This window comes from Strigops habroptila, chromosome W (assembly GCF_004027225.2).
Source record: "Strigops habroptila isolate Jane chromosome W, bStrHab1.2.pri, whole genome shotgun sequence".
Lineage (NCBI taxonomy): Eukaryota > Metazoa > Chordata > Aves > Psittaciformes > Psittacidae > Strigops > Strigops habroptila.
Genome location: NC_044301.2, coordinates 22,654,100 through 22,942,457, shown reverse-complemented (window position 1 = coordinate 22,942,457; position 288,358 = coordinate 22,654,100). Strand labels below are relative to the sequence as shown.

The following is a 288,358-nucleotide window of genomic DNA, read 5'->3' as shown; positions in this document are numbered from 1 at the left end:
ATTTCATCTTATCTCAAAAGTTAAGCAGTGTCAGGTTCGAGTCTGGTCTAGGGTTACATAACGATATATGAGGACAACCAAGAGATTTTCCCTGAGGCTGGACAATCATGAGTGGCAGGGTGTGTGGGATAGTATGGGCAAGTATCTAGGCCAGTGGGCCCCTCCAGTGCTTTGGAACTTCACCACTGAACAAGTGCAAAACCTGGAAAAGCTAGTAAAACACTTAAATGAGGTGTGTGGTCACACTGGTAATACCAGAGAGGGACAAATCATGTTATGTGCTGGGGCTTGGCCTATGCCTACAGAGCCCCACGGAACACTAACCAGCACCTTCAAGGGGAAAAAAATGTCTCTGGATCTGATGGCAAAGCAACAGACAGCACAGCTACTCCAACTCCAGCGACAAGTATAGCAGCTGCTGGGAGGAAGCAGAGACAGAACACCTGACCCAAACTGGCCAAAGGGGTATTCCATACCACAGCACATCATGCCCAGTATATAAACTGGGGGAATTACCTGGAAGGCACAGATCACTGCTCGGGTCGGGCTGGGTATGGGTCGGCAGGTGGTGAGCAATTGTATCCTCTCCTCTTCTTATTTCCCTTATCATTATTATTAGGGGTGGTAGTACTAGTGGTTTTGTATTATACCCTTACCACAACAGACAACGCAGCTAGTCCAACTCCAAGCACTGCAGCTACACCAACTCCAGCGGCGAGTACAGCAGCTACTCAAAACCCAAAAGCAACAAACAATGCAGCTGTTGATGTTACACAACCCCCAAGCACAGCAGCTGCACCAACGCCGGCAACAGATACTGCAACCACTCCAGCCCTAGTGGCAAACACTGCAGCCACTTCAACCCCAGTGATAGACACTGCAGCTAAACCAAATGGCCAATTTGTGACAATGTCTGTTGCCCCTGTAACCAAGGGGAAAAGCAAAGTGAAGAAAGATGAAGTCCCAATGCACTTACTAGAGGGGACAGCACCTGAACAAGACTTAGTACTACATGGATCAGAGGAAGATGAAGAAGAAGAGGTGACTTCTCGACCCCGGACCTCGACCAAGCTGCGGAATATGCGAAAAGATTTCACCCGTCTTCCGGGGAGCACATCATCACCTGGTTGCTGTGATGCTGGGACAATGGGGCTGATAGTCATGAACTAGAAGATAGGGAAGCCAAGCAGCTGGGATCACTTGCTAGGGAATGGGGAAGTGACAAAGCGATTGCAAAAGAGAAACAAGCCCTCAGCCTTTCAAAGCAGCTCTTGGCAGCTGTGAAGGAAAGGTTTCCCTATAAGGACGATGTTATGTGTTGCTCAGACAAGTGGACCAGGATAGAGACAGGCATGAAGTCCCTGAGGGAATCAGCCATTCTAGAGATGATCTATCACAGGCCAGATGCTGGGAATGCATCTGTAGATCCAGATGAAGTTGAATGTACACGACCCATGTGGCGGAAACTTACACGGAGTGCACCATCATCATATCCCCACTCATTGGCATCAATGACCTGGAATGACCTAGCACCACCAACAGTGGATGAAGTGACTTGTCAACTCTGAGAGTTTGAAGACAATCTCACCCCTTCCATCGTTTCAGCTGTGGAAAAACTGTCCCAGGAGTTCAAACAATTGAGAGACGGTTTATAAGATCTATCCAGCTGCCCATGTGTACCAACCCATGTCTCAGCTATTAACAGAAGGCGCCCTACTGCTCCAGAAAGAAAATATAGGAGGTACACGCCACGGGCCACCCTATGGTTTTACCTGCGGGATCACAGAGAAGACATGAGAAAGTGGGATGGAAAACCTACCTCAGTTCTGGAGGAACGGGTGCGTGAACTGAAGAGGGGAACAATGGTCAAGGATGATCCTCCCAGGAAAGTTGCTGCTCCAGTCTCTGGTGAGCAGTTTCCCAGATGGAGTGGAAGAGCTGATTTTACTCCAGCTCCTGTGATAAGGGATACTAATCCCTTTCTACAAGACATAAGAGGACAATCTTATGATCATTGTTAGAGGGGCCCTGCCTCCAGCCAGGTGGAGGAGAGGGACAATTGGGTTTACTGGGCTGGGTGGATTAGATGGCCTGGTCCATCAGTCCCACAGGAGTATAAGGCTCTAGTAGATACTGGTGCACAGTGTCCCCTGATGCCATCAAATTATCAAGGGGTGGAACCCATTTATATTTCTGGAGTGACAGGAGGATCTCAAGAGTTCACTGTATTGGAGGCCGAAATCAGCCTGACTGGGAGGAAGTGGCAAAAGCACCCCATTGTGACTGGTCCAGGGACTCCATGCATCCTTGGCATAGACTACCTCAGGAGAGGGTACTTCAAAGACCCAAAAGGGTATAGATGGTCTTTTGGTATCACTGCCTTGGAGACAGAGGAAATGAAGCAGCTGTCCACCTTGCCTGGTCTCTCAGAGGATCCTTCTGTTGTGGGGTTGCTGAAGGTCCAAGAACAACAAGTGCCAATTGCGACCACAACAGTGCGCCAGCAGCAATATCGCACCAACCAAGACTCCCTGATTCCCATCCATAAGCTGATCCGCAGACTGGAGAGCCAAGGAGTGATCAGCAGGACCCCCTCACCCTTTAATAGCCCCATATGGCCAGTGCAAAAGTCTAACGGAGAGTGGAGAGTAACAGTTTACTATCGTGGCCTGAAAGAACTCACACCACCATTGAGTGCTGCTGTACCGGACATGTTAGAACTTCAATATGAACTGGAGTCAAAGGCAGCCAAGTGGGATGCCACAATTGATAATGCCAATGCATTTTTCTCAATCCCTTTGGCAGCAGAGTGCAGGCCATGTTTCGCTTTTACTTGGAGGGGTGTCCAGTACACTTGGAACCAACTGCCCCAGGGGTGGAAACACAGCCCTACCATCTGCCATGGATTGATCCAGAATGCACTGGAACAGGGGCAAGCTCCAGAACATCTGTAATACATTGATGACATTATCGTGTGGGGCGATACAGCAGAAGAAGTTTCTGAGAAAGGGAAGAAAATAATCCAAATCCTGCTGAGGTACGGTTTTGCCATAAAACAGAGTAAGGTCAAGGGACCTGCACAGGAGATTCCATTTTTGGGAAGAAAATGGCGAGATGGACGTCGCCAGATCCCCACAGATGCGATCAGCAAGATAACAGCAATGTCTCCACCAACTAACAAGAAAGTAACACAAGCTTTCTTAGGTGTTGTGGGATACTGGAGAATGCACATCCCATATTACAGTCTGACTGTAAACCCTCTCTATCACGTGACACGGAAGAAGAATGATTTCACATGGGGCCCTGAGCAACAACAACCCTTTAAACAAATTAAAAACGAGAGACTGTTCATGCAGTAGCACTTGGACAAGTCCGGACTGGGCCAGATGTGAAAAATGTGCTCTATACCAGAGTCGGGGAGAATGGTCCTACCTTGAGCCTCTGGCAGAAAGCTCCAGGGGAGACTCGAGGTCGACTCCTTGGCTTTTGGAGTCGGGGATATAAAGGATCCGAGGCCAGCTATACTCCCACTGAAAAAGAGATACTGGCAGCCTCTGAAGGGGTTCGAGCTGCTTTGGTAGTGACTGGAACTTAAGCACAGCTTCTCCTGGCACCCCGGTTGCCTCTGCTGGGCTGGATGTTCAAAGGCAGGGTCTCCTCTACACATAGAATCATAGAATCATAGAATAGTAAGGGTTGGAAAGGACCTTAAGATCATCTAGTTCCAACCCCCCTGCCATGGGCAGGGACACCTTGCCCTAAACAATGTGGTCCAAGGCTATGTCCAACCTGGCCTTGAACACCGCCAGGGATGGAGCATCCACAACCTCCCTGGGCAACCCATTCCAGTGCTTCACCACCCTCACTGTAAAGAACTTCCTCCTTATATCTAATCTAAACTTCCCCTGTTTAAGTTTGAACCCATTACCCCTTGTCCTACCACTACAGTTCCTAAGGAAGAGTCCTTCCCCAGCATCCTTGTAGGCCCCCTTCAGATACTGGAAGGCTGCTATGAGGTCTCCACGCAGCCTTCTCTTCTCCAGGCTGAACAGCCCCAACTCTCTCAGCCTGTCTTCATACGGGAGGTGCTCCAGCCCTCTTATCATCCTCATGGCCCTCCTCTGGACTCGCTCCAACAGCTCCATGTCCTTTTTATGTTGAGGACTCCAGAACTGTACACAATACTCCAAGGGAGGTCTCACAAGAGCAGAGTAGAGGGGCAGGATCACCTCCTTTGACCTGCTGGTCACACTTCTTTTGATGCAGCCCAAGATACGGTTGGCTTTCTGGGATGCGAGCGCACACTGCTGGCTCATGTTAAGCTTCTCATCAACCAACATCCCCAAGTCCTTCTCTGCAGTGCTACCCTGAATCTCTTCTCTGCCCAACCTGTAGCAGTGCCTGGGATTGCCCTGACCCAGGTGTAGGACCTTACACTTGGCTTGGTTAAACTTCATAAGGTTGGCATCAGCCCACCTCACAAGCATGTCAAGGTCCCTCTGGATGGCATCCCTTCCCTCCAGCGTATCAACCGAACCACACAGCTTGGTGTCGTTGGTAAACTTGCTGAGGGCGCACTCCATCTCACTGTCCATATCACCAACAAAGATGTTGAACAGGACCGGTCCCAACACCGATCCCTGAGGGACACTACTCATTACAGGTTTCCAACTGGACATGGAGCCATTTACCACAACTCTTTGTGTGCAGCCATCGAGCCAGTTTTTTATCCACCGAGTGGTCCATCTATCAAATTGATGTCTCTCCAATTTAGAGACAAGGATGTCATGCAGGACAGTGTCAAATGCTTTGCACAAGTCCAGGTAGATGACGTCAACTGCTCTGCCACTGTCCATCAGTTCCGTGGCTCCATCATAGAAGGCCACCAAATTGGTCAGGCAGGATTTCCCCTTAGTGAAGCCATGTTGGCTGTCACCAGGCACCTCGTTTTTTTTCATGTGCCTTAGCATGTTTTCCAGGAGAAACTGTTCCAAGATTTTTCCAGGCACAGAGGTGAGGCTGACTGGTCTGTAGTTCCCCGGGTCTTCCACCTTCCCCTTCTTGAAAATGGGGGTTATATTACCCTTCTTCCAGTCACCAGGAACATCACCTGACTGCCAGGATTTTTCGAATATGATGGACAGTGGTTTAGCAACTTCATTCGCCAGCTCCTTCAGGACCAGCAGATGGATTTCATCAGGTCCCATGGATTAGTGCATGTTCAGGTTCTTAAGATGTTCTTGAACCTGATCCTCTCCTACAGTGGGCCTAAGGTCTTCATTTTCACAGTCCCTGCATTTGCTTTCCAAGACTTTCATGGTGTGGTCAGAGCATTTGCTAGTGAAGACTGAGGCAAAGAAGTCATTAAAAACCTCAGCCTTCTCCAAATCCATGGTATCCAGTTCTCCTGATAGCTTCCGGAGAGGGCCCACATTGTCCCTAGTCTGTCTTTTATTTGCTATGTATCTATAGAATCCTTTCCTGTTATCTTCTACATCCCTTGCCAAACTTAATTCTAGCTGGGCCTTAGCTTTCCTAACCTGGTCCCTAGCTTCCCGGGCAATGCTCCTATATTCTTCCCAGGCCGCCTGTCCTCGCTTCCACCTTCTATAAGCTTCTTTTTTCCCCTCTAAGTTTCCTCAGCAGCTCCTTGTCCATCCTTGGAGGTCTCCTGGCCCTCCCGCTGCACTTTCTTCTAGTTACATCATGCGACCGATGCTACATGAAGTAAGTGGGCTGCACTAAGTACACAACGAGCTCAAAAAGGCAATTCCAGTCATCCAGGAATCCTAGAAGTCATTATGGACTGGCCAGAGAACAAAGATTTTGGGATGTCACCAGAAGAGGAGGTGATGCGTGCTGAAGAGGCCCCACCATATAATGAACTGTCAGAGAGTGAAAAGCAATATGCCTTGTTTACTGATGGGTCCTGCTGTATTGTGGGAAAGCATCAGAGATGGAAGGCAGCTGTGTGGAGTCCCCTGCAACGAGTTGCAGAAACTGCTGAAGGAGAGGGTGAATAGAGTCAGTTTGCAGAGGTGAAAGCCATCCAGCTGGCCTTGGACCTTGCTGAATGAGAAAAGTGGCCAGTACTTTCTCTCTATTCTGACTCATGGATGGTGGCAAATGCCCTGTGGGGGTGGTTGCAGCAATGGAAGCAGAGCAACTGGCAACGCAGAGGGAAACCCATCTGGGCTGCTGCACTGTGGCAAGATATCGCTGCCCGGGTGCAGAACCTGGTGGTGAAGGTATGCCAAGTAGATGCTCATGTACCCAAGAGTCAGGCCACTGAGGAACAGCAGAACAACCAGCAAGTGGATAAAGCTGCTAAGATTGAAGTGGCTCAGATGGACTTAGATTGGCAACATAATGGTGAATTAGTTTTAGCCCAGTGGGCCCATGACACCTCAGGCCATCAAGGCAGAGATGCAACGTATAGATGGGCTCGTGATCGAGGGTGGACTTAACAATGGATTATTGTGAGTGCTATGTGCTTACCATGGTGGAAGTAACCACCAGATGGCTGGAAACATAGGCTGTGCCCCATGCCGCTGCCCGGAACACTATCCTGGGCCTTGAGAAACAAGTCTTTTGGTGACACGGCACCCCAGAGAGAATCGAGTCAGACAATGGGACTCATTTCTGGAATAGCCTTATAGACATTTGAGCCAAAGAGCATGGCATTGAGTGGGTATATCACGTCCCCTACCATGCACCCGCCTCTGGGAAAATCCAACGGTACAATGGGCTGTTAAAAACTACACTGAGAAAATGGGTGGTGGGACTTTCAAACACTGGGATAGACATTTAGCAAAAGCCACCTGGTTGGTCAACAGTAGGGGATCTGCCAAAAGGGCTGGCCAGCCCAATCAGAAATTTTACATACTGTAGAGGGGGATAAAGTTCCTGTGGTGCACATAAAGAATTTGTTGGGGAAGACAGTCTGGGTTATTCCTGATTCAGGTAAAGGCAAACCCACTCATGGGATTACTTTCACTCAGGGACCTGGATATACTTGGTGGGTAACATGGGAAGATGGGGAAGTCTGATGTGTACCTCAAGGGGATTCAGTTTTGGGGGAAAACAGCCAGTGAACTCAGTTGTATGCTGTTGCCTGCTCTATAACACTTTTACAGCCCATCAGCTAGATATCTTCAGGTCGCCATTGACTGACCCTGACTTCTCTCCGATCATCACCCCAACAAAGAATGAATTTTGACAAAACCAGACGAGCTCAGCAGTGACCAGATGAGTTTGGCGGTGTCATCAGCAGGCAACAACCCAACACTACGCACCGTCCCTCCTGCCCTTGAAAAACTGTTACAATAGATGCAGCCTGACATTATGGACTGGATGAATTCAGCAACTTCATAGGGATTGGTCCATGGACTAAGGAATGATATCTCTCTGTGTGTGGGTGTGGGGGGGTATATATATATATGAGACAAAAGCGATGGTATATTGAAAAATGTGGGATCTGAGCATGACATGAATGGCATGGAATAAGGGGTGGGTACTGTCCTGGGTTCAGCTACAGCAGTCATTCTTTCTCCTCCTTAGTAGCTGGTGCAGTGCTGTGTTTTTGACTTTCAGCCTGGGAACAATGCTGATAATACTGATGTTTTTAGTTGTTGCTAAGTAATGTTTACTCCAACCAAGGACTTTCTCAGTCTCATGCTTTGCCAGGGAGGAGGGGAAGCCGGGAGGAAGCAGAGACAGGACACCTGACCCAAACTAGCCAAAGGGGTATTCCATACCACAGCACGTCATGCCCAGTATATAAACTGGGGCAAGTTACCTGGATGGCCCAGGTCACTGCTCGGGTGGGGCTTGGTATCTGTCGGCGGGTGGTGAGCAATTGTATCCTCTCCCCTTGATGTTTCACTAATCATTATTATCATTGGTGGTAGCAGTAGTGGTTTTGTATTATACCTTAGTTGCAGGACTGCTCTTATCTCAACCCGTGGGAGTTACATTCTTCCGATTTTCCTCCCCATCCCTCCCCATTGTCCCAGCATTGGAGCAAGCAGGTGACGATGTGCTCACCTGGAAGACAGCTGAAATCTTTTCTCATATTCCACACCTTAATCGAGGTCAGGGATTAAGAATGTACCTCTTGAACTGATTCCTGTTCTAATTCCTCTCATTCAGATATCACCCCCTCGGGTATGTGCATTGGGTCTTCATCTTTCTTCACTGCTCTTTGTGGCTCTCATTTGCTTTTCCCCTTACTTATCGGGGCAAGTGATATTGGCATGGATTGGTCCTTTGGTTTAGCTGCAGAGTTTATCACTGTGGTTGGATTGGCTGCAGTGTCTGTCACTGGGAATGGAGTAGCTGCAGTGTCATTCACTGGGGTTGGATAGCCTGTAGTGTCTGTTGTGAGGGTTTGAGTAGATGCATTGTCTGTTTCTTTGCCATCAGATACAGAGACATCTTTCTCCTGCTCCTTACAGAGCAAGGGTCTCTAGGTGTAGGCCAAACCCCAGCGCATTGTGGTGAGTTGTCCCTCTCTGGTATTGCCAGGATGACAGCACACCTTGTCTAAGTGTTCTGCTAATTTTTCTGGATTTCATACTTGTTCAGGAGTGAAGTTCCAAAGCACTGGAGGGGCCCACTGGCCTAGGAGCTTGCCCATATGATCCCGCACACCCTGCCACTCATGACTGTCCAGCCTTTTGGTGGTATTCTTAAATAGTCAATTAACCTTAGACAAGACCCGAGCCCGACTCCACTTAGCTTCCGAGATCAGATGAGATCGGGTGTTCTCAGGGTGGTATGGCTGTGGGTAAAGCACATTCATTATTTGTGGCAACATGCCCATTCCCAGCAAAAGTAGCAGGCAGGTTTCAAGGGTATCCAAAGGATATTAAAAACCTTTAGAATTCTCCAATGCTGCTGTAACTATCCTTGTGGGAGAGCAGAAGCTGTGAGGGGATGTCTCTTTCATAGGTTGACCCTTTGAGGGGGAAAAAAAAAGATACGTAATTGCTAAAAATTCCCATTACGTGCCTCCCAAAGTGTAGACGTGACGACCACAGTGGGAACGCAAACCAGAGCAGTTTCATGATCAATGAGTCTATTATATTACGAGTCATTACCATAAAGTACAGTGAAATGAGAACCTTAGCCCAGGCTACCAGGCCGATAAACACTAAAACAGCAAATACTGGCTGCAAGTAAGGCATGACATGCTGAAACTCTGAGACCAAGTGCAACAACTCTGAGAGCAAATAAATCAACATTGTGACAAGTGACTATTAATCCGAAACAATGAATGCTTATCACAAATATGTTTAGACACACTCTGGTTAGATCAAATTTCCACAACTTGTCATAGGGGACTCCATACAGCTGCCTTCCATCTCCGGCACTTTCCCACAATATGGCAGGACCAGTAAACAAGGCATATTGCTTCTCACTTTCTGACAGTTTGTCCTGGGTTCAGCTATAGCAGTCATTTTTCTCCTGCTTAGTAGCTGGTGCAGTGCTGTGTTTTTTAACTTTCAGCCTGGGAACAACGCTGATAACACTGATGTTTTTAGTTGTTGCTAAGTAATGTTTATTCCAACCAAGGACTTTCTCAGTCTCATGCTTTGCCAGGGAGGAGGGGAAGCCGGGAGGAAGCAGAGACAGGACACCTGACCCAAACTAGCCAAAGGGGTATTCCATACCACAGCACGTCATGCCCAGTATATAAACCGGGGGGAGTTACCCGGAAGGCCCAGATCACTGCTCGGGTCGGGCTGGGTATCGGTCGGCGGGTGGTGAGCAATTGTATCCTCTCCCCTTGTTATTTCACTAATCGTTATTATCATTGGTGGTAGCAGTAGTGGTTTTGTGTTATACCTTAGTTGCAGGACTGCTCTTATCTCAACCCGTGGGAGTTACATTCTTCCCATTCTCCTCCCCATCCCTCCGGGAGCGGGGGGAGGAAGAAGGTGGGGGGGGGGGGAGTGAGCGAGCGGCTGTGTGGTTCTGAGTTACTGGCTGGGCTCAAACCACGACAGTTCTTTTTGGCGCCCAACGTGGGGCTCGAAAGGTTGAGATAACGACAGATCTGACCAGAGTGTGTTTAATCATATTTGTGATAAGCATTCATTGTTACTACTCGTCACAATGGTGATTATTTGGCTCTCAGACTTGTTGCGCTTGATCTCAGAGTTTCAGCATGTTGTACCTTACTTACAGCCACTATTTGCTGTTTTAGTGTTTATCGGCTGGGGGGCCTGGGCTAAGGTTCTTGTTTCACTGTACTTCATGGTAATGACTTGTAATACAATAGACTCATTGATCATGAAACTGGTCTGGTTTGTGCTTCCAGCGTGGCCATCACCACTATACATTGGGAGGTATATAATGAAATATTTTAGCAATTGCATATCTTTTTTTTTCTCCTCGGGGGGTAAACTTACGAAGGAAGCATTCTCTTTCACCCCCCGTTCCCCCACCAGCCTATTTGCAACAGCAGTTGAGAGTTCTGAAGGTTTTAGATGGCCTTTGAGTACCCTTGAAACCTGCCTGCTGATTGTGCTGGGGATCAGCATGTTGGCAAACATACGGAGTGTGTTTTACCCACGGCCATCCCGTCGTAGGAACATCCTATTTCGTTTAATGTCAAAAATTCAGCAGTATCAGGTTCGAATCTGGTCTAGGGTTAGACGACGATATAGGAGGACCACCAGGAGATTTTCCCTGAGGCTGGACAGTTATGAGTGGCAGGGTGTGTGGGATAGTATGGGCAAGTACCCAGGCCAGTGGGCCCCTCCAGTGCTTTGGAACTTCACCACTGAACAAGTGCAACACCCAGAAAAACTAGTAAAACACTTAAACGAGGTGTGCTGTCGTCCTGGTTATACCAGAGAGGGACAAATCTTGGCAACGTGCTGGGGCTTGGCCTACGCCTACAGAGCCCTGCTCAACACTATCCAGCACCTTCAAAGGGAAAAAAATGTCTCTGGATCTGATGGCAAAGCAACAGACAACGCAGCTATGCCAACTACAAGCACAGCAGCTACTCAGACCCTGACCACAACAGTCAACACAGCTACTCCAAGTACAGCAGCTACATCAACCCCAGTGACAAGCACAACAGCTACTCAAACCCTGACCACACCAGACAACGCAACTACTCCAACTTCAAATACAGCAGTTACACCAACCCCAGTGACAAGCACAACAGCTACTCAAACCCCGACAGCAACAGACAATGTGGCTACTCCAAGCACCGCAGCCACACCAACCCCAGTGACAAGCACAGTAGCTACTCAAACCCCGACAGCAACAGACAATATAGCTACTCCAAGCACAACAGCTACACCAACCCCAGTGACATGCACAGTAGCTATTCAAACCCCGACAGCAACAGACAATATGGCTACTCCAAGCACTGCAGCTACACCAACCCCAGTGACAAGCACAGTAGCTACTCAAACACCGACAGCAACAGATAATGCAGCTGTTGGTGTTACTCAACTCCCAAGCACAACAGCTGCACCAACCCCAGCAATAGACATTGCAACCACTCCAATCCTAGTGGCAGACACTGCAGCCACTCCAACCACAGTGACAAACACTGCAGCTAAACCAAATGTCCAGTTTGTGACAATGTCTGTTGCCCCTGTAAGCAAAAGCAGACGAAAGGCACAAAGAGCAACCCGCGAAGCGAAGAAAGATGAAGACCCAGTGCCATTACTATATGCAACAGCACCTGAACAAGAGTTACTACTACGTGGGTCAGAGGAAGAGGAAGAAGAAGAAGAGGTCACTTCTCGACCCCGGACCTCAACCGAACTACGGAATATGCGAAAAGATTTCACCCGTCTTCCAGGGGAGCACATTGTCACCTGGTTGCTCCGGTGCTGGGACAATGGGGCCGACGGTCATGAACTAGAAGGTAGGGAAGCCAAGCAGCTGGGATCACTTGCTAAGGAAGGAGGAATTGACAAAGCAATTGCAAAAGAGAAGCAAGCCCTCAGTCTTTGGAGGCGGCTCCTGGCAGCTGTGAAGGAAAGGTTTCCCTACAAAGACGATATTACGAATCGCTCAGCCAACTGGACCACGATAGAGAAAGGCATCCAGTCCCTGAGGGAATCAGCCATTATAGAGATGATCTATCGCAGGCCGGATTCCAGGAACACATCCGTAGACCCAGATGAAGTCGAATGTACACGACCCATGTGGCGGAAACTTACACGGAGTGCGCCATCATCATATGCCCACACATTGGCATCAATGACCTGGAATGACGGAATATCACCAACAGTGGATTGCCTGATTCAACAACTCCGAGAGTTCGAAGACAATCTCACCCCTTCCATCATTTCAGCTGTGGAAAAACTGTCCCAGGAGTTCAAACAATTGAGAGACGATTTATCCGATCTATCCAGCTCCCCACGCGTACCAACCCATGTCTCAGCTATCAACAGAAGGCACCCTACTGCTCGAGAAAGAAAATATACGAGGTACACGCCACGGGCCACCCTAAGGTTTTACCTGCGGGATCATGGAGAAGACATGAGAAAGTGGGATGGAAAACCTACTTCAGCTCTGGAGCAACGGGTGCGTGAACTGAAGAGGAGAACAATGGTCAAGGATGATCCTCCCAGGAAAGCTGCTGCTCCAGTCTCTGGTGAGCAGTTTCCCAGATGGAGCGAAAGAGCTGATTTTACTCCAGCTCCTGTGATAAGGAATACTAATCCCTTTCTACAAGACAGAAGCGGAGAATTTTGTGATCACTATTAGAGGGGCCCTGCCTCCAGCCAGGTGGAGGAGAGGGATAATCGGGTTTACTGGGCTGTGTGGATCAGATGGCCTGGCACATCAGTCCCACAGAAGTATAAGGCTCTAGTAGATACCGGTGCACAGTGTACTCTGATGCCATCAAGGTATCAAGGGGTGAAACCCATTTCTATTTCTGGAGTGACAGGAGGATCCCAAGCGTTAACTATGCTGGAAGCTGAAATCAGCCTGACTGGGAGGAAGTGGCAAAAGCACCCCATTGTAACTGGTCCAGGGGCTCCATGCATCCTTGGCATAGACTATCTCAGGAGAGGGTATTTCAAAGACCCAAAAGGGTATAGATGGGCTTTTGGTATCGCTGCCTTGGAGACAGAGGAAATGAAGCAGCTGTCCACCTTACCCGGTCTCTCAGAGGATCCTTCTGTTGTGGGGTTGCTGAAGGTCGAAGAACAACAAGTGCCAATTGCGACCACAACAGTGCGCCAGCAGCAATATCGCACCAACCGAGACTCCTTGATTCCCATCCATAAGCTGATCCGCAGACTGGAGAGCCAAGGAGCGATCAGCAGGACCCGCTCACCCTTTAATAGCCCCATATGGCCAGTGCAAAAGTCTAATGGAGAGTGGAGATTAACAGTAGACTATCGTGGCCTGAACGAAGTCACACCACCATTGAGTGCTGCCGTACCGGACATGTTAGAACTTCAGTATGAACTGGAGTCAAAGGCAGCCAAGTGGTATGCCACAAGTGATATTGACAGTGCATTTTTCTCAATCCCTTTGGCAGCAGAATGCAGGCCACAGTTTGCTTTCACTTGGAGGGGCGTCCAGTACACTTCGAACCGACTGTCCCAGGGGTGGAAACACAGCCCTACCATCTGCCATGGATTGATCCAGACTGCACTGGAACAGGGGCAAGCTCCAGAACACCTGCAATACATTGATGACATCATCGTGTGGGGTGATACAGCGGAAGAAGTTTTTGAGAAAGGGAGGAAAATAATCCAAATCCTGCTGAAGGCCGGTTTTGCCATAAAACGGAATAAGGTCAAGGGACCTGCACAGGAGATTCAATTTTTGGGAATAAAATGGCAAGATGGACGTCGCCAGATCCCCACAGACGTGATCAACAAGATAACAGCAATGTCTCCACCAACTAACAAGAAAGAAACACAAGCTTTCTTAGGTGTTGTGGGGTTCTGGAGAATGCACATCCCAAATTACAGTCTGATTGTAAGCCCTCTCTACCACGTGACCCGGAAGAAGAATGATTTCAAATGGGGCCCTGAGCAACAACAAGCCTTTGAACAAATTAAATGAGAAATAGTTCATGCAGTAGCCCTTGGACCAGTCCGGGCCGGGCCAGATGTGAAAAATGTGCTCTATACCGCAGCTGGGGAGAATGGTCCTACCTGGAGCCTCTGGCAGAAAGCTCCAGGGGAGACTCGAGGTCGACCCCTTGGCTTTTGGAGTCGGGGATATAAAGGATCCGAGGCCAGCTACACTCCCACTGAAAAAGAGATACTGGCAGCCTATGAAGGGGTTCGAGCTGCCTCAGAAGTGATCGGAACTGAAGCGCAGCTCCTCCTGGCACCCCGGTTGCCTGTGCTGGGCTGGATGTTCAAAGGCAGGGTCTCCTCTACACATCATGCAACTGATGCTACATGGAGTAAGTGGGCCGCACTAATTCCACAACGAGCTCGAATAGGAAATCCCAGTCGTCCAGGAATTCTAGAAGTCATCATGGACTGGCCAGAGGGCAAAGATTTTGGGATGTCACCAGAAGAGGAGGTGATGCGTGCTGAAGAGGCCCCACCATATAATGAACTGTCAGAGTGTGAAAAGCAATATGCCTTGTTTACTGATGGGTCCTGCTGTATTGTGGGAAAGCATCGGAGATGGAAGGCAGCTGTGTGGAGTCCCCTGGGACAAGTTGCAGAAACTGCTGAGGGAGAGGGTGAATCGAGTCAATTTGCAGAGGTGAAAGCCATCCAGCTGGCCTTGGACATTGCTGAATGAGAAAAATGGCCAGTACTTTATCTCTATACTGACTCATGGATGGTGGCAAATGCCCTGTGGGGGTGGTTGCAGCAATGGAAGCAGAGCAACTGGCAACGCAGAAGTAAACCCATCTGGGCTGCTGCATTGTGGCAAGATATCGCTGCTTGGGCGCAGAACCTGGTGGTGAAGGTACACCACGTAGATGCTCATGTACCCAAGAGTCGGGCCACTGAGGAACACCAGAATAACCAGCAAGTGGATAAAGCTGCTAAGATTAAAGTGGCTCAGATGGACTTGGATTGGCAACATAAGGGTGAATTATTTTTAGCCCGGTGGGCCCATGACACCTCAGGCCATCAAGGCAGAGATGCGACATATAGATGGGCTCGTGATCGAGGGGTGGACTTAACGATGGACACTATTGCCCAGGTTATTCATGAATGTGAAACATGTGCTGCAATTAAGCAAGCCAAGCGGTTAAAGCCTCTCTGGTATGGAGGACGATGGCTGAAGTACAAATATGGGGAGGCCTGGCAGATTGACTATATCACACTCCCACCAACCCACCAGGGGAAGCGCTATGTGCTTACCATGGTGGAAGCAACCACCGGCTGGCTGGAAACATACGCTGTGTCCCATGCCACTGCCCGGAACACTATCCTGGGCCTTGAGAAACAAGTCTTGTGGCGACACGGCACCCCAGAGAGAATTGAGTCAGACAATGGGACTCATTTCCGGAACAACCTCATAGACACTTGGGCCAAAGAGCATGGCATTGAGGGGGTATATCACATCCCCTACCATGCACCAGCCTCTGGGAAAATCGAACAGTACAATGGGCTGTTAAAAACTACCCTGAGAGCAATGGGTGGTGGGACTTTCAAACAGTGGGATACACATTTACCAAAAGCCACCTGGTTGGTCAACAGTAGGGGATCTGCTAACAGGGCTGGCCCAGCCCAATCAGAACTTTTACGTACTGTAGAGGGGGATAAAGTTCCTGTGGTGCACATAAAGAATTTGTTGGGGAAGACAGTCTGGGTTATTCCTGCTTCAGGTAAAGGCAAACCCACTCGTGGGGTTGCTTTTGCTCAGGGACCTGGATATACTTGTTGGGTAATGCGGGAAGATGGGGAAGTCCGATGTGTACCTCAAGGGGATTTGATTTTGGGGGAAAACAGCCAATGAACTCAATTGTACGCTGTTGCCTGCTCTATAACACTTTTATAGCCCACCAGCTAGATATCTTCAGGTCACCAGCCATTGACCCTGACTTCCCTCCGATCATCACCTCAACAAAGAATGAATTTTGAGGAAACCAGACGAGCTCAGCAGTGACCAGATGAGTTTGGCGGTATCATCAGCAGGCAACAACCCAACACTACACACCGTCCCTCCTGCCCTGAAAGACTATTACAAGAGATGGAGCCTGACATCATGGACTGGATGAGTTCAGCAATTTTACAGGGATTGGTCCATGGACTAGGGAATGATATCTTTCTCTGTGTGTGGGTGTGGGTGTATACATATGTGTATATATGGGACAGGGGTGATGGTGTGTTGAGAGATGTGGGATCTGAGCATGACGTGAATGGTATGGAATAAGGGGTGGATACTGTCCTGGGTTCAGCTATAGCAGTCCTTTTTCTCCTTCTTAGTAGCTGGTGCAGTGCTGTGTTTTTTAACTTTCAGCCTGGGAACAACGCTGATAACACCGATGTTTTTAGTTGTTGCTAAGTAATGTTTATTCCAACCAAGGACTTTCTCAGTCTCATGCTTTGCCAGGGAGGAGGGGAAGCCGGGAGGAAGCAGAGACAGGACACCTGACCCAAACTAGCCAAAGGGGTATTCCATACCACAGCACGTCATGCCCAGTATATAAACTGGGGGAGTTACCCGGAAGGCCCAGATCACTGCTCGGGTCGGGCTGGGTATGGGTCGGCGGGTGGTGAGCAATTGTATCCTCTCCCCTTGTTATTTCACTAATTGTTATTATCATTGGTGGTAGCAGTAGTGGTTTTGTGTTATACCTTAGTTGCGGGACTGCTCTTATCTCAACCCGTGGGAGTTACATTCTTCCCATTCTCCTCCCCATCCCTCCGGGAGCGGGGGGAGAAAGAAGGTGGGGGGGGGGGGTGAGCGAGCGGCTGTGTGGTTCTGAGTTACCGGCTGGGCTCAAACCACTACACAGTTTATTATATGGTGGGCCTTCTTCAGCATGCATCACCTCCTCCTCTGGTGACATTCCAAAACCTTTGTCCACTGGCCAGTCCATGATGACTTCTAGGATTCCCGGAAGACTGGGATTTCCTATTTGAGCTCATTGTGTAATTGGTGCAGCCCACTTACTCCATGTAGCATTGGTTGCATAATGTGTAGAGGAGACCCCTGCCTTTGAACATCCAGCCCAGCACAGGCACCTGGGGTGCCAGGAGGAGCTGTGCTTCTGTGCCAATCAATTCCAAAGCAGCTTGAACCCCTTCAGAAGCTGCCAATATCTCTTTTTCAGTGGGAGTGTAGCTGGCCTTGGATCCTCTGTATCCCCAACTCCAAAAGCTGAGGGGTCGACCTCAAGTCTCCCCTGGAGAGAGGGTTTACAATCAAACTGTAAGTTGGAATGTGCATTCTCCAGAACCCCACAACACCTAAGAAAGCTTGTGTTTATTTCTCATTAGTTGGTAGAGACATTGGTTTTTTCTCTAAAGAACTTATTCTAATTCTAAATTTTAGAATTTCATGTGGACATGTGGTGCATACAAGATCAGATCTTACAGGAAGAAAATGAGCTCAAAGAGTGCACCACTGAAATTCAACAGATACCACTGAACAGATTAAATACTAAAATTAAGTCATCTGTTTATTTTGATTAAGGCCTGTACATAAGTGTGAAGTAGATCTGACAATTAATATATTAAAAATATTGTAGGAATTAAATTGAAATGATCTTATTGTTTTTCCTACTTGTTTTAATGCAATGGAAATTTCATGGGTATCTACACAGTGTGACTCTACTGTTCATTGCATACAGTGTTAGAGAAAAGGTGAAAAGCCGGTTTAGGAGGGGAAAACAGAGATTACAAACACAGGCAAATAAATGTGTAGCTAACAAAAATATTACTGAGATACTGATTGATGTTTCATTCTATGTAAATAACACTTGATGTTAAAAAAGCCTATAATTTTGAGGGAATCTGTCTCCATGCTGGTGTTATAAGTCTTTAAAGGGATTTGGTTTAGAAAATATATTTTCAGTGTCTGGTTAGTTGCTGCAGACAACCACTTTCTGACCTCTGATTTCAATTATACACTGATCATACACTATCCTTCTATGACATACCAACCACATGTGGTTGAGTAATTTTTTTTGTTTGTTCAAAAAAGAGACCCGAAGTCAACTTGAGGACAGTGGGAGTTACATTCTTTCGATTCTCCTCCCCATCCCTCCGGGAGCAGGGGGAGGAAGAAGGGGGGGAGTGAGTGAGCGGCTGTGTGGTTCCGAGTTACCAGCTGGGCTTAAACCACAGCACAATCATATTTGTAAGCATTCACAAACAGTGTCACACCAAATAGATCTGATTCAGTATTTCTGAAAGGATGTAGAATGATCAACCTAAAAAGCAGATAACTGGCAATATTACAGATGTCTTTCTCAGAAAAAGGAGAGGAAAAAAATATTATTTTAATCTTAGAACTTAAAGAAAGGTTGACTAGATATTTGAAGAGATTTCCTCAAAGTTCCAGGGTTTTGCTTTTTGACATTTGCTATTGTAGTTCAGTTTTTATCATATGTATGAATGTTGAGTCACTCCTCAATTTCACATTTACATTGTCACTTTTACATCAAATGTTATTCAGTTCATTGCTGCTCTTGTGGCACAAGCATCATTACCAGCATGTTTTATCTGGTTTATATCTACTACATTCCTGTTGATCAAAGTGACCAGAAGTAAACCCTACCATTAGTTGTGTCTATAGCTGTGCATATTTGAGACAATATGTTGTATAAATTTAAAAGCATGTACTAATATGCAGTATAACTGCAAATGAGATATAAAATACTGACTTTTTGTATTTTCCTCTGTATTTTCACCCTATAGGTTATCAATCTAGTAAATTCCTTAGCTGGTATAGCACAGAAACTGACTAAATTTCGCTATTGATTGTGCCTTGGATCAGCATAAAAGCAGCAACAAAGGGAGATATTACAGTGGGCAATCTGAAGTATCCCAGGCAAGAGCTGGGGTTTTTTTTTTGTTTTCAAATGCATAGCAAGGCAAAAATCAATCTTTCAAAGTAATAGCAAGGTCCTGTTTAAAGAAACAAATTCCCACTTGTGTCAATACATTTACTGTAGTTTCCCATTAAACCTTGTTGCAATTCATTTCCTTCTTCACTAGATGCAACATATTTGACTGAAAAGTAGTTGCAGTAATGTGAAGTTTTCTGGAAAGTCATGAATACCTTATGGAAGTGGAAATGTGTTCAGTTGCCTGTTGCTCCACAGCCATTAATCTGATGAATAAAGACTTTGCACATAGGTTCACTCAGAGAGTTAACATCTGATTTTATGTGGAAATATTTGAAAGAAAAAGTACACCATAGCCTCAAGCCTGTTAGATTTTGAGAGATTTATTTAATGGAGTTTCTTGCCTTGGTTCCTATTGTCTACTTGGAAAAATAATGTTGTTTTGAAATGTAAAATGAAAGAAGGGAAAACAATTCAAACAATGCTTCTACTGGACAAAAAAAAAAAAAAAAATCCCTTACCTTAAACACATAAAAAACCTGTCGGGTTTCATTACTCATCTGTTGTTCTACTATTTCATTATCATCTACATTAAATCAGATGATTCCCCACCTCTACACTGGTGCTTTGGAGATAAAATAAAGGGGCAGGAACTGCCTTCATTTATCAACATGAAATAGCATCAGCAGTTGTACTGGGATAGTATTTATGTCAATAATTCATTTTTAGAAGAAAGAATGAAAAGAATTAGTAGTTATTGCTTCTCTCTGTGGAGATAAATGCCTGATGCAGGAGCTACCAGTCATTTGAACATCTTAAGTTACAGGGCAATACTGAATCTCAGCTTGATCTTAACATGGATTCTAGTTTCCTGGTGAATTCAGGAAATCTTCAAACATAAATTGTGTCCCTGCTTGCTGCTTCTGTTATTACTTTAGAATTTATTAACTCCAAGATGATGTTACTTCAAGTTGGAGAGAATGTGAAATAGGTGGGACAGCTGTATAAATTAGCTGAATATGCTTAGGAAGATTGTAAGTACTCGGCCCATGACAGTTACCTCACTGTTTCCTTATGCACTGCACTGGATGTAGATGATTGGAATAATACTTGATTGGAATTTCCCTTGCTTCTTCCTATAATGTTTTTTAATTATGTTGAAGAGACTTAGGACTTGAAGCTGACTCATGCAATCAGAAATTGCATTGCTTTGACAAAGAATATGTCATGTTGCATTCATATTGTATACTTGGCTTTAAAAGCAAGACTAGATGTGCCACTTGAAAATATTTTTGTGTTCTCCAAATTGCTATTTAAGATCTTCTTTGCCTCTTTTTTTTTTTTATAATCTAATTTTAGAATCTTTTATGACCTGAATTGGTAAATCGTCTTAAGCTCATTTTGATACAAAACACCACATGAAATCATCTGTGCTGTGTCTAATTTCTTTAGTATAAAATCTGATGCTTGCCCATTTCTGACTGAATTCAATTTCTTAGTACAGTTGTATATACGAAGTTTTGGGTTGGGGTTTTTTTGTTGTTGTTTTTTAGACTTGAATCTGCTGACTACTACAGCTTTTCTATTTACAAGTAGCTGTGAACTATACTCAAATGGCAGTGCCCTTAGATTGTAAACATAATTTCATATACTGATTTGTGCTCCGTTGCATATGTGGGGGTGCCCATAGAGACCAGGTGGCCCATGTGCCTGAAAGATAAGACAGGACTGTTTAGATAGTTCATGACCAAATACAGAGAGCCAAAGGCAAGAAAATTAAAGCTTATTTCTTTACTTTTAGATGCTTCTATAGATAGCAAACATTGACTATGCACAAAAGCCTCAGATCCTTCATACGCTGCTTGGAATGTTTGGCTGTGACTTGTCTTCTAAGAAGCTTCCATAGGAAGGCTTCCTTTTCTTGCTAAATCTTCACAAAGCTTGCTTCAGAGCAGGCTTTGCCTTCATTTAGCTTGTTATTAACTTTGGAAGATTATAAAAAGATACAGACACAGGCTGTGCAAAAAAAAGGTGCTTTGTTGGCCTGCTGAAGGGTGAAAAATAAAGCTGCAGATTGAATAAGAGTGGAGAATAAAATGATGCTGTGAAATGAAGTGTTGGTGGGGGAAAGGTCTTTAACTCTGAGCTGCAGTTACATGTTATAGTGCAATCTTTTGTAAGATGTCTCCAGAAGTGAGTTATTCCAAATGGGCCATCATTGAACTGAGATGAAATTACTCCTATAATATTTCTTTTCCTGGTGTCTGAGACATATAGCAATAGGTACATATACTCAGGGTTTGTTTTTAAATGGGATATTGACACCTATCACCTGCTTGTGAAAACTTCCATCTGTGCTCCCTTGATTGATAAAAAAATATGCTGTTCGTAGATCATACCCTGTTGTTCTATTATGAAATTATGAATGTACTTAAACTTGGCTTTCCAGAAGGAGTCAAATGCTCTTGAATGGATAAAAACACTGTATTTAAAGAGCATTTTGTGTAAGTAAATTCTTAAACATCTTAATGTATATTGTCCAGAACAATAGCAGCACATATGCCCCGGAGTTAATACATGAATATGTGTGGCAGATGCAAGGCCTGCATATGGATGTTCCAATCCACATCAAGGCTTGTATCAACTCAGCATGATACAGCAATTGAGAATGGCTGCTTGTAGAGCTCTGGTCAGCATTAGCCAAAAAAAAAAAAAAAAAAAAAAAGTAGGGTTTGCATTCCACAGTGCTGGTGTAAGTCAGCCTCTGTAAAGCCTGCCTTCATGTGGGTGCACACCATTCTTCAGGCACATCCTTGGTTTAGTCTAACTGTGACTCACATGGATAACGTGTTAATCTGACAGCTAATCTTGCTAAAAAAAGAGATTAACTACTATGTACACGACAGAAAATATCTAGCAATAGGCATGGTTTTGCTTTTCAAATACTCTATTCCAGTGGACCCCTTCTCCTTTTGTTCAAAAGTGGACCATCTGCTCACCAAAAATGGGTTATACTTGCTTCTACTTCTTGAGGAAAGATGGCTCCTTATTGCCATTTAACCTCCAAAAACTTTTTGAGTTTTTTTTTTCTCCTTGATAATTCTTCTTGACATTTTCATATCATCAAAGTTAATTCTCTTGCCCATAAAGCTATTGAGGATGCAAAAACATCTGCGAACCATGCCCTGCAGTTAAATACTTCCCAAATCAGGATTAAAATGATAAATAGCTCTCATAGGAATTTATTTGGCACCTTTTGGACAAGTTAGCTTTGAAAAGCAACTTTATTTTAATTAGTTAGAATCTGAAAAATTGTGTTTAAATAGAACACACAGACATCTATGATATTTCATACAATATGACTTGGAGCACATTTCAGCATCTGGATAGACTAAATTTAATGTTATTCATCTGTACAGACTGCTTTTCCTTGAGTTAAAAAAATCATATGTAAAAATTACCAGATATCTCTGTCTTACGACTGAATAAAGAAATTAAAGTAGCTGAAGAGGATTATTATTAGTCATTGAGGGAAATTTTCTAATGGATGAGAAGGTAACTGTTAGCTCATTGGTTTAAAAAAAGATAATCTCCCTATAGACAATTTTGTATTTTATGAATTACTACAAAATAATTGATTCAAAAATTAGGTAAATTAACAAAATCAAGCTGCAAATCAGTATAATATATTCTTAGCCTTAAGTACATTTATAGTCTGAATCCAATTGAAAGAAACAATTTATAATAAATAGGATATATCATATTTCTCTTCTGAGAATCCATTACCATGCAATAAACCTAGCTATTCCCAAGTATTTTTATTATTAACATAACATGTTAATTGAATTAGCAAATAATTTTCAATCTGAAAATCATCTTCATGGCAATTACGGATATTAAACATACAATTTATATGAAATGCATGGGGTGGGCAATTGGCCCAACTAACCAGTAGTTTGAATTCCAGTTTATATTCAACTTCCATGTCTGTATTCAATGTAAATGTATTGAATCTGGAAGTACTGGCTAGTTCACACTGAGATACCTGCCCCGTCATTAAGTAATGTAACATGAACTGATAATTCTACAACTTTACTGTACAGACATTCACTTTCATGAACATGTAATAAAAAAAACAGTTGACAATAATTGACAATTAGCGCATGCAAAACTCTGAGTTTCACAGATGTTTACCAGAAGTTAACCTCAGACTCAAAATAAACTCATGTACCTGTTCACATAAATTAAGGGATATAAAGTATTTGCAATTTATTGCTACCTTCTCAATCACCTGTGGCTCATATGTATTTGAGTGTTGGTCAAGAAGCTGTGTCGTGAATATAGAAGGCAATACATGGGTTGTAATTATCTTAAACTGCTGGCTTTAAGAAGGAGTGAAGTGACCCAATACCATCCCACAGTGCAGTACAGGGTCCCTATTTCTACTTTCTGCCTGTAAGCTGTGCTGTGCCTCCCCTTTTCTCTCTCTGGCTCTCTCGAGTGACCTTTGGCCATGTGAGCTTTGTGGTATGCAGCTTCAGAACCAGAGACATTTGCCAACCATCATATGAAATTAGGGTTTTCATTAACTTTGTAAAACAATAATAATAACTAGTAGCAGTAGTGCTATAAAAGTGTTTCTGGTTGTTATGGCTCTCCATGTTCAGATCCAGATTCCAAATACCAATCCCTGCATATCTATTTTGACTTCCAGAACATCAGTGATACCAGTTGTTTCTTAGATCTTGAAATAGACAAAATACCTTGAGAAGTAGGAAGGAATGTATTGTTTTGCTATTTCTGCTTATTTGTTTTGTGGAGGTTTGTGTTTGTTTTGCTGCAAGGAATCCAGAAATACTTTGGTTTTTTAAACAAGTGAGTTATAAGTAGGAAAGGATTAATTATACTCACAAACGCTCTATTGTTAGCTGCAGTGATAACTGCAAACATATTTTACTCCTATAAATAGCTCCTCTTTTATCTAACATCTTTCAGTCAGATGGTGCTAAGATCCCTTCCTCCTCCCTGAGATTCCTATAATCCATATTTCAGCAGTATGTTTTATATGTAATACAATGAAATCCACAAAATGTGCTGTTGCCTTGCCTTTTAGTACAATAGCATAAAATTATGAAAGGAATAATGGGTGTAGGGGATGCATAAAAATAGTCAGGTTTGGATTTCATTTTCTAAATTAATTCAGCTGGACTGACAGCCCTAGTGGTGCCCTTAAGCAGAGAAATTGTTAGAGAAGGTTAGGTTAGGTGATAATTGCAGGACAGAAATAAAGTTGAACGACTTTTTTGTTCTGGATTTTTTAGGAGAACTGAATCAGTTTGGCGTTTTGAGAAACCAGGAAAATAGTGGGTTTCTCACATTGTTTGTCCTGAAAACTCAAACCTCGATAATGTAAAAATGCTGAAAAGCCTCTAATTCCAAACTTGTGTTGCCGAGAGGGTATTTACTTATGTTAGGGCTCCATCTACAGTCACGAGGAAAGAAATTTTACCATTGATGGCAGCTCTCTCTGCTTCTGGGGCTTCACTGATTCACCATGTTTAATATAATAAAATCTCTCCTTTTATTTGGGTTAGCATACTTCAAGTTGATTTGCAGCCACAGTTAAAGTATCTGATCTTCGATTATTTCCAGTAAAGTAACAAATAAGGTTATATTGACTATTTCCTTATATGCCAGTTTTCTGGTAGGGTTGGCTTAAATTTCAAGTAGTTTTATTATCAAAAGGCTACCAGATACAGAGAATCTTATCATATAATCTCACTCACACATTTATCAAGTTCCAATTTAAAAACTGGTGGGATTTTTTCCCCCTCACTATTTCAGGTTGAGAGGCTCTTCAAGAACATGGTTCCTCAGATGATGAGCACCATTCCAGTACTTTCAGTCGAAATGTGTTAACGAGCTTCTTGTATAGCTTTGATTTTAAGCCAGTATTGACCTTGAGTTAAAATAGATCGGATGTAATCCTCAATCTCAATTGAAGATAACACTTAGAAACAGTTATAGTACTTAATGTAACTAAATAACTGAAATAGTGCTCATTATTTGGTACTTTTTGCCATCCACATGGAATTTGACTTAGGTCTTTCATTTCTTTGGAACAGTCAACCAGAAAAGAAAACAGATGCTTGTGAGGAAAATGGAAGCTGAGCAATATGTAAGTGCAAGTATGTTTATTTCTCTACTACTGTCTATATGTTAAACTATTGAATAATTAATCTTATATAAGTAAAACCAAGCAAAAAATAAAAATACCCAAATCGTGTCCTTAACTTATAAAACAAGTAGAAACAGGTAGTAAATTAGGGGAAATAAATAGTTAAATATCCAAAATGGCAATAAAAAGGAGTGCTAAACATGGGACAATACAAAGCATTGACATGGTTTACTGAAAGTCTCACGCTTATGAAAATACACATAAAGTTGATAGGACAAAGCTTAGAGGTACAAGGATCAGTCTCACAGGTTTTGTATATTAACAGTGAATCTGTACTAATCTGTACTAATAAGAGTTACTGACTGCATAATAGTAGCTAAGAAATGCATGGAACAGTGGGCATTTGCTTGAGCATGACCATGAGTTGTAAGAATCTAAAAGGAGTGTTAAAGAATGTGACAACTGTCTAGTAACTAAAGTTGAACATTGAACTTTCTAATTAGAAAAGGAAGACTGAATAATTGAAATAATGGATTAAAAAAATTATTATTTAGGGTTTTTTTAATAGTTAACTTTTTTAATCAATAGCACTCAAAAAAAATCTAGTTCTCAATTTTCTCCTAAAACAGAGCTCGCACAAAATGAATGCTTTCTCTGCATCCTTTTGCAGCATCCTTCACACAGTTGCAAAAGCCTTAGCAATAACTGTCTACTGAGGATAAATTTAAGTTGCTTACTTCCAGTCCCAGTAAGTACACTACCTTCCTATTTACTGAAGGGGAGTGTACAGTAAGAGAATGCACATGTGGCTACTGTGGAGCAGATGATGGTACCCTCTGGTAACCTGTATGTCAAAACGATTATTTGCTAATGTTCTTGTGGGTCTGAAACTGGAATGGGTGTGTGTCTTTCCTGAATGCTTGTGAGAAGCAAGAAATATTAAGGAAAGAAATTGCAACATGAGAACAAGCAACTCTAGCAGATGCTGCTATAGGAAAATACTGTAAAGAAAAGAGAGTTGGACATGGGCACAAGAAATATCTCTTTAGACCAGTTTCATTGCAGTGCTCCCCATTTAAATGAGGAACAGCAAAATTATTAAAGAAACTATTTGGTTAAAAATCAGGAATACTGCTCCAAATCAACAAGACTGAGCTAATGTGAGTTTGAAAATATGGAACAGTTGTTAGTACGGTTATCTCACCATTTGCTAGTAGGGGGAAGGGAAATTTCAGAGAGACATAAAAAGTGCTTGCAACTCAACTAAAGAAAAAGCCTGCCGTAGTAGATATTTGGTGAACTATAGGAAGTTCAGCAACATAATTTTGAAGAGCTTGTGTGTTGTGTTTTGTTTGGGGTTTTTTGTTTAAATCATGAGTAGATAATACCCTTAACACTGTTGCAGGTTTCTGCTGTTCTTCTAGAGTGGATTGTAAAAAAGATATCAGCAAATAGAAAAAATATGGAAGACAAGAAAAAGCCTGCTTACAGAGAAGGACAAGGTCTGTGGTCATTTGAAGTTATGCCTTTTTGTGGTGTTGTGTCACCATGTTTTACAGACTTACAGAACATTGTTGCACTCTTTTTTTTTTTCAGCCTACCTAAATTGTATTTTAATGCATGCAAAATTTTGATGAGCAGGAACTAATACATTTATAAACACGGTAACCTTACAGTATGGATTTAAAATTCAATCCAAAGAAATTTTAACAGGTTTTTTTTTTAAACAAGTAAATTATTTTGAGTATACAATCAGTGAGAAGAAATTTTCACAATGAAAAGAAAGCTGAGGCAGTCCAAAACTTGCCAACTCATTGGATGCTCACATATGTTCAGAGTTTTTAGGCCTCCTATTACAAAAAGTTCATTTATAGGTTGTCCAGCACAGCAAAACCACTACATAAGTTGGGTAAAGAAAGGAAATCATTTCAGTGATCAGCAGTGTGTGATTTAGCATTTTGAGAGTCAGAGGCTCTTGTGATCACTCCTGTTTTAGTCTCCCTGCATTTCAAAAATCCTTTCATATTGTGCACAGCTGCTAAAACTTATAGTTTGGAGATAGTGTTGACACAGGAACACAAAGTGGTTGAGATATTGCTAGCTTATTACCAGGGTGGGAGGTCAGGGGGAGGACATGTAGGGGTAGGAGTTTTCCAAAAACAAATTATTGCAAAAGTAATTCATTACTTTGGTTAAAGACTATTTTCTTACTTGGAGATTTATGATCAGGATAGACCATGCATCTCATTCAAGGATTCTGTAAATTCAGGTATTCTGAGGTGAACTCGCCAAGCAGTTAGAGATCTACCACACTGTGCTGAAGATTTCAACGCAATCCTGGCAATGCCACTATTGAATTCATATGGCATTTTGATTGCTAATTGCAAGTATTCCCATAAGTAGGAATGAGTGAACTTGGTGAAAAAAAAAAAGGCCTTTTCTATTCTAGACCCATGAGTTGCTGAAACTGAAAGTAGAATCTTGAAATTTGTGCTATATATGAACACACAGTAGATAAATGGCTTACTTGAGCTTTCACAATAAAAGATTATTGCTCACAATGTGAAATACAAAGTATTCTATGGGAGATGAAAAGCAGGTGATGATAGTTGACATCATCTACCTGGACTTGTGCAAAGCGTTCAATGCTGTCCTGCATTACATCCTTGCCTCTAAAGTGGACAGACATAAATTTGATGGATGGACCACCTGGTGGATAAAGAATTGGCTGGATGGCCACACACAGAGAGTTACTGTCAATGGCTCAATGTCCAACTGGAGACAGGTAACGAGTGGTGTCCCTCAGGAGTCGGTGTTGGGACCGATCCTGTTCAACATCTTTGTCGGCGACAGTGGGATTGAGTGCGCCCTCAGCAAGTTTGCTGATGACACTAAGCTGTGTGGTTTGGTTGATATGCTGGAGGGAAGGGATGCCATCCAGAGGGACCTGGACACGCTTGAGAGGTGGGCCAATGCCAACCTCATGAAGTTCAACCAAGCCAAGTGCAAGGTCCTACACCTGGGTTGGGGCACTCCCAGGCACAGCTACAGGTTGGGCAGAGAAGAGATTCAGAGCAGCCCTGCAGAGAAGGACTTGGGGGTGTTGGTCGATGAGAAACTGAACATCAGCCGGTGCTCACAGCCCAGAAAGCCAACCATATCCTGGGCTGCATCAAAAGAAGCATGACCAGCAGGTCGAAGGAGGTGATCCTGCCCCTCTACTCTGCTCTCGTGAGACCTCACTTGGAGTATTGTGTACAGTTCTGGTGTCCTCAACATAAAAAGGACATGGAGCTGTTGGAGCAAGGCCACAAGGATGATAAGGGGGCTGGAGCACCTCCCATATGAAGACAGGCTGAGAAACTTGGGGCTGACAGTCTGGAGAAGGCTGTGTGGAGACCTCATAGCAGCCTTCCAGTATCTGAAGGGGACCTACGAGGATGCCGGAGAAGGACTCTTCATCAGGGATTGTAGTGATTGGACAAGGGGTAATGGGTTCAAGCTAAAACAGGGGAAGTTGGGGTTACATATAAAGAAGAAGTACTTTACAGTGAGGGTGGTGAGGCACTGGAATGGGTTGCCCAAACAAGTGGTAAATGCTCTATCCCTGGCAGTGTTCAAGGCTAGGTTGGACAGAGCCTTGGGTGACATGGTCTAGGGTGAGGCGTCCCTGCCCATGGCGGGGGGGGGGGTTGGAACTTAAGGTCCTTTCCAACCCTAACTATTCTATGATTCCATGATTCTATGGCAAGGATGGGGCATTGGTGTGCACAGATAAATGTGGTTGGTAGGTCAGATCATGGGACATATGAAAAGATGACAGAATCTGGCCCCTCTAAGTGTGGACTCATTTTAATTATGATGTTTGGGCCTCTCCAGTGGCAGGTACCTGTAACATCAGACTGTACTTAATTTTTTGAGAAAAATGAGATAACTTGATGATTGTTAAACTGCTGGACTGCAGGAACCTTAGCATTTTGCTCATTATGCTTGGACCTGAGTGATGTTCTTGCAGTCTAGCAACTCTGGACATTCTCACAAATAAGAAACCAAGGAGAAGCTGGCTGCACTTGGGCTGAGGTTAAAGAGTTAAATTGTTTTAGTAAGTTTGTCAAGCTCTCTAGTCTGTAGAAAAAGACAAGGTATTTGCAAAGTGTCTCAGATCAGGAATTTTACCAAACCTTGATGGACCACCTTCTAGGTCGAATCATTTCTTGCCAGAGAGAAGAAATTGAGAGAGCTTAGACCACTAGGTTAAGCAAAACCTTTGTAAATACTCTCAAGGGATTTCATGTGGTGTTTCATAGTGAACTAAAAATAATATTATTCTTGTGGATGAAGTTTCTAAAAATTAAAAAAAAAAATAGTTGGATGATGTAGGAAACATGTTTATTTCTGCAAAAAATAAAACACTCTAGTGGGTAAGGACACTTAGTTGTACTTTTTATAAAGTCTTCAAGAAAGATTTTACAATCCTAGAAGAAGAGCAGGACTCCTTTGAGGGATCCAATAAAATACTGATATATATATAAGTAATGAATTGGATATGTTGAGTCCCAAGACTTTATTCAGAGTTGTTCATAAGGAATAGATGATGCGATAACAAGGATTTCAGTAAAATTGCCTCAATATAATGATTGTATGATATGATGACTAACAAAGACTTTGAAGCAAGAAGCAAAGAAACAATTTCCATCTGTTAAAAAAAGTTGTGCATTCTTTATACACACACAGGATTAAAGGAACACCTGATTTCAGCATCCGTTTCTTTTCAAATGGAAACAAATGAAGGTTAGTAAACATTTGGCTGTTGGAGTGGTTGGGGGGGGTGGGTTTGCTTGTTTGTTTTTTCAAAACTCGGGTAAAAATATGGGGTAATAGTATGTCCAATAGTAACAACTTGGTGTTGCGTTCATAGAGAAAGAATTTGGATTCCCATCCAAAACATATGTTTCTCTGTAAAAATCAGAAGGGGTGAAAAAAAAACCCTCAAAACTTTGAAGCTAAAGAAATTTTGTACAAAATAAACATGTCAGTGTGTTTCACCTGGCAGTGAGTTGCCTGTAACCTCCAGGCTGTTCTTACACTGTGTGACAATCACTGCACAGAGCTGCAGTTTCACCTGATCACTACGTGATACAGATGAGATCACAATTCCTTTCTCCACCAGCTTTATTTCTGTGAAAATTCTACATGCCCTGAACTGTTGTTAATATTCTGCTTGTGGTAAATCTGATTTTAATGCTAAACTATGCAACCAGATTAGTTAATTTTAATGCTCACTGAAAACTGAGAGGTTGGAGTTGAAAAAGTAGGAGAAATTCTGTTCCTTGAGGTATCTTGTTGATTTTAATTACCATCAAAATTTGCACTTCAACCAGCATGATTCAAATCAATCTACCTTGTCACTATCAGAGTGCAAAGCATTCATCGGAAGAGACATGCAAGGTGTTTGACTGCACTTTCTCTCCGCTCTGCCAAACCACCCAGCAAACTGATGCTGTACAAATGAATTCATAAAAGTCTCATGAGCAAGGTTAGTCCTCGACTTTCTTTCATCTGCTCTCATGACCTGTTGCCTTACAGTGCTAACATGTCAAGCTCAATTACCGTTGTTTGCAGTTGTCTAGATGTTTACTAGGTAAGTTGTATTTGCCCTTACTGGCTTTTGTCGTCTGCAAGGAAATAAAAAAAAATTAAGAAACTGATAGAGAAGGGAGGAACATATATAGCTTTAAAATGTTACAGGGGAAAGGGGTGGGAGGAAGTGTTATGATGTACAGACTTCAATCAGAATTAAAGCAGTTGCATGTTTAGGCTTGATATCTTTGAATTTATATTGATGCCATAGTGGAAGCATAATTTTAGCATGCATATGTGCTTATCACTTGCAGTCAAACATATTGCAGACAGAAGTTTAATTGTAATTCATCTTTTCAGGATAAATATATATACAGAAAATAAAGGGGACAAAACACAGGTTTATTATGACTGAAACCATAAAACATTTGTATCTGTGGCAGGCAGAGATACCATGTAAAATGTGAACATTTTCAACCTTGTTTATTAGCAAACAGAAGAAAGTTCTGCTTTTAACAATGCATAATTCTATCTACTTTGTTTTGTGGTTGGTTTTTGGTTGGCTTGAATGTATTAGCCAGCATAACCTGTCTGAATGATAGCTGTATGTGGTAGAGTAGAAAGGAGCTAATATTTGAATTGTGTAAACATCAAAGATAATGTTTATTTAGATTGCTATGAAGTGACGAGACTGACAGAAAGCAGATCACACTTATGAAAGACAAGAAACCTTGTAACAGTGAGATGTGTAAAGTTGTAGATTAATTTCACAAATGGGGCTAGGAAACCCCCACTGCTTAAGTTTTTAAACTATTCCAAATATAATGCATGTTCTCAAGCATATTCTGGGACAGACAAAAAGGCTGACCTACGAATGACAAAGGCTCTGACCCCATCTCAGTACTTAACATTTCACAGTATGACCTGTAATAATCAGGGATATTAACAATTTTGAGCAATTGTGATGATCGCTGTTGTGATTCAAATAATACGACTTTATTGCTTCTTACACTGGAAGAATCAACAGGAATTGTTGCAATATTCCCTTAATTTTCTAAAGGTTAATTTGTGTTCTTTGAAAAAATGTCCGTATTAAGAGAGTTTTAGGGCATGAACATGTGAATAAATGCTGCTCTACACACTAAGCAACTGTGCATATGTGTCGTGGTTTGAGCCCAGCCGGTAACTCAGAACCACACAGCCGCTCGCTCACTCCCCCCCTTCTTCCTCCCCCCCCTCCCGGAGGGATGGGGAGGAGAATCGGAAGAATGTAACTCTCACGGGTTGAGATAAGAGCAGTCCTGCAACTAAGGTATAATACAAAACCACTACTGCTACCACCAATGATAATAATGATTAGTGAAATAACAAGGGGAGAGGATACAATTGCTCACCACCCGCCGACCGATACCCAGCCCGACCCGAGCAGTGATCTGGGCCTTCCGGGTAACTCCCCCCGGTTTATATACTGGGCATGACGTGCTGTGGTATGGAATACCCCTTTGGCTAGTTTGGGTCAGGTGTCCTGTCTTTGCTTCCTCCCAGCTTCCCCTCCTCCCTGGCAAAGCATGAGACTGAGAAAGTCCTTGGTTGGAATAAACATTACTTAGCAACAACTAAAAACATCAGTGTTATCAGCGTTGTTCCCAGGCTGAAAGTTAAAAAACACAGCACTGCACCAGCTACTAAGAAGGAGAAAAATGACTGCTATAGCTGAACCCAGGACAATATGGTATTAGTTCTTGGTAAATGGAAGTAATTTGCTACTTATCAAAAGACATTTAAGCTATTCCATACCCAAAGATCTGTCAGTCAGCTTCCTCTGCAGCTCATAATATTGCATAGCAGCAGTGCTGTCTTTCTGCTTTAAACTCCATGTGCAAGGCACAGAAGGTCATTTGTGCTCCACTGATGGTAGAGAGCTGTCAGCATGGGGCCATGGATTATGAGAGAGGTTGTGGTGTGGGTCTGCAGCTGAGGAGTGCACCGTGTAGGAAGGTGCCTGTTCAGAGGAGTCCTTTACAAACACAGGCATCACAGTTGCTGATTAATGCCACTCAGCATATTGTGTTTGGCATGTAGTACACGTATTTGTGTAGGGAGCCAGGTCCAGACTTAGGTCACCTGAGATCTGGAGGAGCCACTCTCTCCATGGATTTTCTAGCTTAGGGAGACTACGGTGCCCTACTGGGGCTTAACTGAGGTGTGGTAACTACTCTTTTGTCAGTTCATACCCAATTTACTAAGTAGTGGTTTTCTTGTTCAACAGATCTAATTTTCCTTGTTGTAGTCCATTTAAGAAGATGGTTAGTTGTGTTGAATAGTTATTTTTGTCAATTGTTATTTTTTAACTTTGAATAACTTATTTTTTGAAAGTACAAATATTGTGCTTAGCAGTAAAAGTTTATAATTGTACTTATGTACCTGTATAAGATTTGTTTATTTTGGTATAGGTTTTTAAAAATTACATTGGGGTATATCGAACACTTATATTGCCATTGAGTAGAATGATAGCTTTATAAGTATTTAACTTTTTCTGTACTTTTACTGTTGCATGTTTAATGAGATCTGACACTATATATCCAGCAATGTTGCACATTCATTTTGATAATCATAGTACAATTAATAAAGTCCCATGATAAACCCAATGAAGTTGTACTGAAATCATACTAAGCTGTAACTGCCATTTTACTTGAGAAAGCTTAGCTATAAAATAGAATGTGACTTGCCTGAAGCCACATGGCAGCAAATCTTTAAGAAAGCCAGAGCAGGTTTGGATTTATTCTTTCTATCTTTTGTTTTAAATATAAGATATATTTCTTTTCCCAAATACAGTAAGACATGGAGGGAGAAATTATCATGGTTGTATACCCCAGAAAAGAACTTGATTATGCAGTAGTGTACATTAGCATATATGTTTGCACTTGCAAGTTAAGATCAGTCATCAAAAAATTCATCTTAAATGAAAATGTTAATAAGTATGTGCATTTGAACAACTATACAGCTTTATTATCTGAACTGTGGCTTTCTCTAAAAATATGCATCAGCTTGAAAGAGTTCTAATATTGCTAAATGTTAATTCTTATCAATAAAAAAACCAACTGTGGAATAACAAATGATTTTTCCATATGCAAAAGTCTTTAGAACTGTGTGGTCTAAAAATGAGACATTTCCAAATAAAATTGAGCTACGCAGAAGAAATTGAGGGAAAAGTCCTTAAGGTGACTTTTAAATGAAAATGAAATGTCTTTTATTAAGTTTCAGAGGTACAATATTGCAGACTAGTAGAATTGTATCTCATTAATTTCAAACATAGATTTTATGTGAGGCTATTTGATTATAATTTGATTATCTGACCCTGTAATTAAAGTTTATTGCCAATTTCAAAGCTTATGTGCAAAATTAACATTTAAAACATTTAAATCAAAAAGTCTCTTATAACATGACAAACAGGTTCATTTTTTTTATTATTAGTCCTGCTAAGCAATATTCATAAATTCAATTTTGAATCAGTTGGAATACTTTTAATAGTTTCTGTGTTATTAAATGAGATTGTTTCTGACTAATATATTTCTGCACTCAAACTGTAGCTCCAAGCTGTTATTCAAATCAAATAACATGCCCCTTACTTGTGCCTAGCACTAATAAATGCCAACTTGGGATACATTTGCAGAAGACTGTCACGAATATTAAAGGAGGCAATAATGCCACTGTCTCATAAGTAAGCTTATTTTATTGAAGGCCACAGTCATCCTACCAAGGGGGGGAAAAGGGGAAGAACCTTTAAGACTTAAAGCCTAAAGCATTATTTTACTCAGCTAAACATTATTATTGAGGAGGTAAATGACCAAGAAATTACCACTGGATAGAATGAAAAATATAACATGTAACTTCTGGTGCCACCCTGAGCAACAGAAATGCATCCACTTGCTAAGCATATGCTGGGTGTAGTAGAATTGCATGTTCAATGGTTTGGAGGCATGTTTTTCTCCCACTGAGTGTCTGAATTAAAGTGAAAAAAAACCCGATCCTTTTTACTGTTATTGCCAACCACCTACTTCAGATCTTTTGAGATATTACTGGTAACAGTCAGGGGGGTTGGTACAGAACACAAGTTTAGCATGTTGACATGAAATTATCCAGATAGGATTAATTTGTCTAAGTCATCATCCTGCATCATCCTTGGGAAGGAGTGTATGTGGTGGGGCAGGGGGTCTGACTGGGACTGACAGACATAGCATAGGCCCTACCCATGCCCCATGCTGAGATTTTGACACAATCATTTTTCCTATTTTGCTTTTCTGTCTCAGAATATTCCCCCTTTTTTGTTGGAGGTAGAATATTGTTTAGAAAATAATATTTTGGCTCAGGAAATATTTCCTTTTCAATACTGGACTACTAGCAAATTTGTTTTCCTCATAAATATTGTGTTAAAATAGTAAGATAGATGACATTTTAATGATACAAAAAATGTATGGTCAGTGAACACTACTTGTTGCATATTTAATTTCAAGACCTTGAGTCTCTCAGATTAGAGTCTAAAATCTGTCTTCTGTTTGTTTGTTGATTGAATTATTTTCCTTTTCTTTCCTTCCAGGAGGACCAGCCTTACTACACATTAGAATCGCTTCTAATTCCACAAAAGCAAGGAATGAAGACTGTATCCCCAAAGGGCTACCTAATATTTGCATACCCAAAAAGTAGGTTTACAAAGTGAGTCAACCTTTTAATCTGCCCAGTAATCATGACAAGGTCACTGTCTGGTTTTGCTCAACTTACACACTTGCATATCCATACTCATTCACCACAGAATATACAGCCATATGATTTTTAAAACAAAATTAAATTGCTTCCTTACAGTGAACAGACTTATGTTGTCTTCTGCAAAAATTGAGGTTTCCACTATAACCACAGGCATTCTTCTTTTTTTAAGGGGAATCATAATTTTATAAAGAAGTAAGGCTTGTAGAGAATTCATTCATCTTCTCAGTCCTATTTCCCCAATCGTAAAAACTTCAGGATTTTTTTTGTTTGCTAGATCTTCAGAAAAAGAATAGCTCTGTGTGTGTGCATTAAAACTTCAATTGAAGATGTGCACACCTACCATTTCATTGATGTTAAATGAGCTTGAAGGTTAAGGAGGGACATGTGAAGTTCTAGCCATATGCTAAGAGCAGAAGGTAGTGTTTCACCACTCTGAACAGATTCGGTTCTTTTAAGAAGAGGAATTACTTATTTTCATTTCTAAGTGTGACAGAAGCAACAATGATTTTAATACAAAATATTTGATTGGGGGCTTTTTTTTTCCACAATGGTTGGCAAAGTCTTGAGACTGTGTAATACTGCAGCTTAATGTCTCTCCACACTGTGATGGCGACAGAAGAACATATTAGAATGATGTCCTAATGAATTTCTGTACTTCAATTTCCTGTAATAGCCTTAAGTATTTTTTTTGCATACACTTAACAACATCTCAGTAAAATGAACAGAAATTAATACTATTTTCTCAAATCCACTCTGTAGTCTCAGAAAACATCACTGTGTCAGTTAACTTTAAGTATGTGATTAATATTTTTGTTTCTAATGGTTATAGGTTCTAAATTATGTCTTAAAACAAATTTTGCATTTTAGATGATAACATGCACTATTTTTGAAGTGACAGTAATGATGTGATTATAATTTATACCAGAAAGACTGCAAGCACTATAAGAAAATCTGTAACACTGTTTTAAGTAGTTAATATTTAGTATAAATATCAAATAGTTTACTTCATATTTAAATCTTAACAATTAAAATTAATTTCATTCTAAAATATCAGACTTTCTCCTAGAGGTAAATTATTTTTTTAGAATGAGATGGCTTGGATTTGAATTGACTTATTTCGGGGTTTTTTTAAATACTTGTTGTAGTTTAAGCCCAGCCAGCAACGCAGAACCACGCAGCCGCTCACTCGCTCGCTCCCCTTCTTCCCCCCCCACTCCAGGAGGCATGGGGAGGAGAATCAAAAGAATGTAAATCCCACGGGTTGAGATAAGAACAGTCCAGTAACAAAGGTATCATACAAAACTACTACTACCACCACCAATAATAATAATAATGATGATATTCCATACAATTCACATCATGCTTAGATCCCACACTTTTCAATAAACCATAGCTTTTTGTCTTTTTTTTATATATATACACACATACACACACAAAGAGAGAGATATCATTCCTTAGTCCATGGACCATCCCTGTAAAGTTCGCTGAATTCATTCAGTCCATGATATCAGGCTTCATCTCTTGTAACAGTCTTTCAGGGCAGGAGAGACAGTGTGTAGTGCTGGACTGTTGCCTGATGACGACACCACCGAACTTGTCTGGTCACTGCTGAGCTCGTCTGGTTTCATCAAAGATCATTCTTTGTTGGGATGAGGATTGGAGGGAAGTCAGGGTCAGCCGATGGCGACCGGAGGACAGTTCTGCTGCTGCTGCTGATGGCTTTCCCATGACTTTTATTCTCTGCTGATGATCATGACAGTACATATCTTTTTATCAAAGCCCAGAGTGGTGGAGATGGGCATCTAGCTGTTTTCCCCCAAAACTAAATCCCCTTGAGGTACACACCAGACTTCATCATCTTCCTTCATTACCCACCAAGTATATCAGTCAGGTGTCCTATCTCTGCTTCCTCCTGGCTTCCCGTGCCCCTCCTCACTGGCAGAGCATGAGACTGAAACAGTCCTTGATCAGAGTAAGCATTACTTAGCAACAACGTAAAACATCGGTGTGTTATCAGCATTGTTCTCATGCTAAAGTCAAAAACATAGCACTGCATCAGCTACTAAGGAGGAGAAAAATAACTGTTACAGCTGACCCCAAGACAAGCCTCCAGTATAGTCAACTCTTAGGATCCTCCTGTCACTCCAGAAATACAAAAAGGTTCCACTCCTTGATAGCTTGATGGCTTCAGGGTACACTGTGCACTGGTAACTACTAGAGCCTTATACTCCTGTGGGACTGATGGGCCAGGCCATCTGATCCACACAGTCCAGTAAACCCGATTGTCCCTCTCCTCCACCTGGCTGGAGGCAGGGCTCCTCTAATAGTGATCATAAGATTCTCCACTTAGGTCTTGTAGAAAGGGATTAGAATTCCTTATCACAGGAGCTGGAGTAAAATCAGCTCTTCCACTCCATCTGGGGAGCTGCTCACCAAAGACTGGAGCAGCAGCTTTCCTGGGAGGATCATCCTTGACTGTTGTTTTCCTCTTCAGTTCACGCACCCGTTGCTCCAGAACCGAGGTAGGTTTTCCATCCCACTTTCTCATGTCTTCTCCGTGATCCCGCAGGTAAAACCATAGGGTGGCCCATGGCGTGTACCTCCCATATTTTCTTTCTCGAGCAGTAGGGCGCCTTCTGTTAATAGCTGAGACATGGGTTGGTACGCGTGGGGAGCTGGATAGAAGGGATAAATCATCTCTCAATTGTTTGAGCTCCTGGGACAGTTTTTCCACAGGTGAAATAATGGAAGGGGTGAGATTGTCTTCAAACTCTCAGAGTTGACAAGTCACTTCATCCACTGTTGGTGGTGCTAGGTCATTCCAGGTCATTGATGCCAATGAATGGGCCTATGATGATGGCGCACTCCGTGTAAGTTTCCGCCACATGGGTCATGTACATTCGACTTCATCTCAATCTACGGATGCATTCCCAGCATCCGGCCTATGATAGATCATCTCTAGTGTCCTGGGTTCAGCTATAGCAGTCATTTTTCTCCTTCTTAGTAGATGGTGCAGTGCTGTGTCTTTTAACTTTCAGCCTGGGAACAACGCTGATAACACCGATGTTTTTAGTTGTTGCTAAGTAATGTTTATTCCAACCAAGGACTTTCTCAGTCTCATGCTTTGCCAGGGAGGAGGGGAAGCCGGGAGGAAACAGAGACAGGACACCCGACCCAAACTAGCCAAAGGGGTATTCCATACCACAGCACATCATGCCCAGTATATAAACCGGGGGGAGTTACCCGGAAGGCCCAGATCACTGCTCGGGTCGGGCTGGGTATCGGTCGGCGGGTGGTGAGCAATTGTATCCTCTCCCCTTGTTATTTCACTAATCATTATTATCACTGATGGTAGCAGGAGTGGTTTTGTATTATACCTTAGTTGCAGGACTGCTCTTATCTCAACCCGTGGGAGTTACATTCTTCCAATTCTCCTCCCCATCCCTCCGGGAGCGGGGGGAGGAAGAAGGGGGGGGAGTGAGCGAGCGGCTGCGTGGTTCTGAGTTACCGGCTGGGCTCAAACCACGACAGTTCTTTTTGGCGCCCAACGTGGGGCTCGAAGGGTTGAGATAACAACAGATCTGACCAGAGTGTGTCTAATCATATTTGTAACAAGCACAGCAGCTACTCAAACCCTGACAGCAACAGACAATGCAGCTACTCCAAGCACCGCAGCTACACCAACCCCAGTGACAAGCACAACACCTACTCAAACCCCGACAGCAACAGACAATGCGGCTACTCCAAGCACCGTAGCCACACCAACCCCAGTGACAAGTACGGTAGCTACTCAAACCCTGACAGCAATAAACAATGCAGCTGTTGGTGTTACTCAACTCCCAAGCACAACAGCTGCACCAACCCCAGCAATAGACATTGCAGCCACTCCAACCACAGTGACAAACACTGCAGCTAAACCAAATGGCCAGTTTGTGACAATGTCTGTTGCCCCTGTAAGCAAAAGCAAAGGAGAGGCACAAAGAGCAACCCGCGAAGCGAAGAAAGATGAAGACCCAATGCCATTACCACATAGAACAGCATCTGAACAAGAGTTACTACTACGTGGGTCAGAGGAAGAGGAAGAAGAAGAAGAGGTCATTTCTCGACCCAGGACCTCAACCGAGCTGTGGAATATGCGAAAAGATTTCACCCGTCTTCCAGGGGAGCACATTGTCACCTGGTTGCTCCGATGCTGGGACAATGGGGCCGACGGTCACGAACTAGAAGGTAGGGAAGCCAAGCAGCTGGGATCACTAGCTAAGGAAGGAGGAATTGACAAAGCGATTGCAAGAGAGAAGCGAGCCCTCAGTCTTTGGAGGCGGCTCCTGGCAGCTGTGAAGGAAAGGTTTCCCTACAAAGACAATATTACGAGTCGCTCAGCCAACTGGACCACGATAGAGAAAGGCATCCAGTCCCTGACGGAATCAGCCATTATAGAGATGATCTATCGTAGGCCGGATGCCAGGAATGCATCCGTAGATCCAGATGAAGTCGAATGTACACGACCCATGTGGTGGAAACTTACACGGAGTGCACCATCATCATATGCCCACACATTGGCATCAATGACCTGGAATGACGGAATATCACCAACAGTAGATTGCATGATTCGTCAACTCCAAGAGTTCGAAGACAATCTCACCCCTTCCATTATTTCAGCTGTAGAAAAACTCCTGTCCCAGGAGCTCAAACAATTGAGAGACGATTTATCCGATCTATCCAGCTCCCCACGCGTACCAACCCATGTCTCAGCTATTAACAGAAGGCGCCCTACTGCTCGAGAAAGAAAATATAGGAGGTACACGCCACGGGCCACCCTATGGTTTTACCTGCGGGATCACAGAGAAGTTTTTGAGAAAGGGAGGAAGATAATCCAAATCCTGCTGAAGGCCGGTTTTGCCATAAAACGGAATAAGGTCAAGGGACCTGCACAGGAGAGTCAATTTTTGGGAATAAAATGGCAAGATGGACGTCGCCAGATCCCCACAGACGTGATCAACAAGATAACAGCAATGTCTCCACCAACTAACAAGAAAGAAACACAAGCTTTCTTAGGTGTTGTGGGGTTCTGGAGAATGCACATCCCAAATTACAGTCTGATTGTAAGCCCTCTCTACCACGTGACCCGGAAGAAGAATGATTTCAAATGGGGCCCTGAGCAACAACAAGCCTTTGAACAAATTAAATGAGAAATAGTTCATGCAGTAGCCCTTGGACCAGTCCGGGCCGGGCCAGATGTGAAAAATATGCTCTATACCGCAGCCGGGGAGAATGGTCCTACCTGGAGCCTCTGGCAGAAAGCTCCAGGGGAGACTTGAGGTCGACCCCTCGGCTTTTGGAGTCGGGGATATAAAGGATCCGAGGCCAGCTATACTCCCACTGAAAAAGAGATACTGGCAGCCTATGAAGGGGTTCAAGCTGCCTCAGAAGTGATTGGAACTGAAGCGCAGCTCCTCCTGGCACCCCGGTTGCCTGTGCTGGGCTGGATGTTCAAAGGCAGGGTCTCCTCTACACATCATGCAACTGATGCTACATGGAGTAAGTGGGCCGCACCAATTCCACAACGAGCTCGAATAGGAAATCCCAGTCGTCCAGGAATTCTAGAAGTCATCATGGACTGGCCAGAGGGCAAAGATTTTGGGATGTCACCAGAGGAGGAGGTGACGCGTGCTGAAGAGGCCCCACCATATAATGAACTGTCAGAGAGTGAAAAGCAATATGCCTTGTTTACTGATGGGTCCTGCCCTATTGTGGGAAAGCATAGGAGATGGAAGGCAGCTGTGTGGAGTCCCCTGGGACAAGTTGCAGAAACTGCTGAAGGAGAGGATGGATCCAGTCAGTTTGCAGAGGTGAAAGCCATCCAGCTGGCCTTGGACATTGCTGAACGAGAAAAATGGCCAGTACTTTCTCTCTATACTGACTCATGGATGGTGGCAAATGCCCTGTGGGGGTGGTTGCAGCAATGGAAGCAGAGCAACTGGCAATGCAGAAGTAAACCCATCTGGGCTGCTGCACTGTGGCAAGATATCGCTGCCCGGGTGCAGAACCTGGTGGTGAAGGTATGCCACGTAGATGCTCATGTACCCAAGAGTCGGGCCACTGAGGAACACCAGAACAACCAGCAAGTGGATAAAGCTGCTAAGATTAAAGTGGCTCAGATGGACTTAGATTGGCAACATAAGGGTGAATTATTTTTAGCCCGGTGGGCCCATGACACCTCAGGCCATCAAGGCAGAGATGCAACATATAGATGGGCTCGTGATCGAGGGGTGGACTTAACGATGGACACTATTGCCCAGGTTATTCATGAATGTGAAACACGTGCTGCAATTAAGCAAGCCAAGCAGTTAAAGCCTCTCTGGTATGGAGGACGATGGCTGAAGCACAAGTATGGGGAGGCCTGGCAGATTGACTATATTACACTCCCACTGACCCGCCAAGGCAAGCGCTATGTGCTTACATTGGTGGAAGCAACCACCGGCTGGCTGGAAACATACGCTGTGCCCCACGCCACTGCCCGTAACTCTATCCTGGGCCTTGAGAAACAAGTTTTGTGGGGACACGGCACCCCAGAGAGAATTGAGTCAGACAATGGGACTCATTTCCGGAAGAACCTCATAGACACTTGGGCCAAAGAGCATGGCATTGAGGGGGTATATCACATCCCCTACCATGCACCAGCCTCTGGGAAAATCAAACTGTACAATGGGCTGTTAAAAACTACCCTGAGAGCAATGGGTGGTGGGACTTTCAAACACTGGGATACACATTTGCCAAAAGCCACCTGGTTGGTCAACAGTAGGGGATCTGCCAACAGGGCTGGCCCAGCCCAATCAGAACTTTTACGTACTGTAGAGGGGGATAAAGTTCCTGTGGTGCACATAAAGAATTTCTTGGGGAAGACAGTCTGGGTTATTCCTGCTTCAGGTAAAGGCAAACCCACTCGTGGGGTTGCTTTTGCTCAGGGACCTGGATATACTTGGTGGGTAATGCGGGAAGATGGGGAAGTCCGATGTGTACCTCAAGGGGATTTGATTTTGAGGGAAAACAGCCAATGAACTCAATTGTACGCTGTTGCCTGCCCTGTAACACTTTTATAGCCCACCAGCTAGATATCTTCAGGTCACCAGCAATTGACCCTGACTTCCCTCCGATCAACACCTCAACAAAGAATGAATTTTGAGGAAACCAGACGAGCTCAGCAGTGACCAGACGAGGTTGGTGGTAACATCAGCAGGCAACAACCCAACACTACATACCATCCCTCCTGCCCCGAAAGACTATTACAAGAGATGGAGCCTGACATCATGGACTGGATGAGTTCAGCAATTTTACAGGGATTGGTCCATGGACTAGGGAATGATATCTTTCTCTGTGCGTGGGTGTGGGTGTATACATATGTGTATATATGGGACAGGGCCGATGGTGTGTTGAGAGATGTGGGATCTGAGCATGACGTGAATGGTATGGAATAAGGGGTGGATACTGTCCTGGGTTCAGCTATAGCAGTCATTTTTCTCCTTCTTAGTAGCTGGTGCAGTGCTGTGTTTTTTAACTTTCAGCCTGGGAACAACGCTGATAACGCTGATGTTTTTAGTTGATGCTAAGTAATGTTTATTCCGACCAAGGACTTTCTCAGTCTCATGCTTTGCCAGGGAGGAGGGGAAGCCGGGAGGAAGCAGAGACAGGACACCTGACCCAAACTAGCCAAAGGGGTATTCCATACCACAGCACGTCATGCCCAGTATATAAACCAGGGGGAGTTACCCGGAAGGCCCAGATCACTGCTCGGGTTGGGCTCGGTATCCTTCGGCAGGTGGTGAGCAATTGTATCCTCTCCCCTTGTTATTTCACTAATCATTATTATCATTGGTGGTAGCAGTAGTGGTTTTTTATTATACCTTAGTTGCGGGACTGCTCTTATCTCAACCCGTGAGAGTTACATTCTTCCGATTCTCCTCCCCATCCCTCCAGGAGGGGGGGGGGAGGAAGAAGGCTGGGAGTGAGCGAGCGGCTGCGTGGTTCTGAGTTTCCGGCTGGGCTCAAACCACGACATCTAGAATGGCTGATTCCCTCAGGGACTGGATGCCTCTCTCTATCATGGTCCAGTTGTCTGAGCGACTCATAACATCGTCCTTGTAGGGATACCTTTCCTTCACAGCTGCCAAAGGGCTGAGGGCTCATTTCTCTTTTGCAATCCCATTGTCAATTCCCCCTTCCCTAGCAAGTGATCCCAGCTGCTTGGCTTCTCTATCTTCTAGTTCATGACCATCGGCCCCATTGTCCTAGCATCGGAGCAACCATGTGATGATGTGCTCCCCTGGAAGATGGCTGAAATCTTTTCGTATATTTCAGTCAAGGTCCGGGATTGAGAAGTTACCTCTTCTTCTTCTTCCTCTTCCTCTGATTCCTGTATTAATAACTCATGTTCAGATGCCATCCCCTGTAGTATGTTCATTGGGACTTCATCTTTCTTCACTGCACAATTTGCTCTTTGTGGCTCTCATTTGCTTTTCCCCTTCCTTATAGGGGCAACTGATATTGGCACGGATTGGTCCTTTGGTTTAGCTATCACCGTGGTTGGAGTGGCTGCAGTGTCTGTCACTGGAATTGGAGTAGCTGCAATGTCTGTTGTCAGGGTTGGTGTAGCTGCTGTGCTTGGGGTTTGAGTAGCTGCGCTGTCTGTTGCTTTGCCTTCAGATCCAGAGACGTCTTTTTCCAGAGACGCTCTGTAGGCGTAGGCCAAGCCCCAGCACGTTGCCATGATTTGTCCCTCTCTGGTATTGCCAGGATGACAACACACCTTGCTTAAGTGTTTTACTAGTTTTTCTGGATTTCACACTTGTTCAGGGGTGAAGTTCCAAAGCACTGGAGGGGCCCACTGGCCTAGATACTTGCCCATACTGTCCCATACAACCTGCCACTCATGACTGTCCAGCCTCAGGGAAAATCTCTTGGTGGTCCTCTTACATCGTCGTTTAACCTTAGACATGACCCGAGCCTGACCCCACTTAGCTTTCGAGATCAGATGAGATCAGGTGTTCTCAGGGTGGTATGGCTATGGTTAGAACACTGTATGTGTGTCAACATGCTGATCCCCAGCACAAGCAGAAGACAGGTTTCAATGGTATTCAAATGCCAGGCAAAACCTTTAGAATTCTCATATGTTGCTGTAAATAGCCTGGTGGGGGAGTGGAGGGTGTGAGGGAATGTCTCCTTCATAGGTTGACCCTTTGAGGGGGAAAAAAAAAGATTTGTTATTTATAAAAATTCCCATTACATGCCTCCCAAAGTGTAGAGGTGATGACCACGCTGAGAACACATACCAGAGCAGTTTCATGATCAATGAATCTATTGTATTCCAAGTCATTACCATAAAGTACTGCGAAACAAGAACTTTAGCCCAGGCCCCCCAGCCGATAAACACTAAAACAGCAAATACTGGCTGTAAGTAAGGTACGACATGCTGAAACTCTGAGATCAAGCACAATGACTCTGAGAGCAAATAAATCAACATTGTAATGCATGGCTATTAATCCAAAACAATGAATGCTTATCACAAATATGATTAGACACACTCCGGTCAGATCTGTTGTTATTTCAACCCTTCGTGCCCCACGTTGGGCACCACAAAGGACTGTTGTGATTTAAGCCCAGCCGGTAACTCAGAACCATGCAGCCACTTGCTCTCCCCCTCCTTCTTCCCCCCCCACCCCCGCCCACCCCCCACTCCTGGAGGGATGGGGAGGAGAACCGAAAGAATGTAAATCCCACGGGTTGAGATAAGAACAGTCCAGTAACTAAGGTATCATACAAAACTTCTACCACCACCAATAATAATAATGATAAGGGAAATAACAAGGGGAGAGAATATAAAACTAAAAGGGGAAAAGGAAAAGAAAACAATAAACACAAGTGATGCACAGTGCACTTGCTCACTACCCACCGACTGGTACCCAGCCCGACCGGAGCAGTGATCTGGGCCTCTTCTGGGTAACTGCCCCCAGTTTATATACTGGGCTTGACGTGCTGTGGTATGGAATACCCCTTTCGCTAGTTTGGGTCAGGTGTCCCATCTCTGCTTCCTCCCGGCTTCCTTTTCCCCCTTCTCACTGGCAGAGCATGAGACTGAAACAGTCCTTGATCAGAGTAAGCATTACTTAGCAACAACTAAAAACATGGGTGTGTTATCAGCATTGTTCTCAGGCTAAAGTCAAAAACACAGCAATGCACCAGCTACTAAGGAGGAGAAATTAACTGTTACAGCTGAACCCATGACATTATCGTAAAAAATGCTTAATGTCAGTAATTAGGTTTTGAAGATGATAAAAATCTAGTAACCAGAGTATTTATTTTTAGATTTAATGACCAGAGTACATCAAATGGGATACACTTCGAAGAATATTAGGCACTCTACAGTTGTTTAGTTTGTAGTATTTCTTAAACTTCTTTACCAAAAAAAAAAGTTTTAAAATACATTCAGAGTATTAAAAAAAACCCAAACACTGCATTTTCAAAGCATAGGAAATTCATATGCTGACAGGTTTTTCCTGGTGTGTAGATAGCGTTTTCTATACTTTTGCTACATTTTACTCCAAAACAGTGAAAAAGCTGCAACTGTATGAGATTTCATTCTGATTTTCATATAAACAACAAGTTACTGATTCATTTCCAACTGCTGGACTAGTTTAGTACAGTAACTTGTTTTACTGAGTACTCTCGTTCCTTTTTGTGGAATTTATGTCATCTTATACTTTTAAATGATAAATTGCAATATTTGTGTAAGCACAATTTTTATTATAGCAAAAGGACTATACAACAAATGATAACAAATATTATAACAAATGGATTTTATACTAAATATTTTATTCTACTGTCATTCTTTTTCTTAGTTCATACCCCTTGGACTGCTCATTAGATTTTGGAGGGCTCACATAATGGAAAACATAACTGTGATATCTTTCCTGTAAGTAAGTTTTAGAGGGATTAAATATTTTTTATCAAGCCTCAGTTCTTCTGAGCATGTCAGCTCTTGAATGTTTGAAGTTTACTTGCTTAGTTATAGTTAAGAACAAAATTTGTAGGAATCAGCTCAGAGTATGCAGAACCTTGTGAAGCTGGTCTCTTTGAAATATGTCCAAATAGATATTCAAATCAGTATTACAACATAAATTAGAAATGCTTAGCACATTTTACAGTGTACTTGATGTGAAAAGAACATTTCCTCTCAGATATAATTCTTTTTCAAAGAGTGAAAATCTTCAACTTGATGGTACTTGATGGCAAAAGAATGTTAATTGGAGCTCAGATAGATAGTTTTTTCATCGATTCTCCAGGACAAAGGGGAGGACCTTAAAAAAGCTAGGCGCGTTTGGCAGGTTAATAAATGGTTAGAATGCTGGTGCCATAGTCAGGGGTTTGGCTATTTAGAACATGGGGCTCCATTTGGGAGGCCAGGCCTACTGGAGGCTGGTGGAACTGGTCTGAAAAAGAAGGGGAAGAGCTGTTTTGGTAGGAGGCTTGCCAGGCTGGTCAAGAAAGCTTTAAACTAGATGTGTTGGAGGAAGGGGGCATTGATCCATCCCAACACTCCTGGTCAGTTGCCAGCACCTGTAATAAGTGCTTGGAGCAATGTAGAGATGTTCCAGCTGCCCCAGCCATTGAGTCAGCTGCATTTGGAGCTCGGCTAAGGTGCCTCTATACAAACGCCCGTAGTATGGGGAACAAGCAAGAGGAATTAGAGATGTGTGCAAGGCTACGGGAATATGATGTCATTGGTATCACAGAAACATGGTGGGATGGCTCCTATGACTGCAGTGTCGGAATGGAAGGTTACAGGCTGTTTAGAAAAGATAGGCCAGGCAGACAGGGAGGGGGCATTGCTATCTATGTCAGTGATAGGCTGGAGAGTATGGAACTCTGTCTGGGGACGGGTGATGAGGTAACAGAGTGTTTGTGGGTCAGGATCAAAGGGAGAACAGCAATGAGGGACATTACTGTGGGGACCTGTTACAGGCTGCCTGATCAAGAGGACTCTGTGGATGAAGCGCTCTACAGACAGATAGGAGCAGCCTCACGCTCACAGGCCCTGGTCCTCATGGGGGACTTCAACCATCCTGACATCTGTTGGAGGGACGGCACAAGCAATCCAGGAGGTTCCTCGATTGTGTGGAAGACAACTTTCTCTTTCAAGCAATAGAGGAGCTGACGAGGAGAGGTGCCATGCTGGACCTTGTGCTCACCAACAGGGAGGGACTGGTTGGAAATGTGATGCTCCAGGGCAGCCTTGGCTCTAGTGATCACGAGATGGTTGAGTTTGAGATCCTCAGGACAGTGAGAAGAGCATGCAGCAAGCTCACTGCCCTGGACTTCAAGAAAGCAGACTTAGGCCTCTTCAGGAACCTCCTTAGTAAGGTTTCATGGGATATAGTCCTAGAGGGCAGGGGGGCCCAAGACTGCTGGTCGATATTCAAGGATCACCTGCTACGTGCTCAAGAGTGTTGCATCTCGACTAGAAGAAAGTGCAGCAGGAGGGCCAGGAGACCTCCATGGATGGACAAGGAGCTGCTGAGGAAACTTAGAGGGAAAAAAGAAGCTTATAGAAGGTGGAAGTGAGGACAGGTGGCCTGGGAAGAATATAGGAGCATTGCCCGAGAAGCTAGGGACCAGGTTAGGAAAGCTAAGGCCCAGCTAGAATTAAGTTTGGCAAGGGATGTAGAAGATAACAGGAAAGGATTCTATAGGTCCGTAGCAAATAAAAGACAGACTAGGGACAATGTGGGCCCTCTCCAGAAGCTATCAGGAGAACTGGCTACCATGGATTTGGAGAAGGCTGAGGTTCTTAATGACTTCTTTGCCTCAGTCTTCACCAGCAAATGCTCTGACCACACTACCCAAGTCTTGGAAAGCAAATGCAGGGACTGTGAGAATGAAGACCTTAGGCCCATTGTAGGAGAGGATCAGGTTCGAGACCATCTTAAGAACCTGAACGTGCACAAGTCCATGGGACCTGATGAAATCCATCCACGGGTCCTGAAGGAGCTGGCAAATGAAGTTGCTAAGCCACTGTCCATCATATTCGAAAAATCGTGGCAGTCAGGTGAAGTTCCCGATGACTGGAAGAAGGGAAATATAACCCCCACTTTCAAGAAGGGGAAGGTGGAAGACCCAGGGAACTACAGACCAGTCAGCCTCACCTCTGTGCCTGGCAGAATCTTGGAACAGTTTCTCCTGGAAAACATGCTAAGGCACATGAAAAACAACGAGGTGGTTGGTGACAGCCAACATGGCTTCACTAAGGGGAAATCCTGCCTGACCAATTTGGTGGCCTTCTATGATGGAGCCACGGAACTGATGGACAGGGGCAGAGCAGTTGACGTCAACTACCTGGACTTGTGCAAAGCGTTTGACACTGTCCCGCATGACATCCTTGTCTCTAAATTGGAGAGACATCAATTTGATGGATGGACCACTCGGTGGATAAAAAACTGGCTCGATGGCTGCACGCAAAGAGTTGTGGTAAATGGCTCGATGTCCAGTTGGAAACCTGTAATGAGTGGTGTCCCTCAGGGATCGGTGTTGGGACCGGTCCTGTTCAACATCTTTGTCGGCAACATGGACAGTGGGATTGAGTGCGCCCTCAGCAAGTTTGCCGACGACACCAAGCTGTGTGGTTCGGTTCATACGCTGGAGGGAAGGGATGCCATCCAGAGGGACCTTGACATGCTTGTGAGGTGGGCTGATGCCAACCTTATGAAGTTTAACCAAGCCAAGTGTAAGGTCCTACACCTGGGTCCGGGCAATCCCAGGCACTGCTACAGGTTGGGCAGAGAAGAGATTCAGAGCAGCCCTGTGGAGAAGGACTTGGGGGTGTTGGTTGACGAAAAGCTTAACATGAGCCGGCAGTGTGCGCTTGCAGCCCAGAAACCAACCGTATCCTGGGCTGCATCAAAAGAAGAGTGACCAGCAGGTCAAAGGAGGTGATCCTGCCCCTCTACTCTGCTCTCGTGAGACCTCACTTGGAGTACTGTGTACAGTTCTGGTGTCCTCAACATAAAAAGGACATGGAGCTGTTGGAGCGAGTCCAGAGGAGGGCCATGAGGATGATAAGACGGCTGGAGCACCTCCCGTATGAAGACAGGCTGAGAGAGTTGGGGCTGTTCAGCCTGGAAAAAAGAAGGCTGCGTGGAGACCTCATAGCAGCCTTCCAGTATCTGAAGGGGGTCTACAAGGATGCTGGGGAAGGACTCTTCCTTAGGGACTGTAGTGGTAGGACAAGGGGTAATGGGTTCAAACTTAAACAGGGGAAGTTTAGATTAGATATAAGGAAGAAGTTCTTTACAGTGAGGGTGGTGAAGCACTGGAATGGGTTGCCCAGGGAGGTTGTGGATGTTCCATCCCTGGCGGTGTTCAAGGCCAGGTTGGACAGAGTCTTTGACCACGTGGTTTAGGGCAAGGTGTCCCTGCCCATGGCAAGGGGGTTGGAACTAGATGATCTTAAGGTCCTTTCCAACCCTTACGATTCTATGATTCTACGATTCTAAGTGTGGCATTATGCTGTTGCTTGTTCACATTCACATTTAAAATAATAGGAAAAAAAAAAGAGGAGTGGAGAAAATAGAGCTATTTATCACATGGTTTATCCACTAAAACAGTTTCATCTTGAAAGCCCAAATTTATTCATGATGTTAGTGCCATTACAGCACAGGTGATTTTATGCCCATTGCTTTTCTTCCGTGGGCATTGCTGTCAAAGCTTCCCTGTCACCTTGGTTAATTCATTCCATGTGCCAAAAATAATTATCCCAAGTTCCATGATGTGAAACTTTGGAATTTGTGCAGCCGTGATGTCACAAGGGAGTCATGAGTGTAAGAGTGGCTTATATGGAGTCCTGAAGACCCATGCCAATTAATCCCATTCCCATATGAAAGGTATCGATTTAATCATTTGGATGGCAGGCCTGTCTACTGAAAGTACAAATGTGTAAATGAACATCCCAGCAAAAGGCAGCAATCTTTCAAAGTAACATTTTATATTATTCAGATCATTCTGCTTGTTTTCCTCCTCCTCGTGCCCCCAGCCTGAGTCCGTTACTGATATAAAAGTTGAAGCTCAGGCAACTTAATTGTTATGTGGAATGACCTTTACTTTCAATATTAATATATTATTGTAAAGTCTATGAGACTCATAAATGCAATTTTAGAATTCATATGTAATGCCATGTGCTGAACCTATCGCAACTTTTCCTCTAGTCCTGTGGCAGGTTGCAAACTATGTGAATTAGTATGCATCATATTCTTTCCCCTTTATTTACTTAGAGAGGTTTGCCAAGCAACTTTATCAAGAGTAACATTATCAAGAGCTTTCCTGCAAGCTGCTTTATCATATTCACATCCGTATCTGCTCGACACGTCACTGTCAATCAAATCGCAATAATACGCAGATGATTTGCTCATTTGGTTTAATAAAATCTCTCTGCTTATTTGCACTGCAGTCATTATGCTACATAATTGCTCTGCCACTGAGGTGAAAGGCAACCAGTTGCCTGGGGGATAAGAAGAGACTATTGCTATATGAAGGATTTGTTTCTTTGGCTCTGTCTCTCCCTAGTCACTCATATCCCTAAAATTAATATTGTATTTGAATCCAGTCCTGCTATTCTTATGCAGGCTAACATTGTTATTACTTATTATTTGGATGTGAAGTAATTTATTTTTAGTTTTGATGTTCAAGCTGTCAAGATAAATTTCATTGTGTACTGCCACATACAATTTTTAACTGCCATTTAAACTTGATTCAAAATCCAAATTATGAAGAGAACATGTTCAAAGGAATGGGCTGACAGGAAGTATAGCTACAATTTTTATTTCCCAGGAAATCCAAGTATAGATCTTGTTATTGTTCCATGGTGGAGATATGTTCAGTTTTCATACTTCATAATCTTTTTTGTATTGGCTGGACACTGTGATTCAGAAGCAGAAAAAAGAGGGCTATTTATGCATATGAGCAGCCCTTAGGGTGCAAAACAGACATTCACTTCCAGAAATTATATAGCACAGAACTAGCTCAACTAGTGGTGTAAATTCGTGAATGATTTGTACTCCATTTTCCAGTAGATTCTACTTATGACAGATGGTGGAAGTAAAAATGAGGAATCTGTCAGTGTAACACAAACTGTAGCTCCTTCACTGCACAGTTTATATAGCAGTCACTGCCATGTGATAATCATCATGATCCCATATTTGGGGAGTGATTCCATCTCAGTGGCATACTCCTTAGGAGCCTAAAATACTTGTATTTATTCCAAACAGTAAGTACTTAATGGTTTATTTTAAACAAAATGAAAAATGAGGCTAAAATTGCCTATGAGAGAACAGGTCTATGCTCAGCTTCCCTCTTTTTATTCTAAGTCCTGCATTGAGATCAATTGGGACTCTGTTGGTAGGTTAGAGGAAGTACTAATATTTTAAGGAAGGTGAACTTGAGGACATCTTTTGGATTTGTATAAACTCGATCTAATAGCATTCAGATATAGAAGGAGAGAGTGATTAGTTGTAATATTAACATGGGGATAGTTTATTTAGCTGCCTGAAGTCAGAAAGTTCACATTTAAATAGAAGAGCCCATTAATGCATCACCTCCAGCCTTTGTGGTAGGCCATTACATTTCACCCAGTCAATGCGATACTGAACACAGTAGCTAGATAAAAAAAATTTATACTGTGAGATTTTCAAATTCACTTTGAAGAATCAAGAGATATAAAATAACTCCCTTCAGTAAAGTGGTTAATTGCTCTCACTATTAAAATATTTACTGAATGTCTTGTTTGAAATTGGTTCATGTTATGGCTTTCCACACTAGATTAAAAATATATTTATCTCCCATCATTTTCTCTCTGTTTTCTTTTGTCTTGTAATTGAGTTCTTTCTCAGTAGTCTTTAGCAAAATTAACACATTCCTTAACATGGCATTTCACCAGCTCTTTTTGTGTACATGGCTCGCTGTTTTTATCACAAGTCATGACATCAGATATCTGAGCAGTGCTTGGTCTGACATTAATCTTTATTTTAGGGGACAGGGAGGGATAGCAGTTGCAATGGGCAGTTAAATATTGATCTTTTTTAGTTCTGTATGGGTTTTTTTAATATAAGAAAGGACCAAATTCTTTTTTTCTTCCCTGTATCATTTAGTATTTAGTTTGCATTTTTGTTTGAATGAGCATACCTGTGAAGCAGTTGTGATCACCCTTTGACTATGTATCTTGATCATTATTTACCACTGTGGAATGCATTGAACATCTGTATTATTCAAGCATGGTTGTAACTTTTATTTCCTGGGGAAAATGTACTAGGTCTGTTATCAACCCAGCACTGGGATCTCTTGTACTAAGATGGGTTATGATAAAAAAAATTCTAAATCTGATAGTCTGTGCAATGGAGTTCAACTGGACTATGTGCTGAAGTGCTGTACAGAGAAGCACACTCTAGCTAGATGCCACAATGTTACTTGCCTAGGCTGCTTCTACTTCATGAATGATCTTGGGTACTCCTCTTCTACAGTAGATATAGCAGTGCAGATTTATTTGAACTCAGAACTCCCATCATCCTTCCTGAATAACAAAATGTTCATCAAAGGAAATTGGTAAAAGCATATAAATTTAGTTATTGGACTGTTCTTATCTCAACCCATGGGGTTTACATTCTTTCAATTCTCCTCCCCATCCCACCCGGGGGGGGGGGAAGGAGGGAGTGAGCAAGCAGCTGTGTGGTTCTGACTTACTGGCTGGGCTTAAACCATGACAACTCTCTACTAAATATATACTATATCCTGAACTGTTTAGTTTAAGCCAGAAAGGTATATACAGAATATAGAAAGAAAAAAAATTGGGAGGCAAGAGGGATGTTTTTGAGTTTTCATTCAGTCCTTTATGTTTGCAAATGTATCTTCTCTGTCCCGAGTTATAAATTCTGAGCAGGTAGCATTGGCTGTAGTTTCTGTTTGAAGGGATGGAGGGACAAGAAGCAATCTTTCTCACAAACTTTTAATTTATTGAAATATTGAGGTCAGCAACCTCACATGTTAGACTACCTGGCAGGGCAGTAATCATGGCTGGCTCTCCGAGGGGTTGGATTTACTCTATAAGTAAAATATCCCAGAAATATTCCCATAAGTAGAACAATTGGGATCTAAGACTTCTTTAATGGAATTTATTCTGACATCGTAAACCTCTGGTCAAATTCAAGTATATAACTTTTTTTGTTAATTTATTGATAAATAGTCCTTCCTTTGCTCAAAATGGGGAATTGCTTCCAAAATCATACTATGCAGAATCAAAATTCATCATAGAACTGTAATTCTCACCATTCAAATAAGAGCTACCAGGCAAGCAAATAAAAAAGGAATAAAAGAAGTACTGTAAGTCAGTTTTAGAAGTTTCATGGTTCTGAATTCCGCACAGTTGGACTCACAATAACTAAGGCTTCAGGCTCATACATTAAGGAATCTGAAATACATTCAGATTTAAATGTTTAATGTAGTTTTTCCACAGTGTGAAACATACTAAAGAAAGTGTAGTTTGAAGGCTACTATGTGATCTTTAATTAGTCATTGATAGCTTCAGCTATTCAGGAACCATTAATCTCTCATGTTGTTAAACACATTGACAGCCATGCAAATATAAATGCATCCAAATATTATATACATATGTATTCTTTTTTATATTAAGTGAGTCTAGGTAGATAGGAGGCTTCCTATGGAGAATAAATGCATTTAATATTTCTGCCCCTGTGTTATAATAGTGAGTTTGCTGCTGACTGAGCAAAGACCAACAGTAGATCCTGCGATTCTACCCTAAGAACTAAATAACAAATTTTGATGATGTAGTTAGTGCTGTTTTGTCTTATCTGTTCCTCAGGGAAAATAAATATGCAGTCAAAAGCATTTTTATGTTGGTTCACTATAGCCACACCCATTCTAGCAATTCATTGTAATAGAAACATTAGGAAAATTAAGTACAGTGTCTTTAACTGATAGTACTGTAACAAAAAGTTTCCAGCTTATACTTGGTTTTAAGAAACAGGAGAAATATCATACTATTAAGTGTAAGCTAGAAGGGGGTTTTGTATTTGATTTGCTCTTTGTTTCCAATCTTGTTCCTAAAAAACCTGAACCTCTAATTAATCTTTACTAATTTTGATCTTTTCTTTCTTATACTTTTTTTAACAGGCTTGTCTTGTGCTGAGGTAAATCTGGGTGAAACTGAGTAAAACAGTGCTTACTGTCAAATCCAACTGGAGCCACATGCCAAAGCAGTACAAGACACCCACACCCCAGCACATGTGATGGGAACCACAGATCTGGATATCACCTTCAGTCAAGCTATGAAGGCCTGTATGGGAACTAACATTTTGGGTAATAAGTTTTGGGGGGGCCTTCCCAGATCAAATACCTTTCTGGCATATAAAGAACTGGCTCGATGGCCACACGCAAAGAGTTGTGGTAAATGGCTCAATGTCCAGTTGGAAACCTGTAACGAGTGGTGTCCCTCAGGGATCGGTGTTGGGACCTGTCCTGTTCAACATCTTTGTTGGCGACATGGACAGTGGGATTGAGCGCGCCCTCAGCAAGTTTGCCGACGACACCAAGCTGTGTGGTTCGGTTGATACGCTGGAGGGAAGGGATGCCATCCAGAGGGACCTTGACATGCTTGTGAGGTGGGCCGATGCCAACCATATGAAGTTTAACCAAGCCAAGTGTAAGGTCCTACACCTGGGTCGGGGCAACCCCAGGCACTGCTACAGGCTGGGCAGAGAAGAGATTCAGAGCAGCCCTGCAGAGAAGGACTTGGGGGTGTTGGTTGACGAGAAGCTTAACATGAGCCGGCAGTGTGCGCTTGCAGCCCAGAAAGCCAACCGTATCCTGGGCTGCATCAAAAGCAGCATGACCAGCAGGTCAAAGGAGGTGATCCTGCCCCTCTACTCTGCTCTCGTGAGACCTCACTTGGAGTACTGCATTCAGTTCTGGTGTCCTCAACATAAAAAGGACATGGAGCTGTTGGAGCGAGTCCAGAGGAGGGCCACGAGGATGATAAGAGGGCTGGAGCACCTCCCATATGAAGACAGGCTGAGAGAGTTGGGGCTGTTCAGCCTGGAGAAGAGAAGGCTGCGTGGAGACCTCAGAGCAGCCTTCCAGTATCTGAAGGGGGCCTACAAGGATGCTGGGGAGGGACTCTTCCTTAGGGACTGTAGTGGTAGGACAAGGGGTAATGGGTTCAAACTTAAACAGGGGAAGTTTAGATTAGATATAAGGAAGAAGTTCTTTACAGTGAGGGTGGTGAAGCACTGGAATGGGTTGCCCAAGGAAGTTGTGGATGCTCCATCCCTGGTGGTGTTCAAGGCCAGGTTGGACAGAGCCTTGGGCCACATGGTTTAGTGCGAGGTGTCCCTGCCCATGGCAGGAGGGTTGGAACTCGATGATCTTAAGGTCCTTTCCAACCCTTACTATTCTATGATTCTATGATTCTATGATTCTGTGATTCTATGATATACCTGGCATTACATAGTAAAAGGGGCCAGAGACATTCGTTAGCTCCAGCCTTACCAGAAAATATCCACTCCAAACAGTTCACTCAGGTATTGTTTGTGCTACTGTCCTTCAGAATGATGAGAGAACTGTGACAAGATGTATTTCTCCTCATGGACAGCTTCTATTGTTGTGCACTGTGAAATAACCTTCTTCCAGTCACTGCTTCATAGATGTACTTAAAATGAAAACACCCATTTTAAAATATTCTTCTATGTTTATCAACATATTTTAGGGGTCTGATAATTTTTTTCTCTTGGTTTTCTGGAAAGATATGTCCTGTTATCAGCAATTATGCAAATAGAGACCAACATGGAGAAGTTTAAAATAATCCCTCCATCAGAGAGTGCACCATTTTCACAAGGTAAAAAGAAAAAGTAGTAAAAATATAAATTGACAACTGCCTTTATTTTTATTTAGATTTGTTTATAAAGTGTTCATGGTACGTTCTAGTATACAAATCACAAAGGAATTGCACTCGAAAGTATAAAAAAAGATGTCCAGTAGTTCAGGTTTTTAACCATGTTTGTAGTTCTGCTTTTTAGCTTTGAAAAAGAGAAAATGCTATCTTTCACTTTTGCATTTTTAGTGAGGAAAAAGTGATGCTAATACCAGTAGCTAACAAGGTACCATTTTGTGCAGTTATATAGGTTATTTTTCAAAATCCTGTTACTAGGCTCCCTCTCAAGCTGCCGGGGATTTCGGGGGGAGCTGACAGAGGTGTGGGTTCGCAGCAGGACCGGGGCCTGCCCGTTTCTCCCTGTCGCACCGCAGGTACCGTGTTCCCGCAGGGAATGGCTTCAGCCACCTCTGCCCGGGGAACACCGGGCGCGGGTAGAACGGCCTCACAGCGCCACCTAGCGACGACGGGCCTCCCCGCACGCCGGTCACAGACGTGTTTAATGTCCTCCTGTCTCTAGTTCCGATTGCTTCTCAGAACTGCCGCACCACAGGGTGACATTCTGCCCCAAAGGAAGCCAGACAGAACTATCCAGCATCTTTGCACGCTGAGCAATTAAACATCATATCGAATGTGCCTTAAACGATACTGCCGTCGCACTCTTCCTTCTGCCACAAAGATACAGGTAGGAGCTTGGCAGCTTTAGGTTTTGCATCATGAGTATGTATGGTTTGGGGGTACTGTGGAAAATCTTGGCCAACACCTTTTTTTGCCGTGCTAGCTTAAAACATTGTTTTCAATGAAATTCCTGACTATATTTAGACTTCTGGGTGAAACAGATACAAAGAATCTAAAGGTAGGGAAAAAGGAATAGGGTAGGGGAAAAGGTATCTGAAGGTTACTGAGACTTATATTAATCTTATAATGTTTTCTACAGGTACAAAGCCATAGGGAAAGAAACTTGCCATAAGGTAAGCAATACACAAAAAATATTTTGGGCCATAATATTCTCTTATATCCATCAAAATACAAAGATTTTGTGGAGTAGAATATGTTCAGATCTGGTATGACTAAGAAAGGAAAATGAAATCTAGTCTACCATGTAATATTTTGAAGCTTCTGTATTTTAGTTCAGCTTGCAGGTCAGCTTTCTGCATTCCCCTTCAAAGTCGTCATATTTAAGTTTAGTCATTATGCTATTACTGATTTACCAGTGTGTGAACTAGGTATTCATTTAACTTTCCTACTGCATATAGCTCACCTGAGGACACCTATTTGGATGGGCTTTGGGTTTCAGAAGCAAAAGACAGAATAAATTTTATTACCCAGCGGTTGTACAATCAGTGCTGCTACATGAGGTTTATGCGCACACCCAAAACCATGCTTTCAGATTTCCTCACCCTGTCATACACAGGACAACACAATGTATAAAATCCAAGGACATAAACCAGAGTGCTTTGAGATTTTAGGAAAGCATTTAGCATCATTTGAGCACAGAGATGCTATTTTAAGTGATGACCTTGCATCCAGGTTGAAAACAGACACTTTCTGGAGTCACAGAAATGATGGTGGTGTAGATCTGTATGTTAATTACAGGTGGTTCTAGTAAGAAATGGTAGAAAAAGTGTTTTCCTCATCAGTGGTTCAGAAAACAGCATTTAAGAAAATGTATTAGACAAAAATTAGCTTTTTTCTTGTCAAAGTATTATTTCTGGAGTTGGCTAAATGGGAAACCTTGGGCTGTAGTGGGGTTTGGCAGAGTAACAGTGTTGTATTCAAAGGCTTGGCGAAGGATTCCTCTCAATCCTGGGTATCAAATTATTATTCACATGATGACTGTGACATAGTTTTGCAACATCCTGAACACACACACTCAATTAACACTAAAACGTTGTTCAAGCCACAGAATTTTGCAGTTTAAGATCTATGGCATCTGTGTAACCCGTCAACGAGCACGTAATGATCAGCTTGTGGTCCTCAGCAAGATCAGGACCCAGTGCAGGCAAGGTGCTCTGAGGAAGGGCTGGGTCTGAGACACCCACTGAGGGAGGCAACCATGGGAAAAGGGTTTCTGGAAACGTACCCTGCAAGGGAGAGATGGCAGGAAAAGAGTTGGAAAATAATATATATATATCAGGAAAGAGATTAGGAAAGAAACGGAGGTGACAGGTAACTGCTACTGCATGCGGTGTTGGAAGGTAGATAATTTAGGATGTCAACCCAGACAGCAGTTGTATGGCACTTTGGAGGTGCAGGCAAAGAACATTTGAAATAGGAAAGAACAGGGAATTGCAAAAGGATGCAGGAAACTGAGGCAGTGCTTTGGCCAGGACAGTGATTTTAGTAACTGACCGGAGATTCTGAAGTGGCATTTTGAGGACAGGGAGATAGGAGAATGTTACATATTGATACGATGATAGCCTCAGCATGGTGGTTTTGCTCATAGGTTAGGAACAAACCAAAAAAATCCACCCTGTATTAATTGATTTTTAATTTTCGCTGTAATTTTTATACTTGAGATAGCATGGATTTTGTTGTCATCTGCCAAACCCTGACAAATTACTTAAGTTTTGGCAGAGCATTTTATAATGGTTCAACTGGGCTCAGAAAAAGTGTAATTACAAATAAAAGCTAACTTCTGGGGTTTGTTCTTACTTTGCTCCTTCTCTTCACCAGGTTTTTAGAGCTAGATTTTGTATGTATATATAGATACAGTTAACTACAACACTGTGTGTATGTGTACCTGCTCAGCGATAGTATCGGAAGCTGGTATCTATTATTAACTTAAAAAAAAAAAAAAAGAAAAAAAATCCAGCTAAACCGTGTTCTGTAAAACAGGAGCCTGCTGAAAGGAGCGGCAAGAGCCGGTCCTCGGCCCTCTCCCGGGTGCCTTCAGTCACACTTCCTGCCTTTCCTCACTCTCTTCCAGCCCCGGTGGCGCCGGCCTCACGCAGCCGCCGCTCGGCTGCTCCCGCCGCCCGTTCTGGACAGACGGTGACGGTGACGGTGACGGTGACGGTGACGGTGACGGTGACGGTGACGACAGCCGCGGCCACGCCCCTCCCCAGGACTCGGTTGTGCGCCTCTCGCCCCCGCCGCCAGATCATGACCGCCCCCTCCCACGGCCGCGGCCCGCCGGCCAATGGCACACCTCCCCGCTCCCACCGCCGGCCAATGAGAGAGGTTCGTTTCCTTAAGCTCCACCCCCAGCTCTTTCTTCCTGCTGGGAGAGTGACAGGTGCGTCACCACTGTCCCGAGACGGACAGGCGCTCGAGCCAATCTCCGTCCCCAGGGCTAAGCTCTCAGCGCCGTCCACCCCACGTCGGGACAGGAAAGGTGTCGGTCTTGCAGCACCCTGGAGCGCGCGGGGGGCTGTGATTGGCCGGCTGTGCCTGCACCGCCCCGCCCCGCGGAGCCTTTCCGGAAGAGCCGGGTGGCGATTGGCTGAGTGGAAGGCTGGTTCCGGATATGTGATGTGGTGGCTGGTGGGGCTGGGTCGCGCGTGTAGCGGAGCCGCGGGTGTCTTGACGCGGGTGAGCGCGCGAGGCGGTGGGACAATGCCCGGCGGTGGCTGCGGTTGCATGGTCCCCACCGGCACGGGGGGCGGTGGACAACTCTGGCCGCGGCGGTGGGTCACCTGTCGCCGCAGGGGGTAGACTAGACTAGACTAGACTAGACTAGGCCAGGCCGGGCTGCGCGTGCCCGTTTGCCCCGTGAGGATCTACCGCCACCGCGCGGAGCGTCTGCCGGCCCGGTCAGCCCTGTCCCTTATGAGAGATCGGGCCCAGCCCTACCGCCCGCCTCGCGGGGCACCCACCGCACCTTTCCTCAGGGGACCGCGCAGTGGGGGCGAGCAGTGGGGTTCGGGGCAGCTACCAGCGGGGCTGGGTCCTGGCGGGCCTCGCCCCGCGAACGGCGTCGTTCTGCAGGCACCGCCGGGACTGACGGGGGGCTTCGCTCGGGGCTCTGTAAAACCGTGTTTCGGTCCTCCAGCTGACAGTCCCCCCCGAGACCCAGGTGTCCGGTGAGAGCTGGCAGGTCACCCCTCGCGTCTTCTGCACTGTTGGCTGTTGTATAAGAGGAGGCTTCGCTGGCACAGATTATGGTTTCTTGTGGAGGTGTGTTAGAGGATTGAAGTCGCAGTGGCAGGTGTGGGGCTGAAAGGTGTAATCCACCTGCGGAGGAAGAGTTGGCAAGCAGGCTTGACTGGCCAGTGCTCCTGCTGCTGCCAGCATTCCTTCTTTTGCTGTTCTCTCCTGTCCAGTGGGCCCAGGTGTGGGTTGAAGTCCCTGGGTCCAAAGGAGATCAGGAGTAGGTGTGCTAAAGAGAAATCGGTTCTGGTACAAACTGACAGTTACAGTTGCTGGACAAGCATGTAATAATGTTATGATCAGCATGTATTGTTCTCTAGTGCTCTGCCTTGTCAACTCTGTCCTCAGGTGTAGGAGTGGTTCCCTTCCCTTTCAGGGAGTAAAATGCATAAAAATGTACATAAAAACATATTGTATGTTTGTCTATACTATTTTTTTCTTGATGAAGAATTATGTTTCCAGAAAATATCTATAAAAGTGCTCTGTTCCAGGCAGATGAAGTTTTTATCAAATTGATTTAGTGTCATATTTAATGACTCTGTTAATGACGGGAAAAATATGATGTGATATAGAAGTAAGTGTAGATAACAGAAGCAATCTTTAATGAGCATACCTAGTGGAGAGAAGGAAAATGTGCAAAAGCGAAGTACTTAAATTTTTGTTTGCATTAGTGATAACTTTGTTTTTTTGAAGTATGTTAGAGGGATGATGAAGCACTGCATGAGTTTCTGACTGCTCTCTTGTCCTGTGTACCTCAGTGCTGGTGAGTGTCAGTATAAGGCTGTGCTTTCCTGATCTGGTGTTACAGGATCTGAGCAGTGCAATGCTGTGTAGAAGCTTGAAGGCCTTTCCAAGGAGCAGTGTCTAAAATAATGCTTCTCCACAAGTTTGTTTTGTCTTTTTTTTTTTTTTTGTCTAGTTTTTTTTTTTCCTTTTTGATTGCTGTTGTACTAGAAGAAAAACACTAGAGAAAAAGATACATATAAAAAGACCATGGGAGGAGGGCTGCTTAGGAGGGTTGCTGTTACTTTCTATTCTTGTAATAGCAGGAATTAGTAGAGCACATAACTGAGACTGAGCAGCACGCTGTTAAGCCGCCTGTTAGTTGAGGCACTGGGAATGATGACTACTTAAGGAGTCAGGGTGGTGATTTCGAATGTGTTTATTACCTTTTCATAAAATGAGTGTATTGGGTTCTGTTTGGAAGCTGATGGATTCAGTAGTTATAGCACTGTAAGATGCCCTACTGGTAGGAACATCATAGTAGATGCTGTAGCCCTGTGTAAGATTGAATGGCTATGCTATGTAGAAATTCCACTTAACCTTATCAGGACTTGGCTCTCCCTGTCTGCTGCAGACCTTCACCATAGTGAAAAGTAGGATAAACGATCTAACTTAAATGTGCTGTTACTTGATTATATTTTAATTTTTTTTTTTTGGTTGGTGTGATTAATGTGGGGTAGTAAATTGGGAAATGAAGGCACTAGAGAGCATAATCAGTTGCAGGTAAGTTTCCTGTACTGATATCATTCTTCGCTTCCATGTAGCATAGTCAGAAGGAGTGAGTGTAATTAGAAATAAACAAGCTCTAAAACACCTTGAAAGGCTTTTTAAATGACCTTCCTCTGTGAAGCTGGTACTCTGAGGTTATTAGTTCTCCATCATAAATAGTTGATTCATAGAACTTGTTAAGAACTCGCCAACGAAGTTTTAAGTTGACAAGCAGGTATTCTTTATTGCGGCGCCAGAGAACACGGGGGATAGCTCCTCCTAGCGTGTTCTGTCCGAGCATCAACCAAACCATGAATATATTGTCGCTAGTCATACATATTCATTATATTGTATACATATTCATGAAGTTGTTTATACATGACATCACATTCCTAGAACATTCTTCCCACATGCACACTTTATTATGGTAGTGGTCTTTGGGACCTTTGGTGGTCGTTTCTTCTTCATCTTCCTCTTCATCACCTTATCTTTTCCTTGAATTCTTGTTCTGGTAGTCTTTGAGGTCTGCACAGTAGATAAGTGCTTGCACCAGTTTAATTAGTTCGGTAACACTGCTGACATAAGTGAGTGATTTCTTCCTGTCCTTCTACTTATCACTTAACTTAGTTACAGCACATCCTGAACATCTGCTAGTTTCAGACACTATCTACAGTCCTGTTTTGCTTACAATAAATTTTATACGAAGGTCATAAGGTTCTAAAACTTTGTCAGCTTAACATGAGCTGGCAGTGTGCGCTTGCAGCCCAGAAAGCCAACCGTATCCTGGGCCGCATCAAAAGAAGCGTGACCAGCAGGTCAAAGGAAGTGATCCTGCCCCTCTATTCTGCTCTTGTGAGACCTCACTTGGAGTACTGCATACAGTTCTGGTGTCCTCAACATAAAAAGGACATGGAGCTGTTGGAGCGAGTCCAGAGGAGGGCCATGAGGATGATAAGAGGGCTGGAGCACCTCCTGTATGAAGACAGGCTGAGAGAGTTGGGGCTGCATGGAGACCTCATAGCAGCCTTCCAGTATCTGAAGGGGGTCTATAAGGATGTTGGGGAAGGACTCTTCCTTAGGGACTGTAGTGGTAGGACAAGGGGTAATGGGTTCAAACTTAAACAGGGGAAGTTTAGATTAGATATAAGGAAGAATTTCTTTACAGTGAGGGTGGTGAGGCACTGGAATGGGTTGCCCAGGGAGGTTGTGGATGCTCCATCCCTGGCGGTGTTCAAGGCCAGGTTGGACAGAGCCTTGGGCGACATGGTTTAGTGTGAGGTGTCCCTGCCCATGGCAGGGGGGTTGGAACTCGATGATCTTAAGGTCCTTTCCAACCCTTACTATTCTATGATTTATACAAGGATCCTTACGTTCTTTTGGTTGGGCTTTTTAGGTTTGGAAAGTTTTGTTGTTATGTACAAAGCCACCAAGCTTAACGTTACTTAGAACTGAATTTTCTTGTTTGCAAAGGATTATATTTCATTTTGTACTTCTTTGTCTCGGTAGTATTTTAACAGGTGAATGAGACAGGAGACAGTTTAATGATAAGTTTAGGATAACACCAATGCAGGACTTATTACTGGCAAACAACTGGATAAAAGATTTGTGTGCAGGTGAATCTCAAAGTTATTCTGTAGTTGAACTAGAGCTAAATTAATGTTTTATTTGGAGATAGAAACTGCTCTTAATAGCCTGTAAATAAGCATCTCTATAATGAAAAGCTTCTTAAAAAATAAAAAAAAAAGCAACCCAAGGCCATATGCAATAGGTGATACACTCAAACTCTAAGTACTGCTGAAGTCCTCATTATTGAACTTCTGATCTAAAGAGCACTAAGCCTTTGTGCTCATAATGAAATTACTTCAGCTACAGAAAAACTTTTCTGTTCTGTGGCTTTGTCTATTTCTGGTGGTGTAAACCCTTATAGTACTGTTTGGGGCTGGACTGAAATGTTGAAGTGATACCTTTTTAATATTTGCATGTGTAGGGGATCTTTCTTGACTGTGCTGAGCCAACAGATGGTCGTCTTTTTTTTTTTTTTTTTTTTTTTTTTTTTTCTTCTTTTCCCTCCAGTCAGCAAGACAAAACATGGAATGCAGTATCTGGAGTGTCTTTCTAGCAGAAAGAAGGCAGGGATTCACATGTGGAAATTATTTCATAGACAATTATATTATTGTCTTGGAGTCTAATACATAATAGAGGTTTGGCAGTTTTAACTATTGTCAGTCTTAAGTGTACAATAAGTTTTCTTCTGAAATTACAGAAATATAAATCTGGCTGCAGAATTAGATCTGAATCCTATTTATATACTGAGTCCTGTTTATCTGTTAGAATGCACATTCATTCTGTGTATTTTTAGGGTATAAAACAGAGGAGCCTGAGGACACTCTGAAGACACTGAGAAGTTGCAGTTCTTTATTTGGAATACACGTTATGAACCCTTTCTGGAGCATGTCTACGAGTTCCGTGCACAAGGTATTTAATGAGTAGATGGCATGAGGTGTTAACATGCATTGAGGGGTGGCATCAGTTCTGGAAAAGACTATCAGATGATCTACAAATACAGTTGGAATGTGTCTTTTATCCTGAGGATTGTGACCATCTTCAATAAAAGTGTAAGCTGCCTTTGAGAGGCATTAACTGGAATGTGTCTGTGGATGGAGTCTGCTCCAGAATTTGATTACTTTTCTCATCTGAAGCATCTTGATGTAAGAGAGATGAGACAAACTTGTTCAAATGTCCTTGTTAGCACATTTGTTTACTGTCTTCTATAGAGCTTAGCCAGGTATTGCATGTGCAGTGAGCATTGACAGAACTGTGCCTCCATAATGCTATTGCTACCTTAAATTGTAGCAATGATAAAAACATTATAGTTCCACGGTTAATCATGTCTTAGGTGTTCAGTGCTAGGGCAAATCCTATAACTTTGTTGATGGTCCTTGTGACATAGGTATTATTATTAGTTGTCATGGTTTAAGCCCAGCTGGTAACTCAGAACCATGCAGCTGCTCGTTCCTGGGGGATGGGGAGGAGAATTGAAAGAATGTAAATCCCACATGTTGAGATAAGAACAGTCCGGTAACTAAGGTATCATACAAAACCACTACTACCACCAATAATAATAATGGAAAAAACAAGGGGAGAGAATATAAAACTAAAAGGGGAAAAGGAAAAAAACCAATAAACACAAGTGATGCACAATACAATTGCTCACCACCCGCTGACCAATACCCAGCCTGACCCGAGCAGCGATCTGGGCCTTCTGGGTAACTCCTCCCAGTTTATATACTGGGCATGACGTGCTGTGGTATGGAATGGAATACCCCTTTGGCTAGTTTGGGTTAGGTGTCCTGTCTCTGCTTCCTCCTGGCTTCTTGTGCCCCTCCTCACTGGCAGAGCATGAGACTGAAAACTCCTTGATCAGGGTAAGCATTACTTAACACACTGATGTTTTTAGTTGTTGCTATCAGCATTGTTCTCAGACTAAAGTCAAAAACACAGCACTGCACCAGCTACTAAGAAGGAGAAAAATAACTGTTACAGCTGAACCCAGGACACTAGTCTAAGTCTAAAGTGCTTCAAAACACTATAAAACACAAAGCACTTAAATCATGCCTTTAGTCACCACAACTAGCCTAATTGCAAGTCTACGCCCTGCAGGTTTATCTTGGCAATCTATAGAGTGTTTTTGAGGTCTATACATAGTACAGTGTTCGCTAGTAGTATAGCACTGACTGAGTAGAAAAGTTGTTTGCTTTGTCTTTAATAAAAGACAGCATAGGTATAAAAAGGTTCCTATAGCAAAACTATTTAAACTTGATATCACTGTCAAATGATGATTCTCTCACAGTGGGAATGGGCTATATGATCAGTTTCAGGTGGGATGTTGGTGTCTCAAACACAGGCAGGAAGTAAAATACATGAATTTTTCTGTAGAAAGTTCTTAGCTTTACTACACTACTTCTAAAGACTCTTCAAAGTCTAGAATGCAAGGATGCTTGTCAGTAGAAATGATTTATCTTGATGCACTGTGTGCTAGAAATAGATTGACTTCTAAGCTGATGTTATATGCTATCTGGTTTCAGTTTCTAAATAAATGTAAGCCTCCTTAAGCATTTGTCCTAATCTGCAGATTTCTTATCCAGCATTGACTACTTTTGTACTTGTAGGCTAGGTCTGATTGAATAAAAGTCTGTTTAAAAGCAAAACCCAAAAAGACATGGCCCCCAGCCCCAAGCAATAGAACACCAAAACCCAAGATGTGTTTCACTGGCTAAACTTGTAATTAGCAAGGTTGGGTTTAAACCTGCGTTCAAATGCTAAGTGTTTATGAAATACAGCCTGTAATATCTTGGTTCTCTTCCAATCTAACAGAGATCTGATGCTGAAGAGAAAACTTTGAGCGGAGAGCTGCGAACCAGTCCTCTACAAGCCTCTACAAAGAAACAGTTGCCTTCTATTCCAAAGAATGCTGTGCCAATAACCAAGCCTGCTTCACCTGCCACGTCATCCCAGTCAACAGATGGAACACATGCTTCTTATGGGCCATTTTATTTGGAGTATTCCCTCCTTGCAGAATTGTAGGTTTTCACTTTTATTCATCTTTTTTTGGTCACTGTGCTTATGCTTCAGTGGGGGGGGGGGGGAAGAAACTTGCAGGGATCTAGTTTTTGTGTGGTGTCTCTGCCATAGTCCTTGAAGAAGGCAGTAAAACTTCAGTTCCACAAAATTATTTTTCTGGAGCAACAGCCTCAATCTCTTGAGATAGAAGGGGAGCAGAAAGTGAGTTAAGATTTTTAAGGGGTGTGTTTAGATGTCATTCTCTGAATTATTATATTCCTCAGTCTTGAGGTAAACGCATTTTGGTTTGGGGCATCCTGACCAATTATCCTGATAGCTTTTGGGTCAGAAATACTAAATTTTTGAAACAAGTATTAAAATAGAAACAAGCAGCTGTCTAGTGGGAAGATGGTTATGAATGTATGGTACTGGCTAGTGGAGCTGGGATGTGGGAGCTCCTTCAGTTGTTACATGGAACACTTGAAAGCCATCTGATATGGCTTATTAAATGGATATTAGGAAGATTATTTCCTGTCTTTTAGTGATATTTAACATCAAACTTATGAGGGATTTAAATAGCTTTCTTTGGATCAGCTGCATTTGATCCAATCTAGTGGTTTCTAGACTGCTATGGGAGCATACAAATCTATTTGTCTGCAAAGTTTTCTAGTTCTATAAAGTTACATAAACTGTTTTGTGCTACAAGGCTAAAGGGACTTCCTCTGTAATAGACATACTGAATTCTCAAGTATGTAGTGCCTTTTGGAATGAAATCCCTGGAGTCCTTATACAACACTAAGTCTCAGTTCTTGCATTTAACCATTACACCGAAAGTGAGAACTCTCCAAACGTTAACATCTTTTTTTTTTTTCAGGGAACTGACCCTGATTATTGTTTGTTTGTGCAAGCATGCAGAGTTCAGTTTAATGGACCTATATGCCAAGTAACTGGAAAACCTATGAAGTAAATTCGGTTTCTCATTTATAGTGTTCAGTAAAATCTGCATACCATACAACTACAGCTGGGTAAACTTACTAACAACTTCTTGTGCTCATTGATTTGAAAAATAGTGAAAATAGCACATTTTGCCCCAGTAGTACTATTGATTATCAAACAGGCTTTCTTAAAAGGTAAAGGTAGCAACTCATTTTGTAATGCACTGGTTATCGATGGCTGAAGATCATGACTGGATTATCATGACAAGAAGTGAAATAGAAAATGAGTGCAAGTTTAGGAAAATTACTTAGTCCATCCTGCCGATGAGATGCCTGGAGTCACTCAATCCAGATCTCTAATATACCTGCTTCTTGACTGTCCTTTTTATCCTCTGTTACTTTTTGTCAGTTGCCAGTGTAATTTGTGTTTGACCTGCAACATAGTCTCATCTAAACCTGAAAAACTACTTGTTTAAAACTGAAGTTAAAGTTTGGTCATGTTTCAGAATTAACTACAATTGACTGCAAATCTGCATTCAAAATTATTTTACTGAGTTTCTTTTTTTTTTTTCTTATTTACTTTGAAACTGGGGAGTCAGTATGAAAGTGGAAATTTCAGTAGACATGCATTAAATTCTCCCCCCAGTAGATGCATTTATTTCTATTTCTCTTCTTTCACTTTTATCAGGAGAAACAATGTTTCCTGTTAGTAACTCTTTAAGTAGAGGGGTAGGAAAAGTGAGAGGGGAAGAATATGCTTTCACTAGTTTTCTGCCACCTTGTCCTGTGAGCAGTCTGCCCCTGGGAATTGAGTGTACATTTGTGGAAGAAGTCCCCTATGTTAAGCTATTGGTAGTACACTCTGGGTTTACTGTTGTCAGCTTGCTGTGGATTTAGTGTAGTTGTGGAGCTGTTCTAAATGCTGATTCTAATTGCAGTACCTTGGTTGTAAAGCAGAAATTGCCAGGTGTCTACGTGCAGCCATCTTACCAATCAGCATTAAGTAAGTTTAAACTCTACTTTTAAATTTCTATGTATATCTATTTTAAAATTCTTTGACTCAAGCAAACTTTCTCACTTGCAGTGTGGTTTGGTGTAATATTCATAAGACATGGGCTCTACCAGGATGGTGTGTTTAAATTTACTGTCTATATTCCTGATAATTACCCAGATGGAGACTGTCCGGTAAGTGGTTGTATGTGTCTTGAGTTTTTTCTTGTTTCCTAGTGTTTTAAGGATGACTTTTTATTAAGGCTAATAGACCAGTTAGTGTCTCATTTCCTTGAACTGTTTCTTTTTTTTTCAGTTGGCTGGGCTCATTTGCAGTGTCTTGTACATATTTCCTAACATCTGTGGAGGAATCATGTTACTCTGATTACTGAGGCTGGTGTAGAGTGAACTTCCTGAGGTTAGATGCATTAGAGTATTAAGTAATCAACCGGTTCTTTACCTCAACTCTTGATCTGCTACTTCCTCAGCAAGGAAGTTAATGTTGAAACACTGAAAGAAGTATCCAAATTCTGAGTAGCAATACAGTGGAACATAAAATCCAGGCACCTGTGCTGTGCTTGCTGTAGTACTGCAGGATTTCTTGCCTGTCTTGCTTCTAAATTACATTAAAATGAACTAAAAGAACTTGAGGAGAACATTGGTGAAACAAAGAAAGGAGGAGATGGATAGCATGGTGTTACCTTCCATCTCTGCTTTCTATTTTTCTCTATGAGGAAAAGCATCCAAGTTCCTACATCAATTAAAAAATAAAAATGAAAAAATCTTGTGTCAATCTGACTCTCCAGAGCAGAGCAGCTGGCCCTTTTGTCCAGGTTTCTTTAAGAGGAAGATTAGGGGTGCGTAGGCGCTGTAGCTGAGAATAGTGGCTATGTTGGGAAGCTGTCTGCTTGGTCTTAAGTTCTGTGTAAAGCTATCATCTTTAAAAGGACAGAAGTAGTAGGAAACAGTATCTTTCAAAGATTAGACTTTAGTGTGTCTCATACAGCCATCATTCTTTTGCTAGCATAGGGCTTTCAAACCTTCCTGCTGAAACTAAGTTTTCTTTTGGAGGAATGCACAAACACTGGAGGAAACTAGCTGTGCAGAACTGAAGACACTGTGGTGTCGCTGCACAGCTTGCTTAAATGTATAGGATGGAAAAAGTATTGATTGTAGCTCAAGTATGTGAAAAGTTTTCAGTCAAATAGCTAAACCAGAGAAACTCCTTTGATCTGATCTTATCTGCTATTATTACCCGTGTTGGCACTGCATGTGCAGTTAGCTGGATTAGTTTCCTGATTTGGTGATAAGCACTTGAGAGAGGACCAGACCCTCCATGGACGTGTTGGGTTACAGTTTCACAGCTGATATAAGTCTCTTCAGGTTGCTTTCTTTTAAAACAGTAACAATTAATTAGTATTTGGAAGCAACATCTGACTGACTTTCACCCAGTGGTTTTAGCATTAGGATTGAAGCTGTCCCAATTTCTTTTTCCAATGCAGCGCTTGGTTTTTGATCTGCCTGTCTTCCATCCGCTAGTAGATCCTTTATCTGGTGAACTGGATGTGAAAAGAGCATTTGCAAAATGGAGGTTAGTGGTAACATTGATGTATGATTTGAAAGATGCTTGTTCCTTTCTTCATTGTGTTTTGTTCTTTCTAGGCGAAATCATAATCACATATGGCAAGTATTAATGTATGCTCGCAGAGTCTTCTACAAGATTGATACAACTACTCCTCTGAACCCTGAGGCTGCAGTGTTGTAAGTATCTTCCATGTGTATAGACATGGTCTCTTAAGAGTGTTTTGCATAGACTTGTAGAAACAAGAGGATTGTAAAACAGTTCACAGTCTTTATCTCCAGAGTTGGTTGCACTAGGAACTAAAGTTGAGGCTTTACCAAGTCTTCTAGAGCAAGCCTGTGCTGCCTTACAACTACTTAACATTACTTACTGCCCTCTTGCAGGTATGAAAAAGATATTCATCTATTCAAAAGTAAAGTGGTAGACAGTGTCAAACTATGCAGCAGTCATTTATTTGACCAGGCCAAAATAGAGGATCCCTATGCAATCATGTAAGTACTGTGAGCAAATTCACCATGTCCTGATGTTTTGAGAACAGTTTTTGAGATGGTTGTTGGTTTGAACCCTTTCTCTGCCAAGTTGATTGACCTGGGTTTTTTTCTTACATTTATAGCAATACTTTGAACATTCCTACCCTCATTCTGTTTAGTATTGAATGAATCTTAAATATAATCAGACACTTGTTTTTACTGTGTTTTCACTAAGCAACCAAGACTTTAAAAACATCTCAACAAACCCCCATCAAAAAAAAAAAAAAAAAAAAAGGCCAAACAAAAAAAAAAAACTACAAGTACCCTACCTTGCTGAACAGATACCTGTGGAGTAAATACAGCTTTTGGGCTTTCCTGAACTCTCTTTGCATGACTGTAGCTTTGTTCAAACTCTTAAAATACTTTTAAAGTTTGACTGTATGGAGGATGGGGCAGTCAGCTCCATGGTGAATGAGTAGTATTTGATACAGCACCTGTTGAATTGCTAGTTCTAATTGCAAACAAAATGAAAACCTAAATATTTCCTGTTGAAAAGATCCATGATGATGTGAATTTAGCTCTTAACTGTATGTTTTAACACAAACTCGGACTTGTAATTTACTTGAAAGTAAACAAACTGAAGCAGGAAAAATGGCTGCTCTCTGCTCTGTTAATGCTGTAGTTTGCAAAAATGCAAAGTAAGAGAACTATTCTTTCTCCATAGTTTTTCTCCATGGAATCCAGCTATACATGACAAAGCTAGAGAGAAGATGTTGTCTCAGAAGGTATGCACAACATCCAGATTCTCACAATAGGAAGGGATAAGGGATCATCTTATCTTCTCTGATAAGGGAAGAAAGGTTCTCTGTTTCTGTGCTCAACATGTACTAGTCAGACCTTATTCCACCCCTCTTTTGGATTAGCGGGCATGCTGGAACTGATTTGGTCTCCTAATTAAGTAGTTATGTCACTGTTCGAACTTCAGTGTGTCCTGGGTTCAGCTGTAGCAGTCATTTTTTTTTCTCCTTAGTAGCTGGTGCAGTGCTGCGTTTTTGACTTTCAGCCTGGGAACAACGCTGATAACACACCGATGTTTTCAGATGTTGCTAAGTAATGTTTACTCCGACCAAGGACTTTCTCAGTCTCATGCTCTGCCAGGGAGGAGGGGAAGCCGGGAGGAAGCAGAGACAGGACACCTGACCCAAACTGGCCAAAGGGGTATTCCATACCATGGCACGTCATGCCCAGTATATAAACTGGGGGAGTTAGCCGGAAGGCCTGGATGGCTGCTCGGGTGAGGCTGGGTATTGGTCGGTGGGTGATGAGCAATTGTATCCTCTCCCCTTGTTATTTCCCTTATTATTATTATTATTGGTGGTAGTAGTAGTGGTGTTGTATTATATCTTAGTTACGGGACTGTTCTTATCTCAACCTGTGGGAGTTAAATTCTTTTGATTCTCCTCCCCATCCCTCCGGGAGTGGGGGGAGGAAGAAGGGGGGAGAGTGAGCGAGCGGCTGCGTGGTTCTGAGTTACCAGCTGGGCTTAAACCATGACAGTTGTTTGTGGCGCCCAGTGTGGGGCATGAAGGGCTGAGATAAGGACAGATCTGATGAGAGTGTGTCTAATTGTATTTGTGATAAGCATTCATTGTTTTGGATTAATAGTCGCTCCTTACAATGTTGGTTTATTTGCTCTGAGTCATTGCACTTGATCTCAAAGTTTCAGCATGTCATACCTTACTTACAGCTAGTATTTGCTGTTTTAGTGTTTATCAGCCAGGGGGCCTGGGCTAAGGTTCTTGTTTCACTGTACTTCATGGTAATGACTTGTAATACAATAGAATGATTGATCATGAAACTGGGCTGGCTTGCGTTCTCAGAGTGGCCATTGCCTCTATACTTTGGGAGACATATAATGGACTTTTTTAGCAATTACACATCTTTATTTTTCCTTTCCTTGGGGGTTCAACCTATGGAGGAGATATTCCCTCACACCCTCCGCTCCCCCACCAGGCTATTTACAGTAGGAGTAGATTCTGGAAAAGTTTAAGATCTTGAATATCCTTTCAGTGCCCTTGAGAGCATCCTGCTCCTTTTGCTGGGAACTGGCTTGTTGCTGCATGTGCTCTCTATGTTTTGCGTATGGCGTGACCACTCAGAACTCCTGATCTTGTCTGATCTCAGAAGCTAAGCAGGGTCTGGCTCAGGTCTTGTCTAGGATTAAATGACGATATAGGAGGACCACCAAGAGATTTTCCCTGATGCTGGACAGTCATGAGTGGCAGGGCGTGTGGGGGACAGTATGGACAAGTATCTAAGCCAGTGGGCCTCTCTAGTGCTTTGGAAGTGTTGGAGATGGAAGGCAGTTGCATGGAGTCCCCTACAACAAGTTAAAGAAACTGCGGAAGGAATGGGTGAATTGAGTTAGTTTGCAGAGGTGAAAGCCATCCAGCTGGCCTTGGACATTGCTGAATGAGAAAAATGGCCAGTACTTTATACTGACTCATGGATGGTGGCAAATGCCCTGTGGGGGTGGTTGCAGCAATGGAAGCAGAACAACTGGCAACGCAGAAGTAAACCCATCTGGGCGGTTGCATTGTGGCAAGATATCGCTGCTCGGGTGCAGAACCTGGTGGTGAAGGTACGCCACGTAGATGCTCATGTACCCAAGAGTCAGGCCGCTGAGGAACACCAGAACAACCAGCAAGTGGATAAAGCTGCTAAGATTGAAGTGGCTCAGATGGACTTAGATTGGCAACATAAGTGTGAATTATTTTTAGCCCAGTGGCCTCATGAACACCTCAGGCCATCAAGGCAGAGATGCAACATATAGATGGGCTTGTGATCGAGGGGTGGACTTAACAATGGATGCTATTGCCCAGGTTATTCATGAATGTGAAACATGCTGCAATTAAGCAAGCCAAGTGGCCAAAGCCTCTCTGGTATGGAATAAGGGGTGGATACTGTCCTGGGTTCAGCTGTAGCAGTCATTTTTTCTTCTTAGTAGCTGGTGCAGTGCTGTGTTTTTGACTTTCAGCCTGGGAACAATGCTGATAACACCGGTGGTTTTAGTTGTTGCTAAGTAATGTTTACTCCAACCAAGGATTTTCTCAGTCTCATTCTCTGCCAGGGAGGAGGGGAAGCCGGGAGGAAGCAGAGACAGGACACCTGACCCAAACTAGCCAAAGGGGTATTCCATACTACAGCATGTCATGGCCAGTATATAAACTGGGAGGAGTTACCCGGAAGGCCTAGATCGCTGCTCGAGTCGGGCTGGGTATCTGTCGGCGGGTGGTGAGCAATTGTATCCTCTCCCCTTGTTATTTCCCTTATCATTATTGTTATTGGTGGTAGCAGTAGTGGTTTTGTATTATATCTTAGTTACTGGACTGTTCTTGTCTCAACTTGTGGGAGTTACATTCTTTTGATTCTCCTCCCCATCCCTCCGGGAGCGGGGGGAGTGAGTGAGCAGCTCCTTGGTTCTGAGTTACTGGCTGGGCTTAAACCACTACAGCGTGTTAAGCAATCATTTAGCCAGCTAGAAAGCTTTGTTAGTATGGTTGTTGGTATGCTTGGCAGATTTATTTTTTTTATTTTTTTTTTTTTTTTTTTTTTTTTTGGGGTGGAAGGGGAGGAAAGAAGGGGATAGAAGAGATTTGCTGACTGTCTATTAGCTTGTGGCCATTACTGCTTCTGCATAACCTGACAGTCCCCAACTTCTTTGTTGTCTTCTGTTGAGATCTTTCATTACCAAAGCAAAGCTTTGGGACTTTCTTCTCATTCCAAACTTTCTGAAGCAGCCCAAGCAGAGTACCTTGCTCACATCTCTAACACTACTGATCTCCAAGAAGACATCAGGGAATTGAAGGGTGCTTAGAATTACTTCTATCACAAAGCACTTGTACTGATATGGCAAGGATGTGTTTGTTCAAATAGTTTTCACCTGAGCAACACCTTTGGTTTTGGGGGAGGGGAGCGTTTGGTGGTTTAGACTTGTTTGTGGGTTTTGGGGTTTGGTTTTTTTTGTTTGTTTGTTTTGGTGATTTTTGTTTTGTTTGGGGGGTGTGTGTGTTGGTTTTGTTTGGGTTTTTTTGTGGGTGTTGGTTTCTTGGTTTTTTTTGTTTGTTTGTTTAGTTATTTCTTTGTGCTTGACAAGAGCCAGCACACAGTAATTCTGAGTCTGCACTGAGTGGCATGACAAGTCAATCCACTTGTAGTGCCTGGGGACTCTGAAATGGTGGCTGATATCTTTGCTGGGCTGGCAAAGAAATGCACTCACTGTTTTAGTTCCTGACTTGGGCTCCTTGCATTAGAACTGTGGGGTGGTTTGCTGCTTTTTTTATAATTAAAAGAAGTAATAATTTTTTTTTTATCAGTCCAAACTTCAGTCTTCCTCACTGCAAGCTTTAACTCGTGTTCTTGCATGTTTTCTGGCATGAATGAGATTTTTATGTTGATCTTAATATAATATACTGCCTGTAAGCTCAGTGTAGCCATGTTCCAAACTGCTAGTCACCTCAGGGCTTGAAGTGAGATGGCCTTTCTCCAGCCTTAGAACACACAGGAAAATATTTTTATCAGATTCTGACTTCTCAGTGTTCTTAAAAATTTAAAAAAAAAAAAAAAATTATATATAAGAAATACTTTTGACTTTTTTTCCTTCTTCATTCTCTGCCTCCTTTCTTATCCTTTAAATCAAAAGCCTAAAGAGAAAGAACAGGTTGAGGTGCTTGAAATAGAAGGGAGATGATGTTGTCTGAGACTGAGCAAATGATGGATTTTTTTTTTTTTTTTTTTTTTTTTTTGTCTGTTTTGGAGATGCATGTTAAATTTTTTTTTTTTTATTTTTTTTTTTAAGTGGAAGCAAACATCTTCAGTAACTATTGCATGTGTGGTACTAGTTTGCTGATAGAGAAGTTGGGACATTCCTGCTGCCTTAGGAGATTTGTTCCAAAATGTCATTGTAGCTGAGAACTAGAACTGTAGCCCAGGGAAGGCTGTGAGGTCCCAGTTCCCTGCTGAGCACAGGGCTTTTGCTAGATAATGTCCTGTGCACAGCATGTGATAGGCAGATGCTACTCTGCTAGGCTCAAGTTTAACTGATCCCTCTTGCTTGCTGCCATCTGACAGTTCTGTCATGCACTATCACCTTTTACACAAAACATGGGGAGGGACAGAAGTGCAGGTTCAGTTTTCTTTCTGACTTAGTTTACTTTGTCAGGCAAAAGGCTTCCCATAGTATGATAAAGTGTACTCACAGAATTACCGTTTTCTAGAACTTGATGCATCATTCCAGGTTTGATGTAGTTGGCATACAGATGACCTGATGAGCCTCTAGCAGTGTGGAGGCAGGGCTGGTTCCTGGTATGCAAAAAAAACCTGCAAGCTGTTCTGTTTCTTTGACCTGCTAGAGTAGGTATCTGATTTTCCTAAACTACTTCAAATCTACAGATGCTTGAAGTTGCATCTTTCTCCCTCAACTTGAAGCCTTTTTTTTTTTTTTTTTTTGTCTTCTAAATTGCAGTAGTCAGTCAAAAATGTTCATTGCATTGCATTGGGTAGAAATAGTTACTGTTCAAGCATTTAATCGTGATCAGTGCTCAGGGAAGGGAAGGGCCATCTTCAGAAAGCATTCAGAAACTCCATGGTATAGCAAAGGTGTCAGTTGCTGCTTTGCCATGTTAATTTGCATTCAGAAGCCTTCAGTGGGGTGGAGTACTCCACAGCACGCCCAGCATAGCAAGGTAGTATGCTATGGTTATATTGTCAGGTTAATGACAGAAATGTTGTGATTTGGATTGACACTTCTTTCTGTAGAACCAAGAAACTTGGTAAATAACAGTGCAGTGGTGCTGGGCCATGGCCTTCAAGCAAAGGGCACTATCCCAAAGCATGTCTCTTAATCTTTATGGTGTGATAGGGTAGCAGTACATGAACTAAAACTCTCACTGAAACTCTCCTGTAATGTCAGGGTGATTCTATGGATGCCGCACACATTCCTGGAAATTAAACCAATAGCCTTTTTACTGTCCCTCTTTGAGGAGAGGAAACGATGTTAGCCTCTGCTATGCTTGTATTTGCCAAAGGATGGGGAGGGACTTACAAGGGTTTTGAGGTATCTAATAATTCTGACTTGAACTTTCTTCTGCCTAGAAGCAGCCAGAAGATCAGCACTGCAAAACCATGCATGTTTCTGGCCTCTCCTGGGTAAAGCCTGGCACAGTTCAGCCTTTCAGCAAAGAGGAGAAGATAGTGCCTACTTAGCTCTTCTGGACAATGGTGCACAAAACACTTTCTGTAGGTGGAGGGAATGTAATGGAAAGAGAAATGACAAAGCAGTGGTTTCCTTCTTAACTACGGATTAGTAAAAACTGAATGGTAGCAGTGACTCCAGTAAACCTGTTCAATGGATTACTGACTCTTAAGGTTTTACATACGCATTAGGTTTTAAAGGCTTACCTGGAGTTTGGAAGTCTCTCTTGAACACTGACAGAAGTGCTTCTACTTGAAGACTGTCTAGGGTGGGTAGTTCCTCAGGGCTCTGAAATGCCCAGAGGCTTTGGGTTGGTTTTTAACCTTTAATTTTTTCCCTTCAGGAATAGCAGCTTTTTTAAAAAGTATTGAAAATATGATGCCAGAGGTAAGCTGTGTTCATGTAAGCTAATATAGCAGAGTTAAACACTATTTAATGGTTTTAAATACTTTTGGTTTCTATTGTAAATATATTAGGATTTGAAATTGTAAATAGATGGTTCATTGACCCCATTTAGCACTTTCCAGAGATAAAGCTGGGGATATGATGTATGATGTATTATTGATATGTAAATGGATACTCTCACTAGCGCGCATTAGTTTGATACGGTGAAAGCAGAATTTCAGGCTTGTTACTTTTATTACATAAATGCTAAAATCAAAGCTTTTAATGGTGGTCTCTTGAGCTAATAAAATTGTAGAGGATTTTAGATTCCCTAGCTATCTGGGGGATTACTTAGGATAACACACATTAGTCAAGCTAATAGTGACATCTTAAAATAAAAAGAACCCATGATCTAGCTTTTGTCCCTCTCTTTGTCTACATTGTAGATCTTCAGCAAAGACTGGAACCAGAATGGAAGCACCTGGCTACATATGCACTCACCTGCATATGTGTTCAGGATGTTATCGGGGATAACTGGATGTTGTATACTGAAGAGATTGGATAATACAGTTTGGTTCCACATTCAGGGAAACCTTCCTAAAGCATGTGTTAGCTCAGGACAAAATCTTTTTTGCTTTTCACAAGAGTCTTCCTAATGCCATAGCCTAGCATAATGCCTTGTTCTTGCCTAATGGGATTTTCCTATCAAACCTGTAATGTTAACCCTTTACAGCTGGACTGCCTTTTCTGTGGCTTCTCATACCTGTACTGATGGTGTTAATGCAAACTCTGCTGCCTAGTAACAACTAGTAGTGACTTCATGTATAGATGTGATGTGGTGTTTGGGGAGGTGTGAGAGACTGAACTGAAATTGGGATTTCACAGTTCTGTTAGATGGTTTCTCCCTTGGTTTGGACTGAGTGAATTAGAAAAGACAATCGTAAATATATTTGCAGTAATTGCAGATAAATTTTAAAGTTGTATTTTGATTTAGAAGCAGTTTGAGATAAATAGACTTGTCAGTTGCAGTAGGCCAGAGTAAGGATGGCAGCCAAATCCCTCCCTCCTCCAATCTGCTTGCAGTTGAAGTATCTCTCTTTAAATAGTTCTTTTACAAAGTTACCCTGTTCTGGTTTCAGCTGGGATAGAGTTAATTTTCTTAATATTACTATTTTCTCCTTGCTACCAACCCATGCACTAACTGATTTTATTTTTGTTTATCTGCCTTTTCAATTTTTTTTACGGAATGGCATAAAAAGGTATTCTACCATGGCTGGACAAGTTAAGACAGCTCTGCCCTAGAGCTATCTGTTCAATAGCAGGAAGCAGGGATCCATAATCCAGGAAGAACCGTGCTGGATCTTGTTCCCATGTCTTACAAAATAATGCAATGGCAACACTCATTTATTTACTTCATTATACTATAGTACTCTAATATCTCAAGTGGTGGGGGAATGGGAAAATGAGAAAACAGGAGATAAAGAAAGAAGCTTATGTAAATAGGGCTCCAAGAATGAGGTCACATAATACTTTACCACACATTACAGAAAAGAGGAAAATAGTAAGAAAAAAACTTATTTATTCAGCTTTTGAATTAATTTCACTGGTCAGCTTCTGCCTTCTTTACATACATAGGTGGTCTAAAGCCAGAAATCAGCACATGCACTGAAGCTTGGAGTAGAACAGCTAGTCTAGAGTTGAGAGGAACAACAATAAGCAGAGCTGAAACATGCATAGTCCACACCATGCAGTAGAGTGCAGAAGACCCTATGCTAGCACCAACTACTTCAGTCAGGCATCCAGGAAATAAGTCATTCAGATCTATTGACAGTACCTGTTTGCTCTGGCAAGGCTTCATGGAACACTGACCCAAGCCAAATCAGCTACTGGAACACAATGCATGAGAAAGCAAAGGGCTTGTGTAGGTCTGGGCTCTCAGCTTCTGCCCCTCAGAAGGCTTCCCCATTGCTGAGATCCCAAGGTGAAGGCCAGTATAGAAGATATAACCCCAACCTTGCTCTGACCAGTTGTTAAGCTTAGCCAGACAGCTTTTATGTGCCTACCTGCTCCTGGAGGCCTGCTGAGGCTCTTTCATGGCTGTCCTGGCAGTAGCAAGGCTTTGCCCATGCTGAGCCTGCCTTTTCCTCCAGAGCTGCTGCCTCCTCTTACATCTACAGTCTCTCCCTGGCCACTTCTCCTCATGGAAACATATCTGTGCATCCCTTTGCCATGTGCCAAGTGTTTTTCATCCAGCCCTCACAGGTAATGCCACCAGAAGCAGACCCAGCTCATCTGACCTTTAACAGGCCTGTACCCCCTGGAAAAATAAGGTTATATGCCAGCCCTCATGTACAAAGAAGCTTTGCACAGGAACCTTCCCCTGAGGGCCTCTTCCCTGTCCTATTGCCAAACAATGTTTGAGCCTCACCTGAGCTCCCCAGCAGGCTGGGCCCTGCTTTTCTGGGGCCTCCCTGATCATCTGCAGCCTCCCTGCAGCTATCCCAGGTTCACTGCAGGTGTACGGGGTGGCTACATGCTGGTAGGGAGCAGAACAGTTCAAACAACCTCTTGTGGCAGGAAGATGCTCAGGAACTGTTCCAGGCTCTGGCCTGGGAGCAGTCAGGGCTGCTGGAAGAAAGAGAAGCCAGGGCCAGGGCTGGGCTGGGCTGGGCTGCACCCAGGTTCCTGAGGCATCTGGGGGAGCTGATGACCTCCCTGCTGGCAGCTGTGATTTGGCTAAACCTGCCTGCACTGCCTGTTCGCCCTCCTGGGCTGGGCCCTGCTGCTGGACCCTTTGGAAGCTGAGGACTTAGATGTGAGCTGAGAAGTTCCTTCCTTTCCCAAGCACTAAGTATGAGGTTGCCTCACTGCCTAGGTCCCCATGTCTGGGTATGTCACCCTCCTAAACATGGCCAGTGCAGAGAAGAGCAGAAGCACCCTGTGAGCCTACTCCAGGGAATACAGCTGGTGCTCCCCAGCTGAGTCAGGGAGTATGGCTGTGGATCAGTGTGTGAGCCAGGATAGGCAGGACACAGGAACAACCACAGATCAAATGCAGTCCTCCTCAGCAATATTCTTTTTCCCCCAATCAGCCATAAAGGCACCAAGGGAGTTCTAGCAAAGCCCTTCAGACCTTGTCCAAGCATCTGAGGAAGAGCAATTCCAGACCTGTGTCTTGGCTTCTTCCATGGTCTCAGTGCTGAAGGGGCTTTCTTTAGCACAAAGGCTCTAAATGCCAGCTTCAGCTAGTTTGTGTGGCTGGCAAGGTGCTCTAGGCAACATCCGCACTATTACATATAGCTTCAATGAGTAATGCCCAAAAACTTTTACTAGCATGTTTGTGGTTTAATACTAGTTTGCTATTGCAGTAGGGAAAGCCTAGGTGTGGTCAAAAGGCGGTTATGTTTGCAAATGATGGCAATAGAGGATGTGGTCTTGAGAAATCTAAATATCTTGAGATTTATGATATATGTATATGCCTACGTATCTGGTTCTCAGTGTCCTTGGCCAAATGCTGCTGGGCTAAGAAGAAATGGAGTGGTATTAATCATTGCAGAAAATTTGCATGTTAACAGACATCTGAGTGCACTCTGAAAGGTCTCCATCACTGATTATATGACTTGGATGTTATGTTAATGACATGGTTTAGTGGTGGACTTGGCAGTCCTGAGGTAAGGGTTGGACTTGATCTTAAAGGTCTTTTCCAACCTAGTTGATTCTATGACTCTATGAAGGGAGAGCACTCTGAAAGGAGCAGCTTTCTCTAAAAACAAGATCTGTTCATTAGTAATGGGAATTAAAGTCACAGAACCCAAGATATGTGGAGAAGAATTCAAGGAGGCAGATGAAACTTGACAGCTGTAGTAGATACAAGACAGCATAACAATGCAACAAGGTCATGCTGTAAAGGTCTCCTGGCCCCACAGACCTCTTGCACACTACCCTACTTAGTATTTGTCAATGTTTTGTCTTAAATAGTTCAGGTTATTTGGCTCTATTTGGAGGTCTAATGGCATGAAATCTCTGAAGTTGTCTACCATTCACCCATAGCCCTGGCTTCTCTTTTTTTGTTCCGGGATTGCTTCCTTTGAAGGGAAAGGATGTAGCATGGACCCTCAGCTGATGTGTCAATGACCTTTTCATACACTGCTATCTTTCTCATATAGATACCTCCCCTCTAATGGAGTACTGGTATCAATAATTTGTCCTGGGCAGGGGAAGGCAATGAGATGTCTACAGAACCTGGCAAGAGGTCTGGCAGTGTGTAATCTAGAGCTAGCTCACTTCCCATCATTGGAGAGGCAGGGTTGACCCATGGATCCCAATTCTCCAGGAGGCCATGTGAACAGAGCTGTAGGTGATGACATGAGGCACTCTGCCTGTCACCCCTCAGCCAGTTTCAGAAAGGGCTCCCTGAGCAGCTCACCATAACAGCTTGTCTGGTGGGCATTATCATCTCTTGACTGCACAGGCATTTCTCCTGTTTCCACAGAATGAACAGGCACCAGGCCACCAGTTCCTCATTACTTTATAGAGCTAAGGTATTTGGCAATCAGTAACACTTGCACTGCTGGCACATCACAAGCACCCTGTACAGTAGGAGCACTTCATAGGGTGCCAGCCCATGATTCACCACTGCAGCAGGAAATGCCTGGCTGCCCTGGCCTTAAACACTCAGGCACCAGCACCCAGGCTGGCTGGCTCTGTGGAGAGGGGCCAGGCTGCCACAGCAAGCTTCTGGCACCAGTGGGCAGGAGCAGCCAGCCCCTGCCTGTGCCAGGCTTGCAGGGCTATGCTGCCCTTGGGGACTGAGGCATGCTCACCCTGCCCCTCTGGTGTGGGGCAGGCACTGGACAGCAGCTGCAGGGCAGAGGTGGGCCTGGGGCACTGCAGCACCACAGGGCAAGCGAGGGTGACACACACACATACACACCCCCCAGACCTGGCACAACAGGAGCACAGTGCAGGGACTGGCATGTCAGAATATTTATTAATAAAAAAAGTCACAATAACTTAGTCTCTTTGTTTGTCACACAAAGGGCTCAGTATAAAGAGCTCTGGCCTTCTAAGGTAACATGGGTGAGAGGTGGGTGTTTTTTTTCTTGTCCTCCCCAGGGGAAGTGCAGCCAGCACAAGAGCTACTGGCCACACAGGGCCTAGGCCATGGGGCCTGGCATAGGAGCAGCCATGTGCCCCTGCCTGCAGCTGGTTCACAGGCACCACAGACCAGCACAGGGGCAAATGCAGAGTATGTGGAGACCACAGGCACTAGGTGTCAGAGGGTGTGCAAGCTGCAGTGAGGAGAGAGAAGTGGCTGCTTCTTCCCAGAGTGCTATGGGGTCCGCAGAGCACAAAGTAAAGCAGCAGGGCAGTGGCCGTTGTAGGTAAGGGCATGCGGGGCTGGCTGGAAGCAGCCCTGCCTCCCTGGCTGCTGCCTCGCACAACGTCTAGCCTGGCAGAGGCAGGAGGTGAGCTGGGGCTATTTGTCACACTCCAAATCCTGGGCCCCCTCAGCACGCTGGTAGTGCATCTCACAGAACTCCTGAATGTGACTGCAGGCCTCCAAGATCATCTCCTCAGGCACAGTGATCACTACACAGAAGAAGTTTGGGTACTCAAAGCACTGAAATGAGAAAGGATGAAGCTGGCAGATTACCTGGGATAGTGCTGTAGTTTTAGAGCCCTGACTTGAGGCCACATGCTGTGGCAGCAAGGGAAAATGGTCAGTGGTGGACAGCAGGGCTGGGCTCTTGCTCCCTTAGGCTGTTGTGGGGTTTTTTTGTTTTTTGTGGTTTTTTTGTTCCAAGCATATCTATCTATCTCCCATTTCCATCTGTGTAGACATGATGCTGCAAGGGTGACAGGCCATACAGAGTCCTTTAGACTATGCAGGACCCAGGGAATGGGCTGGAAAGTATCCAAGGGTCCATCCATATTCAGTGCTGGAAGCAGAGCTGGAAGGAGGTGGGCCCTGGGCACAGATGTTCTCAGCTTGCAGTCCATCCCTGTGCCTACAGGGGTGGGGGACTGGAAACGGCAAAGAAAGGAACATAGGTAGGAGCAGTCCCAGGCCTCTTAGGAGCAGCAAGAAGGTGTGGGGGTACATAGGGTTCAGGAATACAGCTCTGCCAACTTGAGAAATACAGAGTAAGCCTGGAGCTGGGAAGATCCTGGCAGCCTGAGGGCTGTTTGTTGTTAGTGAGCCAGAGACTGCCGGTCCCCATGCCCATCCCTACACTCAGCACTTGGAGCTCACAGCCAGCACATACACACCATTACAGACTATGGACACTGCACACACAACTCCCAATCTGGCCCCAGAGCTCAGGGCTGCAAACCCCTATTGCTTCCCTGCCCATGCTTTAGGCTCACCGTGGCTGGCAAGCAGAACACAGACTGCTCTGAGATGAGGCGCTCTGTGAACTCCACATCATTTTCAAATTCAGGGAAATGCTCCATCTCAATCTCAACCTGCAGCAGAGGGACGTAACATGACAACCAGGGGCACCAAAACTATTATCTGCAGTGTCCCTGCTTACCCACATGACCCAGCAACTTCCCAGTCAAGTGTAGCTGTCTGCCCTCAATTTTTGCTCATGATTTGGGATGACTGGAATATAAGGCAGAAAAAGAGGCAATGGCATAAGCAGAAGACAGACATGGTGGTAGGAAGAAGGCTACATCTTCAGCAGGACATATGATAATCTGACTTGTAGTGTAGGGGCTTCCCATTACCAGCTGGCTTCAAATCAGAGTAAAACAATATTGTCTTGCAAAGTACAAGTCATTGAGTTCTGTGCAGGAGCAAGTGGATGAAGTGTACTAGCCTCTGCTATGTGAGAAGTGAACAACATAGTCCGGCCTTCTAAAGTGACCAAGGGACACATCTACTGCACAGGGCAGTGTGAAAATGCATAGTAATGGAGACCTGGTGCCAAGCACCAATCTGAAACCATTGACAGTGGAAACAAGACCTAGTGTGAGTGCTGATGATCTGGAAATGGCATGTCAGCCTCCTTGCTTACCATGAGGTACATGGCTCCATCGGGCCAGACAGGCCGGAGGCCAGGGATAGCTGATAAGGCAGTGTAACAAAGGTCAGCATTGGACTGAAAAGCAGAAAAGAGAAATTTCAAAACAGGAGAAATTCCAGGAAGCAGCTCAGCTAATAGAAGCCAAGCTCTGGACCAGGACTATAAACAGGTTTGCCCACTGCAAATAAAGGGAACGCAAATGCAAACATCATGGGTGATCATGGCCTTGAGTACAGCAGGTATGACTGTACTGAGCTCAGCAAGTCAGTGCCAGACTCCCAATCCCCTGGGTCACCAGCTCCAGCTGCAGGGCTGGGATGCCCGAAACTTATCACAGCCAATATTCCTGCCCCAATTACCATGTTTCCTGCAGGAATTTTATTTATTTGGCTCCCCTAGTCACAGACAGAACTGCACCTTGAAGCAGAGTGGGGAGGGATGATGAGCTAAAAGGATATGACTCCCTCCAAACAATCCATGAACAAACTGTGCAGCCCAGTTACCTTGAGGATGCTGAGGGTGTTGTGGTAGAACTCAGGGGGTGTTCGATGCAAGATACGTTCCAGTGCTCCTTGGACAAGTGTACAGGGTCCTAGGATCCTTTGACTCAGTCTTACAAGGCCATCCCTGATCTGAAAAAAACATGGTGATATTTGCAGCTCAGACAGTGCTTCCCTGAAGGAAAGGATCAACTAGCTAATACAAATGAAGCCAGAGCTGTTCCAAATACCACTTTGCATTTCCCTTAGGTTTGGGCCCACAATCCCTACTTTCAAAGCCAGGTAGGGACAACCAACATTAGCTCTTCTGCTCACTCAGTTGGTCCTCTTCCTCTGTAGAAAGCCCTCTAGGTGGAAAGGTCACTGCCGTAGATGGTTGTTATTGTAACACAGCTGAATAAAGAAGCAGGTAAAGCACTGGCAGTACTAAAAGTAAGAACAAAGCACCTTGCAAGAGAAACCATATAAGAACACATAGAGACCACGCATGGACTCCACATGCTGGATGCAATACACATGCAATACTTTCGGTGCACACGAGCTATTTGAGAAGATAAGGAATTAGGACACAAAAAGGACAAGACATATGAAGAAGCAGCAGAGACAAGGAGTGTGTTACAGTGTAGATGCGACTAGAAGGCCATGTATGGGAGCAGATGGAGTAAGGAAGGGACATGAAAAGCTGAGGGGTGCAGAAAAGCATGTAAACAATTGGGTGACACCCATGTAAGAGCGAAAGAGCAGTACATGCCTGCACCAGTTAAAGCTCTGGTGATCCATGCACTGAAGACACTGCAGGTCTGGTGCAGTGATAGCGACACTGCAGTTCTCACCTCATTACCAAAGATGTCTCTCCTGTCATGAATTAAGATCCAACCCATGCGCCAGCCAGGGACGAGCCACCGCTTTGCCAAGCCACCACAGGACAAGACTGGCACATCGGTGCTGAGGGTTGCAATGGGTTTGAATTTGCAGTCAGTGAACACCTGTGATGGGAGGCTGCATTAGGGCTGTCCCTGCCTTTCACTGTGAGAGCTGTGGGGTGTGCATGAGGCACAGCAAGCAGGGAGGCAGGGAAGCAATGGGAAAGTGATGTTAAAAGCTCCCAGTTTCAAGGTATGAACATGGTTAAGTGCACTCACATGAAAGTGAGCCATCTGGGAAGAGGAAAGGAGCTGGACATGAGGGGTACCTCTCCCAGAGGATTGGGAGCTCCAGGTATGGACCCAGGCACCATAGAGGGGAGTGGAGCTGTTGCTCACCTCTGGAGACCTGGCTGCCAGCCACAGGGCACATGCATCAGAAAGGACAGGCAGCATGGGGGTGCGAAGGACTGCACCAGACACTCACCATGTCTCCATAGATCTCGTCAGCAAGGATGGGCACACACTGTCTTGATGCCACTGTGGGAGAGAGGGCATTCAGCCTGGCCACCCTGCATCCTCCATGGGAGCAGGCTTGCCCTTTGCTGCAGGGCCTACAGGGCTCTGAGGGAAGCTCTGTCCCAGGGCAGAGGGTCCCTATCTTTCCCATACAGACGGTTCATCCTGAGAGCCCAAGCACTGGAGATCCCTGTGGGGGCTGAGCCTAGTTCTACTCTCGCCTGTGGGAGCAGGCAGCATAGCCTTCCACTAACAGGCCAGGGCTCGGGAAATGTAGCACTCCCTATGAATACTCTCCCTCTGCAGAGCCAGAGTGGAGAAATGAGCAGCCCAAGCCACACAGAGCATTTAAGGAAGAGCAAGACACACACATTGCATGTTCTTGCCCAGATAAGGCAACACCTTCACACTGAACAAGCACTGCTTCCTGAGCTGGAGTCAGTCATGAGGAGAGAATCAAAGCCCTTTAGCCATGGTGCTGCAGTGACTGAGACATGGGCAACCATGCCCAGATACATGCAGGCAGGCTCACCTGCCAGGATCTTCTGGAGGTGTCTCTTGCTGAAAACAGAGCCACAGGGGTTTGAAGGGTTGTTCACAATGAGGCAAGCTGTCTTCTCATCCACCAGAGACTCCAAGTGCTTCAAATCAATTTCCCAGGCCTTCTCTGGCTAGTGAAGTGAAGAGAAAGGGAAGCAACAGCTAAAGAACTGGACTTGCCACACAAGGAGAGGTGGGACAGAGTGCCCAGGGTTGCTCACGGCATCTTCACTCACTTCCCAGGCAGGGCCAGGGTATTTCTGAGAGGCAGAAATGTCAGGGCTGCCCTTTCCAGGCCGGCCATCACTTACCAAGAGGTTGTAGAGTTTGACCTCAATCCCCATAGACAATGCCAAAGTCTTGTAGAGCGAGAAGCCAGGCCGTGGCACCAGGATGTTCTGGCCTGGATTGGCCAGCACTGCCAAGGCAAGCTCTATGGCCTGGCTGCAGCCACTCGTTAAGATGACATCCTGCAAAGAGCACATGGGGGTCAGTGGAAAGCACAGCCACTCCAAAGTGCCCCAGCCACATGGGAGAGACATAATGCCCAGGCTCTGCTGGGCAAGAACTTCTCAGTCAAAAGACAAGTCCAGAGGCTGTCTGAAAGCAGGAAACCTCCAACAGCCAGAGAGCTCGGCCTCCTCCTGGGAAGGGTAGAGGAGAAGGGCTCAGGGCAGGGATGGGAGCAACAGGAGGGTGCTGTGGGGCAAGGCCAAGGGCTAGGCTTCGGTCCCACAGCTGGGCAGAGGAGGGGGAGCACTGGGGCAGGGCCAGTACCTGGGCCTCCAGAGGTGCTTCCGGGCAGGTGTAATACACAGCCACCGCTTCCCGGCAGGACTGGTAGCCTGGGGAGAGAGGAGCCAAACATGGGAGGGAGGTTTTAACAGACCGTTTCCTTTTTCTTGCCAGTACAAGGCTCACAGCTGCCACCCAGCCAAGGAAACCCATTTGTTAGTGACACTGTCCCAAGGTGGCAGAGACTGTCCTGCTCCAGGCCAAGCCCCATGCAGCCCCATGGCTGGGCCAGGCAGGGACAGAGCCTGGGCAGGGGGGAAGGCTCTGGCCCCAGCACATCCCAGACACAGAACTGACAGGAGCAGGGTGGAGGGGAGCCACCCTGACCCAGCAGGAGGCCAAGGGCTATTACATGGCCTTCACTGTTTAGTGATGGCACAGTGGCAGCCCTCCATGTCACCACAGTGTCCTGTGAGGCAGGTGTGATCTCTGGTCTGTGCAAGCTCTTTGCACTAACTGCAAGCAGGGCTCATGTTGTCTGTGAAGTCAGGGAGGCCAAGGGGAGTCCCAGTCAAGGCACTTGGCTGCAACCCACATCAGGGAGACAAAGTCCTGAGCCCTTCTGGGTGCCTGAAACCCTACCTGCCCTAATGGCTGGGGGAGCAAACAGCTTCTGCAGGAGGCTCTGGGCCTCAAACAGATCATACATGGAAGGATACTCAGGTGTATCTGGGGGACACATGTGCTTGTGTGTGCATGGAACTATTGGTGAGAGCAGCTGCAGGGTGCTACTGGAAAGATGTCTGTGGACTCCAGGTACCTGCTGTGGGGTAGGAGCTGGCACATGCCTTCATTCTACTCTCACAGGAAGAGCTTTGTCAACTTACCAACAGATGGAGCATAACCATTGCAACTTCCTGAGTCTAAAACCTCCTTCATAGCCCATGTGACCTCATCATTTGTGGGAAGGTTTCCAAACACTGTCGGGTCTCCTTTTCAAAGATTGAAAAATAGTAAAGTTCTTGCTGATCTGCGACAGGCACAGAGCTGTGTGGTTGTCTGGCCTATTCCTAGCTGTTTGTTTGCACAAGCTTTCTGCTTCAGAGCCCTCCAATCTGCCAGCCACACAGTGGACCCTGCTGCCCGGAGGCCCAGAGCACTATGCTCACCTAAGGACAAGGAGATCATGGCTTTCTTTGGGTTGGGCTCCACCTTCATGCTGTCTACGATGGCTCGGACAGGATTGAAAGTCTTCTTTGACATTTCAGAAGCCCTGACAGCCCATCTTGGCTTCCAGCCCTTCACCTTCCCCAGTGGTATGCTGTTCCCATTGGTCTTGAGATGAACATCCAGCATAGCAGCATGATCTCTATGGCCATTCACTTGGATCAGGTATGAGTCCATCCTGAGAGCTGACAGTGTGAAGTGGATTCCCTAGGCTTAGTTAACACATGCCAAACAAGGGATCTGTCCATTTGGGGACACAGCCCATGACTCTCCATAAGAAAAACCTCTGAAAGCTGTAAACCCTACCTACTGCCTATGGACAACTCAGCAGCAGCAAGTAGGGCTATATTCAGGGACCAGGATGGAGTGAAACCCTGCACATAAGTGAGAGCACAATGCAGTGGGAAAGAGAGGCACCTCTCAGCACTAACTGCACCACTGCCTAGCATGGACTTGCTGTGCTGAGGAGGAGCAGGCCCCACTAGAGCCAACGGCCAAGTGTTAGCAGCATGTTGTAGTTACTGCTTGGCTGCAGACTCAATATTCCACTGACAGAAGGGCCAGGTCATCCCCCTCCTACCCCCCAGCTATCAGCTTGCACACTTCAAGTGGCAACCGTAAGGATCAGCCCACTATGTGTGTTTGCATCCAGAACAGAAATGCAGCACTGTTTAAATCAAATCTCAGACACCAGAAAGGTAGTTCTGGTCCAATGTTATCAGGATGCTCTGGGCAGTGGCAAGGTGTAGGTTACAGACACTTGCCTCTGTCAGCAGAGCAATAGCCCAGCCCCAAGACCCTGGATCAAAAGGCAGTGCTTAGAAAATGGAGCAAGACTAGTATGGCCAAGAGAGAAATAAGGGAGGTGGCACTGCCCCAGGCAAAGGGAGCCTGAGGCTGAGTAGCAAGCAAGGCACAGCAGAGGAACAGCTGCCTTCTAGGCCCCAAAATGCACACAAAAGTGACTTACATACATATTCCAGCACATATACCCAGAGCATGAGCCAGCCCCAGCCAGCAAAAGCCTTACTTACAAACTGCTGCTGGCTTAGAGTTTTCCACCTGCTAGGGACCACCGGTTAGGGATCAGGCACAGGGCAGACAGAGACCTCCTGAGCCACCAAGACCATTCTTGCTGATATTGGCATACTATCTCGTAATTCTGCCACAAACTGCTTATGCTTTCTGTACTGCCCTGTTTCTCTGCTCCACTGAAATGCAATTCAGTGAACAGTGGCCCTTTCCTGATGGTAGTTACTTAGCCCCATGCTTGCAGATATTCACAACATAGTTACCCCTCACTGCAGAGACTGAGCTAGAGGGGTTGTAGCATTGCCTGGTTCAGGTGTGATTTGCCTTCTGAGCAAATTTCTCACTGCTTCAGTGAAGTTTGTTCCTAGAGATGCCCCATGCTGCAGAGCCTCATTAGGCTGTTTATAGCAATTTAGGCTGATCTAGTAGGGTCACAAAGCAAGACTTCAGCTTCTCTGCTGCTAACACTTTCTGGGTCTCATTTCTATCAAAGAAAGGCAGCTGAAGAAACATTCATCAGGGCTGCATAAAAACTGAGCAGAGAAAAAAGCCATATATTTCAGTTCAACAGCAGGGCTGAGTCCTAAATGCCCAGTGCAGAATCTATCCCAGTAGAGCCTTCACACCACCCCGCAACATGGTTCTTGTGCAAAGGAGAGCTGCGGACACAGGCACAGTGGATGCCTTCAACATAGGCAGCCAGGGAAGATCTCCCCACTTCTCCCCCTGAAAGAAGCAAAGTACCAGAGCACAGAACATTACCTTCTGCAGCACAGAGAGGGAGCCACCAACAAGCTTAGGGGTCCAATCCCTGCTTTTCATCCAGGACAAATCCCCTTAAGAAGAAATTCCTGCAAATTCGTGCCCATGAAATAAGCCCCCAAACTGGGCGTTGGGACTGAATTGTTTAGCCATTGGCTCCCAAAGAGGGCTGCTCTCCCCACCCAAAACCACCCTCTCCTCCCCATGGCAGCTGTGTTCAAACACCTAGAATATGCCTGCGCATTAACTCTTTCTGGGGGCAGCCTACAGAGGGACACAGCTTGGCTTCCTGAAGGCCCTGGCTGCCCCCCTTCAGCACCACTTCCCTCAGAACTCAAAGGCTGTGGGGGGCAAATCTGCACAGGGCCCAGGTAGTCCAGCCCTAGCATCCTGTAATGCACCAAGAGTGAATTGATGGACCCCAAAGCCTGCAGAAGGCATCAGTCTATCCTGATCTCAAAGGCTCTGGGCTCTTTAATGCACTGGCTGAGAAAGGACTGTTTGCGGCATCATTTCAGTCAGGAGCCATCTTCCTCCATAGGCTGAAGGGAGTCAGGCACTTCCCTAGTTGGTGTCTTGGAGACACCAGGACCTGAAGGGTTAAAGGAAGCTCAACTGCCATGGGTTTGGTGGTTTGGGCTTTTTTTTCTTTTATTTTGGTTGCTGGAAGATCCAAGCAAAACTCCTAATTTTGACAGCTAACAGAAATGATGCAAGTCTTCCCTTTCTGATGGTACTGCAAAGCACAGATGACACCATACCCAGAAGGCCCTTTTTTGCTAAGTGATGTGAAATCCATGCCTTCCTGTCCCTTTACTCCTGCAGGCCTGGGATAAATGAGAGGCATCTGACCCTTCCTGTCTTCCAAGGGCTGCTCCAAGTCTTCTCTTATTGCCTTGGCAGCAAATGGCCAGAGACCAGAGAGCTGCTCAGGGACAAGAGGGATGCTGCTAATCTTGGAAACAGACCACTGAAGCCTTCACTGCAGAGGCCAGTGGTCACTGTGATTTTGCCTGTTTCCTCCTGCTGCTGCGTGGCCAGAGGAATGACCACTCATGCTCAACCCATGCTCACCACACCAGCAACAGGGCTGCACCTCCCCAGGCACCAGCAGTGGCCCCTTCCCTCCACACTGGGGTGACTGGGGAGCCGCGACCTACTGCTGACCACAGTGCTGCAACGGGCACTGCTGAGGCCACAACGGGGGCCAGGGCTTGGGCTGGGGGCAGCTGGAGGTGGTGGGGTGCAGCCAGCAGGTCCAGGCAGTGTCCCCAGCCCCAGGCTGGCTGCAGCCCCTCACAGCAGCCACCCCTGGGGGTTTGGACAAGGAATAGCACCTTTCAAAAACACTTCACAGACAAGCTCTTGTGCTGAAGTTGCTTGGACTCTTCTGCTGAGAGCTGCACAGGTCCAGACTATTTTCTCTATTCTTTTTACAGAAGCCTGACATGAGCGACCTTCAGAAGTTCATGCAGGCCCTCTCCAAGCACCTACAGGTTATTTTCTCACTTCCCATCTCTTGTCATGCTGCAGCCCTGCCAGGGTTAAATGTGGCATTGGAAAGCCTCAAGGATGATGCTGCATGTTCTGCCTAGCAACAACCCTGGAGTTGATGCAACCAGAGCTCTATCGTAATACTGCACACAGCAGTGGGGTTCAGGGGAGGGCATGGCAGCAGCCTGCTGCCAAGAGGGGAAAAAATGTGGCTCTGGAGACACAGGTAGACCCAGTTACATAAGGCTGAGATCCTGGCCAGAGGCAGGGGGCCTGCAGCCCACCACTGTGCACCTTGTGGTGCACAGAGCCTCCCAGGGCTGAAGCAGGAGCACACAGCTCAGCAATTTATATTCTACAAATCTGGCTAAGCACCCATCGTGTGGTGTGGTGAAAGAGGTGGCTGTACCCTGCAGGATGCATTTCAGCAAGGCAGCTGCCTGTCTTGGTTGTCGGGACGTCTGTACCCCACCAGCCCTGACTAGCCTCCCCCCTGCAGTTTGTTCTTCTGCCTCAGCAGCTTTCCCCTACAAGTCACACACCTCTTCCATTCCCTCTTCCTTGTGTAGCTTGGGAAATTGATTTTTGTCTTTTCCCAATGGAAGGAGAAACTGGTGATGGCTTCAGTGTTTCTTTGGTACTGCCTTGCTCTAGTACCAGGACTGCCCAGAGCCTCGTTTCTGTGAACAGAGGCCAAGCCAGCAAGAGCAAGTGGATCCCTCTTCCAGGATCAGCCACAGTTACAAAGCAGGACTGACACTTGGGTGGAGCAGGCTCAAGCATCACTGCACCAACAAACCCATGTCCCTGTCAGGCTGCAGGTGGGACATCCATCAGTGGAGTTTTGCCCATGTGCCCTGCACCTCCATTCAGGGTGCACTGCTCCAGGGACAGACACCCACTGTACTCTGCACAGAAATCCACCAGGGTCAATAACAAATCAAGTTACTAGTTACCTCCTCACAGTTTGCTTTTATTTTCAGCAATTTCTGTCTTCTCCTTTCTGACACTGGTACAGCCCCAACTGGTTCAGGGTTGGTATCCACAAATATGTGTGCAGCCTAATCTCTGTTTGGTCTTTGCATTTCCAGTTGAATCAGCTTTGAATAACCAAATATGTGATTTTTCCTTTTCTTTTTTTTTTATTTTTTAAAATCAACTTATTGTTAATATCTCATTTAGATGAACAAACAGCCATGAAGCTCTCATGAATTTTGTGACTGATTATCAAATCCCACAGCATATTTATAACACTGCAGCAGGTTTCCTGAAGTGCAGGGACAAGCCTTGTCTGTTACAGGTCAGGCCACTCTGAAAATGTACATATTCACAGTTAAATCTGCCTCACAGCGTGGGCAGGGCTGCTGTGCCAAACCTACATAGATCTGCATGAGTCTCCGATCAAGCCATGATGATGGCCCTGCCTCCAGCAATCTTAATCGCCCAGCATTCACCTGAAACGGAGCATAGCCCCTGTTATCTCCTTGCATAACCAGAGCAGAAAATCAGCTCCAAGAAAAACCCGGCTAGGTTGTACAAAGCTGTGCAAACATTGTTTAAGAGCCAGAAAGATGCCACAATCCACACAGTGACTCAAAGCCAGTAACCAAGTGACTCAAAAATATACAGTAGCTACTTTATCTATCGGCATGTACTTAGGATCAATTTTGATTTGATCTCAGAAATAACAATCGGAAAGACACTAAAAGGCAAATGGTACAGTGTAGCTGGAGGTGCCTCATGCTGGAAAAGCAGCCTGTACAGCAGGCGGTTTGTAGGGTGCTCTTGTCACATGTGAACCAGGCTTTGGGAAGGGGAGCACTGGCATCTGAGGCCTGTCTGATCTCTGCACTTCTGACAGTGAACAAGGTGCTCACCTGCACAGGGGTGCAGCACGTTGAGTAGGAGCAGTGACATTGCCTAGGCTCCTGCTAGAGTTCTCCTCTGCAGACCCTGGGCCAGGGCTCAGAACAGGGGCATCAATACACCTGCCTCAATGAGCACTGTCTCTTACAACTGCAATTTCCTCTGTCAAGAAAGCTAGGAATGTAAAACCCAAATGCTTTCATGACCCTAGCATCTTGTGGGCCTCCCACAATACTGCTAGGATACAGACACAAATTATTACTATAATGCTCACAAACAAGTTTTTTAACCATATCCAATTTGGTAGCCAAGAAGTAAGTCCATGCCATAATTCTTCAAATCCCCAGGAAGTATCATTAATATAATATAATATAATATAATATAATATAATATAATATAATATAATATAATATAATATAATATAATATAATATAATATAATATAATATAATATAATATAATATAAGCCTACAATACCAGTTTCTGCAATTGCAGTGCTGCAAGCTGTTCCCAGCTGTGCTGGCAGTCCAGATTGTTCTTCCCAGCATGGACCATTGCAGCACTGGGAAGGGGAAGGAGTCCAGCAGCTATGAGGGCCCTTGCACACAGCCTGGGCACTGTGTCCCTTGCAAGCATGCTGAGAGACACAGAGTGACCTCCAGGTTCATGGAGAGCTGGAAGCACTGGGGAGCTACAGGCCCAACAGCCACAATGAAAGACTTGCAAGCCCTGTTACAGACACTGAGAGGAATGTTCCACAACACCTGAATGTTAATGGCTCCTGGGTACAAGCACAGCAAAGAGAAACACCTTGTCCAGCCTTGCACTTTGCTTGCTTACATCCAGGTAAACAGTATGTAAATGCATACCCTGTGTTTGTTATGATCTCAGAGACTGGAGTTGTTGCATGCCTTGTTGTGGCAGCTGCCCCCTCGATGGCCTTGAAGCCACAGGGACAGTGGAGATGGAATGGAAAGGGGCATGGTGGCTTTGTGGGGCAAGGCAACACCATGAGCTTGCAGCGAGTGGGGTGGGCAGCACCAGGCACCTCCTTTGTGCAAGAGCACAGACAGGCCAGCCCTGCTCATGACTGAATTTGAGCCCCAGTGATGGAAATCCATCATCTGCCCAAACAATCTTCTCCAGCAACAACTGCTCATTTCCTTACAAAGTGGTGGAGTTGGGGTGTGTGGGAGAAGTATTGTCTTTTTTTTTGGGGTGACTAAATCACATCCATTTTGCCTCAAGCTAAGCTCACTGCTTCTTGACCATGCCAACAGCAGATAGGGAGAACAAAATATTCCCTTCATCTTGACAGCAGCTTTGTACAGGTTTGCATGTTGTTAAGACACCTCCCTATTTACAAGCTTGCAAGTTGTTAACAGACACCTGTTCTGTCAAATGAGAGGACTAGGAGCAAGCTTTTTCTCAAAGGTTGTATTTTTAGAGTTTTCTTTTGCTTTCCTCTGGATCCCCTCCAGCTGATCCACTCACCTCTGGAAACACAGTATGCAAGACTGGAGGCCTAACCAGCTCTGAAGGGGGAGACAGAAGAATTTCTTCACATGTCCTACATGTGACATTCCTGTTTATACACCCTAGCAATGTTAGCTTTTTTCGCAACAGGGTGACATTGTGGACTTGAGTTCAGTTTGTCAGTCACAATAACCTCCAGTTCTTTTCAGCAGCAGGGCTGCATTGTCATCGTGCTGCGCTCATTGTTCCTGTGATTATTTATTTATGTGGTGTGAGAAATGGTCTCTAGATAAAAACTTTTCTTGTAAAAGCTCAGGGTAGACACAGCAGTGAAGCAGCTATTTATTTAATGTTTTTGCAAAAACGGGTGTCCTAGCAAGTAGGCACACAGCAAAAGTAGAACTATGATTTATATTTCCTATCCCATCCACAAGTTCCCTCCCTTGTTTCCCCATTGGTTGGGTACAAGGTTTACAGCCTATCTGACGTGTATAATCTACATGCCAACTGTCCCGCCTCTGGTTACATCTCCCCTTATTTGATTTTGTATGCCCCTTCCTCTTATTTATCTCCTTTTATGGTTCGATTTCATAACTCTCTGGCAGACATGTGGTACCTCAACTTACTGTTTAACCAGCCTGCACCTGCTTAGTTGCATAGGTTGTACAAAGATAGTATTCTTTTTAACCACAGAGTGTGTCTTCCATCCAAAAGATGATATTGTCTTTAACCACAGAGTGTGTCTTTCTAAGTTATGGTATCTCAAACCCTTTGTTTCATTCCCTTAGTAACTTAGCCCCAGCCCCAGTATTGAAAAATCTTAATATTGCAAAGCCTTAATATTGATCTTAAAGCTCTAATATTGTAAAGCCTTAATATTACAAAGCCCCATCCCCAATTATGCGAAAACAACATTGTTTCTCTCACATGTGGGACAGTCAATAAATCTGGCTGTGGTGTCCAGGAGTGATTGTGCTGCAGCTCCCAGCTGCCTCACACTGGAGAAATATGAGGCAGTTTATGACTTGTTCCTTCCACTTCACCCTCCAAGTTCCCAGGGAGGGCACTGAACCAGGTCAGAGCTCTTGGCCCATGGCAAGCCAGGCCAGGCCCTTCCCTCCCCTTCGTGCAGCAGCAACATCAGGAGCAGCCAGACACGGAGGAGCCAAAAAGAAATAAAAGCCAAAGCAGATGTGAAGATTAATATTGGTGCCCTCAGTTTCCTGTTGCTCTCTTCTGCTGACTGCTGCTCATTGCAGGGAGAACAGGAACCCAGGAGACAGCACTGACCAAGCTCGGCTGAGGTACTTTGAGCAGGAGTGAAGTGACACAAGGCTTTTTTTTTTAAACAATTCCCAATATAGCAGCAGAAATGGAATAAGACTGACTCAGTTCTACAATACCTTGAAGTTTGTACTTCACTTGTTAGCAGCAACACTGTAGTAACACTGAGTGCATCACCAAATCAACAGAGCAGTGCTTCCTAGCTCTGTCTTTGAACAAGTAATTCCAGCACACCAGAAATTCCAAAGAAAGCTTCAGCTCAGGTTGCTGGATGACCAGCAGCAACACTGCATAAGAAACACTTCTTTCATCCCTTCTTGTGACTCATGATTATTCAACTTTGTTATTCATGTCCCTCTCATGACAGTTAAAAGCTCTACTAAGCAAAATGGCACTGCCCATGATCCTAAAAGTACACAAAGGGTTGATAAAGCTTTTAAGCTCAGCCTATTCATGGCAGCAAGGGGGCCTGGGGCCTGGCACATGAACACAAGTGATGCAACCTGCACAGCAGAAGGCATGTGCCACAGCCTGGCTGCTGAGCATCTGCACAGTCTCCAGGGCCCTCGTCCTAAGCTCCCTGTGGTCTCCCCCATTTCCTAGCTTATCATGATCATACAGCTCCTGTCCCCTCTATCTGAACTGGAGGTTGAACAGAGTTGTTCTGTTTCTCCCTTACCCCAAACTAAGTTTAAGGTGCGTTTGAAGATCTCTGGTCCTTCCTGGAGTCAGGTGAAATGCTGAGGGTGTTTTCCTACAGTGCTGAGGTGCACAAGCACAGCAGTTCATAGGCTTCTCATGGTATCAAATCTATAGGGTTGCTGCTGTTGCTCCTGCAAGGACAGAAGGGCAAAGCCATCTTACTGTTGCCACCAATCTTACAGATGGAGGAAATGTATTTCTGCAACTTCGTGACAAATTTGAACCTCTTGGGACACATATTCAGACACTGTGTCTGAGACCTCATGGCATAACCCTGTTTCCCTAAAAGTCTCTGCTTTCCTAAATTCAACAAAAGTATTTATTTGCAATGCTAAAGCTTTTCCAGGCAGTGTTTGGTCAAACTTTTGGATCAAATCATTCACTCTGGCTGTTGAGTTTTCTGTGCTTCCCTCTGTGTTTCCAAGTTGTCCCTGTCCCTGTTACTTTTCTCTCATGACACACAGCCTTTCCAGAATCGGCCCTGAGGAACTTGTGGGACACTTGTGCATGGGTGAGCTCTTGGGCATTTGCCTTCACTCCTGCAACCACCAACAAAGGAGCAATTCATCACCTGTGCTGGAAGGTGATGGCTGTGCCCAGCAGCCTCCAGGAATGGGATGGCACCAGTCCCACCGGGCAGCAGGACATGATTGTGCATGGAAATGGGGCAGCCAGTAAAAAGGTCACATCATATTGTCTGAAGTAGTCTCCAGCAGACACAGAGGAGGTCTGTTTGGTTCCTTATGGATAAATATAAGGTAATGCATTGAAAGAAAGACCACTTGCACATGACCTGCAGAGTGCTGAGCTGGAACCTGGCAGTGGTATTACAGGACAAATCCCAAGTTGTTGGTCACTGTCCACAGGAGATGCAGGCTCCACATGCCCGGGGAAGCTGGAAAGGCAACAACATGTTGTGTGTTGCCAGGGGAAGCACAGGACAAGGCAGGGATGGGATACAGAACCCTGGTGCACTCCTGTCCCAGTGCTGAGTAGAGACCCAGTCACTGCATGGCAACTGATTCGGGGGAGCTGGGGAAGGACAATTCAAACAGCGAAGGGATGGTGCCACTGCTGTGCGAGAAGAGACTGAGAAGGCTAGGGCTTGGGTTTGAGAAAAGAGCAGAGCAGCAAGACAGAGGTTTACCGAGACACGAGCTGAATGCCCAATGCTTGCACCAAAACTCACAGCGCCGGAAAATCCGCCCTGGTGAAAACGCAGCCAGTGCTCAACTTCCAACGGATACAAACAAGCACTTGTTATCCGCGGGTGGGGACCTCCAGGGCCCTTCCACCGCGGGGGCGGAGCAGGATAGGGCGCACCCGCGGGCGGCGCGCAGGTGCTAGGGAAGCCGCTCTGGCCTGCCCTCTGCACACCCTTCCCCAGGCGGGCCCGGCCGGAGCTGTGTGGTGCCCTCAGGAGAGCCTGGGCGGAGGGGCCGCAGCTCACCCCGCCCGTGCCGCTACGAGCCCCCGCGGAATGGGGCCATGCCGGGTCATGGCGGAGCGGAGCAGCCGCCACGTCTCGCGGGCGAGACGCGCCTGGGCGGGCGGGCGGTGAGGAGGGGACAGGCGGGAGACGGGACGGGGCGAGCAGATACCCGGGAGGGGCCGCGGGGGAGAGGGATCGGGACGGGACGGGCAGGCGGCTGTGAGGGGCCGGGGAGATGACGGGACAGGGCTCGGCGGGGCGGGCCCCGGGGGGGCGGTAATCGGGACGGGGATCGGGAAGGACAGTCAGGTGAGGGACCCCAGGCGGGTGGACGGGAGGGGGTGGGCAGGCGGAGTGAGGGCCCGGGCGCGCCGCTGCTATCCCCGCCGCCGCCTCTTCTCAGTGCCGTGCCCGAAGCGGAGCCAGAGGGGCCGCCGAGCAGCCGCGCCGCCGCTGGGGAGCCGTCGCTGCCGGTACCTGCGCACGGGTGAGCAGGACGGGGCAGCGGGAGCCGTTTCCTTCCCAGTCCCTGGAGCGGCCCGTTCCCGGCCGCCGGACCACGCTCGCCCTTCCCCTCCAGCTTGCTGCCAGATGGTGGAAGCGCTGCTCGCCGTGCTGATCCTGGTCTGCGGCTTCGTGTCCTGCGGCCCCGCCGGTGGCTACACCGGCCTCCCCGACCTGGGCAGCATCTGCTACCAATACGACGGTGCTTAGAATGGTTTCAGTGCAGCAGATGGGGAGAAAGCCCGGCAGCTCAACCAGCGCTTCTACCTGCTGAAGCTGCCAGTTGCAATGGCAGTGATGGCCGTGGGAGGCTGTCTCCTGGCCTGTTCCTGCGTCATTATTTCGGTTGGTGTTCTACTGTTACCGTGGTGTTTCCCAGCATGGCTGCTACTTGAATGCATCCTGGATGTAGTGATCGCAGTGAGCATGGTGCCTGCTCTGTACTACTACTTCAACTTTCTGATGGATGTTTATAATTGGATGCTAGAGAGGGACTCTTCATCAGGGACTGTAGTGATAGGACAAGGGGTAATGGGTTCAAACTTAAACAGGGGAAGTTCAGGTTAGATAGATATGTATATATATATATACATACACACACAAAGAGACAGATATCATTCCTTAAGTCCATGGACGATCCTTATGGAGTTTGCTGAATTCATCCAGTCCATGATGTCAGGCTCCATCTCTTGTAACAGTCTTACAGGGCAGGAGAGAAAGTGTGTAGTGTTGGACTGTTGCCAGCTGACAACACTGCCGAACTCATCTGGTCACTGCTGAGCTCATCAGGTTTCATCAAAGTTTGTTGTTTGTTGGGATGAGGATCAGAAGAAAGTGAGGGGTCAGCCTGAGGACAGTTCTGGGAGACTCCAGCTGCTGCTGCTGACTTTTCTATGACTTTATTCTCCGCTGATGATCATGACAGCACGTTTCTACTTCTCAAAGCCCAGAGTGGCGAAGATGGGCATCTGGCTAATGGGCGATAGAAGTGTTACATAGCAGGCAACAGCATATCATTGAGTTCATTGCCTGTTTTCCCCCAAAATTAAATCCCCTTGAGGTACACACCGGACTTCCCCATCTTCCTGCATTACCCACCAAGTATATCCAGGTCCCTGAGTGAAAGCAATCCCATGAGTGGGTCTGCCTTTACCTGAAGCAGGAATAACCCAGACTGTCTTCCCCAACAAATTCCTTATGTACACCACAAGGACTTTATCCCCCTCTACAGTACATAAAAGTTCTGATTGGGCTGGGCCAGCCCTGTTGGCAGATCCCCTCGTGTTGACCAACCAGGTGGCTTTTGGTAAATGTGTATCCCAGTGTTTGAAAGTCCCACCACCCATTGCTCTCAGTGTAGTTTTTAACAGCCCATTGTACCGTTCAATTTTCCCAGAAGCGGATGCATGGTAGGGGACGTGATATACCCACTCAATGCCATGCTCTTTGGCCCAAGTGTCTAAAGGTTGTTCCGGAAATGAGTCCCATTGTCTGACTCAATTCTTTCTGGGGTGCCATGTCGCCATAAGATTTGTTTCTCAAGGCCCAGGATAGTGTTCCAGGCAGTGGCGCGGAGCACAGCATATGTTTCCAGCCATCCAGTGGTTGCTTCGACATGATGCTTGCCTTTGCGGGTCAGAAGGAGTGTGATATAGTCAATCTGCCAGGCCTCCCCGGAAACCAGTAATGAGTGGTGTCCCTCAGGGATTGAAGTTGGGACCAGTCTTATCCAACATCTTTCTTGGTGACATGGACAGTGGGATTGAGTGCGCCCTCAGCAAGTTTGCCAACACCAAGCTGTATGATTCGGTTGATACGCTGGAGGGAAGGGATGCCATCCAGATGGTCCTGGACATGCTTGGGAGGTAGGCCAATACCAACCTCAGGAAGTTCAACCAAGTCAAGTGCAAGGTCCTACACCTGGATTTGGGGCAATCCCAGGCACAGCTACAGGTTGGGCGGAGAAGGACTTGGGGGTGTTGGTTGATGAGAAGCTTAACATGAGCCGGCAGTGTGCGCTCGCAGCCCAGAAAGCCAACCGTACCTGGGCTGCATCAAAAGCAGCATGACCAGCAGGTTGAAGGAGGTGATCCTGCCCCTCTACTCTGCTCTCCTGAGACCTCACTTGGAGTACTGCGTACAGTTCTGGTGTCCTCAACATAAAAAGGACATGGAGCTGTTGGAGCAAGTCCAGAGGAGGGCCATGAGGATGATAAGGGAGCTGGAGCACCTCCCATATGAAGACAGGCTGAGAAAGTTGGGGCTGTTCAGCCTGGAGAAGACTGTGTGGACACCTGTACTATAGAGAGGAATAAAGTTCCTGTGGTGCACATAAAGAATTTGTTGGGGAAGACAGTCTGGGTTATTCCTGCTTCAGGTAAAGGCAAACCCAGTCGTAGGGTTGCTTTTGCTCAGGGACCTGGATATACTTGGTGGGTAATGCGGGAAGATGGGGAAGTCCGATGTGTACCTCAAGGGGATTTAATTTTGGGGGAAAACAGCCAATGAACTCAATGATATGCTGTTGCCTGCTATATAACACTTTCATAGCCCACCAGCTAGATATCTTCAGGTCACCAGCAATTGACCCTGACTTCCCTCCGATCATCACCTCAACAAAGAATGAATTTTGACAAAACCAGAAGAGCTCAGCAGTGAACAGACGAGTTTGGCGGTGTCATCAGCAGGCAATAACCCAATACTACACACCATCCCTCCTGCCTTGAAAAACTATTACAAGAGATGGAGCCGGACATCACAGACTGGATGAATTCAGAAACTTTATAGGGATTGGTGCATGAACTAAGGAAGCATATCTCTCTCGTTGTGTGGGTGTGGGAGCATATATATATACAAGACAAAAGGACGGTATATTGAAAAATGTGGGATCTGAGCATGAAGTGAATTGTATGGAATAAGGGGTGGATGCTGTTCTGAGTTCAGCTACAGCAGTCCTTTTTCTCCTTCTTAGTAGCTGGTGCAGTGCTGTGTTTTTGAGTTTCAGCCTGCGAACAACGCTGATAAGACCGATGTTTTCAGTTGTTGCTAAGTAATGTTTATTCAGACCAAGACTTTCTCAGTCTCATGCTCTGCCAGGGGGGAGGGGAAGCCGGGAGGAAGCAGAGACAGGACACCTGACCCAAACTTAGCCAAAGGGGTATTCCATAAAATGGCATGGCACGCCCAGTATATAAACTGGGGGGAGTTACCCAGAAGGCCCAGATCGCTGCTCCGGTCGGGCTGGTTATCAGTCAGCAGGTGGTGAGCAATTGTATCCTCTCCCCTTGTTATTTCCATTACCATTATTATTATTGGTGGTAGCAGTAGTGGTTTTGTATTATACCTTAGTTACTGGACTGTTCTTATCTCAACCCGTGTTGAGTTGAGTTGAGTTGAGGGGAGTGAGCGAGCAGCTGCGTGGTTCCGAGTTACCGGCTGGGCTCAAACCACGACAGTTCTTTTTGGCGCCCAACGTGGGGCTCGAAGGGTTGAGATAACGACAGATCTGACCAGAGTGTGTCTAATCATATTTGTGATAAGCACTCATTGTTACTACTCGTCACAATGGTGATTATTTGGCTCTCAGACTTGTTGCGCTTGATCTAAGAGTTTCAGCATGTTGTACCTTACTTACAGCCACTATTTGCTGTTTTAGTGTTTATCGGCTGGGGGGCCTGGGCTAAGGTTATTGTTTCACTGTACTTCATGGTAATGACTTGTAATACAATAGGCTCATTGATCATGAAACTGGTCCGGTTTGTGCTTCCAGCGTGGCCATCACCTCTATACTTTGGGAGGTATATAATGAAATATTTTAGCAATTGCATATCTTTTTTTTTCTCCTTGGGGGGTCAACTTACGAAGGAGGCATTCCCTTACACCCCCTGTTCCCCCACCAGCCTATTTGCAACAGCATTTGAGAGTTCTGAAGGTTTTGGATGGCCTTTGAATACCCTTGAAACCTGCCTGCTGATTGTGCTGGGGATCAGCATGTTGGCAAACATACAGAGTGTGTTTTACCCACGGCCATCCCACCCTGGGAACACCCTATTTCGTCTGATCTCGAAAGTTAAGCAGTATCGGGTTCAAATCTGGTCTAGGGTTAGACGACGATATAGGAGGACCACCAGGAGATTTTCCCTGAGGCTGGACAGTCATGAGTGGCAGGGTGTGTGGGATAGCATGGGCAAGTATCGAGGCCAGTGGGCCCCTCCAGTGCTTTGGAACTTCACCACTGAACAAGTGCAACATCCGGAAAAACTAGTAAAACACTTAAACGAGGTGTGCTGTCGTCCTGGATATACCAGAGAGGGACAAATCATGGCAACGTGCTGGGGCTTGGCCTACGCCTACAGAGCCCTGCTCAACACTATCCAGCACCTTCAAAGGGAAAAAAAAGTCTCTGGATCTGATGGCAAAGCAACAGACAACGCAGCTACTCCAACTACAAGCACAGCAGCTACTCAAACCCTGACCACAACAGACAACACAGCTACTCCAAGTACAGCAGCTACATCAACCCCAGTGACAAGCACAACAGCTACTCAAACCCCGACAGCAACAGACAATGCGGCTACTCCAAGCACCGCAGCTACACCAACCCCAGTGACAAGCACAGCAGCTACTCAAACCCCGACAGCAACAGACAATGCAGCTGTTGGTGTTACTCATCTGGGAAATTGCTCACCAGAGACTGGAGCAGTAACTTTCATGGGAGGATCATCCTTTACTGTTGTTCTCCAATTCACGTACCCGTTCCTCCCGAAGCGAGCTAGGTTTTCCATCCTACTTTCTCATGTCTTCTCCATGATCCTGCAGGTAAAACCATAGGGTGGCTCATAGCGTGTACCTCTATCTTCTCTCTTGGGCAATAGAGTGCCTTCTGTTAAGAGCTGAGACGTGGGTTGGTACACGTGGAGAGCTGTATGGATTGTCTCTCAATTGCTTGAACTCCTGGAACAGTTTTTCCACAGCTGAAATGATGGAAGGGGTGAGATTGTCTTCAAACTCCCAGAGCTTATGACTCACTTCATCCACTTTTGATGCCGCTGCCTCCCTCCATTTCATTGTTGCCAATGAGTGGGCATATGACGATGGCACACTGTCAATTTTTGCGACATGGGTTGTGTACATTCAACTTCATCTGGATCTACGGGTGCATTCCCAGCCTCCACCCTACAATAGATCATCTCTAGAATGACTGATTCCCTCAGGAACTGGATGCCTCTCTGTATCGTGGTCCACTTGCCTGGGCAACAAATAAGATCATCCTTGTAGGGAAACCTTTCCTTCACAGCGGCCAAGAGCCACCTCCAAAGGCTGAGGGCTCACTTCTCTTTTGCAATCCCATTGTCAATTCCCCCTTCCCTAGCAATTAATCCCAGCTGCTTGGCTTCCCTATCTTCTAGTTCGTGACCGGTTGGCCCCATTGTCCCAGCATTGGAGTAACCAGGTGATGATGTGCTCGCCTGGAAGATGGCTGTAATCTTTTTGTATATTCTGCAGCTCACTCAAGGACAGGGATCGAACAGTTACCTCTTGTTCTCCCTCTTCCTCTATTTCTTGTACTAATTGCTCTCGTTCAGATGTCGTCCCCTCTAGTTCATGCGTTAAGTCTTCATCTTCCTTCACTACACGAGTTGCTTTTTGTTTGCTTTTCCTCTTGCTTATAGGGGCAACTGATATTGGCACAGATTGGTCCTTTGGTTTAGCTGCAGTGTCTTTCACTGGGGTTGGAGTGGTTGCAATGTCTGTTGCAGAGTTGGAGTAGCTGCAGTGCTTGTTGCTGGGGCTGGGGTAGCTGCTGTGCTTGTTGCTGGGGATGGAGCAACCACGTTGTCTGTTGCTTTGCCATCAGATCCAGAGGCATCTTTTTCCTGCTCCTTACAGAACAGGGCTCTGTAGGCGTAGGCCAAGCCCTAGCACGTTGTGGTGATTTGTCCCTCTCTGGTATTGCCAGGACGACAGCACACCTTGCTTAAGTGTTTTACTAGTTTTTCTGGATTTCACAGTTGTTCAGGGGTGAATTTCCAAAGCAGTGGAGGGGCCAACCGGTCTAGGAGCTTGCCCATACTGTCCCACACACCCTGCCACTCATGACTGTCCAGCCTCGGGGAAGATCTCTTGGTGGTATTCTTTGATATTTGTTTAACCTTTAGACAAGACCCAAGCCTGACCCTGCTGAGTTTCTGAGATCAGATGAGATCGGGTGTTCTCAGGGTGGTATGGCCATGGGTAAAACGCATGCAGTATTTTTGGCAACATGCCAATTCCCAGCAAAAGAAGCAGGCTCGTTTCAAGGATATTCAAAACCTTTAGAAATCTCAAATGCTGCTGTAAATAGCCTGGTGGGGGAGCGGAGGGTGTGAGGGGATGTCTCCTTCATAGGTTGACCCTCCGAGGGGAATGGAATTGCTAAAAATTCCCATTACATGCCTCTCAAAGTATAGAGGTGATGACCAGGCTGAGAACGCATACCAGAGCAGTTTCATGATCAATGATTCTATTGTATTACAAGCCATTACCATATAGTCCAGCAAAACGAGAACCTTAGCCCAGGCCCCAAAGCCGATACACACTAAAACAGCAAATACTGGCTGTAAGTAAGGTACAACATGCTGAAACTGAGACCAAGCACAACAACTCTGAGAGCAAATAAATCAACATTGTAACGAGTGACTATTGATCCAAAACAATGAATGCTTATCACAAATACGATTAGACACACTCTGTTCAGATCTGTCGTTATCTCAACCCTTCATGCCCCATATTGGGTACCACAAAGGACTGTCGTGGTTTAAGCCCAGCCAGTAACTCGGAACCATGCAGTTGCTCGCTTGCTCCCCCCTTTCTTTCCCCCCTGCTCCCGGAGGGATGGGGAGGAGAATCAAAAAAATGTAAATCCCACGGGTTGAGATAAGAACAGTCCAATAACTAAGGTATAATACAAAACTACTACTGCTACCACCAATAATAATAATGATAAGGGAAATAACAAGGGGAGAGGATATGAAACTAAAAGGGGAAAAGGAAAAATAACCAATAAACACAAGTGATGCACAATACAATTGCTCACCACCCGCTGACCGATACCCAGCCTGACCTGAGCAGCCATCTGGGCTTTCCGGGTAACTCCCCCAACTTTATATGCTGGGCATGACATGCTGTGGTATAGGATACCCCTTTGACTAGTTTGCGTCAGGTGTCCTGTCTCTGCTTCTTCCCGGCTTCCCGTGCCCCTCCTCACTGGCAGAGCATGAGTCTGAAAAGTCCTTGATCGGGGTAAGCATTACTTACCAACAACTAAAAACATCGGTGTGTTATCAGCACTGTTCTCAGACTAAAGTCGAAAACACAGCACTGCACCAGCTACTAAGGAGAAAAATAACTGCTGCAGCTCAACCCAGTACACGTAACTAAAACACAAATCAGTACTTACATTGTAAATGAAAGCTAATTTACTTAATCAGTTGTTTTTCTACAAATGGCACAGTTTAATCACAATTACTGTCCCATTAACACACTGCTAACAGATTTTTACATTCTAGTTGTCCTTTTTGACCCTCAGAAAAGGACAGTGTAGCTTTCTGTTGCAAGTTGAATTGTTTTAAAGTTTACATGGCTTTTGAGACTCAAACCCACAAAATACAATTCCCTCATTATGATTATGTTCCAACAAAGAACTTTCTGAACCGTGTTTAGCGGTGGCAGAAATGCAATCTGGAGCCATAAAAAGTTCTTAAAAATATAGGTTCAAGTGGTCATAAAAGATGACTGAACACATAACTAAGTCATAAACCTCTGAAAACTGTAAACCTGCACATAGCTTTTTCCTCACAGCAGCAGATGGCTATAAGATTGCTCTGGAAATTACTTGCTTACATCCAGTGTAGCTGCAGACACTCCTTTTGTAAAGTGTCGTCATTTAAGCCCAGCCGGTAACTCAGAACCACGCAGCCGCTCGCTCACTCTCCCCCCTTCTTCCTATCCCTGCTCCCAGAGGGATGGGGAGGAGAAGCAAAAGAATGTAACTCCCACGGGTTGAGATAAGAACAGTCCAGTAACTAAGGTATAATACAAAACCACTACTGCCACCAATAATAATAATGATAAGGGAAATAACAAGGGGAGAGGATACAATTGCTCACCACCCGCCGACTGATACCCAGCCCGACCCCAGCAGCGATCTGGGCCTTCCGGGTAACTCCCCCCAGTTTATATACTGGGCATGACGTGCTGTGGTATGGAATACCCCTTTGGCTAGTTTGGGTCAGGTGTCCTGTCTCTGCTTCCTCCTGGCTTCCCCTCCTCCCTGGGAGAGCATGAGACTGAGAAAGTCCTTGATCGGAGTACACATTACTTAGCAACAACTAAAAACATTGGTGTTATCAGCATTGTTCCCAGGCTGAAAGTCAAAAACATAGCACTGCACCAGCTACTAAGAAGGAGAAAAAACATGACTGCTACAGCTGAACCCAGGACATAAAGATACAAAGCTGGTGGGAGAGCAGGCCACAATGAATGGTCAATATCAGTATTTATCTAAATAAATGCAGTAACACTCTTGCATTTAAATTTACCTAAATTTAAGCTTTTATGCATTCTGGGTAGCTACTGGGGAAAATGGAGAATGTTTTTATTCCAATAAACACTTTAAGACAAAATTTTCAGAGGGGATTGCCCAAGTATTTCCATGTTAAAACCCTAACCAATTCTGTGGAAAGCTATCAAAACATACTAGTGCTGACAAAAGTCAGTAGACCTCTGCAAGAAGTTACCACAGAAAAGTTTTATATAATAAATTAAAAAGTCTAATAGAAACTGCATCAGTACTGAAAATGTTAAATGCAAATAAACAGAAATTCAGAAAGTCACGCATCTGCAGCTGCAGAAAAATGCACATTAACTTATTTGAGAAGCAATACAATTGTCTTCAGACAATGCTTCGTCTGCACCATGTTTCTTCATCTTTTCTACATCAGCAGCTGTAATGTTTTCATAGTAGTGATTAAGGAATTGTGCCTGAGTGTCTTTGGTCTTATGAGGTACCCTTATACAGTTAAGAAACCTTCAATCCCTTTTGCGCATGACATTTCTGAATAATGCAGCAATATAAGCAGCATGCTCTTGCTCATATAAATAAGGTCCACAGGCTATGCCTCTGAAAGTGAGAGGCATGTGTATTCTTCCCTAGTTCTGCAAAGCCTCGCTGATCTCCATAGATGTTCCACTGTACTCATCTGCAGTTCTGGAAATGTCCTAACAGCATGGTCTTTAGAAACTCCTGACTGTTTTTATGGAAACGTAACAATATTGATGTTTAACTGATAAGGCACCACCATAACAGTAGTTAAAAAAAAAAATTACAAGAGAATATAGGAAGGAAACAACAAGAAAGCAGGCAAGGGAATGCAAGATAGCGGCAAAGAGAACAAGATACATTCAAATTTACATAAAAACTGGACATAAACCCACAAGAAATCATACAAGTCACCCCAAAGTAAAAAAAAACCCAATCCAAAACAAAAACACAAACAAAATCCCATAAAAAAACCACACACCCCCCCCCAAACACACATGGCACAGAAAAAATAAAAAGCTTGAAGTTTACTAAACTTTAAGTGAGAGCATACTCATATACTTAGAAGCCTTAACATTTACTCCACTTCAGCAAGGTGGCACCTGTGATTCAAGGCATTATAACTGACTGTTAAGTGTCTTCCTTGGCCACTCCAAAATAGGCAAAATCCACTAATCTCTGTTAGAAAACTGATTTATACTAATATATTTTATATAGGTAGTAGAAAAGGCAGGAAGTCACAAATGATGAAGGATAACTTGCTATATACCAGTGACTTTAAATGGCAACTGTATAAACATAGTCTGATATCTTCATTTTCAAGGAAAAACAAACCTTATTGGACATCTCAGTTCTTAACCTTCTGCTGAAGTCAAATCCATCATTCATGGGCAGAACAAGCTGCCCCAGCACTCATACTTTCCTAAGTAGTATCCTCATGTCAGCTGTGCTCAGCTGAAGAACCAAGGATGTTTATGACCACAGATAAACAGAATATACTCACTTCAAGAGTTTGCCAATCTGGCTTGGCAAGGAACGAAGTCCATTACAGGAAATATTAAGCTCTGTCAGAGTAGAGATCTCGCACAGTGACACAGGAAACTCTCCCAGTCTATTATGAGACAGGTTCAGGCTCTTCGACTGAGAAAACCTACTGGCAAGAATACTAGTTAATTCACAACCTCCATGGTCTCAAAGCAAATCCATACAAAACCAGTCATAAAGAATTTGTAAGTCATACACTGGTGATACAGTCAGCTAACTCACTATGGGAGTTTCTGCACAAATCTGATTTTAAATCATGATGTTTGTATCTCAGGGGTAATGCTAAAAGTGATCAAATACCATGGTTTTACTAAAAAAACACAAACAAACAAAACCAAAAACCTTCTACCCTAACTCCTGACAGGCTTCCTCCTAGTGACTGTTACTAAGATTAAGGAGACTGAAAATACTCAGTTCAAAAACTTTACCTTCAAATAATTATTTAACAGATTACAATTGTGCAGCTTGGGAAAACAGTTGCTGAAAACATTAACTGGGACCATTCTGAGATGTCCTGGGTTCAGCTGTAACAGTTATTTTTCTCCTTCTTAGTAGCTGGTGCAGTGCTGTGTTTTTGACTTTAGTCTGAGAACAGTGCTGATAACACACTGATGGTTTTAGTTGTCGCTAAGTAATGCTTACTCTGATCAAGGACTTTTTCAGTCTCATGCTCTGCCAGTGAGGAGGGGCACAGGAAGCCGGGAGGAAACAGAGACAGGACACCTGACCCAAACTAGCCAAAGGGGTATTCCATACCACAGCACATCATGCCCAGTATATAAACTTGGGGGAGTTACCCGGAAGGCCCAGATGGCTGCTCGGGTTGGGCTGGGTATCGGTCAGTGGGTGGTGAGCAGTTGTATTGTGCATCACTTGTGTTTATTGTTTTCTTCTCCCCTTTTAGTTTCATATTCTCTCCCCTTGTTATTTCCCTTATTGTTATTATTATTAGTGGTAGCAGTAGTATTATATGGTACCTTAGTTACTGGACTGTTCTTATCTCAACCTGTGGAATTTGCATTCTTTCAATTCTCCTCCCCGTCCCTCTGGGAGTGGGGGGGGAGGGAGCGAGCAGCTGTGTGGTTCTGAGTTACCAGCTGGGCTTAAACCACGACATGAGAATAAAACGGAAGAGGGGAAAACCCTTTTCAAACTAGGCACAACAGAACGCCTAGCAGAGCTGTAGAAGAGAAAACTAGGAAAGCACTGACTTCACGCTGGGAAGCCCCAAGACCTGAACCCAGTGGTCTTTGGATGAGATTCCACATCTAAAATGCCACTTGCTTAGCAGACTGTACCATAGGTACAGCCACACAAGTACTGACACAACCCCCATAGTCACTATAGTCCCACCTGTGCTTAACAGATGGTTGCCTATTCCAGCTCCTTCTATCACTGTGCTAGGTCCAAATAGAGAGTAGAAATTGAGCATGGGCTGGGGTAATATGCAAGAGATTCTTCTCAAAGAGTTCTCTTTCTACAGGAAATAAAAGTGTTCTTCCCCAAGTAATAACCTCCTCATCCCAAACTGGAACCATTAGAAACTAATTAGTGGGAAAATTATCATCATACTTTTATGAGACAACTGTGAATCTACCAGAGAAGTACTTCTTGGAAACACACAGTTCATCAATCTGCTCTAACTACCATACTTTTTGCTAGGCAATGGTGAGTATAAGTACCAAACCCAAGGTTAATTAGCTTGAGGGAGAATATTACTTCTAGCTCGAGATGTCTTAAAGTACAAGACTGAAAAGTCTTGATTTTTTTTTTTTTTTTCTTTATAGTGACTCCTTTTTCAGATTCAGAATACTTGGACTGATCAGTATAGGAATGAAGCATTATATTTCTCTGTTTTGCTTTATAATCTTTGGGGATGGTGGTAGTGGTGGTGTTTTTAAAAAGAGCAAGCATATCTGAAACTTCAACACGGATTGTTTGCTTTGAGAAAGCACCCTGTCATTTAAATAAGAGCCAGGCATTTTATATTTGCTGCAGCCAGACAGACTCCCTTGTAATGCAAGTGAAATATGCTGTATTAGTAACAGCCTTCCTAAAGGGAACCCAGACAGAGGTCCCTTATAAACATGTAACTGTCCAGGCATCTGGCTGTAGTGAATGCCAGAGCCTGTCAGTGATGTTAGATGGTGGCTGTGTAAGATGTCAGCAGGTTGATGATTTACTTTGTGTGGTGGCAGAGCTATGGGAAGAGGTGGAACAGCTAAAGAGCATAAGGGAACCTGAGGAGACTGACTGGTGGACCTGCACTCTACCATCCTTGAAAGTAGCAAGCCAGCCATCCAAAACAAAAGAACTTCAGGATCCCCTACCTTCTTGCCATCAGGCAGATGGAAGGAACCTAGGTGACAAAGGAGATTGGAAATGGGTTACTCCTCAGAGTAGACAGCGTATTACCCCCCAGCTTTCGTCAACCTTCCCAAGTACCCCCTTACAATAGATACAAGGCCCTGGTACTTCAAGATCAGGAAAGTGATGAAGATGATGATAAGGGATCATCCAGGTTAGAGGAGTTTTCACAGAAAAGTTGGAGATCACCTCATTTTATGACCAGCTGTACTAAAAAAAAAAAAAAAAAAAAAAGAGTGGTGGTGATTGGTGACTCCACCCTAAGGGGAACAAAGGGCCCCATATGTCAGCCTGACCAGACTCGCAGGGAAGTCTGCTGCCTCCCAGGGGCCAGGGTAAGGGACGCCACCAGAAAACTCACTCATCTGGTACAGCCCTGTGACTACTATCCTTAGAAACTACATACCAGTCAGTCTCACCTCTGTGCCTGGCAAAATCTTGGAGCAGATTCTCCTGGAAAGCATGCTAAGGCACATGAAAAACAACAAGGTGGTTGGTGACAGCCAATATGGCTTCACTAAGGGGAAATCCTGTGTGACCAATTTGGTGGCCTTCTATGATGGGGCTACAGAACTGATAGATAAGGGCAAAGCAGTTGACGTCATCTACCTGGACTTGTGCAAAGCATTCGACACTGTCCCGCACGACATCCTTGTCTCTAAACTGGAAAGACATAAATTTGATGGATGGACCACTCAGTGGATAATATATTGGCTGGATGGCCACATGCAAAGAGTTGTGGTCAATGGCTCAATGTCCAACTGGAGACAGGTAATGAGTGGTGTCCCTCAGGGGTCGGTGTTGGGACCAATCCTGTTCAACATCTTTGTCAGTGACATGGACAGTGGGATTGAGTGCGCCCTCAGCAAGTTTGCCGACGACACTAAGTTACATGGTTCAGTTGATACGCTGGAGGGAAGGGATGCCATCCAGAGGGACCTTGACACGCTTGTGAGGTGGGCCAATACCAACCTCATGATGTTCAACCAAGCCAAGTGCAAGGTCCTACACCTGGGTCAGAGCAATCCCAGGCACAGCTACAGGTTGGGCAGAGAAGTGATTCAGAGCAGCCCTGTGGAGAAGGACTTGGGGGTGTTGGTCAATGAGAAACTGAACATGAGACAGCTTCAGTGTGCACTCGCAGCCCAGGAACCAACTGTATCCTGGGCTGCATCAAAAGAAGCGCGACCAGCAGGTCAAAGGAGGCAATCCTGCCCCTCTGCTCTCTTGAGACCCTACGTGAAGTACTGTGTGCAGTTCTGGCGTCCTCAACATAAAAAGGACATGGAGCTGTTGGAGCGAGTCCAGAGGAGGGCCATGAGGATGATAAGGGGGCTGGAGCACCTCCCGTATGAAGACAGGCTGAGAAAGTTGGGGCTGTTCAGCCTGGAGAAGAGAAGGCTGCATGGAGACCTCAGAGCAGCCTTCCAGTATCTGAAGGGGGCCTATAAGGATGCTGGGGAGAGACTCTTAGGGACTGTAGTGGTAGGACAAGGGGTAATGGCTTCAAACTTAAACAGGGGAAGTTTAGGTTGGATAAAAGGAAGAAGTTCTTTATAGTGAGGGTGGTGAGGCACTGGAATGGGTTGCCCAGGGAGGTTGTGAATGCTCCATCCCTGGCAGTATTCAAGGCCAGGTTGGATGGAGCCTTGGGTGACATGGTTTAGTGCGAGGTGTCCCTGCCCATGGCAGGGGGGTTGGAACTAAATGATCTTATGGTCTTTCCAACCCTAAGTATTCTATGATTTTATGTTCTCTGTTTAGCCAGCAGCCTTATATTACTATTGCATCTTGTCCATACAAATGGCACATGGCTCCACAAGGCTCATCTCAGATCAAACTTAGCACAAAGGATCTCTGGAAGGGAGTTCATGAATGCTGTCCATTGTTGGAAGCTTATGGCTGCCTGCACTGTTCAGTTCTGCTTCCCAGCCCCCTCATTTGTTAGGGCTTCCTGAAGATCAATCTTTTTACTGCCCCCACGAGAATGGGCAATACGCTTCCCCCCTCCTCTCCGTGTTAGATGGGTCTAACAATGAGGAATTGGTCCGTGGTGGCCCACCCCGATCGTCTAAAATGAGTGTGCGTGGCAAAGAACCAACAAGGCCACTCCTCCTGGCACAGGCTGGCCCCCTGCGTCAGGATGAGTCTGCACTTTTTAGGAGATAAAAGCCCAGGGTTCAGGAGAGACAAGGAGGCAGATCCAACTACCACCAAGGTCAACACTACCTCCGTGGGGACACCTGCTAAAGTAGTGCCTGCCACCCCATCTCTTCACGATGCACCTCAGAGCTGGCCTCTTGGTCATTGGACAAGCGTGTGGGTTGGTAAGAATCTGTGCCTAACCTATATTTGGTAACCTTTAGTTATCTCTCTCTAGCCTGTTATATCTCTGGATTTTTATAACTATTTTAGATTGTGTAATAAACTTTTTAGCAGTTTTGTGTGTGTGTGTGCGTGGCTTACGTTCTTCTCCACCTGGAATCCTTCGATCCCTGGAACACCATCCCTGGAACACCATCCCTGGATGCACACGTCAAGAACTTCACATGTAGAAGAAAAATAATTCTTTGCAGACCTGGAAAGAGAGTCAAGACTCCCTGCTCCACTTGATCTCATAAAATTGTGTCGTAGGTTGAGATAGATGATGTCTTGACTGTAGAATTGGTGCTCGAGTACTTCCTGAAGGCTGTAGCATGAAAGATCAACCATGCCAAGCCATATAGACACAACCTGAAAAGAAGGAGGGAGAGCTGCAGCTGTGCAACAATTTTTTTCTGGAAGTCTAATGTAAGGCCAAAACCTGCTAGTAGTAAACTGCAAGAACTTGAAAGAACCCCTTGTACCTACCAGGTAGAGTCCATGCAGGAAACTGAGTCCACAGAGTATGAGTTTATGCCATTTGCTACTTTTATTTCTGCAAGCCCCCTGACAAAGACACTTATCTGGATACCAACTAGGACACAGAAAGCCCTGCTCTGTACGTGCAACAGGCACTGCCTAAAAGCTAAACTGCAAGAGAACCAAACAGATAGAGAAAACCCTGTCTTTGGCTGAGGAAACTCTACTGAGATTGCATAATCTCCGAGTGCATTCCAAAGATGCAAGTAGCAACAGGAAGCAGTCGACTTTCTAGTTCAGTCCTTTAAGGTTTACAGAACCTCTGCTTGGCCTAGCAATTTCTTCCAACTTTCTTTTGTTAGTTTGTTCAGGATATAATACTGGAAACATAACCTGTTATAATGAAAAGGCTTCATAAATTATGATTTTGCAACACTTCATAAAGTCTTTGCAAATATCAGATCTCTTTTCATTGAGTATGCTTTGTTTCAAGGTCTTCAGTGCTTCATTCCAGATTTTATGACCTGCTTTATCCTGAACATATTTCATAATGTTTTTTATATATATATGAGGTCAAAGTGTGGCTCAGCATTAAGCTATCACCATCTAATTGTACTTTAATGTGGAGTAAGGACGCAGCTCTGAACAAAGTACACTTCCCTTGTTGACCTACGATCTGTGTTAACTCACGCCTATCAGGGTAGCACCATGCCAGTCCAGGCCACAGTTTAGGCAGACTCAAGTATAGCAAGAGGTGCAATTTACAGGTTTCTATAGTTGTAAAGTCAACCAATCCCTGAGGTTTGCTCTAAGTGACCTGTGATCAGCTACTCTCAATAGGTGCACAGCAGGGGTGAAAACAATGCAGAACTACCACTCAACACTGTTGCACAGGCAGAGAGAGAAAAGAAGGCTAAAGGAAAATCTCTGTAGTATCCTGAGCACATAAGAAATGAAGAAAACTGGAAAGTGTCCTAGGAACTATTCCCAGCATCCTAGCTTCATCTCTGCCTGCATGTCAAACCCTTCTGTCCTGGGTTCAGCTGTAAAAGTTATTTTTCTCCTTCTCAGTAGCTGGTGCAGTGCTGTGTTTTTGACTTTCAGCCTGGGAACAATGCTGATAACACCAGTGGTTTCAGTTGTTGCTAAGTCATGGTTACTCTGATCAAGGACTTTTAGTCTCATGCTCTGCCAGTGAGGGGGGGGCACAAGAAGCTGGGAGGAAGCAAAGACAGGACACCTGACCCAAACTAGCCAAAGAGGTACTCCATACCATGGCACATCATGCCCAGTATATAAACTGGGGGGAGTTACCTGGAAGGCCCAGATCACTGCTCGGGTCAGGCTGGGTATCGGTCAGCGGGTGATAAGCAATTGTATCCTCTCCCCTTGTTATTTCCCTTATCATTATTATTATTGGTGGTAGCAGTAGTGGTTTTGTATTATACCTTAGTTATTGGACTGTTCTTATCTCAACCTGTGGGAATTACATTCTTTCGATTCTCCTCCCCATCCCTCTGGGAGCTGGGGGGAGGAAGAAGCGGGGGAGTGAGCAAGCGGCTGCGTGGTTCTGAGTTACCAGCTGGGCTTAAACCATGACACCTTCTTACCCCTGCACCCACCTCCCAGACCTCGTCAAGGCTTCACCATGGATGCCTGCTGGTGCCACCGCTGGTACTCTGCCAGCATCTCAAAGGAAACGTGGTATGTTTGAGCCTGTGCTCCAGCAGACATGAAAGCCTGTGTGTACTGCCAACATTTCATCTCTTCCACCTGCAAAGGGAGAACTGAAACCAAAACAGTCTGCACGAGCTCCAGCAATTACAATGGATCTGAGGTCTAGGGTGAGGTACTACTGACTACCAGTAACATTACATTTTGCTGAAAACACAGCTGTAGAGTTACTGGAGAGAAACACAGAAGTAAATCCTTCTTAATATCTTTCTGCTGAAATAGATCCAAGAAGTAATCATTTCCAGAACGCCCATTCACAACACTGGCTACTAACATGAAAGCAGAACCAGTCTCTTCCTTTGAGTAGCCTTAAGACTACCACCTAAGCAAAGCATGTAGAAAAGGACTGTACAACTCTCTGCACATGTTCGTGAAATAATTTGTAACAAAAGCCTAGATTAAACTCTTATAGGCAATACCCATCATTACAATATCTTCTTCCTTTCTAAGCCACAGGAAGCGAACCAAAAAAGCCTTACCTTCCCTCCAAGCAGAGGCAAGATGTGCATTCTTCCCAGTGTGGCTGTCTTCCACAGAGGACATAACAAGGCACATAACACAGAGGATTACCAAGCACTCTGCCCACCTGTGCAACTGGGTCTTTCCTTTGCATACATTATAGACTCCAAAGAGCAGGATACAATCTAATTGTTCCACTTGACATGGCTTTTCTAAAGAAAAAGGGGACATCAGCATTTCCTTTCCATTTGTTCTTCATTCTCAGCTGTGAGTACAAATAGCAGCACAGCTGTAACAAATAAGAACAGTGTAGTTGTTAACAGCCCATGGTACTGTTCGATTTTCCCAGATGCTGGTGTATGACAGGGGATGTGATATTCAATTCCAAGCATACTGGACACCCCTCCAAGTGAAAGCAAACTGTGGCCTGCACTCTGCTGCCAAAGGGATTGAGAAAAATGCATTGGCAATATCAATTGTGGCATACCACTTGGCTGCCTTTGACCCCAGTTCATATTGAAGTTCTACCATGTCTGGTACAGCAGCACTCAATGGTGGTGTGACTTCATTCAGGCCACGATAGTCTACTGTTAGTCTCCACTCTCCATTAGACTTTTGCACTGGCCATATGGGGCTATTGAAGGATGAGCGGGTCCTGCTGATCGCTCCTTGGCTCTACAGTCTACAGATCAGCTTATGGATGGGAATCAGGGAGTCTCGGTTGGTGCGATATTGCTGCTGGTGCACTGTTGTGGTCGTGACTGGCACTTGTTGTTCTTGGACCCTCAGCAACCCCACAACAGAAGGATCCTCTGAGAGACCAGGCAAGGTGGACAGCTGCTTCATTTCCTCTGTCTCCAAGGCAGCGATACCAAAAGCCCATCGACACCCTTTTGGGTCTTTGAAGTACCCTCTCCTGAGATAGTCTATGCCAAGGATGCATGGAGCCTCTGGACCAGTCACAATAGGGTGCTTTTGCCACTTCCTCCCAGTCAGGCTGATTTCAGCCTCCAGTACAGTTGACTCTTGGGATCCTCCTCTCACTCCAGAAATACAAATGGGTTCCACCCCTTGATGGCATCAGGGTACACTGTGCACTCTTATCTTCTGGAGCCTTATACTTCTGTGGGACTGATGTGCCAGGCCATCTGATCCACACAGTCCAGTAAACCCGACTGTCCCTCTCCTCCACCTGGCTGGAGGCAGGGCTCCTCTAATAGTGATCATAAGATTCTCTCCTTAGGTCTTGTAGAAAGAGATTAGAATTCCTTATCCGTTGGAGTAAAATCAGTTCTTCCACTCCATCTGGGAAGCTGCTCACCAGAGAATGAAGCAGCAACTTTCATGGGAGGATCATCCTTGACCGTTTTTTTCCTTTTCAATTCACGCACCTGTTCCTCCAGAACTGAGGTAGGTTTTCCATCCCACTTTCTCATGTCTTCTCCATGACCCTGCAGGTAAAACCATAGGGTGGGCCCATGGCATGTACCTCCTATATCTTCCCTCTGGGGCAGTAGGGCACCTTCTGTTAATAGCTGAGATGCAGGTTGGTACACGTGTTGAGCTGGATAGATCATCTCTCAGTTGCTTGAACTCCTGGGACAGTTTTTCCACAGCTGAAATGATGGAAGAGGTGAGACTGTCTTCAAACTCCCAGAGCTGATGACTCACTTCATCCACTGTTGGTGCTGCTGCTTCCCTCCAGCTCATCAGTGTCGATGAGTGGGCATATGATGATGGTGCACTCCATGTAAATTACCACTACATGAGTTGTGTACGTTCAACTTCATCTGGATCTACGAGCGCATTCCCGGCATCTGACTTATAACAGATCACGTCTAGAATGGCTGATTCCCTCAGGTACTGGAGGCCTTTCTCTATCGTGGTCCACTTGCCTTGGTGACTGTCAGGGTCCGACTGGAGAAAACCCCAGTGTCAGATCTGTTTTGTTCATGATCCCAAGAGTGAAATTAAGATGCAAGTGAGGTCAAGTACTGCAATCGATCAGTTTGTTTAATACAAAAAGATAATTATTATAAAAAAGGAAATTATTATAAAAAAAGATAGTGATAGGACAGATCAGGAAAAAGATGGAAACTAAGCAAGAATACAGGGTGCAGAGAGATAGTCACCACCGTGTATCCAGCGGTGTCCCAGAGGTCTGTAGTCATCATCCTCACTAGTGGGAGCCCTCCAGGATCTGTAGTTGGCATCAGAGTGTCCCCAAGCGTCTGTAGTAGTCGGAGATGGATGTCCCCATGGTGATTACCTTTTCCCCCTTTTATCGAGTTGGGGGGAGTACCTCTGTTCTTAATGTCATGTACTGCAGGTTCCTGATGGACCAGTTTCACTGGTCTTGCAGCCAGCTCTTCAACTGCATGGTCTGTAGCAATTCTTAAGATAGTGGGCAGCAATTCCTCGCACCAATGAACGGAAGAGTCTTATCTCAGCTCCTCCCACCCATCTCTCAGGCAATGGATGGTGGAATCCCATCTCAGCTCCTCATACCAATCTTCGAGACAATGGACGGTGGAGCCTGATATCAGTTCAGTCTCTCACAGCGACACGTAACATCATCCTTGTAGGGAATGCTTTCCTTCACAGCTGTCAAGAGCCACCTCCAGAGGCTGAAGTCTCATTTCTCTTTCACGATCGCTTCGTCAATCCCCCCTTCCCTAGCAAGGGACCCCAGCTGCTTGGCTTCCCTACCTTCTAGTTCGTGACCGCTGGCCCCATTGTCCCAGCATCGGAGCAACCAGGTGACGATGTGCTCCCCTGGAAGACGGCTGAAATCTTTTCGCATATTCCACAGCTCACTCAAGGTTAGGGATCGAGAAGTTACCTCTTCCTCTGATTGCTGTGCTAATTCCTCTAGTTCAGATGTCATCCCCTCTAGTATGTGCACTAGGTCTTCATCTTCCGTCACTACATGAGTTGCTCTCCATGGCTCATTTGCTTTTCCTCTTGCTTATAAGGGGCAACTGATATTGGCACGGATTGGCCCCTTGGTTTAGCTGCAGTGTCTTTCACTGGGGTTGGAGCGGCTGCAGGGTCTGTTATCAGGGTATGAGTAGCTGCTGTGCTTGGGGTTTGAGTAGCTGCGCTGTCTGTTGCCTTCCCATCAGATCCAGAGACATCTTTTTCCTGCTCCTTACAGAACAGGGCTCTCTACGTGTAGGCGAAACCCCAGCACGTTGCAGCAAGTTGTCACTCTCTGGTATTACCAGGACGACAGCACACCTTGCTTAAGTGTTTTACTAGTTTTTCTGGATTTCGCACTTGTTCGGGGTGAATTTCCAAAGCAGTGGAGGGGCCAACCGGTCTAGGAGCTTGCCCATACTGTCCCACACACCCTGCCACTCATGACTGTCCAGCCTCGGGGAAGATCTCTTGGTGGTATTCTTTGATATTTGTTTAACCTTTAGACAAGACCCAAGGCTGACCCTGCTTAGCTTCTGAGATCAGAGGAAATCGGGTGTTCTCAGGGTGGTATGGCCATGGGTAAAACGCATGCAGTATTTTTGGCAACATGCTGACTCCCAGCAAAAGAAGCAGGCAGGTTTCAAGGGTATCCAAAGAATATTCAAAACCTTTAGAAATCTCAAATGCTGCTATAAATAGCCTGGTGGGGGAGCGGAGGGTGTGAGGGGATGTCTCCTTCATAGGTTGATCCTCCAAGGGGAAAAAAGTAGATGTGTAATTGTTAATAATTCCCATTACATGCCTCCCAAAGTATAGAGTTGATAACCACACTGAGAACACATACCAGAGCAGTTTCATGATCAATGAGTCTATTGTATTACAAGTCATTACCATAAAGTCCAGCAAAACGAGAACTTTAGCCCAGGTCCCAAAGCCGATACACACTAAAACAGCAAATACTGGCTGTAAGTAAGGTACAACATGCTGAAACTCTGAGACCAAGCGCAACAACTCTGAGAGCCAATAAATCAACATTGGGACGAGTGACTATTAATCTGAAACAATGAATGCTTATCACAAATATGATTAGACACACTCTGGTCAGATCTGTTGTTATCTCAACCCTTCAAGCCCCATGCTGGGTGCCAATAAGAACTGTTGTGGTTTAAGCCCAGCTGGTAACTCGGAACCATGCAGCCGCTTACTCACTCTCCCCCCCTTCTTCCCCCCCTGCTCCCGGAGGGATGGGGAGGGGAATCAAAAGAATGTAACTCCCATGGGTTGAGATAAGAACAGTCCAGTAACTGAGGTATAATACAAAATACTACTGCTACCACCAGTAATAATAAGGGAAATAACAAGGGGAGAGAATATAAAACTAAAAGGGGAAAAGGAAAACAAAAACCAATAAACACAAGTGATGCACAACAGAATTGCTCACCACCCGCCAACCGATGCCCAGTCCAACCTGAGCAGTGATCTCGCCTTCCAGGTAACTCCTCCTGGTTTATATACTGGGCATGACGTGCTGTGGTATGGAATACCCCTTTGGCTCATTTGGGTCAGGTGTCCTGTCTCTGCTCCCTGCTGGCTCCTTGTGCCTCTCCTCACTGGCAGAGCATGAGAGATGGAAAAGTCCTTGATCAGGGTAAGCATTATTTAGCAACAACTAAAACATTGGTGTGTTATCAGCATTGTTCTCAGACCAAAGTCAAAAACACAGCACTGCACCAGCTACTAAGAAGGAGAAAAATAACTGTTACAGCTGAACCCAAGACAACAGAAAAAATTGCTTGGAATTCACCAAGCTGAAAGACCAGACCCAAGCTTCTAAGAAAACAGTATTATGGCATCAAAAGCGGTATCCTACTGACTGCCACAGCAGTGTTGTTCCAGGAACCAGATATTACTAAAGAGCTGCACCAATCCTCCAGTTTCCTTTTCCACCCCAAAACACGTAAATGTTACATGACGTAACTGTGAAAGCACCTTATATGTTTCACTGACTCAGAATAACTGTTTACAGCCTCTTCAATTGCTTAATTTTTCTGCATGCTAAAATGTCCGTAACACAGAACATAGCAAAGGAGTACATGAACAGAATCCTCTACTTACAGAAGGAGGACATATTACTGGTTGGAGCACCAGACAAACCCTCCCAGCTAACACACCTATGGCCCAATCAGATGTGCAGAAGGCACACCACCACTTCAGTGTTATGATCTGTGTTACTCAAGGCCGCATCCAACTGCTCCCTATGCAGACACACAGTGAACAGAGCCCCGCCAGACTAAAGCCAATGTTTCTCAAGCAGATTTATCACTTCTCAGCCCTCACCTGACAAGGTCTCCATGAAGTTGCAAAAAGAGGTTTTTCTTCCCTTCTCCATCGCATATCTCGGACGCTGGGGTCTCCACCGTACAGAGGACCAGGCGCAAGTCTGAAGAAACTGCAGCTGCAGAATCTCTTCCGTAAAAGTACACGCAGTCTCATCCGACATCCTCTTTCAGCCAGTCCCTCTCACGGGAGCCAATCTGACTCCTGTTTAAGTAGCTCCTGCTCCCCTAGCGCTTCACGTTTACTCTGCAAGGCAACGAAACAGCAGCGTCAGCGGCTGCCTCCGAGCCGGCGCCCGTTTCCCCCGACGACCGCGGCTGACCGGCCCTGCCCCACCAGCAGCCCCTCCGCATAGGCCGAGGGGGCGGCCGGGCCCGCAGAGCCCCATCCCGCTCGCCCAGGCTGCCGCGCCGTCTGGAGCCCCTCTCAGGACCGCGAGTCGTGAGCCGGCGGCAGCTCCACGGGCACCGGCCGGCCAGAGCACCGGGCCGAGAAGACCCCGGCCCCGCCCGGCCATCCCGCCAAGGTCGAGGCGGGCAGTGCCCAAGCACAGCGCCGAGCACTCGAGGCAGCCCCGCCGCGACGACTCGTCCCCCGCCTGGCCGGGGTGTAGGGAGCGGTCGGGAGGCCCCGCGCGGCCTCACCTCACCTTCAACACCCAGATGCTGCCGCGGGGCCAAGGCCGGCCCCGCCGCCTCATCCTCCCTCGGCCCCCGGCGCGGCCTCCCCCATCGCCAGCCAGCCAGCGAGACTCCGGGCAGCGGCGGCGGCTCCGCTCCACCCAGACTTCCGCCTCCCCTGGGGGGAACAGCGCCGGGACAGCGACCAGAGCTTCCCGGGCGGCGAGCACATGGGAGTGCGGTAGTGCAGGTTACACCGCTGCTTCTCAGGAACCGGCTGCGGAAAGGGAAACAGCTGACCCGTACAAACCAAGGATTTCCTTCGCTTACCTCCCAAGTGTCCGTCGCCATCAGTCTCCCAAGGCTGAAGTCACACGGCATCCTCCCAGCGCTGTGCAGGTCCCTCACGTTAGCTCAGGCTACCCAACTACTGTCTGTTAATAACGATCATCACTGTGCAGATTACCAGAATTTTATCAGTGCTTTAAGACAGCCTGAACAGGATCAAGCACATCAAAACCAAAACAAGCCTCTTGCCTTCCCCATAATCACCAATGGGTCCAAACTTAAACATGCTGCAGCCTGTCATCATCACATTTCTTTCTTGCTGCACCAGTTCCTGATCTCACCTCAGCACTATAGTCCAGCCATACTTTCCAATTATTACTGCACCACTTTCAGTTCTATTACATGTTTCCTTTAAACGGCTATAGCCTTTCCCCCTGAGTGTTTTGCTGTGCAGCATTGCGGATCCACTACTGGACATACAATGTGCACAGTGCTGCCAGGATGGCACAAGAGGAACACCAAGAGAAGTTCCCAGCAGCCTGTCCTGCTCCAGAACCAGGGCCGACAACTGACCTCGCTGCCATGCAGACTGGCAGCTCCTGATGCCATTTCTGAATTCCCCAGTATCTGGAGGGCTCTTTATTTAAAAACAAGGAACTGACAGACAACCTGTCTTAGCAACAAGGTTAAAAGTGCTCCCCAGCAATCTGTGTTCATTCATGCCATTAAACCAAGGCAGTCCCAGGAAAGGCCACCTGGTTCTTAACACTTCCAGATGATACACACAAGATGAGATGACTTTAAACATAAATCAAGTTTCCATTGAGTTTTCCCTACAGAAAGGTCTGATTACAATGCACATCTGGCTGCAGCTTTGGAGTTCTGTAACTACTTTGCTTTAAGAGAATTTCCATAAGGAAGAATACGTGGCAATACAGAGATGGTACCTGGCAGAGAGAAGTGCAGTTATGTGTTAGAAAACAGAGGAAAAGTTATCTAATACAATGTGACTGTGACAAGAAAACACAGGGAGGAACCGTTCAGCAGGCACATGTACTGCTTGACAGATAGTGAGGTTACAACAGGCCTTGTCCCAGGAGCATGTGGAGTATGGAACAGGGCTTTTTAAGCAGCATGGGAATTGTAACCAGCTCCAAGGGCAGGCTGCAAAGGCCAGGCGAAAACATTTCTCCCACTCAGATCTCATCACACCCTTCTAGCACCTAACAAGTATTGCTGCTAGGGATGGACCATCTCTCCTTGAGGGTGGTAGTTCACATAAACTGCTCAAGTGTTCTGTAATTGTCTACTCATTTTGCTTTTCAAAATTTCCTGGAAAGTTTTTCAAATTCTGTCATTATTTTGCATCATCTGTCATGGCCAAACATTAAGAATCAGTAAGTCCTATCCCACTGCACTTGCAAAAAGCAACAAGACACAGTTTTAAATCATTCAATATTGACTCATTTTATTAGTCAAATTGCTGAGGGTTTTTTTGTTTAGTTTGCCTTCCCCCCCCCCCCATACTGTCTAAAAGGTGGGATGGGGCTCAATGTAAATTACATCAGGAAAGAAAAGGGAATATACAGAAGGGTAAAAGTTCAGAGGGAAGCAGTCCAGCAGCCCCTTCCCTCACAGCCCCCAAGTAGAAAATGAACACAGAAAGCACATCAGCAAGCCATCTTTGCTGCTCAATCTTGCAGCTAGTCCCAGCCTTAGAGAAGGTGCAAAGTCACCTTTTCCAGCTGTTTCAGCATCTTCTGCATTACAAACCCAAGGTACTGTATAAGTGGCAGTCCCCTCACTGCTATTGCTTCAAAAGGTTATTCAAGGCCATATTTTGCCCCATCAAAACCTGGACAAAGTTCAATCTTAGGACCTTCCCATGTCTCCTTCCCCCTTCAGGCCCATTATGGCCATTATTCTCTCTGTCATTTTTTGACTCAAAATACATTCACTTGAAAAAACCCAGACATTCAATCTCTCCCAGCTCCAAAATTTCCAATGCAGATATGAGTAAGATTAGCCATGAAGTCTGTATCTTGCTCCCTTTACATTCTCCTTATGCTGAAGCAAGGAAAATGTTGACCAGACCTGTAAGAACTGTTGCATTCAACTAGTGGAAAAAAGACTCACCCTATCTATCCTCAGAGTGCCTCAGACATTAACACACAAGTACCCCCCAGTGAGAAAACAAAGCAGCAGCACAGAGCTTGAGATGCATTTAGGGGTCAAGGAGCAAGCAATGGTATCTGGTACTGCAGACAGGGGAATGTGTGAAACCCACCCACCTGCCTGCCCATGTAAAGTTAGCACCTGGTCCTTAGTGGGAAATAGAAAAAGCTCAGGACTATAGGAATGTTCAGCTGCTACAAAGGAGTACTTCATAGCCAACGGATGGCTTCAAGCAAAATGCATTTCAGGTACATGCACTGCCTCCTCCAGCTCCACTCAGAAACACTGGGGACAGCACCCATTTCCCTGAACACAAACACTGTGAGGGGGGCTGAAGGAGCCAAGAACATAGCAGGAATTTACACGCTTACCAGGCAGAGACCAACAAGAAGCCCCAGCTGCTCTAGGGGATGGAAAACAAGTGCAACAAGAGGGACAAGGTAAGCTGTTCCCAACTATGCTGCAACAAACAGGCCATTTGTTGAGACAAATGGTGAGAGACCATTTACTTCCTTCTCCCCATCTAATCTGCACAAGTGCTCTTCCTCAGCAAAACCAATGGATATGGAGGTGCACCAGCTTTTGGTACAAGGGACCATGTACAATTCTGTGAGGAGAATGGAAGAACTTATGGGGAGTTCAGGAACTAAGTTAAAGACTTTCCATTTAGCTTTGTACCTGGGACACCCTCAGAGCTCACTAGAGTCTAGATTTAACATGCTCAGCCTCCAATACTATGGAGTTTGAACCAGTGGGGTGAAGAGACACAACTGCAGTGAAAACAACAACAGAAAATGCTCAGCACCTACAAATGGACTTTACTTCAGCAATTTTCTGCAAGACTGACTGCTTCATTATGCTTCTCACCACTGATAGCCAAGGCATGACCCTACCACAGCCCAGAATTACTTTTAAGGAACTCATACATAATTCTTCTCGATTTTATAGCCCTGTGCTGATGCCAGTTCCAGTAGAACAATAAAGCTCTTTGCTAATCCAAAGGCCCAAACCTGTTTAATCAGTAAGGCAGCAAAAAATGCTCTCCAAGAAAAGCTAAACTTACTCCACTACACAGACCAGCACTTAAGCCAGTGACAGTCAGCCCTATGTGATATTATTTAATGCAGTTAAAACCAGACTGAACAACCTTTAGTGGCCTCCTGTTCCCAATTCAAGGGCAGAAGAGGTCTTCAATTTTCCAAATACACTGTGCACCACTCTTGCAGTGGTTTTGGCAAGGACTGGAGCCTAGTGTTAGCACTTTTGCAGAGGCAAAAAGCTGTGTCTAAGCTTGCCATCAGAGCACTGAATGTTCACCATCTGAAAAGCCCTAGAACAGAAATAAAGCAGATGTGCCATTTCTTTTGAGCAAGCACTGGGTTGGAAGGTGGAGTACCTTCAGCTTGCCAGCACACTCATGGATGAAGATCCAAGATATATCCTCCCCTCTTCCTCCCTGAAAAGGGCTCAACATCTGAACAGTTTTGTCACACCATGCTTTATGTCCTATACATCACCTCCAGAGCTGTACTACCTCAATAACAGTTTGCCCTAGGAAGCAGAACTGAACTCAGCTTTCTGTAAGCTTGGAAGAGTAGTGGACCTTACATCTTTGGATCCAAATACTCCAACGACTGGCTTCCATTCAAAAATACAGTTTAGTGACTTTCAGTCTGAACCTGAACTAGCACGTTTCTCTGAAAGGGGAACAAGAAGCAAACTACAAGGATCAATTAAGTAACAAAATGGGAAAAGGTCTCTTTAAACCGCATGGTCTTTATTTCAGTGCCAATATTACAGATACAACACAAATACCCCAGTCAGAAGTAACTCAAATGGAATCCAGGGGGTCTACAACAGGCTCTGGAAATTAAATTGGGGAGAAGGTCTGGAATAACTGGGAAGAACAACTTTGTAGCATAGTCTCTGATGAGTCTCCCAGCAGGAACAGAGCCCTTGCTCAAAGACTGATCTACAAAATTGAATGTCTTTTCTACCCATAAACTGCAACTAATGGGTTAAAAAGGCTTTGAAACCATCTTTGGTAGAAAACCAGCTGCTCCTTGGATCTCTACATCTCTCATACATCACCACGCTTTTTGGGGATGCTTGTCTGTGAATCTGCATGGCTGTAGCTATTGATGTAAAGAAAGAAAATTCAGGTGTAAGGTCTTCATTTCCAAGTACAGCACCAAAGCAATTTTATCAACTCTCACCAACACCTCTTTTCCTGCACTGTTCTAGGTCTGCAGATGAACTCCCAATGCCTAACTTGCTCTTGGTATGTATCACATAACTAAGAGGTGGGTGTATGCATTGAATAGGCCATAAGCAGTCCCCAGCCCCTTCAGACATAGGGGATACAAGAAGAAAGAGGCAGGGCATCCCAATGTTCCCCAAGTCCCCAATCTGAGCCCCAGATGAAAGTGCCTGAAGGAATCCAGCTAGTAACAAAGGACAACACACCTTGCCCACCCCAGGGGAAAGAGACAGCAGAAAGAAGGGGCAGCTGTTCACTTGCTGCAGAGAGAAGAAAGTTTCCCTGCTAGAAATTCCAGACTTCTCTTCCAACCAGGCTGTGTTTCTTTGCAGGGGGCAGAGATGAGGAAGGGGAGAAGGGAATGTTGCTTCTGGCTGTGAATGCATGTGTGAGGGAATGCACAGTAGCCTCCACAAGCTGCCAGCCTCATCAGCAGAGGAAAGGAGATTAGTCTTAACAGATATGCTTCAAAGTCAGTAATCACTTCAGGAAAATTCCTCCTCATCAGCTGGTCTCATCTGTTCCCCATGCCCATGGTGCAGTTTGGGGGATTGCCAAGGATCACAATCTTCTTCCCAGAGTTCTTTTGATTGGGTGGGGTGAGAATAAGAATGGTGCCAGAGCCTCACTGCCAAGACTGAGGGGGGAAGTTGTTGACTTCTGCTAGATCTTGCACCGCTGAGCCCTTGTGATTATATGTCAACTTGATCCGCATACGTAGTTGTTGCTACAAGAGAAAAGGGGAAAACAAACAAACAAACAAACAAAAAAAAAAACCAAAAAAACCACCCAAAAACCAAACAAAACAAACAAACAAAAAAAACAACACACCAAACCAAAACCAAACCAAAACACACAAAACAAATTCAGGTCTTCATTAAAAGTCAGTGAATCCCCCTATGTCCAGCTCCCCTCCCTTACCCCATGAATACAAAACATGGGCCTTTCCTCACCACAAGAGCTTGCTGGAAAGATGTGCAGGATAAGCTATGACACTGCAGATTAATGCTTAATCAGACAGGACGTTGATTGGTCACTGTAGTTCTCAGATAGGTACAAACTCTCATAAAAGCTATAGCACAGCTCCTACCCACATCTCTCTCTGCACTGGCCCTGTTCTCACAAGCACTGAAATCCTTAAATACAAAAATAGCTGCCTTAAAATCCCAGTTAACAATGGAAGAAAGCAGGAGGCAGATCCAGACTCTGTTGCTCTGCACTCAGGCTTTCAGGGAGAGGTGTCATTTCCCATACTAGCTGTTCATTCAAAACAGTGGTCTGGGAACCTCAAGTATTGCTCCATAGCACTGTGAAGGAAATAACCTAAGAAAGACTGGAAACAGAGTCTCTAGGAATATTTCCTCCTGCTGTTTAATGATGGAATAGCTCAGAAGTTGTTTTACACTGTCATTTGGTTGTCATCCAGATACTAGGTGGCCCTTAATAATAGCTAGAGCACAGCATGCTCCAGCCAAGCTCCCTATTCTCCTCACTCTCAAAAAAACCTGTTTCCCAAAACCCCTAAAAGCAAAAAGTTCGCTATTTCTGGCTCTTTTCCCTGTACCTACAGGGAAATATGAAAAAGGGACAGCAGAGGGAGGAAAGGAGGACAATGACTGCTCCAACCAGCCTCAGGATAAAGAAACTATGCCTTATCACTGATAGATCAATATGATCAGTGGCAGTTTTTGCTATATTTAGTGTTGTTTTGGGAAACTGGCCATCAGTTTTGATCCAGCATAATAACAGCCCATGTCCAGGTGAACAGACTTTTTTTTTTTTTTTTTTTTACAATACTGACAGCTACCTCCTAAGTAGCAAAGCAACATTCCAAAGTTGCCTCCTTTGGAGTATTCCAGGTAAATACACTATCTCATGGAGAGGGCTCTTGCGAAGCTGTACTTTCAGGCAGTAGTAATTGAAAAGACAGTAAGAGATGCACATGTGCCTGAAGTGGAAGAGTTAGAAAAGAGTGGGCAAGAGAAGAGGGTAGGAAAATACCATTTTGCACCTCTGTATTCTGAAGTGTTCATACGAGTTCTGGTGTTCCAACAAGAAAGCACCCCATTATCTGGGGGTACTTGATCTTGTGGGTCCCACCCGAGGTGGATATACTGTGACTTCCACCACCCTACAGGAAAGCTCCTAAACCCTCCCAAGTTCAGAAAATAACTTTCAAGGTGATCTTTGAAAGGTGCTCTACAGCACCACAGAGAAATTCTTATCAGTTGTATAAAAGACAAAGAGAATAGTCTTGTGCCTTTAGGCAGAGGGGAACACCCTACACAGAGATAAGGGGAGATGCATGGAAACCACAAAAGCTATGCACTAAAAACCAGCCATTTCAGTGAAATCTTAGGCTGAGATTTGAGAATTTTTCTGATCTGCACATCAGCCTAGCAGCAACACTTAACATCTGCAACAGAACATAAGCATTTACACCTGAGAAAATCTTAAGATGTTTTAAGCTCTTAAAGATATTGAAAATCTTAAGGGTTTCCCACAAAGCAAGAAATAAGTGATCACAATTTTATTTTTCTTTCTGATGCTATCTGAATACTTGCAAAGCCTCTTAAGGAGGACATGTGGGCCACCCCCCACACTCCCCTCAAGTCTGTTGTATCCCAGTCTTGAAGCCCATCTATGAAGGCTGTAAAACAAATGGAATTATGATTAAATCACACCTAAAGATTCTATCTGCTGTTTAAAAATACACTAATCACATTAAAAACAAGTAACACCACTGGAGAAACAGACAATTTTGTTAAGATTACGGATTAAACATTTCAAGTAACACTGCTGCAGACAGCAAGAATGAATGTTGAACGTATTTCTATGGCAAGATGCTTGCCTTTCAGACATCACATACAAACACCAGGTTGAGCTCCTTTAGAAAGGCCATCTAAAAACTTGTTTAACCACCATTCCAATGCAAAAGACATTCATGAATTCAAGAAGCTAGCAAAGTTGTGAATCTGTTTTAGCAGTATAACCCAATAGAAGGCCAAACCTGTGCCCAGCACCTCTTGTCTTTTTCATAACTTTTTCCTAAACCTAACCAAGATGAATGCCATTAAAAACACATCATTCACTACCATCACCCCCTACCTCTCAGAGATGCATCCCTAACTGACTGCCACTAAATGCCCAATTCCAAGACAATATCTTTAATAACTGTTCTTGGAATCACTCACCTTTTGTGGATTTAGGACTTTAATGACCTGTGTGATGGTCCCAGAGTTAAATGCAGGGATGACACTGCTGCTGGGAGACAGGAGCTGCAGCTGGAATGTCTGAAGAAAGGGCAGAGAAAACAATTTCACGCTTAATCACATAAGAACATAAAGTGATTTGTTTGCATTGAGTGAAAGCAAGGAAAAATTAAGAGTTCAGTTCCCAGCTCTGAATAATCAGTTCTTCCAATTCCCTACCCGTAAATAACAAAACATGCATTGGTCCACCTGCTTTCTACATAAATAAGATTCAGGTAGCACAAATACTACAGGGTGAGGGCTTGCTGTAGTGTACCAAAATAGCAATGATGCATTGTTTCCAGTGTCACACACAGAGGAACAGTGTCCTGGGTTCAGCTGTAACAGTTATTTTTCTCCTTCTTAGTAGCCGGTGCAGTGCTGTGTTTTGACTTTAGCCTGAGAACAATGCTGATAACACACCGATGTTTTAGTTGTTGCTAAGTAATGCTTACCCCAGTCAAGGACTTTTCAGTCTCTCATGCTCTGCCAGTGGAGGGGCACGGGAAGCCGGGAGGAAGCAGAGACAGGACACCTGACCCAAACTAGCCAAAGGGGTATTCCATACCATGGCACGTCATGCCCAGTATATAAACCGGAGGGAGTTACCCGGAAGGGCCAGATCACTGCTCGGGTTGGGCTGGGTATCGGTCGGCGGGTGGTGAGCAATCGTATTCTCTCCCCTCATTATTTCCCTTATCATTATTATTATTGGTGGTAGCAGTAGTGGTTTTGTATTATACCTTAGTTACTGGACTGTTTTTATCTCAACCCGTGGGAGTTACATTCTTTTGATTCTCCTCCCCACCGGGAGGGAGCAAGCAGCTGCATGGTCAACCAGGAGGGTCAACCACGACAGTCAAAACTGCTCAGCACATTTGCAACTTCACGAGGCCCATTCTTTCCTTAATTCCCTCCTATGGCAGGTATGAAACCAACCCCAATTAGAGCATTACCAACTCCTAGAGGTGAATCTCCCAGAAGTGAATCTATTTTCCCAAACTTGAAGAACAGTCTAATAACACCCTGCTTAAATGGTCTGCTCTACTATGAACTAGTCAATATCTGTCTCCCATATTTTGTGCTGCAGCCAAGTGCAAGGGGAGACGATTGACTGCTTAAAGGAGGACCATCACTGATCACCATGGAGGGACTCATTTAAACTTTTATAAGCAACTAAGGGCTTCGAAGGATTTTTTTTCAAGTATTTAGAACTGCAAAGAGCATGGTATATTTCTTAGAAACTAAGAATAAAGGGAAAGATTAGTGCCTTCACTTTTATTTTGACCTAACATTTTTCTGCATGTGGTTTAGCAACTTTCCTAGGAAGTGGTGATTTTAAAACAAGATTTTGTCCAAGCTGAAGTAGCCCAATCTGATAGGAATCAGTGTTCTACTGCATATATAACATTTACTTTCAGACTAGAGATGACCAAACTGAGCACTAGGAGAACCTATTAACAGCTTTTATCCTTGTTTACCTTGCCAATTTCTGTCTACATGAAAGCACCCATCAGGAAGTATTTGCAGCTGGCCCTCAACCTATCCCTGTAGTTGCCCTAAGTGGCTCTACCTTTGGTACTGCAGCTTGGAAAACAAAATCTGTCATATCCAGCTCTGTGCTGTTGGAGGCCTGTATTGTGATTACAGTGACACTAGGGTTGGTGTTTGACCTCTCAAAGGTGAAGTCAATCTTCAGCCCGTTCTTGTTGTATGCAGTAATTGAGGGGATTCCTGTAGAAAACAAACCAGCATGGAAAATCCATGAATCTCCAGAATCTGAAGATAATTCTCAACATCATAGAGTGCATTTACTTTACCCCAGACATGAACTCTTCTGAAGATTAAACACACCCCCTCCTCCTGCTCCAGTCTGTGCCACACTTTACTTTCAAATCCCCCCTTTTTTTACTACCCCTTGTTTATTCTTCTAGTTGGCTGCTGTAGCACCTTAGGCTAAGGATTTACATGTCCCTAACCTGCAGCAATATCACTGAAGAGAGGCTGCGATGGAAGTCCATCAAGCAGGAACAGAGGCTGTGCTATCTGGGGCACAGGGGCAGATACTGGAGAACCTACAAGAAACATTGAAGGATTATTACTTAGCTGTCATGAAGAGTAATTACTCCTTCTCCAAAGACTGACTGCTGCATATCATATTCCTTTACATGAAGCTCTACAAATCATCTGTGCTGACATCCTCCCCTTCTCTGCTTTCACTAACAAGGACTGGCTCCTCTTGAGCTAGAAGGCATTCAGATGGAATTCATTCCTCACATCTCCCAATCCTCCTTGGAAAGGCTCACAGCATTCCCAGGCTGGAGTGTGAAAATGCTCAAGTCTCACCGGCTAATCACAGAGTCAACCTGTGACTTCATTCCCTGACTCCCACCTGTATGCTGCTATGGACCTTGGTAAAAATAAGCGTTAAGTCTAGGATTTGGTAGAAAGTGAAGAACAAGCCAGCTCATCCCGCCCCAGGACTGAGAACAGACTTTTAAGAGATGCAGCCTGCTCACCTGTCAGGTTGAGGTCTCCCAGGAGGTCAAGGAGCTCCCCACCAGCAGAAGCTGGCTTGCTTGTAGGTGCAGTGGGGATTACAGATGTTAGATCACTTCCCCCCAACAAGTCCAATAAATCGTTTGCCTAATAAGAGAGTAGATGTAATAGTTACATATTCAACTTCCTGCTGCTTTCCCTTACAAATGTAATGGATTCTACTTGCTCTTGGATTGAAGACCAACAGAGCTGCTGACCAGCCAGGGAAGTTCTTAGTTTGTCTATGGTACCATGCCCTATAAGAGATCTAGTTTCCATGCTCTTGGGACCACAGAGATAGTGAAAGACTGAGTTTGTGCACACCGAGACAGGTTGGGAGATATATGGCTTTACCTCACCCTGCTCTTGCCCTCCCCACAGTGATCTCTCCCACACACCTGTTCTTGACACTAGAACCATTAGAGTAGAGATGATGCAGCCATCACCAGGCCAGAACAAGCAAAGAGACAGAGAAGAGGGAGGGAGACCGTCTCAGTTTACTGTTGGCAGTGGTTAGTAGTGTGGTCTGATAGGCAGTGGAAACTAATCTGAGATCAGTTTCCATTACCTGGCTAACAGGCTGCAATCCAGAGGGTGGAGGTTTGGTTTCCAGTACCGCTGACTCTGTCTCTCCGTTGGACTGTACAATCTCAGTAGGGCCATTTGTGGTGACTTTCTCCATTACTGGCATTCTCTCAAGCAGGGCTGGCCTGAAAGAAGCTGACATAGTTACACTGTGCCATCTTCCTGAATCCCAATCCAAACACTCAGACATTCAGGAGGCGACATACACAGGGCAACCTGCCTTTTCCTTTTAGCATGGGAGCTGTAAAACTCCGTGACAGCTTGAGGTGGTCAAAAGCAATTGTGGCATTCTGTGCCAGTGCAAATACATTAGTTGACAGCTGAAAAACAAACCAACCCTCTTGCCTCCCATTTTCCCCCAGTACATGACACGCTTTCCATTGTGGTGCTACAATAACAAACCCAAGAAAAAGATGAAATAATTGAGCAAAGGTGGACTAACTGCAGACATGGGACACAACTGCTCTGTTTTATATGCAGCTGAGTCAGAGTCAGCTCATTTGACTTATTTTGGCAGAAGGAAGGGCGAACCACTTAGAACATATGACAAAGTTGGACAAGCGAATCACCATGCTCTCAAGTGGACAAATTAAATTTCCAAAGACATTAAGTTCAGCCCTCAAGAGTACCCTCCTGTCATGGGTTCAGCTGTAACAATTATTTTTCTCCTTCTTAGTAGCTGGTGCAGTGCTGTATTTTTGACTTTAATCAGAGAACAATGCTGATAACACACCGATGTTTGCAATTGTTGCTAAGTAATGCTTACCCCGATCAAAGACTTGTCAGTCTTTCATGCTCTGCCAGTGAAGAGGGGCACAGGACATCGGGAGGAAGCAGAGACAGGACACCTGACCCAAACTAGCCAAAGGGATATTCCATACCACAGCATGTCATGCCCAGTATATAAACTAAGGGAAGTTACGCGGAAGGTACAGATTGCTGCCCAGGTCGGGCTGGGTATCGGTCTGCAGGTGGTGAGCAATTGTATTTGTGCATCACTTGCATTCATTGTTTTCTTTTCCTTTTCCCCTTTTAGTTTTATGTTCTCTCCCCTTGTTTTTTCCCTTATTATTATTAGTGGTAGTAGTAGTAATTTTGCATGGTACCTTAGCTATTGGACTGTTGTTCTCAACCCATGAGATTTACATTCTTTCGATTCGACCCAAACTAGCCAAAGGGGTATTCCATACCACAGCACGTCATGCCCAGTATATAAACTGGGGGGAGTTACCCAGAAGGCCCAGATCACTGTTCAGGTCGGGCTGGGTATCCGTCGGTGGGTGGTGAGCAATTGTTTTGTGCATCACTCATGTTCATTGTTTTCTTTTCTTTTTCCCCTTTTAGTTTTATATTCTCTCCCCTTGTTTTTCCCTTTTTCTTATTATTATTGTTGGTAGTAGTAGTAGTTTTGTATGGTACCTTAGTTATTGGACTGTTCTTATCTCAACCTGTGGGAGTTACATTCTTTCGATTCTCCTCCCCATCCCTCTGAGAGCTGGGGGGAGGGAAGAAGCAGGGGAGTGAGCGAGTGGCTGCATGGTTCTGAGTTACCAGCTGGGCTTAAACTACTACACCTGAAATGATAGAGACTAAATAAGAGGCATGGGATCCAGAATCCTGACATCAAACCAAAAAACCAGGAAAATCTGTATCGAGACAACTTGTCTGTAATACAAGGCAGGCCATTACCCTTGCAGATCAAGCTGCAGAGCACTGCATGTAATAGGCTTAAGCCACACTGTCTACAGATCTTTTGGGCTGGAAAAAAGTGTTCCAGTACCAATAAACTCAACTATGGGCCACATTTTTGACCATGGACAAAGTCTTAATAAGCAGAAACTATTAAACTTTGACCTTTACACTGTAATGAACACCAGAATATATTGGGGGAAAATACAGGTGCTCACTTGTAAATTAAATGAAGTTACATGTTTTTCTTAAGTGCACCACCTCCCAAAACTATGAATAACATACACTGCCATGTAATCAAAAGCCAGCTGATCACCAGACACTGCTGTCTGCAATGGTCAACTTGGATCAAAAGCCTCTATGATAGATTTTTCTCAACTCGTAAGGTTTTAGATGAAGCCCTAAGCAGCTCACATGCCCATGCTCATTAACATGATGTTTCCAAGAACAAATATGAGTTGCTGCATGGATCCCATGGGAGGAGAGAAAAGTGGAAATCACAAGGATGTTGTGTTCTACACGCAGTGAATAGGATGGTACCTATGGAAAAAAGGGATTGTGAAGTCTTTGAAACAAGGCTTGAAGGCCCCTACAAACACAGGCAATATTTGAGTGGCATCCATTTTCTCTCTGTCCTCTCATCTAAACTCTAAAATGAATGCTCCTCCATCCAATAGAATCTTATAGAAAGTTTTCAAGGGTGGATGAAGTCAATCCCCACAAGATCTCCTCCAATCTTATGATCCTCACTGAAGAGAGAAATCTGTGGTGCTCCTATGTATCAACCATTAATCTGCTATGTACGGTAGTTAATTATTATTCTGCAAAGAATTATGGCTTTAGTTATTGCAATAAAACAGGGTTTTAACTTTCTCATAAAGAAACAATCACTTGAGCAAAGCAGTGATGGGGACCTCTCAGTGATAAGGTGTAAGGAGATTAATATGCTCACAAATTGTAAAACAGATATGCTGAGTGGTGCAGTGAAATAGTATGCCTTTGCATGCAGAATCTGAAATTTTAAGCAGATACTACAAGAAGATACAGTAAATTTAAGAGCTATTCTGAAAAACTGAAATGTATTAACAATTGGTAGAATTGCCTCACATTCAGAGCACAGTTTAGGACAGGTCAATGGACCTCGGCATGTTTATTCTAAAGACATTTTAAAACCAGACTGAACTCAACAACTGTGGTAATGCTAGCATGATAAAAGCTACCTGCAGACACTCAGCTAGCAAATTTAAGATTCAACACTTAGGAGTAAACACTAGTCAAGTTCAAGCTCAAAGCAGGGCAATGTTTTTGGCAGAGAAATTCTCTGAGCACAGAATAATCTCCCAGGATATGCTGAATTCTTAAAGCATTCACTAACTCATCTATAGAGGGAGGGATTCTAGTTCCTCTATAAACCTACTAAAATCACCAAAGCTCTCAAAGCACAAAGTGTGGTATACAGGAGATCAGAGTAGATTATAATGATCCTGTTCAAACTCATCAGCACTTACCTCATGTGATCATATTTCTTGAAAAGTGCATTATATTCCACTGCCCTCTGCTGTAGCTCCACATCAATGCTGCTGCTGTAAACGGAAACTACCTTCTTAACACGACTGTGTGGGGACAAGGGGGAAACAAAAGAACACACCACACCATGGAATTAGCAGCAATAAGCAAGGGATTAACATGTGTCATCCAGAAGACACTATATGTCCTCTGCTTAACAGGTGTCCTGCCTAACTCATTTAAAGCAGTAGTCTCTGCTGTTTTCCTGGACTATCTATGCAACACCCATTTTTGAACTGCCCCTTCACAACAGCATCAGCAGGTGATTAATATACCACTACAAGGTATAGCATAAGAAAGCTCAACTACCCACACCAAGAAGCCATCAATAAGAAATAAGGCCATTTCCCTCTCCATCGCCCAAAAAAGGAACTGGAAAGGACAGTCCACTGAAAGTAAGGACTTCTCTTCCCCAAAAGGAGTTTTCAAGCAACAGCAACAGGGATTAAGTCCCTACACAGTAGAGGACATCCACAGAGAAAACAGTACATATCAGCAGAAGTCTTCCACCCTGCAAGCAAAGGAGGACTGTAAAAGCCAACAAATAATATGACTCTTGTAAACCATGGAAGCAGAGCATGTCTAAGGAATACTTCCACTGAAGACAATCAATGCCAGCATGTTTGCAACAAAGCCCTGTGCAGTACATTAATGAGAACTCACTTGACAGTGCAGGTGAACCTTGTGGAAAGCTTCATGATGGCAGTGAGAGCATAGCCTCGTGTAACAGATGCAGACATATTAGATATCAGGACACTTTCTAAAATATCAAGAACTTCATCCTCTGTTACCTGAAAAAATACAGAAAGGTTAGGCTGAGGCAGAGAGAAGCCTTGCAGCAAGCCTTGCAGGACATACTGTAAAAACCTGTCTCTTGCTTAATGGCCGTGTTGTACCTCCTCTGCAACTTGGTGAGCCTGCAGCATTATGTTCAGAGCATACAAGACACATGCATCTATGTGGAGATCTTAAGAGATAAGTTTTAAAATATAGTTCCTGTTCTACACGTTGAACAGCAGGTTTATCATGAAAATACACAGCTAAGACCCTAGTAGCTCCCCTGCAAGCTAGGCTAGCACTGAAAGCACACTGCTCTGCCAGTTATAGCTGCACTTCACACAGTGAGTGTTTAGGCAGCCCATGCCTGTAGCACGGGAAGGAGATTCCTCCCCAGAGTCCATCACCATCATGGACACCAGTGCTAAGTAACTGTTGCAAGCATTCCCCTCGCATAGCCAGCAGCAAGCAGCTCCAGCCTCAGCCAGGTACACAGCTGCTGTTCTTTCCCAAGCTATACCTGTATTGGTGGTTCCTCTTCACACTGACCAGACACCAGAAGATCTCCATACTCTCCTATGCACCAAGAGGCCACTTGCACCAAGGGTTGCTGTTTGAAGAAGAAAAATCAGATACCCAAGATAAATGGATACCTGTATGACAAATTAAGCCATCACCATTTCCCAGAGCAAGCTTAGCCCTCTTTCCAGCCAAGGAAGTTCTCAGCAGAACAAACAGGAATATGTGATTTGATCAAGAAATCCATAAGAGAATTAGACAAAATAAAAAGAATATTTATGAACTTACAGAAGACATGTCTCACCTGCAATCTGTCCCTTGGAGCTACACAGTGTGATGTTGACTTACCTTGAGATGCTTAGTAAACATGCTTATTGCAGTACAACAAGGAAAATGAAGCTGGTCAAGTTTGGTATTACCTGGGAGTAATCACCAAGGATGGCTTTGTAGAGTCTCTGCACAGTGTAGGCATGCATCTCCACACTATTAGTTATTAGCTGAATCAGATTGGGAACAGCATCATCACGAACATAACTTCCTGCCTGCAAGAACAGGTGCTGTTAGGTTTCACTATCCAACTTCTCAGTAACACCTAGCATCTCCTGATAACCTTCACAAAGTCACCTGATGTGCATGGAAATAAAAATCAATCTCCTCATCCCCAAGCACTTTATGGTTGATTTTGAGCAGTCTCAGATGGACAGAAGTACAGGACAGTACATTTTCCCAGTGAACTCAACTATACCCAGAGAAATCCATACTATAGATACCCTAAAATTGTCAGGAGGACAGAGTGTGGACATAAGAATCCTGTGCTACAGAAGTGTCCTGGGTTCAGCTATAGCAGTCATTTTTCTCCTTCTTAGTAGCTGGTGCAGTGCTGTGTTTTTTAACTTTCAGCCTGGGAACAACGCTGATAACACTGATGGTTTTAGTTGTTGCTAGGTAATGTTTATTCCAACCAAGGACTTTCTCAGTCTCATGCTTTGCCAGGGAGGAGGGGAAGCCGGGAGGAAATAGAGACAGGACACCTGACCCAAACTAGCCAAAGGGGTATTCCATACCACAGCACATCATGCCCAGTATATAAACCGGGGGGAGTTACCCAGAAGGCCAGATCACTGCTCGGGTCGGGCTTGGTATCGGTCGGCGGGTGGTGAGCAATTGTATCCTCTCCCCTTGTTATTTCACTAATCATTATTATCATTGGTGGTAGCAGGAGTGGTTTTGTATTATACCTTAGTTACGGGACTGCTCTTATCTCAACCCGTGGGAGTTACATTCTTCCGATTCTCTTCCCCATCCCTCCGGGAGCGGGGGGAGGAAGGGGGGGAGTGAGCGAGCGGCTGTGTGGTTCTGAGGTACCGGCTGGGCTCAAACCACGACAAGAAGGAACAAAAAGCAACACAGAAAACTCCTCTTAAATGGAAGGCTTTAAGTGAAAGACACTCTGGGGGCAGAACACAGCTTATTCAACTACTTGCTCAAAGCCAGACTCTATGCCAAATAAGCACAGGATCCAGAATCTTGCCTGCATCTCACTCTTTGGTTAGAGGATAGGAATAATTCCGAGATATTGCTTCACCCCCTTTTGCTTTGCAAGTTACTTAAGGCTATGTTCAGTCTCCCCTGAAAGCACTGTATATTGGAATCACAGACAGCACAAAAGCTATCCAAACTTAGAAGCTAATATGATTATTGCAGAAAAAAAACTCTGCTACACACTGTATTCTTGTTTGTTTCTGAAATTATACATTTCTTCTAAAAAACTACTCAGTCATTTACTGAGTTTACGTATTTCTGACTGTCTGCCTTGAGTCACTACCATCTAGGTATACTTCCTCTCTGTGTGGTAGCATTTGTTATCTGCCAGCCTTTATAGCCATCTCCAGCTTGATGGTGAGTAACTTCCTACAGAAATAAAATTTTGTATGTAGTCACACACAAGAGAGACAGTTTCACTTACCGTTGTTAAGACTCTCATAATTGTGTCTATGTGCCAGCGTTTGGAAGGAGCATATCTGACAAGATTAAGAAAACAAGTTAGAGCGATAACTACTAGCCTTCAACACCAGTAAGAAACTCATCATCATCAGAACCTCCCCATTCAGTTATTCCTGGCCCACTGTTTCCTGGGGGGGGGGGGGGGGGACGGGACACACCCAAAACAGAAAACCCCCCCAAAAACAAAACACATTTCACATTCTTTGACTTTTTTGTATTAATGTTGACATTGGAAAGCTGAATAAATATACAAGGCTGTACAATATAGCACAGCTGTATCTTGCACATAGAATCAAAGAATGGTTAGGGTTGGAAAGGACCTTAAGATCATCCAGTTCCAACCCCCCTGCCATGGAGGTTCCCTTCAGCTACTGGAAGGCTGCTATGAGGTCTCCACACAGCCTTCTCTTCTCCAGGCTGAACAGACCCAACTTTCTCAGCCTGTCTTCATACGGGAGGTGCTCCAGCCCCCTTATCATCCTCACGGCCCTCCTCTGGACTTGCTCCAACAGCTCCATGTCCTTCTTATGTTGAGGACACCAGAACTACACACAGTACTCCAAGTGGGGTCTCACGAGAACACAGTAGAGTACACATACAGTACTTCAGACTGCTGACTGCAATGGCTCAGCAGTAACAAGGTCATCTCAGTTGTACAACTAACCAGAGAAGCTGTGTGTGTGGAGAGGGGCAGGGAGGCAGGGCCAGGATGTCACCACAACATGCGTTCCAAAGCGCAGTACACGGTAATCAGTACACTAGACTGGTTTAGCGATATGAAGACTATCCATATGGGACACACTAGTGTGCCCTGTTCCTCAGAGCGAGTTAAAAGTGACACACCACACACAGATAAGCAGACGGAGAAGACGTGATCAACATATTCTCTCCTGGGGAATAAGGAAGGGAAGGAGCAACACAAAATGCTCATAATTCTGAGGATGTACAAAAAACTAATAGCAAGTAAATTAGCCCCATACTTTTCAGCTGCAAGAAATATTCCAGATGCACAGTCTGCTTTGAACTCTGGTTCACAGGAATCTAGGAAATACAGCAACTCTTTCATCATTCCACGGACATTATTCCCATTAACAAGAGCAAAACTCAGTTCCATTGCACGCCTAGGGCAAGAGACAGAAAACAGATAAAGTATCTTCCCCTGGTAAAGTAAAAAAAAAAAAAAAAAAAAAAAAAAAAAAAAAAAAAAAAAAAAAAAAACACCAAAACAAAAACAACACAAAAAACCAAAAACAAACAACCCACCAACGCCAAAAACAACAAACCACAAGTCCAGCTACTCAAATGCACTTACCTTTTCATTAGGAGAGCAGTATTTATTATTTCTGTGAGAACAGCCTTCCACGTTAAATGTACCAATGGTTTCCTGCTCATGGGCAGACAACAAATACCTAACCCCCAAAAAACTAAGGGGGAGTGGGGTTCTCTAGAAATACCTATCCAGATGTCCTAAGGGCTAGAAATATCTTTCAGCCAGAGTTCATCAGTGTTAAGGTCTGACTTCCCAAGTATTTGCACAAATTACTCGCATGGTGGTCATCTCTGACACACAACTGCAGGAAGTAATCCATCCTACAACGCACTTTCTCCAGCTTCAGGGATCCAGAAGAGACCTGTTTCAATCTCCATATAGTAGAGATTCAAATTCAGTAGAGACTGGCTCTTTGCTATTCCTTGTACTCATTGAGAAGTCAGAGGCTAGTCCTTAGCCCTTCTACTTGAAGCTTCTGCAACCGATTCTAGCACAGCTCTCCCATTCTTTTGACTTTTTTGAATTAAGGTTACTATCTTCAAATGTGATTTCTGTACAATGTTGGCAATTAGTTATGTTAGAATGCATTACAACAGCCTCACTAAAAAACCCTGACTGTTCTTTAAAATTGAGCATTTGGTGTAATCCAGAACCCACACCTCCAAGTTGTGTCTCTTCCTACTATCAGAAACTTTATTCTCTGCCTGTCACTGAGATAGCCTACCAGAAGGCTATAAAGATCCTCACAGCACATCAAAAAATTCCTCCCCCATTTCAGTCATCTTTTGAAATCATCTGGATAGTTGCTGAACTACTTTGTGTGTACAGTGATTTTATACTGCTTGTTTTCAACAAGTTACATCCAAAATTATGCCAAAAGACCTAAAGTCTGTTTTGTAATACACACTTTCTCCAAGTAGCTCAGACTTCAACGTGTATTTGACTCCAGCAATTCTCATTAAAATCATAATGTTGAGATGTGCAAGTTTTGCTGTCATCCTTTCACATATTTACTGGCAGCAACCCCATGATCAGTCCCACTGATTCTGTCTTGCTCCAGTGCCAAGCTTGCCAACTTACCACACAGACAGTGTTATTATTTCTGATGGCTTAGTATTTTCCCAATGTTTGTGAAACATCAACAACTTAGACCAGGCACATTACCCAATCCAATGGTATTGGGCACAAGCTATTTGTTCTCAAGAATCTGAAAACAGCACTGCTTCTCAACATCTCCCTAGTTATTATTGTAATCATAGAATGCTTAGGGTTGGAAAGGACCTTAAAGCTCATCTAGTTCCATCCCCCTCCTCCCACAGGCAGGGACACCTTCCACTAGACCAGGTTGATCCAAGTCAATGTGTTATTTTGCTTTTTACCCAACTAATACCCAGGGACCTAGAAAACATAGAGGTGTTCAGAATTAGGGTGGAAATACATAACTAAATTGTTACCTTTTACCATCTAGATCTGTGCCTGGTTGAAGACCTATACCATTATTGGAATTGTTTTCATTCCTCCAATTAGTTCCCAACTCTTTATACCTAACCCTACTGGGTTACAAGTTTTCCATGTTTATGTTTAACTTTTCAATCACATTAGAACAGATATCTCAATACTGCAGATGCACAGAGGTACTCTGCAATCTTAATACCAGACATTTATCTCAATACATATAGCTTACCTTCAGTCATATTACATGGCTCATTCCTGTCACGAAGTTCCTAATAATGTAGTTTGATAATATTAAGCAGACAGACAAGAAGACTTGAACTAAATGGCCAAGCCATTCTGATTTATACCACATGGACCAAAGATGCACTGCAAGGGTTAAAAGATGATGGGAACAGACCATGCTTCAGGTAACCCAAACCAGGTATTGTCTCTTCCCCTCAAGTCTCAGTGCTTGAAACCTGGTAGCTGGGGACCCTGACATCCAGTCAATATATTGCTTCAATTAAGATAATGCATTGTCAGTAGCACGAGTGTCAGCATGGCAACATCATGCTCTGCTGATGGATCACTCAAAGGCTTCATCCTCCAACAGCACTCAAACATGGAGCTTTGTGAGTTGTAGCATACCTATGCTTTCCTAAGCAGGCACCAACAAAATGCTTTTGTTGCCTTCTACCCAAAACTTAAATGGGGCTTTGCTATTTCACAGCCTTGTCTCAATGCTGGCTCTGGCACTGAACAGCAACAGCAGCCTGACTTGCTCAGCATGTAAGATACAAGTTTATGTTTTGATTGCAACTGTAAAAATAGATTACACAATACCCACTACACAGCAGTTAAAACCAAGTTTCAGAAGTGAGACAGATCCAATTTCTTTCCTATTCTGTACATATTAGACTGAGCAGTGCTGTTATAAATCTAGATCCAAACCAAAGATGGGCATATATTTGAAAAATGCCTATCAGAACGAGTATGCGGCATATCTAATCAGTTTCACAAGAGGGGAAAAAATAGGTTGAGCAGTTTTGGAAGTATGTTAATGATGTGATGATAGCTGAATGGAATTTTGGCCTGCAGCAGACAGATTCCACAAGATGCAACAGGGATGTAACTGTCCCCATGACTGACATGTCATATGCTGCACTGAGCTCAGACCACCAGTTATAAAAAGAGTAACTATGAGGAAGAGAGTTCTGACAGAAAGAGCAGGCAATTGACAGGCGGAACTCAATTTAGAAGAGCAGTATTCCATATAGGTTGGGCAAAAGTGAGATCAAAAATTCAAGAGTATCTATGAATGTCTGACTAATGAGAAGAAACAGAGGAAGAAGTTTAGACTGGGGGGGGAGGGGGGGAAGAAAAAAAAAGTCTTCCTCTAGTGAGAAGTAAGGTTGCAAGCTCTCCCATTGCCCAGAGCAGCAGCAACATAGTGCTATTTAAGTGACAAATGGAACACCAAGAATGCATAACAGGACATGGATGTAAGCAAATTATTTGAACAACCAAGTCAAGTCTGAATTCTACCACTGCCTAATCAAATTTCATCTAGAATACATTATTTGGGTGGCTTAGCACTGCTTCAAGACAACATGGCACTGCCCGTTCATCTGGGAAGAGCAGCAACATGGAGCATGTCAGAGTAGCTTTGATTAGGATCATACTTCATGAAGGCTTTCCATCTTGTGAGCACACAACCTGATCTCCATTGAGACTCCATTTGGAAAAATTCAGGCAAATAAACTTATTTTTTTTTCTCCAATCCTCGATGCCCAAAATGTGCAGGCACCTTCTTTGGAAGGCTGCTTTTACATCTTCATTACTTTCTTTGAAGTATGAACCATACAGTGCATTAATTAATACTAGTCTCACAGTTCCCCAAGATTATTGCCATTTTCCCCTCCCCTATATCCTGCTCGCTTTCCATATGCTGTCAACCTTGAGAGTCTATGTCATAGATATTTCAATCACCTTTTAATGGAGACATCCAGATCCTTTAGGCAGTCGACAATTGTGCTTCTATGCCGCTGTACTGCATTATGGTCTGTCTGCACAGTTTTCAACAATGATGTCAATGCTACATATCTGAAATAAGGACATACAGGAATGAATACTTGACAGTAGGCATTTAATTTCTATGCACAGCACTCACACCCCCAGAACTTAGTCCTGTTTTGCAACAGAACAGGGTTCTCGTACTCAGTAACAAATGGGAATCTTCCAGGGGACTGCCTGGCGTATCTTCAAAGGTGAGTTACCACACTAAACTCTAACAAGCCCAACAACATCCCGCTGCCCAGACAAGCACCCGTCCTAACTCCTGGGCTCACGTCAGTTGTCCAGTCTTCACTAAGACTTTAAAAAAACAAGACAATTAAAGATTAGACCTCTGCAGATCATGCAACTCATGCTAGTTTGAGTGTAATTCCCAAGGCTGGAGTCTTCTACCTATACCAGGATTCACAATCAAAATACTAAGAGATGGGATGTCACACACCCAGACTCCAACTTAGAATGACAGGTCCACAGTGAAGATCTGCAGAGAAAACAATGCACCAAGAGAGAAGCAAGCCAGACAGTTATACTAACCCCAACAACAGTACTTCCCAAAGAGGTCTCGTGCAAAGCTCGAAGGCAGCATAATCTTTATGCAATTGCTTCTCACACATTTGAAAGTGGGTGTTGGCAAAACACACTTCATACAACTTACCTAATGTTTTTGTCATTGTTTAATAAGAAACGGCCCAGGATGTTAATGGCCAACACCTGCAGAGAGAGTTAAGGAAGGTTAGTGATCAAAAAAGGCTGCTATTTATCTCTATTATTTCAAGATTATCTTAAAGGCAATGTGTCCAAGTTACCACTGCAGTTCTCAGCCAAAAGCGTAACAAAGAACTCGAGAGGCTGCCTAACCAGAGAAAAAGCAAAGACAAACACAGCACAGGCTCTCTCTTGCTCTCAAGGGAACACAGTCTGCAGAAACTATTGCTTTTGTAATGTTTTTTACTTAAAGGAAAAACAACAAAAGGAAAAAACCCATCAAAAACCACATACCACTTTCTGAAGAAGCTAGAGTCTTATCTAGAAGCAACCACAGAGCTATGCGTCCCGAGTTCAGCTGTACCAGTCATTTTTCTCCTTAGTAGCTGTTGCAGTGCTGTGTTTTGGCTTTAGTCTGACAACACCACTGATAACACACCAATGTTTTTAGTTGCTGCTAAGTAATGTTTACTCTGACCAAGGACTTTCTCAGTCTCATGGTCTGCCAGGGAGGAGGGGAAGTCGGGAGGAAGCAGAGACAGGACACCTGACCCAAATGAGCCAAAGGGGTATTCCATACCACAGGCACATCATGCCCAGTATACAAACTCCAGTATATAAACTGGAGGGGGTTACCTGGAAGACCCGGATCACTGCTCAGGTCGGGCTGGGTATCGGTCAGCGGGTGGTGAGCAATTATATTGTGCATCACTTGGGTTGATTGCTTTTTTCTTTTCCCCTTTTAGTTTCATATTCTCTCCCCTTGTTATTTCCCTTATCATTATTATTACTGGTGGTAGCAGTAGTGGTTTTGTATTATACCTTAGTTACTGGACTGTTCTTATCTCAACCCGTGGGAGTTACATTCTTTTGATTCTCCTCCTCATACCTCCAGGAGCGGGGCAGAGGGAAGAAGAGGAGTGAGCGAGCATCTGTGTGGTTCTGAGTTACCGGCTGGGCTTAAACCACGACAGTTCTTTTGGGTGCGCAACATGGGGCACGAAGGGTTAAGATAACGACGGATCTGACCAGAGTGTGTCTAGCCATATTTGTGATAAGCATTCATTGTTTTGGATTAATAGTCACTCATCACAATGTTGATTTATTTGCTCTCAGAGTTGTTGCGCTTGATCTCAGAGTTTGAGCATGTCGTACCATACTTAAAGCCAGTATTTGCTGTTTTAGTGCTTATCAGCTTTGGGGCCTGGGCTAAGGCTTTTGTTTTGCTGTACTTTCTGATAATGACTTGTAAAACATTAGACTCACTGATCAGGAAACTGGTCTGGCATGTGTTCTCAGCGTGGTCATCACCTCTATACTTTGGGAGGCATATAATGGAATTTTTTAGCAATTACACATCTTTTTTTTTTCCTCCTTGGGAGGTCAACCTGTAGGCTTAAATTTTAAACTAACAATAGCATGTGTGCCTTTAACATAGTAGAACAGGCCAAACTGTTCTAACTTACTAAAACGTAGAGAGAAAGGAATGTTCGGGTGATGGGGGAAGGAACACCATGGGACTGATAATAACTAAGGAGACAATAAATAAGACCAAGGATGCCAGCCTTCGAGATAATAGAGTGGCACCCAGTGTGGAACGAGATTGAAACAGAACAAAAGCAAGGACATACCAGCTGCTAACTCAGCACTAGGACCTTGCGAGTGGGTGCAAGCACTGAGGTCATTCAGTAAACACAGTGCGGAAGACTATCGGCGACCACCAGAGACCCCCACTCAGCAAGAAAGCGCATGCATAATTAGAATGCAAATAATTAGGTCCTGGAAACACTGTAAATATGCAGGAGTATGGTAAATATATAGCTGCTGCTGGCAAGTAACGGGTGCACTCACAATTGCGAAACGATTCACGCGTGTGCCCAGCACTGCAATAAATGCTTTCTAAAACTCCAAATTGAGTCTTAGAGTTTCTCCAACCGACTTTTATGCTAATGAACCTATGAAGAAGACATTTACTCACACGCTCCACTCCCCCAACCAGGCTATTTACAGCAACATTTGAGAACTCTAAAGGTTTCAGGTAGCCTTTGAATACCATTCAAACCTGCCTGCTAATTTTGCTGGGAATCAGCATGTTGCCACAAATACTGCATGTGTTTAACCCACAGCCATACCACCCTGAGAACACCCGATCTCCTCCGATCTCGGAAGTTTAAGCAGGGTCGGGATCGGGTCTTGCCTAGGGTTTAACGACGATAAAAGATGACCACCAAGAGCTTTTCCCTGAGGCTGGACAGTCATGAGTAGCAGGGTGTGTGGGATAGTATGGGCAAGTATCTAGGCCAGTGGGCCCCTCCAGTGCTTTGGAACTTCACCCCTGAACAAATGCAAAATCTGAAAAAATTAGTAAAACACCTAAACGAGGTGTGCTGTCGTCCTGGTTATACCAGAGAGGGACAAATCATGGCAATGTGCCGGGGCTTGGCCTACGCCTACAGAGCATCTTTGGAAAAAGATGCCTCTGGATGTGATGGCAAAGCAACAGACAGCGCAGCTACTCAACCCCCAAGCACAGCAGTTACATCAACCCTGACAATAGACACCGCAGCCACTCCAACCCCAGTGACAGACACTGCGGCCACTCCAACCACAGTGATAAACACTGCAGCTAAACCAAAGGACCAATCTGTGCCAATATGAGCTGCTGGTGTAAGCAAGGGGAAAAGCAAACAAGAGCCACAAACAGCAACTCGTGCAGTGAAGGAAGATGAAGACCCAATGCACTCAGTATAGAGGACAGCATCCGAACAAGAGTTATTAATACAGGAATCAGAGGAAGAGGTAACTTACTGATCCCAGACCTCGACCTAGCTGCAGAATATGTGAAAAGATTTCAGCCATCTTCCAGGGGAGCACATTGTCACCTGGTTGCTCCAATTCTGGTATAATGGGGCCAACAGTCACTAACTACAAGGTAGAGAAGCCAAGCAGCTGGGATCACTTGCTAGGGAAGGGGGAATTGACAAAGCAATAGAAAAACAAAAATGAGACCTCGGCCTTTGGAGGAGGCTCTTGGCAGCTGTGAAGGAAAGGTTTCCCTACAAGGACGATATTATGAGTCACTGAGCCAACTGGACCACGACAGACAGAGGCAACCAGTCCCTGAGGGAATCAGCCATTCCAGAGATGACCTAACGTAGGCCAGAAACCATGAATGTACCCATAGATCCAGGTAAAGTTAAATGTACACAACCCATGTGGCAGAAATTTCCACAGTGTGCCATCATCATAGGCCAACTCATGGGCAACAATGAGACAGAAGGAAGCAGCAACGCCAACAGTGGAGGAAGTGAGTCAAGTTCGAAGACAATCTCAACCCTTCCATCATTTCAGCTGTGGAAAAACTGTCACAAGAGTTCAAGCATGAGAGATGATCTATCCAGCTCCCCACATGTACCAACCTGTGTCTCAGCTATTAACAGAAGGCGTCCTACTGCCCGAGAGGGAAAATAAAAAAGGTACACGCCATGGGCCACGCTATGGTTTTATCTACAGGATCCCAGAGAAGACATGAGAAAGTAAGATGGAAAACGTATCTCAGATCTGAAGGAATGGATATATGAATTAAAGAGGAGAACACCGGCCAAGGATGATCATCCCAAGAAAGTTGCTGCTCCAGTCTCTGCTGAGCAGTTTCCCAGATAGGGTGGAAGAAGTGATTTTATTCCAACTCCTATGGATAAGGAATTCTAATCCCGTTCTACAAGATGTTAGTAGAGAACCTTATGATCGCTATTAGAGGGGCCCTGCCTCTAGCCAGGTGGAGGAGAGGGATTTACTGGACTGTGTGGATCAGATGGCCTGGCACATCAGTCCCACAGGAGTATAAGGCTATAGTAGATACTGGTGCACAGTGTACCGTGACGCCATCAAACTATCAAGGGGCAGAACCCATCTGTATTTCTGGAGTGAAAGGAGGATCCCAAGAGTTGACTGTACTGGAGAATGAAATCAGCCTAACCGGGAAGGACTGGCAAAAGCACCCCACTGTGACTGGTTCAGAGGGTGCATGCATACTTGGCATAGACTATCTCAGGGAAGGGTACTTCAAAGACCCAAAAGGGTATCGATGGGCTTTTGGTATAGCTGCCTTGGAGATGATAGAATCATAAAATAGTTAGGGTTGGAAAGGACCTTAAGATCATCTAGTTCCAACCCCCTTGCCATGGGCAGGAACACCTCACACTAAACCATGTGGCCCAAGGCTCTGTCCAACCTGGCCTTGAACACTGCCAGGGATGGAGCATTCACAACCTCCCTGCGCAACCCATTCCAGTGCCTCACCACCCTCACTGTAAAGAACTTCTTCCTTATATCCAGTCTAAACTTCCCCATTTAAGTTTGAACCCATTACCCCTTGTCCTACCACTACAGTCCCTAAGGAAGAGTCCCTCCCCAGCATCCTTATAGGCCCCCTTCAGATACTGGAAGGCTGCTATGAGGTCTCCACGCAGCCTTCCCTTCTCCAGGCTGAACAGCCCCAACTCTCTCAGCCTGCCTTCATATGGGAGGTGCTCCAGCCCTCTTATCATCCTCATGGCCCTCCTCTGGACTCGCTCCAACAGCTCCATGTCCTTTTTATGTTGAGGACACCAGAACTGTACGCAATACTCCAAGTGAGGTCTCACAAGAGCAGAGTAGAGGGGCAGGATCACCTCCTTTGACCTGCTGGTCACGCTTCTTTTGATGCAGCCCAAGATACGGTTGGCTTTCTGGGCTGCAAGCGCACACTGCTGGCTCATGTTAAGCTTCTCATCAACCAACACCTCCAAGTCCTTCTCTGCAGGGCTGCTCTGAATCTCTTCTCTGCCCAACCTGTAGCTGTGCCTGGGATTGCCCCGACCCAGGTGTAGGACCTTGCACTTGGCTTGGTTAAACTTCATAAGGTTGGCATCGGCCCACCTCACAAGCGTGTCAAGGTCCCGCTGGATGGCATCCCTTCCCTCCAGCATATCAACCGAACCACACAGCTTGGTGTCGTCGGCAAACTTGCTGAGGGTGCACTCAATCCCACTGTCCATGTCGCCAACAAAGATGTTGAACAGGACTGGTCCCAAGATGGATCCTTTAGGGACACCACTCGTTACTGTTTTCCAACTGGACATGGAACCGTTGACCACAAATCTTTGCGTGCAGCCATCGAGCCAGTTCTTTATCCACTGTGAGTGGTCCATCCATCAAATTTATGTCTCTCCAATTTAGAGACAAGGATGTCACGCGGGACAGTGTCGTACGCTTTGCACAAGTCCAGGTAGATGACGTCAACTGCTCTGCCGCTGTCCATCAGTTCCGTGGCCCCATCATAGAAGGCCACCAAATTGGTCAGGCAGGATTTCCCCTTAGTGAAACCATGTTGGCTGTCACCAACCACCTCGTTGTTTTTCATGTGCCTTAGCATGCTTTCCAGGAGAATCTGCTCCAAGATTTTGCCAGGCACAGAGGTGAGGCTGACTGGTCTGTAGTTCCCCGGGTCTTCCACCTTCCCCTTCTTGAAAATGGGGGTTATATTACCCTTCTTCCAGTCATCGGGAACTTCACCTGACTGCCAGGATTTTTCGAATATGATGGACAGTGGCTTAGCAACTTCATTCGCCAGCTCCTTCAGGACCCATGGATGGACTTCATCAGGTCCCATGGACTTGTGCACGTTCAGGTTCTTAAGATGTTCTCGAACCTGATCCTCTCCTACAGTGGGCCTAAGGTCTTCATTCTCACAGTCCTTGCATCTGCCTTCCAAGACTTGGGTGGTGTGGTCAGAGCATTTGCTAGTGAAGACTGAGGCAAAGAAGTCATTAAAAACCTCAGCCTTCTCCAAGTCCAGGGTAGCCAGTTCTCCTGTTAGCTTCCAGAGAGGGCCCACATTGTCCCTAGTCTGTCTTTTATTTGCTACATACCTATAGAACCCTTTCCTCTGATGACTGACATCCCTTGCCAGATTTAATTCTAACTGGGCCTTAGCTTTCCTAACCTCGCCCCTAGCTTTCCAAAGTTCCTGTATTCTTCCCAGGCCTCCTGTCCTCGTTTCCACCTTTTATAACCTTCTTTTTTCCCTTCTAAATTTCCTCAGCAGCTCCTTATCCATCCATGGAGGTCTCCTGGCCCTCCTGCCACATTTCATTCTAGTGGGGACGCAACACTCGTGAGCTTGCAACAGGTGATACTTGAAAATCAACCAGCAGTCTTGGGCCCCCTGCAGGGACTATATCCCACGAAACCTTACTAAGCAGGTTCCTGAAGAGGCCAAAGTCTGCTCTCTTGAAGTCCAGGGCAGTGAGCTTGCTGCGTGGTCTTCTAACTGTCCTGAGGATCTCGAACTCGACCATCTCATGATCGCTACAGCCAAGGCTGCCCTGGAACATCACGTTTCCAACCTGTCCCTCCCTGTTGGTGAGCAGGAGGTCAAGCATGGCACCTCTCCTTGTTGGCTCCTCTACTGCTTGAAAGAGGAAGGTGTCTTCCAGATGAAGGAAATGAAGCAGCTGTCCACCTTGCCTGGTCTCTCAGAGGATCCTTGTGGGGTTGCTGAGGGTCCAAGAACAACAAGTGCCAATCGCGACCACAACAGTGCATCGGCAGCAATATCGCACCAACCAAGACTCCCTGATTCCCATCCATAAGCTGATCCGCAGACTGGAGAGCCAAGGAGTGATCAGCAGGACCCGCTCATCCTTTAATAGCCCCCCATATGGCCAGTGCAAAAGTCTAATGGAGAGTGGAGACTAACAGTAGACTATCGTGGCCTGAATGAAGTCACACCACCATTGAGTGCTGCCGTACCAGACATGTTAGAACTTCAATATGAACTGGAGTCAAAGGCAGCCAAGTGGTATGCCACAATTGACATTGCCAATGCATTTTTCTCAATCCCTTTGGCAGCAGAATGCAGGCCACAGTTCGCTTTCACTTGGAGGAGCGTCCAGTACACTTGGAACCGACTACCCCAGGGGTGGAAACACAGCCCTACCATCTGCCATGGATTGATCCAGACTGCACTGGAACAGGGGCAAGCTCCAGAACACCTGCAATACATTGATGACATTATCATGTGGGGCGATACAGAGGAAGAAGTTTTTGAGACAAGGAGGAAGATAATCCAAATCCATCTGAAGGCCGGTTTAGCCATAAAACAGAGTAAGGTCAAGGGACCTGCACAGGAGATCCCATTTTGGGGAATAAAATGCTAAGATGGATGTCGCCAGATGCAGGAGAGGATGAAAACTATTTCATTATTGCCAAAGAGAGGTAGCTGCTTGGCTGGAGAATAAAGAGTTAAAGAAGCAGCAAAGTACACTGTGTGATTAAGCAGAGCAACCCAGCTGGACAGGAGCAGGAGAACAGAAAGATAAGGAACTGGTTATTTTGGGACTGTTTGTGAAACGACAAAGACAGTTAAAAAAACCAAAACTGTAAACCAGGAACTAAACATGATGTGATAAAATAGTTTGGCATAAGAGTTCAAGCAATAGGCTAAAGACAGCTTTGCTAGAAAGGTATAAAAGCTAGAGCAATAGGCAATAAAGTGATTTGCTGCATGAAGATGCTCTAAGTCCATGCCTTACATAGGCCACAGCCAGATCCCCACACATGTGATCAACAATATAACAGCAATGTCTCCACCAACTAACAAGAAAGAAACACAAGCTTTCTTAGGTGTTGTGGGGTTCTGGAGAATGCACATCCCAAATTACAGTCTGATTGTAAGGCCCTTTCTATCACCATGCAGAAAAAGAATGATTTCAAATGGGGCCCTGAGCAACAACAAGCCTTTGAACAAATGAAAAAATACTTCATGCAGTAGCCCTTGGACCAGTTCGGACTGGGCAGGATGTGAGTAATGTGCTCTACAATCCCAGCCAAGGAGAATGGTCCTACCTGGAGCCTCTGACAAAAAGTAACAGGGGAGATGTGGGGTCGACCCCTCGGTTTTTGGGGACAGGGATGTAGAGGATCTGAGGCCAGCTACACTCCCACTGAAAAAGAGATACTGGCAGCCTATGAAGGGGTTCGAGCTGCTTTGGAAGTGACTGGAACTGAAGCACAGCCCCTCCTGGCACCCCGGTTGCCTGTGCTGGGCTGGATGTTCAAAGGCAGGGTCTCCTCTACACATCATGCAACTGATGCTACATGGACTAAGTGGGCCGCACTAATTACACAATGAGCTCGAATAGGAAATCCCAGTCGTCCAGGAATTCTAGAAGTCATTCTGGACTGGCCAGAGGGCACAGATTTTGGGATGTCACCAGAAGAAGAGGTGACATGTGGTGAAGAGGCCCCACCCTATAATAAACTGTCAGAAAGTGAGCAGCAATAGGCCCTGTTTACTGCCTTATTGTGGGAAAGCATTGGAGATGGAAGGCAGCTGTGTGGAGTCCCCTGGGACAAGTTGCAGAAACTGCTGAAAGAGAGGATGGATCCAGTCAGTTTGCAGAGGTGAAAGCCATCCAGCTGGCCTTGGACATTGCTGAATGAGAAAAATGGCCAGTACTTTATACTGACTCATGGATGGTGGCAAATGCCCTGTGGGGGTGGTTGCAGCAATGGAATAGGAGCAACTGGCAACGCAGAGGTAAACCCGTCGTCTGGGCTGCTGCACTGTGGCAAGATATCGCTGCCTGGGTGCAGAACCTGGTGGTGAACGTATGCAATGTAGATGTTCATGCACCCAAGAGTTGGGCCACTGAGGAACACCAGAATAATGAACAAGTGGATCAAGCTGCTAAGATTGAAGTGGCTCAGATGGACTTAGATTGGCAACATAAGGGTGAATTATTTTTAGCCCAGTGGGCCCATGACACCTCAGGCCATCAAGGCAGAGATGGAACATATAGATGGGCTCGTGATCGAGGGGTGGACTTAGCAATGGACACTATTGCCCAGGTTATTCATGAATGTGAAACATGTGCTGCAATTAAGCAAGCCAAGCAGTTAAAGCCTCTCTGGTATGGAGGACGATGGCTGAAGTGCAAGTATGGGGAGGCCTGGCAGATTGAATACATCACACTCCCACCGACCCGCCAAGGCAAGCGCCATGTGTGTACCATAGTGGAAGCAACCACCGGCTGGCTGGAAACATACGCTGTGCCCCACGCCACTGCCCAGAACACTATCCTGGGCCTTGAGAAACAAGTCTTGTAGCAACACAGCACCCCAGGGAGAACTGAGTCAGACAATGGGACTCATTTCTGGAACAACTTTATAGACACTTGGGCCAAAGAGCATGGCATTGAGTGGGTATATCACGTCCCCTACCATGCACCAGCCTCTGGGAAAATCAAACGGTACAATGGGCTGGTAAAAACTACCCTGAGAGCAATGAGTGGTGGGACTTTCAAACACTGGGATACACATTTACCAAAAGCCACCTGGTTGGTCAACACGAGGGGATCTGCCAACAGGGCTGGCCCAGCCCAGTCAGAACATTTACCTTCTGTAGAGGGGGATAAAATTCCTGTGGTGCACATAAAGAATTTGTTGGGGAAGACAGTCTGGGTTATTCCTGCTTCGGGTAAAGGGAAACCCACTCGTAGGGTTGCTTTTGCTCAGGGACCTGGATATACTTGGTGGGTAATGCGCGAAGATGGGGAAGTCCAATGTGCACCTCAAGGGGATTTAATTTTGGGGGAGAACAGCCAGTGAACTCAATGATATGCTGCTGCCTGCTATAACACTTCTATAGCCCATCAGCTAGATGACCATCTCCACCACTCTGGGCTTTGAAAAGAAATATGTGCTGTCATGATCATTCAGCAGAGAATAAAGTCATGGATAAAACTAGCAGCAGCAGAACTGTCCTCAGTTCACCATTGACTGACCCTGACTTCCCTCCCATCATCACCCCAACAAAGAATGAACTTTGATGAAACCAGACAAGCTAGGCAGTGACCAGACGAGTTCAGCAGTGTCATCAGCAGGTAACAATCCAACACTACACACCGTCCCTCCTGCCCTGAAAGACTATTACAAGAGATGGAGCCTGACATCATGGACTGGATGAATTCAGTAACTTTATAGGGAATGGTCCATGGACTAAGGAATGATATCTCTCTCTTTGTGTGTGGGTGTATGTGTGTATATATATATAAAAAAAAAAAAAAAAAAAAAAAAGAGAGAGACACAAAAAGCAGTAGTACATTTTAAAAGATGGGATCTGAGCATGACGTGAATAGTATGAAATAAGGGGTGGATACTGTCCTGGCTTCAGCTGTAGCAGTCATATTTCTCCTTCTTCTTATCTGGTGCAGTGCTTTCGACTTTAGTCTGGGAACAGCGCTGGTAACACACTGATGTTTTTAGTTGTTGCTAAGTTATGCTTACCCCAATCAAGGACTTTTCAGTCTTATGCTCTGCCAGTCATTTACATTCTTTCCATTCTCCTCCCTGTCCCTCCAGGAGCAGGGGCGAGGGGAAGAAGAGGGGGGAGTGAGCGAGCGGCTGCGTGGTTCTGCGTTACCAGCTGAGCTTAAACCACGACACTATGTTTGGCAAAACCACTTTGCTTCATGTCCTCTACACAAATTAATAGAAGCCAGGGGAGGAGGGGGGCGGGGATGGTGGTGGTGTATAGCAAAGGCAACTTACTCGGAGCCCACTTTCAGATTTTATATCCATAATCGTCAGCACGGTTTCATAGAGAATGGCATTTCCCACGTTTTTACTTGTTTCTGTATTAGTGGCAACCTGGGAAAATAAACAATATCAGTGACTCCAATGCATCCAAAGCAGATCCCCTTTGTGCTTTTCTGCAGAGCATGCAGTGAAACTAACCAACCCCTAGCAAACAAGCTTCACACTTATGAACACGTCTCTTACAGCAAAATTCCACCCAGCACAGCAAGCCACTGTATCCTCACCAGTGCTGCTGAATCCAAAACATTAAGAAACCAAAAGAGAAAGTTTCAGCTGCTCAAACTTGCAGACCTCACCTGTGCAAGTATATCATTCATTGCTTCACTAGAATCATCATCATTTCGTCCTAAAATTCTTAGTAACCGCAGGATTCGTACCTGTTTGACAAAATAAAGCAAAGCTCACTGGATAGCAGTGTTTTACCTGGGGCCCTTGAAACGCCCAGGACACTTCCTGAGGAGGGGCAAAGCTGCCGATTTCCATTCCTAAGCAAAATGCTTATCCTTAACATGACCCTTACCAACAAGAAGAGTCTTACACTGTGCTCATTTTCTTCCCAGTAGCCAGAACTGCTGAGTACCCCTGCTACCCATTAGGCACAGCCTTGCAAGACCAACACATGTTGCTGCTTCCCCCCTTGTCACAACTTCACATAATATGATAATGCACTACAACTGCTGTTTAAACTAAAGCAGGTGTCTTTCACTAAGGTAGATGAAGAGCACCTGTACAATCAGCTCTAACAAAGACACAAAAAACTTAAAATCAACACAGCTGCCCTGAGGTACCCACCTCATCACACCTAAGCCTCAAAACACAGTGCTAGAATTAAAGCTATCAGTTTGTATCAGTTCTTACCTGCAAAAAGGGGTCACTGATCCCAGACACATCATGCTCTGGTGAATATCCAGACATTATAAGGTTCTTCAGAATACGAACTAATTGGGGAACAAGCTGTTAAGCAGAGAGTTGTCCTATTAGGGTGTTGTTTCTTCCCTCACCCCAGCTTTTAAGTACAGGTCCAAGAACAAATCTTGTATTTGAAATCAAGTCAGTCTATGGATTTCTCCACAAAGTTCAACCTGCACACCTAGAGCTGATGTTACACGAATACCTACAGCTTAGCTAGGGCACAACAAGAAACAGTTAAGCTGGGTCCTGAGCACCATGTTATATCTTTAAAGTACTAAATCTGCCAGAGTTCGGCAGTTGAGACCTGAGAGGAAATACCAACTTAAATTCCTCTCTTCATGAAAAGGGGATCTGCTGGGACTATAAAAATGGTCTAATTCCAGGACTTTGCCTGGGGGCTCTACATTAGCTCCTGATTAATTCTTAGCATGCATCTCCATGGAAGCTTCAGGCATAGTCAAGTGTTTTGATCTTTTCAAGTACTGTACTGCTATGATTAAATTATTAATAATTCCTTTATTTGACACTCCATCCAACTTAGCTTCTACAAGGAAAAGCTTTGTGAACTGCTTGCTCTCAGAGTTTCCAAAAAGGGCAGAGAATGGATTTCCCTCCAGCCTTCCCCCAGGGCTCTATTGTTAGACCCCCACAAGTAGTTCCAGGGTCTATTCTCCCTTCTCTTCACCACAAACTTCTTGGCAAGAGCAGCAACACTAAAGTGACCAAATTCTTTGCTTCACTGATGTTAGAAGTGTTCTGCATAGCAACAGAAAAACTGATGGAAGCACTGCTATTATGCCAGATTTGGAAGCACAAAATTGTATCAAACTTACACCGTTCATAAAGTTTCTTTCCAACTGTGTGTTCTCTAAAAAACCCTTTCCAATGATTCACCTTTAAGACTTCACAAACTTTCCCATCCTTGAGATGGGCTGCTTCTGCATTCATGTATGCCTACAAGTCAGGAATTGCGTTCATTCTAAATTGTTACCAGATCAGAGATTGCTTATAGTAAAGTGCCACTTCTGACAACATCAAATCACAAAGGTGCTTCAGATTCAGGAAAAATAGTAGCAGAAGGTGCCAAAAGCACAACATGACTTAAAGAGCACAATAGCTGCATGTGGACATACTAAATAGGCAATGTTTTCTGGGCTGAATTCCTGTACATTTGAGGTACAGTGCAAGAAAACCAGCAGAGTTCCCCCATCATCTCTTTTTATTCCTACCTTCATTGTTCAGGAATTACATACCCCTCTGTAAACAGGCATTTCATAAAATACACAAAAAGGAACGATAAATTTCTTATTCTCTGCCTTAAAGAGGAAACCAAAGGGTGCTGCAACATCTTTCCTCAAGACAGAGTAACAGACAAATGGAGTGACCTGCTGGAACATTCCTGGAACCCTGATTAACTTTTTTTTTTTTTTTTGCCTTCTAACATGTAAGAGTTATCAGGACTGAGGACAGAACGAAGAGAAACATTACAGCCATGGAGACTGGTTGAAGGCCATCCCCCCCCCCCCCCAATCTTCTGCTGTCAAATTCCACCCATGAAAAACACCAGCAGCGCAGCTGTACTTGGTAGATCTTTGCAGCACAGTAAGCCCACTTACAAGTGGCCAAGTCTCTCCTGCTCCCTTTTGGGAACCACCCAAAGTTGCCCCATGATTCAGGCAAAACACAAAGCTCAGGTTTTGATAAGAAAAAAGCCCAGGGCTCCAGTTGGCTTAGGCACCAAAAAAAAAAAAAAAAATTCCTAAAGAAGTCCTCAAATGAGAGTGAGCTTGAGGAAAACAGAGTCATGTTTGGAAAAGGCCACAACTGAGATTCAGGGCTGCCATGGGCATAGAGGTTTAGTGACAAGACCAGCACAAAAAAGCATTACACAAATACAATCGATCTAAGCATGCGGCAATCAATCACAAGTGTGGCATTAAGAGGCCCTGCCTCACAAGTGACAAGCATCTATAGATTCAATGCAAGCATGCATCATCTAGAAGAATTAACACTTACCTTTTCATTCTACACACAGCAGGATTCCAAACAGACAAAAGAGACAAAACAGACGAAGCAGGCATTAGGGAGAAATCCATGTTATACCATTCACAGCATAAACAACTACGATGGAGAACTAGAAAAGAATGTACCTAGTACCTAAATTTTGCGGACTCAGCTTTTCTCTCTTTTCCCATCACTATCACCTTAACTGAGCAATTAGTTAGCAGAGATGGCTACCTTCAAGATGACCCTAGTCCCACTTCCATTCCTGCTTTGATATATGCAATCAGGGCAAGGGAAGATGCATGCCAAAATGCTAAGATGCATCAAAGGATGTACTGTTTGAGATCCCTAATGATACGGACAAGCCCAGGAAGAAGAACAAACTAGGCATGCAAATAAATAAGCACCTTTAAGACTTTTCAGAGGCGCAAACAGCCAGTTCTACCAGCTTTGTTAAATTTCTCCTTCTTTGACTAAGAAGTCAGAATGACAATCAATGCAATTTTCAGAAATTTTGATACAGCAATAATACTGCACAGCAAACTATAGCAAACAGCACGAGGAAGCTCAGGGGTGGGGAGGAGAAGCAAGCATTCCTAACCAGAGGAAGAGTGACGTTGACTATCAAAACCCTTAAGTTAGATTGATAAATGACGCAATATAGCATGCACCAGAGATGAGTTACCTACACAACTAGAACTTCCAGTGGTATTTTTGACCAGAGTTTAAAAAATGCATGGCTGTGGTTAAGGTATTCAGGTGTCAGTACAAACCTCAGTTTTTTAGGTTTAATACATTTGTGATGCCAATGTGACTATGCAATTTGCTATAAAGAGTGGAAAAAACCCTAAGGGAACAAAGATGACATTTTAAATCTAACTTTAGGATGAGCTTCATACTGCATAGTCTTAAGACTGATGTTTTGTAACTTAACCAACTTATTGAAGGGGATTAGGAGTAGATACACACAAAATAGCCAAATTTAATGGTGGTGTTTTTTTTTTTTTTTTGTTAATTTTGATAACAAGCAGACTTCTTCAACCCAAACAGTTGCAAGGATTTCATTAAAAGACATGCACACCAGGGAGACTAAGAGGACACAGTGGCAAAACCAAAAGAAACCAAACAAAACCTCCCAAAAAATCCTCAACCCGCCACAAACCAACCCATAAATACTGACTTTAGAGTATTATCAGTTCACGCTTACCTTTCTAAAGTGTGCAAGCATGTCTGGGCTTCTCTCACACATCTCTGTGAGGAGGACAACTGATGTGTGAAGAACACCTAAAGGTGAAGGGAGGGAAAAAAACCCACCACCATTTAATACAGTTTCACTGGCTCCAGATATATTACAAAAATCATAAGGAAACAACAAGAAATCATGGGGGGGGAAATAAAAATTCTTGAATCCGACATATCTACCACAATATATTTGTGCTTGCCACTGTGCCAAATGGAAAACAGATACCAGCGTGCTAGCGTCTTAAACCTGCAAGTAAAAGCCAAAGGCGGAGTGGAACTTTGTCTGCAAAGTTGCAGGCTAAATATACAGTCAGATGGTAAAAGACAGAGTTTGACTAGATGATCATTAAGGTCCCTTCCAACCCAAACCATTCTGTGATTCTATATAAACAGAACTCTACAAGGACATGTTAATTAGAATCATAGAATGGTTAGGGTTGGAAAGGACCTTAAGATCATCTAGTTCCAACCCCCCTGCCTCACACTAGAAGACTCCTCACACTAGACCATGTCACCCAAGGCTCTGTCCAACCTGGCCTTGAACACCACCAGGGATGGAGCATTTACCACTTCTCTGGGCAACCTGTTCCAGTGCCTCACCACCCTCACTGTAAAGAACTTCTTCTTTATATCCAATCTGAACTTCCCCTGTTTAAGTTTAAACCTATTCCCCTTGTCCTATCACTACAGTCCCTGATGAAAAGTCCCTCTCCAGCATCCTTGCAGGCCCCCTTCAGATACTGGAAGGCTGCTATAAGGTCTCCATGCATCCTTCTCTTCTCCAGGCTGAACAGCCCCAACTCTCTCAGCCTGTCTTCATATGGGAGGTGCTCCAGCCCTCTTATCATCCTTGTGGCCCTCCTCTGGACCTGCTCCAACAGCTCCATGTCCTTCTTACGTTGAGGACACCAGAACTGTACACAATACCCCAAGTGGGGTCTCAGGAGAGCAGAATAGAAGGGCAGGATCACCTCCTTTGACCTGCTGGTCACACTTCTTTTGATGCAGCCCAGGATACGGTTGGCTTTCCGGGCTGCATGCGCACACTGCCGGCTCATGTTAAGTTTCTCATCAACCTGGACTTGTGCAAAGCGTTTGACACTGTCCCACATGACATCCTTGTCTCTAAATTGGAGAGACATCAATTTGATAGATGGACCACTTGGTGGATAAAGAACTGGCTCGATGGCCACACGCAAAGAGTTGTGGTCAACGGCTCCATGTCCAGCTGGAAAACAGTAATGAGTGGTGCCCCTCAGGGATCGGTGTTGGGACCAGTCCTGTTCAACATCTTTGTCGGTGACATGGACAGTGGGATTGAGTGCGCCCTCAGCAAGTTTGCCAACACCACCAAGCTGTGTGGTTCGCTTGATATGCTGGAGGGAAGGGATGCCATCCAGAGGGACCTTGACACGCTTGTGAGGTGGGCTGATGCCAACCTTAGGAAGTTTAACCAAGCCAAGTGCAAGGTCCTACACCTGGGTCGGGGCAATCCCAGGCACTGCTACAGGTTGGGCAGAGAAGAGATTCAGAGCAGCCCTGCAGAGAAGGACTTGGGGGTGCTGGTTGATGAGAAACTTAATGGCCTGGGTTCGGCTACAGCAGTCATTTTTCTCCTTCTTAGTAGCTGGTGCAGAGCTGTGGTTTTGACTTTCAGCCTGGGAACAATGCTGATAACACACCGATGTTTTTAGTTGTTGCTAAGTAATGTTTACTCTGACCAAGGACTTTCTCAGTCTCATGCTCTGCCAGGGAGGAGGGGAAGCCGGGAGGAAGCAGAGACAGGACACCTGACCCAAACTAGCCAAAGGGGTATTCCATGCCATGTCACGTCATGCACAGTATATAAACCGGGGGGAGTTACTCAGAAGGCCCAGATCACTGCTTGGGCTGGGCTGGGCATCGGGCAGCAGGTGGTGAGCAATTGTATCCTCTCAACTTGTTATTTCCCTTACCATCATTATTATTGGTGGTAGCAGTAGTGGTTTTGTATTATACCTTAGTTACTGGACTGTTCTTATCTCAACCCGTGGCAGTTACATTCTTCTGATTCTCCTCCCCATCCCTCCGGGAGCAAGGGGAGGAAGAAGGTGGGGGAGTGAGCGAGTGGCTGCGTGGTTCAGAGTTACCGGTTGGGCTCAAACCACAACACTTAACATGAGCCGGCAGTGTGCACTTGCAGCCCAGAAAGCCAACTGTATCCTGGGCTGCATCAAAAGAAGTGTGACCAGCAGGTCAAAGGAGGTGATCCTGCCCCTCTACTCTGCTCTCGTGAGACCTCACTTGGAGTACTGTGTACAGTTCTGGGGTCCTCAACATAAAAAGGACATGGAGCTGTTGGAGCAAGTCCAGAGGAGGGCCATGAGGATGATAAGGGGGCTGGAGCACCTCCCGTATGAAGACAGGCTGAGAGAGTTGGGGCTGTTCAGCCTGGAGAAGAGAAGGCTGCATGGAGACCTCAGAGCAGCCTTCCAGTATCTGAAGGGGGTCGGATGCTGGGGAGGGACTCTTCATTGGGGACTGTAGTGGTAGGACAAGGGGTAATGGCTTCAAACTTAAACAGGGGAATTTCAGTTTAGATATAAGGAAGAAGTTCTTTACAGTGAGGGTGGTGAGGCACTGGAATGGGTTGCCCAAGGAAGTTGCGAATGCTCCATCCCTGGCAGTGTTCAAGGCCAGGTTGGACAGAGCCTTGGGTGACATGGTTTAGTGCAACGTGTCCCTGCCCATGGCAGGGGGGTTGGAACTAGATGATCTTAAGGTCCTTTCCAACCCTAACTATTCTATGATTCTATGATCACTTCTGTAGCCCCACCATAGAAGGCCACCAAATTGGTCACACAGGATTTGCCCTTGGTGAAGCCATGTTGACTGTCATCAACCACCTCCTTATTTTTCATGTGCCTTAGCATGGTTTCCAGGAGAATCTGCTCCATGATCCTGCCAGGCACAGAGGTGAGACTGACTGGTCTGTAGTTTCCTAGGTCTTCCATTTTCCCCTTTTTGAAAATAGGGGTTATATTTCCCTTTTTCCAGACATTGGGGACTTCACCTGACTGCCATGATTTTTCAAATATGATGGACAGTGGCTTAGCAACTTCATTTGCCAGCATACGGTTGCATTGTAGGTGTTGAGCTCCTGACTCAGAAAGAGACCAGAAGCCTGCTTACTAAGCAACATTTTCTGCAGAGATGATAACATTTATATTCCACAAGCTATGCAGCTTTCTGACCTATTACAGGTTCTATCAAAAATCTGTTTTGAAGTACATAAGTATCTATTTATAAAGCTTATGTCACAGCTTTCTTAACACTGACGCTGCTTACTTATCACGAAGACCTCCCAAAAGGCTGCTGAAAGGGTTTCATATATATTATGTTTCAGACAAAGCTCAACACGAAGCCCATGGCTAAAACTGCTGGAAAGGAGAAGCTGATTTTTAAGGATGAGGAAAGCAGAAAGGATGATCCAGTTCTTGAATGCAGGTGAACCTAGACCCAATTCTCTGCTTGCCCAAGGCTTGAGGAAGAGCATTCCCATCTTTAAAGAGGGAACAGAGGGAACAGAACAGCTGTAAGCTTTTCAGAGTTGCATAAGACAGAGGATCTCATGCTACCAAGATGAATCACATAGGCATCACTTACTGACTAAGAGTCTTACAGACATTGCCTATTTGAAGCAGTGCCTGGTCTAAATGTTCTGATCATCACGTTTTAAATCAAGGTAAAACTAGCTGCACCACACAAGCCACATTCCACATGCAAACTGTCCTGTACACCAAAGGTTTACAACACATGGTGGGGGGGGGGGGGAAGAGGAGAAAAAAAAAAAAAAAAAAAAACACAATAGCTTCTCAGGAATCTACTGTGGCACATTAGTACTGTTGGCATTTACAACTACCTTGTCTTGAGACAGAACTTCTCCCTGTAGTGGGTTTTCAGCACTGCAAACATCTACTGTACACCCAACTATTTTTTTAAGGCACATGCTCACTGCATATGTGCCACAGGAGTAAGACTTTGGGAAGTGAGCACTAGGCTTGATATGAATTAGTCAAGGTGTTAATACTAGAATTTCTCTTTAAATAATCTTCTAGAAGCACTTATACAAGAAAATGCATTAAAATAGAATAATCTCACAAAGGAACATTGAAGTGAGAATCTATTTTCTGATGGAAAACAGCACCAAAGAAAGACTCTTTCTTGACAGTTTTAAAGGTATCTCAGTCCTGGGAATGCCTGCTAAAATGATGTCAAAGAATCCTACAGTCCTATGCTAACAGAACACACATAAAAACACCCCAATCCTAAAAAGTGCACTTTAGAGTCCCTTTAGGGAGAGTATTGGACTAAAAAAAAAAAAAAAAAACAAAAAAAAACACCCACAAAAAAAAAAAAAAAAAAAAAACAAAAAACCACACAACCACAAAAAAAAAAACAAAAAAAAAACACACACACACAAAAAAAACCCCATACACATCCTTTCCTTCTGAATGACATTTGCTCTCACTGCACAGAAATGGGAAGAAACAAATCATACAAATACACCTCAAAAGTTGCTCCCAAACAAAAGACTTAAGTAGCAAGTGCACCATCCTTTAAAGAATGGCATAGCCTGGCTAATATATTAGTCAGGTATTACCATGGTTCTTCTCATTCAGCAAGTTTTTGGTGGCTGGCAGGAACATCTCCATGAGTTCAGGCACCTTTCTAATGACATGAACAGCACACAATGCTGCCTGTATAGGAAAAACAGCTCTATTAGTACATACTGTAATGACAATGATACATGCTTTGAGAACATCTAGCACAGTGGGATCTATCACAAATTTCATGATATACAAAGGCCTTGAAAGTTTATGGTACATTTTCCCATCTCTCTACCACAAGAGATACTAAACAGCATCACAGAGTTCAGTAAAACTACCACGGGGGGGGGGGGGGGGGGGGGGGGGGGGCACAGAGCTACAAAGTAATACTCCCACTAGCAACAGCTCATTTTTACATTATTCACTTCAGAAGTGATATCAACTGCAAAGCAGCTCTGCCTTTTAAGGCTACTTCAGTCTGTCTTTCTGTTGCTAGGGAGGGCATAATGCATTGGAAGCAAACAATTAGATTTATGTCAAATTATGGCTCATTTTCTTTCCCTTGAATATCATCTCCTTCCCCACAAAATAACTACAACTTTCTCCTGCAGGTGATGGGTCCCGTGAAAAACAAAGTATGCTGCAAAAAAATGCACCTACTTCTTCTAGGGTACAGAAGCAACAGGAGACACTGTGCTTTGCTGCTGCTTAAGAGTCAACCACACTGAGGTCCTCTTCCCAGAATACAGCAATACCTCCTAGCATTGCTTTCCCTCCAATCTCTCTCTAGATCCAGCACTAGACAAAGTAGTAACAATGCAGCTCTTCTTAAATCCTACTGATCCCCACCCTCCCCAAAACTGAACAATTAAATTTAAAGAATAAGGGTGATTACACTTTGCAGATGCTATGGCACACTTGCTATGGAAACAAGACAACTTGTAATCGTTTGCCTGTTTCAAGCCCTTAACCTTTCTCTCTCACATACTACTAGTAGAGGCTATCCAAATAGAAACAACTGTCTCTCCTGTTGGAGGCTTGTCTTTTAGAGACTTAGACATGTTCCTGCTATAGACAGACAAGGAGTTTTGACCTCTGTCTTGCACACTGGGAAAATACTCAGCCAGTGTGATCCAAGCCATCTAGTATTCCAGATATTAGCAAGGCATCCAATCAATCTTGAGTTTTAATCCATAGCAAAGTATTTAAAAGTTCCTTGACATACCTTCTTCCTAAGATAGGAGTTGGATGTTTTGAGGAGCTTTTCTACCTCTCCTGCAAGGTCTCTGCACATTTCTGAGGAGCCCATGCAGCCAAGAGTGCAGAGTGCCAGTCCCTGTACATACTGTGTGCTGTGATTAAGGTCACTGTAAAGGGAAAAAGAAATAGAAAAAAAGCCAATGAGCATGCACAGAGAACCTGAACACACAGGAAAAGGCATCTGTATCTGCAGTCATCTAACCGGCTGCACACCTTGCCTAGAACCCTCCAGATTCTCAGCTATTTGGGAGCATGACTTAGGAGTAATAGCAACTTTGAGTGCATGTACCACAGGGTTTGCTACTACTTCTACTTAGAAACCCCAGTTACAAAGATAAAATACTTGGTTAAAACCATCAGGTAGGTATCTAGGGATTGAGCTGAGAAGAAGAAAGACCACATAATTCCATTAAAACTTCTGAAGACAAAATGCTGTATTTTGGAACTTGCATGCAGAAAGGAACCTAACATGAAGTACAGTCCTGCAGTGACTCTGCAGGTTGTCCCAGTTTAAACGTGTTCTAGGACAGACTTTACCTTCTGCATTTACAAACCAAACAGTGTAGAAAAATCTATGTAAAAATATCCTGTCCTGAGTAAAAACCACAAATTCCACCACTCACACACCTTGAAAATAATCCAGGCAGGCATCTTGTTTAGCAATCCTAACCATTCCTATGCTTAAGGAAGTTGCAAAAAGTAGTCAATGAGAAGTTAAACCACCTAACAGTAGATGCTATTCATGAGGCCAGCTACCAATGTCACACTAAGTACCAGACAATACAGCTTCCACATGGCAATCCCAACAGCCTTTAAAACCAATTTCTACACTACATTTCCATCTGACTATTTGGTATTTGTGTTGCCACAGTATCCAAGATCAGTGTTGAAGAAAATAAGAAGTATGGTTCCTGGTTTGGGAGAAGCTGGGGAAATGAGTGCTATGTAACCAAATGCTCACAGTGTGCAGAAAAGCCAGAGACAGTATTCTGGTTGTAACACCAAGCAGTTATGGCAACATGCAGACAAAGGAACAGGTAGCACATGCCACTAAATGGGTTTTTTGTTTCCTTCCTTTAAAAGATTTTTGGTAGCTATATAAAGCTGTGTGTATAGCAAGTATGTGCTTCATGAGGGTGCTCGCTTTTTTCTACCAAAAATTTAGGTCTTGCTCTAAATAATGAAAGACTGCCATAAATCAAATGCCTTAATGTCTAGATAAAAGCAAGACAAAGTGGTAGGTAGAGAAGCCAAAGAAGAAAGCAATAAAACAACCCACTGAGGTGGTGGGAAGCTGTCCACCTGTTTTGCTCAGCTTCAGTCTGACCCATTTCCAGTTCAAACTCTCTACACCCTTACCACACAAATTCATTTTAACATAACTAATCAAAAGAAGTGTTAACCTAGCAGCCTGGTTCTAATGGTAGCCTCACAGGTATGACATTTCAATGAAAAATCTTTAGCCAAATGTCTCTTCTCTCCTGGATGCTAGGTCCAAAGTTAGCAGATCCTCAGGCCTGCAGTTTTCTCAAGTTTCTTTCCAAGCACTTTGAGGCCACAGTCCAACTGAAGATCAATACTTCACTTGCTAATATCTGGAAGGCTTATGCTCTAAAAGTAAATAATAAAAACAGACACACCACACCCAACCAATCAAGCCTCTGGTTAAATCAACTAGAACCCAGTTATTCCACTCTTACTCATCTTGAAAAGGAGTGTTATTGGAAATGCACTAATCATCCACTAAACTATAATGTAAACCAGTCCCAGTTAAACAGCATTCTGCTGAAAGAAAAAAAAAAAAGTTAGTTATGTCACATCCTCTCATCTGGCACAATGCCAAGCGGACAGCAAATCCCAAATTGCCACCTTGCTTCCAAGGAAAACTATTCATCAGGACCATTAGGCCAACCTTAAAAAGAAAGCAGGATACAGTGCCTTGATCCTTAAAGTCAGACAACTCTTCAGAGCTCATCAGCAGAAGTCAAGCACACAAACCCAGGCCAACATGGCTGCAGCAATATATATGACTATGACATATGATGGCCAGTCCAGCCCACAAAGTTATAACGACCTGATTCAATCATATTTAGAAGGTGCATGGACCTTTACTGATACTGCATTACTGCTCACCTGGTTCTTTCTCACTGCAAACTGGGAGAGAACTAATTTACAGAAATGGAAGAGTTCTTTGCAACAATTAGAGGTCTTCTGTACTGGCCCAGCAGCTTACTGTGGTCATTTCATTTTCCTGATTTTATTTATCTTAACATGACCTCCAGAAACATGCACTACCATTTTGCAACAGTAGTTCCATGAAGGGTTGTTTGCCACATACACCTCTTCAGGACCAATGCAATTTTATACTCTCTTCCCTCTAAGGAAGCTAGACAGGATCACCCAATATGGTACAATACTGGAACGGTCTTGTATGGTCAACAGCATGCAACAAACCAAAGATATCAGTTTTCTAAGACAGGGGAGGGAAAAAAAAAAAACACACCACAACCCAAAACTGAAGCAGTCAAAATATCATTTCAGATCCTGAAACCTCAAAGCATGTGTTGATGGAGAGAGAGGTGGTACCCTTACTTCTTGATGCAATTGGTCATAAGAAGATGGACATCCTGTCTCTCATCCAGCAGCAACATGGCACCTAAATACCCAATGCGCTTGTCTGTGAATTTCTGAGAGGCAATGAGCTTGAGGCACTCCAACTGGAAAAAAAAAAAAAAAAAAGAAAAAGAAAAACAACAACAACAAAAAAAACCACAAAACAAAACAAAAAAAAAAAACACAAAAAAACCAAAACAACACAACACCACACACACACAAAAAACACCAGAAAGACAGAATTAGCTTGAACTACTTCTTAGCTAGAATAGAAACAGTTTGAATTTTCATGTGTACTCATTTAGGTCTCAGAATGCATTTTTAAAAGTATATTTTATTCCCATTTTGGTGACATGGAAAACAAAGAAAGGTTAAACAACCTGCCCAAAGCTCTCAGCAAGCCAGCAGGAAAGTCATTAGCAGCTCCTGCATCCTGAAGTAGCCAGACACTGTTGGTCTTCCATGACTGACCTCAGATAAACCAGGTATGTGGGTTTATGTCCAATCAGAAAAGTAAAAGATAACATATTTATAAAGAACAAGAGATTCATCATTAAAAACAAAATAGTAAAGATCTGGAAATCTAGATTATGCATCATATTTGATATGCACTGGAAACTTCTGAACCAGGCTTAAATGGGTCCATCTACCTACCAGAGAAAGGATCAATGCTCTGTAAGTTGTCCTAACAAGGGCATGTAATAATAGGACAAGGGGTAATGGCTTTAAGGGGTAGAGAGAGGGTAGATTTAGATGAGATCTTAGGAAGTTGTTCCCTGTAAGGGTGGTGAGGCGCTGGCACAGGTTGCCCAGAGAAGCTGTGGCTGCCCCATCCCTGGCAGTGTTCAAGGCCAGGTTGGACAGGGCTTGGAGCAACCTGGTCTAGTGGAAGGTGTCCCTGCCCATGGCAGGGGGTTGGAACTAGATGAGCTTTAAGGTCCATTCCAACCCAAACCAGTCTGTGATTCTATGATTCTAAAACTAGTTTTTGTTTGTTATGATCTGTAACTAACTTGCTAGCTAGGCAAACCAGGATACAGAGATAGCTAAGTTTTTGTGTTGCTCTAATGTCTAGCTGAACCCCTAAAGTCTGACTAAAACCACATGCACTGTAGCCACTACAAGCTTCCCTTTAACAATGTAGAAATGTCAACTGTGTTCAATAGCATGAAGAAGATCCCTAAGATAACATGCATAGTTGCCACTTACACTCAGCTGATTAATTTAATTGGTAACCCATTTTTAAACTTAACTCTTACTGCAAAAAGACATCAACCACAGTACTACGCACTCAAATATTTTTCTTTAACAGATAACTGAGTATAATCAATATCTACTTTCCAGACAGGAAGTAGCAGAAATGGCTTCTCAAAGCAGATAAGAGCCCTATCCCTCGCAAACACATCCTGCGAGTCTGTTTTACAAATTAGCTGGGGCTGCAAGACAGTGTATGTAGCAGGCTGAAGGAGGGGTCAGACAAAGCTTACAACTGATCATTTTAAAGGAAGTACAGGGGGCATGCACAGGCAAGAATACAGGGTGTCATGAAAAGCTTTTCATGGTCCCTAGCTATAGGGAAGCTTGAATAGGGCAACAGACACAGGTGAGATACAAGAAGCACACAGAGATCAGGAGGGTAAAGTTGTACAGGATACTGGTAAAGAAATTGAAGTGCCAGAGAAAGTAAGTGCTATGGTCTAGCCACTGACAAGACCTCACACCTATGTGGCATCAGAACATACAACTCAACTACGCAAGAAGTTTTCACATATGAACACTCAGCTAGCGCAGGGTGACAAACTGGTTAAAAAAAAAAAAAAAGAGAAAGCTTGAAAGAAAGTGAGTTTAGTTTGCTAGGTTTAAAGGAGCTGAAAATATAGAATAAAGAAACACCTCTGAACAATAAGATCACAAGGATAACTGAGTTTGCACAATGGGCAAGATCAACCAGGGATACGGTACAGAACACTAGATATTGACCTCTTATCTTTCCAGTGTATCTGGAAAATTATCTTAACCTGAGTTAAGATCTGAACCAACGTTGTTCCCCACATTTACAAGACACTTTCTTATACAAGCCTCTGCAAAAACAATGTAGAATTGATGACATCTAAGCTACAGTGCAAAAGCCAAAGGCAGAAGACAAACGACTAAGAAAAAGCAGAAGGAAATTAATGACTGCAACAGATAATGCAAGATATATTTCTAGTACTTTTGAATTTGAAAGATATTACTGAAATTTACTCCATGAAAGGCTGGTGAGTTCTCTTCCAAATGGATCTTTTTTGCAAGTAGAAATAATGACAATACTAATAAAGGTATTTCACCATTTGCCCAGACTGCCTGACAACTTCTAAGCTTGCACGAACAGCCTTTGCACATGCTCAAGAGACAGCCTGCCATCCAGTGCACCTCAGCATGCACTGACTAAATATGGTGCTCATGCTCAGATTTCTGTATAACATATCCTGGGTCAAAGTTGAGGGTCCCTGGCATGGAAAGAAGTAGATCAACCATTCACTGCTTCTGACACCTTCTCTAAATTCTCTTTTATTACTGGTTACACCATCCGCACTCTTAGCTGAAGTCAGCTCTGCTTACATCTTTAAGAGAGGCTGTCTAACACAGCCTGTGGCCCTCTTCTGGTTTTTCACCAAAACATATTTCCTGCATATTTATCCTGTCCCTCTCAGAAACCTCCTGTCTACAATGTTGAACTATCTACAAGACTCCACTGCTGGAACCGCAAGCATCTTCAACAGGTCCTCAACTCATGCAAATTATACTCCACCTACACAAATTAGCACTTTGAAAGACTCCTTCCAGTCATAAGCACTGAGGACATACAAAGGTGTGCAACTTACTTTGAGAATATTTGTTAAAATCTCTTTTCAGCCTTGGGCTCTACACCTTCCTGAAAGTGTAGCTGATAAACCACATGAGAGCAAGGCCATCAAATGAAGTAGCCTATTCCCTAAATAGTCAGCATTGATGCTTCTGTTTGAGATGTAGCAACCCTGGCAACAGGTATTAAATAATCTGGTTTATACTTCATCCACTGAGGGTGAAGAGGTAATTTACCATTACTGACCAAAGCAGAAACCGAAAAATTATTAGATATCTGGTCTAATCTTCCATATAGAATCATAGAATCGTAAGGGTTGGAAAGGACCTTAAGATCATCTAGTTCCAACCCCCCTGCCATGGGCAGGGACACCTTGCCCTAAACCACGTGGTTCAAGGCTCTGTCCAACCCGGCCTTGAACACGGCCAGGGATGGAGCATCCACAACCTCCCTGGGCAACCCATTCCAGTGCTTCACCACCCTCACTGTCAAGAACTTCTTCCTTATATCTAATCTAAACTTCCCCCGTTTAAGTTTGAACCCATTACCCCTTGTCCTACCACTACAGTCCCTGATGAAGAGTCCCTCCCCAGCATCCTTGTAGACCCCCTTCAGATACTGGAAGGCTGCTATGAGGTCACCACGCAGCCTTCTCTTCTCCAGGCTGAACAGCCCCAACTCTCTCAGCCTGTCTTCATATGGGAATTATATGGGATTAAATATGGGATTAAATACTCAAGTAGCAAGATAAAATAATCCCAATAAAATTTAAACATGTTCCTAACATAGGTCAAATGTAGAAATTCTAGACAACACTTATCTAACAATGCTCATTCTTCTTGCAGCTCTTAACATACTTAACCTTAATTCTTGTGACAGGAAGTTTCTCTCTTGGACCAGGGAGCCTGGCTACGTGAGGTGTTAAGAACAGGATAAAACACAAATTCACTTGCTCTTACTCAGTAAGTCATTATCCTGAGAGAACAATCCAGTGATGTAGAAGATGATGCACTTTATATGCAACAGCACAGCCCAGACTCACTCCCTAACACTAAGACTATTTGGAATTTGATATCAGTGGATTGAGTTTACTGTTTCAGTAAGATGCCAGGATTGATAAATCCAATCCTGAATGGAGAGACTCTCAAGACATGAAGCTACTTTAAAGAATACAACAATCTAACTGACTTTTTTTCCTTTAGCTTTATGGAAGGCCTAGATTAGATTACTACTAACAGGACACTTAACTGACTTCTAAGCAAAACAGACTATACCCCAAAGACTAAGCAAAGCTCAACCTGAAGAACATCTTGTAGATCAAGAACTCTCATCTTCCTGTCTCTCTTTTCCACAATCTACCTGTGCCGAAAATAGCATGTCAAAAATAAGCCGAGAGATGGAAAACTCATACTAGCATTCTCCAAGTTACCTCACTGAGATGGGGATAAGGAACACCAATTCCTTATTGCTGGGAACAGACCAGCTCTTATCTGCCTAAAATAGATTGCTATAGAAAGAAAAGGGTATAGAACCTCCTTTGAAGCATCTGGTATTTTCCATCAGAGAAAGATGTTCTCACATGGGTTTTGAACCCATCTAAAAAATATCCATATGTACTGGACTGTGGTTCAGGAACTACTGCTCCACAGAAACATGGGTGGTGAGGAGCAGACGGTCTGGCAAAAGCTGACTAACCCTAAGTTTCATAACAAAATATGCAAGTCTCCAAACAGCAGATCTCACTAAAAGTCAAAACTAACCAATGTAGGTTCAGAATATATATGAAGACAGATCTCAAAACATCCCAAAGAGCAGACAGCAAAACTACAGCTGGAAATGCTCCAAACAAGTCAACGTGCCCAAAACGCACAAAGCAGACTGGCATGTGCACATAGCACAGCAAGCACTGAACTCTGACCTACCTGTCCAAAATGTGCAGGGTATCCCAGCATGTGCATATACAGCAGCTTTGCCACATTTCTGCATCGGTATGTGTTATCTTCCTCTCGGAAGGATGACCGTATAGCAGCACATTCCTTTTGGATCATCTCACGCTCTTCTGCCTGGGTTCTTGCTGTCCGGATGGTCCGGATCAACTCCCGCAGTCTGATGGGGGCTGGCATCCTCTGGGAGAAGAAAGAGATCTGTAACCTTTGTACTGCACCTAAAGGCTTCATAATGGTCTCATACTTTGGCATATTTTTTCTTCTTTCTTACCCTACAATTAGATAAGTAGAAGAATTAAGAAAATGCAGACTGCTTCAGTAGCATGGTTAAAAGTAAACTTGAAACCCAGAGAAATTCATTGTACCCCACATTTGCTTTTCCAGAATATTAGAAACAGGAATTGCTATGCTTTGAGCTGTCAGGTGAATGTAACAACTCCCCACCTGAAACAGGCAGAAGAGGCATTCTGCAAGGTATGCTTTTCATATTCATATCATCTGCCTCTTTCCAGAAAAGTCAGGCTCCAAAGAGAGTTGATCCCAAAGTCACGACAACTTGGGACAGAAATCCTTTACAAAAAGCAACGTGTTTAAGAATTTTCACAAGATTTCATACAAGTGCTTCAAGTAACCATGCTTCAAAAACTCTGCAAACTTGTGCCATACATACTTCCTTCTTAAAGGCATGGAAGTCATCAGAAAAAGCAGGTGGAAGAGCAGTCCTAGATGTGTGGGTATTTCAGAGAATCTTCTTTTGAAGATGAATCAAGTTGACACCATTCTTATTACATCCCAAACAGCACAATCCCTTCTGAAAAAAAATGAGCCTGTTGCATTACCATCTGGTGGCACTGTCATGAAAAAGTGTGCAAGAAAAGTGTCTTCTAAATGAACTCCAAGTAGTTTCACTTCACCAGATGGAACACTGATAGAGCCATCTGACCTAGAGAGCAATTTATCCTTCTGAGTATCCCTCAAGAGGAGAATGACTCTCAAAAAAGCCAAACTTGAGAATCATGTTCAACAGCTGAACTTGAAATTCCTGCTCACTTTACCTTCTGGGAGATCAGGCTACACAAGCATCTCCAGAGTCTCCTTCTACCCACACTAGACTGCGAATATAATTAAGCCATTCTGATAACAGGTAATGTCACACCAATTTGTAAGTTGCCATAGCAGCCTGCTATAGGTTTTGTCTGGGTCACTGTCATCCCAGTGACAGTGTCTCATGTATTTTAAGCACTGCCATATCAGAGAAAGATGTGCATTCAGTTGCTGCACTAACTGGCTTGCATGACACCACAGAAGAGACAGGCTGGGAAGCATGCAGAGGTAGCAAGGGATTTGTTTGAGGCAGAAAAGCACAGATGCACATCCAGTGAGTAACAGTGGACTCGCTGTAAGACAGCTGAACACAGCTTTATAGGTCTGGATGATAAATCTAGCCTCCGACAGAACTCATACATAACACGAAGTCTCTTCAGTCAAACCAGGTAGACCCCTCACATTCAAGTTCCCCATCTTCATACCTAGAAAGTTTGAATTTACAGAGACACAAATAATTCAATTTTGAAAACGGAAGAGATGTTCCTCCTGCATAAGAAAATTCTGCCCCAAAATGCTGACATGTGTAGGATCAGCATTATTGGACACATCAATCCTTAGTCGTGCCTCACTCCCCATGTGAATTTATAACTCTTAACCACATTACTGTGATATGAATAAATTAATGCTTACTATGCATTCAAATGTTGCACTAACAAGCATCACAGAAATGGCCAAAAAGAAGAAATCCATCTTGAGAAAAGCATCTGAACATGCAATAAAGTCTATGAATACGGCAGTCATGTTCTTTTCATGAAGCATGTAATGCTCCTACACTGAAAAGATCTTGACTCAGTATCATATATACATGCTGTCCCATATACCCAAAAGGGTATTGATGGGCTTTTGGTATCACTGCCTTGGAGACAGAGGAAATGAAGCAGCTGTCCACCTTGCCTGGTCTCTGAGGATATCCTTCTACTGTGGGGTTGCTGAAGACCAAAGAACAATAAGTGCCAATCGTGACCACAACAATGCACCAGCAGCAATACTACACCAACCAAGACTCCCCGATTCCCACCCATAAGCTGATCCGCAGACTGGAGAGCCAAGGAGTGATCAGCAGGACCCACTCACCCTTTAATAGCCCCATATGGCCAGTGCAAAAGTCTAATGGACAGTGGAGACTAACAGTAGACTATCATGGCCTCAATGAAGTCTGTCCTGGGTTCAGCTACAGCAGTCATTTTTCTCCTTCTTAGTAGCTGGTGCAGTGCTGTGTTTTTTAACTTTCAGCCTGGGAACAACGCTGATAACACTGATGGTTTTAGTTGTTGCTAAGTAATGTTTACTCAGACCAAGGACTTTCTCAGTCTCATGCTTTGCCAGGGAGGAGGGGAAGCCGGGAGGAAACAGAGACAGGACACCTGACCCAAACTAGCCAAAGGGGTATTCCATACCACAGCACGTCATGCCCAGTATATAAACCGGGGGGAGTTACCCGGAAGGCCAGATCACTGCTCAGGTCGGGCTGGGTATCGGTCAGCGGGTGGTGAGCAATTGTATCCTCTCCCCTTGTTATTTCACTAATCATTATTATCACTGGTGGTAGCAGTAGTGGTTTTGTATTATACCTTAGTTACTGGATGGTTCTTATCTCAACCTGCGGGAGTTACATTCTTCCGATTCTCCTCCCCATCCCTCTGGGAGCAAGGTGAGGAAGAAGGGGGGGGAGCGAGCGAGTAGCTGCGCGGTTCCGAGTTACCAGCTGGGCTCAAACGGCAACAAAGTCACACCATCATTGAGTGTTGCCATACCGGACATGCTAGAACTTCAGTATGAACTGGAGTCAAAGGCAGCCAAGGGGGATGACACAATTGATATTGCCAATACATTTTTCTCAATCCCTTTGGCAGCAGAATGCAGGCCATGTTTCGCTTTTACTTGGAAGGGCGTCCAGTACACTTGGAACCGACTACCCCAGGGGTGGAAACACAGCCCTACCATCTGCCATGGATTGATCCAGACTGCACTGGAACAGGGGCAAGCTCCAGAACACCTGCAATACATTGATGACATCATCGTGTGGGGTGATACAGCGGAAGAAGTTTTTGACAAAGGGAGGAAAATAATCCAAATCCTGCTGAAGGCTGGTTTTGCCATCAAATGGAGTAAGGTCAAGGGACCTGCACAGGAGATTCAATTTTTGGGAATAAACTGGCAAGATGGACGCCGCCAGATCCCCACAGACGTGATCAACAAGATAACAGCAATGTCTCCACGAACTAAGAAAGCTTGTGTTTCTTTCTTATTAGGTGTTGTGGGGTTCTGGAGAATGCACATCCCAAATTACAGTCTGATTGTAAAGCCCTCTCTATCACGTGACCCAGAAGAAGAATGATTTCAAACGGGGCCCTGAGCAACAACAAGCCTTTGAACAAATTAAATGAGAGATCGTTCATGCAGTAGCCCTTAGACCAGTCCGGGCTGGGCCAGATGTGAAAAATGTGCTCTACACTCCCAGCCAGGAAGAATGGTCCTACCTGGAGCCTCTGGCAGAAAACTCCAGGGGAGACTCGAGGTCGACCCCTCGGCTTTTGGAGACAGGGATATAGAGGATGTGAGGCCAGCTACACTCCCACTGAAAAAGAGATACTGGCAGCCTATGAAGGGGTTCGAGCTGCCTCAGAAGTGATCGGAACTGAAGCGCAGCTCCTCCTGGCACCCCGGTTGCCTGTGCTGGGCTGGATGTTCAAAGGCAGGATCTCCTCTACACATCATGCAACTGATGCTACATGGAGTAAGTGGGCCGCACTAATTACACAATGAGCTCAAATAGGAAATCCCAGTAGTCCAGGAATTCTAGAAGTCATCATGGACTGGCCAGAGGGCAAAGATTTTGGGATGTCACCAGAAGAGGAGGTGATGCATGCTGAAGAGGCCCTACCCTATAATAAACTGTCAGAAAGCGAGAAGAAATATGCCTTGTTTACTGATGGGTCCTGCTGTATTGTGGGAAAGCATTGGAGATGGAAGGCAGCTGTGTGGAGTCCCCTGGGACAAGTTGCAGAAACTGCTGAAGGAGAGGATGGATCCAGTCAGTTTGCAGAGGTGAAAGCCATCCAGCTGGCCTTGGACATTGCTGAACGAGAAAAATGGCCAGTACTTTCTCTCTATACTGACTCATGGATGGTGGTGAATGCCCTGTGGGGGTGGTTGCAGCAATGGAAGCAGAGCAACTGGCAATGCAGAAGTAAACCCGTCTGGGCTGCTGCACTGTGGCAAGATATCACTGCTCGGGTGCAGAACCTGGTGGTGAAGGTACACCATGTAGATGCTCATGTACCCAAGAGTTTGGCCACTGAGGAACATCAGAACAACCAACAAGTGGATCAAGCTGCTAAGATTGAAGTGGCTCAGATGGACTTAGATTGGCAACATAAGGGTGAATTATTTTTAGCCAGGTGGGCCCATGACACCTCAGGCCATCAAGGCAGAGATGCAACATATAGATGGGCTTGTGATCGAGGGGTGGACTTAACAATGGACACTATTGCCCAGGTTATTCAGGAATGTGAAACATGTGCTGCAATTAAGCAAGCCAAGCAGTTAAAGCCTCTCTGGTATGGAGGACGATGGCTGAAGTACAAGTATGGGGAGGCCTGGCAGATTGAATATATCACACTCCTACCGACCCACCAAGGCAAGCGCCATGTGCTTACCATGATGGAAGCAACCACCGGCTGGCTGGAAACATACGCTGTGCCCCACGCCACTGCCCGGAACACTATCCTGGGCCTTGAGAAACAAGTCTTGTGGCGACACAGCACCCCAGAGAGAACTGAGTCAGACAAAGGGACTCATTTCTGGAACAACCTTATAGACACTTGGGCCAAAGAGCATGGCATTGAGTGAGTATATCACATCTCCTACCATGCACCAGCCTCTGGGAAAATCCAACGATACAATGGGCTGTTAAAAACTACACGAGGTCAACACGAGGGGATCTGCCAACAGGGCTGGCCCAGCCCAATCAGAACTTTTATGTACTGTAGAGGGGGATAAAGTTCCTGTGGTGCACATAAAGAATTTGTTGGGGAAGACTGTCTGGGTTATTCCTGATTCAGGTAAAGGCAAACCCACTTGTAGGGTTGCTTTTGCTCAGGGACCTGGATATACTTGGTGGATAATGTGGGAAGATGGGGAAGTCCAGTGTGTACCTCGAGTGGATTTAACCTTCGAGGAAAACAGCCAATGAACTCAACGATATGCTGTTGCCTGCTATATAACACTTCTATAGCCCATCGGCTAGATGACCATCTCCACCACTCTGGGATTTGAAAAGTAGATCTGTGCTGTCATGATCATCAGCAGACAGTAAAGTCATGGGAAAAGCTGTCATATTGGAAGTGGTCTCAATCTCCTAGAAAAGCTATTCTTAACTAATTCGAGTTGACCCCTCATTACACCAAGATCATGATCTGCCAACCCTTCACTGTCCTAACTGGGCAGTCACAGGCAGCAGAAAGTAGATCAGAAATGGCACACCCAGGTCTGATCAATGCTCCACATTGTCCAGTACCCCATTCCTGACCACAGCAGATGCCTAGGGAAGAGTGTAAGAACAGGTGAAGCATGTAGTATTAATTCCTCACAATCCTCATACAGTCTTCAACAATTTGTGGCCCAAGAACTTCCAAAGCCAGAAATAAAAGACACTCTGCTTTTATTTGGAACCCAGGTAAACTTCTAGAATCAACTATATTCTGCAGGACACAACTTGAGTTCCTCACAGCTTCACTGCATGACATATGGAGACCCAGCTACTTCTTCCACTCTGCATTGCCAACTCCTTGTTTCCACTGATTCTCCCAATTATTCTACACTCTTCCATTTGTTATCCTTCCCTCATCCTCCCCAGTCCAAAAAACACAGCCTCGCATCCAAGCCCTTCCATGACTGATTTCCTTTGTTGCCTTGCCTGCCTGTTCTGCACTTCTCTCTGTCCTTTCTTAAGGGGGAGAGAAGCAAAATGCTGCACACAGCAGTTGAGGTAGATGTGCCATTGATTTATTTGTATAAAATGTCTTCTATTTTGGTCCCTATTATTTTCCTAATAATTGCTAACACTCGGTTTGGGGTTCCGATTGCTACAAAGTGCTTGGTTTGTGCTTTTCGCATAACAGCATCATGAACCCCAAAAAATCTTTTTTGTGTGCTTAAAGCACTTAACTTTTAAGCCTTGACTCACCTAGTACACACACATATCACATAGTTCTAAACTGACTTCGATAAGTCACACTTATGTTGGGAAATGGGGAAGAAGTAAAAAAAAAATAAAAAATAAAAGCACTGCTGCAGGAATATTCCTCTGCAGTCTATGGGCAATATTTTCACAATCACTAAGATCACCCATACACAGACTCATGCTGAAAGAAGTGGTTCTAGCCCTTCCATTGCTCTGACACTGGCATTCCTGGGATGGCGCACTACATGAGGCAACCTGGACATCTGAACACCAGCTTACTGCTTTCCTCCCAAGCAGAGTAGTCTTGAGACACCTCAGTTTGGCTTGTGCAGACATGAAGGCAGCAGCGACAACACAGCTTTGGGAGACCCAAGGGGGAGTGGGAAAGAGGGGAAGCATTCCCTCCAGCAGTAAACCATACTTATGCCATTGTTCCGCACCCTAGTTAACTGATCTAGAACTTTAATGTTCCTGAGAAGATAGGCAGTGGTTGTTACATGTTAAAAACCATAACTGACTTTCTTATTTTAAAGACAGAATTCTTCGGAAACTTTTTGAAACACCAATACATAGTCTGCAAACAAACTGAAGTTTGACAGCAACTTGCTTTGATATCACAAGTCCTTTTGTTCCCACTCTATATTTGAAGAGTTTGTAAACTGCCGAACACTGATAACTTCAGCCTGTGACTTGTACAAGCACACTGCTTTCTTGCCATGGGACCAAAACATGCTGTAGGTATGCCCACAGAGGGCTTCAGCAGGTTAAATTCAGCACTGGACAACAGAAAGGACAGACTGCCTAAATAGTGCTAGTCGATAGGAAAACCTCATTGAACAAAGTTACCATGCAGCTTTTTATGAACATTTATTTTGCATCCTTCACCAGTTCTCAGGCAGGACTTCCCACCTCACTGAGAAGGCAGGTAAAATGAAAACAAAAACTGAAAATCTAATATGATTTCACCCAAACATCATTCAGGCACTGAACAAAAGGAACAGTCTATATTTACAAATGTCCTTGCATAAATAAACAATCAGCAAGCCAGCTTGTAACCACAACCACAGGAAAGACAGCAGAAACCAGCATTTTGGAAAATGCAAAGAATTAAAGACTCCTAATCAGATGATAGCCAAATTATTAGGCTACCTCCTTGATTTTGTCTGTGTAACACACCAACATGCAGTTACTACAGACATAGTCCAATCTGAACTACTTCTTAAGAGCAATTGTATCTCACACACACTTCCTGCCTGATAAGGAGAGAACAAAACAGAACTGCTGAGGACGACATGAAGGACAAAAGACAAAGCTATGATTTATTTTCCAACATTCAGAACTTCCATCCTTGTGCTGCAACTCCATGCTCCATTTTCTTTTTAGTTAATATTAAATCATTCAGCTTTATTAAAAAAAAAAAAACAACACAAAAAACCCACAAAAAAACCAAAAATACACCCACAACCTTTGAATTCTTCCCATTAAAAAAAAAAAAAGTTTCACACCAGTCTATATAAAATACCCATCACCTATTAACTGACTTTATGTCATCTGTGATTTTACAGCCTATCTACCTCTCAGCCACCTCCCTTTCTAGGCAGTAGAGTCCTACTTCGATTTCTATGGAGTCATTGCACAATTCCTTCCTTCAGATTGCTCTGTACCTCTCAGAATTCCACTGAAAAAGAGTAGACCTATTTAAAAAAAAAAAAAAAAAAAAAAAGTATTCAAGCAACAGGTGCACTGAGAGTTCACATAGATTTTTCTTTTCTCTGCACTTAGAAAGTTAAAAGTGTTTAAACTCACTCTGCCCATTTGGCTGCTGGGGAACTGACATTTCTAGTAAAGATCTTACAGATAGCTCTAAGACCTCAGGCTTGAGTGACAACTTAAAGCCTTTCACTTTATCTTAACAGTTATCTTAATGGCTTTTCAGCATAGGCACTGCTTTGCATTTATTGACAAGGAATGCATTTTACCATCTTATTGCATACTTCCTTAGTATCACAAAATTCTTCCACAGCTTTAGGATGAAACTATCACCTCACTACTCACTCCTCCAGAGCACATCAGGAACATGCTGACTGGCACAGTTTCACAGAGCACCTCTCAATAACCACCTCCTACTACAAAAGCAAACATATTTTCTGTCATTGCCTGGACACTTTTCTTTCTTCCTTGGCTAGTTATTAACTCACAATAAGAACTCTCTTGAAAAACTGTGCTGTAAAAACCTTTGGTTAGAGGCTCTGTCAAGATTTCTGAAAAATCCAAGTGTTTTATAATCTAGATAACCTTCATCCATTTCCTAGGAACTTGTCAAGAACCATGCAGTTCCTGGGTCCTCTCCTGCAGTCCTTTTAAAAAATTCCATCACACAAACTACCACCTATTCTTGTAAATAAAGCACTCATTAAGATAGCGACATACCAGATTTACAAGTTGAACAGTTTTGCGTTCCTTCAGAGATATTGTGAACTTCACTTCCTATTGGCAATTTATTACTAATTTTACCTATTTGTTCCAAGAGTTGTTCTTGTGACATTTCAGTTTGAGAGTATTCATCAGATTTCAACATGAGGTTTTTCATATAAAGCACTGATGTAAATAATGTGGATATTTATTTTTGCTATGAATTTGTTTTCTTCACACACTGGTTATCAGTCAGACTTCCAGCGTATGCCTCTGCTATGTATCATATTCTTATACTGGGCAACAAAACAGAATCCTACCCAGGCACATGGTCTTTAGGTGTCACCAGAACATTAAAAAAAAAAAAAAAAAAAAAAAAAAAAAAGATACAGAAAAATGCATCTCATCCATGCTGAGGTACTGAGAAAAGGAATTATGAACACCAGTTGAGAAGAATGAGGACAAGAAAATAGATCAAGAAGTTTGCTTAGGAACATAACACAAACACCCCCCCCCCCCAAGAACTTCAAACAAATATTAAGTAGTTCTTCCTTTTTACTGGATCTCTCAGACACTTTGTCACATTTTAAAGACAGTCAGACACAGCTTCCACATAACCACCAGGAAATCAGTTCTCAGAGTACCTCATGGTCTCAGTTCCCACCTATACAGCACAGATAATACCAGCCTCCCTGGGATTCTGCAGGCATAACGGCTTAAATGTCCCTGCTACTGCAGCACTATCCCAAGCAGCAGCCTGGTGAAACAAATAGTCAGTTTTGCTACACTCCACAGAATGGCTTCCTACTACTCCTACTAGAGGTATCTGCAGAATACATACACCTGAAGAGCCACTGGCTGCCCACAAAAACTTTAATTGCAGCTCTTAGCTCCCTGACTACATCAGGTGAAAAGCATCAGGATGGTATTGACACAGGGCTACTGAGAAAATAACCACAGAACTGGGGGAAACCAAGCCAGCAGGGACTGCTGGGGCAGAAACTATCACTTCGCTAAAAAATACAGCTGTATGTGCAGCTCAGGCATCTGAATGAACAACAGATTACTGATGAGAGTGAAAACAAAAACAATACAAAAGAATTACAAAAGCAAAACATAAATAGGATTAAACAATTCAGAGCCCAGAAGACTTAAAACACTTAAGTGATCATCTAATTTTGACTATATAATTTGTCTTAAAATGAGACAGAATCTTGAAATTCACACTCTGAACCATGTGAAACCTTAACAAAAGTCAGCTTCAGGTGAAAACCACAAAGCTATCAGACAGCAAACTGCCATGAAGAATTTTAAACTTCTCTATATTATAGAAATGCATTTTACTGCACAAGATGATGAACAGAGAGATGACAACCGTATCATCTAGTAATAGCAGACCTCAAGTTTAACTTTAGCTGGCTAAATGCTGCTTAGAACTTCCTTCAAAGTAGCAAGTCTTGATCTTCAGGACTAGTGAAGATTTTTCCCCCCAGTACAGGCAAATGTTTTTATTCTTTGCATATTAACATAAACTACAAGGCAATTTTTCAAAGTAGTTACCTCTTTCTTTGCTAACTACAAGCTCTAGACATCAGGGATGATCCCTGAACACCAGTTAATATTTACAGTATCAGGTAGGAATGAACTGAGAGTTCTTCCACCTTATCAAGTCTGTTTTCCCCTTCTCTCTGAAAGAGTTACCAGACTCAGATTAGTTCCACCAGATTAGTTCCACCAGTACAGGTGGCTAGTGTCCAAATTAAAACACAAAAAAAAAAAACCACACAAAACAAAACACACACCCCCAAAAAAACCCCAAAAACCACCCCCAAAAAAACCACACAAAAACCAAACAACCCACCACCAAACACAGACACCACACAAAGAAACAAAACAAAAACAAATAATAATTCCAGCTTTTTTCCTAGTCTCTGGATTGCATCAAAGGCAGCATTAGCTCAGTGATTCTCTTCCCTCTACTATTAATTCTTCCCCTGAACCAATAAAAAGGGCATTCTTTCTTTACGCAACTCATTCCTAACTATCAAAAAGTGGGGGGGGAGAGTAAGCAAGAAAACAAAAATAATGTATTAAAAACATTTAACTTTCATCTAAAATATGCTTCTAAACCACTATTTTCTCCCCTTTTATGGTCTTTTACTAGTTAAGCTTGTTGTGTTTCAAAGTTAAAAGACTTAATTCAGCATGCCATTATGCCAAAAATATTTAAGTATAGAACCTTACTAATAGTGTAATAGAATACAATCATATCCAAATATGAATGTTCACCAAATAGCTTTTTATATCTACAAGAAGCACCTAATACTACCAAAACCCACATGCAAAATAGGTCAAGTAAGGAAAAAAATGCCACAAAAGGAGAGCTAAAAATTAGTCTCAGAAGAAGTGATGGTCCAATTTCCAGTTTCAGTCAAAACCCAAAAAAGCACAAGAGTATTCAAGAGGCAAGCCACCGTGCTGTTCAGAAGCTGAGAGGACAAGAACCAGGGTAGTGACAGAGGATATTGTGCTGTTGTTCTCTAAAGACTTTTAGGTCTAACAGATCCTATGAGCCTGCCAAATCGATCAGAGCCCTACCTCTCTTCTCTTGGCTTCCGGGGCTGCAGCCCCACTGTCATGGTTTAAGCCCAGCCAGTAACTCAGAACCACACAACCGCTTGCTCACTCCCCCCCTTCTTCCTCCCCCTGCTCCCAGAGGGATGGGGACAGCACTGCACCAGCTACTAAGAAGAAAAATGACTGCTACAGCTGAACCCAGGACACCCACAAAAGCAGTCAGTGAGACAAACACTTCTAATGAGGTTCCCATTCCTGCCCAGCAATACGTGTACACCAAACCAAACTCCTGCTGAACTGGCTTCAAAAGATGCACTGAGCTTGCAACTGTTACAAATATTAACCTCAACATCTACCAGAGAATAAATATTTTCCTTTCTTTAGAAGCTAACAAATGAAACACTGGAAGAAGAGTTAGCACATCCACATAGCTGATCAGCGTGACAGATGAGTCAGAATTCCAGATTTCCTGGCTTTTGTTTCTATACTTCAATCGTTGCTGACCTACATTACCTTTGTATTTCTCACCTGCTTCCAGTTTCCTAACTATTTTGATCTGTAAGGGAATCTGGGTATTTTACTTCCTGTTCACTTTCCTGCAGAGCTAAAATAAAAAAAAAAAAAAAAAAAAAAAAAGAGGGGCTATTACCTTGTGACTGAACCCCCCCACTTTACCTTTGTTAATGCCAGATAGCAGATGAGATACCACATTTTTACATTTATTAATAGAAACTTAACAATACACCAGGTAACTTCAGCTATGCCCTAGGAAGTTCTAATCATAGATTTTACCTATAACATCTCTGCCAAACCAGATAAAAGCTACTACTACTTGTGATATTAGCAGTCACTTGTACTCACATTACTGTTTCTCGTGTTACAGCCTCATCATATATTCCCTTATTAAGTCCAAAACTCTCATCCAATGAAGTACGCCAAGGCAGAGCAGACCCCTTTCCTCAAAGTATAGCAGAGTATCACTTAGAACAAAATAACATCGCTTTCAGTTTGCTGTTACTGTGAGGGTGCTGAGGCACTGGCACAGGGTGCCCAGAGAAGCTGTGGCTGCCCCATCCCTGGCAGTGTTCAAGGCCAGGTTGGACAGGGCTTGGAGCAACTTGGTCTAGTGGAAGGTGTCCCTGCCCATGGCAGGGGATTGGAAATGGATGAGCTTTAAGGTGCCTTCCAACCCAAACCATTGTGCAATTAAAAAATAAAAAGAAATCAAACAATGCATACACTGCCAACTCAAAAATAAAAACAAATATTCACACCGAAGAGGCACAAGAAGCTTTACTGAATGAGTGTTATCAGCTTCAGAAGCGGTTAAGATTTTTAAGAGCCCTTTCACTTTGAAAGGTGACTTTCCAAACTTGAACTGCACTAACCACTGTGGTCTATTTGCATGCCTAAGAACAGACAACTTCAGTTCCTTTGCTGCTGTTCACAACCTTTTTACACAATTACCTGACAAACTCACTGATCTCATTGTAGCCTACAACGATGCCACTGCAAAACTCTGTATACAAAGGAGTTATCAAGAATCAGAACTTTTTTGTATCTCTTCCTCTCTCACCAGGACACTGCGACAAAGGTACTGCAGGACCCCTCTGTTCCTATCATACCACCTTTAGGAAAAACATCAGATCAGCAGTCACAGGAACTGAGGGGGGGGGAAGCCTTTTTATCAAAAACCCAAGGAAATCTGAAAGTTATCTTACACACCAGAGACAGAAAAACTAGATCCCTTCACAAAACAATTACCACAGACTTAGTTTCCCCTTCTCGACTCACAGGAATTTAGAAGTCTTCCTCTCCTTTTCCCACCATAGAAGAATTGAGAGGCTCACACTGAACCCCTCACGGAAAAAAACCCCAAACAAAACAACCCACCATCAAAAAGAAAAAAAAAAAAAACCCCAAAAACCAAAAAAAACACCCCACAAAACACCCCACCAAAAAACAAAATACACAAAAAAACCACAAAAAAAACACCATGGAAAAAAGAAAAACACTCCACCAAAAAAAAAAAAAAAAAAAAAAAAAAAACCCACACACAAAAAAAAAAAAAAAAAAAAAAACAAACAAACAAAAAACCACCAAACCAAACAAAAAAACCACACAAACAAAACACCACACACACAAAAATCTCTCTGCTTCACTGAGCTCTCGGGTCCCCAGTGAAGTTTTCAAATCCTGGGCCAAATACCAGAGTGTACATGAGTAGGCGAAGGAACGAACTTGACAATAGAATGGGACATGCAAACAAACACAGGAAAAAACAACAAGCATATTTTAGAGAAAGGGGGTGGAGGGAATAGGCACACAAAACCCTGCTATGCACTGTCACATAGAAGCAGAACAGAAAAAAAAGAAAACACCACAAAAATCTCTGCTAGTTTAAATCTAAGATACTAGGGGTACTATGCAGGGGGAAATACACATATATTTTACTTTGTTTAAGCCAGTATGGGCCAAACGCACTTACTGGTCACACGTGTGAAATGCCACCCTTCCAAAGGCATTTCATACTGTTCCATTAACATTTCCAGCATCAGAAACTAAAATGTATCACTAACATTGTTAAGCATCACTTACAATGTAATAAACCACACAACTGTTCTATCTGCAATAAAAAAAACACGTGCAAACTTTAAAAACAATGCCTACTACAAAAAACTTACAATTTGTCTATAGCTAGTGAGGAGAGAACTTGACCAGCTTTGAAGGAGGGACTTGAAACCGTCTTTACAGATGGATTCTCAAGCAGTAGCCTGTCACTAACACAAATCCTATATGCAGTTTATTGCAAATGCCTGTGGCCAGAGATCACAAATTTTTTTGCTTCCATTAAAATCCATGCAACCGTAAGACAACGCCCAAACAACTGCACGTCTTGGAGAGACACCGCCTGTCCTGCTCTGAGCGGCTGCAGCACAAGCCCTCACGCACCGAAGGAAGGATGGACGCACAAGTCCAAGATGCTGCTCGGGCACCCGGGGCCTCCTGCACCACGAGCAAAGTCACGCCGCAACCCGCGCCACAGGGCTCCGCGATCTACGCCTTCAACTATCAGGACCGCTGCGAGAGATCGCCCGGGTCTCACTACAAGGGCGAGAGAATCCGCCGGCAGCGCCGCTCCAGCGGGTAACAGCCGAGGCTCCGCCGCGCCCCAGGAGGCCGCCACCCGGTCCAGAGCCCGGGGCAGAGTCCGAGTGGGCCCGAACGCCGGGCGGGGGACGCAGGCCGCGGCCAGGGACTGAGCGCGGGCAGGCAGCCCACAGGAGACCGCACCAGCAGAGACGGCAGGAGGGCACCGGGCAGCCTCCGCCGCAGCAAAGCCCGCGGCGCGGTCGCCCGGCGGCGAGCAGAGGCAGCCGACGGCACACAGGGACCCGGGGTGGTCGGGACCTCGCAGGCCGCTGCAGCGGAGACCCAGCCTGGCCAGCAACGAGGAGAAAGGAGGAGGAAAACAGCGAGCACCTAGCGTGAGACGAGCTATAACGACGAGGCCACGACCCCACTCACCAGACCGGTCCCTGAAGGGGAGGAAGCGGCGGCAGCCGGAGCCAGGCATTCAAAATGGCTGCGGAGCGGCCGTAGCACCGATACCGCAGGCGGAGGGATCCGCGCAGTCGGCACGTTCCCTTCGTCCTCCAGACCCCTGCCGGCCACAGGCCCTAGGCGCGGCAGCAGCGGCCTCAGCAGGGGCGGGGCGGGGGCGGGGCGGGGCGGGGCAAGGCAAGGCAAGGCAAGGCAGAGCAGAGGTTGCTCGCACTACTTTTCTTAGTGGAAGCACCCGCGATGCCGGTCCTACGAATGGCGATATGTCTGCACCGTTGCAGTCAGTGATGGCGTCACGCGCGGGGTGGCCCTCCCCGCAGCGCGTGCCCGTGGTGGGACCGGGCGGGACGCGCCGCCCGCAACCAGGGTTCCGGGGTCCCGCTGCCGGGGGTCCGCTCCTGGCTGCTAGCGCCGCTTCTGCCGAGCGGTCACTGCGGCTGCAAACACAGCGTCGCGCTGTGCTGACAGCAGGGGCTCGGCCCAGCGCCTTCCCCACGGCTGGCCGGCGCGAAGCAGAGCGGCTGGTGTGGGAAGCGGCCGCGAGGCGGGCCCGGCGGCAGCGCCCGAGCGGCGGAGGGTGTGCGGGCCGGGGTGCGGGAGGGGGATTGAGAGCAGCGGCTGCGGAGCCGGTCCCCGCCCCGTGCGGCTTTTCTCTCTGCGCTCCTTGGACCTTTCGTCACCTCGAACATCAACGAATGCCCGGAGCTTACCGGCAAGGCCCGCTCACATTCAAGACGAGGCCGCCAATGCCCCGCCGCAGGGAGCAGGTCCCGCCCTGAGCCCTGGGGGAGGTGCCACCGGGCGTGGCCTGGTTGCCATGGCAACCGGCGCGGCCGCCTTCCATCGACGGGTGAGGCATTTCCTCCGCGCGGGGTGGTGTGTCGCGTCATCGCTGTGTGCCGCGGCGCGGGGAGGGGTCGGGCCGGGCCGGCGGTGGCCGCGGGCGGTGCCGGGGCTGATGCGGGCCGCGGAGGAGGAGCTGGCCGATGGCGGGTGAGCCGCGAGCAGTAGCTGGGGCGCCTCTGCGATGCCGCGGGCTCGGCTCGGCGGGGCAGGCCGGGCCGCGGCCGGGGTTCCGGGGTCTGTGACCGGGCTCGGGCGCCCTCCGTCTCCGGGATCCTGGACTAGAACTGGGGGCCGTCGCCCTGCTTCTTGGCAGGGCTGGGGCTTGGGGCTCCTGCAGCTTTCCGAGGCCCTCGGTGGCAGGACCGGGATTCATGGTTCCCTCTGTTCCTGGCGCAGGTGAGGTGGCGGCCGGCGGCGGGGATCCGGGAGCCAGCGTGTGGCAGCCCCTGCGGGTGCCCTCATGAACGAGAGTCGCGGCCGGGGTTGCCAGGACACCGCGGGGCACCATGAGAGCGGGCCACGAGCGGAGCCAGGAGTGCCTCCCGCCAAAGAAGCGGGAGCTTCCCGCCGCCAGTGCCGGCACCGAGGCAGGACGGGCGGGGGGTGTCCAGACCTCGGGCGAGGGCACTGAGTGGGCCCAGACAGCCCTGTGCTATGGCCCGGGTGAGGCCGTGGAAGCAGTGGCAGGGCTCACGGTGGACCAGTATGGGATGCTCTACAAAGTGGCAGCGCCACCTGCCACTTTCTCCCCCCCAGGTCTGCACCCCATGGTGGACGTGACCCCCCTGCCCCCTGCCTTCAATGTGACTTCGCCAATAATCCAGCACGCGGGGGTGCCCTACCCTCCTGTTCACTACAGACAGATCACCCCGACGTCCCTACAGTTCATCGGCTCACATTACACAGTGCCCTATGCTGTCCTTCCTGGCTTCCTGCCTAGTCCTCTCCTGTCTCCTTCCACCAACCTCACCGCCTCTCATGTCCCCCACTTTGTGCCATATGCCTCTCTCTTCATGGAAGAAACCACTCCTTCCCCCCAGACTACCTCTCCTATCCACACCTTCAGTAAATCCACTTCTGCAGTTTCTCCTGGCCAGATGCAGCACCATGCTGGGACCCAGCTGTTAGATACTGCACCAGGTAGAATTCCTGTTTATTATCAGATGTCCTGCCTCCCACCAGGGTATTCAGCACATGAGACACCTACAGCAGGTGGAAGCCCAGAGTCTCCTCAGCAAGACAGTCAGCTGAATTCAGACATAGCTGCTGCCAGTGGTGGACAGAGACATCCAGAGCATAATGTGTCGAGAAGGACCAGCGAGGCTGTGGATTCTGCCAGCAGTAAAGCTGAAGACTGTCTGCCAGGAGCTGCAGCAGGATATGTGGTTGATGGACAGTTCCTTTCAGGTTACCAGACGTTGGGAACAGAGGTCTCTGTGCCAGCTCACAGAAGCACCCCAGACACTGATCTGGAGGTTCAGAGGGTGGTGGGGGTGTTGGCATCTCAGGATTATCATATTCTGGCAGCCCAGAGGAAAGATGACCTGAGCCCTTTAAACCTTTGCCATAAACCACGACACCCTGATCAGCAGGGGGAGTCAAAAGACACGCTGAGGAACACAGTGGAAAGGGCTGCTGCTGAGAAAAGCCAGTCCAGGAGTCCGTATGTAATGTCCCCTGAAGAGCTGGTTAGACAAAGACACTTAACCAAAGGAATGGTGATAGCCAATGGCAAGCCAGTCCTGGTTGCCATTGGATCCGAGCCCATCAGGTCTTCTACTTCAGAAATCCTGGTGGGGTGGAGCTCAGATACACAGGCTCAAGGAAGTGTGCTGGAAAAGGACCCTGCCCAGCTGCAGCCACCCAGCTCCTCACACTTGCCCTCTCATTTCATGAAAGGAGCCATCATCCAGCTGGCTACAGGAGAGCTGAAGCGGGTAGAGGACTTGCAGACTCAAGACTTTGTTCGCAGTGCGGAGGTGAGTGGGGGCCTGAAGATTGACTCCAGCACTGTGGTGGATATTCAGGAAAGCCAGTGGCCTGGGCTTGTCACACTGCATTTTGTGGTTGGGGAGCAGCAAAGTAAAGTGAGCATTGATGTGCCCCCAGAGCATCCCTTCTTTGTGTATGGCCAGGGCTGGTCCTCCTGTAGCCCAGGGCGGACTGCTCAGTATTTTGCTTTGCCCTGTCACAGGCTGCAGGTGGGCGATGTCTGCATATCAATCAGTTTACAGAGCATGAATGGCATCTCCACTTCTCAGGCTAACTATGCTCCCACAGATCAGTTGCTATCTACTAGGGAGACAGCTGAAAGAACAGCTCAGGGGTCCAGAGAACCATCTGACAGAGCTGCTGAAAGGAAGAGCCACACAGATAGGGACAGCGCAACCCAGAGCTCTCATGCGGAAGCCTCTCAGCCTGAGACTGGCAGTCAGCACAGCTGGACAGCCCCAGGCTTCCAAAGATACAGCATGCAGGCAGAGGAGCCTTGGCCATCTCTGCTCTGTCCCTCTTTCATTCCCCAGGAGGTCAAGCTGTCTATTGAAGGGCGTTCTAATACAGGGAAGTGATCCCTTGGAGGCTGTGAGCTAGGGCATCCCTTGTAGGTGAGCCTCACTGTCAGGTGGAGAAATTGCACAGACTTTGTGACAGGTTCACCAGCAAGACTGCTTTCTGCCCTGTGGGACTGGATTTATTCCAATTCAGTGTCTGACCAGTTCCTCTTGGGAAATCAAGAGGGCTCCAGTGCCTCAGGGAGCAGCAACAGGTTAGCTGGGGTAGAGACCAGGGATGTGCTCATGAGCTTGCAATGAGAGCATTACAGAGGCTGGAGGCTGGGGCTTTCTCACACCTCCCTGAATAACCGATTCCCTGCAGAGCAGGGTCTAAGCATTCAGGGTAGGTGGGGAGATGAGGAGGGCAGACATGGCTTAAGATAGCAGATAAAATTGCTTAAGATTTTATTCCTCCTTTCTCATGATGGGGAGAGATGAATCCCTACTGGAGTTTAGGGGGCTCCACTCCCAGTATCCCTTTTTTTCACACATGCACTTTAAAAGGACCATTCACCAATGGAGCTCTTGAGGCCAGGACAGAGATGCTTCTCTGGTGGTTCTGTTTAATGTCTCTTCCACTGAATCCAGCTGCTCTTTCTTCTTGCAAAGAATGTACAGATTTGAATGAATCACAGAAATTCAAGAAGGACCAAAAGGATGGGTTTGGGTGTAGGTGAATAGGGAACTTGAGCACTTGGAATGGGACATGAGTTGGGATGGGAGATATCAGTTTCCTGCTATAAAATACATTTAATCATTTGTCACCAAATCAAATCTTTCTTCCCATGTTAATAACTTAAAAAAAAAAAACCAACAAAATCTCTTGGGCTTACAGCTTTTGCAGAGACTTAGCCTGTGGATGGATGGCATTGGGGGGGGGGGGTTTGGATTTTAGTGTTTTGGTTGGGTTTTTTTTAAAGCTGGAGTAAAATATATTCAGCATTTTCTAGGGAAGGATGGAAACATCTTTTTTCTGTGAGAGGACCAAGCCTATTTTATAATTAAATCAGAAGAATGCTTTCCAGATGGCTAATTCTTCCCTGCAGGCAGTTTCCTGAATAAGCTCTAGACAAGAGATGAGTGTTAGTGCATGTGCGGGCAAGGTACAAAGTTTCTGCTAAGTACAATTCTCTGATTAATGTAGCAACTCTAAAAATTCCACAGCACCATGGGGCATTTTGGGGTGGTTTTGTGTTAGTTTTTCTGATGCTTCACTTTGGAGTTCCTCTGTAGAACATGGTAAAATCAAGAGTAGTCTTTTTCATGGTGAGATTTAATACAAATGTATATTAATACCTCATTATGGTAATAACACTATTCAAGTGAAGGCTCCTGTAGTTACACTAATTTACCCTCTCTGATGGTGTGTTATGACACCAGCTCTAACTACTTACCTAGAATAAAGTAGTGACTACGTTGACAATAAGAGTCTTCACTGACTTAACCTAAGTTAAGTGTTCCTTGTATTAAGGTGCCCATCTCTGTGCTAGGACCAAGCTTTTGAGAGGGTTTCTTTTCAGTGTGCAGGTCTCTGCTGAGTCCTGGTGCTGCTCATGATGTTCAGCATACTGTTTTCCATCTCCTCTCCTCTTCCCGAAGTGTTCTGTCAGGCCTGCCTGACTGTTAGGGCACTGCTGCTCTTTCACTGAGCAGCTTGTGTGTCAGCACCTCTCCTCGGCACTACCATCCTTCATTCATCTGCAGTGGTGGTGTCTCAGGGCTGTTCTGCACACTCCAGGAATGTGTCCTGTAACTGGTTGGCTTCAGCTGATTGTGTGACAATGGGGTACTCTGCCTGGATATGAAGCAAATTAGAGAGTCTCCAAAATGCCCCTTCCATCCAGACCATCAGTCATTTTCCTAGCACATTGCTAGCCATTTCTGTTGCCTTTGAAATGCCTGCATCAGGACAGTTTATTTTCAGGCCTTAGGTGAGATACGCGCTACTCATGCCTTCAGTGTTTGTGCCTCATGGGGGTTTCTCCAGAATGAGGATGCTGCCTGTATCACATGTAGCTTCCCCCAAATGACACACTGCTTCCGGTCTCATCAGCTGTATTTGCAATGTATGAAGTCACAGTAATGCTATCATGTGAAGATTCTGCCTTCCTGGATGCAGCAGCTGCGGGAACAGATGCTGTGTTCATGGCACCATTTGTCAGTGAAATGTACTGTCTGGGCCCAGGTGCTCGGCTTCATCCCCTTGTGTGTTTCACAGTTGCTGTTCATTGGACACTCCTACGCAAAGACCTTGATTAATCTTGGTTAGTACTTAATGCTCAGGATATCCAGGGTGTCTGTGGCCAAAGTCAGAAGAGCCCGAGTTCTCTTGCCTGTTCTTTGCATGGTGCATGCAGAGGAATTCAGAGCTGTGGCAGGCAGCTAAGAAAGGATCTTGCATACGTATGGTGTGTGAATGTAGCCAGGCTGGTTGCACGCACGGAGGGAATGGTCTGAGCAGCTGAGGGGTGCAGGGCCCCTCACGTGCATCTCTGAACACAGAAGTCTCTGTCTTTCAGAGAGAGGGTTTGGAGAGCCCGCTGTATCTCATGTAATTACTCCTATATCAGTTACTCATGTAACTACTGTAACTACTCCTAGATCTCAGCCACACTAAACAGTGGTCTGAAAGGGCAGACACTGATGCATGAGGCAAGATGCTGTGTGGCTAAAATAGCTTTGTACTGTAGGTAGCTGAAGGGCTGTGAAGGTGCTTGCCCTGGCCATTGGCCTAGACTTTGGCTAGCTGCTCATCTCTTGAGCATGGTTTTGAGCTCTGTAGAACAGGCCAGGGTGAATTTGACCTCGGTGCTTCTACCCAGACTCCCTGTCAGTCCCACTGTTGTGCACATTTCAGCTGCCAGCTCTTCTATGGAAGCAACGGTTTGGGGCACATCTCATGGCGGGACATTGAGATGAAGAATCTGGGCATCTGGCTACTTGCCCCAAAGGTGGTAGGCAGGAGGGGCCACTGGTGGCTGTAGAGTCCAGCTTAGACGTTCTTGTGATCACTGGACTCCGTCCTGACTGGGTTGGGCTGTGTTGCTCAGCCCCTGTGGTGGTGGTTGTATTAAGCATTGAGGCTCTCCTGAGATAAGGAATGTGTGAGACAGGTGCTGCTGTAGGCAGAAATGCTATAAATGAACCCATGGAGGAGGCTTTTATTTCTTAGGTTTACAGGGAAAGGAGGAGATAAAGTCAGGAAGACATTGTGGAATGAGATGGTTATCTAGGCTTTTCTGCTGGCAGAGGTGTGACAGGCTTCTCGGAGAAATATACTGTTTTCCTGCTGCTATTGTGAAGGGGAGAAGAGCTGTGGGCTGTCCTACCTGGAGGAGGTGGCGGCGGTGGCCTCCTGGCCTTGGTCTTACCCAGCTCACACTCTGTGGCAAGAGTCTGTAGGATGCAATAATGGGTGTCTGTAGCTATCTGTACCATCTCACGAGCCATTCCTGGGGTCAGCTGCCCAGCAGAGGCCAGGCCTGTTTTAGGCTCTGCGTGCACTGTTGCTCCAGGAACATGAGACTTGCTCCAAGCAACGAGCGCTCATCAGTACCAGACTATGCAGTGGAAGCTCCGTCTGGAAAGAAGGAAAGCTGCAGAGGCCCCTCTGCCTCCCCTTTCCAGCAGGAGCACAAGTATAATGCACTTTTCACATTAAGCATCCCCGTCCCCTGGTCTCCACCCCACACTCGAAGTCACTGCCCTGTAGAGAACTAACCCTTGTTACTCAGAAAATACTGTAACAGGAATGACAGCAGCTTGAGTAGCCCAAATGCTAGTTCCTGCCCACAGCAGCATATGTGCCTTTCCCTAGCACCACTCACAACTGCTCTTTGTCTTTCAGGCTGTTCTAGGGCCTGAAACTGCAGAACCTGCCAAGATGACTCCAAATGCACACTGTACAGAGTTTGGCTCAGGGTGTGTTCCATGTATGAATTAAAATGCTGATGGTTGAGGCCCTTCCATGGTCTTCACATCTGTCCATGGAGGACAGGGCTTGCCCGTAATGTCTTTCTAGGCTGCTGCCACCCCCCTTGCAAACACACCCGTGCACATTCTGGTTGTTTTGGCTTTCACGGCACCTTGGCACCAGGGGAGGGTCTGCCCATGCAAAGCAGAGAAGCAGACTGTGGCCCTGGGGAAGGGGCTGGGCTTCACTGAGGCAGGGAGATCTTTGTAGATAAGTGCTGATCCCTCAACTATAATCCCAGTTATGTAATAGCCGTATTAACACGTAACCAACTGCATTGTATCTAAAGCCTTAGAACTAGTCAGGTGCTCCACTCCAACCTTGCTCCTGCCCTTCTCCTCTACCTGATCTTTAACAAAGCATTAATAATTCTAAGGATAATCTCTATTTTGTTGTGGGTTTTTTTTTTTGGTAACTGTTTTAAATAAATCAATTTGTACTGTATATTTGTACTTTTGGTGAGATCCTTTTTCCTGTTTTACCATTTTAATTCTGTACTTGGCTACACACAGATTGTATTTTTATTGTTAATGCTCTTATGAATATTGCATTTAACTTGTTGACTCTGTAAACACAGTGTGTATATATATTAAAAAACAATAGCTTTTCCTTTGGTGTTTGAGACTTCTTTATCATCTGTAGCATCAGTGATCATGATGTGGCTTCTCTGGTCATACACAGAGTGATCTGGAGACTTGTGATGAGGGCAAGGTAAAGGCTGTGTGACAGATGGATTACAGCTGTGATTCTGTGCTCAAATAATTCTGAGTTTATGTGGTCTTTCTTGACCCCCTTGGAACAATGATCATGTGCCAGTGACACTGCAGGGAAAGTTTCAGCTGTGTGTCTGCTGGCCAAGCAAAACACACAAGACAGCACTAGCAAACACTGCAAGAAGCAAACTGTCAGTTTGAGCATGAAAATAGAGCGAGCTCAGAATAGAAGTGAAAGATCAGAGAATAAAGGAGGATATGAACAAGGGAATGTGGAACTAAATACATCTTTTCTAGGTGTCCTGGGTTCAGCTACAGCAGTCATTTTTTCTCTCCTCCTTGGTGGCTGGTGCAGTGCTGTGTTTTTGACTTTCAGCCTGGGAACAATGCTGATAACACTGATGTTTTTAGTTGTTGCTGAGTGGTGTTTGCTCCGACCAAGGACTTTCTCAGTCTCATGGTCTGCCAGGGAGGAGGGGAAGGCGGGAGGAAGCAGAGACAGGACACCTGACCCAGACTGGCCAAAGGGGTATTCCATACCACAGCACATCATGCCCAGTATATAAACTGGGGGGAGTTACCCAGAAGGCCCAGATCGCTGCTAGGGTCAGGCTGGGTATTGGTCGGCAGGTGGTGAGCAATTGCATCCTCTCCCCTTGTTATTTCCCTTATTATTATTGGTGGCAGCAGTAGTGGTTTTGTATTATACCTTAGCTACTGGACTGTTCTCATCTCAACCCGTAGGAGTTACATTCTTTTGATTCTCCTCCCCATCCCTCCGGGCTTAAACCACGACACCAGGTCTGGAGCATGGATCTGAATAGATCCTTTCCCAATCTGGTGCATTTTCCCAAAGCGAGAGAGATGAGGATAGCTCCCAGATGTCAGTTCTATGTGATGACTTAAATGGCTTAAATTCCCTACCATCTGGCAGGTTTTTCCAGACTCAGTTACTGAACTTTCTGTGGCTTCTCCCCAGCTCACCCCTTTTCCACATTCCTCTCGTTGGTTTTGCTGCTGAGTGTGAAAGCAAAAGCAACTTTCTTTCTGACCTGTGTGTTTCTTTTTACTAGTGGTCCCCCCTCACCCCACAGTGTTATCTGCAGTGACCACTGAAAGTCACCATTGGTCACAGAGGAATTTACTATGAGAATAACTTGAGTGTGATCCATGGTCCTAGATGGGCTGTATATCACTACATTTGACTATACTGAAATGGTTGAACAAGCTCAGCTTACTATGAAGTCACAGAAAGGTTGGGGTGGGAAGGGACCTCCGGAGGTCATCTGGTCTGACCCCCCCGCTCAAGCAGAGCCACCTACAGCCAGCTGCCCAGGACACTGTCTTTTGAGTATCTCCAAGCTGGGAGACTCCACAACTTCCCTGGGCAGCCTCTGCCAGTGCTCTGTCACCTGCATGGTAAAAAAGTGTTTCCTGATGTTCAGAGGAAACCTCCTGTGCTTCAGTTTGTGCCCATCACCTCTTGTCTTGTCACTGGGCACCACTGAAAACAGCCTGGCTCCATTTTCTTTATATTTTCCCCTTGGGTATTTATACACATTGGTAAAATCAAGCCGCCTCTTCTCTGGGCTGAACAGTCCCAGCTCTCAGCCTTTCCTCACAGGAGATGCTCCAATCCCTTCACCCTCCACCCTTTGCTGGACTCTCTGATATGTCTGTGCCTCTCTTGCACTGGGGAGCCCAGACCTGGACGCAGCACTCCAGGTGTAGCCTCACTGCTGCTGAATAAAGGGGAAAGCAGATCCATACAGTACTAGAGAACTGACCTACCCTTATTGTTTACCATTCAATCAACTCTCACTTGCAAACCTGAAATGCTGTTTAAGTGAAAATGAACTTGTGAGTAAACCAGCAAACTTGTCTGATGTTTGCTTACCTTGGTCAGCCTTTCTGTTAGTGTTTATATGAGGTATCTTAGAATAGGAACTCATTCCTCTTAGTTTTTCCATGGATGCTACTGCAAATAAGCACATAATGATAGTGTTAAGAGAAAGGGTGTGCACAGTCATTTCCAAAGAGATGGACATCCTCCTTTGCTTTGTTTTTTTGATGGGCACAAACTGCAAGAAATTTACTCCTGCAGGAGGTGTGGACTACCAAAGTCCTGAGCTCCATAGTTCACACTTTTTAGTGAGGTAGGCTTTCACCTACAGCAGAACTGCAGCAGCCCAAACCCATCAATGGGGCAAGGGTGCAAGAACAGGACAAAGCACAAAAAGGTAAAGAAGGGGACTAAATAAACATGAGCATTAATTTATTTTCCTTCTGTTCACATGCTGTGACTTGGCCCCTAGAGCATAGACGTATCCTCAGAATCTGCTCCCACCAGGGCTGCTTTGGCAGGGACCTCTCAGCTCTGTTCTCCTCCTATGTTCAGGAGAAAACCAGAACTGTCTGTCAGGGAGTCAGACAGGGACATGCAGCAGCCTCCTGAGTGGAGAAGCCTGCCAATGCACGTGTGGCAGGTGCAGCAGAGGTGGCACAGTTCTTGGCTGTAGCTTAATGCAGTGCGCTGTTGCTCTGCTCCTCAAAGGTCATTTTGCCCAGCAGCTGGCTCTCCAGCTCCACACTGCTCACTGGTAGCCGGAAAAAGTTCATTTCGGCTGCCAAAGCAGCCATGGCAGAGGGATCTTGGCCAAACTGTGCCTGGAGCATCATGTCCATTTTCTCCAGACGTCGTTTGAGCTTCTTGGCCTCGCGCTCCCGGATGAGCCGGGCCTGTCGTTTCTCTGGGGTCTCATTGGCGCGTTTCAGTCTCATAGCTTCCCGGTCTCTCTGCAGCCGCCGCGCCCGCTGCTCATCCGTCTCCTGCATGCGCTGCAAGCGCTTGGCTTCCCGATCCCGCATACGTCTCACTTCCCGTTCTTCAGGTGTCTCATTGTCCCGCCGGCTCTTCTTGGCCGTGCGCTCCCGCTCCAGCCGCTGCAGCCGCACTTCCAGGGGCTCGTTCTGCCGCCGGAGTGCCCACTTCCGCGTGCCGGGCACCTGTGCCTCCAGCAGCTTGCGGTAAGCCACACAGTTGTTGCACACCAAGAGAATGGCTGCAGGGTACACAGGGGGGTGAAAGGCAATGTCTTTCCCCTCAGCACTGGAGGGGCCCCGGCTCTGTGGTGCCGGCAGCCGATCTGCGCCGAGCACCTCCGGCAGCTTCGCACTGGAAAGTGGAAAGAGCAGAGTCAAGACTTGGTGATGATAGGAGCGTCCCCACCTCAGACTGCCCAGGGGGGCTGCAACGAACAGTGCCCCTACTAGAGCCCATGACAGAGGCCTCTGCTAAACCATTCCTGCCCACAGACACATCTGAGTATCTAAAATGAAGCAACGTCATATCTGGGAGTCAGAAGCAGGTTAGCCTGGAACAGTATCTGGGTTGGAAGAGTATAAGAGCAGGCATTAGCTAGCAAAGTTGCTCCTTCCCATCATCTCCAGATTTCTCCTTTCAGTCCTATTCCACTGGTCAGTGGATAATCTTCCACCAGGTAGGACAAAGAACATTTTGGTTTCTGCCTGTAGTCCTGCTCTGGAAATGATGAACCCACCTGGGCAGTACAGACCTACTCTGATGGATTGCTGGGCAAAGGAAACAGTCGTTCTCCAGTGACTGGAAACCCCAGTGCTTTCTGCACAGTTCTAGTTCTTCACAGAGCAAAGGAACACCCTTTTAGCAGCACAGCCCAGGGAGGTCTTAGCAGGTGATGCAGAGCTGCAGGCAGGAAGGGATAGAGGGAATCTCACTCACTGAGGGTGTTCACAACTCTTCTACAGGCCTTAGTGGGTCCAGAGCCATGACTTCTGTGTCATTTAAGGCAACCCACCTAATCTTTAATGGGGGTACTCTAGCCCATTCACCAGCCAGGGTGACCCTGACCTGTTGAATGTGGCGTGGCTGGTGAAGCATGCTCCACACACTGCACAGTTGGACAGCTGGTCCTCTGAGTGGATCAGGAGATGTCGCCCAAGGGATCCTGGTGAGCTGAGGGCTCTGCCACATACAGGACACATGTAGCTCTTAGCGCTCACCACAGCTGCAGTGTGCTGCAAAACAACAATGAGGTTGTTAGTTATGAACTGTCCGACTCACTGCCCAGTCTGAGACATGCTCAACAGATACAGCAAACCATTCAGATCACCCTCTTGGAATTGGGAACACTTTACCACTAAATCTCTGTCTGACAGCTCCTAGACCAAGCTCAAGACACTTGGGGTGTCACAGGTCAAACAGCAAGGAGGAAACCTTTCTACAGCTCCACTCTGGTTCAAGAGAAACAATTAAGGCCAAAATACTTGGATCATAAGACCCTTGTTTTCAGAAACGCATCTGAGGAGCTGCTGTTGCTGGACAAAGCATGACTGGACTGGAAGGATGCTGGTGAGGAAGCGCTTAGATGGAGGCAGTCAGCTGGACAAGGTAAGTAGCCAGTTCAGTTCTGCTTCATTCCTCCTTTTACAGACTTTGATGTGCTGTGAAGAGAGCACTGACAACAAAACCTGTGAGATTCTAGTACAGATTTCCTGCAATATTGGAATCATTTCAGAGGAAGAACAGCTGTTTTCATGGGTAGGAACTGTGATAAAGGTACAAAATGAACTCAGTGATTAGGAGGAAGGTTTCTTATCTCACTGAATAATGTAAAAACTGCTTCCATGTTTAATCTGAAGGAACTGCCTGGTCCTAGCCTGCAACTACTTGCAGAGACTGCCTTGGGCTAGAGTTGTGCTTTTTAGATCTGCAGACTGGTGCCTTGCTGATTCTTTCCCCAGGACACCCTCTGGACAGTTTACTGCTGTAAACTTCAATCACATCCTAGCTAGAAGCTCAGTTCTGTGACTGCAAAAACCAGAACAAAGCCATCCTGTGCTTTGGGTTGTTGCTGAATTTGGGGCTTAAGGCCAGAGATATCCCACAGTTTGGAACCATCCCCTACCTGGTATACGTGAGTGATGAGCTGCTCTCTGCTTCCACACTCCAGCTGGCAGAGGGGGCACTGTGACAGTCCCAGCATAGGGTCAGCATTCAAACTCTCAGGCACCTACAGGGAGGAAAAGCCACTCTGGTGTAAGGCACACACTCCACCCTCCCTTAGTATCTAGTCAATACTGCCAGGCAGGCCTTGTCCAGATCAAGGGCTGTGCGCCCAGTCCCACTGGGGCTGGTTCATGTTCTTGCAGACTGAAAATTCCTTTATGCAGCCTCTGAGCAAAACTCCTGCTGTCTCCAGAACAGGCAGAGGCCTCACGGCCTCCAAGCGCACCCAGGCTCTTCCAGCACAGTGGTAGGCAAGGCCTGCTCTGTAGCAGAAGGGAAGGGAAAGCCAGTCAGAGAAAGGCACCAGGACTGAAAGAAGAGGGCACACTGCACAATCATCTTGGCCAGCCAGGAGAAGCGTAGTTTGTGCAGGCTATCTCCTGCTCCTGGCAGCCCAAGAGCTCTTCATACCCTTTCCTCCTGTCAGGAGGTGTTTAGAGGAGGTGGGAGGGAGAAAAAAACCAAGAAACAACAATGGGGAGAGAAGGTGTTTAGATGGTACCCTTCTCTCTCCCTGAGAGGCCAAAGTGAGTGCAGCACTAGTACACACTTGCCTCATTTCCTCTCATCAGTGGGGCTCCAGCCACAGGTTGTTCAGCATTCTCTAACTCGTTCTTCACTTTCACCATTGAGCCATCCTCCTCAGATGTATGGGAAGAAACTTCATCCTGGGTGGTTTCCTCATCATCACTGCCACCTAGAACATGCAGAGCAGTAATTCCAAGTGTCAGGACCCTGAGAGCACTCATAAGCCTTAACTGTCCCGACCAGCATCACCTGGGGCCTCTACCCACCCCCTCAGACCAGGGGCTCCATTTAAACTCAGGCTGATGCACTTCAGTCCCTGAAATGCTCCGTAGAGGCCCTGGATCTGGCCTGTTACTCTGCCTTGCTTGACAATCACTTGGACTGTCAGCTGGACCTCCTTCTATTACCACCCTGCTCTGCTAAACTGGGACTGCATCCTGGTGGTGAGGTCATTACCCAGTCTGGGTAGTGGTGGTCCTTGGCTCTGGGCTTGTGTTCCCTTAGGGAGCAGCCCTGCTTTTGCTGTTTGCTGACAATCCTGCATGGGAGCCAAGGGCTAACTCAGAGGAGATGGGTAAGACAGCCCTCAGAGGACCCCTACGAGCTGCACAGCACCTAGCCCCTTGTCACAGTCTCCCCAGTCTGCTACCTTGCCATTATTGGAAGGGGCAGAACTCACTGCTGCTGGAGTCGGGGTCTTGCAGTGGATGAATTGCTGGCCTTTGGTCCCCAAGAGCTCCAGGAAAGTTGTTTTTCATTATGGCTTGGCGGGCTTGCTCCTCCAGCCCTGCAAAGACTTGCTCCCCTGGCAGCCACAAGGACAAAGAGTCAGACCGATGCCACTGCATTGCTTTCACCACCAAGGCTTGCCAAAAACAGAACAAGTGTGGGGCTGCTCACCTGCACTGTGCAGAACCTCTGAAGTCACCTCTCAGAAAACATTTAAGCAACCTCTCTGCTTGCCTACCCTGCAACACCAGCCTCTTGTACCTGCTGAGGTGAGTCCAGCCCCTGTGTGTAGAACAGTCTCAATAGTAGAAATGTCCAGCATTGGGCTGCTTTCTGCATACACTTTATATGCCACTCCAGCCACAAAAAAACCTGTGAGATCCCATCTATCTGCCATATGTAGCCAGGTGGCTTTCTCTGCTACCAAGCTATCTGCCAATAGAGCTATAGTACAGCTCTGAGTGGGAGGGAAGCCACTGGGGAATGATGACAGCATACCAGATCAGGCACAATGCTATATGGCTCTTGGAAATCATTAAGTCCTATTCCTTGCTATAACAGACAACTTGCACAAAACTAGTATCCCCCTGAGTGCCTGGCACCTCACCTGCCCTCCATAGTGCTACCAAAACCAGGGCTTGTCTTTGGCATGCTCTGTCACCACTGTCTGTCCCAGGAAGACTGAGGACACGCTGCCCTCCAAGAAGGTGTTTGTGCTCAGAGCTGGTGTTCTGCTTACATGATGGATAACTTGCTTCACTACCTTGTTTTGCCCAGGAATGGCTCTGGCTAAAATAAATCTCAGTGACACTTCAATGCTCAAAACAGAAAACTAAGGGAATGAACCCAGAAAGCTGAGATACTGGGTTAGGATAGCTTACAGTCTGTTTGTTGAAAGACACTGATCACTACTACCTCAACTCAATAGGAGATGGCAAACAAATTGAAAGAAGCAACTATTTGTGCCTCTCTGAAAGAAAACTTCTTACAGCAATCTCTTCAAGAACTTTTGGTTCCAAAGAATAACAATAAAAGGCAACCATTAATTTTCATATTTAATCAAACAAATGTCTTTGTTCCAGGTTTTACCTCTCAGTGGACGAGCTGGGAGCACTTGGGGCAAGGTGCTGAAGTTCCCAGCGGGCCAGCTTTTGGGTTAAATCTATCAAATGATGTGTAAGTTCTCAAAAAACACTCAAAGCATAAATGCAAAAATGATAAGGAAGACACAGTGCATTTTTCACATAAAACCAAAGCAAAAACATAACTTTCAGAAGAAAATTGTGCCTTTTAGTATAGGGCCACAACTGGCAACAGCATAACCAGGGAATTGAATTCTTGAGCCATGGAGAGAGCACCAGTCCTGTTACAAGGACAGATACATTCCCACATGCTAAGTTGTTTCAGCCAGCTTTGCCCCATGTTCATACTCACACTGCCTTCTAGTGCTTACCTTGCAATTTCCGGCAGTGCTTTAAAAAGCAGTAATTTAAGGAAGGTTTCAAAGACCTCCAGAAGCTTCATGGAGACTGTGGGAGAAGAGTTTTAGTTCCCAACATCCCCATGGAGGTTTCCAAAAGCATTTGAAGGCATTTATCATTCTGTTTCAGAAATGTGAGAAAGGTTTCTGCAGAGAAGACTTGAGAACACAATCCACACAGACTGGAGAGAGATGATGATGAGCACCCAGAGTCTATTTGTCACCAAAAGCAGCAGGTACTGTCGTGATTGCTGTGACACATGTACTCCCATCAAAAGCCACTCCAGCACTGAATGGTTTTCATAGCCTGGAGTGCTGCTTTTAGTTCTGGACCACAACCTCACATTGGTGGGACCAAGATACAGACTGCATGAACAGCAGACACTGCAGAATTAGTGCCTCTCCAAGAAGCAGATATGCACCAACCACCAGGATAAAAGCTAATGAGCAGAGACTAAAGAAGCATTGCAAGACAAAGGAAAGTATGATGAAACGAAGAAACCCGCCCAACACAGGACAGATGTAAAACTATGGTGGGAGATGTGCCACCTGTGACAGTTACAAAACAGGATTCCCAAACACCACTGCAAGTCCTAGTGGAAGCAGTTAGGTGTTTGTTTTCTTCCCCCTTTCCCCTTCCAGGTGGCTTACACTTCCACTGAGCAGCAGCCTGGAGTCTAACAGCAGCAGGTTCCTGCTCAGATACACAGACAGTCTGCAGGATTTTAAAAGCTGTGATGTTTATGAGGTGGCTGAGGAGGAAACTCCTCCCATCAGTAACACTAGCATCAACCACAACAACTGAGAGCGATCATGTCTGCCAGTGGCCTTTCTGTACAACATACGCAGAACCAAGTTAGCATTGATTCAGTGCAGTGCAAAGAACTACCAGCTCACAGCCAGAAATGCAAACTGTTAACCAAACCAGTGCTGTGCAGATGACATCTTGTGCATTCTCCACTAGCCTGTATCTAAAAAGGCATCACATGATTGGGAAAGATAAACTTTTAAAAATGCCATCTTTAGCTTATACAGAATTTCTCATTTATTAAACTAATATTTTCTCCAAAAGAAGTTAAGGAAGACTGTCCCTTTCACCTACTGATGGACTAAGTCCTACTTTGATGAAGCTTTAGCACTTTAATGGTTGGTAGGTACAGGGTTACACTTGTTTCTGCATACACATGCTCACGCAGACACTTACACCCCCACCCCACTTTGAATACACTTCCGTTCATTTGGAAAGGGAGTAAGGCAGGCAACAGCTGTAGGATCACTTCTATCAGTAAAGGATGTTATGCTCAATAGTGAATTCACAGGCTCTTCTCCAGAAGTTTCTTTATTAAATACAAAAAGGGCTGCAGGCTGACCACACCACCAAAACAGGTGAACCACAAAAAAAACAAACAAACAAAAAAAAAAACCCCAACACACCAAAAACACCCCAAAAAAAAAAACCAAAAAAAACAAAAAGCCCAAACACACAACACCCCCACCACAAAAAAAAAACACAAACAAAACCGAACAAAAACCAACACCCAAAAAACCAAAACCACACCAAAACAAGTCATTGTATTTGTTTTACAAACAGCTAGAGACATAGGACAGTGAAAGATCATACAAATGCCTCTGCTTTGCATTCCAATTCTCCTCTTCACACTCTTGTAAATGAGTGGGATGCCAGGTGAGCAGCTGTGGAGGTAGGGGACAACCCCGTGGAACTGTGCAATGGGGGCAGTTATGACTGCTAGGATCTGGGGCAGTATCAACTTGGTAGCCAGAAGTATTTTTCCTGAACCCTTCCCTTCTTGAACTGTATGAATGCAGGCAAACAACCCCCACCCCAAAATCCACACACACACAAAAAAAAAAAAAACCAACAAAAAAAACCACACAACCACAAACAAGAAAACCACACACAAAAAAACACCAAAAAAACCACCCCACAACAAACCAACCCCACCCAAAAAAAAAAAACCCAAAAAAACCAAAACAAAAACCAAAAAACAAACTGCATCATTCCCCATTCCCCTGTCTTCCTCCCTAAACAGAAAGGACTCTCAGATGAGCCACTTTATTCCCTCCTTGTATATGAATTTAAAGTCCCCATTCATGTAGATCTTCTGTGTTCCTTTCCTGGACCTGAAATTTGCAAGTCTTTCCACCACTGTGGATCTAGTCCACCTGCCCCACTGCTATTCTGGGTTGTCCACACTGCTGTAGTTGTTACTGAAATGAAAAACAACACAATTGAGTTAACAGCAGCCCACAGAGCCCTTTAAGAACCAAGGATTTTGATGCAAGTAACATTTCTGCTTGGTTTTGAATACTGGGTGCTATTTCTTGCAAGATACTTTCTCTTCAAACTGGGAATATTATAGACAACAGAATTCAAGAAACACTGAAGAGCACAGCATGTGTGTGTGTGTCAGAGGGAAAGGGAAGGAAATAGAGGATTAATGGGATATTGGTACCAGGATAAATAGAGCTAGGAAGCAGGAATTAATTTGACTAACAAAAGCTGTTCTCAAGAGTTCCAAAATAAGCATTGCTTGCAAAGGGTACAAGCAATAGAAAGAAAAACAGCCCATGGGACAGCAGGGAGAGAAATAAAAGCACACACTAACACCTGCAGCAAATTTTTGGCAAGCAGAAGAGCAGTGAGTAGCCCCTAACTGATGGGGTGACAGTGCAGCACTGGGTGGGCTTGAACACAAGATTAGATGAATTGCTTAGAGAGATTTTATACTTTAGGACTCTGAGAGAAAATAAAGATCAAATTGATTCAATTAAGATATTTCCACAGTGTCCTGGGTTCAGCCATAGCAGTCATTTTTCTCCTTCTTAGTAGCTGGTGCAGTGCTGTGTTTTCAACTTTAGTCTGAGAACAACACTGATAACACACCGATGTTTTTAGTTGTTGCTAAGTAATGCTTACCCCAATCAAGGACTTTCTCAGTCTCATGCTCTGCCAGGGAGGAGGAGCACAAGAAGCTGGGAGGAAGTAGAGACAGGACACCTGACCCAAACTAGCCAAAGGGGTATTCCATACCACAGCACATCATGCCCAGTATACAAACTGGGGGGAGTCACCCAGAAGGCCCAAATCACTGCTCAGGTCGGGCTGGGTATCAGTCAGCAGGTGGTGAGCAATTGTATTGTGCATCACTTGTGTTTATTGTTTTCTTTTCCTTTTCCCCTTTTAGTTTTATATTCTCTCTCCTTGTTATTTCCCTTATCATTATTATTATTGGTGGTAGCAGTAGTGGTTTTGTATTATACTTTAGTTACTGGACTGTTCTTATCTCAACCCGTGGGAGTTACATTCTTTTGATTCTCCTCCCCATCCCTCTGGTAGCAGGGATGAAAGGGGGGGAGTGAGCGAGCGGCTGCGTGGTTCTGATTTACCAGCTGGGCTTAAACCACAACACACAGGAACAATTAACTGCATTGTAGTTTTCAATTCAACGTGGAATGGGCAATGCACTAAGTTTATTCCAGTATTACCATTTTGCCAGGTGTGTTTTTCATGCACCATGTGGCAAAACAAAATTAAATTATTAAGAACCAATTATGTGCTGCAGCCCTGCCAAAGGGGAAGTTACTACAATTAACACTGTAGAAGGACTAGCCATTATGCACAAGGAGACTTTTGTGATAATTTTTATCATTGTTTCTGTATTCTTTTGAATTTCCTTACACATCAACTTCCATTTAAAACTGTTTTGTAACCACATGACTTCCCAGCCAGTCAATCTGCATGCCAAACAAAACAATTCTGTGCTAAGTGAGGACAGCAAACCATGCTGTTGTGAGAACAAGGTTAAATGGGGGCCATGCCAAGCCTGGAAAGTAACCCTGGAAAGGGGTAGCACCAAGCAAGCCAGGAGAGATCTGCAGCTGTTATTTGCCCTAGTGAATCCAAGAAAGAAGACAACATGGAGTGGCCACGCAAGAAAGTAGGCACCATCCACAAATTTGTCCAGTTAGATATTTACAGTGGTATTTATGCAAATGCAAAAGCACTTCCCCAGCCCCATAGCCTGCCAGATCAGACCCCAGCTGCAGACAGCTGCACAAAAAGCTGCATACCTGCTGTCTCTTTTACTCTTCTCCCAACCACTTCAGTCCCTGTGAAGAAGTCTCAGTAACATGTCTGCTATGTCTCAGCCTGACTCCTCATTCTGCTGGCTCACCCAGTTCTTGGAGCTGATACTCTTTCCGATTTTCCTCATCAGTGCACTGCATGGTATTTCTGGGCCCTCCAGATACACAGCAGGCTAGGTAGTCAGAGATGTCCCAACAATTTGGTGGCATTCATTGTAAGACAGACAATATTTTCCATCCCAAGGCGGAGACATCACCATTGACATGTTTCTTGTCTTTTTCAGTCCCTTTATTTTCTTGTGGTCCTACTTGCTGCTTCTGATGAGTCCTGTTGAATAGTTGCTCTGTAGTGATGTACTGCACATAAAGAAGGTGAACAGGTCCTAAAACTCCTCTCTATGGCATACCAGATGCCAACCTCAACATCATGCCCACTGGTAACATGTTTGTCAGATAGCTTCCCCCGAGACCAAAACTGGAGATACAATCACTTGTATTGCAGATAAAAAAAGCTGCTGTCCACTGCGAAAATAGTGCACAACTGAACTCTATAATATGTATAGCTTTGTATATAATAGTACAAGCTTCTGAAGAACATCACCCTTATGCAGTGGAGTGCAGAAAACAGCCCACCTAAACACCATGGAAACTTTACCTGCACCATTAGAGCTTGGTACCCTTGGTTTCCACATGAGAGACCATGACTCTACACCAGGGGAGACAGTGTAAGTACATGCCTTATTTAAGTCTGATCTAAACAGCAGGAGCAATATCTGGGCACTCTCAGAAGCAAAAATGTGTGGACACAAGATGTGTTACTGGCATCACAGGATGAAGCACGGGACAAATCAAATTTCTCCAAGGAAGACAATTCCAAAGTCATTAAAATACCATCGGGCAAATCAAAGCTACACTCTGCCCACTGTGGAACCCAGCACCCAGAAGCAGGAATTGGAAAGCACAAGTCAGTGCAGATGCCAAAAGCTACACCTCAAGACTCTTAGCTGGCCACCAAGGAAAGCTTTGTCAGCTCTCCCACGCCTGGCTCTAGCAGCCAATGGGGCTTTCAAGTCCCAGCAGAGATGTACTCACCAGTACACTCACTGAGTATAAAGTGTTAGGCTATATCCCAGTGAATTTTCCCCTAGTACAGAGAATAGCATGCATAGATTCCTGTTGCCATACCCATACAGAAAGGCAGCACAAACACACAGAGACATGCAAACCAGCAGCATCAGCAAAGTGAGGCAGTGTTAGGGCTACAGCATTCAGCTCTCTGTCCCATACTCCTGACAGCTACTACAGCTTAGCAATACTTAGGGCCCTGTCATCAGCCTTGCTTTCACAGATCTACAGAAGCAGGAATTTGTTTTCCTCATTCCAGCCCAAATTCTAACCATGTCTCCAGCCACAAAGCTGGATATGAACAAGGACATAGCTTCAGTCCCCCCAGCTTCCCTCGGTTGCAATCAATCAAAAGCCATATATGTGCAGTTTCCCCTTTGCAGCTAAACATCCATACGCATCTCCAGCTCCACTAACGCCTTGCTGTAGCCTGCCCACAAGAAGTGCTGATGTACAGCATCTTCAGCTCTTTCACTGCCAAACAAACGCCAGGGTCTTGACAGTGCTGGAGAAACAGAGATCTGTCCTATCAGCTCAGCTCAAGTATGATCTGACAGATAGCATTTATCTGTCCAGTAAATTACTTGGCTACTGCATGGCTTTACTTACATTATCTGGTAGGAAACTGAGGTAGAGTGAGCTTAAGTAATGTGTCCAAGGCCAATCAGTGAGTCTGTGGTAGGGCAAAGATCAAAACCCAGGAATTTCTGGCTTTCAGCCACACAGTCAAACCACCTTGGCCTAGAACTTCCTTTGCTACCCAGGACAGGCCAGAGACCTGAAGTCACGTTTCTTAGTATACTAATTTGCACTTGTGACAGCATGAATGCAAAGCACAGCTACAGGCCCTGCACATACACACCTACCTTTACAGCATTAGTTGTTTTTCAAGTCTATTCCTGCCCTGCCATGCCAGGACACAGCCAGCTCCCCTGATGAACAAAGCTCAGTTTCTCTTCTTACAGTCCCTGTGACAAAACGTGAGTAACCACCATTTCCCTACAAACTGTACCTTGTCGTCATTCCCCTCCTTCCTGTCTCACTCCACAACAATCCAGCTAGGGCAAGGATCCCACGATGCTGCATAACATAATACTCACAGTGAACTTTGTTAGGAGTGGTCTGTTTCCGACGGGACATGTTTCCCTGACCTGGGAGCACAGAGTGTTCCTTCCCTCAGCAGAGGGCTCACCTGAGAAGAGAAGAGCCTGTCACACCACTAGAACCTTCTAAGCCTCCAGCCAAATGCAGCTGGCTGTCTCAGGGTCATTCCCCACCCTTCTGCCTACAGGGCTCATTCTGCATCACCACAGCCATATTCAGTGCCAGCATCCAACATGATCCACAGGCATTTCACAAACCACCATGTATGGGCAGTCCCACTCAGTTCTCAAGCAAAGTTATAAGCAATCCTGTCCCCAGCATACAAAAAGCTAAGAGTACCCCACTTCAAGAGCAACCATAATCTCAGTCCAAACACCCTTCTCCCTTCCTGTCCATTCCCACAGCCAGCAGGGCAGGAGCCTGATCAAACCTGCAGACCCTGCCCTACCTCTGGCTCCCCCCCCCCCCGGGAGACTGAGGGGAAACAAGGCCCTGCCGCCCCTGGAACGCAGACAAGGGATCCAGCTGTCCTGCAGTCATGGCTTCATATACAGCAGCAGCAGCTGATGAGACGGAGTGGCCAGCCCAGGGACAGGTCCCATCCAAGACAGCTGCCCCTCAGAGGGCCTGACCTCACCATCCCTGCAGAGAGGCACAGGGAAGGCAGGAACACGGGGCTGCTGCACCCTCCCTGCTGCCAGGCCTCCCTGGGCAGACAAGGCTGAGGACAGGCAGTTGGGCACACACCCTGTGCCCTCACTTAGGGAGGGACCACCAACACTCCAGCTCACATCAGGGATGCACTGCCCCTGTCCCCCACAGGTGGGGACAACCGACCCCCTCAAACCTTACAAGGAGGCAAATATCGACTCCTCATCCTCAGACTGACAGAAGAAAGGATAAATCCCAACAGTCCCCTCAGACAAAAGGAGGAGCTGAACCCATTTCCCCCTAGACAGATGCAGGGATCCCATCAGCCTCCTGCCGATGGAAGGATCCAGCCCAGGAGACAGCAGAAGGAGGGATCCAGCCCACAGGCGGACAGACACACAGACGCCGCTACCCTGGCAGAGAGACGGACGGAGGAACCCAGCCCAAGGATGCCGACAGACGACCGAGGGGCCATCCCGACAGCCCTGACGGACGGACTGGACCGGACCGGCCCCGCCCCGTAGGCAGAGGGACCGACTCTCGAGTGGACAGCGAGACCCGGCCCGCCTTACCCGGTCCCGCTGCAGGCGCCGGGAGCCGCAGATAGACAAAGGGTCGCCAGACAGACAGACGGGCAAGATGGCGGTGCCGCCAGAGCACGCGGCGCGGGGAGCCCCGGCACAGCCCGGTCCCGGCGCGGGGAGCCCGGCCCAGTGTGTGCAGCACTGTGCCGGCGGTAAGAGGCCTCGCCCCCATCCCGGTGCCGTGTTTCATTCCCCGAAGCATCTCACCTGTTGTTCATGGATCCGTCCCAGCCCGCAGCTCCCGGCCGCCCGCGGGGGATCATTCGCGCCGGTTACAGGTCTCGCACGCCCCGGCGGGCAGCGCGGGAGCGGCGCTGCGCCCCGGCCCCGCCGTTAGCTACTGCCTCTCCTCACGCCCAGGGCGGGATGCGGCTGCCCCGCACCACCCGAACTACCGGAATCTCGCGTGCCCTGCAAGGTCAAGAATCACGAGTTTACGATTAATTTAAAAACCACCGCGTTGTGAACTCATGCACCTGCCTGAAACCGAACCACCCCACCCCGCGGCGTGAGGCCTCTCTGGGCTGCTTCCCCTCCGCAGGGGCCTGCGGGCACCGCCTAGAGGCCGCCCCGGGCCAGCCTACCTTCGGGGCTGCGCCGCACCAAGACAGGCGGTGGCAGGACTGCGGGCACTAGGACCCGGCTCAACCTCACCTCAGCTTAGTTTAGCTTATCTTAGCTTAGCTTAGTTTAGCTTAGCTTAGTTTGGCTTGGCTCAACTCGACCCTCCCCTTCCCTCCATCCCTCCCGGAACCGCTGCCACTGTCACCTGACCCTCAGAGAACCAGAAACCCCTCCGCTCGCTCGCGACCTACACAGAGCCTTCAGACGAGTGACTCCTGTCCTATGGAGGCGGGGCCCAGAGCAGAAGCTAGGGGCGAGTACAGGCGGGAACCTATCAGGAGTACTCTCACGCACAGCTTGAGATGGATCCTTCCGCTGGGTCATTTAGTTCCTCGTCGCCGCTCTCCTCGCTTGTTCTGCTGTCTCTCCTTTCCCAGGACACCCGCTCTGGTGCGGCGGCATCTCGTACGGTCTTGCTATCACAGTTGCCGCACCAGCTTGGTCGTGCCCCGGGTGAGGCGTAGGGAGCGCCGGATCCGCAGATCCTTCCGCGCGCGGTGACGTGGTGCGGGGAGCTGCCATTTTGGGTGCTGAAAATTATGTGGAGGTTGGCTGGTGAGCGGGGTTGGGGTCGTGGCGGCTAAGGTAGGGAAGGCGTCGGTAGTGAGGTGGGTGCCTTGCCCCGAGTGCCCGCTGGCGGGGTGGGGGGCAGGGCTGGGGCCTGCCCCACCTGCGCTGTGGGGCGTTCCTTTGGCGCTGCTTTGCTGGGAACGGCAGCGGGGATGAATCGAGGTCTCCCCCCTTAGCCCCGTCAGGGTGCAGCTGCACTGATAAAGCTAACTCAGGGCCTCCTGCACTGCCTATGTACTTCTCGGAACTAGTCCAGGCTATTGGCAGCTGCGTGGCGAGTCTCGCTGGCTGGTAGTGTGTCTAGAAGCCGCCCTGGTGAGAGGCTCGTTGCGGTACGAGTAGAGATTAATTTCGGCTTGGTCACAGTAGCAGCGCGTCTATAGGAAGAGATTGGGTCAGCCCTTCTGCAGCAGCGTGGCTGGGAGCCTCATGCAGGGCAGTGGGGGTAACAGAACTTTTTAGAATGGCAGCAGGATGGTTGCAAAAGAATGAACAGTGAGTGAGCTGGCTACTTAATGGCTGCATTTTTAATTAATCTGTTAAAACAGGATGTTTATTGGAATAGTTATTTACTAGGTACTTTTACAGAGATATTGCAACTTGTGCTGAGACTGTTTCATGCTGCACTATAAAGTTCTTTTACTGTTGTAGGAGTATGTTCCAGTTACAGAAGGGCAGAATTGTTTTTATGGCACCAGACTTGCATCACGCATATGTGGAGAGATCTTGCAAAACATTGCATGACCCAAAGAATGTAACTGTATCTTTAAGAGCTTTAGCAAGAAGCAAACAAAAGCATAAATAGTATCTTGACAGGTCTTTGACCAGCCTTTATCAGGAGTTCAAAGTACAGCTGTGTGTGGGTGTAGAACAGGAATGCATGATTGTGGTGGTCAATTTGACTTGTTTTTGGAACACCAGAACAGGTCAGATGACCCTTTGTTCCAGAACAATGGAGCAACATTCATATGTTTGAGGAAGAATGTTTATTGAGTACATGAACATCCTGTTTGGCTGCATAGTCAAGTTCCTGAAATGTAACCTAAAAGCAAGGCAGTGAAACAAATAAACGGCTTGGCTTGAGCATACACTGAGTCCGTGTCTTTCAGTTTGCCACACGCATATATATTTCTGCAGTAGTGTTTTTTGAGCTTGCTTGGTTCTGTGCATCACTGAAATAGCTGTATTGATGTGTGAATAGATCAGCTGAATAAACTGGATATACTCTAGATAAGATTTGTTACAGTGTAAAACGCTTGTTATACACAAAATGCTATCACTACCCAACAGTCTGATCCAGTCTGTTCTTCAGGTACAAGTTAAGGTCTTTTGATGCGATAGCTCTTAAGCATTTTTTGACGAACTATTCTTGGCATAACAAAATGCTTTCCGAGTTAGTTTTCTGTAGGGCTGACGAGTTGAACTGGCTCATGGGAGACTGGAGATGTGCCAGAGCATGTGTTCAGGAAGCAGGAAGTGTGGGGAATATGGAATGGCAACTTTTCCTTGTGATGATGTTACCACAAAAGTCAGTCGGAGAAACTCTCTAAGACTCAATTTGGAGTTTCAGAAAGCAGCATTCTTTATTGCAGTGCTAGGCGCACACGCGAATCGTTTCGCAAAGGTGAGCGCACCCGTTACTTGCCGACAGCAGCTATATACTTAGCATACTCATGCATATTCATAGTCGCCCTTATTTGCATATTCATGAGATCTCCGGGGACTAATTATAATATTTGCATTCTAATTACGCATGCGCTTTCTTGCTGAGTGGGGGTCTCTGGTGGTTACTGATAGTCTTCCGCACTGTGTTTACTGAATGACCTCAGTGCTTGCGCACGCTCGCAAGGTCCTAGTGCTGAGTTAGCAGTTGGTATGTCCTTGCTTCTGTTCTGTTCCAGTCTCTGTTATCTTGAAGGCTGGCATCCTTGGTCTTATTGATTGTTTCCTTAGTTGTTATCAGTCCCGTGATGTTCCTTCCCCCCTCAGCCAGACATTCCTTACTCCCTATGTGTCAGCAAGTTAGAACAGCTTGTTGTATTTTACTATGTTAGTTTAAAGTTGCACACATATTATTGTTAGTTTAAGCCTACGATGTTAGGATTGTTGCAACCTTAGTTTGTGCGGTCCTTGGGTTAATTATACAGCTGGTTTACAGCTTTCATTAAAAGGACAAAGGTTGTCTTGGTTCTTGCAGTTGACTACATGTTTCTTTAAAAATGTGGTTTTGTCAATGAAGTAACAGAGAGGATTTGACTGTGATAGTTGTCACAGATAGCATCTTGAGGCATTGGTTTACTTCCCTCACCTTTCAAAGTATGGGAACAAAAGCATGTCTTCTAGCAGCTATGCTGTTTATTGTGAAGTGTGTGTGTGGGGGGGGGGTGTTTCTACTTGGGCTTCTTAGATTTCTAAAGCTGAACCCCAAAATGCCATTTCAGTAAGCTCAGTGTACTGAACTGAGGCACAGCCACATTTTCCTAGACCACTGCTGGTAAATGTTTCTCTAACATTCTTAAAGCTTTACTGTACTCTGGTATTCACATCAGTGGCTGGTGTCACTTATCTAGATTAAATAGACCCAGGCCCTTATCTTCTTGTTTTAGGATGTGTTTTCTAACCCTGTTCCTATTTATGGAGTAGTCCCAGGTTTTGATCATCTTACATGTGTAAGTTTCTATTCCCTGTTGGCCTTGGTTAGGCGCAGGGTTGTAAAGTGGGAAAGGGAATGATGAGTGCTGTAGGTCTAGTCATTTGTAAATAACCAGATTCAGGAATAGCAGGCCTGTGCCTGTTTGGAGAATTTGGTGGTGGTTTGTTGGTGTTTCTTTTTTTCCTTAAGTGAAACAGTGACTGCTGTCCTTCTGACCAACAGCTCTTGGTTCCACTGACCTTCCCCTTTTCTCCCACAGAAAGTATTTGTCATGTTGGGCTCTGGGTTCAAGGCTGAGCGCTTGCGAGTCAACCTGCGCCTTGTCATCAATCGCCTCAAACTGCTGGAGAAAAAGAAGAGTAAGTATTTGAGAAGCTTGTGGTGACTTTGTGTGGTGGGCACTGTGGATGGGTATGGAGGCAGCAGCCCCTGCCAGCACAGTGATGGGTCTTGGGGATATGTGCTGTAGCTGAGCTGGCCCAGAAGGCAAGGAAGGAGATTGCAGATTATCTGTCAGCTGGAAAAGATGAGCGTGCCAGGATTCGTGTGGAGCATGTTATCCATGAAGATTACCTTGTGGAGGCCATGGAGATCCTGGAGCTGTACTGCGACCTGCTGCTAGCCCGCTTCGGCTTGATTCAGTCCATGAAGTAAGCTCTGGCCTAGAGGGTGTGCTGTGGGAGAGGGTCCAGGCCCCTGGACTCAGGGAGGAATGCTGTTAGGGGCAGGCCTGGGGTACAGAAGGGGACCTGTGTTTAGGTGTTCTAGGGACTCCAGAGACCTTTTCTTCCCCAGGCAGGGAAGGCTCTGGAGCCCAGCAAGGAGGATGGGACCTTCAGGCTAAGCAGATTGAGGGCAGCAAAGACTAAATGCTTTGTGTGGAGATAGGATTGTCTTCTGTTATCCATAGGGAGCTGGACTCTGGCCTGGCAGAAGCAGTATCTGCACTGATTTGGGCTGCACCACGACTCCAGTCAGAAGTGGCTGAGTTGAAGATTGTGAGTAGGGTTGTTTGAGGGGTGTTACGTGTGCAGGGTGGGGGTGATGCTGCAAGAAGCTGGTGGAAATCTTTGGGTCTCTGTCATTAAGGCAGAGATGGAGACCTCAGTATAGGTGTCCCTGGAGCATCAGGGATGGCTAAGACTGCTCAGCTGGGGTACTCGGTGGCAGAAATGAGAGTGATCCAGCAGATGTGCAGTGTGTGGTGGGGAAAGCAAAGGTGTGCACATTCCCAGAGTTTCTCTCCTATTACAGGTTGCTGACCAGCTGTGTGCCAAGTACAGCAAGGAGTATGGGAAGCTGTGCCGAACAAACCAGATTGGGACAGTCAATGACAGGGTAATGAACTGGTAGAACAACAGCAGCCAGCTGGAGCTGGCAGAACAGACATGCCTGCTGTGGCTTTCTGCCCCTTTTTCCTGTCACTAGTGGCTGATGCCTATGGGTCATGCAGGATAGGGTGGGCCAGCTGCACAGCTGGGGTCCTGCCTGCACTGGAGCACAGTGCTGAGGTCCCTGACAGGTGGGGCCCTGCTGTGCTGGCTGTGGATGGAGAGGAGCAGTGCACATGGAGCCCTAGCCTGTGGTTACCAGCAGCCTCCTCTGCAGCAGTGCTGGGCTGGGAGGAAGGGCCTCCCCGGGGCTGCACTGTGTCCCTGCAGCAGGTGGCCCTGGCTGGGATGGAGCTCTGTTGCACTGCCCCAGTCCCTTGAGTGTCTCTGTACCTTGTGTTCCAGCTGATGCACAAGCTGAGCATGGAGGCACCACCCAAGATTCTGGTGGAGAGATACCTCATTGAGATTGCCAAGAACTACAATGTGCCCTATGAACCTGACTCTGTGGTGATGGTGAGTTAGGCACCTGCAAGTCCAGAGCTCTTTTCTGTGTTTCAGTGGCTGAAATGTTCCATTAGTTCTGTGTGGGCTTTCAGAGCACAGGGCTGTGGCATTGCAGCAAACTCAGTGGTAGTTGTGCTTTGGTATATTCTAGATAGCCCTAGCGTACACGATCCCTGCTTCTTCCCACAGCCCTACAGCATGTGGCTGTAGTCAGCCATGTTGTAGTCTGGTTCCCTTTCTGGTTCCTGTTAATATCATTGTGTAGCTACTGTCTATTCTGTCCTCATTGTGTTGTCTCATCTTGTTCAAGCTGCATCTAATGCTGTTCAGAGAGCTGGGATCAGAATAGATGTGTTGGTGAGCAGAATTCTTCCACCCTCTCCAGGCTGAAGCCCCTGCAGGTGGAGAGGCAGATCTGATTGATGTGGGATTTACAGACAATGTGAAGAAGGGTGGCCATGGAGGGGGAGGAGGTGGTGAATTTACAGCCCCACTGGTTGATCATGATGGATTAGTACCCATGCCAGTGATGATGCCTATGCCCATGCCAACACCAAATCTGCCCTTCTCCTACCTGCCTCCAAAGGGACTGGTAAGTACCTTTGCTTTGAGTGTTCCCTTTTTCTGTGGAAGACTCCGATTGTGATGCTTAGCCCTGTGCCTGCTGCCTGGGAAGTGTCTGTACCTGATAGCTTGATGTGTTGGAAGGCCATTGTGTTGGTGTGGGACTGCATGGGATGGAAACTGTTGGCAGTGCAGCTGAAGCTTCATGTTGCTTCTTGACTGTGGAGGTTCCTAGCCCTGTTCTCCAGCTAGCCTTCTTTGCCTTCAGGGAACAGATGAGTCCAGACTTAACTCCTGAGGCAGTCTTCTGACTGCCAGACTTTTGACCAGGGGTTGGAGCTGCACTTTGAAGTTGGTAGGCTGGTAGTGTGACAAGATTCAGTTAAGGAAATGAGATGAGTTTTGCGGGGTGGGAACAGCACATAAGAATGTGGAAGTGCTCTGCCTTCAGACCCGCAAGAGCAAGGGGACTAGGCCAACAGCTCTTGGAGGTGACTTGTGAGGCTGGAAGGTGGGAGCTGAAAAGAGCACTGTTTTCTGAATTCAGTAATTTACAGGGTATCTGTGTAGACTGGAGAGTGGCAGAATGGTGGGATGGCTTGGAGTCTTCTTATGGTCCCAGCAGTGCTGCAGTGTGGTTTTTTTTTTTTGTACAGAATCCAGGCCAAGTATCATCAGCTGGCCGTTGGCCCAGGCATAAATATGCTGAGGGCTTGTGCAAAGTCTAGGTCTTTGAGGCACTGGTGTGTTACACGTAAGGGTAATATAAAGCCTTGAGCAAGCCAGAGGCCTCCTTTCTGTTTTGTGATGCTGCACTTGGGAGAAATGGCTCTGGTGTGCTTAATGCAGGATATTGCCTTTTTTCGCCCTGGTACTTCTAATACTGTGAAAGGTGTTTAGTCATGATGGTTCTTTAGAATAACCCACAGTCCTATTAGCTGGGTCTGGTTGTTCCAGGTGACTACATCTGACTTACTAGGAAAAGATTTACAAGTATTAAGTATAAACTATACCAGGTTGGATACTTGCCTTAGGTTACTACTTTCTCTGACTCCCACAGTAGCTGTGTTCTCTCCCATGGTCACTCTCCCAGGTGTGTAGTCCAGTGCATGACTCTAATCTCTCTGTACAGGAGAACTTCAGTGGCCTACCAGTGGGGACCTACCAGCCTTTCACCAACATCCATCCACCACCAATTCCAGCAACCCCACCAACATACAAGTCTGTAAGTGCCTGAGCTGGATCACCATTGTAGGCAGCAGAGGGAACTGCAAAAAGAGGGCTGTGGTAGCCACAGAAAAGGCAAATGTTGATGAAGCACATTGCTGTCAACCTGTTCAGCTTTGGGGGTGGAGCTTGGCATTGCTTAGGGTGTGGTGAATCACTGAGTGCATGTGATGGGAGAATGACTTGTGACCTCATTCAGCTGTGTGGTTTGGCTGCAAAGGAAAGCCAAGATTTATTTTACTGCATTGTTAAAATGGTGATAAACAGTTAACAAGTCCACAAATTCTGATTTTTGCCACGTGAGAGCTTATCACCTTCAGTCTGTTTAATTATAGCTTTTGAATTAACATGTAGTTAGCCTGGATGACAATTTTGGCTGACCCAGATTATGTATGTTTAAATACTTCCTCTCCCAGGCTTTTCTTGGTCCTTGGGGACAACAAAGGAGAGGATGGAGTCTTCTCTTTCTCTGCTTGTCTGTTTTTGTTGCTGCAGTTAATGACCATGCCTCCCATTTTGCTTTCAGCGACATGCTGCTTGTTTTTGTAGTATCCCGAGTGTAGGGATGAGCGTTGCCAAGCACCGCTGTGTGCTGACACCTTGTATGAGCTGCACAGCAGCCTTTGAGTGCAGGAGGTACATGCACAGACACAGCAGTTGCTAGCTGGGTGGGGACAGATGTCACTGGCTGCAGCCCGCAGGGAATGAGGAGTTATGCCAGCACAGTTGACCATGCTGTGGGTCTTTGTCCCAACCTGACCAAGACCTGGGATGGGGTCATTTCATACCTTGCTACTGGTTACAAGGACCTGTCTGTCCTTTATGAAAGAAAGGAAGCAGTGGCTGGGATTACATGGATGAAGAGGGCAGTCTTCTTCCACTTATGTCTGTAATAAATATTTCAGACCTGCTAGTGGACATGCTCTGTTTATCCAGTTCTGGAATATGGCCAGTGAAGCTGCTTCAATTGACAGGGAGGGAGAGGAAAGTTGAAGCACTGCCTCCTTTTCTTGGGAAGAGAGGCAGGTTCTTTTGAGTGTGCTGGAAGCCAGGGCTGCCTGCTTACTTTGGGGGGGTGGGATGTGCATTGCTCTGCACAGGTGTGGCTCCTATTGTCCATGAGCAGTGCCCACACACTGGTGAGATCCTCTGCCAGGTAGCAGAGAGCTGTAGTAACAGAGTCTTTTTCAGATTGACGAGCCTAATGCTGACAAGGACACTCTTGCACTGGTGCCTGGTGAGTGCATCCAGAAGTTTGGGAAACCTGGGGTGGTTAGGGGCTGTGGTTAGCTCAGGATCCTAGTGTCCCTGGGAGGAAGCTTTCCATATAGGGAGCAATCTGTAGAACCCGATGTATCTTGAGAAGAGGATTTGAGTTTGGAAAGGACTCTGGCAGAAATGCAGAGTATCCTCTCAAAACAGGGAAGATCCAGACTTCCACTGGGAAACTCAAGAACTAGAGTCTGACTTAGGAGTCAGTACTAGGTCTCTGGCTTAAGCTGTCCTGTTGGAACAAGAATAGGGTGTTGCAAGATAAAATGAGAAAGCAACAGCTCTAAGTGATAATGTATTTTTACACTGTGTAAATAATACTGTTCTGCAGCAAGAGAATAAAAGAAGTAAGCACCAAGAGGGTAGATAGGTTTGTATTAATGTCAGTGCTGAGGTTGTATACAGCAGAGCAGGGCTAGTAGTGCTAGCTGTTATCCCTTGGTCCATCTGTCTAAAGGCTTATGAGATGCTTCATGCATCGTAATTGGACCATAACAAAATTCTCCTGTCCTGTGCAGTGTGATTCTGCTCTGTGTATTTTGAAAGCACTTGTTACCTTCAGCACTTGATAAGGGCGGAGAGGCTTTTTAGAGTAAGTAGACCCTTGCCAGCTCCAGCAAGGGTTTCTAAGGGAGTTCTCTGGGGAGTGTTGGTGATGTGTGCTGAAGAAGATAGGCCTGTGGGTGCACTGGGTCTGGCTGTATGCTTCAGTCTGACAGCTGGGTGACAGCGTGCAATACCTGCGTGTGTCTCTAGGAGGTGCTAGAATAGAGAAATCCGGGGCTTTGGATCCCTATAATGCAGTCCTGCCAGTGCAGGTGTTGAGGCAGCTCCCACCCAGCTGCAGCTGGCTGTGGGCTGCGGAGGAGCATCTGCTGCTGCTTGCTGCAGCCACAGCACAGGGGACTGCTGTCGTGGTTTAAGCCCAGCCAGTAACTCAGAACCACACAGCCGCTTGCTCACTACCCCCCTTCTTCTCCCCCCTGCTCCTGGGGGGATGGGGAGGAGAATCAAAAGAATGTAAATTCCATGGGTTGAGATAAGAACAGTCCAGTATAATACAAAACTACTACTACTACCATCAATAATAATAATGATAAGGGAAATAACAAGGGGAGAGGATATAAAACTAAAAAGGGAAAGGGAAAACAACAATAAACACAAGTGATGCACAATACAATTGCTCACCATCTGCCAACCGATACCTAGCCTGACCTGAGCGGTGATCTGGACCTTCTGGGTAACTCCCCCTGGTTTATATGCTGGGCATGACATGCTGTGGTATGGAATACCCCTTTGGCTTGTTTGGGTCAGGTGTCCTGTCTCTGCTTCCTCCTGGCTTTCTGTGCCCCTCCTCACTGGCAGAGCATGAGACTGAAAAGTCCTTGATTGGAGTAAGCATTATTTAGCAACAACTAAAACATTGGTGTGTTATTAGCACTGTTCTCAGACTAAAGTTGAAAACACAGCACTGCACCAGCTACTAAGAAGGAGAAAAATAACTGTTACAGCTGAACCCAGGACAGCTGCTGCCCTTTGCAGCCACATAAACCTGAGACTTTGTAGTTTTCCCCAGTGAGTCTGTGTGTGATCTGAGCTGTGTGACCGCTGGTCCTATTCTGAAGGACACATTGGTACTGCCCTTTTGGTAGAACAGTCTTTCTTTTGTGTGGCCCTGTTGGCCTGTGGTGGGACTGCGATGGTGGTGAGGTGAAATGATATTTCTCTTACTCTAAATAGGGCCCAGGCCCAAGTCAGAGGCTTCTCCTAAACCAAAGGCTGGAGCTCCTAATACCATTGATAACTTTGTGCTGCCTGAACTACCATCTGTGCCAGATACGCTGCCAACAGCATCTGCCGGAGCCAACTCTTCTGTCTCTGAAGACATTGACTTTGATGATCTTTCTAGGAGATTTGAGGAGCTAAAGAAGAAAACATAAAACCGACTGGGCTGTAACTGCAAGGTTGAGGGGCAGGAGATATGATGGCTCTTCTCTCTGAAACCAACTCCCCTTGAAATTGGTTTCCTGTATTAACTTCAAATGAATGCTCTCTGCTTTTTGAGCTCTCTTCCTGCTGTACTTAAACCCAGTGCTGCTACTGTCCTGACCTTTGTTGCTTCAGGAGGTGAGCTGCAGGGAATCTGGTGAGACTGGAGCAGGGAGCAGACCCTGTCTGTCTGGGTAGCTGTACAGAGAAGCTGTGCTTGCCCTTTGGTCTCAAGGGCATTAAGGCGATTAAGTCGCTTTGGTAAGACTTCCAGCTAACCAGGGCTGAGGTGGGGAATGCAGTTATGCGTGAGGAGATGCAGCATTGCCCTTCAAGGTTGTACCTATCTGCCACCTCCTTGGCTCCAGCTGTATCTGCTCACAGTTGGCCTGATGTCCTCTTTCACTCCTGCTGGATGCTTGGGGACTCCCCGTGGTCTTGGCCATGTTCTTTGTGCAGGGCTCTGGTCCCTGGCCACGGGAGATGCCACTGTGCGGTTCCCTGTCCTGAACCCCCTGGCACCGTGAGTGGGCCAGGCAGAGGGACTCACGGGTGCCTGCTGCTGCTCGTTGGGCACTAAACGTGCAGGTTGAACAGAGGCCAAGGGGACGCTGACAGGACGTGTGGCAACAGCTCTGCTCACCCCGAGCACGGTGGGGAGCTGCTGGCTGTACCTGTGCCACTTGCAACGTGCTCTGTGGCTTCTCTGTACCTAATCTTTCCACACCCTTTTCTTTAGCCTTTTGGGTGATTTGTATCTTGCGGGTTGGTTCCTAATAAAGTCTGAGCTCGGGAACAGTCGTACCTGGTGATACTTTTGCCGGGGGTCACACAGTGACGGAACTCTCCATGCTGCAGCCGCAGAGCGCCGGGGCCGGCAATGACTGCGGTGACCCCGCCCCTCATCAGCCTGCGGGTGGGGTTAGGGCGGGCTCGCTCCGGGTCCCCTCCTGTGTGCTGCCGCGCTGCTATTGGCTGGGAAGGTCCGCCCTCGGCCAATCACCGGGGCGGGAATGGGGCGGTGGCCCGTATGGAAGGGTGAGCGGTGGGGGGTGCTGGGTTGCTGCTGGGCTCGGTGCCGACGGCGGGCGACGAGTGGTTTTATGTGGTGGTGATGCCTAAGCTCTGTGCTCTCTCCTCTCTGAGGTAGCTCATGGGCTGGCCCTGCGCGCCGCCGTCCCGACGGCCCCGCTGGTGCGGCTTTGCGGCGGGCGAAGACCGGGGCCGGCAGGGGTGGTCGGAGGGGGCAACCAGGGCGCGGAGGGTGGTGGGGGGATCGCCGGTGGTGGTGATGTGGGTGGGTGGCTGAGTCTCAGGGTGACCTGCCGCGGTTCATGGGGTCTATGAGCTCTGCCAGCCCGCGGAGGATGCCCAACGGGGCTCCTGGGGTGGTCCTGGGTTCAGGAGATGTCCCCGGTAGGAGCTGTGGGTCCCCCGGGGCAGAAGGGACAGAGGGCAGGGGACCGGAGCTGCTCCTGCAGGGACTGGAGTGAGGCCCCAGCTCTGGTTCCCGGGGTCAGTGGGCTCTGGCTCCTGGCTGCCCGTGTGCGACCCAGCCCCTACCCTGCAGGAGGTGTGAGTGCTCGGGTAGTAGTTCTGCAACCTGGTGGGCCTGGTGGCTGGCTTCAACAAGCATGGCGAAGCTGTGGATGAGCTGTACAAGATGGGGTTTGGCTTTGTGGAAGTCGGGACTGTTACACCCCACTCCTAGGAGGGGAATTCCAGGCCCAGGGTGTTCCGGCTGGCAGAGGACAAGGTGGTTATTAACAGGTGGGACCCGAGGGTGCTGCTCTGTGGGGTCCCATGGGCTGCCTGCCCAGAGGTAGGTGTTTATTTGGGTGGTCCCAGTTCTGTGGTCTGTGCTGTGGTGGCTTTTGGGTTGGATGTGCTGAGCAGAACTGAGGGACCGTATGTCTCCCTCATGTTTCTCCTGTGTCCTGCTCAGGGCTTGTGGACACCAGCCTAGCCCTGAACCTTGCCTGTTCTGGTGCAGGTATGAATTCAATAGCCACGGCCATGCTGCAGTGGAGCACAGGCTGCAGGCCCACCAGGAGACACAGCTCTGGCTCGCTGGTGGTGAGACAAGCTTAAAAGCCTTTGCTCTTGGGGTCTGCAGGGTGGGTTTGGGGGTCTCCTAGGTAGGCCAGGAAAAGTGTGTAATGCCAGTGTCCAGGCACAGGAGGGCCCTGGCCAGAGCAAGGTGCACTCTGACAGCAGGATCCCTCTTGGGGCTGTAGCCTCTCCCCCTTGGGACTGTGACCAGGCACCTTTCTCCAGCCATTTTCTCTGTGACAGAGGCTATGTTTGCTGCTTTGGGTGGGACATGTCTGCTGAGACTAGCCAGAGCCGGGCAGTTTCTGAGAGCAGCCTCTGCTGGGTGGCCAGGCTCCAGTGGTGCTGGAGGTGCTGATTGGGACAGCTGTGGTGATGCTCCTGTGGCTGCAGGACAGTCCCAAGCCCACCCCCATAAAACACATGGGCTGCATATCCCCATCTTGATTTTAGCTGGTCCTGGGGCCTCCTTTGTCAGGCGCTCTGGGCAGTGGGTGGTCCTGCTGCCCTGGTTCAGCCGTGTATGTGTTCCAGTGGGGATGCCCCTTGGAGTCAACCTGGGTAAGAACAAGAGCTCCACCAATGCTGCAGCTGACTACGTGGCTGGGGTCTGGATGCTGGGCCCTTTGGCTGACTACCTGGTTGTGAATGTGTCCAGCCCAAACACCCCAGGGCTGCAGTACCTGCAGGGCAAGCGCTCTGCTGACAGACAGGGTACACCACAAAGTGACCACACACTAGCTGTATAATATGCAGAGTTTATTAAACAAGCACACTAAAGCAAGCACACTAATGTGAATTAGGTAAATATCTCTCTATATATAGTGAATAAGTACAATAAAGCAAATCAGAGATATAGGTATATAAGTAAAGTACCAGAGAGAGTTAGCAATGCATTAAATCATTACCATATAGAAAGAACAGAGATTAAGAAGAAATACATCACCAATTACCACTGAATCATCATCCAGGCCCACACTTCCAGCTGGGAAGCCCCGTTGCAGCCGATGCCAGGAGTCTCAGGTAATTGGGAAAATTCCTACGCAGTGCGTCCACCCATAGGTGAGGCTTCTCCCATGGCCACAAGAGGGTCCTGCTGGCTTTATGCCAGATCTCTAATTGTTTACTCGTGGGACTGTGCAGTTTCTCATGGTCTTGCTGTTGTCCGTGCTGAGAGCATTGGCCTAGCGCCCCAGTGCAGCCAAGTATGAAGGTCATAGAACAGCTTGTGGGATAATTACTGAATATGATTTAGAAATTAAACTTATATTTAAAAATATAATACCCCCACCACAGCTAGGGTAGCTCATAGGGCGCTTTATTACCAAAACACCCCCACCACAGCTATCCCTGGTTAGCTCATAGGGCACTCTATATTAGAGTCCCTCCACCACTGCTAACCTCCTGTAAGAGCTCTTTTCCTTTACCGTTACACCTATATAATATAATTCATAAAGAATACCTTATAAGAGATGGTCCTTGTCTGCTCCCGCACTGATCCGAGTGAGTCAAGGGGTCCCTCGGGGAAAAAATCGCCGGGGTACCCAAGGGAGCCCTGTTCTCAGTGGGTCCTGCAGCCGAGCAGAGAGGGTCCCATCTGGGGTGCCAGACTGATTCGTAGAACACGTTAAGAACTTGCCAACAAAGTTTTAAGTTGACAAGCAGGTATTCTTTATTGTGGCACCAGGGTACACAGGGGATAGCTCCTCCTAGCGTGTCCCACCCAAGCATCAAACAAACTGTGATTATATCGTTGTTAATCATACATATTCATTACATTACATGCATATTTATGAAGTTACTTATACATGACATCATATTTCTAGATTATTCTTCCCGCATGCGCACTCTATTATGGTAGCTGTCTTTGGGACCCCTGGTGGTCGTTTCTTCATCATCTTCCTCTTCATCACCCTGTCCTTTGGCTGAACTTCAAGTTTGGAAAGTCTTGTCATCAAGCCAACCGCCACCAGTCCAGTTCTGGCTGGTTATTGTGCACCTCGTTTCCGTTTCTTACTCCTTTCTATTGTTCAAAACCACCAAGCTCAACATCCCATAACCAAGAACCAAAGCTGAGTTTACTTATTTACAAAAGATAATTTTTCATTTTGTATTTTCCTGTCTCATGTACCTCCTATATCTTCTCTCTTGGGCAATAAGGCACCATCTGGCCTACAATAGATCATCTCTAGAATGGCTGATTCCCTCAGGGACTGGATGCCTCTCTATCGTGGCCCATTTGGCTGAGCAACACATAACATCATCCTTAGAGGGATAATTTTCCTTCACAGCTGCCAAGAGCTGCCTCCAAAGGCTGAGGGCTTGTTTCTCTTTCGTAATTGCTTTCTCAATCCCCCCTTCCCTAGCAAGTGATCCCAGCTGCTTGGCTTCCCTACCTTCTAGTTCTTGACCATTGGCCCCATTGTCCCAGCATCGGAGCAACCAGGCGATGATGTGCTCCCCTGGAAGACGGGTGAAATCTTTTCATATATTCCGCAGCTCAGTCGAGGTCCGGGATCGAGAAGTTACCTCTTCTTCTTTGTCTTCCTCTGATTCCTGTATTAATAATTCTTGTTCAGATGCTGGCCCCTCTAGTACACACATTGGGTCTTCATCTTTCTTCACTGCATGAGTTGCTCTTTGTGGCTCTCGTTTGCGTTTCCCCTTACTTATAGAGGCAACTGATATTGGCACGGATTTGTCATTTGGTTTATCTGCAATGTCTGTCACCGGGGTTGGAGTGGCTGCAGTGTCTTGCCACTAGGGTTGGAGCAGCTGCAGTGTCTTTCACTGGGGTTGGATTGGTTGCAACAACTGTTGTCAGAGTTGGAGTAGCTGCTGTGCTTGTTGCTGGGGATGGAGCAGCCACGTTGTCTGTTGCCTTGCCATCAGATCCAGAGACATCTTTTTCCTGCTCCTTACAGAACAAGGCTCTGTAGATGAAGGCCAAGCCCCAGCACACTGAGGTGGTTTGTCCCTCTCTGGTATTGCCAGGATGACAGCACACCTTGTCCAAGTGTTTTACTAGTTTTTCTGGATTTTGCACTTGTTCAGGGGTGAAGTTCCAAAGCACTGGAGGGGCCCACTGGCCTAGATACTTGCCCATACTATCCCACACACCCTGCCACTCATAACTGTCCAGCCTCAGGGAAAATCTCTTGGTGGTCCTCTCAGATCGTTGTTTAACCTTAGACAAGACCCGAGCCCAACCCTGCTTAACTTTTGTGATCAGACGAAATAGAGTGTTCTCAAGGTGGTATGGCTGTGGGTAAAACACATGCAGAAGCATGCTGGTTCCCAGCAAAAAGAGTAGGCTGGTTTCAAGGGCGTTAAAAAGATATTCAAAACCTTTACAATTCTCAAATGCTGCTGTAAAAAGCCTTGTGGGAGAGCAGAGGGTGTGAGGGAATGTCTCCTTCATAGGCTGACCCTCTGAGGGGAAAAAAGGAGGTATGATTGTTAATAATTCCCATTACATGCCTCCCAAAGTATAGAGGTGAAGGCCATGCTGAGAATGCATACCAGAGCAGTTTCATGATCAATAATTCTATTGTATCACAAGCCATTATCATAAGGTACAACAAAACGAGAACCTTAGCCCAGGCCCCAAGCTGAGAAACACTAAAACAGCAAATACTGGCTGTAAGGAAGGTACAACATGCTGAAACTTTGAGACCAAGCGCAACAACACCGAGAGCAAATAAATCAACATTGCGACAAGTGACTATTAATCCAAAACAATGAATGCTTATCACAAATATGATTAGACACACTCTGGTCAGATCTGTCATTATCTCAACCCTTCATGCCCCACGTTGGGCACCACAAAGGACTGTCGTGGTTTAAGCCCAGTCAATAACTCAGCATCACGCAGATGCTCACTCACTTCCCCCATTCTTCCCCCCCACTCCTGGAGCAATGGGGAGGAGAATCGAAAGAATGTAAACCCCATGGGTTGAGATAAGAACAGTCCAATAACTAAAGTATAATACAAAACTACTACTACCACCAGCAATAATAATAATGATAAGGTAAATAACAAGGAGAGAGAATATAAAACTAAAAGGGGAAAAGGAAAAGAAAACAATAAACACAAGTGATGCACAATACAATTGCTCACCACCCACTGACCAATACCCAGCCCAACCCGAGCAGTGATCTTGGCCTTCCGGGTAACTCCTCCCAGTTTTTATACTAAGCATGACATGCTGTGGTATGGAATACCCCTTTGGCTCGTTTGGGTCAGGTGTCCTGTCTCTGCTTCCTCGCAGCTTCTTGTGCCCCTTCTCACTGGCAGAGCATGAGCGACAGAAAAGTCCTTGGTTGGAGTAAACATTACTTAGCAACAACTAAAACATTGGTGTGTTATCAGCATTGTTCCCAGACTAAAGCCAAAACACAGCACTGCATCAGCTACTAGGAAGGAGAAAAATAACTGTTAGAGCTGAACCCAGGACAATGAGGCAATGCAATGAGCTGGACTGCCAGGATATCCTGTATCATACAAGTATGAACTCCTTATCGTCACTGTTCCCAATGCCTGTACTCTGCAAACTCCAAACAAAGGCTGTGAGGCACTACATAACATGTACAGCAGGGTAGTAAGCCAAAAGGTCACAGCATACCCTCTTAGGCTCCTTTTGCTCCCTGTGCTTATGCACCAATTGGCTGCCTTTCTGGGCTATGATGGACAAATCTGAGGTGGCATCCTTGACAGGGATGACTGGCTCTGGCTAGAGCAAAGAGGTATTGCTTCAGTACAAGAGCTCACACTTGTGGGGCTCCCTGCCATCAATGCCTTCAGCCACAGTCTCTACCTGCTTGGTGAAGACAATCCATTTAGTAAAGGCAGTACCAGGTTGTGCACCAACAAATGCACTTTAGCAGAGTTATCCTCCTCAAAATCTTCATCCACTTCAATCCAATGAACCACACCACTGGTCAGCATGTGATTCATCTCCCAGCACTTGTTATCCTATGGGAAATGACATATCAGAAAGTACATAGAAGCCCCAGAGAAAGCCCAAGAGATCACACACCAGTGCTCAGGGGTCTGGGCCCCACACTGACAATAAGATCAAACTGATGGTTCTAGCCTAGGGAGCCTGAAAGCAAGCACTAGGGAAGAAACAGTAACTGGAAGCAGCAGAGTACAGGAAACACAGACTGGCCATATGAAGCATATGGTCAACAGGACTGTCTCCAAGGAAATGCAGGACAGACATTGTCCACAAGGCCCCTACCATACTCAGAACACACCAGGAAGCCGGGACATAATCCCACTCGTGCTGAGGGCAGCAGCCCCCACCATCCACTGGGCCAACAGTAGATAACCCTCACAATGTAACTCACACCCCAGAACAGCAAGAGCACAGCCCTCCACATTCCTGCTGCCCTGGACACTGCGACCCACCACAGTCACTCCGGCTGCAAATTCTGCCCCACACAGGAGACACAGGGTTGCACTGTCCAGGGGAACTTAACAATAGTTTCCCTGTGAGCTCTCACTCAGCCTGGGCCAGGACACACACTGTCCTTCCCCACCTGACAGCAAGGGCTCAGCCTTCACTGCCAGCAAGATCATCTCTGGAGGGGCAGCAAACCCCACATGTTCAGAGCAGCCGACCCCACGTCTCGCCCCTACCTCATTGATCTGCCGCCACTGTGCCGAGATGTGCTTCTGCCTCTGCTTGTGCAAGTGCTGCTCCTGCTTCTTCACGTACTCCTTGGAGGAGTAGGCCAAGGGGTTGTGAAACTCATCGTAGCCCTCGTCCATCATGTACCAGTCCCGGTCAGCTTGCTGGGAGGGGAGAGGTGCGGCCCTGAGCTCCGCCGGCCCCTGCAGCTCCCCAGGCCGGACCGGGTGCTCCCGCCGCTCCCCGTCTGGCCGCGAGGAGGAGCCCGCCCGCCGCCCTGCCCGGCACCCCCGAGCCCGCTGTCCACACCGCTGCTCGCCAGCCTGCCAGCTCTCACCCCCTGGTCGCCTTCCCACTGCTGCCGCTCCTCCTCCGTCTCGAAGGCAATGCCCTCCTCCTCGTTGGCGCGCCGCCCTGGAGGGGCGAGCTGGTCAGTCCGGGCGCCGGCCCCGATGCTCCAGAGGAAATCCTACAGCACCCAACCTTGTGCTGCTCAGGGGAAGGGGATCCCACCAGCGCCCAGCCCAGGCAGCTCAGCCCAGGCTCCTCACCTCTCCCTCTGGATAGCTGTGGTGTGGCCCCAAGGTGTCTCCAGTCATCAGCCCACTTGTATTTGTACGATGGGGTGGGCAATGGCATCTTATCTGAGTACCTGCTCCTCACAGACCTGAAAAACAGCACGAGGGAGGAACTGGTGCCTACAGCCAGATGCAACTCTTACACACACCCTCCCCTTTCTGCAGCTCAACAGTTCGGCCCCAGGCACTGATACCTGTCCCGGTCTCTCCAGTCTGTGTCCCGCTGTGATGACGGCCAGTGGCTGCACTCCAAGTCTCAACAGGAAGGCATGGGTGAGGGAGATTCCCACTGTGAGTGGTGGGCACTGCTGTAGCCACTATCATCTTCCTCCCAGCTGGAGCAAGATGGCATGGCTGTGTCTAGCAGAGAAGATAGAGTTTGGCACCTGATGTTCGAACAGTGACCCCCCCAGTGACCAGGAACCACCATATACCTTCTAGCAAGGAGCACAGAGAGAGGGTACCCATCTGCCTGCCCCCCCCCCCCCCAAGAGAAGGGGCTGGCAATTCCAAGGAAAATTATCAAATGACCAAATTTCTATCACACAGACCCAGAACAGACCCCACTGCGCAGGGATCAGCCAGATGTTCACACACACGGCTGGTAGATTGTTCCCAGACCCAGGTCAAGCTAGGAGTTTTATGTTTGCCCTAACCACGAACATTAAAATATACAGGCTTTATGACCCACACTTGTCCTGACAAAAACAGCAGGAAACAACAACGACGAACAAGTCCCTTCCTGTTTCGTCTCACACAAGAACTCTAATGGGTCCCACTCCTACCTTTGGGCCAATGTCTGGGACTCTCCGGTTTGCTCCTCCTGCTGCTGCGCTCCAATGAGCCATCTCTCTCTGACCTACTGCTGTAATGACTTCTGTCCTGCTCCTCTGCAAAAGGAAAGTGAGATCAGGTGCCCAGCACGCAAAGAGGTTCCCAAGTCTGCTGCAGAAACCACCACAAACATTAGCTAAGGACTGCAAACAGGCTGAGAGATGAGCCCAAGCCCTAAGCAGGAAGAGGCACAAAGGTCTTTAAGCAGTTACCACGGTCCTGTTTACGATCATGGTCCCAATCCCTACCGCATTCCTTCTTTCACTCCTTCTCCTCCTTGGAGGAGGCAAAGACACCATGGTCCTGATGCTCCCTTTCCCGCTGCTGGCTGCGTTCCCAAAACTCCTCACTGACACCCCCTGTGTAGGAAGGTGTTTCCACATGGATAGAACGGTAATGCCTGGAAAGGCAGAGCAGAGAGAATAAAAGCTCAAGAGTGCTGAGGAATACCTGGCTACCTCTGCTATAGCAGAAGGTTATGGCTAAAAGTGCTCTTTCCATTCTTTGCTAACAGCCCACCAGGTCTGCTGATGCTCTCACATGCACTTCTGAGCAGGCCACTGCCTCCAGGCATCAGGAAGCAGGGAGTCTCACAACTGGAATGGCTGGCATTTGCAGGCCTAACAGCGCCTAACAGCACTCTTACCCGTAACGCCCCAGGGAGGGCGCCAGCAAAATAGCTTTGCCAGAGCTCCTCAGAACTACAGAGGTGCCCCTAGTCCTACCCCGAAGAGATCCCCAGCCTTGCCTGTCACAGGGCGCAGCCCCGCGGACGCTGACGGTTCTCACGCCCCATGCTCACGCTCGTTTCCCCGGTGGGGATCCAACGGCCTTGGAGCACCTGGTGCCACCGACAGCACCAGCACCACCCCGCAGACCCGACCTGTCCTCGCGAGCGCCACAGCTGCTCTGAACGGTCTCCTCATCCCCGTCCTCCTCGGGGCTGCTCGCCTCGTCGCGGCCCTCTTCCCAGTCCTTGTAGGAAGAGACCCGGGGCCGCTTCCCACCAGCCGCCTCCTCCTTGCGCTCCTGCTGCTTCTAGGCCACCAGCACGTCCAGGCCCAGCAAGGAGGCCCGTGGTGTCGGCGTCTTGAAGACGTGCTGCTCAGCAGCAGCGCTACCCTGCCGCAGCACCAGCCCGTCGGCCTTGGCGCCCGGGCTCGTCCCCGCCAGCCGGTGCAGCAACTCCTCACTCGCCTCGGCCATGGCCATCGCCGCCGAGCGCTACCGCGCCGCGCAGGGAGGGCGGGTAGGCGCTAGCGGGGGAGTAAGCGCCGGAGCTCTGCCACAGCCCCGACCCGGCTTGCGGTTGCCTCAGCGACCGTAAACCGGCTCCCCAAACGCTGCCATGGCCGCCCTACAGTGCTCCGCGAGAAAAGCCACTCTAGCCACTTGCATCATAGACACAGAGGCCGGAACCTATAGGAATGACAACCACCATAGAGTCCAGCGCCATTAGATAAGATGCGCTACCGATCCCTCGTCAGACTTCCGGCGTGGGGAAACGGTGTGGGGTCACGTGGACGCCGGGGGACTTCCGGGTCTGGAGGGCGCGGCCGGAAGCGAGCGGGCACGGCACCGGGACAGCCCGGCACGGGGAGGGAATCATGAACCAACCGGGTGGGAAAGAGCTTCAGATCATCAAATACAACCTTTACCCCAGCACTGCCAAGTTCACCGCTAAACCCCGTCACTAAGGGCCTTGTCTACACGGTTTGTGAACACTTCCAGGGATGGTGATTCCACCACTGCCCTGGGCAGCCTGTCCCAATGCCCGACAACCTTCGGGTAGCCAGGGTGCAGCACCACGTGCTCAATGGCCAAAGCAGGCTGCTCCTGGCCACCCTGGAAGAGCTGCAGCATAGGGGCAATCTCCTCCAGCTTGGCGTTCTCGCTGTGGTTCAGGTACATGTTCCTGCCAGTGGTCAGCTGCCACTGGTCACTGATGAGCGTGGCCCCCATGGTGAGGTTGTGGCAGGTCACCAGCCAGCCCTGCCAAGGGAAGCTGCCCTTCCCAGCCAGCAGGTGCCTGATGATGCGCTGCATCTGCCTGGGGGGGGGTTCTTCAGCTTCCCACACACTGCGTGGGGCAGAGCAGGGCCCTAGTGAGCCCCCTGAGACTGGCAGGCACTGGTGGCAGCCCTAGGGAGCAGCCCCTTCAACTGCCCAGGCAGACCGCTGTCATTCCCCCACCCTGCTCCTCGCAGCCCCTGCTGCTCTGCTCTCACCTGGCTTGCAGACAAGCGCCTCCCTGCCAGCTCCAAGGCTTGCCCACATGTGATTCTCGTCACACTTGTATGTCCCTTTGGAGGGAAACCCGAGTCAACATCCCCACCTTGCATGGGGGAAAGCCCCGCAGCCAGGAAGGCACGGAGGTACTTGTACCCCCCGACCTTGGGTGAGTAGGGGAGCTACTTGTACCTCCAAGGAAGCTGGGAGTACAGGACAGGACTGTGTTATCCAGCATTGCAGCTCCATGCAGCCCCTGGAGCAGAGGACAAGCCCCATCCCTGGGTGCTGTGCCCAGGCCCTGTGCCTCACCATCACCAGAACCGCGCAGCTGGTAGTACGGGTTGCAGCAATACTTGACCAGGTGTTCCACTTATCCATGTTCAATCTACGCAGGCTTTGCACAGCTCCACTCTGCAGGAAGAGGAGGTTCAGCTGGTCCAGAGGACCCAGCCCAGGACAGAGTCCCCACCTCCAGCAGGTCCCTCCCCAGTCCCATCTTCCCTGCCCTACGCCTGCTCCCTGCCAAGCTGCCCCTGGCTTTGTCCATGCTCCAGTGCTCCCACCCTTGCCCTGGAAGGTACTGGTGGCAGTTGCTATCTCCAGCACAGGCCAAGCCAGGCCAGCAATCAGCAGCATTGCAGGTCTGCAGGGAAGAAAGGGCATGCTCAGCAGAGGACTCCTGCCCCCTGCTCCCAGTCTGGGCTCCACCAAGACCAGTGCCCTGGCCAGGCTCATGCCTTGTCCTGGGGGCTCAGGGCATCAGACAGCCTGGAGAAGTTGCCTGGGTCAGGCCTGGACCCTGCTGCTGTGGAGGACAAGGCTGCAGTGCTGGGGCCTGGAGCACCTCCAGCCCCAACACAGGTCCTGCCACAGCACAGCCAGGTCCTCAGCCGGACAAGCAGGACGGACACAGCACCAAGCACATGCAGGGACACAGCAACATTGCTCACCCCATGCTCATAGCTCTCTCTCCTCACAGCAGCCTCCTTCTGCAGGTCAGTGCTGTTCCAGGCTTCCTCCTCACCCCTTTTATTGCCACCTCCCTTGCCCTGGTGCAACCCATGTGCTCCAGACCTCCTGACCCTGCTGTCTGCAGCCAGCACCTTTCCCAGCAGGAAGAGCACAAAAAGCCCCGCCTGGCTCACAGCTGGCCTGGCAGAGGCTCCCTGGAAGCCCGCCAAGCCCCCAGGGAAGCACCATGCCAAGAATTTCTGGGATTTTGCAGCTACAAATATGCAGGGAGGGATCCGTCTGCAGCCCCTGGTGCCATGACATCAACTGAGGTCCACAGAAAGCAGAGCCAGACCCTGCTCCTGCAGAACTGCCCCGTGCAACCACCTAGAGCAGTCCCTGTAGGGCATGTGCCAGCCCCACAGGGCACTGACAGTCACCCCAGTGCTGGCAGGTGGAGCTGGGGCACAGGACCCGAGTCCCATCCATCCTGTGCCTGGCTCTGCCCACAGCTAGGTGCACCCTGCCAGCTCCTCACGTCAGAGTGCACCCTGCCAGCCCCTCACAGTGGGACTCAGCACCACAGTGCCCTGGGCAGCCCCAGCCTGGCTGCCCAAGGGGTGCAACATGTCCTGTTCCATGTTGCTGCAGGCTCCAAGGGACCGCAGCCAAGCCATCCTCTTCCCACAAGCACCCACTCCTTCCCGCCTGCATCCTGGTGCCCGCGGCCCCTCTGGTGTAGTTGTTTGTCAGCAAGGGCAAGGGCCCAGCCCAGCCTGTTGGGAACTCAGAGCAGCAGCTGCTGGCCAGTGCCCAGCTGGATGCGGCCACCCAGCAGCAAGGGTGCTGGGCAGAGCACATCAGCCTGCTCTGATGAGCAGAGGCTGCTTCCAGCAGGAGCACAACCAAGAGCAACGTGGAGGGGAGGGGACACACACCCACCCTCTCACCTACCCCAGGGTGCCAGTGTTGCAGCAAGACCACCCCAAAAACACCTGGAGCATGTGGGGCCAGCCCCAGCCCTGGGCCATTGAAGCTTGGCCTGCTGGGGGTCTCACCAGCACCCTCCTGGCCCTCCAACACTCCGGTCCTTCGGGCTCAAGAGGGACATTTGTCTGGTCCCAGACACTTCAACAGAGGCCTTCCCATACTGTGCAAGCTGCTTCCCCTCTCATGGGGCGCCTGTGACCCATAACAATGCAGGGCTTGGCAGCTCTGGCCCAGCACTGGTCACACTCATGCAACCACACTTGAAACACAGAAGGCTGGAGTCCATCACAGGATGCGTCAGGGCTTGACAGCTCCGATCCATGAACCATGCCAGCATTCAGGAAGGTGCTGTGGCATTTGATAGCAGAGTTAGAGCAGCAATAGCGCCACCTGCCCAAAGCAGAAAATTTAGGAGATGAGGCTGGCGCAGAGGGCTGCAGAAATGGGGGAACAGGCAGGAGGCAGCCCTGATATGAGCTGGGGGCCACGGAGGGCAGGGTCAGCACTCCTGCTCCTCCTGTAAACAAGCTTGGTGCTGTGTCGCAATCCTGCTTTGCAGGGTGGGCTGTGAGGCTGCAGAGGGAATGATGTGTCCAGGTCAAGCTGTGTTGCTCAAGAAAAGCCGGATGACCACAGGGAGTCCAGAGTAAAGCCACAGCCAACACTGGAGGCTCCAAAGGCAAAGCTTACTCAGAGGTATGAACAGGGCCTTTTCATAACAAGCGACAGGGCATAACCACAGCTCTCTCCAAACATCTATGTACCATCAGCAAAGGGAAGAAACAGCACCCAGCACCTCCCAAGGGCCCAGCCTCAGGCAAAGGTCTTTGAGAGGGAAGCCCTGGTGAGTTTTGTGTGGATTCATCCCAGAGCCCAGCTACCCTGCGGCTTCTACCACAGGGACCAGGAACAACATAGAGAGCTGATCCTGATGGGCTGAATCCCTCTGACCCCAGGGGTGTCCCCAAAGCAACACACAGGACTAGGGTAGCCAAATATTGATTGATGCTCAGGCAGGACCCAGGGCCCAAGGTCTGTATCAGGACCATGCGTGGAGAAGGGAGGAGGGCAGGTCCTGCTGTGGAGGCTGCAGTGCAGGACCAGGCACCAGCAAGGGCAGGCGGCAGGGGCTGCGTGTCCCTGGTAGGAAGGACACCCCATACACTGCCTGGCCCACAGTTCTGGCAGTAACACCAGGAAAAGCGAGTCCTCCATGGGGAAGTACTGCAGCAGGAGCCAGGGCAGAGGACAGCCTGCAGCCTGCAGGGCTGTCCCCTCAGAGGCCATCCCCTCAGGGGCCTTCCTCACCACCCAGCAGAGCCTTACCCAATGCTGGTTTCTGCTGGGGAGCCCAACCACAAGAAAGCCAAAATACAGCCCTGGACAGTAGCACCAGCAGGGAGGCCCCTCCCCTGCTCCCTATCAACACTGACCCTTCCCAAAGGCTGGGACCAGGACCTCAGCTCAGTCCCAGCCTGACCAGCACTGGAAACATCAGACATATCCCTGCTTGGCCAGAGCTCCTCCAGCATGACCTTGGTTCTACAGCATGTCAGGACCAGTGATCTGCTCCAACCACCTCCATGACGTTCTTGAAGCCCTGCTCCCTAACCAGGGACAGTGTGTGTCAGCTGGGCTGGCCTGGCACTGTGGCTTGGCCCCACAGTACTGTGCCCATGCACCAGCACACAGCTGCCTGGAGCCATGCTGGGGTCAGGGGCTCCCTGGGGAGATGCCTGGCCCCTCACTCACCTCAGCAGCTCCTCCAGCTCCCACTTCACTGCCTGCACCACTGGCGGCCCATGGTACACAAGTGCTGTGTACATCTGCACAAGTGAGGATCCAGCATGGATCTTCTCCAGGGCATTGTGCCCACTGTTCACACCACCCACCCTGATGATGTGACCACCCCTGTCCTGTGGACAGATGCGGGGTCAGGACAGCACGGGCAATGCCGGCACATGCCCCCAAGCCCCTGCCCCTACCTCAAGTGAGGGAGTACACGTCCCTGATGGTCTGTGTGGAGAGCTCCCACAGGGGCTTCCCACTGAGGCCACTAGGCTCCATGCACCGCCTGCTCTGGAGGCTGTTGGGGCAGCTCACCGTGGTGTTGCTGACAATCAGCCCATTCACACCTAGATGAGGGGGGCAGCAGCAAGAGGTGTCATGAGCAGCCCCCCTCTCTCATCTCCGGGCTGCCAGGCCAGCACCCCCCTAGGGACATGCCCCAGCAATGTGCCCCAGGACAAAGCAGCCGCCCCTTACTGCCTGGACCGTCCCCAATGTCTGGGTAACACACAGAGGCCCTCATGGACTCAGAGCTACCCAGGGCACCATCCCCACAGCAGCCAGAGAGCTGTAGGTCCACCTGTCCCTTTCAGAGAGGGGACTTGCCAGGAGCACCGCAGTCCTGCACCCACACTGCAGGAGGTGAGGCAGGACACACAACCCCAGCTCCTCGCCAGCCTCCCCTCCCTACCTCCTCACCTCGCAGACAATGCTAGCAACATCCTGCTTGTCCTGTGTGCTGAGGTCGGGGGCAGTCTTCACCAGCACAGCTGGCTTGCACTCGCAGGGCAGCACATCCTGTGCCACCAGCACCTGCAGGGCAGCGCACAGGGCACAGAGCAACGTGTGGTGGGGACACCTCCTGCCCCAGATCAGGGACACGCATGCACCCACTGCCACCAGCAGCACAAGGGCAAACCCTGCTCTCCTTACATGGTGCCTGGGGCATGCAACCTGTACAGGACCACAGGGACTCCCGGTGCCATGGGGTGGGCAGCTCACTACCCCCTTGCAGGAGTGGAGCAGAGGGCAGTGCCCCACTGCTCACATGCCCTTTGCTGGAATACAGTGCCCCAGTAAGCCCCGTGCCAGCAGCTGACCAGGGGACATCTTGGTGGCTCTGCCCACCACTCCAGGGTGTCACCATGCTCCTCCCCATGCTGGGGCAAACCCAGCCAGAGCAGAGCAGGTGCTGCCAGGGGACAGGATGCACCCACTGCTACAGCTGTGGTGTGGTCTGGGCTGGCTGTAAGGGTCACCCACCTTGGTCAGCAGGTCGCACAACTCAGCCTTGCTGTAATTGATGGGAACCTAGATGAGAGTTGACTCCCTCTCATGACTGAGAGACATAACAAAGGATGTTGTTTGCCACAGTATATTCGGCAGAGTATATATGTTCATGTTCATCATGACTGTTTGTTTGTCGGAAAGAGATAGGAAAACATAGGTGTGCAGCTGTTCTATGACCTTCATACTTGGCTGCACTGGGGCGCCAGGCCAATGCTCTCAGCACGGACAACAGCAAGACCATGAGAAACTGCACAGTCCCACGAGTAAACAATTAGAGATCTGGCATAAAGCCAGTTGTTTTTCCAAGGGTACAAAAGTGGGACCCTCTTGTGGCCATGGGAGAAGCCTCACCTATGGATGGATGCACTGCGTAGGAATTTTCCCAATTACCTGAGACTCCTGGCATCGGCTGCAACGGGGCTTCCCAGCTGGAAGTGTGGGCCTGGATGATGATTCAGTGGTAATTGGTGATGTATTTCTTCTTAATCTCTGTTCTTTCTATATGGTAATGATTTAATGCATTGCTAACTCTCTCTGGTACTTTACTTATATACCTATATCTCTGATTTGCTTTATTGTACTTATTCACTATATATAGAGAGATATTTACCTAATTCACATTAGTGTGCTTGCTTTAGTGTGCTTACTGGCTTTAGTGTGCTTGTTTAATAAACTCTGCATATTATACAGCTAGTGTGTGGTCACTTTTGTGGCATACCCTGTCTGTCAGCAGAACATTTTGGTGTAGTCAGCAGGATATGAAACAAAATGGCATTTTTTTTAAGATAAAGGAAAAGGTTCCTAAGATGGTGGAGCTGGGTACCCCTGGCTGGGAACAATTACCTTATCGTAACATAGCTGCTGAATGGTTGTGTTATAGTTTATGTGAGAATTAGGACTCCTGTTTGAATGAGGCAAACCCTCCTGATGTAGTTAAATGTTTGCAAAAAGTTTCAGTAGAAAAAGGAGAGGAATTAATTGCTCTGGGAAGATGGGGGTGGATCCTACTGTCTGCATACTGAAAGCAGCGTCAGCAGGGAGAGAGAATACGGAGGGAGAAGATGGATTTGGAAAAACAAGTTTGTGAATTGCAGGGAAAAATAGTTATGTTACAATGCCAAAATCGATTACTAACTAACTGATAAATTGGACACTTATCAAACGGTAGCAGAAAAAGTGGCTGTTCAGGTCGCCCAATATAAATATAGAAAGCGAAGGGGTCGAGTAAACCAGAAAAAAGTGCATGCCGTGATCGCGGAGGCAGGAAGGAATTGGGACCCTGAGAAATGGGACGGAGATGTGTGGGATTCAACCAATTTGGACAGTAGTTCAGAGGGTGAGGTGTTTGTTGAAGCAAAGCCAACATTACAAAGAAAATTGGAACACAACCCTCTAGGTCGTCCGGTTAGGCGGGACGTTTTAGAAGATTTCACTCAGCATGAAATTAATGACATTATGGACAGGTTCAAACAAAAGCCTGGAGAATCTTTGCTTTCTTGGACCATCAGGTTGCATGATTTAGGGGCTTCGGGAGTTAAATTGGATCCAGATGATGCTAAAAAATTTGTAATGTTAAGCTCCAACTCATTAGTTCAGGATGCCTTCTATCCTGAACTAATTTATTAGCAGTGGTGGCGGAAGGTTGTAACAGCAAATACCCCACTGAAGGGGAATGGCCCAGTGCAGATCGACCTTGGTATACTTTATGGGATTGTGTTCAGTGTGTTAAGGAGGGAATGAAGACTGCTATTTTTGTTGGAGATGCAGATGCTATGCTGCAGGCTCCACTATCAGTTCCAATTCGGAACAGGATTATTAGGACTGCACCACCGGCATATAAAGGCATTATGATGACTTTATTGATAAATGAAACTGGAAACCCCATAGTAGAAATCATAGAAAAAATCCAGCAATTAGGAGATCTGGGGGAATGGGGCCCCATACAAAACATGAGAGGCGATAACCAGTGGGGCGAGATGAAAGAGAATAGACTCTCTCAGAGAGATATGTTTGCTGCCTTGCTAGAAGATGGGATGGCTCGAGATAAGATTGATGGGATTCCCACCAATGAAATGTGGAGGTTGTACAAGCAACGTGGGTTGCATAAATCTGTGAAAAGGGTAAACAATTCAAGCTCAGACAAAGTTGATGACATGATGGATGAAGTAATTTGACCTTCTGCTCCCCCCTTCAAGCCTCAATGGGACAGTACACTTACCAATGGAGGGCCCCCCATCGGCGAGTCAATGGTTCCAGGGGATGAAAAGGGATGGGATCAGTACACCAATCTTTATCCATGGCCGGATGTTAAAGTGTTAAAAAAAAAATTGAGAGAATTAAAAATGGACTGAGATGAGGGCCAAGCTCCAGCACAAGGATGGGCAAAGACAGACCACTGTCCTCATGTAGAGCTTCAAATTTATTGGAAAAAATAGATCTTGTCAAACGGTTAATGCCCTCATTGATACTGGAGCAGAGGCCTCTCTAATTTATGGTAATCCTAAAAAATTTAAAGGGCAAAAGGTTTGATTACTGGATTAGGTGGCAAATTGAAGCAGTACAGACAAAAATTGAGATGAAAATTGGCACTCTGCCAAAACAAACTTATTCACTGCTGATTGTTCCTATTCTTGAATATATGATTGGAATTGACATCTTAAAAGGATTGACTTTATGCTTACCTGATGGTAAGTATCAATTTGGAACCAGGACATATGTATCAGCTCAGCCAGTTCTAGTTGGGAAAGTTAAAATGCCCCCGATACAAATCCCATCTGCCACCAAGGTAATCACAATGAAACAATATCGTATACCAGGAGGACATGAAGAGATTTCACAGACTATTAAAGATTTATTAGATATGGGAGTGTTAAAACAAACTACTACTGCCTTTAATAATCCTATGCTGAATTATATGCCATATATGTGGCAATTAAACAAGAAGAACTAGGACGATGTCATATTTTTACAGATTCATGGTCAGTCGCTAATGGTTTAGCTATCTGGCTCCCGACTTGGCCAAACATGACTGGAAAATTCATTCCAAAGAAGTATGGGGGAAGGAATTGTGGCAAGATATTTGGGCATTTGTCCAACGAACTCGAGTCACAGTGTTCCGGGTAGATGCCCACTGTGGAACTGACACCCTAGAACGATGGTATAATTCTGTTGCAGATGGACAAGCAAAAATCTCCCAAGTCATGGTGGAAGACCCTCATCACAAACAATAGATGGGTTTGGCCAAATGGGCACACCAGAAGAGAGAGAATGGGCACACACATCTTGGAGAGAAGGCTACTTACAGGAGGGCCCAGGACCACAGAATTGTTATAAATTTGGATATCATTAAAACGGTGATAGCCCAGTGCCCCATCTGCCAACATACACAGCAAAGGATCATACCACATATAGTGCCACTGGAAAAGACAATGCAGTATTAGTGATTAAATCCAGACAAGAAAAATAGGAATATGTCCCTGCGAATAAATGTTATTTGAGAGAATGATACTATTACATTTTAGTTTTGTGTTTTACAGAAACTACAGATCCTAGCTGTCCTCATATGTCTTATGGCCCCTTTGGGCGATGCCATTATCCCAGGAAGATATCTGAAAAGGACTGACATCTCACTTGTGCGCTGGAGATGGAAGAGCAGCACCAGATCTTGCAGAAAAGACAATTGCACCTGTAATGTGAACGAACCTTGCTGTTGTAGCAAGTTCAACATTTTCCTCAGGAGTACATAGGTGGACAACCAGTTTGTCAGAAAAATGCTACTAATAATTGTTTGTACAACATCAAATGGATTAAGATGTAGTAACTATAGCTAATGCTAATGTTGTTGCTATCAAATGTTGTAACCTTCCTAGTTCTTATATTCACTGTGCTGACAGTACTGAAAATGCATACAATCTGAGTAGTAGTATTTGGGGATATAACTATAGCATCCCTTAATGTGCATAATAGTTGTTACACTCATTTTATTAACAATATGGAATTGCTGTCTATGGTACCAATTATGAGACATTGTGTCTTGTGTGTCTCTGTCATGATTGGGAATCAAAGGACCAAATGTAATGGATGGGAACCTAGCTGAGAGTTGATTCCCTCTCATGACTGAGAGACATAACAGGCAGGAAAACATAGGTGTGCAGCTGTGTTGCGTGAAAAAGGGTAAAATAATTTGGCAGAAAATAAACCCCCTTGCTTTCCAGCTGATCCTCAGATATTAGAGGGGCTGGGTGCGGCTAGGCTTAGATTCTGAGTGATGCCCAATTTGCCACTATCAGTCCGGTCGCATTCAATATGTTGAATAATCACAATTCCGGATGCACTAATAGTGCACTGCACCTTCAGTCTAATCGTGCTCACGAACTAGCATGGCCACACTGAGGGAGCTGGTCGCGTTCAGTGAGAGATTTACGATTAGCTACTTAAACAGTGCAGTTTATTAAAGCAACAGATACAGGTTCTTGTGGATTGCCGGTGATAAATACACTGTCTGCAAAAGCACGTGCAAATAATAAGGTATACAACCGCGCGACAAAGTTATGAATAATACAGCCTGGCTTTAAAGTATAAAAGTAAAAAGTAACTCTATATAGAGATTCCTAATTTTCCCGGGGAAGCACTGGATACAGTGCAAGTCTTACCCAAAGGCATCCCTATGGGGGGGAAGAAAGGTCCAGCCCGTCGACCGGTCCCAGGAGTCGAGAGTAGTCTGCTGATGGGGTTTTCCTCGGCTCGTCCACGATGATGTCTTCCCTAAAGCCCCCCACTTTTTGGGTCATTTTTATAGTATTTTTCGCTTTCAAGGTGGAGCTTGAGTGACTCTAGTCATACATACCTTTATTGTTATTGGTGTAAATTTTCCTCGCTTCGCTTTTAAAGGTATATGCCACAAAAAATTCAAAGAGCATGCTCAAAGAGGGGTGGTCTCACTTTGGAGGTGGGTAGCATTGGAGGTGGAGGTGTGTTTTCGTATTAAAATGCATTATAATGAAGCAAAGTTCACACAAAGGACAGCATTTTGTCAAAAGATGACAGGCCGTTGGCTCAGGGCAGCAAGTATGCAGCTTATCAGTTTTAAGTACCACCTAGTTCCCATCTCTGCTGGTGTTGGGACAGAGTTTGGCCGCAGAATCTCCACTCTGCTCCATCCTCCGTCAAGCAATGTTGCCACGGGAACTGCTGTGGAGTAAATTCCTGGCGTACCACGTGCAGCTGCAGCTTACCCTGAAAGTCCGTTTTTCCTTTATGTGTGAGCAATGCTACATTTTTAAATATAAGTTTAATTTCTAAATCATATTCAGTAATTATCCCACATATTCCACCCCGTGACTATAGTCACTCAAGCTTCACGATACTTAGAGGGAATTGGGAATATCCCATATAGTCTTTGAGTGAGGGTTGTCGAGTCCATATATATCTTGTGGGGATATCAAATGAGTTAAGTGTTTCATCATAATCCAAAGCCTAACATATAAAGCAATTGTCAAAGCAAAACATAATATAGTGAGCATTAGCAAGATCACAACAGGGTGGAGCATCCTGTTGAGAATCCCTGTGGCAGTTGGTGACCATCCAAAAAGAGTGTCCCACCATTCATGTCTTCCATCTTTCCTGACTCTTTCTAGCACTCGATGGACTTCTTCCGCATCATGGTGGATGGTAATTAGAGTCTTTTGTCCACTCTCTCTGGCCTGGATCAGCAATTGCTTCAATTCATCATGGTGTAGTAGCTTTTTCACTAACTTAAGGTTCATTCCGATAGGAGCGAGTAGTAGATCATTAGTCAGTGTATAGTCAGATTGCAGCAACTGATGAGATGTGACAGGAGCTGAATAAAGTCGCATCCAATAATGTTAGTGAAGTTACAAACACAAAGGTTCGAGTGGTTATTTATACCTATAACAGTGTCATCTATCAGTACAGAATTACAAAGAGTTCTCATACAAGCACATCCTTTTCCAACATATATAAGCACAGATTTTTGAATTTCATGGGGATGTATTTCAAAATGACAAACATTTTGTTCAGTGTCAAGACAAATGTCTTGCGCTTTAATGGTATTACTCTCACAAATAAATCCTTGTTGGCTTCGTGTCGTGCATGCATCAACATCGACAGTTTGCCATTTATTTTCGTATTGTGCCCATACCCTATGTTCTATTGGATAGAGTATAGTCCCGTGGTGATTCAACCCCAGCGCAATGATTGGGTATATAGTGTATACCAAAGCATTGCGTATCGTTAAGACAAAAGCAGTGACTTTACTCTCAGTGGGATCGTAAGTGAAGTTAACCAGGTACCACCAAGACTGAAATTTCCTCTCAAATTCAATTGCATTATCCCATATAGTTGGTGGTCTTTTTCACTCGTTTCTTCCCATTGAGGTAATATATTCGATAAAAGCCATTGGTGATTTCCCAAAGCTAGAAGAGAGGACCGCAAAGGGTATTTCAATTTGTTTAGATCACAGAGGCTGTTGTCATGGTGTTAATCTGTTTTGTGCCCAGAGGCAGACCACAAAGACTGGTTGAACCAAAGTAAAATTGGACCAACAGTCCCATTGCTCCTCAGCACAGGTTTTTATTTGTTTCTCCTCAGTTTTTATTTCAGACTCGTTGGTGAGTGGATCCATTGATAACCCTGCATCCTACCTTTATTTGTTCTCCCACTGACCCCAGCAACTGTGGAAGTCTGTTTGTGCTATCCCAGCCCCACTCGTTTCCCAAGTACACCTCCGTCCCGTGCATTACCACTGTTGACAGATTTAAGCCTTTGTTAGAATTTAATCCCATGCTCCCTGTGTATTTTATGTGAGCTTGAGACCAGGGCCATTGCAGGTCTATAGCGAGAAGGACCTGCATTGTTAAGATAAGACATAATGTCGTTGATACAATTCGTTGGTTCATTACCTTAAAACTTAGGTTTGCAAACAATCATGCACAACAGAAATAATATTACAGCTAAGATGAGTGACAAGATTCCCTGGATGCACTCGAGGTTAGCGTAGGCCAATCCGTCCGTCCACGTGCAGTTCATCTAGGGTTCCTATGAACACAAAAAGGGAAGAGAAACATGCTCGGTCTTATTTGACCGACGGGGTTAAAAAGAAGGCGAGATCCACCGGGTGCTAATCCGGTGTACCTTTCCTGAACAGTCTTTGGCTTCCCATGCATAGGGATTTTTGGGTGTAACTAGTACCATTGGTACTGTTCCAATCTGGGGCATCTTCACCAGTACCGGTTGTCTGGTGTGAAGTCCCGTAAGGTGTTCTTCTGGCTTGGTATGAACCTTTGGGGAGATTACATTAGCAGATGCACAAAAAGCTTTCATTTTGGGACAGCCATCTCCACTCCATCTGTTATTTAATTGATAGATGGCATCATTCAATCTCAAATGCCACCCAGATTCATGAGTTTTTGCAAAACGCTTAACCAATCCATTGGTGCATTCCACAATGCCATTAGCCTGAGGATAGTAGGGGGTGTGGAATACCCACCGAATCCCTTCTTCTTTGGCCCAGTCTTGTACTATTGTGGCTGTAAAATGTGACCCGTTGTCACTTTGGATTTCCTCTGGAAGGGGAAATGTGCTAAACCACTCCTTAAGGCCCTTTACTGTGTTTTCTCCTGTGGCTGATGTAAAGTCAGTGGCCACAGTGAGTCCAGAGATGATTTCTACTCCCACCAAGACATATTTCTTTCCACCTGATGGTCTCAATGGTCCAATATAGTCAATTTGCCAGGAATGCCACAATGTTTTCCTGTCCCGAATATGTAAAGGAGGGGCTTTACTCGGATGGTCTTTATTGAGTCGTAAGCGACATTGTGAGCAGGCAGTCACTACCTGTTCACACAGCTTAACCGATACAGGCCATCCTCGGGCTAAACCTTCCCGATATAAATCAGCCCGTCCGGTATGGCCACGTTTAACATGTAACCATTCGAGTAAGCATTCCCATTTCTGATCATCATTTGAAATATCAATTTGCCTCGGCCGTGTGAGGCTGTCTACCTGCTGGTTAAATTGAGCAGTGATTGAGTTTGAACGGTCATGTCCTTTTACCCAACCAATATGTAGTACTTTTTGTTCCCCTATTTCCAACAGTTGTTTCCAGCTATTGGTTTCCCAAACTGGGACCCTGTTCACCTGCCAGTCATTTGCTGCCCAATGACCCACCCATTCGGTGGCTCCTTTGAAAACAGCATATGAATCGGTGTAAATGTGACTAGCCCCGTGTTGTGCAGCTAGTAGGACTGCTCTAAGCTCCCCTACTTGTGCACTTCCTTCACCTGTTTCAGTTATTCTTTCTCCTGTTGCTACCTCCAGTGCTACAGCTTTGTATTTCCACTTTTTATTCTCTCGATAAGATGAGGCATCTGTAAACCACACTCCAGTAAGATCACTGCTTTCCTTCAGAGAGGGTGCTTCTCGAATCGGAGATGGTTTATTCGGTGGAGATTGGAATAACAGAGTGCCATCTATGTCCTTTTGCAGTTTGGATACTTTAACATTGCCTTCAGAGATTGGCATAATTTCATTAATGCCCTCTAAATAAGCATACCACTTACGAACTGTGGGTTTTTGGGCAATGCCAGCTGGTGGTGCCGTTCCTTTACGGACCATATCTAGGAGGCGAAAAGGCCCCCGAATGATTACACTCTGTTCTCTTCTTATTTGTTCTGCTCGTTTCACTGCTCGCACTAGGGATAATAGGCCTTTCTCAAGATCTGAATACCTCCTTTCGGTATCATTGAAAGAGTGAGAGCTAAACTCCAGCGGTCTTTCTGGTCCTTCTGGCCCCTTTTGCCATAAGTTACAGTGAGAGCCATGTTCGCTGAACCCCCATTCTACATGGATAGGGTCAGTGGGGTGGATAGGACCAAGCTGTTGGAATAATCTTAGCTCTTTTATTAGTAATTCCAGTGCATTGGTATGTTGTTCAGTCCATTCCCACTCTTTTCCCTTTTTGAGCAAACTATAAAGGGGACAGGCAATAATGGAGAAGCCAGGAATATGTTTACGCCAGTAACCTAGAGCCCCCAAAACTTGCTGTAATTCCTTTACGCTGGATGGATTTTGTCCATGTTCTAGGTTTTTTAGGGTGTCCTGCGGGATAGAAGCAGCTCCTTTAATCCACCAGACGCCCAGAAATTTGACCTCTTGTGCAGGTCCCTGACACTTTGAGTCTGGGATTTCTAAGCCCAGTTCGAGTAATGTTCCCGAACATTTTCCATTGTGTCTTTTACACTTTCTTGGTTTTCTCCCCCTATTAGGATGTCATCAATGTATTGATATACAGTGTTGCCAGGTGGAACAGGAATTTCTGCTAAGACTTTAGCCAAAGCATTGTGAGCAATGGTGGGGGAATGTTTATATCCTTGTGGAAGTCGATTAAAAGTATATTGGATCCCTTTCCACGTGAATGCAAATTGCGCTTTGTCCTGCTCAAGGAGGGGAATCATGAAAAACATATCTTTAACATCTAGGGCAGCCATCCAAGAATGGGCAGCTCCCTGTATCATTGTCACAATTTCAGCAATATTTGGAACTGCCGCAGTTAGGGGTGCAGTATTGGCATTTAACTGTCGGTAATCTACTGTGAAACGCCACTGCCCGGTGGGTTTCTTGACTGGCCACACCGGTGAATTATAGGGTGAGTGAGTTCTTTTAATGATGCCTCTTTTCTCCAACTCTGTCACCACCCCGTCAACCCCTGTAAGTGCTGCTGCAGGCAATGGGTATTGCCTGACATTGGTAACTTTAGATGCAGGTAAGGGTATGGATGTTTCTAGCAGACTTAACCTCATTGTGCCTGATTCTTTTTCATGTCCTGCAAAACTCCACATAGTTCCATCTGGGAGTTTCCACGTTCATCCACACAATATGTCAAATCCTAGAAGGTTGGTATATGCGGCACCCACTAATACTTCTGCCCAAGTCAGTCTCTGTTCCTCTGGCAACCAGAGGGTTATTTTTGCAGTGGGACATTCCTTTATCATGCCATCAATTCCTGTGAATTTAACTCGGCGTCGGGTAGGTTTTATACCCAGGGTTTGTGCCGTCTCATTAGTGATCACTGACATTTGAGCTCCAGTATCAATAAGAAAGTTTACTAATATTTTTCGGGGTCCAACCGGAATGGCAATAATAGGTTCAGAGTTTTTATTAGAGAGCCATTGTACTGCTAACACCCGCCAGGCAGGGTGGCTCACTGCCCTCCCCGGGGATGCAAGTTTTTTTGCTGGGATTCTGACAGATCGATCAGGTTGCGTTCTGGTGCAGAGGGCACGCCTTCCTCATGGGTCGGGGATTCTCCAGTTAAACACTTTCCCCCTACCAGGTTATTCTTTTTAGATAGAGATCGGACCAATATACGGAGATCCTCTGTAGAGAAACCATGTAGGAATTGTCGAGGCATACCCAGACTTAGGGCCTTACGCCACAATTCATTCCGTTCCTTGTTAGGTTTAAACCTCCCATCAGATTTAGAGTTTTGGGTAGGAAAACGATCAGATTTAAAATTTTGAGTATAAGTTTGGTCAGATTTAGAATTTTGAGTGTAGACTTGGCGAACCCTTCGGGTGTGATCAGGGGTTTTTTCTCTGAATGAACCGACCCAGCCCATTTGGCGTCCGTATTTGTCTACTTCTTGTACAAATTCGTTCCAGGTTAGTGCATAAGCCTGTTGGCCTCGCCTACGACCTTGACTTCGTATACGGTCCTGAATATTGACAACGAATGTTTTAAGGCAATTAGGAAAACCCCGAATGAGAGGATTTAATCGATCCGGATCAATAGGTGCTGACATCGGGGATTTCCGCAGCTCATCTCTATTATACATTGCTTGTATGCAAGCTGCTTTTTGTACAGCCTCAGCTAGATCAGTGTAGCTTGTGGTTTGGATCGATAGTGGTTCCCCTCTCTCCCGTGGGTCCATACCACCTGCCCAGTATGCAACTCGAGCAGTTAGGGAATAATGATGATCCCCTGGCAAGGAAGTTAAAAATACTCCAGGCCCCCAAAAACCTCCTGCTTCTTCCTCATTTAACATAACCATATCTCCTCCCTGAAGGGAGACTCGCCATAGATACTCTGTCTCAGACTCTCCTGCCCGTCTTGAGTATTTTTCCTTTAATTTCAGTAATTCTGTTGGTGACCATGGAGTGGTACGCACAATAGTGTGGACCTCCTCATCACTATCAACAGCAGTTTCAGTTTTAATCAGAGGTCGTAAGGGAATCGATTGAAAAGCAAGGCTCCCTTCCACCTCATCATCATCACTGTCAGACCAGAAATCTTCTGTCTGAGCTGGGCAACGCATTAACCTACGAATCTGCTGGACCGGAGCAGAAGGTTGCATTTTATCCAACAGCCCATTCACCTTTTCCAGTAGTAATTTAAGTTGATAATTTTGATTCATTAATCGATCAACTCGGGATCCTAAGATCTTATTTTCAATCCCGAATCGATCAGCTTGTGATATAAGTTCATCATTTCGAGCTTCTAGTTTGTCATTTTTGCTTGCAAGCTGATCATTTTGAGTTTTTAATTTTTCATTTTCACTTGCAAGTTGATTATTTCGAGTTTCTAATTTTTCATTGTTGCTTGCAAGTTCATCATTTTGAGCCTCTAATATCTGAGGATCAGCTGGAAAGCAAGGGGGTTTATTTTCTGCCAAATTATTTTACCCTTTTTCACGCAACACAGAAAATTGGCGTAGTCGGCAGGATTGCCATGGATAAACTGCTGCAAAAATATGATTGTCCCCCTTCCCTGGCTGGGAAGGAGTGGGCCCAAAAATTTTGGAAAGATGAAGAGAAAGTGGTAGAACGTATTGAACAATGTCAGGCTTTACAAAAGATCAGAGTGGGAAAAGCTAAAAATGTTATTTGTGCAGTGTTAGGTGCCTGTTTATCTTGTGCACAAGAAGAAGCTAAAAATGCCCCTGCTCCTAATCTGATTTCTGCTGCAGAATATACAGCTCTGAAATCAGAAAATGAGGTGCTGAAGTCATCATTAGCTTTTCATAAGGAGACAGGAGAAAAACTAGAGGCTCAAAATGATGAACTTGCAAGCAACAATGAAAAATTAGAAACTCGAAATAATCAACTTGCAAGTGAAAATGAAAAATTAAAAACTCAAAATGATCAGCTTGCAAGCAAAAATGACAAACTAGAAGCTCGAAATGATGAACTTATATCACAAGCTGATCGATTCGGGATTGAAAATAAGATCTTAGGATCCCGAGTTGATCGATTAATGAATCAAAATTATCAACTTAAATTACTACTGGAAAAGGTGAATGGGCTGTTGGATAAAATGCAACCTTCTGCTCCGGTCCAGCAGATTCGTAGGTTAATGCGTTGCCCAGCTCAGACAGAAGATTTCTGGTCTGACAGTGATGATGATGAGGTGGAAGGGAGCCTTGCTTTTCAATCGATTCCCTTACGACCTCTGATTAAAACTGAAACTGCTGTTGATAGTGATGAGGAGGTCCACACTATTGTGCGTACCACTCCATGGTCACCAACAGAATTACTGAAATTAAAGGAAAAATACTCAAGACGGGCAGGAGAGTCTGAGACAGAGTATCTATGGCGAGTCTCCCTGCAGGGAGGAGATATGGTTATGTTAAATGAGGAAGAAGCAGGAGGTTTTTGGGGGCCTGGAGTATTTTTAACTTCCTTGCCAGGGGATCATCATTATTCCCTAACTGCTCGAGTTGCATACTGGGCAGGTGGTATGGACCCACGGAGAGAGGGGAACCACTATCGATCCAAACCACAAGCTACACTGATCTAGCTGAGGCTGTACAAAAAGCAGCTTGCATACAAGCAATGTATAATAGAGATGAGCTGCGGAAATCCCCGATGTCAGCACCTATTGATCCGGATCGATTAAATCCTCTCATTCGGGGTTTTCCTAATTGCCTTAAAACATTCGTTGTCAATATTCAGGACCGTATACGAAGTCAAGGTCGTAGGCGAGGCCAACAGGCTTATGCACTAACCTGGAACGAATTTGTACAAGAAGTAGACAAATACGGACGCCAAATGGGCTGGGTCGGTTCATTCAGAGAAAAAACCCCCGATCACACCCGAAGGGTTCGCCAAGTCTACACTCAAAATTCTAAATCTGACCAAACTTTTACTCAAAATTTTAAATCTGATCGTTTTCCTACCCAAAACTCTAAATCTGATGGGAGGTTTAAACCTAACAAGGAACGGAATGAATTGTGGCGTAAGGCCCTAAGTCTGGGTATGCCTCGACAATTCCTACATGGTTTCTCTACAGAGGATCTCCGTATATTGGTCCAATCTCTATCTAAAAAGAATAACCTGGTAGGGGGAAAGTGTTTAAATGGAGAATCCCTGACCCATGAGGAAGGCGTGCCCTCTGCACCAGAATGCAACCTGATCGATCTGTCAGAATCCCAGCAAAAAAACTTGCATCCCCGGGGAGGGCAGTGAGCCACCCTGCCCGGTGGGTGTTAGCAGTACAATGGCTCACTAATAAAAACTCTGAACCTATTATTGCCATTCCGGTTGGACCCCGAAAAATATTAGTAAACTTTCTTATTGATACTGGAGCCCAAATGTCAATGATCACTAATGAGACGGCACAAACTCTGGGTATAAAACCTACCCGACGCTGAGTTAAATTCACAGGAATTGATGGCGTGATAAAGGAATGTCCCACTGCAAAAATAACCCTCTGGTTGCCAGAGGAACAGAGACTGACTTGGGCAGAAGTATTAGTGGGTGCCGCATATACCAACCTTCTAGGATTTGACATATTGTGTGGATGAACGTGGAAACTCCCAGATGGAACTATGTGGAGTTTTGCAGGACATGAAAAGGAATCAGGCACAATGAGGTTAAGTCTGCTAGAAACATCCATACCCTTACCTGCATCTAAAGTTACCAATGTCAGGCAATACCCATTGCCTGCAGCAGCACTTACAGGGGTTGACGGGGTGGTGACAGAGTTGGAGAAAAGAGGCATCATTAAAAGAACTCACTCACCCTATAATTCACCGGTGTGGCCAGTCAAGAAACCCACCGGGCAGTGGCGTTTCACAGTAGATTACCGACAGTTAAATGCCAATACTGCACCCCTAACTGCGGCAGTTCCAAATATTGCTGAAATTGTGACAATGATACAGGGAGCTGCCCATTCTTGGATGGCTGCCCTAGATGTTAAAGATATGTTTTTCATGATTCCCCTCCTTGAGCAGGACAAAGCGCAATTTGCATTCACGTGGAAAGGGATCCAATATACTTTTAATCGACTTCCACAAGGATATAAACATTCCCCCACCATTGCTCACAATGCTTTGGCTAAAGTCTTAGCAGAAATTCCTGTTCCACCTGGCAACACTGTATATCAATACATTGATGACATCCTAATAGGGGGAGAAAACCAAGAAAGTGTAAAAGACACAATGGAAAATGTTCGGGGAACATTACTCGAACTGGGCTTAGAAATCCCAGACTCAAAGTGTCAGGGACCTGCACAAGAGGTCAAATTTCTGGGCGTCTGGTGGATTAAAGGAGCTGCTTCTATCCCGCAGGACACCCTAAAAAACCTAGAACATGGACAAAATCCATCCAGCGTAAAGGAATTACAGCAAGTTTTGGGGGCTCTAGGTTACTGGCGTAAACATATTCCTGGCTTCTCCATTATTGCCTGTCCCCTTTATAGTTTGCTCAAAAAGGGAAAAGAGTGGGAATGGACTGAACAACATACCAATGCACTGGAATTACTAATAAAAGAGCTAAGATTATTCCAACAGCTTGGTCCTATCCACCCCACTGACCCTATCCATGTAGAATGGGGGTTCAGCGAACATGGCTCTCACTGTAACTTATGGCAAAAGGGGCCAGAAGGACCAGAAAGACCGCTGGAGTTTAGCTCTCACTCTTTCAATGATACCGAAAGGAGGTATTCAGATCTTGAGAAAGGCCTATTATCCCTAGTGCGAGCAGTGAAACGAGCAGAACAAATAAGAAGAGAACAGAGTGTAATCATTCGGGGGCCTTTTCGCCTCCTAGATATGGTCCGTAAAGGAACGGCACCACCAGCTGGCATTGCCCAAAAACCCACAGTTCGTAAGTGGTATGCTTATTTAGAGGGCATTAATGAAATTATGCCAATCTCTGAAGGCAATGTTAAAGTATCCAAACTGCAAAAGGACATAGATGGCACTCTGTTATTCCAATCTCCACCGAATAAACCATCTCCGATTCGAGAAGCACCCTCTCTGAAGGAAAGCAGTGATCTTACTGGAGTGTGGTTTACAGATGCCTCATCTTATCGAGAGAATAAAAGTGGAAATACAAAGCTGTAGCACTGGAGGTAGCAACAGGAGAAAGAATAACTGAAACAGGTGAAGGAAGTGCACAAGTAGGGGAGCTTAGAGCAGTCCTACTAGCTGCACAACACGGGGCTAGTCACATTTACACCGATTCATATGCTGTTTTCAAAGGAGCCACCGAATGGGTGGGTCATTGGGCAGCAAATGACTGGCAGGTGAACAGGGTCCCAGTTTGGGAAACCAATAGCTGGAAACAACTGTTGGAAATAGGGGAACAAAAAGTACTACATATTGGTTGGGTAAAAGGACATGACCGTTCAAACTCAATCACTGCTCAATTTAACCAGCAGGTAGACAGCCTCACACGGCTGAGGCAAATTGATATTTCAAATGATGATCAGAAATGGGAATGCTTACTCGAATGGTTACATGTTAAACGTGGCCATACCGGACGGGCTGATTTATATCGGGAAGGTTTAGCCCGAGGATGGCCTGTATCGGTTAAGCTGTGTGAACAGGTAGTGACTGCCTGCTCACAATGTCGCTTACGACTCAATAAAGACCATCCGAGTAAAGCCCCTCCTTTACATATTCGGGACAGGAAAACATTGTGGCATTCCTGGCAAATTGACTATATTGGACCATTGAGACCATCAGGTGGAAAGAAATATGTCTTGGTGGGAGTAGAAATCATCTCTGGACTCACTGTGGCCACTGACTTTACATCAGCCACAGGAGAAAACACAGTAAAGGGCCTTAAGGAGTGGTTTAGCACATTTCCCCTTCCAGAGGAAATCCAAAGTGACAACGGGTCACATTTTACAGCCACAATAGTACAAGACTGGGCCAAAGAAGAAGGGATTCGGTGGGTATTCCACACCCCCTACTATCCTCAGGCTAATGGCATTGTGGAACGCACCAATGGATTGGTTAAGCGTTTTGCAAAAACTCATGAATCTGGGTGGCATTTGAGATTGAATGATGCCATCTATCAATTAAATAACAGATGGAGTGGAGATGGCTGTCCCAAAATGAAAGCTTTTTGTGCATCTGCTAATGTAATCTCCCCAAAGGTTCATACCAAGCCAGAAGAACACCTTACGGGACTTCACACCGGACAACCGGTACTGGTGAAGATGCCCCAGATTGGAACAGTACCAATGGTACTAGTTACACCCAAAAATCCCTATGCATGGGAAGCCAAAGACTGTTCAGGAAAGGTACACCGGATTAGCACCCGGTGGATCTCGCCTTCTTTTTAACCCCGTCGGTCAAATAAGACCGAGCATGTTTCTCTTCCCTTTTTGTGTTCATAGGAACCCTAGATGAACTGCACGTGGACGGACGGATTGGCCTACGCTAACCTCGAGTGCATCCAGGGAATCTTGTCACTCATCTTAGCTGTAATATTATTTCTGTTGTGCATGATTGTTTGCAAACCTAAGTTTTAAGATAATGAACCAACGAATTGTATCAACGACATTATGTCTTATCTTAACAATGCAGGTCCTTCTCGCTATAGACCTGCAATGGCCCTGGTCTCAAGCTCACATAAAATACACAGGGAGCATGGGATTAAATTCTAACAAAGGCTTAAATCTGTCAACGGTGGTAATGCACAGGACGGAGGTGTACTTGGGAAACGAGTGGGGCTGGGATAGCACAAACAGACTTCCACAGTTGCTGGGGTCAGTGGGAGAACAAATAAAGGTAGGATGCAGGGTTATCAATGGATCCACTCACCAACGAGTCTGAAATAAAAACTGAGGAGAAACAAATAAAAACCTGTGCTGAGGAGCAATGGGACTGTTGGTCCAATTTTACTTTGGTTCAACCAGTCTTTGTGGTCTGCCTCTGGGCACAAAACAGATTAACACCATGACAACAGCCTCTGTGATCTAAACAAATTGAAATACCCTTTGCGGTCCTCTCTTCTAGCTTTGGGAAATCACCAATGGCTTTTATCGAATATATTACCTCAATGGGAAGAAACGAGTGAAAAAGACCACCAACTATATGGGATAATGCAATTGAATTTGAGAGGAAATTTCAGTCTTGGTGGTACCTGGTTAACTTCACTTACGATCCCACTGAGAGTAAAGTCACTGCTTTTGTCTTAACGATACGCAATGCTTTGGTATACACTATATACCCAATCATTGCGCTGGGGTTGAATCACCACGGGACTATACTCTATCCAATAGAACATAGGGTATGGGCACAATACGAAAATAAATGGCAAACTGTCGATGTTGATGCATGCACGACACGAAGCCAACAAGGATTTATTTGTGAGAGTAATACCATTAAAGCGCAAGACATTTGTCTTGACACTGAACAAAATGTTTGTCATTTTGAAATACATCCCCATGAAATTCAAAAATCTGTGCTTATATATGTTGGAAAAGGATGTGCTTGTATGAGAACTCTTTGTAATTCTGTACTGATAGATGACACTGTTATAGGTATAAATAACCACTCGAACCTTTGTGTTTGTAACTTCACTAACATTATTGGATGCGACTTTATTCAGCTCCTGTCACATCTCATCAGTTGCTGCAATCTGACTATACACTGACTAATGATCTACTACTCGCTCCTATCGGAATGAACCTTAAGTTAGTGAAAAAGCTACTACACCATGATGAATTGAAGCAATTGCTGATCCAGGCCAGAGAGAGTGGACAAAAGACTCTAATTACCATCCACCATGATGCGGAAGAAGTCCATCGAGTGCTAGAAAGAGTCAGGAAAGATGGAAGACATGAATGGTGGGACACTCTTTTTGGATGGTCACCAACTGCCACAGGGATTCTCAACAGGATGCTCCACCCTGTTGTGATCTTGCTAATGCTCACTATATTATGTTTTGCTTTGACAATTGCTTTATATGTTAGGCTTTGGATTATGATGAAACACTTAACTCATTTGATATCCCACAAGATATATATGGACTCGACAACCCTCACTCAAAGACTATATGGGATATTCCCAATTCCCTCTAAGTATCGTGAAGCTTGAGTGACTATAGTCACGGGGTGGAATATGTGGGATAATTACTGAATATGGTTTAGAAATTAAACTTATATTTAAAAATGTAGCATTGCTCACACATAAAGGAAAAACGGACTTTCAGGGTAAGCTGCAGCTGCACGTGGTACGCCAGGAATTTACTCCACAGCAGTTCCCGCGGCAACATTGCTTGACGGAGGATGGAGCAGAGTGGAGATTCTGTGGCCAAACTCTGTCCCAACACCAGCAGAGATGGGAACTAGGTGGTACTTAAAACTGATAAGCTGCATACCTGCTGCCCTGAGCCAACGGCCTGTCATCTTTTGACAAAATGCTGTCCTTTGTGTGAACTTTGCTTCATTATAATGCATTTTAATACGAAAACACACCTCCACCTCCAATGCTACCCACCTCCAAAGTGAGACCACCCCTCTTTGAGCATGCTCTTTGAATTTTTTGTGGCATATACCTTTAAAAGCGAAGCGAGGAAAATTTACACCAATAACAATAAAGGTATGTATGACTAGAGTCACTCAAGCTCCACCTTGAAAGCGAAAAATACTATAAAAATGACCCAAAAAGTGGGGGGCTTTAGGGAAGACATCATCGTGGACGAGCCGAGGAAAACCCCATCAGCAGACTACTCTCGACTCCTGGGACCGGTCGACGGGCTGGACCTTTCTTCCCCCCCATAGGGACGCCTTTGGGTAAGACTTGCACTGTATCCAGTGCTTCCCCGGGAAAATTAGGAATCTCTATATAGAGTTACTTTTTACTTTTATACTTTAAAGCCAGGCTGTATTATTCATAACTTTGTCGCGCGGTTGTATACTTTATTATTTGCACGTGCTTTTGCAGACAGTGTATTTATCACCGGCAATCCACAAGAACCTGTATCTGTTGCTTTAATAAACTGCACTGTTTAAGTAGCTAATCGTAAATCTCTCACTGAACGCGACCAGCTCCCTCAGTGTGGCCGTGCTAGTTCGTGAGCACGATTAGACTGAAGGTGCAGTGCACTATTAGTGCATCCGGAATTGTGATTATTCAACATATTGAATGCGACCGGACTGATAGTGGCAAATTGGGCATCACTCAGAATCTAAGCCTAGCCGCACCCAGCCCCTCTAATATCTGAGGATCAGCTGGAAAGCAAGGGGGTTTATTTTCTGCCAAATTATTTTACCCTTTTTCACGCAACACAGCTGCACACCTATGTTTTCCTGCCTGTTATGTCTCTCAGTCATGAGAGGGAATCAACTCTCAGCTAGGTTCCCATCCATTACATTTGGTCCTTTGATTCCCAATCATGACAGAGACACACAAGACACAATGTCTCATAATTGGTACCATAGACAGCAATTCCATATTGTTAATAAAATGAGTGTAACAACTATTATGCACATTAAGGGATGCTATAGTTATATCCCCAAATACTACTACTCAGATTGTATGCATTTTCAGTACTGTCAGCACAGTGAATATAAGAACTAGGAAGGTTACAACATTTGATAGCAACAACATTAGCATTAGCTATAGTTACTACATCTTAATCCATTTGATGTTGTACAAACAATTATTAGTAGCATTTTTCTGACAAACTGGTTGTCCACCTATGTACTCCTGAGGAAAATGTTGAACTTGCTACAACAGCAAGGTTCGTTCACATTACAGGTGCAATTGTCTTTTCTGCAAGATCTGGTGCTGCTCTTCCATCTCCAGCGCACAAGTGAGATGTCAGTCCTTTTCAGATATCTTCCTGGGATAATGGCATCGCCCAAAGGGGCCATAAGACATATGAGGACAGCTAGGATCTGTAGTTTCTGTAAAACACAAAACTAAAATGTAATAGTATCATTCTCTCAAATAACATTTATTCACAGGGACATATTCCTATTTTTCTTGTCTGGATTTAATCACTAATACTGCATTGTCTTTTCCAGTGGCACTATATGTGGTATGATCCTTTGCTGTGTATGTTGGCAGATGGGGCACTGGGCTATCACCGTTTTAATGATATCCAAATTTATAACAATTCTGTGGTCCTGGGCCCTCCTGTAAGTAGCCTTCTCTCCAAGATGTGTGTGCCCATTCTCTCTCTTCTGGTGTGCCCATTTGGCCAAACCCATCTATTGTTTGTGATGAGGGTCTTCCACCATGACTTGGGAGATTTTTGCTTGTCCATCTGCAACAGAATTATACCATCGTTCTAGGGTGTCAGTTCCACAGTGGGCATCTACCCGGAACACTGTGACTCGAGTTCGTTGGACAAATGCCCAAATATCTTGCCACAATTCCTTCCCCCATACTTCTTTGGAATGAATTTTCCAGTCATGTTTGGCCAAGTCGGGAGCCAGATAGCTAAACCATTAGCGACTGACCATGAATCTGTAAAAATATGACATCGTCCTAGTTCTTCTTGTTTAATTGCCACATATATGGCATATAATTCAGCATAGGATTATTAAAGGCAGTAGTAGTTTGTTTTAACACTCCCATATCTAATAAATCTTTAATAGTCTGTGAAATCTCTTCATGTCCTCCTGGTATACGATATTGTTTCATTGTGATTACCTTGGTGGCAGATGGGATTTGTATCGGGGGCATTTTAACTTTCCCAACTAGAACTGGCTGAGCTGATACATATGTCCTGGTTCCAAATTGATACTTACCATCAGGTAAGCATAAAGTCAATCCTTTTAAGATGTCAATTCCAATCATATATTCAAGAATAGGAACAATCAGCAGTGAATAAGTTTGTTTTGGCAGAGTGCCAATTTTCATCTCAATTTTTGTCTGTACTGCTTCAATTTGCCACCTAATCCAGTAATCAAAACCTTTTGCCCTTTAAATTTTTTAGGATTACCATAAATTAGAGAGGCCTCTGCTCCAGTATCAATGAGGGCATTAACCGTTTGACAAGATCTATTTTTTCCAATAAATTTGAAGCTCTACATGAGGACAGTGGTCTGTCTTTGCCCATCCTTGTGCTGGAGCTTGGCCCTCATCTCAGTCCATTTTTAATTCTCTCAATTTTTTTTTAACACTTTAACATCCGGCCATGGATAAAGATTGGTGTACTGATCCCATCCCTTTTCATCCCCTGGAACCATTGACTCGCCGATGGGGGGCCCTCCATTGGTAAGTGTACTGTCCCATTGAGGCTTGAAGGGGGGAGCAGAAGGTCAAATTACTTCATCCATCATGTCATCAACTTTGTCTGAGCTTGAATTGTTTACCCTTTTCACAGATTTATGCAACCCACGTTGCTTGTACAACCTCCACATTTCATTGGTGGGAATCCCATCAATCTTATCTCGAGCCATCCCATCTTCTAGCAAGGCAGCAAACATATCTCTCTGAGAGAGTCTATTCTCTTTCATCTCGCCCCACTGGTTATCGCCTCTCATGTTTTGTATGGGGCCCCATTCCCCCAGATCTCCTAATTGCTGGATTTTTTCTATGATTTGTCCTATGGGGTTTCCAGTTTTATTTATCAATAAAATCATCATAATGCCTTTATATACCGGTGGTGCAGTCCTAATAATCCTGTTCTGAATTGGAACTGATAGTGGAGCCTGCAGCATAGCATCTGCATCTCCAACAAAAATAGCAGTCTTCATCCCCTCCTCCTTAACACACTGAACACAATCCCATAAAGTATACCAAGGTCGATCTGCACTGGGCCATTCCCCTTCAGTGGGGTATTTGCTGTTACAACCTTCCGCCACCACTGCTAATAAATTAGTTCAGGATAGAAGGCATCCTGAACTAATGAGTTGGAGCTTAACATTACAAATTTTTTAGCATCATCTGGATCCAATTTAACTCCCGAAGCCCCTAAATCATGCAACCTGATGGTCCAAGAAAGCAAAGATTCTCCAGGCTTTTGTTTGAACCTGTCCTTAATGTCATTAATTTCATGCTGAGTGAAATCTTCTAAAATGTCCCGCCTAACCGGATGACCTAGAGGGTCATGTTCCAATTTTCTTCGTAATATTGGCTTTGCTTAAACAAACACCTCACCCTCTGAACTATTATCCAAATTGGTTGAATACCACACACTCTGTCCCATTTCTTAGGGTCCCAATTCCTTCCTGCCTCCGCAATCGCTGCATGCACTTTTTGCTGGTTTACTCGACCTCTTTGCTTTCTATATTTATATTGGGCAACCCGAACAGCCACTTTTTCTGCTACCGTTTGATAAGTGTCTAATTTATCAGTTAGTAATCAATTTTGGCATTGTAACATAACTATTTTCCCCTGCAATTCACAAACTTGTTTTTCCAAATCCATCTTCTTCCTCTGTATTCTCTCTCCCTGCTGACGCTGCTTTCAGTATGCAGACAGTAGGATCCACCCCCATCTTCCCAGAGCAATTAATTCCTCTCCTTTTTCTACTGAAACTTTTTGCAAACATTTAACTACATCAGGAGGGTTTGCCTCATTCAAACAGGAGTCCTAATTCTCACATAAACTATAACACAACCATTCAGCAGCTATGTTACGATAAGGTAATTGTTCCCAGCCAGGGGTACCCAGCTCCACCATCTTAGGAACCTTTTCCTTTATCTTAAAAAAAATGCCATTTTGTTTCATATCCTGCTGACTACACCAAAATGTTCTGCTGACAGACAGGGTATGCCACAAAGTGACCACACACTAGCTGTATAATATGCAGAGTTTATTAAACAAGCACACTAAAGCCAGTAAGCACACTAAAGCAAGCACACTAATGTGAATTAGGTAAATATCTCTCTATATATAGTGAATAAGTACAATAAAGCAAATCAGAGATATAGGTATATAAGTAAAGTACCAGAGAGAGTTAGCAATGCATTAAATCATTACCATATAGAAAGAACAGAGATTAAGAAGAAATACATCACCAATTACCACTGAATCATCATCCAGGCCCACACTTCCAGCTGGGAAGCCCCGTTGCAGCCGATGCCAGGAGTCTCAGGTAATTGGGAAAATTCCTACGCAGTGCATCCATCCATAGGTGAGGCTTCTCCCATGGCCACAAGAGGGTCCCACTTTTGTACCCTTGGAAAAACAACTGGCTTTATGCCAGATCTCTAATTGTTTACTCGTGGGACTGTGCAGTTTCTCATGGTCTTGCTGTTGTCCGTGCTGAGAGCATTGGCCTGGCGCCCCAGTGCAGCCAAGTATGAAGGTCATAGAACAGCTGCACACCTATGTTTTCCTATCTCTTTCCGACAAACAAACAGTCATGATGAACATGAACATATATACTCTGCCGAATATACTGTGGCAAACAACATCCTTTGTTATGTCTCTCAGTCATGAGAGGGAGTCAACTCTCATCTAGGTTCCCATCAATTACAGCAAGGCTGAGTTGTGCGACCTGCTGACCAAGGTGGGTGACCCTTACAGCCAGCCCAGACCACACCACAGCTGTAGCAGTGGGTGCATCCTGTCCCCTGGCAGCACCTGCTCTGCTCTGGCTGGGTTTGCCCCAGCATGGGAGGAGCATGGTGACACCCTGGAGTGGTGGGCAGAGCCACCAAGATGTCCCCTGGTCAGCTGCTGGCACGGGGCTTACTGGGGCACTGTATTCCAGCAAAGGGCATGTGAGCAGTGGGGCACTGCCCTCTGCTCCACTCCTGCAAGGGGGTAGTGAGCTGCCCACCCCATGGCACCGGGAGTCCCTGTGGTCCTGTACAGGTTGCATGCCCCAGGCACCATGTAAGGAGAGCAGGGTTTGCCCTTGTGCTGCTGGTGGCAGTGGGTGCATGCGTGTCCCTGATCTGGGGCAGGAGGTGTCCCCACCACACGTTGCTCTGTGCCCTGTGCGCTGCCCTGCAGGTGCTGGTGGCACAGGATGTGCTGCCCTGCGAGTGCAAGCCAGCTGTGCTGGTGAAGACTGCCCCCGACCTCAGCACACAGGACAAGCAGGATGTTGCTAGCATTGTCTGCGAGGTGAGGAGGTAGGGAGGGGAGGCTGGCGAGGAGCTGGGGTTGTGTGTCCTGCCTCACCTCCTGCAGTGTGGGTGCAGGACTGCGGTGCTCCTGGCAAGTCCCCTCTCTGAAAGGGACAGGTGGACCTACAGCTCTCTGGCTGCTGTGGGGATGGTGCCCTGGGTAGCTCTGAGTCCATGAGGGCCTCTGTGTGTTACCCAGACATTGGGGACGGTCCAGGCAGTAAGGGGCGGCTGCTTTGTCCTGGGGCACATTGCTGGGGCATGTCCCTAGGGGGGTGCTGGCCTGGCAGCCCGGAGATGAGAGAGGGGGGCTGCTCATGACACCTCTTGCTGCTGCCCCCCTCATCTAGGTGTGAATGGGCTGATTGTCAGCAACACCACGGTGAGCTGCCCCAACAGCCTCCAGAGCAGGCGGTGCATGGAGCCTAGTGGCCTCAGTGGGAAGCCCCTGTGGGAGCTCTCCACACAGACCATCAGGGACGTGTACTCCCTCACTTGAGGTAGGGGCAGGGGCTTGGGGGCATGTGCCGGCATTGCCCGTGCTGTCCTGACCCCGCATCTGTCCACAGGACAGGGGTGGTCACATCATCAGGGTGGGTGGTGTGAACAGTGGGCACAATGCCCTGGAGAAGATCCATGCTGGATCCTCACTTGTGCAGATGTACACAGCACTTGTGTACCATGGGCCGCCAGTGGTGCAGGCAGTGAAGTGGGAGCTGGAGGAGCTGCTGAGGTGAGTGAGGGGCCAGGCATCTCCCCAGGGAGCCCCTGACCCCAGCATGGCTCCAGGCAGCTGTGTGCTGGTGCATGGGCACAGTACTGTGGGGCCAAGCCACAGTGCCAGGCCAGCCCAGCTGACACACACTGTCCCTGGTTAGGGAGCAGGGCTTCAAGAACGTCATGGAGGTGGTTGGAGCAGATCACTGGTCCTGACATGCTGTAGAACCAAGGTCATGCTGGAGGAGCTCTGGCCAAGCAGGGATATGTCTGATGTTTCCAGTGCTGGTCAGGCTGGGACTGAGCTGAGGTCCTGGTCCCAGCCTTTGGGAAGGGTCAGTGTTGATAGGGAGCAGGGGAGGGGCCTCCCTGCTGGTGCTACTGTCCAGGGCTGTATTTTGGCTTTCTTGTGGTTGGGCTCCCCAGCAGAAACCAGCATTGGGTAAGGCTCTGCTGGGTGGTGAGGAAGGCCCCTGAGGGGATGGCCTCTGAGGGGACAGCCCTGCAGGCTGCAGGCTGTCCTCTGCCCTGGCTCCTGCTGCAGTACTTCCCCATGGAGGACTCGCTTTTCCTGGTGTTACTGCCAGAACTGTGGGCCAGGCAGTGTATGGGTGTCCTTCCTACCAGGGACACGCAGCCCCTGCCGCCTGCCCTTGCTGGTGCCTGGTCCTGCACTGCAGCCTCCACAGCAGGACCTGCCCTCCTCCCTTCTCCACGCATGGTCCTGATACAGACCTTGGGCCCTGGGTCCTGCCTGAGCATCAATCAATATTTGGCTACCCTAGTCCTGTGTGTTGCTTTGGGGACACCCCTGGGGTCAGAGGGATTCAGCCCATCAGGATCAGCTCTCTATGTTGTTCCTGGTCCCTGTGGTAGAAGCCGCAGGGTAGCTGGGCTCTGGGATGAATCCACACAAAACTCACCAGGGCTTCCCTCTCAAAGACCTTTGCCTGAGGCTGGGCCCTTGGGAGGTGCTGGGTGCTGTTTCTTCCCTTTGCTGATGGTACATAGATGTTTGGAGAGAGCTGTGGTTATGCCCTGTCGCTTGTTATGAAAAGGCCCTGTTCATACCTCTGAGTAAGCTTTGCCTTTGGAGCCTCCAGTGTTGGCTGTGGCTTTACTCTGGACTCCCTGTGGTCATCCGGCTTTTCTTGAGCAACACAGCTTGACCTGGACACATCATTCCCTCTGCAGCCTCACAGCCCACCCTGCAAAGCAGGATTGCGACACAGCACCAAGCTTGTTTACAGGAGGAGCAGGAGTGCTGACCCTGCCCTCCGTGGCCCCAGCTCATATCAGGGCTGCCTCCTGCCTGTTCCCCCATTTCTGCAGCCCTCTGCGCCAGCCTCATCTCCTAAATTTTCTGCTTTGGGCAGGTGGCGCTATTGCTGCTCTAACTCTGCTATCAAATGCCACAGCACCTTCCTGAATGCTGGCATGGTTCATGGATCGGAGCTGTCAAGCCCTGACGCATCCTGTGATGGACTCCAGCCTTCTGTGTTTCAAGTGTGGTTGCATGAGTGTGACCAGTGCTGGGCCAGAGCTGCCAAGCCCTGCATTGTTATGGGTCACAGGCGCCCCATGAGAGGGGAAGCAGCTTGCACAGTATGGGAAGGCCTCTGTTGAAGTGTCTGGGACCAGACAAATGTCCCTCTTGAGCCCGAAGGACCGGAGTGTTGGAGGGCCAGGAGGGTGCTGGTGAGACCCCCAGCAGGCCAAGCTTCAATGGCCCAGGGCTGGGGCTGGCCCCACATGCTCCAGGTGTTTTTGGGGTGGTCTTGCTGCAACACTGGCACCCTGGGGTAGGTGAGAGGGTGGGTGTGTGTCCCCTCCCCTCCACGTTGCTCTTGGTTGTGCTCCTGCTGGAAGCAGCCTCTGCTCATCAGAGCAGGCTGATGTGCTCTGCCCAGCACCCTTGCTGCTGGGTGGCCGCATCCAGCTGGGCACTGGCCAGCAGCTGCTGCTCTGAGTTCCCAACAGGCTGGGCTGGGCCCTTGCCCTTGCTGACAAACAACTACACCAGAGGGGCCGCGGGCACCAGGATGCAGGCGGGAAGGAGTGGGTGCTTGTGGGAAGAGGATGGCTTGGCTGCGGTCCCTTGGAGCCTGCAGCAACATGGAACAGGACATGTTGCACCCCTTGGGCAGCCAGGCTGGGGCTGCCCAGGGCACTGTGGTGCTGAGTCCCACTGTGAGGGGCTGGCAGGGTGCACTCTGACGTGAGGAGCTGGCAGGGTGCACCTAGCTGTGGCAGAGCCAGGCACAGGATGGATGGGGACTCGGGTCCTGTGCCCCAGCTCCACCTGCCAGCACTGGGGTGACTGTCAGTGCCTGTGGGCTGGCACATGCCCTACAGGGATGCTCTAGGTGGTTGCACGGGGCAGTTCTGCAGGAGCAGGGTCTGGCTCTGCTTTCTGTGGACCTCAGTTGATGTCATGGCACCAGGGGCTGCAGACGGATCCCTCCCTGCATATTTGTAGCTGCAAAATCCCAGAAATTCTTGGCATGGTGCTTCCCTGGGGGCTTGGCGGGCTTCCAGGGAGCCTCTGCCAGGCCAGCTGTGAGCCAGGCGGGGCTTTTTGTGCTCTTCCTGCTGGGAAAGGTGCTGGCTGCAGACAGCAGGGTCAGGAGGTCTGGAGCACATGGGTTGCACCAGGGCAAGGGAGGTGGCAATAAAAGGGGTGAGGAGGAAGCCTGGAACAGCACTGACCTGCAGAAGGAGGCTGCTGTGAGGAGAGAGAGCTATGAGCATGGGGTGAGCAATGTTGCTGTGTCCCTGCATGTGCTTGGTGCTGTGTCCGTCCTGCTTGTCCGGCTGAGGACCTGGCTGTGCTGTGGCAGGACCTGTGTTGGGGCTGGAGGTGCTCCAGGCCCCAGCACTGCAGCCTTGTCCTCCACAGCAGCAGGGTCCAGGCCTGACCCAGGCAACTTCTCCAGGCTGTCTGATGCCCTGAGCCCCCAGGACAAGGCATGAGCCTGGCCAGGGCACTGGTCTTGGTGGAGCCCAGACTGGGAGCAGGGGGCAGGAGTCCTCTGCTGAGCATGCCCTTTCTTCCCTGCAGACCTGCAATGCTGCTGATTGCTGGCCTGGCTTGGCCTGTGCTGGAGATAGCAACTGCCACCAGTACCTTCCAGGGCAAGGGTGGGAGCACTGGAGCATGGACAAAGCCAGGGGCAGCTTGGCAGGGAGCAGGCGTAGGCAGGGAAGATGGGACTGGGGAGGGACCTGCTGGAGGTGGGGACTCTGTCCTGGGCTGGGTCCTCTGGACCAGCTGAACCTCCTCTTCCTGCAGAGTGGAGCTGTGCAAAGCCTGCGTAGATTGAACATGGATAAGTGGAACACCTGGTCAAGTATTGCTGCAACCCGTACTACCAGCTGCGCGGTTCTGGTGATGGTGAGGCACAGGGCCTGGGCACAGCACCCAGGGATGGGGCTTGTCCTCTGCTCCAGGGGCTGCATGGAGCTGCAATGCTGGATAACACAGTCCTGTCCTGTACTCCCAGCTTCCTTGGAGGTACAAGTAGCTCCCCTACTCACCCAAGGTCGGGGGGTACAAGTACCTCCGTGCCTTCCTGGCTGCGGGGCTTTCCCCCATGCAAGGTGGGGATGTTGACTCGGGTTCCCTCCAAAGGGACATACAAGTGTGACGAGAATCACATGTGGGCAAGCCTTGGAGCTGGCAGGGAGCGCTTGTCTGCAAGCCAGGTGAGAGCAGAGCAGCAGGGGCTGCGAGGAGCAGGGTGGGGGAATGACAGCGGTCTGCCTGGGCAGTTGAAGGGGCTGCTCCCTAGGGCTGCCACCAGTGCCTGCCAGTCTCAGGGGCTCACTAGGGCCCTGCTCTGCCCCACGCAGTGTGTGGGAAGCTGAAGAACCCCCCCCCAGGCAGATGCAGCGCATCATCAGGCACCTGCTGGCTGGGAAGGGCAGCTTCCCTTGGCAGGGCTGGCTGGTGACCTGCCACAACCTCACCATGGGGGCCACGCTCATCAGTGACCAGTGGCAGCTGACCACTGGCAGGAACATGTACCTGAACCACAGCGAGAACGCCAAGCTGGAGGAGATTGCCCCTATGCTGCAGCTCTTCCAGGGTGGCCAGGAGCAGCCTGCTTTGGCCATTGAGCACGTGGTGCTGCACCCTGGCTACCCGAAGGTTGTCGGGCATTGGGACAGGCTGCCAGGGCAGTGGTGGAATCACCATCCCTGGAAGTGTTCACAAACCGTGTAGACAAGGCCCTTAGTGACGGGGTTTAGCGGTGAACTTGGCAGTGCTGGGGTAAAGTTGTATTTGATGATCTGAAGCTCTTTCCCACCCGGTTGGTTCATGATTCCCTCCCGTGCCGGGCTGTCCCGGTGCCGTGCCCGCTCGCTTCCGGCCGCGCCCTCCAGACCCGGAAGTCCCCCGGCGTCCACGTGACCCCACACCGTTTCCCCACGCCGGAAGTCTGACGAGGGATCGGTAGCGCATCTTATCTAATGGCGCTGGACTCTATGGTGGTTGTCATTCCTATAGGTTCCGGCCTCTGTGTCTATGATGCAAGTGGCTAGAGTGGCTTTTCTCGCGGAGCACTGTAGGGCGGCCATGGCAGCGTTTGGGGAGCCGGTTTACGGTCGCTGAGGCAACCGCAAGCCGGGTCGGGGCTGTGGCAGAGCTCCGGCGCTTACTCCCCCGCTAGCGCCTACCCGCCCTCCCTGCGCGGCGCGGTAGCGCTCGGCGGCGATGGCCATGGCCGAGGCGAGTGAGGAGTTGCTGCACCGGCTGGCGGGGACGAGCCCGGGCGCCAAGGCCGACGGGCTGGTGCTGCGGCAGGGTAGCGCTGCTGCTGAGCAGCACGTCTTCAAGACGCCGACACCACGGGGCCTCCTTGCTGGGCCTGGACGTGCTGGTGGCCTAGAAGCAGCAGGAGCGCAAGGAGGAGGCGGCTGGTGGGAAGCGGCCCCGGGTCTCTTCCTACAAGGACTGGGAAGAGGGCCGCGACGAGGCGAGCAGCCCGAGGAGGACGGGGATGAGGAGACCGTTCAGAGCAGCTGTGGCGCTCGCGAGGACAGGTCGGGTCTGCGGGGTGGTGCTGGTGCTGTCGGTGGCACCAGGTGCTCCAAGGCCGTTGGATCCCCACCGGGGAAACGAGCGTGAGCATGGGGCGTGAGAACCGTCAGCGTCCGCGGGGCTGCGCCCTGTGACAGGCAAGGCTGGGGATCTCTTCGGGGTAGGACTAGGGGCACCTCTGTAGTTCTGAGGAGCTCTGGCAAAGCTATTTTGCTGGCGCCCTTCCCTGGGGCGTTACGGGTAAGAGTGCTGTTAGGCGCTGTTAGGCCTGCAAATGCCAGCCATTCCAGTTGTGAGACTCCCTGCTTCCTGATGCCTGGAGGCAGTGGCCTGCTCAGAAGTGCATGTGAGAGCATCAGCAGACCTGGTGGGCTGTTAGCAAAGAATGGAAAGAGCACTTTTAGCCATAACCTTCTGCTATAGCAGAGGTAGCCAGGTATTCCTCAGCACTCTTGAGCTTTTATTCTCTCTGCTCTGCCTTTCCAGGCATTACCGTTCTATCCATGTGGAAACACCTTCCTACACAGGGGGTGTCAGTGAGGAGTTTTGGGAACGCAGCCAGCAGCGGAAAGGGAGCATCAGGACCATGGTGTCTTTGCCTCCTCCAAGGAGGAGAAGGAGTGAAAGAAGGAATGCGGTAGGGATTGGGACCATGATCGTAAACAGGACGTGGTAACTGCTTAAAGACCTTTGTGCCTCTTCCTGCTTAGGGCTTGGGCTCATCTCTCAGCCTGTTTGCAGTCCTTAGCTAATGTTTGTGGTGGTTTCTGCAGCAGACTTGGGAACCTCTTTGCGTGCTGGGCACCTGATCTCACTTTCCTTTTGCAGAGGAGCAGGACAGAAGTCATTACAGCAGTAGGTCAGAGAGAGATGGCTCATTGGAGCGCAGCAGCAGGAGGAGCAAACCGGAGAGTCCCAGACATTGGCCCAAAGGTAGGAGTGGGACCCATTAGAGTTCTTGTGTGAGACGAAACAGGAAGGGACTTGTTCGTCGTTGTTGTTTCCTGCTGTTTTTGTCAGGACAAGTGTGGGTCATAAAGCCTGTATATTTTAATGTTCGTGGTTAGGGCAAACATAAAACTCCTAGCTTGACCTGGGTCTGGGAACAATCTACCAGCCGTGTGTGTGAACATCTGGCTGATCCCTGCGCAGTGGGGTCTGTTCTGGGTCTGTGTGATAGAAATTTGGTCATTTGATAATTTTCCTTGGAATTGCCAGCCCCTTCTCTTGGGGGGGGGGGGGCAGGCAGATGGGTACCCTCTCTCTGTGCTCCTTGCTAGAAGGTATATGGTGGTTCCTGGTCACTGGGGGGTCACTGTTCGAACATCAGGTGCCAAACTCTATCTTCTCTGCTAGACACAGCCATGCCATCTTGCTCCAGCTGGGAGGAAGATGATAGTGGCTACAGCAGTGCCCACCACTCACAGTGGGAATCTCCCTCACCCATGCCTTCCTGTTGAGACTTGGAGTGCAGCCACTGGCCGTCATCACAGCGGGACACAGACTGGAGAGACCGGGACAGGTATCAGTGCCTGGGGCCGAACTGTTGAGCTGCAGAAAGGGGAGGGTGTGTGTAAGAGTTGCATCTGGCTGTAGGCACCAGTTCCTCCCTCGTGCTGTTTTTCAGGTCTGTGAGGAGCAGGTACTCAGATAAGATGCCATTGCCCACCCCATCGTACAAATACAAGTGGGCTGATGACTGGAGACACCTTGGGGCCACACCACAGCTATCCAGAGGGAGAGGTGAGGAGCCTGGGCTGAGCTGCCTGGGCTGGGCGCTGGTGGGATCCCCTTCCCCTGAGCAGCACAAGGTTGGGTGCTGTAGGATTTCCTCTGGAGCATCGGGGCCGGCGCCCGGACTGACCAGCTCGCCCCTCCAGGGCGGCGCGCCAACGAGGAGGAGGGCATTGCCTTCGAGACGGAGGAGGAGCGGCAGCAGTGGGAAGGCGACCAGGGGGTGAGAGCTGGCAGGCTGGCGAGCAGCGGTGTGGACAGCGGGCTCGGGGGTGCCGGGCAGGGCGGCGGGCGGGCTCCTCCTCGCGGCCAGACGGGGAGCGGCGGGAGCACCCGGTCCGGCCTGGGGAGCTGCAGGGGCCGGCGGAGCTCAGGGCCGCACCTCTCCCCTCCCAGCAAGCTGACCGGGACTGGTACATGATGGACGAGGGCTACGATGAGTTTCACAACCCCTTGGCCTACTCCTCCAAGGAGTACGTGAAGAAGCAGGAGCAGCACTTGCACAAGCAGAGGCAGAAGCACATCTCGGCACAGTGGCGGCAGATCAATGAGGTAGGGGCGAGACGTGGGGTCGGCTGCTCTGAACATGTGGGGTTTGCTGCCCCTCCAGAGATGATCTTGCTGGCAGTGAAGGCTGAGCCCTTGCTGTCAGGTGGGGAAGGACAGTGTGTGTCCTGGCCCAGGCTGAGTGAGAGCTCACAGGGAAACTATTGTTAAGTTCCCCTGGACAGTGCAACCCTGTGTCTCCTGTGTGGGGCAGAATTTGCAGCCGGAGTGACTGTGGTGGGTCGCAGTGTCCAGGGCAGCAGGAATGTGGAGGGCTGTGCTCTTGCTGTTCTGGGGTGTGAGTTACATTGTGAGGGTTATCTACTGTTGGCCCAGTGGATGGTGGGGGCTGCTGCCCTCAGCACGAGTGGATTATGTCCCGGCTTCCTGGTGTGTTCTGAGTATGGTAGGGGCCTTGTGGACAATGTCTGTCCTGCATTTCCTTGGAGACAGTCCTGTTGACCATATGCTTCATATGGCCAGTCTGTGTTTCCTGTACTCTGCTGCTTCCAGTTACTGTTTCTTCCCTAGTGCTTGCTTTCAGGCTCCCTAGGCTAGAACCATCAGTTTGATCTTATTGTCAGTGTGGGGCCCAGACCCCTGAGCACTGGTGTGTGATCTCTTGGGCTTTCTCTGGGGCTTCTATGTACTTTCTGATATGTCATTTCCCATAGGATAACAAGTGCTGGGAGATGAATCACATGCTGACCAGTGGTGTGGTTCATTGGATTGAAGTGGATGAAGATTTTGAGGAGGATAACTCTGCTAAAGTGCATTTGTTGGTGCACAACCTGGTACTGCCTTTACTAAATGGATTGTCTTCACCAAGCAGGTAGAGACTGTGGCTGAAGGCATTGATGGCAGGGAGCCCCACAAGTGTGAGCTCTTGTACTGAAGCAATACCTCTTTGCTCTAGCCAGAGCCAGTCATCCCTGTCAAGGATGCCACCTCAGATTTGTCCATCATAGCCCAGAAAGGCAGCCAATTGGTGCATAAGCACAGGGAGCAAAAGGAGCCTAAGAGGGTATGCTGTGACCTTTTGGCTTACTACCCTGCTGTACATGTTATGTAGTGCCTCACAGCCTTTGTTTGGAGTTTGCAGAGTACAGGCATTGGGAACAGTGACGATAAGGAGTTCATACTTGTATGATACAGGATATCCTGGCAGTCCAGCTCATTGCATTGCCTCATTGTCCTGGGTTCAGCTCTAACAGTTATTTTTCTCCTTCCTAGTAGCTGATGCAGTGCTGTGTTTTGGCTTTAGTCTGGGAACAATGCTGATAACACACCAATGTTTTAGTTGTTGCTAAGTAATGTTTACTCCAACCAAGGACTTTCTGTCGCTCATGCTCTGCCAGTGAGAAGGGGCACAAGAAGCTGCGAGGAAGCAGAGACAGGACACCTGACCCAAACGAGCCAAAGGGGTATTCCATACCACAGCATGTCATGCTTAGTATAAAAACTGGGAGGAGTTACCCGGAAGGCCAAGATCACTGCTCGGGTTGGGCTGGGTATTGGTCAGTGGGTGGTGAGCAATTGTATTGTGCATCACTTGTGTTTATTGTTTTCTTTTCCTTTTCCCCTTTTAGTTTTATATTCTCTCTCCTTGTTATTTACCTTATCATTATTATTATTGCTGGTGGTAGTAGTAGTTTTGTATTATACTTTAGTTATTGGACTGTTCTTATCTCAACCCATGGGGTTTACATTCTTTCGATTCTCCTCCCATTGCTCCAGGAGTGGGGGGGAAGAATGGGGGAAGTGAGTGAGCATCTGCGTGATGCTGAGTTATTGACTGGGCTTAAACCACGACAGTCCTTTGTGGTGCCCAACGTGGGGCATGAAGGGTTGAGATAATGACAGATCTGACCAGAGTGTGTCTAATCATATTTGTGATAAGCATTCATTGTTTTGGATTAATAGTCACTTGTCGCAATGTTGATTTATTTGCTCTCGGTGTTGTTGCGCTTGGTCTCAAAGTTTCAGCATGTTGTACCTTCCTTACAGCCAGTATTTGCTGTTTTAGTGTTTCTCAGCTTGGGGCCTGGGCTAAGGTTCTCGTTTTGTTGTACCTTATGATAATGGCTTGTGATACAATAGAATTATTGATCATGAAACTGCTCTGGTATGCATTCTCAGCATGGCCTTCACCTCTATACTTTGGGAGGCATGTAATGGGAATTATTAACAATCATACCTCCTTTTTTCCCCTCAGAGGGTCAGCCTATGAAGGAGACATTCCCTCACACCCTCTGCTCTCCCACAAGGCTTTTTACAGCAGCATTTGAGAATTGTAAAGGTTTTGAATATCTTTTTAACGCCCTTGAAACCAGCCTACTCTTTTTGCTGGGAACCAGCATGCTTCTGCATGTGTTTTACCCACAGCCATACCACCTTGAGAACACTCTATTTCGTCTGATCACAAAAGTTAAGCAGGGTTGGGCTCGGGTCTTGTCTAAGGTTAAACAACGATCTGAGAGGACCACCAAGAGATTTTCCCTGAGGCTGGACAGTTATGAGTGGCAGGGTGTGTGGGATAGTATGGGCAAGTATCTAGGCCAGTGGGCCCCTCCAGTGCTTTGGAACTTCACCCCTGAACAAGTGCAAAATCCAGAAAAACTAGTAAAACACTTGGACAAGGTGTGCTGTCATCCTGGCAATACCAGAGAGGGACAAACCACCTCAGTGTGCTGGGGCTTGGCCTTCATCTACAGAGCCTTGTTCTGTAAGGAGCAGGAAAAAGATGTCTCTGGATCTGATGGCAAGGCAACAGACAACGTGGCTGCTCCATCCCCAGCAACAAGCACAGCAGCTACTCCAACTCTGACAACAGTTGTTGCAACCAATCCAACCCCAGTGAAAGACACTGCAGCTGCTCCAACCCTAGTGGCAAGACACTGCAGCCACTCCAACCCCGGTGACAGACATTGCAGATAAACCAAATGACAAATCCGTGCCAATATCAGTTGCCTCTATAAGTAAGGGGAAACGCAAACGAGAGCCACAAAGAGCAACTCATGCAGTGAAGAAAGATGAAGACCCAATGTGTGTACTAGAGGGGCCAGCATCTGAACAAGAATTATTAATACAGGAATCAGAGGAAGACAAAGAAGAAGAGGTAACTTCTCGATCCCGGACCTCGACTGAGCTGCGGAATATATGAAAAGATTTCACCCGTCTTCCAGGGGAGCACATCATCGCCTGGTTGCTCCGATGCTGGGACAATGGGGCCAATGGTCAAGAACTAGAAGGTAGGGAAGCCAAGCAGCTGGGATCACTTGCTAGGGAAGGGGGGATTGAGAAAGCAATTACGAAAGAGAAACAAGCCCTCAGCCTTTGGAGGCAGCTCTTGGCAGCTGTGAAGGAAAATTATCCCTCTAAGGATGATGTTATGTGTTGCTCAGCCAAATGGGCCACGATAGAGAGGCATCCAGTCCCTGAGGGAATCAGCCATTCTAGAGATGATCTATTGTAGGCCAGATGGTGCCTTATTGCCCAAGAGAGAAGATATAGGAGGTACATGAGACAGGAAAATACAAAATGAAAAATTATCTTTTGTAAATAAGTAAACTCAGCTTTGGTTCTTGGTTATGGGATGTTGAGCTTGGTGGTTTTGAACAATAGAAAGGAGTAAGAAACGGAAACGAGGTGCACAATAACCAGCCAGAACTGGACTGGTGGCGGTTGGCTTGATGACAAGACTTTCCAAACTTGAAGTTCAGCCAAAGGACAGGGTGATGAAGAGGAAGATGATGAAGAAACGACCACCAGGGGTCCCAAAGACAGCTACCATAATAGAGTGCGCATGCGGGAAGAATAATCTAGAAATATGATGTCATGTATAAGTAACTTCATAAATATGCATGTAATGTAATGAATATGTATGATTAACAACGATATAATCACAGTTTGTTTGATGCTTGGGTGGGACACGCTAGGAGGAGCTATCCCCTGTGTACCCTGGTGCCACAATAAAGAATACCTGCTTGTCAACTTAAAACTTTGTTGGCAAGTTCTTAACGTGTTCTACGAATCAGTCTGGCACCCCAGATGGGACCCTCTCTGCTCGGCTGCAGGACCCACTGAGAACAGGGCTCCCTTGGGTACCCCGGCGATTTTTTCCCCGAGGGACCCCTTGACTCACTCGGATCAGTGCGGGAGCAGACAAGGACCATCTCTTATAAGGTATTCTTTATGAATTATATTATATAGGTGTAACGGTAAAGGAAAAGAGCTCTTACAGGAGGTTAGCAGTGGTGGAGGGACTCTAATATAGAGTGCCCTATGAGCTAACCAGGGATAGCTGTGGTGGGGGTGTTTTGGTAATAAAGCGCCCTATGAGCTACCCTAGCTGTGGTGGGGGTATTATATTTTTAAATATAAGTTTAATTTCTAAAATCATATTCAGTAATTATCCCACAAGCTGTTCTATGACCTTCATACTTGGCTGCACTGGGGCGCTAGGCCAATGCTCTCAGCACGGACAACAGCAAGACCATGAGAAACTGCACAGTCCCACGAGTAAACAATTAGAGATCTGGCATAAAGCCAGCAGGACCCTCTTGTGGCCATGGGAGAAGCCTCACCTATGGGTGGACGCACTGCGTAGGAATTTTCCCAATTACCTGAGACTCCTGGCATCGGCTGCAACGGGGCTTCCCAGCTGGAAGTGTGGGCCTGGATGATGATTCAGTGGTAATTGGTGATGTATTTCTTCTTAATCTCTGTTCTTTCTATATGGTAATGATTTAATGCATTGCTAACTCTCTCTGGTACTTTACTTATATACCTATATCTCTGATTTGCTTTATTGTACTTATTCACTATATATAGAGAGATATTTACCTAATTCACATTAGTGTGCTTGCTTTAGTGTGCTTGTTTAATAAACTCTGCATATTATACAGCTAGTGTGTGGTCACTTTGTGGTGTACCCTGTCTGTCAGCAGAGCGCTTGCCCTGCAGGTACTGCAGCCCTGGGGTGTTTGGGCTGGACACATTCACAACCAGGTAGTCAGCCAAAGGGCCCAGCATCCAGACCCCAGCCACGTAGTCAGCTGCAGCATTGGTGGAGCTCTTGTTCTTACCCAGGTTGACTCCAAGGGGCATCCCCACTGGAACACATACACGGCTGAACCAGGGCAGCAGGACCACCCACTGCCCAGAGCGCCTGACAAAGGAGGCCCCAGGACCAGCTAAAATCAAGATGGGGATATGCAGCCCATGTGTTTTATGGGGGTGGGCTTGGGACTGTCCTGCAGCCACAGGAGCATCACCACAGCTGTCCCAATCAGCACCTCCAGCACCACTGGAGCCTGGCCACCCAGCAGAGGCTGCTCTCAGAAACTGCCCGGCTCTGGCTAGTCTCAGCAGACATGTCCCACCCAAAGCAGCAAACATAGCCTCTGTCACAGAGAAAATGGCTGGAGAAAGGTGCCTGGTCACAGTCCCAAGGGGGAGAGGCTACAGCCCCAAGAGGGATCCTGCTGTCAGAGTGCACCTTGCTCTGGCCAGGGCCCTCCTGTGCCTGGACACTGGCATTACACACTTTTCCTGGCCTACCTAGGAGACCCCCAAACCCACCCTGCAGACCCCAAGAGCAAAGGCTTTTAAGCTTGTCTCACCACCAGCGAGCCAGAGCTGTGTCTCCTGGTGGGCCTGCAGCCTGTGCTCCACTGCAGCATGGCCGTGGCTATTGAATTCATACCTGCACCAGAACAGGCAAGGTTCAGGGCTAGGCTGGTGTCCACAAGCCCTGAGCAGGACACAGGAGAAACATGAGGGAGACATACGGTCCCTCAGTTCTGCTCAGCACATCCAACCCAAAAGCCACCACAGCACAGACCACAGAACTGGGACCACCCAAATAAACACCTACCTCTGGGCAGGCAGCCCATGGGACCCCACAGAGCAGCACCCTCGGGTCCCACCTGTTAATAACCACCTTGTCCTCTGCCAGCCGGAACACCCTGGGCCTGGAATTCCCCTCCTAGGAGTGGGGTGTAACAGTCCCGACTTCCACAAAGCCAAACCCCATCTTGTACAGCTCATCCACAGCTTCGCCATGCTTGTTGAAGCCAGCCACCAGGCCCACCAGGTTGCAGAACTACTACCCGAGCACTCACACCTCCTGCAGGGTAGGGGCTGGGTCGCACACGGGCAGCCAGGAGCCAGAGCCCACTGACCCCGGGAACCAGAGCTGGGGCCTCACTCCAGTCCCTGCAGGAGCAGCTCCGGTCCCCTGCCCTCTGTCCCTTCTGCCCCGGGGGACCCACAGCTCCTACCGGGGACATCTCCTGAACCCAGGACCACCCCAGGAGCCCCGTTGGGCATCCTCCGCGGGCTGGCAGAGCTCATAGACCCCATGAACCGCGGCAGGTCACCCTGAGACTCAGCCACCCACCCACATCACCACCACCGGCGATCCCCCCACCACCCTCCGCGCCCTGGTTGCCCCCTCCGACCACCCCTGCCGGCCCCGGTCTTCGCCCGCCGCAAAGCCGCACCAGCGGGGCCGTCGGGACGGCGGCGCGCAGGGCCAGCCCATGAGCTACCTCAGAGAGGAGAGAGCACAGAGCTTAGGCATCACCACCACATAAAACCACTCGTCGCCCGCCGTCGGCACCGAGCCCAGCAGCAACCCAGCACCCCCCACCGCTCACCCTTCCATACGGGCCACCGCCCCATTCCCGCCCCGGTGATTGGCCGAGGGCGGACCTTCCCAGCCAATAGCAGCGCGGCAGCACACAGGAGGGGACCCGGAGCGAGCCCGCCCTAACCCCACCCGCAGGCTGATGAGGGGCGGGGTCACCGCAGTCATTGCCGGCCCCGGCGCTCTGCGGCTGCAGCATGGAGAGTTCCGTCACTGTGTGACCCCCGGCAAAAGTATCACCAGGTACGACTGTTCCCGAGCTCAGACTTTATTAGGAACCAACCCGCAAGATACAAATCACCCAAAAGGCTAAAGAAAAGGGTGTGGAAAGATTAGGGATCCCTAACCAGGGATAGCTGTGGTGGGGGTGTTTTGGTAATAAAGCGCCCTATGAGCTACCCTAGCTGTGGTGGGGGTATTCTGCAATAGAGTACCCTATGAGCTACCCGTTTGGTGCCTCCCATAAATCGAGACAGAGAAAGTTTTGTAGGTATAGGTGTATACCCCGCTGCTAGCGCTTGTGAGGTATACATTGGGTTATTGGTTGTGTTTGGCTTTTGGTAACTGACCTAATATTTGGAATATGGTGACGATTTGGATATTGTCAATATGATGTGATGAATTCTGAGTTGTAGTTATATATATATTATGGTCATAATACTAATCGTTGTTGTTGTAGCTGGAATTTGTCTTTGTTTTAAAAGATTGTAAGTATGTCTGGTGGGATCCCGTGTGTGAGTGTATAAAATTAGTAATATGAAACCAATAGAGTGGTAAAAGGTTTGAGTTCATCATTAAAAGCCAAGATCTTGACTGGGGAGAAGTAGATATAATGCTGGATGCATTAACTGAAACAGAAAAACAGCTGGTGTTAAAAACCACCCGCACTCATGTAAATGCTCAGATTACTGCAGGAACATTAACAGGCAGAATGGAAAATCATATTCCCACTACAACACCAGATTGGGACTATGATATGCCTGCAGATTATGCTGCTTTGAAAAAAATATCAAAATTGGATAAAATATGGATTGGAAAATGCAATTCCAAAAACAGTAAATTGGTCAGCCCTATTTGTTATAAAACGAGGGCAAGCAGAAACACCAACTGAGTTTTTGGATAGGTTGAAAGCAGCAATGCAAAAGTTCACTACATTAGATCCCTCCTCAGAGGAAGGGAAGCACCAGATAGCCAATCTATTTTTAGGGCAATCATCAGAAGATATTAGAAAGAAGCTTCAGAAGTTTAAAGAACCAGATAATCGTGATATAGAAAAATTGATAGAAGTGTGGAGAGTGTACAGAAATTGGAAACAGATAGAGAAGAAAAGGTTGGGTCATACTATAGCCACAGCCACGGTGGCAGCTTTAGGACAAGCAGGGATTGGTAGAGGAATTAGCACAAGAAGTCGGGGCAGAGGTAGAGGAGGAATGTCAAGAAGAAGTGAAAGAGCAAATCCTTTTCTTGTGGGATCAGATCAGTGTGCATATTGTAAGGAGAATGGACATTGAAAGCGAGATTGTCCTAAGTTGAAGAATGACCAGATAGCTCCGGTGATGGAATTGGAGCTGGATTGATAGGGACCTGGGGAATCTATCCTAGCGGATCCACTGGTTAAATTGAAGCTAGGGACTGGAGAAAATTTTTAGTGGATACAGGAGCAACTTACTCAGTGTTGAACCAGAGTTTGACCCCATTAGCAAAAGAGTTTGTTATGGTTGTGAGGGCTACTGGCAGCCAAGAAAAAGAAAAGTGTTCTTTTTGAAACCTTTAAAGCACAAACTGGAAACAAATAGGAATGCATAAGTTTTTATATATGCCAAATTCTCCAAAATCTTTGTTGGGGTGAGATTTACTAGAGCATTTGGAAAGGTTTAAGGAAGGAGAAATGAAATTAAGAGTTAAGGATGAACAATTAATTGAAATCCTGAGTTTATCTTTAATTCAACAGAAAAGCGAAAGAGGAGGACCTCCGTGAAATAGAAGAAGTCTTTAATCAGGTATATCCGGGGGGTATGGGCATCTGAGGTTCCAGGTAAGGCGAAAAATGCTTTGCCTGTTAAAGTGGAAATAAAAAGGGGGCCCCGCCCAGTTCAAATAAAACAATATCCCTTAAAATTGGAAAATCGGAAAGGAATCAAAGAAATTATAGATAAATTCTTGAAGTATGGATTATTGATTGAATGTGAATCAGAATATAACACCCCTATTTTACCAGAGAAAAAACCTGATGGGAAAAGTTATAGGTTAGTTCAAGATTTAAGGGCGATCAATACAATTGTGGAAGATATTCATCCAGTAGTAGCTAATCCTTATACTCTGCTAACCAAATTAAATAATAATCAAAAATGGTTTACCATATTGGATTTAAAGGATGCATTTTTCTGCCTGTCTCTAGCAAAAAAGCTGCAGAACAGGCCGAAATTATGTCCTTGATTCCTAACGGTAAACCAGCAGTTGAACAGACTAAACTTAGGTATTCAAAAGAGGATAGAAAGTTAATTGAGGATTTGAATGGAGAGGAAAATGAAGAAGGTTGGGTTCAAATACCTCATGGACAAATTATAGTTCCATATAATCAATTATGGAAACTAGTTAGAGAAGAGCTATCTAGCCTATCCAAAGTAGTTTTGCAAAATCGAATGGCTTTGGATATATTGTTAGCCTCACAGGGAGGAGTTTGTTCTATAATCAATGACAGTTGTTGCACTTACATAGACCAGAGTGGAAGAATCACAACTGATCTAAAGGATATATGGGAACAGGTTAAAGTATTGCATGGAGTTACCAAGGATGATACTTGTTGGGGATTTGAGAAAATATGGAAGAAATTAACATCTTGGTTGCCAAATCTCTCCTGGTTAGGGCAGTTGTTCATGGGAGTAATAATATTGATAATCCTAATTGTAATTACTTGTATTCTCATTCAATGTTTCTTTTGGTGTTGCAAGCAGTCAATGATAAATTATGAAGAATGGAAAAGAAACAAAATTAAACATCAGGTAGAAATGGGAAAATATTTCAGGAAAACTTTAAATAGTAATGGGATAATCTAAGAAAATTGCAAAAGAATTTGCAAAAAAAAGATAAAAAGGGAGGATTTGAGACAGGAAAATACAAAATGAAAAATTATCTTTTGTAAATAAGTAAATTCAGCTTTGTTTCTTGGTTACGGGATGTTGAGCTTGGTGGTTTTGAACAATAGAAAGGAGTAAGAAACAGAAACGAGGTGTGCAATAACCAGCCAGAACTGGACTGGTGGTGGTTGGCTTGACGACAAGGCTTTCCAAACTTGAAGTTCGGCCAAAGGACTGGGTGATGAAGAGGAAGATGATGAAGAAACGACCACCAGGGGTCCCAAAGACAGCTACCATAATAGAGTGCGCATGCGGGAAGAATAATCTAGAAATATGATGTCATGTATAAGTAACTTCATAAATATGCATGTAATGTAATGAATATGTATGATTAACAACGATATAATCACAGTTTGTTTGATGCTTGGGTGGGACACGCTAGGAGGAGCTATCCCCTGTGTACCCTGGTGCCACAATAAAGAATACCTGCTTGTCAACTTAAAACTTTGTTGGCAAGTTCTTAACAAGTTCTATGAATCAGTACATGCCACGGGCCACCCTATGGTTTATCTGCGGGATCACACAGAAGACATGAGAAAATGGGATGGAAAACCTACCTTGGTTCTGGAGGAACGGGTGCGTGAAGAGGAAAACAGTGGTCAGGGACAATACTCCCAAGAAAGTTGCTGCTCCATTCTTCGGATGAGCAGCTTCCCAGGTGGAGTGGAAGAGCTGATTTTACTCCAACTCCAATGATAAGGAGCTGTAATACCTTTCTACAAGACTTAAGTGGACAATCTTATGATCACTGTTAGAGGGGCCCTGCCTCCAGCCAGGTGGAGGAGAGGGACAATTGGGTTTACTGGACTGTGTGGATCAGATGGCCTGGCACATCAGTCCCATAGGAGTATAAGGCTCTAGTAGATACTGGTGCACAGTGTACCCTGATGCCATCAAAGTATCAAGGGGTGGAACCCATTTGTATTTCTGGAGTGACAGGAGGATCCCAAGAGTTGACTGTACTGGAGGCTGAAATCAGCCTGACTGGGAAACTGGCAAATGCGCCCCATTGTAACTGGTCCAGGGGCTCCATGCATCCTTGGCATAGACTATCTCAGGAGAGGGTACTTCAAAGACCCAAAAGGGTATAGATGGGCTTTTGGTATTGCTGCCTTGGAGATAGAGGAAATGAAGCAGCTGTCCACCTTGCCCAGTCTCTCAGAGGATCCTTCTGTTGTGGGGTTGCTGAAGGTTGAAGAACAAGTGCCAATCGTGACCGCAACAGTGCACCGGCACTTGGATAAAGTTGCTAAGATTGAAGTGGCTCAGATGGACTTAGATTGGCAACATAAGGGTGAATTATTTTTAGCCTGGTGGGCCCATGACACCTCAGGCCATCAAGGCAACATATAGATGGGCTCGTGATCTTAACAATGGACACTATTGCCCAGATTATTCATGCACGTCATGATGTGAATGGTATGGAATAAGGGGTGGATACTGTCCTGGGTTCAGCCGTAACAGTTATTTTTCTTCTTAGTAGCCCTTGGGGGCTGCAGTCTTCTAGCTCTGCTCAGCTGGGTGGTCTGGGCCATGCCAGCCATGCCTGTCCTCTGTCTTGGCTGGCTCAGCCGCTCCATATGGCGTGAGGTACTAAATCCTCATTCCACATGTGGCTGGCAGGATATCCTCTGGGGGCTGGTCGCCACCTGGTCCCACAGGCAGGCTCTTGGACCGGCATGGTGCCCATGATGGGAGGGCTGTGGGAGCACATGGCCAAGGGTGGCAGACTACTGCAGCCTGGCCTGTGGCTGTTGTGCCTGGCAGTGGTACCTTGCCCATCACTGCCTGGTACTGCTGCATCAGAAAGACCAAGTCCAGGTGCTTCTGTTCCACTGTACTCTCCTGCTGCTGCAGCTGGACCAGCCGCTTGCAGTTCTTGCCCCTGCAGAAGTCCAGGTCCAGCTGCAGCACCTGTACGCAGGTGAGCACCTGTGCTGGCTCCAGCTCCGGTGTGTCCTGGCATGCCTGGGGCTTCCCTTGCTGTGGCTCCAGCACTGACATTTGCCTTGGGCCTAGGACATAGCATGAGCTCCTGTCAGGCACTGGGGCTGGACAATGCTGCTGGCAGCCCAGAGAGCAGCAGTGGAATGTGTTGACAACTGCTGGGTGCAGACCTCCCTCCATGCCCTCAGGCAGCACCACCCTGTGTGTGTTTTAAAAGTTCCTCATGGCTCATGAAGCCAAGCCCCTGACCCTGCTGGCACTCACCACTGCAGTGATGCCAGCAAGAGCTGTGGCTGCTGTGGGAAATGGTGGCAGTGGGACCAGTGCAGCTGCAGCAGGAGTGGATGCCCCTGAGCCCTTGTGCTTCCCTCAGCCCTGGGGGGCGAGCTGTCTGGTGGTATAGGTGAGAGCTGGCCAGGTAATAAAGACAAGGTCTACATGGTGAATAGGCAATGACTTGGATTTAGTACTTCTGAGTCTCAGCAAATCTAGTGGCTGGATTTTCTTACAAACATCCATACAAATATGTAAAGCAAAGATTAATAAGGATGTAATTTTATATACTCATTTCCAAAACTTGGATATGTGTAAAAAACAATCTAAAGCAGTACTTCTAGGTGGACAACTTTTCATCTCCTTCAACCATTCACTGTATATTTGCAAACCTTCATGGACAGTTCTGGTGTCCTCAACATAAAAAGGACATGGAGCTGTTGGAGCGAGTCCAGAGGAGGGCCACGAGGATGATAAGAGGGCTGGAGCACCTCCCGTAGGAAGACAGGCTAAGAGAGTTGGGGCTGTTCAGCCTGGAGAAGAGAAGGCTGTGTGGAGACCTCATAGCAGCCTTCCAGTATCTGAAGGGGGCCTATAAGGATGCTGGGGAGGGACTCTTCCTTAGGGACTGTAGTGGTAGGACAAGGGGTAATGGCTTCAAACTTAAACAGGGGAGGTTTAGATTAGATATAAGGAAGAAGTTCTTTACAGTGAGGGTGGTGAAGCACTGGAATGGGTTGCCCAGGGAGGTTGTGGATGCTCCATCCCTGGCAGTGTTCAAGGCCAGGTTGGACAGAGCCTTGGGAGACATGGTCTAGTGCGAGGTGTCCCTGCCCATGGCAGGGGGGTTGGAACTAGATGATCTTAAGGTCCTTTCCAACCCTTACTATTCTATGATCCTATGACTTTATGCCTTGTTTTTAGCATACTTCACAGGAGGTATATCTAGTGCAATAAGCTGTAAAATGTTGAGTTTCTATGTGTTGTTTATCTAGTAGTGAAAATGAAATGCTCATTGTTACAGGAAATGGTAAAAATAAACAAAAACAAACAAAAAAGCATTTTAGCCTCTGTATGTTATTTCTGATGAATATAAATTGTCCAACTCAAAAGCCTCCTATGCCACCAGCCTGGGGATCCACAACTAGTGCCTGGGGTGGGAGTGAGGTTGGCACCGCTCACCTGGGGGGTGCCAGGTCTCTGTCTTCTGTTGCTGCTGATGGATGGAGCTGCTCAGGTCTGATGTTGCCTTCTCTGCTACTTGCAGCCTTCCACAGGGACTCTCAGGCTGGCCCAGAGGTGCAGGAACCTCTTTGGACTTGCCGCATTTTGGCCACGCCGCATTTTGGCCACTCACTGCTGGAGGGACCACAACATTGTTTAGGCCTTTCCTGCTACCCCCAGACAACCATCAGTATTAGGGAGGGGGGGACTCCTCCAACCCAAACCAGTAGGTCCACGTGCAACACTGATTTGCTGGGGAGAGAGCAGGCTGCTTTTGCAAAGGGAAATCCTGCCCAGGAAACCTGCACCCAGGGCTTCTAGGAAAACGACCAGCCAGTGCACAGGGCATGGACTGATGCTAGCAGGAGGAATCAGTGCCTGTCTTGGCAGGCAGCGACCTCCAGCCAGTTCCTGGGGCACAGGAGACCTGCTGCATCCCATGGGGCCACAGGGCACCTTGCAGTGGGTGGGAGGCATGGGTGCCATTTGCTGAGCTGCCAAAGGACCATGTGAGATGGTGACCAGACAGAGAGGCAGTGCTAGTTCAGTGTAGATGTGTGCAGCAGTGCAGACATATGAAATCCAGTCCATAGAGGCAAAATGCTGGTGTGGATGGGATTTCTGGCTGGTGAAATGGGGTGTGTAGTGCCTGAGTTGGGGGGCTGCTGGGTGAGCCTTGCACCCCAGCCAGTGCGGTCGCTGGGGTGAGGGGAGTGATGGGGCTGCCCCAGCATGGCTCATCAGCTCTGGGCAGAGTGTGGCTGCTCTGCCCTTCCTGCCGGGGCCACACGACACCCGGGTGGCAGCACTGGGGTCACTAGGTGCCAGCACTGCCTAGAGCATGGCTGCACTGGGATGCCCTGGGCACACACTGGCCGCTGGCCCTGCCTGTGCCACGGGGCTTCCAGTGCTGTCGCCCTTCCCTGATGCTCGTGCAGTTTCACAGGTATTTTAACCGGAAATTTTCAAGGTCAAGCTGGGCCCAGAAGATGAATGCAGATGTACAGTCATAGAAATCATCGGTTGACATGACAACCTGCTGCACCAGCAGGTTGCAGCCACAGGCAGTGGGACAGGCACAGCACTAACAGCCCTGCAAGCAGGGCCACTTAACCCCCACTGTGCAGAATGCAATTGAGTTTAGCCCTAATTTCTGCCAGTGCAAGGGAACAATATTTCCCTGCAGATTTTGGTCTCGTTCAGGCAGTGGCAGCCAGGGCACAGAGCTGCCAAGGCTGACACCCTCTGCCTTGGTGCTCCATCACGTCCCTATTACTGTTTTAATTAAAGCCGGTTGGCCTCCCCTGGCAGCACCCTGCACATCGTACCCATGCTGGGACTGAGCCCAGAGCGGCTCGCATGGTGCAACTCTGCCCAGCACATGGCGGCACAGTTCAGCACAGCTTGGCATTGTGCTGCTGTCCTGCAGCAGAATGCATCCACATCTGCAGCCTGCAGGGCCATGGCCCACTTGCAGCCACTGCTTATGTGGCTTCCTCTTTTGCTTCAGCTGATGTACTGCTGATCCTGCTGCCCTAGGGCTGGCTGGGAGCGCTCAGCCCTGCTCCAGCTCCTTGTGAGCCTGTGGGGCAGCCCCACAGCCCTGACCCACAACTCATCTGGTGCTGGGAGGATGGGAGGCCAAACTGGATTCTGCTGGGTGAGCCAGCACCGTGCAGTGCTGGGGTGGGAGTTGTCTCACTTTAATTACTGATATAATGTTGTTATTTTCAGTGCCATGTTAATTGAAATTAAACAGCTGCCATGTTCTGGCTGGGGCAAAAGTGAATCCTTTTTCATCCCCCTCCGGTTTAATGAAGACTGATGTGCCAAGAGAAAACAAAGGTGATCAGCTGCTGCCTCTCGCCCGCACACGCACCAGCAATTACTAGGGACCCTGTGAGCTGCAGAGACACCCCAGAGCACCCCACAGCCTCCAGCCCCAGGCAGCCCAGCCCCATGCCCCAGGGCACTCCCTCCCAAAGGATCTGGCTGGGGAGACACAACGGGGTGCCCAGTCGCAGGGAATGCCAGCATGGTGTTGAGTCCAGGCGGAATCTGTTAAGAAGCATCTGGCCACCAGCCATGCCCCAGTGCGACCCCTCATCCCTCCTGCGGTCATCCTGTCCCTGTGGGCTTGGCTGGCTTCAACATCCTGATGTTCAAAGTCACCAACCAGCCCAATACAGCCTGAAAGCCTGACCTGAGACAGCAGTGTTAGCTGAGGAGGGGACCTTTCTCCAGCCTTAAGCTTTTTTCTGGTTTAGGACTAGGAGCTTGCTTGCGATGCCTTTCAGTACTTTAAAATATGAAAAATGAAGCACTGGTACAAACCTCATTAACACCCGCCTCCAACATCATTAAGATGTTTCCAAGAAAATTAATTGAGAGACTCATTAAAAATAAATTAAGAAAAATGTGTTGCAGAGCGCCTGCTCTGAGATCATAAATCATGGCTCAAAGCTCCAGGCCACTGTACAGGCAATTAACACCAGCCAATTTGTTTTATCCTGACTGTGAAAATTAGAAAGCAGACATGGAGATTAGATTAGGGATGTCTGTCAAGTGGAGTGAATATTTTAGGATACAAAATGGAAATCAGGAAAACAAAGCTGGGACTTCATTTGGAAGAGCTGACAGGCAGAGGTGGGGAGGGAGGAGGGACATTTATATATTTTCTGTTTCAGGGAACAGCACCATGTCTGTATTTAGATACACATCCATCCTGCAGTCCCACTGCCAGGCAGCTCTCCATGTTTGTCCTGGGTTCAGCTCTAACAGTTATTTTTCTCCTTCCTAGTAGCTGGTGCAGTGCTGTGTTTGGGCTTTAGTCTGAGAACAATGCTGATAACACACCAATGTTTTAGTTGTTGCTAAGTAATGCTTACCCTGATCAAGGACTTTTCCATCTCTCATGCTCTGCCAGTGAGGAGAGGCACAAGGAGCCAGCAGGGAGCAGAGACAGGACACCTGACCCAAATGAGCCAAAGGGGTATTCCATACCACAGCATGTCATGCTTAGTATATAAACTGGAGGGAGTCACCTGGAAGGCCAGATCGCTGCTCGGGTTGGGCTGGGTATCAGTTGGTGGGTGGTGAGCAATTCTATTGTGCATCACTTGTGTTTATTGGGGCTTTTTTTCCCTTCCCTTCCCTTCCCTTCCCTTCCCTTCCCTTCCCTTCCCTTCCCTTCCCTTCCCTTCCCTTCCCTTCCCTTCCCTTCCCTTCCCTTCCCTTCCCTTCCCTTCCCTTCCCTTCCCTTCCCTTCCCTTCCCTTCCCTTCTTTCCCAGTTTTATATTCTCTCACCTTGTTATTTCCCTTATCATTAGTAGTATTATTATTAGTAGTAGTTTTGTATTATACTTTAGTTATTGGACTGTTCTTATGTCAACCCCTGGGGTTTTACATTCTTTCAATTCTCCTCCCCATCCCTTCGGGAGCAGGGGGGAAGAAGGGGGGGAGTGAGTGAGCGGCTACATGGTGCTGAGTTACCAGCCGGGCTTAAACCACGACGATGTTCATCTGTGCATCGCCAGCCCTTTGTGGCTGTGGACACTGTGCACAGCCACCATGTGCACAGCCACCGACTGCCCCTCTTGGGAAGCAGGAGCT

The 288,358-nt window shown here is 46.4% G+C and overlaps 6 protein-coding genes, 1 non-coding gene and 4 pseudogenes across 18 annotated transcripts; 4 read left to right on the top strand and 7 right to left on the bottom strand.

The window, feature by feature from the left end:
• Nucleotides 1-62,026: 62,026 nt before the first annotated feature.
• On the top strand, nucleotides 62,027-70,870 carry LOC115619291 (AKT-interacting protein-like; the record flags this gene model as incomplete). Its single annotated transcript, XM_030511330.1, has 9 exons — nucleotides 62,027-62,088; nucleotides 64,433-64,548; nucleotides 66,448-66,653; nucleotides 68,507-68,571; nucleotides 68,653-68,753; nucleotides 70,061-70,149; nucleotides 70,221-70,319; nucleotides 70,524-70,631; nucleotides 70,846-70,870. Coding segments are annotated over exons 2-9 (735 nt in total), but the record flags the coding sequence as incomplete, so codon positions are not given.
• An 11,747-nt stretch (nucleotides 70,871-82,617) lies between these two features.
• On the bottom strand, nucleotides 82,618-90,549 carry TAT (tyrosine aminotransferase). The gene is made up of 12 exons (XM_030510934.1): nucleotides 90,460-90,549; nucleotides 88,608-88,850; nucleotides 88,326-88,430; nucleotides 87,481-87,548; nucleotides 87,015-87,173; nucleotides 86,696-86,834; nucleotides 86,132-86,184; nucleotides 85,615-85,767; nucleotides 84,785-84,913; nucleotides 84,273-84,356; nucleotides 83,620-83,718; nucleotides 82,618-82,870 (listed from the first exon to the last, which is right to left on the bottom strand). The coding sequence occupies exons 2-12, from the start codon at nucleotides 88,840-88,842 to the stop codon at nucleotides 82,727-82,729; spliced, it is 1,368 nt and encodes a 455-aa protein (XP_030366794.1). The 5' UTR covers nucleotides 88,843-88,850; nucleotides 90,460-90,549; the 3' UTR covers nucleotides 82,618-82,726.
• A 37,079-nt stretch (nucleotides 90,550-127,628) lies between these two features.
• LOC115618947 (AP-1 complex subunit gamma-1-like) lies at nucleotides 127,629-188,741 on the bottom strand. Of its 9 annotated transcripts, none has more exons than XM_030510923.1 (24): nucleotides 188,618-188,741; nucleotides 173,785-173,988; nucleotides 168,997-169,121; nucleotides 166,370-166,511; nucleotides 165,198-165,294; nucleotides 160,521-160,597; nucleotides 159,326-159,334; nucleotides 157,256-157,351; nucleotides 156,694-156,774; nucleotides 156,350-156,448; nucleotides 145,704-145,759; nucleotides 144,965-145,078; nucleotides 141,252-141,392; nucleotides 140,234-140,288; nucleotides 138,687-138,809; nucleotides 138,269-138,358; nucleotides 137,635-137,762; nucleotides 136,914-137,018; nucleotides 133,700-133,841; nucleotides 133,113-133,239; nucleotides 132,573-132,668; nucleotides 132,167-132,327; nucleotides 130,537-130,635; nucleotides 127,629-128,069 (listed from the first exon to the last, which is right to left on the bottom strand). In XM_030510923.1, the coding sequence occupies exons 2-24, from the start codon at nucleotides 173,983-173,985 to the stop codon at nucleotides 127,968-127,970; spliced, it is 2,466 nt and encodes an 821-aa protein (XP_030366783.1). In that variant the 5' UTR covers nucleotides 173,986-173,988; nucleotides 188,618-188,741; the 3' UTR covers nucleotides 127,629-127,967. The 9 variants fall into 9 exon arrangements, with proteins under 9 accessions (XP_030366783.1, XP_030366780.1, XP_030366782.1 ...); XM_030510920.1 differs by lacking the exon at nucleotides 188,618-188,741 and adding an exon at nucleotides 179,401-180,028; XM_030510922.1 differs by lacking the exon at nucleotides 188,618-188,741 and adding an exon at nucleotides 179,401-179,667 and having other exon boundaries at nucleotides 136,914-136,988.
• LOC115619317 lies at nucleotides 143,506-143,592 on the bottom strand. The gene has a single exon (XR_003994971.1). It is a non-coding gene; the product is annotated as a small nucleolar RNA SNORD71 (small nucleolar RNA).
• Nucleotides 188,742-189,188: 447 nt separating the features above from the next.
• On the top strand, nucleotides 189,189-205,535 carry LOC115618948 (ataxin-1-like). Of its 2 annotated transcripts, XM_030510931.1 has the most exons (3): nucleotides 189,189-189,503; nucleotides 189,896-191,478; nucleotides 204,655-205,535. In XM_030510931.1, the coding sequence occupies exons 2-3, from the start codon at nucleotides 190,006-190,008 to the stop codon at nucleotides 204,718-204,720; spliced, it is 1,539 nt and encodes a 512-aa protein (XP_030366791.1). In that variant the 5' UTR covers nucleotides 189,189-189,503; nucleotides 189,896-190,005; the 3' UTR covers nucleotides 204,721-205,535. The 2 variants fall into 2 exon arrangements, with proteins under 2 accessions (XP_030366791.1, XP_030366790.1); XM_030510930.1 differs by lacking the exon at nucleotides 204,655-205,535 and having other exon boundaries at nucleotides 189,896-192,421.
• Nucleotides 198,999-212,384, bottom strand: LOC115618951 (zinc finger protein 821-like). 2 transcript variants are annotated; one of them, XM_030510937.1, is made up of 7 exons: nucleotides 212,303-212,384; nucleotides 210,857-210,948; nucleotides 202,995-203,120; nucleotides 202,342-202,484; nucleotides 201,687-201,791; nucleotides 200,630-200,796; nucleotides 198,999-199,915 (listed from the first exon to the last, which is right to left on the bottom strand). In XM_030510937.1, exons 2-7 carry the CDS (start codon nucleotides 210,894-210,896, stop codon nucleotides 199,261-199,263), a joined length of 1,236 nt encoding a protein of 411 aa, XP_030366797.1. In that variant the 5' UTR covers nucleotides 210,897-210,948; nucleotides 212,303-212,384; the 3' UTR covers nucleotides 198,999-199,260. The 2 variants fall into 2 exon arrangements, with proteins under 2 accessions (XP_030366797.1, XP_030366795.1); XM_030510935.1 differs by lacking the exons at nucleotides 210,857-210,948; nucleotides 212,303-212,384 and having other exon boundaries at nucleotides 202,995-203,254.
• Nucleotides 212,385-216,200: 3,816 nt separating this feature from the next.
• LOC115618949 (IST1 homolog) lies at nucleotides 216,201-222,795 on the top strand. 2 transcript variants are annotated; one of them, XM_030510932.1, is made up of 9 exons: nucleotides 216,201-216,301; nucleotides 216,412-216,592; nucleotides 216,853-216,940; nucleotides 217,197-217,280; nucleotides 217,679-217,789; nucleotides 218,166-218,372; nucleotides 219,477-219,569; nucleotides 220,763-220,808; nucleotides 222,584-222,795. In XM_030510932.1, exons 1-9 carry the CDS (start codon nucleotides 216,214-216,216, stop codon nucleotides 222,781-222,783), a joined length of 1,098 nt encoding a protein of 365 aa, XP_030366792.1. In that variant the 5' UTR covers nucleotides 216,201-216,213; the 3' UTR covers nucleotides 222,784-222,795. The 2 variants fall into 2 exon arrangements, with proteins under 2 accessions (XP_030366792.1, XP_030366793.1); XM_030510933.1 differs by lacking the exon at nucleotides 219,477-219,569.
• Nucleotides 222,796-228,301: 5,506 nt separating this feature from the next.
• On the bottom strand, nucleotides 228,302-233,138 carry LOC115619289 (annotated as a pseudogene).
• Nucleotides 233,139-233,415: 277 nt separating this feature from the next.
• On the bottom strand, nucleotides 233,416-235,169 carry LOC115619288 (annotated as a pseudogene).
• A 2,230-nt stretch (nucleotides 235,170-237,399) lies between these two features.
• On the bottom strand, nucleotides 237,400-278,332 carry LOC115619287 (annotated as a pseudogene).
• On the top strand, nucleotides 266,862-268,634 carry LOC115619104 (annotated as a pseudogene).
• Nucleotides 278,333-288,358: the final 10,026 nt, after the last annotated feature.

What these genes read in the sequence shown, in the direction of transcription:
- TAT (XM_030510934.1), bottom strand. Translation starts at nt 88,842, where the DNA reads ATGGACTCATACCTGATCCAAGTGAATGGCCATAGAGATCATGCTGCT. An exon ending in AAGCACCTCTGGAGGCCCAG is followed by an intron (nt 87,174 to 87,480) that starts GTACTGGCCCTG and finishes TGCTCTTTGCAG; the next exon opens with GATGTCATCTTAACGAGTGG. An exon ending in TCAAACTCTACAACCTCTTG is followed by an intron (nt 86,835 to 87,014) that starts GTAAGTGATGGC and finishes TCACTTCACTAG; the next exon opens with CCAGAGAAGGCCTGGGAAAT.
- LOC115618947 (XM_030510920.1), bottom strand. Translation starts at nt 179,439, where the DNA reads ATGGGGTACTGGACAATGTGGAGCATTGATCAGACCTGG. An exon ending in ACTCCTATCTTAGGAAGAAG is followed by an intron (nt 165,295 to 166,369) that starts GTATGTCAAGGA and finishes TTTCCTATACAG; the next exon opens with GCAGCATTGTGTGCTGTTCA. An exon ending in TTATGAGAGTCTTAACAACG is followed by an intron (nt 138,810 to 140,233) that starts GTAAGTGAAACT and finishes CTGTTCTTGCAG; the next exon opens with GCAGGAAGTTATGTTCGTGA.
- LOC115618948 (XM_030510930.1), top strand. Translation starts at nt 190,006, where the DNA reads ATGAGAGCGGGCCACGAGCGGAGCCAGGAGTGCCTCCCGCCAAAGAAG.
- LOC115618951 (XM_030510935.1), bottom strand. Translation starts at nt 203,163, where the DNA reads ATGCAGTGGCATCGGTCTGACTCTTTGTCCTTGTGGCTGCCAGGGGAG. An exon ending in TCATCACTCACGTATACCAG is followed by an intron (nt 200,797 to 201,686) that starts GTAGGGGATGGT and finishes GTTGTTTTGCAG; the next exon opens with CACACTGCAGCTGTGGTGAG. An exon ending in AGCCACGCCACATTCAACAG is followed by an intron (nt 199,916 to 200,629) that starts GTCAGGGTCACC and finishes TCCACTTTCCAG; the next exon opens with TGCGAAGCTGCCGGAGGTGC.
- LOC115618949 (XM_030510932.1), top strand. Translation starts at nt 216,214, where the DNA reads ATGTTGGGCTCTGGGTTCAAGGCTGAGCGCTTGCGAGTCAACCTGCGC. An exon ending in GGCTTGATTCAGTCCATGAA is followed by an intron (nt 216,593 to 216,852) that starts GTAAGCTCTGGC and finishes TGTTATCCATAG; the next exon opens with GGAGCTGGACTCTGGCCTGG. An exon ending in CCCCACCAACATACAAGTCT is followed by an intron (nt 219,570 to 220,762) that starts GTAAGTGCCTGA and finishes AGTCTTTTTCAG; the next exon opens with ATTGACGAGCCTAATGCTGA.